At 45.9% G+C, this 249,712-nt stretch overlaps 1 protein-coding gene across 1 annotated transcript; it reads left to right on the top strand.

The window, feature by feature from the left end:
- The first annotated feature begins 21,756 nt into the window (after positions 1-21,756).
- Positions 21,757-151,808, top strand: SNAPC5 (small nuclear RNA activating complex polypeptide 5). The gene is made up of 3 exons (XM_078683035.1): positions 21,757-21,958; positions 106,406-106,483; positions 146,936-151,808. Exons 1-3 carry the CDS (start codon positions 21,869-21,871, stop codon positions 147,050-147,052), a joined length of 285 nt encoding a protein of 94 aa, XP_078539161.1. The 5' UTR covers positions 21,757-21,868; the 3' UTR covers positions 147,053-151,808.
- The last annotated feature ends 97,904 nt before the right edge of the window (positions 151,809-249,712 follow it).

The following is a 249,712-nucleotide window of genomic DNA, read 5'->3' as shown; positions in this document are numbered from 1 at the left end:
TCTGTGATGAAAAGTTATGGAATCTGTGGGAATCATTCCTTCTATCCAGCATTTCCCCAAGTCTCCCAATAAAAATGATACCTTAATTGTGTGGGTAGGTCTAATTCCTGCGACAGAAAACAAACCAAAAAGCAACAGGGATACATCACATTTTCCACTCAAAATGGATCCTTTTTTGCAAAGTGAGTAGCTGTGGATGTTGAACCCTAGCTCAATCACCAACAGATCAAACCAAGGTTAGCGGAATTCCCCTCGCATGGGGACCGCGGTTTGAACCGTTCCTGTTGCAGGAACTAGTCACATCCACGCAGGTGGAACAGTGTTTTTATCTGTACAAGTAGGGTAACTGGATTGTAGGAATGTTATGGATGGCTGTGGATTACGGAAATTTCCATCACATAAATGTAAGGAAAATGTGTAATTTTAGGCATAGTTTGAGGTTTGCAGGGCATTGTGGATAAGAAAACCTCATGGAATCTACGCAAAGCACACTACCCTGGAACCCCCGGGTAGTCTAGTTTTAAAAAATGGCTGTGATTCTTAGGTTTCCGAAGGTGGCGGCTGAGCACGGCCCCAAATCCAGCAGCTACCCCTATTGCTGATATCTCCACATATTGCTTTAGGGCCTTTTGTGTCAAGGTCTATTGGCCTACCCACACAAGGGAGGTACCATTGTTATTGGAAGACTTAGGAAAATGATGGGTTCTAGAAAATTTGTGATTTCCCGCAGATTCCAGAGGTTTTCCTCAGAGCCATGTGAGGAAAGTGTGTGTTTTTACTCAAAGTTTGCGGGTTTCAAAACTTTGGGTTAAGAGAATGTTGTGGGATCCATGCAAAGCCGACCACCCGGGACTACCCCGGGTGTCTCAGAACAGTCTGGTTCTGGTAGGTTTTTCCAAGTGGCAACCTACCCAAGCCCAACAGGTGCAGCCATTCACCATTGCAAGTGGAATGATGATGGGAGTTAGCCAGACTTTCCTGACCCATATGTAAAAACAACACCTCTCATTTGCCATTGGGATGGGATTTCTTAGTCTGCAGGGGAGCAGAAAGACTGTTGAGGCTTCAAGGGCGAGGGTGCAGTAGATGTTAGGATGGGCAGGACCCACCCTAATATATATATATATATATTTTTAATATTCCTACCATACAGTGGACTTTCTGGCACTCTGGCAAATTGGGCTAAACCTCCTGTCTGCCCCAGGGGACAGAAATACACTATTGCCCCTTCTGGGGAGGGAGTTATGCTCAATGCCAGGGTAGGCCGCACTCTACTTTTGTTTTGGCTCTTTTTGAAATGTCTGGTGTATAGTGTGCTTTCTGTCCCCTGGGGGGCAGGTTGAAGTCAGAAATTCTATTGGGCTGCGAGGTAGGGGTGAGCAGGCCCCCCCACCACAAATAAATAATAATACATAAATATAGTCCCTGGTGTCTAGTGGGCTTCCTTCCACACCAAGGGGGGGGCAGACCGACTGTCCAGCTTCTTGTTGTGGCGGGGGCATGGCCACCCCCATGGTGTGTAGCCTCTACCATTATAATCTTTTTTTTCTAAGCCATCACTGGTGTCTAGTGGGTTTTCTGCCAGCTAGGGGCAGATTGGGGAAATCACCCATATCTGCCCTCCAGGGGGGGGCAGAAAGACTGTCAATGTCGTTTTTGGGGGTCGATTGTGGGCAAATAGACTCTATAGTGCCTAGTGGGCTTTCTGCCCCCTCCCTCCCCAGGGAACATATCGGAGGTAATTAGCCCCATCTGCCCCTCAGAGGGCAGAAAGACTGTTCTCAAAGAAGATGCGGGAGCACAAGCCCTTGCCCAAGAAGCCACTCCCCCAAAATCTCTGGTTCCCCCAAAATCCCTGGTGTCTAATAGGCGGATCCCTGCCTGGGATCCACTGGTAGATATATAATTGGAATGGGGAGATTCTCCCATTTCCACTGATACCTCCCCCACCCCATTCAATGCTTAGGGATGTTCCTGAGCACTGTTGCAGTAAAAGTAAAATAAGCCCATCAGCAGGGCGAGCTCGGGAAGCTCTCCTGATCAGCCCGAGGGTAAAAAATAATAAAGCAATTCATCTGGCACTCACACCAAAGGGGCCTTTATTTACCTCCCAAGTGTTGGCCATTGGCCAACAGACACACTTAGGAGGTAGTCCATCGACACCTGCACTAAAGATGCAAATAGTCATTGTCAATAGAGTATTTTAAATAAAGCATTTAAATGTAAGCAGAAACATGTGTCTTTTATCACTATCTAGAGACCACATAATGAAATATTAGGACAAACACAAGGGGTTCTTGGACTCCAGAGCCCAAGAGCAAAAGCTTCAACTCGGGGAATACTTGAACATTAAGTGACTTGCCTGGGAATCATAATTTCCATACTCCCCGAAACTTAGGACAAATTTGCATAAAACATTTCTGGGGAGCTGACACATCTCCTGAAGCCACCCCACAACACTTTGGGAGAATGTTAGTGGTGCACCTGCCCATTCTGGAGCACCACTGAGGCAATAACAACCTATGCAAATGCCCCCTTGTAGGGCATTATGGGGTGCTGCCTTGCTGAGCTGTGAATATGTGATTAGTGGGTTGCCGCTGCTTACTTTCTTTCCGTTGTGGCCTTGTGCCACATGGTACTCTTTTTGTTTGTTTATTCTGAGTGCCTCTGTCCTACCTGGGGCACAAACAATCAGGGTCATTCGTTAGTGGCTGTGGGGGGTAGCGCCAAGGCCCTGTGACCCAATGCACTGAAACTGCTAACTGTTTTATAATAATAATAATAATAGCTTTATTCGATATAAATTATCATCAACTGTTTTCCTGATCCTGCCGCAGGGGGAGCAAGCTCCTTTTTTTGTGCTTAGTTCCCTGTGCAGGCAGGGAGGTGTGAAGGTGGTGCACTTGCCCCCACTGACATGGGCACAAAGGGAGGGGGGAAACATGCTTCTGCAGTTTCTCTGTCCCAGTGTATGGGGTAGTAGGACATCTTTACAATGGGCTTAGGGAAAGGGGTCACTGGTGACAATGAATTATGTTGTGCATAAATCCATTTAGATGGGCTGTTTTACCAGAACAAAACATTTGGAAAACAATTGACAATGATATTCCTTTCTCGTTGGTCTAATGGTTATGGATTAACTAGTGGGTCTGAAAATACTAACAGCATGAGTTTCGGACTGTTGGGATCTAATATCATTCCTAGTTCTCCTTGGTCCCACCAACCAAGTGCTGATGGCCCCTTTACAGCAAATAGCATGCACTCTACACTTCTGTCCCTAAATTAAAATTTCCATGGGACACATGTTCCTCTGCTTACACCTACCCAACCATCAAGACAAGGCTGACAGCTAGCTTTGATCGTGCCGTCCGCCCAGGCTCAAGAGAGGAGGTCTGGTGCATTTCTCGAAAGTCCAGGGACTTGCCATTAAGACCTGTAATCCTCCACGCCTTGAGCTGGAGAGTGCCATCCACTGTCAAGTGGTGGAGATTCCCGAAGCGATCCTTGAGGAGATCCGGAAATGGAGGTAGACGGACTGGAAAATCCCAAGAAAGTTCCATCAGAACTGGAAATCAAACTTGCAACTTCTAAATATGGGTCACCACCACCAGATCCGCAAGCTGCCTGCGTGTTTGTGCAGCGAGTATCATGATCATGGCAAAGGAAGAGAAGGCATAACCTTTCTCTGCCGACTAATCCTGAAGGAAAACATCGGTCGCTGCTCCACTTTGGTCTTGTCTCCAACTGAAGTATCGGGGAATCTGATGGTCCAGTTGTGACGCAAAAAGGAGATCTTGCGGTCAGAAAGGGTTGGAAGCAACTGCCAAAGACTTGCATCTCTTAAGTGTCGTAATTGCTATCTGCTACCTGGTTGGCAGAACCCGGATGATGTTCCGCCATCACAGAATTGGGGTTGTTGAAGTAGTATACCCAAAAGCTTTTGGCCAGATCTGAGAGGGCTCTGGACCCTGGGACGCACCCCCCCAGATGATAAATGTAACTGATTGCCACCACGGTGTCCATTTTTAGAAGGACACAACATGGTGCATTTTCTTAGGTCCAGCACTTCACCACAAAAGAACTAGCCATCAGTTTGAGGCTATTGATGGGCATGGACTGTTCTGCAGCCGGCCATCCGCTACCGGTGGTGAATTTTTCACAGCACGCTGCCCAACCAGTGCCACTGGTATCGGACTCAACCATCAGATCCAGCTGTGAGACAGAAACTGCGCACCCGTTTCAGGCCTACATATGTGTTAGCCACCACTGCAGATCGTCCTTGGCGTCGTACAAGAGGGGAACGTGTTGGGAGTATGTGAGACTGTCGCATAAGTGGGACACCTTCAATCGCTGTAGAGCCCAGAAGTGTAGGGGATCAGGAAAATTGCCTGAATAGAGGACGACATGAGGCCTACTATATTTGGTCCCGCAGCGTAGGTTGATGATCTGGACAGGGTTCTGCGTACTTTGTGTCGTATCTTGTCCATCTTCCTGGATGGAAACCTCAGGGTCGTCTTCAAGTAAACCCAGAAATGTGAGAGTCTGGGGTGGGGACAAGGTGGATTTCTTACGAATAATAATAAACCCCAGGGACTGGAGAAGAGAAATGTTTTTTAGCAGGTGTGTCAATAGCGTCTGTGGGCATTGGTCCTTGAGAAGCATATCGTCCAGGTCCACTATAATGGATATTCTGTTGGCCTGTAGATGTTCCACCACGGGTCTGAGGACCATGGCGAAACACCAAGGAGCAGAGGATAGGCCGAAAGGGAGGGAGTTGAATTCGGAGATCTGACCCTGCCGCTCGAATTGTATTAATCAATTACATGGCGGGAAGACTGGAATCATCAGGTACCCATCCTTGAGATCCAAATTACCAGCTAGTCGTTAGGTCTTAGGATGTCTCAAAGGAGGTGAATGCCCTGCATCTTGAAATGACAAATTTCAAGATGCAGGGCATTTGTTGTATTACCGGAGGTTTATCACCGGGCGGTGGCCCCCATCCCATTTTTCAACCAGGAATAAGTTGCTGAGGAAGCCTGAGGGATGAGGCGTGGACGGAGAGATGGCTCCCTTGGAGAGGAGGTCCTGGATATCTAGTTGGATATGGGTGGATTCCATCTCCAAGAAAATAAGGGGTTGATGAGGGTAGGGTTGGAAAGGGGATCCACAGAACTCTATGTGGAAACCCTGAACTATCTGCAGGACCCAGGCATCGGATGTTAGAGTTTTCCAAGTGTACACAAAATGAGACAAACGGCCATACATATACCTGTGAGAAGTGAGAGAAATGCTCACAGTGTGTTTTGGTGGAAGGGCCTCCTCCTCTGGAACCACCTCTGGCTCCTCTGGGGCAAGGGTACCCCCTGGTGGGGTACAAACCCCATATTTCTGAGCTGTCCTCCCATTGACCCTAACATAGGCTTTAGACTGTAGACGGCCAGCCCCTGAGAAAACCTGTGAGGTGAAGATGCGCTTGATCAAGGACTGGGCCTTGCCCAGGGAGTTGAATGTAGAGACAAACCTGCCGAGCTCTTTGATGAAAGGATCTCCGAAGAGCCCGCCCTGCACGACCTGCCCTGCTTCCGAGGTCGCTTGATCTCGCAGCTTTGGAACTATATTGATTAGGAGTGATCTGCACCTCTCAGTAGAGATGGCACAGTTGATTTTGCCCGTCCTTCACCATATCAAAGATTTTTGTCAGGGGACCCATCTTGTCCAGGAGCTTATACTGGTATGATCAGCAGGGGCAGTTGTTTCCTTTTTTTGGGTCCCTGAAGTTCTTGGCCAGTAACGTGGCCAATCTGGGGTCTATCTCCGGTGTTGAAGCCAATTTGCCATCCAATGACGGGTGGCGGTACTCCGCTATACGGCCGTTAAGTACCTCTTTATCTAGGGGGTTGCGCATCCTACCCGCCACATTTGTAGCTACCTTATCAGCGTGGGTCCAATCAAAGGAACGAGGGTGCATCCGTTCCTCAGGGTCTACTATGTCGGACTGTGTGCCACGGGCCAAATCAGTAGCAGGGACAATCCCGATGAGGAGGTAGCAGATGGCCGCCATGACCTATCGCGGTCTCTGTCCCCGTTGGACCCTGTAAGGAATCCATCGGAGACAGGGCGTGAGAGAGGGGTGCTGCCTTCAACTGCGTCTGGCATGGGAGGTGGAGACACAAGGTTCATTAAGGCCTTTTAAAGCCTGGTGAAAGCATCCATGTCATCCCCTGTGGTGACGGTCTAGTCGACGTGACTAGCGCCGGAACCGGAAGTCCGGGAGGAGGAACCGGAAGGCGGCCATTTTGGTGTGGCGCTGGACGGCTCCGAAAGAGAGTCACGTATTCCCGGCGCTCCGGGCAATAAAGAGTATAAGAACAACTACTTGTAGTTCGAGCTTTATTGGGTGCAAGTACCTTCCTACAATGGCGACGAGGCGGGACCAGGACTGAATGCATGCAGACTGGAAAAAAAAAAAACGAACAATAACGAAGAAAAAAAAGAAACAGCAGAAGGGTACACCCACACGGAAGGGGGTGCTGGACCGATAGAGCACACCAGCAAGGCGACGTTGGCGCCAGTCCCGGAGCGCGGCAGAGGACGAAGGACGCAGCGGCTGCCCCCCGCAACGACGGTATCCACGACGCTCCGTATCATAGGAGTGGAGTGGCCCCACGCAGTCAGGTTACCTGGAACTGCGCCCACCCAAGAGGGGAGACCGTCGACGCATAGGCAGGAAGCGGCAAATACAAGGACAACACGAAGGGTCCATTACAATAGGCAGTGGCAGAGGTGAGCACAGCCCCACACGCACACACACCCCTGAGCCAAGGCACCCTGGCGGAGCAGCAGGAGCGGGGTGAGGGGCCAAGCCGAGCGGAGAGGGGCAGACCACGAGCGAACACAGCCACTGAAAGGGCCGCAGGAGGCGTGAGCAGCAGGGAGGAGAGCGAGGACGGCATAGACGCCCGACAGGGTCCAGGCAGCCCACCCAACAACGCGGTCCCCGCCCAGGCAGGCCCGAGGGGCGCTGGCAAGATGGCGAACCCGTCAGCTTCTCACCCACATGGTGCCCTTCCTTCCCAAATGAGGAGAACCCACAATGCCTTGGGAAGATTGGAAGCGGTACTTCAAAAACTATTTAGAGGCATTAGAAGAAGAAAGTGAAGTAGCTTACACAGACCAGAGGAGAAGGAAAATACTGTTACACAATCTGGGTCCAGAGGGGCTGAGGGTGTAGGACACCATCGTCAAGGAACCAAGAGACACGGAGGTGTTCAGACACGCCAGAAGACCTAGATGCGCATTACAGGCCAGTGGTATGTGTGGCCATTGACAGACACAACTTTTTCCAGAGGAAGCAAGAGAGCGGAGAGACGGTCGACGAGTATGTGGCAGCATTGCGGAAGTTGGCACTGACGTGCAAGTTTGGCGTCCTCCACGACGATCTAGTAAGGGATCAAATTATAATGCACACGACAAGTACGCACGTTCAGGAAAAACTCTGGGTCAACGGAGACGCCCCTCTGAAGGAGGTGTGGGCCTTGATAAAGAAGGCATAGATGTCCAAACGGTGCACACAAGCAGCCAGGAGGGACACTGGAGGAGCACAAACAGTATGCAGAGTCATGCTACCCAACAAAGGAGACAATCCCAGGCAACGGGATATCCCCAGGTCCCAAGAAACCAAAAGAAGCCAACAGCCCGGCGGAGCAACCCTGAAGACAGGAAGAGGGGGGAGGCCAAGTTGCTACAGATGTGGGAGCGCATCGCACTTGGGCAACGACAAAGCATGTCCAGCGTTTCGGGCTAAGTGCGCTTTCTGCGGAGTGTTTGGGCATTGTGAGAAGGTGTGCCGTCGGAAACCCAAAGGAACCACCGTCAAATACATAGACCAAGGAAGATGGGAAGAGGAAGAAACACGGGCAGAGGAAGAAGACTTTGAGGAACTCCTCTACATCGATGCCCAAGTCCTGGAAGTCGGAGGCAAGGAATCAGACAAACCAAGGCTCAACATGCACATTGGAGGAGTACCGATCGAAATGATAGCGGACTCAGGAGCCCCCATAACGATTATTCAAAGACAGATATGGGAAGAGAATTTTAGGTCGAAAGTAAAGGAGGAGCTACGTCCTATGGATGTGAGACCTGTCACTTACACCAGACAGAGGATACCCATGCTAGGATATTGCCCGTTGCTTTTCGAATTCAAGGGACGCCAAGCCAACTGCAAACTCTATGTGGCGGAAAAGGGACCCTCGGTACTCAGCTGGAAAGATCAGGGCGCGTTGGGAATCATGCTGAATCCAGGAGGTATTGAGAAGGTGTTGCTTATGGAAATGAAGGAAGAACAAGAGGAGGAGGCCTGGCGTAGAGAATACCCAGAGGTGTTCAGCGGACAGATAGGAGAATTGGCCAAGTTCAAACACGTGATACGACTAAAGGAAGGAGCGCAACCCGTCATTCACAAGGTCCGAAACATCCCTTTTTGCTGCAGAGAAGCGGTACAGGAGGAACTCGACCGATTAGAGAAAAGTGGAGTGATCCAGGCCATAGAGAGTGCAGAATGGTTGTCGCCCTTAGTGGTCGCTCAAAAGCCTAACGGGAAAGTGAGGCTGTGTGTGGACCTCAGAGAACTTAATAAAAACATCCTCATAGACAAATTCCCACTCCCACGCATAAATGAGATGCTAGCCAAAACGAAGGGAGTTAAGTGGTTCTCGACGGTGGACCTGTCATCAGCCTACCATCAGGTAAAACTCCATCCTTCCTGCAGCCACCTTACATCCTTCATAACACCGTTTGGGTGTTACAAATTCGTCAGGATGCCCTTCGGTTTGGCCTCGGCGGCTGCTGTATTTCAAAAAGCTGATGCACAGACTCTTTCGCAAGGTGGAAGGAGTCCAGTTTTTTCAAGACGACATCCTCGTGATGGGGAAGTCCAAACAGGAACACAATGAGAAACTGCACGTGGTGCTACGCACGTTGCAAGAAAGCGGGCTCACCGCAGAGTGGTCAGAATGCAAATTTGGCGTGTCATCAGTTACCTACCTGGGCCATGAAGTTAGCGAGAACGGAATAGAACCGAAGAGGACAAACATGGAGACAATACAGAACCCCCCCCCTCCCTCAAGGAAGAAAGAAGATGTACGGTCATTCTTGGGCATGGCCGAATTCTATAGTAAGTTCATCCCCAGTTTCGCCACCAAGACGCACAGTCTACGCCAATTACTGAAAGAGAGGAATGGATTCAAGTGGAGTAAGGACGAGCAGGAGGAGTTCAAGGCCTTGAAACAGGAGAAGAGTAGAGCCATTCCACTCAAAGGATTTGACACAGCGGCGGAATCCATACTCACCACTGATGCAAGCGACAGAGGCCTTAGGGCTGTGTTAATGCAAAGGGCTGACAATGGTGAACTATCGACGGTCAGTTTCGCGTCCAGAGCCCTAGCACCAACTGAAGAAAGATTCAGTGTCATCGAAAAGGAGATGCTAGCGGGGGTGTGGGCGATGGAACGCTTAAGACAATACCTGTGGGGAGCCAAGATTTTCGCCCGTACAGACCATAAACCTCTGATGAAAGTCCTAACATCCAATGGCCACGCGCATGCCTCACCAAGAATAGCTAAGATGACGCTAAGGCTTTTAGACTTCGTGTACGAGGTGGAGTACATACCGGGCCCTCAGAACAAAGTGGCTGACTTCCTGAGTAGAGCGGCAGCCATGGAAGGGGTGCACGAGCAGGAGGCACCGGGATGGGAAGGCTACATGGTAGCGACAGTACAGGACATGGAGAAGGTGATCAGCGCGCAGGAGTGGGCAGAGGCCTACAAACTGGATGAGTATTTGGAAGTGATCAAAGGATACGTCATGCATGGATGGCCGGAAAAGAGGCACCTAAAAGAGGCATTGAGGAGATACTGGGAAGTAAGAGACGAACTGTCGATGGGGGAAGACCCCCTGTTTCTGCTCAGGGGTGACAAAATCATTCCTCCTCAGGGACTCATGGAACACCTGATGGCATTGTTACATGAAGGACACCAGGGGATCAAGACCCTGGCTAGACAGGCGTACTGGTGGCCGGCTATCGACGCCCAAGTGGAGAGGTATGTGAGACAGTGTGACTCATGCTCCAAAGCGGACAAATCCCAGACTATGCTGAGGCCACAGTTGGGGAAATTCCCTGTGCCAGGAGGACCGTGGGAGATGGTGTCCATCGACATCATAGGACCCATCCTGAACATTGAAGGAATACAGAAATACGCCATAGTTTTGATTGACAGGTACTCCAAGTGGCCGGAAGTAGAAGTAAGGGACACGGTGGTCACTGAGGCGGTGATATCGTTCTTGAACACCATATTCATAAAGGAAGGCATCCCCAAGGTCATAACGTGCGACAATGGGCCACAGTTTGTCTCCACCAAATGGGAGGCCTTCACATCCAGGAACGGGATAGAGGTCAAGCACACTCCCATATACCACCCTGCAGGAAATGGACAAGTGGAACGTTTTAATCGAGTGATTATGGGGACAATCCAAGCAGCTATAAACGATGGGCAAGACTGGGAAAGGGAGTTACCCAAGATGCTCTGGGCCTACCGCATCACGCCAGGCAGCACAGGGTACAGCCCCTTCAAAGTACTGAGAGGCAGAGAACCGTTCACCAAGGATAACATCGCGTGGATACAGATGGTGATACAGAGTAAATGGTCGCCAGCAGTGGTAAGAAGGAATCTGGAGAAGGCACAAGAGACATACACAGAACACTTCAACAAGAGGCGCAATGTTCAAGGAGTGTCACTAGAGAAGGGTGACTGGGTGAGAGTGAAGGTAGCGACCATGAGAAGGAAAGGAGAGAGCAAGTTCACATCGCCTCTGCAAGTTTTAGAACCATACGTCAGATCAGCTTTACTCAGCGATGGCAAAGTGTGGTCGTAGGATAGAATGGCGAAATGCAGCAAAATCTTGCGATGGAGAGAGGAAGCAGACGAAAGTGTAGAAGGGAATGAAGAGACAGTGGAAGAGGAACGTCGAGTAGAGAGACAAGAGCATGTTGAGGATGGGGCGCGACAGGTGGAGGAGAAAGAGAACGAACATGACGGGAGCAACTGTGAGAGAGGTGTAGGAGGTGCCACAAGCAAGAAAGGAAGTGAAGATGAGAGACTTGAAGGGAAAGGAAAAGGAACTGAGACACGGGGAGCGAACGCCAGACTTGGTGAACGTGAAGGTGAACAGGTCGAAGGAACGGTGAGAACGAGAGCAGGAAGAATCGTGAGAACTCCCAAGAGGTTCCAGGATTTCGATATGGACAATAAGTAAGAGTGTTTAACCATGTTATATTTGTCAGTTGCATAAAGGGGGGAGATATGTGGTGACGGTCTAGTCGATGTGACTAGCGCCATAACCGGAAATCCGGGAGGAGGAACCGAAAGGCGGCCATTTTGGTGTGCCGCTGGACGGCTCCGAAAGAGAGTCACGTATTCCCGGCGCTCCGGGCAATCAAGAGTATAAGAACAACTACTTGTAGTTCGAGCTTTATTGGGTGCAAGTACCTTCCTACATCCCCCTAGATCTGCAGGAGTTTGCGCTGGTTCTTAGGGTGTCTGCCGTCAGGCTGCCCTGGAGGTAAGGGGGCTAAAGGCACTGGTAAGTCTTTCCTCGGGGGCGGGGTTGTAGGGGCCTCTGGGCCATCTCTAGAAGTTTCTTCTCCAAGGACGTCACCACTTCCGAAACCGCTTTGTGGATAGAGGCATCTATTTGCTCACAGGACTCATTAGTTACTGGGAAGAAGGAGGTCTCCTACTCCTCCGTTTAAGAGTCCTAAAACTCTTTCATTATATGTAAGTGTGGGCATACACCTATAGAGGGCAATTTTACTCCTAGGGGTACCCAGAGAATCACTTTAGCGAAGTGCTACGAGTAGGTTTAGTAGAGGATGGTGGCTATGAGCCTCACAGGACACCACACGCACGCTGTTATTGACTGGCCTAAATTGGTGCCGCCTTGGTTGGTGCACAATTAGGAGGAAATCAGGTGGGGGCGTGGCTTGCCGCTTGAAGATGGTGGTCGCAGCTTGAGCGAGCTCCGGCCAGCCCGCTAATTATCCTGTGGTTATCCTGCCTCTGCCCTGCTTTCAGGCGCCCGTTGCCGGTGTACGGGGTCTGGGGCTGCCGGTCGGCGATCCGGTGACCTGAGCGGAGCTCCCGGAGCCGGGGACGCGACGCGGACCGGCGTCCCGCTTGGAGGCCTACATCAGTGAGGCGGAGCCGGGGACCTAGAGTTTCGCGCCCCCGGGCCTGGACACCTACCGGGCGGCCTGGGGCCACGGAAGACAACCGCCGACCGGGAACCGCTGGAGGCGCCTGCTGACGTGCGCTCACCTGTACCCCTGCCTGGGTCTTGGAGGGCCGTCGCTGGCCCGGAGGCGGGGTCCCCGACTCAGCGAGGAGAGGCGCGCTGACTGAGGAGTCCCTGTCGCAGCGCCGGCCATTTTGGGCGGCCTGGGCGCCCGGCGGGATCCCCGGCCTCGCGTGCGCGAGCGGCCGACCTGCGGTGCGGGCTGCTCAGCCTCCGCCACCCACGCGAGCCGGCTTGACGGCAATACCGCAGGGACCTTGTCAGACGGACGCGGGCCATACCGCGGTGGCACAGGGGCAGCGGCAGTTGGTGGGACCCCTCCGAGGACAGATCGGGCCGGCGCTGGTGTTGGCGGGGACTTTGAGATCCGCGGCCTACCCCCAGGAGGGGGCATATGCTGGTTGGTGACGTTCCCCCCATTCCTCCTGCCTGCCTTACTCGGTGGATACCCCGAGGATCCGGCACTGGGGGGGCCACTGAGGTATCTCGGAACAGGAACACTCTGCTGGGCGCTGTAGGCTTGGGGGCTGATACGCTGGGGAATCCTCTGCACTGCGTGCCTTGACTCCCGGGACTGGTGCTGGCTGGCTACAAATTGGGACTGGGCCCCCCTTTGCTCTGAGGCACGGTTTGCCCGCTTGGAGGGGATACACACGCTATGATCGCCTGAACCCCTGGCTGGAGAGTGCTGGGACCGGAACCCCCCTGGGCTGCGGTGAGGAGCTACCGGGGACCCATCTGCACACTTAGTGTCCTCCGGGAGGAGGGGAGTAGTGGGGCCCTACGAGCCATGGGGCGCCGCCAGAAGCCCCCGACGGATGTGGAGGAGGGGGCAGCGAGCAGCCAGAGCTCTGCCGTGAGTGAGGGTCCGACGCCGGGCCTACCTCAAGGCCAACTGGAGCAGATTCTACAGGCCATCGCAGACACCAGGGAGGCCCTGCGTCTAGATATCAGCCAAGTATCCACGAGCCTGGGACTTTTGAGAGCGGACCACGGCAAGCTAGCGGACCGGGTCAAGCAGACTGAAGGCCGTCTGGACGCGCTGGAACCGACGACCAAGGCGAACGAGGTTGCCATAGGGGAGCTGCAGCACAGGGTACACCTACTGGAGCAAAGAGCGGAAGACGCGGAAGGGGGCAATCGCCGCAACAACATCCGCGTGGTTGGCCTGCCGGAGAAAATTGAAGGGACAGACATGGTAGGCTACCTGGAGCCCTGGCTGCGCAGCGTGGTGGCGCCAGAGGGCCTGACCCAGTTTTACACGTTGGAGCGCGCCCATCGGGTGCCAGCTCGGCCCCCAGCGGAGGGCAGGCCACCACGTCCAGTGGTGGCGCGCTTGCTGCACTTCAGGGACCGTGATCTTATCCTGCAGAAGGCGAGGGCACTGGGGCCCTACCGGGTGGACAATGCTCAGGTCTCTATATACCCGGATTATTCCCTAGAGGTGCAGAGGCAACGCTCCACATTTCTGGCGGTCAAGAGAGCATTACGGGAGGAGGGCATCCGCTACTCGCTTCTGTTTCCTGCGCGTCTGAGGATTATGATGGATGGTAAATCCTCTTTCTACGACTCTCCAGATGACGTGTGGGACTGGCTGGAGCTCTATAAAGCTGGGACGGATGATCCCCCTGCACATGACGAACAGCGGAGGAAGCCGCAGCAATCCAGGCGATCCCGGAGACCCAGGAAGCGACCGCCGAAAGCTGGAACACCCTCTGTCTCGCAAACCGAGTTAGAACGCACGGAGGCCCTTCGGGCGGTTTCAAACATCTCCAGGGCGGTGGCGGTGCTCTCTGCAGCGGAGACGGGCTCCCGGATGGGCTCGGAGGAAGCAGTGTCGGAGGAGTCGAGTGTTGGTGATAAGGGTCCACCTTCGGTCACGCCTGGGACAGCTGATGGTTTATTGGATGAGTGACCTTCGGGACCTGTCCTGCTGGTATCGTATTTGCCGTGGGACACTTGTTTGGGACTGGGGCGGAGGCTCGTGGCTGGGAGTGTTGGGTTGTTGCGGGGTGGAGGGGGGATTCCCTCCCGCTGCTGGTGATCTAGACCACTGCGGTAGCGGAGATGTGGGGCATCGAGGGCACGATAGAGAGGGCTGGCCAGGGGACACGGTTCGCTCACGAACTACTGGAGGTAGCGACAAGCCGCCCCTCTTTCTCACACCTACTGTGGGACTCTGGTAGTTGCCGGAGACGGTTAAACTGAGGTTATTGACATTTGGATGGGACTCTGCTGTTTGGGGCCTGTTCTGGGGATGGGTGGGTCGTGGGGTTGTTGGGCGGTGTTCTGGGGTTGGATTGGGGGTGATGTCAGTGTGTCCAGCCTCTTGGCTATCGACGAAGCTACTTTTACTGTTGTGAATGGGGGCCATACCTGACCTCAAATGTGTGACTTGGAATGTACGGGGACTGAACTCCATGCTGAAGCGCCACAAGGTACATGCTTATCTTGTTCGTAGGGGGATACAAATAGCCTTTCTACAAGAGACGCATGTTGACCACCGTGAAGGGCAGGCTTTACAGCGCAGGTGGCTGGGTCAGCTGTTTCACACGAGCTACTCGGCCTTTGCGAGAGGAGTCTTGATCTGGGTGCGGGCGGGGGTCCCCTTTCAGCCACTGCAGACGGTGCTTGACCCTGAGGGGAGGTTCGTAGCTGTACAGGGCCGTTTGGACGGGAGGGATGTAACGCTCTGTTGTATATACGCCCCCAATGTAGACCAACCTGCCTTTTTTGCGCGCCTTTCGGGGAAACTGGCGTCAGTATTAGCCAATGCAGTCATACTAGGGGGGGACTTTAATTCGGTCCTTGATGTGGGGATGGATAGGTCTCATCCTCCACTGGCGCAGGCAGCGGCGCACAGGCTGGCACAGAGTAGGCGAGCATGGCAGAGTGGCTGGGGCCTGGTTGATGCGTGGCGAACCCAACACCCAACGGAGAAAGACTTCTCGTTCTATTCCCCCCCGCACGAGCTTCATGTTCGCCTTGACAGCATTCTCTGCACGCCGGATGTTCAGTGCCTGGTCCGTCACAGTGAGTACCTGGCCAAAACAATTTCTGACCATAACCCTTGTCTGGTAACGATCCGCTGGACGCGGCAACGCCAAGCTGTGCCGACATGGCGATTGAACCCGCTGGCGCTTGAGGACACGGTATTTCGAACGGAAGTAGGCATCGGGTGGAGGGCTACTTTGGCGATAACGCGGGCACGGCTTCTAGTAGAGCGCTGGAGTGGGACGCCTTTAAGGCGGTGGTTCGGGGGCTATGCATATCGGCCACGGCGGGAGTCCGGAAAACTCTCCTACGGGACCTCACGAAGAGCGAGGATCGCTTGCGCGAGGAGGAGAAGCGCTTCCACGCAACCCCGGAGGCTCGCGGGGCGGTTTCATCGGCACGGGAGGACGTGGCGGTGGTGATGGAGAAGCTGCGTTGCTTTGATTATAAAGAGTTCCTAATTCGAGCTCATGCTGAGCGCGACAAAGTGGGTTCACTTCTAGCCTGGCTGGCTTCTCCAGGAACTCGTGGCACCCCGATTGTGGCTATCTCTACGCCGGAAGGGACTGAGGTTTACTCTCAGTCGGAGATCAATGGCCAGTTTTTCACATACTACGCGCACCTTTATAGGAGTGCGAAGCCAGGTATGCTAGAGGACTTGGATGAGTTCCTCCGGGTGGCGCAGCTCCCCCGACTAGACCCTGAGCACGTGGCCCCACTGGGCGGAGACATCTCTGAAGGTGAGATTCGGGTGGCCATTAAACAGATGGCTCGCCGGAAGACTCCCGGTACAGATGGGTTACCGATCGAGTTTTATGCAGCTTACGCTGACGTGTTGGTGCCGCGCTTGCTTGTGGTGTACCGAGAGGCGTGGGACACGGGGACTCTCCCCTCGTCGACCCGGGAAGCTTTGGTGATTCCCTTACTGAAGCGGGACGGCGACGCCACCTCACGCTCGGCCTACAGACCCTTATCAATGCTCACAACGGACTATAAGATATTGAGCAGGATTCTTGCGACGCGATTGCTGCCCCACATGCGAGCATTGGTGCACCGGGACCAGGCAGGGTTTATCCCCCAGCGCAATACCGCTACCTGTGTGCGACGACTGCTTCGGGTCATGGAGGGCTATGTTGACGGTCGGCCGGGAGCCGCTGTTCTGTCAACTGATATTGAGAAAGCATTTGACAGCGTCGAATGGCCGTACTTGCTTCGCGTACTGGAGACTTTCGGCCTGGGTGAGCGATATGTGAAATGGACCTCCTTACTCTATGCTGCGGCCATGGCCCGAGTCAAGACCGGGGCCACTATTTCGGCCCCTTACAGGGTAGAACGTGGAACCAGACAGGGCTGCTCCTTATCCCCCCTCCTGTTTGCGTTAGCTATAGAGCCATTGGCAGCTCACGCCCGTCTGGGCCAGGCATATGAGGGCTTACAACTAAGAGGCGACACTCACTATATATCCCTTTACGCCGACGATTGCCTACTGTTTCTGGCTGATGCGGACGCCGCCCTACGCGGGGCTAGACGCCTGCTGTCGGATTTCGGCCACCTTTCGGGACTATGGGTCAATTGGAAGAAGTCATGCCTCTTCCCGCTAGTGCCGGGAGCGGACGACTCCCAACCAGAGGACGAACTGCGGTGGGAATATCACTGCCTCCCGTATCTAGGTACGCGCATATACCGGTCCCAATCTGACCTCTTGGAGGGTAACATCGAGAGAGCGATCCGGAACCTGCGAGGCTGTATGGGGTTCTGGCGGACGCTCCCGCTGGCGGTCGCGGGGCGAGTGGCGTTACTCAAAATGGTGGCGCTGCCCCGCCTCTTATATTTGTTTCGCACTCTGCCAATCTGGATCCCGGCTTCTGTGTTCGCCAGATTGCGATCCTTGATCACCGAGTTCATTTGGGGTGCGGGCAGGAGGCGAGTAGCGCTGACCACACTGATGCGCCCTAGATCGGACGGGGGACTAGCCGCCCCTGACTTCGAATGGTACTATTTAGCGGCCCAGCTGCAATGGCTTACCCAGGAAGTGGCTCTTGAATTCAGAGGCCCGGAAGGGACTGCAGGCGGATTCCTTCCGAGACATGTCATGTCCTTCATTATTCTGGCCCAGAAACTGGACCTTTCCCTACTCTCCAGCGAGGAACGGACGATCCGCAATTGCTGGCTGCGGTGTCATAGACGAGCCGGCGTCGCTCGCCCGTATGCCCCGGAGATCCCACTGGGGATGTGCACTGCCTTCCCGCATGGAGGGGATTGGTCAGCTTTGGCGACCTGGGAGGACCTAGGCCTGCAAATGATTGGTGATCTGTACAAGGAGGGATCGCTGCTGTCATTCCAGGAGCTGTGTGACGTTTACGACCTCCCGAGGGGGGATTACCTGTTGCACGCCTCGCTCGTGGCTAGCATCCAACGCCACTGGAGGAGGGGCCTCTCTGAACCGCCGATGTCTGAGAGTTGTCAGTATGTGGTTATGGCGGCTGGTACTTACAAGGCCGTCACCTGTCTATACCGGAGGCTGTCGTCAGCGACGTTGCAGCCCCTGGACGGCCTGAGAGCCAAATGGGAAACGGATATTGGACGACCGATTCCCGACACGACTTGGCCGCAGCTTTTGCGGCGTGCATGGAAAGGCACGAGGAATGCCAGGTTCCAGATGATCCAATTTTTCTCTCTTCACCGGGCTTACTTGACACCGGTCAAGATTTCGCAGTACTTTGAGGGCGCGTCCTCACTCTGCCCCAGATGTGGAGTGGAGGAGGCGGATTTTGCCCATATGTTCTGGGCTTGTGTGAAGCTGACCGATTACTGGGAGGCGGTGATGGCCTGCCTGAATGCTGTCACGGATCGGAATATTGGAGCAGATATGGGCGTTTGCTTGCTATTGTGGTTCCCTCATACTCCCCGCACTCGCGTCACCAGCAAATTCATTGACTTGGGCCTGATATTGGCCAAACGGGAAATCGCCATGCACTGGAAATCCAGCCAGGGCCCCAACTACTTGCGCTGGCGATCTACACTGGAGAGGTGGGCTAAGGCAGAGGGCGCACTGCAGTTGCAACAGGCCAGGCGGCTAGATAATGACAAGGCACTAGACACAGCCAGAGCATGGGAGGCCCTTGTGGCCGAGCTGCGACTCCCTGAGGGCGACCGGGAGGAGGATAGTGAGGCGCCGACGCCATAGGGGGCTTTAGGGGTGAGGTTCCCTGTTCCGGATACAACACACACCTGCCATAAATGACGACAAAGTTTGTGAGGGTTAAGGCCCCCCACTGGGAAGCATCACTTACCTCCCCCTTCAAATGTCCGGAAGGAGGGCGGGATTGTTGAGCATTAGCTGATGAAAAGAGGACACTGGCACACTGACAAGGGGGGTGGGATCCAGGGAGGGATTGGTTGTGGGTTTGTTTTTATAAATGGTGTGTTTTCAGAAAAGACTCCTATTCTTATACACTTCAATGTGCATGCAAGCAATGGCCGTTGTCTTGAATGTCTTTATCTGAAATGCCAATAAAAATTGTTTTTGCAAAAAAAAATAGGAGGAAATCAGGTTACCGCTCAAGCGCAAAAACATTAAAACCCCTACTCGCACTGACTGAGAGGGGAAGTGTTGATGCGGAGTCCGATGCGATCGGACTGACTAAGAGGTGAAGCGCAAATGCACGCTCTGACCCGCTGATGTAGGGAGAAGCATGGCACAGGAGGTGCACGCTCTCTAGCGGCTGTAAAAGACCACTGCGCACTGGCCCCAAGGCCCATTCAAAGTTGAGGAAATTGACTGAGGAACCCGCGAAAGGAGTGTCGGAGCGTTCCTGCGGTCAACTACCAAATAAACTTTACATTGTAAAAATACAGTTCAGTACAATGAAAAGCAATAATGAGAGAAAATAAAGGACCGAGGTCCCAATACTTATCTTGACGGCTGCTAAAGCAGCGAAGAAAGAGGGGAAAGACAGTTAACAGGAGCATATGAAGGGGACTTGTGTCCCTGATTGGTGTATGAACCTCTTCCTTTTCCTGATGGGTCATGTGAAACAAAGTTGAATAAGGCTGCTACCTATCTTGAATATTAGCATTGTTACAGTGCATTATAATTTGGGCTCTAATCAGTGTAAATTCCCAAATCTACACGTTAGAGACAATTTCGTCAATGCGGAGACAGAATCTTCAATCTTCTCATTGGCACCCTGCTTCCTATAATAAAAATTATAACGGACAGTAGCAACTGTTGAAGAAAAATATTAATCTAGTTCTTCTAAAGCATGAGTAAAAACATCTTCTTCATCACCCGATCTGTTTTTATTTTTGCTAAACAGTTGTAGATGTTGAGTCAACCTGGATCTAAACGAAGGACGATTTTTTCCCCCACTTATGGAGCAAAACTGTTATCATTAAAGGTCGCCAAATATTTCACAAAATATTCTTTCAATTCGTCCCATTTCATTGGAGGGTCACCTTCTGTCATCATGAAAGGTTGGGGCAACAGAAAGTGTAACTGATTAATTGTGGTTAAGAATAACAGAATATCAATATTTATCATTGCTCTTTCAGATTTAAGACTGTTTCAACTCTATTTTGATACCGGAGATGTTCATTTTCTAAAATGGTCTCTTAATACTGGCCAACTTACACAGCACCACTGTGAATCAAACGATTTCGGCTCCTTTCTTGCGGTCACCCGGTGAGGAGCCAAAGTCATACCATGGCAGGGAAAACAAGCTGAAATCCACTGTAAAAAGAAATTTTCCAGCTTGTTTTCTGGGGCTGTTTGCAGACAATGTCCATTAAAAGGAGTGAAAACACTGCAGGACATTGGCCACAGCTTCGATGACCCTGTGCCTCGGGTAAGACGGGGTGAGGGGCAGAGTGCCTCTTCGATAACTCTGGGCACCAAGGCCCACCCTCTCCTCACCCAGTGAAGTAATTTTGTACATTTATTTATTTATGCGTTTTTATAAAGAATGAACTTTACCCGAAGGTGTAAGACCGCTTTACAATAGAACCAGTTACATTACATAAGGACTTCAGAGTACATGAAATACATAAAAGATACGAAATAGATAAACTCTAAACTCCCATAAGAATGGCAGTAAGTATACATACGTCTGTTACAGATATCAGTGGTTAGAGTTACATATATACAAATTGTGAATTCACCCAAGATTATATTTTAAGAAAAGTTGAGGCAATTATGGTTGGACAAGTATATATTACATATTTACAGAGCAAGAACTTCTTGCCATTGCTGAGGTTTTTGCGGTGCTCATTTATTCAGGCCTTCAGGGTGTTGTTGCACTCATGGGCGGTGATAGGGCCTGGAGGGATCCCCGAGCTGGTGGTGGTAGGTGTAGATGGACGAGTGGTGGGGGCGAAGGCGGCATGCTGGGCCTGTTCTTGAACTCGTGCTGGGTGCCAACTGCCAACTATTGGAAGGGGGTAGCTGGGTGCTGTAGTAGGGCATGAAGGCTCCATAGCCGCTGTAAACGGGAGCTTGTAAATGGAGGAAAGGTAGTCATTGTTTCGGTGCTGTGGGAGAGGGACTGGATTAGAGGGAGCAGGCCAGTCTGCTGTGCGCCCCGAAGTGACCCCCTGAACGGAGTAAGTTGAGTTGGCAAGTATGATCTCTTAAAAGTAGCAACAGCAAGTAGTCAAGGCCAGGTGGTGGAAAGGGATTAGAACCAGAGGCGCAACTAGAGCCAAATTTCGGGGGGGGGGGGGGGGAGCGGGCCTAAGAAATTTTTTCGGTGGGGGCTGAACCTTTCATCAGCAGACAGAGTGGAGCTGCAGGGCCTCCAACAAGGGGCGAAACAACAGCAAGTCCTAATTAACATACAAATGGGCTTTTAAAGACCTGTGAAACGTTCGGGCGTGGCTGTGTGCCCGGGATCTGTCTCATCCCGGGCTGCCACACACGACGGGGGGAGGGGGGGGGCTGAAGCCAGGTGAGTCCAATGGGTGTTTCGCGCCTGATTAGAACCCATATATTATGAGGATAGTAATTACACTGTAAGTGCAGTCTCCCGCCGGGTAATATGTCTTAAAACTGCCTAATTTCGATGGCGGGTTGAATTTCCCCCCACGTTCCAAAAAATGCTACGCAGCTCACAATTATCCCCGGTCCCCAAAAAGTAATTTGGTCCCACCGCGCGCGCAAAGTGTCCTGCGATGTGATAATGGGAAGTTCGCCTCCCTGACCAGTCTCTTGTTGCAGATCACTGAAACACAACAGAAACGTTCTGCTAATTGTTCCTCGGCCGTGAAATCTACCGTAGACACTCGTTGCAGGGTTGTAAGTAACCAGCGTAGAAGTTCACCGAACTTCCTTTCACTCGCGGTGGATGTGAGTCAACGACTTGTTCGCGGCACTCGCGAATTAAGTCTTTTTTCTCTGTCTCTGACTCGGTGACGCTTTAGTCACGTGTCAACCCCAAACGAACGATGGTGTTTACTGGGACTCGGCCGGGGTTTTTGACCGGCCGAGAGGTAGGCTACTGACACCCGAGGGTGAGCGGAAGGGAAGAGGATGCTGAGCCGCCTCCAGGAGCTAAAGCGAGAGGAGGAAACGCTCCTCAAGATCAAAGCAGCATTGCACGATCAACTAAATCGCTTAAAGGTGTGTATTTCTTCGACATCCTCCAAGTATGGCACTGAAATAGTATAAACCCTAAACAAGGACCTTTGTAAATTATATGGGCGTGTGGTGAGTAAAAGCAAACTCCCGCAATTGTACCCTTTATTTACCCTGAGAAGTCGCACTACTGTGATGGAGGCACGGATGCAGTTCTCTAAAAAAAAAATCTCTATGCACTTTGTTATTGTCTGGTGACAGTCGGTTCCATATCCTCTGCTTCCAGCCTTGTGCTTTAGGGTCTTCACGATACACCCTCCAGGAGTGAGACGCACTGACTTAGAGGTGAGATAGGTTTGCCATCTTTCTCAGGGAAAAAAAAGTATCTCTATGTTTTGCGCCTTTTGGAAAGACCACGTGCTGATAGAGGAAAAAAAATAAAAATTAAATTTAGTGAATTGCTCAGCATTCTTTTGTACAATGACGAGCACCCCTCTTACTTGCTTTAATCGTTTAGCAATTATTTAGGCAGCTCCCTAGTGATGCATTCATATGTGTTTTTTTTTAGTTTTTAGGTCGAGCATTAGAGACCTTTTGTATATACTTTAGTATATACTTATTATATACTTATATATGTATGTATTTTGTGGGCTCTGGAGATCAGCCCTAGGACTTGTCTGCTCCCGCTTAGGGACTTTTTTTCTGTTCAACTGCCTCTATTTAACTGTCTTGATAGAAAACGACCAGCAGAGATCCTTAAAATACCAGAATTGCTTTCTGCTGAGGGACTTCCTTTTTTTTTTCTTTTTTTTTTTTTCTGGCAACTGTCTATATTTAACTTTCTTGATAGAAAACGACCAGCAGGGGTCAGTAAAATACCAGATTCACTTTAGCATTCTCTAGATTCCAGTCCATAGAAATTGCCTTCCACGAGCGCCTGTAGACAATAATATTTTTTTCAAATCTTGTATTTTCAGTGATATGACCACCGAAAGCCCTGATTTTATATTAACAACAGAGCTTTGGACTATACCATTTCCAGCTGAAAGGCAATATTTCTCTCCATGTGTTCCCATCCTGGCGTGTGAAGCAGTTTGGTGCTTACTTTCCCTCCATGTTAAAGAACAGTGGATGTTTCAGCACCCAGGTTAATGTGCTGCATAGCTAAATACATATGAGGTCCTGAAGGCGAGACTGATTGCTTTGCAAATGCTTGTTTCTTTTAGGTTTACATTTCAAGAGGCAAAACGATTAGATTTCACTGCTTTTCCATTTTTTTTTTACTGGCATGTTCATAAAGTCATAGCCCAGGCCAGTAAACAACAGAATGGCCAGGTAGCAACTTCAAGGTCAGGACGAGTGCTTGCTCAAACCAGGCTGAATCTCACACCTGATGAGGAGGGCTATTAACAGAATTCAAAACGTGACTTTGCTTAGACCTCTACTTTGTGCTGAGCTGCTTCTTGACTGCTGAAGAGGATGCAGGAAGTTATTTGATCACAAATCTCAACCCACCTGCTGCTCCTGAAGTCTAGACCCGTACATGATTAGTTTATTCAGTACAAGTTTTTAATTTGCATTCTGGAGTATGCAATGCTAATGGATCAATAGGACTAATATAAAAATCAACCCAAATAACCTCCTCAAGAATCTAGTCAACAAAAGGAGGGAGGAGATTGACACCTGTCTCTCAATTGAGGAGAATCCTGAAAAAGTCTGTAAAGCTTTTATCACAATCCAGGGCACCCTCAAAGAACTTTTAACAAGACAGTACAAAACAACTACTTTCGTTCAAAATGGGTGGTTTGACTCAAAGTGTACAAAGGCGTTGAATTCCTTAAAGAACTTGCTGCGTCTTGATCCTAAACCATCTCTAGAAGTACGCCAGGCAAGAAAACAATATCACCTAGCCATTAAACAAAGAAAAATGGAATTGAGACAGGAAGCATGGCATAAATTGGTGGAAACATCAAAGTTAGGCGATATGTCAGCTTTTTGGAGATTCATTAATTCCCCTTTGCCATGGGTAACAATGCCAGAAAGGAATCTGGACATGGCAATAGATGGAGACATGTGGGCAGCCCATTTTCAAAACCTTTACACTAAACCTGCATTTTTAAATAACTTTAACCCTGATCCACTTCCTATAATTTTAACTCAGGACATCCCGTCCCAAATCTCTTTCTCTCTAGAGGAGGTGGAATCAGCTATTAAGGAAAGTCCCCCAGGGAAGGCTCCAGGACCAGATGCAATTCCTGTGGATGTGTATAGGGCAGAGTTGGAGTTTTGGGCCCCCCTGTTGACTACCGTACTTAACTCTATAAATACCACAAAGCTCCTGCCAACATGGAGAGAGGCCATAGTAATACCTATCTTTAAGAAAGGAGATAGGAACCTGCCATCGTGCTATAGGCCCATATCCCTCCTTGACACCCTAATGAAAATTGCTGGTCGCATAATCCTCAAAAGACTAACAACCTGGATAGAGGATCAAGACGTACTATCGAAACTACAATACGGCTTCCGGTCAGGCAGAGGTACAATTGAACAGGTCCTTAATTTACATCTAATTAAGACAAAATATATTGACATTAAAAGGAATAGTCTGTATATAACATATATAGATCTTACCTCTGCATTTGACTGTGTCATGCACGACCAATTATGGGACACTTTAACCCAGCTTGGGATGGATCCATCAATCCTTCTTTTCATTAGGGCTCTCTACCAGGAGGCAGGAGCTAGAGTGAGATACGGACTGAGGGGAGAGTGCTCGCCACGTTTTAATATCAATAGAGGGGTTAGACAGGGGTGCATTTTGGCCCCTCTGCTTTTTTCCCTCTATATAAACGCAATTGGCGAGCATCTTAAAACCTTTGAGTGTGACTTCCCCAAAATAGGGGGCCAACCAATTCCAATTCTGCTCTATGCAGATGATGCTGCAATTTTATCACAGACCAGAATGGGCCTACAAAAGGCTGTAACAGCCTTCACGACTTTTATGAAAGACAAGGGCTTAAGAGTGAACATAGCAAAATCGTACACTATGCTATGTAATAAAAGACAAAAAGCCCAATGCCCCATTTATATTGAGGACCAAAAATTGGGGACAGTAGAAGCCTTTACATATCTGGGAATCTGTCTACATAGAAAGCTAGCGTGGAAGGCTGCTATAGAGAAGAGAAAACTGGCCTTTGTAAGAGCGACTGGAGCCCTCCGGGACTTTGCTGCCAAGATAGGGGGCAGACCTGTTAAACAGCTACTGATCATATACAGAGCGAAATGTATATCCACTGCTGTCTACGGGGCTGGCCTGTGGGGCGTGGATAAAAACATTTCATCAATACAAACGTTGGAAAACCAATTTCTAAGGTATCTCCTTGCAGCCTCAAAGGGAACCTCTGTATATAAAATGCACATTGAGCTAGATCTTCCGTATATAACAGACATTATCAAAACGGAACCCCTCCTTCTTTGGCACAAAACTTGGACTACTCATGAAACAGCCTTCAATAGAGAGGTGTTACAAGACATTCTTAAATTGGAAGGGGCTAAACACTTTAAACAAAGTAACTGGCTAAATTATGTGAGAAACTTCTTTTTTGAAATCGGACGCCAAGAGTGGTTCTTAAATCCATCCTTACTAGAAAACATCTCGCGAAAACATCTGAGAAAGATTCTAATGGACCACTTGGAAACAGTCAGATGGAATAAACAAAAAATTTCTGACATGATCCTGGCGTACCAACGTGTGACACCCATTAAGGGGCTTCAATTATACCTATCATTAGACATTCCATGTTACTCAAGGATGTTACTCACGAGATTTAGAATGGGCACCTTTTTTCGTCATGTAACATTCCCAAAACCTAATGATTGGTCACGGATCATTTGTCTTTGCCCCTGTGATCTTAGTTCACAACAGTCAAATATTCATACCATCCTGTTTTGCAAGTACTATGGACCTTTGAGAAAAGCCCTTTTATTACCTTTATTAAAGAGATGGAATATTCGCACATGTAAAACTGCTTTTGACCGTCTAAAGGAACTGGAGGATAAAGAGGTGATAGCCAAAATGGAACAGTTTTTAAAATCAGTGATAAAATTTAGGAAAACTTTGGATTGAGACTGGTGACACTGACCAACGCCTTTCTGTATTTTAAATTGTCCTGTCCAACGTACATGTTTCTTAATTCTCCCAGAAGCTTTTTTACTGGAATTTTAAAGGAATGATTTTTAACTAATTCTTAAATATATATGTATTCTCGTTTTTTAATTATGTATATGAGGTATGCTTATATGATATTTTTTTTGAATATCGAATAAAGCTTATTTTGAACCTTTGAACCTTTGAACCACTGCTTTTCCATTTTTTTTTTACTGGCATGTTCATAAAGTCATAGCCCAGGCCAGTAAACAACAGAATGGCCAGGTAGCAACTTCAAGGTCAGGACGAGTGCTTGCTCAAACCAGGCTGAATCTCACACCTGATGAGGAGGGCTATTAACAGAATTCAAAACGTGACTTTGCTTAGACCTCTACTTTGTGCTGAGCTGCTTCTTGACTGCTGAAGAGGATGCAGGAAGTTATTTGATCACAAATCTCAACCCACCTGCTGCTCCTGAAGTCTAGACCCGTACATGATTAGTTTATTCAGTACAAGTTTTTAATTTGCATTCTGGAGTATGCAATGCTAATGGATCAATAGGACTAATATAAAAAAAAACACATGGACGAGCAACTAAGGCACGGCCTTGTAAACATTAGCACTCTCTGCCCAACCATGTAGCCAGGGCCGGACTGGCTGTTGCGGGCACCGGGCAATCCCTCAGTGCGCCGCAAGTATGGGGGCCGGTTTTGTTACAGGGCCATTTATGCAGCATAGCTGCAAAATCGGCCCTTTACCAAAGTCGTCCAAAAACCGACCCCGGAAAAAGCTTGGTCGCACACCCAACCTCCCCTGAGGGGCCGGCCGAGCACTTTGCCGGGGCCGGTTTTGGTTTCCAGCACTGCATGTAGCAGACATGCATCTCATTTTCCATTTTTTATCTGGTCACATGTGGTTATCAATTCAGTGCCATTATCATTCTGTTTTAACGCGCTTTTGATATTTCTTCACCTATCAAATATATTTGGTTTTTGAAAATCATTTTAACGACGTATAGTAATAGCTTATAGCCCTTTCTACCCCTGTGAAAGCATAACCGTGTTTTATGGCAAGTAGCTAGCTACTCCAGAGCCAAGGTTAGTTCTTCATATTTTATTGGGGTTATGGTTGTGTTTTCAAAATTCATGCTTCTATGTATTTACCCCCTTTTGTGGTGCAATTAACAGTTAGATTTGATTGCTAGTGGGAGATTCAGGGGTATGCTACTTTGTGTGAATGGGCAATGTTGAGAAGGATTAGAGTATTGATGGACTGCAAGCAATCAATTATCAGTTTCTAAAGATAGGAGGTATTATGGGAAATGGATTAAGATGTGAGCAGTTCACAGAAATAAAAATGGAATGAAAATTTAGAGGGCATGCAGTTTTATCAAGTTGAAAGAAGAACAGAGCAACTTTGGATCGGACTCTCATCCTGCAGGTATTGGTTGTAATCCATTTCATAAGCAATGTCTAGCCTACGGTACCTTGGTTTGTCTCTACAGTCAGATTCCTCTTAAAAGTGATTGTTATGGTCTGGTTCCTGGTTGGCAGCGCCTAGAAATAGTTTAGGTGGCAGAATTGCACTTTACCCGTTTCTGAAATGTAACTGCATAAGTATATTTCATTTTCAGGTATTGTATTCTGTTTGCAAAACAACTGTTCAGATTAGATTTTTCACCTAGGCACCAGAATTTGAAATATAACTGCATAAGTATATTTCCTTCTCAGGTATTGTATTGCTGTTTGCAAAAAACTATTCAGTTTTCCCCACTAGATACATCGTTCTATGTATCGTAACAACGACAGCAACACCAGCACCCTACTCGCCAACCTCGGACTCAAGCAACTGGTGAACACCCCCACCCACGAAGCCGACCACACACTCGACCCCATCTTCTCCGCAAGCGGCTGCATCACCTTCAGCCACGCCACCAGACTATACTGGACCGACCACAGCTGCATCCACTTCACCTTCAAGAAGACGACATCCCACCACCGCCCGCAACAAATCCCCCGCAGATGCTGGAGAAAAGTAACCACCGACCAGCTAACCACAACACTGAGCCAGAACCCACCAACAGACACTACTGACACCAATGCCGCAGCCCTCGACCTCACTCAGTGGATCACCAACTGCGCTGACGCCCTTGCACCACTGAAGAACCCCTCAGGCAAGCCCAGCAACAGGAGAGCCACATGGTTCACCCACTACCTTAAAGACTCGAAGAAATCCTGCCGAACCCTCGAGAGAGCCTGGCGCCATCTACAGACGACAGAAAACCTGACAGCCCTCAAGAACGCCACTCGCAAACACCACCAGCTGATCCGTTCCACCAAAAGGACATCGTTCAAAGAGCGGTTGGATAACAACACACAACAGCAAGGAACTCTTCAGCATCATAAAAGAGCTCTCCAACCCCAGCGCCAGCAACAGCGACATCACCCCATCGCAAGACCTCTGCAACTCCCTCGCCGCGTTCTTCCACCTCAAGATCGCCGACATACACGACCAGCCACCGAAACCAGCACACTCCATCATCACCCTCAACGCCTGGACTCCCATCAGCACTGAAGGCACCACCCACGTGATGAACACCATCCACTCCGGCTCACCCTCCGACCCATGCCCTCACCACATCTTCAACAAAGCTGACCCCATCATCGCACCCCAACTTCGGTACGTCATAAAAAACTCCTTCACCTCCGCCACCTTCCCAGAGAGCTGGAAGCACGCAGAAATCGACACCCTACTGAAGAAACCCACAGCAGACCCCAAAGACCTCAAGAACTTCCGCCCCATCTCTCTTCTCCCCTTCCCTGCTAAAGTCATCGAGAAGACCGTCAATAATCAGCTGACTGCATTCCTCGAGGCAAACGGCTCCCTCAACCCATCCCAGTCTGGATTTCGAACCAACCCCATCCCTCATCGCAGCCACCGACGTCATCAGGACTCTGCTCGACAACGGGGAAACTGCCGCCCTCATCCTCCTAGACCTCTCAGCTGTCTTCGATACCGTCTGCCATCGCACCCTAATAACCTGCCTCCATAACACCGGGAACCAAGGAAAAGCCCTGGACTGGATCACCTCGTTTCTCTCCGACAGAACCCACCGAGTCCGCCCCCCCCCCCTCCCCCCCTTCCGCTCCGCGGCCACTGATATCAACTGCGGTGTACCCCAAGGCTCCCTGCTCAGCCCTACCCTCTTCAATATCTACATGACCCTCCTCGCCGCCATTGCACGCAATCACAACCTCAACATCATCACCTACGCCGACGACACCCAGCTGATACTCTCCCTCACCAAAGACCATGCCACAGCCAGAATCAGCCTCCAGGAAGGAATGAGAGACGTCGCAGAATGTATGAAGCTCAGCCGTCTGAAACTGAACTCAGACAAGACGGAGGTCCTCATCCTCAGACCATCCCCATCCGCCTGGGACGACTCCTGGTGGCCCACAGCGCTGGGAACCGCACCGACACCCACAAACCACGCACGCAGCCTGGGATTCATCCTGGACTCCTCCTTCACGATGACCAAGCAGGTCAACGCCATCTCCTCCTCATGCTTCAACACCCTGCGGATGCTCCGAAAGATCTTCCGGTGGTCCCCACCGGAACCAGAAAGGCGGTCACCCAGGCCCTCTTCACCAGCCGACTTGACTACAGGAACGCCCTCTACGCTGGAACCACGGCCAAACTGCAGAAAAGACTCCAGCGCACACAGAACGCATCCGCCCGACTCATCCTCGACATCCCTCGCCACAGCCACATCTCTGCCCACCTGAGAGACCTGCACTGGCTCCCCGTCAACAAGAGGATCATGCTCAGGCTCCTCACCTACGCACACAAAGCTCTCCACTACATGGGCCCCGAATACCTCAACAACCGCCTCACGTTCTACACGCCAACCCTGAAGCTTTGCTCCGCTACCCTCGCCCTCGCCACCGTCCCACGGATTCGCAGAACCACCACCGAAGGAAGATCATTCTCCTACCTGGCTGCCAAGACGTGGAACTCCCTCCCCGCCAACCTACGACTGACCCAGGACCATCTCACCTTCAGGAAACACCTCAAGACCTGGCTATTCGAGCAGTAGCAGCATCCCCCCCCCACCCTTAGGGGTGAGTAGTGCGCTCTATAAATATATTGATTGATTGATTGTTGGCTATCCATCCTCTTCTGGATTCCGCTTTGCATTTTGGCACTTATATTTTGCAAGGCTACAAGTATGAGAAGGCTAAGCAAGATAGGCTTCTACTTCGAGAAATAGAATAGAGGAACTACTTTGAGGAATAGTACCTGTGGAACATCTGTATTGAGAATGAGTGACTGGCAGAGGGGTGGGGAATTATGTACCTTTTGTAGTTTAGTTATCGTGATATTTGCCATTGAGTTGAATAGACCAGCATTGGCAATGCCAGTAGGGCTTGCTGACCTTTACATTCATCGAAGACGAATTGGTATTGCCAATGCTTGTTTATGTGTTCTTTTAATGCCTGTCAAGATAGATGTTGTATCTTCTATATTTCCACAACAGTTTTTCTAGCGACTAATAGGTGGCACTGAAATGCAGCAAACTGAAGTTGTTTCAATGTGGCTCGGTTTTCTTAGATGCAGAGGCGTTGGGAGCAGGATAAATAATTATCTTCTGACGGCAAAACCAAAAATCTCCTGTTTGTGGATCAAACACAGGAAGCGGGAAACTCAAAATAATAAGAGCACTGATTAACACGAAGGCCACCCAGTCTCGAGTAACAATTGGATTTGTGGTGTATTGTATACAGTGCTGTGTGCGACAGACAGCTGGAACTGTGTGCAGCAAAACAACAAAAATGAGTGGGGGTTAGCCTTGGGGTAGTTTGAAGAAATAAAGGAAGCTTGACTTCATACAAATTTTGACTTACATCAGTAAATGAAAATACTGTTTTCTCAATCTATATGTTATATAATATGTGCGCGAATCCTGACATTTCTGGATGTTTCTAGTGCTAAAAAGTGGAACCTCAGGCTTGACAAATTCAGTTAGTGTTACTGTAGGGTTACTAATCCTATGGAAATACTTTTGATCCTGAACTGGAAACCAGGCATTTGAAATCGACATTTATCTAATATCTGGTGTGCATTATTAATAGAGTCTGCCTTCTTTGCATGCTGGTACTTGCAGTTTGTTTCTTATTTATAAGTTGAACAGGTGCTACAGTACAAGCATCATGATATGAAAACAGAAGTGCTGGACTACTCTCATCTGTCATAGGACACATTGAGATTATACTCCCAAAATGCATCCATACGAATCTGCAGTGATGGTGTTTTACTTAAAAAATGTAAACCAGGTTTTTGTTTCTGTAAGAATGCCCAGGGCTAAATATGTCTTTTCGTGGGTTGGAAGTTCTTTTATTCTGCTTCTATAGCAGGTGGTAACCCGCACAGTAGTGTGATTTACTGGGGCTGTCCCAGGGATTTATGTACTATTTCACTCTAACTGAATATTTAAATGAATCCCGGTGTACACTCGATTCATAAAGGAAAGCAACGACTGTGTGACCTTTGCATTATTTAAGTAAAGATTCAAAGTACCTTAACCACATTAACCGAGAGGTGGAGGGTAGACCACGGAAGGTCTCCCCTCCCCGAGAATCAGTGAAAACACAAAATTGAATACAGTACCATCAGAAAAGGCAAGAGATATACACAATGTGGGGTTTCATAATTGTACAACAACCATCAGGAATCCTCAATTTTTGGATGTCAGAGGACTTCTGCTGTGCTTATGAGGAAAGTCATCCTTTATGGACGATGAAGCCTCCCAAACATAATAGTGTCATGCTTCATCATCCGCATTCTCTCCCCACTCTGGTAGGTCAGTGCCACTGGGGTGGATTTAGCCTCCACGAAGACATAAAAGAGGGAGGTAGTTCTTTGATTAAAAACTACTGGACAAGTCCGGATCCAAACTATCTAAAAATATCTCCTAGTTCCTTGGTATTTCACTTTTATTGGTGGGGAGTCTGGGTATATCTTAAACCAAGAATGACGATTGTGGATCAAACCCGTCTCCTATCTTCCAACATGTTTATGTCAATGAATGATACCCTAGCAGGTCTGTGGCATTCTTCAGGACTTATGGATCCATTCACTAGCGTTAATGGCTTCAATGGCCTCCTAGACATTTGTTGCTATACAGTATAAGCTACCTTTAGCCTAGGATATCCTACCTGACACTTTGATATGTTAGCCCTAGACTTTAGCAGGTATTGGCTTCATGCTCAAGGAACGGGTGATGTCCTTTGGAGTCACACATTTGTCAGTAGGTACACCACACAGGGTTACCTACTTGTAACCTCTCCCGACAGATTCAAAGTACACCACCACTGTGACTCGTGTTATGTCCTTCACAGTTTGCTTTCATGTGTTAAAGAGACTGCTCAGGCGTATAAAAAGTTCTTTTTGAGAAGGGCAGGTCAATGTCACGTCTTGAAAGTGACATCAGGAGATGGCAGGTGGGGTGATCACTCAGATATTTCAGTAGTTTAAAAAAAAATTTTTATTTTATTTTTTTAAAACCCTTATTAATTTATAATCATTATTCTTCCTTCAGCTTCTCGATGTGGTTTTAATAGAGCCTCTGTAGACCTAAGTGGGGCCAGGGTTCCTGATTTCCAGACCAGTCATGGAAAGTAAACACCTCTGAGGGCAGTGTTAATGCGCAAATTGACAAAGATGCAGTTGGTAGGTTAGGGTTGTCTTGAAAATCAAAGTTAGCATTTGGCATATGCTGCTTCTGGTTCTGTTTACAAAATTGAAAATAATTATATTTTTGATAGACCATTGTTCAAATCCATATATGCAGTATGTTCATGGGTGAGGACCAGTGGGAGTGAGACTTGCCTGCTTTGTATTGAGTGGTTCAGTTCTCTATCGTTTATTGCTGTGAACACACCTTGCAAATAAATAGTTGCTGTTGGATAAATAATGTTTTACATGACTGGATGATCTCCAGTGGTGTTATAATGTTGCAGACGTGTTCCCTTACTTGGCGTCTTCCTAGATGAAAATGTATTATTACAGGAAATATTCCTGGGAAGCCATGTTGACGTAGCATGATTATATGGTGCTCTAAAGTTTTCAAATGTTGTAGTTCACTCAAAATTCTGCCTGGGATTGAAGCTATGGCATTGGTCACGTTGGTTTGGCCCATTAGACTCTAACGTAAGACCCAGGTTGATGAGGAAAAATATTGTCCAATTCTGGTTTGGAAAGGGCACAGTTATGCTATGGGGTTGATCGTTGTGATGATGATGGGCCAGTCAGGGAAAGATGCAATATCATCTTTTCAGACAAAAAGCCTTCTTAAAGTTGATGTCCTCGAATAAGTTCTGGCCAGCTGAGCAGGAAAGACTTTGTAGCCTGACTTGGTTCACGTGGAGTTTATATCTTCGAGATGAACTCCACATGCATGCAGTCTGCTAGGCCTTGCTTGTGTCCTCCTGCTCAAGCAGTACAAATATTACTCCGCTGAGCTAGCAGCAGTGCTTCTTCCTGAAGGATGATAATGATTTAGATGAAATATGAATCGGTGCTAACCTGCTCTAGGAAAAACCTTTTTTCCATAATTGTTCCAAAAAGAATGACTTGCATCAGGTTACAGGATCCAACCTGTTCCAAACTGGCTCTTCTTTGCGTTTGAGGGTTCCCCTTTATTCCTGCCACCCTTCTTAGTATTTCTTTAAATGTTACATTTAACAATTTGTGACCAATGTGTCAATTTGCTTGATGCTTTTCACAATACATGAAAGCTTGAACCCTCTGTATAGAAAACTATCTTTAATTTTCTTATTACAATCTGGTTGTGACTGGTCACTTGGAGTAAGACAGTGATTTTGATAGTCAGCTGCAATAGGTTATTAAAGTTGATTTGTGACATATTAATGTCTGCTGCCAGAGCCAACAGACCGCGCAAGAAGAAGGCCATGGGTAGGGAGGAAAAATGTCCTAATAATTAATGAATTAAAGTTTCAGTTCCATTAAGGGCACAGAATTATGCATTTATCTAATTTGTCTCAGCAGCCTTCTAAACTATTTAAACAACCACTTCAGAAGACTACATATCTTGATGACAATATAACCTACATCAAGTAAATAGTATCTCCTCTTACTGTGCGCAAACAGAATCTATCTTAGATGCCCGTTTCCTAATTACTGAAAGCCCTGCTTCTGCTCCATTCCTTATAAAAAAAAAAAAAATGTTTAATATTGTAATTGTCGACATACCTCCAAACAACATGTAAACTAAATATATTAGCACATAGCAACCATTCTAACCTCATGAAATATAATGACTCCAGATTAGAGGAATTTCATTAACAAAGAACAGATACTTACATTAAGAAATAACCAACCCAACTCAGTTGTCGGTATTTCTTTTCTTGAAGGGTGTGTATGCTGATTATCAGAAACAGTATGGGCTAATCCTCTCCTCTCTCTTTAATAGAATTGAAGCTTTTCTTCACACTAGGTTTGCCTTTTATTAATCTATGTCAGGGCTGGAAGTGAGGTTAGGCATGTTTAAACTTACCTACCACCAATCACGCAAGCCCCATCACCGACTTGAAATGAAACGTTAAAATAATTGAGGACCAATAAGCCCCAGTTAGAATATCCTCCAGTCGTCGGCTTAAAGAAAAGCCATTAGATGCCTCAGCACCTCTGGTAGAGTGAGCACCAAAAGCAGAGACCTCTATGCCTTCCTAACTTATAACCCATTTTACCTGTAAGGCAATAGTGGGAGAGGAGACCAGACCAAAATGTTTTTGGGTGGAAATAAGCAGTTGACGTGGTCTCAGATCCTCCACCCTCTTCTCGTAGGCCTTGAGGCACCTTACCACACAACGTTTAGGGCAATCCGGGAAGCTTCTTAGAGCCACTCCTCTAGTATTGGATTTTAATCTCCATTAAGTGAAGAACATGACCAATTCAGAATGCTTCCTAGTTGTGATCACTAATGTTTGAATGTCTGAGACTCTCTTATAGGAGATGAGTCCAGCAACATGGCTAACATGCCTGAAAGTCTTCTCCTAGAGAGGAACTGATTTTCCGCCCAGTACAAAATTACTTTAAGGACTGAATTTGCATCCCAAAGATTGGAATATTTTGGCTCTGGAAGAAGGGAAATGTGCCCCCCCCCCCCACCCCTCACACCCTTCAATAACCTGCATACCAAAGAATGATAGCTAATGGGGAGGCCATCAATTGACAAATAGCCCACCGAAATTACTGATCTTTAGGCATTGACCATTCTGCAAGTGAAACCATTGCATGTCAGCTTGGAAATGAAATTCAATATGTTAATAGTTCTGGACCCACAGGCTCAAAATCCTGACCCAAGCACCAACGGGGCCATGTTCTCCAAAATGATTTGTATCGCTTAACTGTAGACTCTGAGCAAGTTGTCCTGATGTAGTCCAAAGCTTGAATAAAAAATTCTGGCTTGCTAGCATTACCTGAAATCCTCCATGCATTAAGCAAATATATCTCATTGCAGTACCATCTGGTGAGTTGCATTTCCAGAGATCTGGAAACACGCCGAGATCAACGCCCTACTCAAAAAACCTAAGGCAGACCCAAGAGACCTCACGAAACTTCCGGCCCATCTCTCTGCTCCTCTTCCCGGCCAAGGTCATCGAGAAAAACGTCAACAGACAGCTAACCCGATACCTCGAAGAAAACAGAATCCTGGACCCTTCCGAGTCAGAGTTCCGCAGCAACCACAGCACCGAGACTGCCCTCATCGCCGCCACCGACGACATCAGGACCCTGCTGGACAACGGCGAGACCGCAGCACTCATCCTCCTAGACCTCTCTGCTGCCTTCGACACCGTCTGCCACCGCATACTACGCGCACGCCTCCACGCCGCAGGGATCCGAGACAAGGCTCTAGATTGGACCACTCCTTCCTCTCCGGAAGAACCCAGAGCGTCCGCTTCCCCCATTCCGTTCCAAAGCCTCCGAGATCATCTGCGGCGTACCCCAGGGATCCTCCCTCAGCCCGACGCTGTTCAACATTTACATGGCCCCTCTCGCACATGTAGCCTGACAGCACAACCTCAACATAATCTCCTACGCCGACGACCCTCAGCTGATCTTCTTCCTCACCAAGGACTCCATCACAGCCAAAGCCAACCTCGACGAAGAAATGAAGGCTGTCGCCGACTGGATGAAGACCAGCCGTCTGAAGCTGAACTCGGACAAGACAGAGGTCCTCATCCTCAGCTCCAACCCTTCAGCCTGGGACGACTCCCAGTGGCCGACGGCACTGGGGGCAGCCCGACACCCACCGACCTTGCACGCAACCTGGGAATCATCCTCGACTCAACGCTCTCAATGACCAAGCAAGTCGACACCGTCTCCTCCTCCTGCTTCAACACCCTCTGCATGCTCCGCAAGGTCGACAGATGGATCCAGACAGATGCAAGAAACAGTCACCCAGGTCCTCGTCAGCAGCAGACTCGACTACGGAAACGCCGTCTACGTGGAAGCCCCGACCAAGCTCCTCAAACGACTACAACGCATCCAAAACGCCTCGGCACGACTGATCCTCGACGTACCACGCCACGGCCACATCTCCCCCACCTGAGCAACCTGCACTGGCTCCCCGTCAACAAGAGGATATCCTTCAAACTCCTCACCCACGTGCACTCCACAAGACTGGCCCAGCCTACCTCAACAGACGGCTCTCCTTCTACATCCCCAACCACCAGCTCCGCTCCGCCGACCTCACTCTCCACCGTCCCGCGCATCAGAAGAACAACCACCGGTGGGAGATCCTTCTCCCACCTCGCCTCCAAGACATGAAATACACTCCCACGGAGCCTACGACAGACCCAAGACCTGCTGACCTTCAAGAGGATACTCAAGACCTGGCTGTTCGATCAGTAGCGCCCACCCACCCAGCGCCTTGAGACCCTCGCGGATATGTAGTGCGCTTTACAAATGATTGATTGATTGAATTGTCCCTGAGAATGTTTGAACATTTGGGGGTGAGGGGGATTGAACAATCTCAAGAAAGCTCCAGAAGAACTGGAACCAAGCTTGCTCTTTCCAAAACACCATCAGTAGAACCACCTCTGCTTCCATCTCCTTACCTGACATGATGATGGAGGATGGAGAATGGAGACAAGACATAGGTTAGATCTTGCCTCCAATGTTGGTGAAAATATACCCGATGCCTCCAACTGTAGAACAGTGGCAACTGGCAATCTAGTATGTAGTCAAAAAACTTTAGCTTGCAAGAAAATCAATTTCTTGAACCCCTGAAACATATCCTTGCCCAGTCTTCATGAACTGGAATCCCTCCGGCAACAGTACTCTGCTTTCCTGACAGATCTTTGTCTGACGCAGAAATCCGATTGTCAATGCAGAAGTGTAAAAAATATTTGGGTATCTATGCCAGAGCAGTGGACCTTGTTTCATCCAATCTGTTGATGTCGCACTGCCTTTACATTGTTTATCTTCGATACATGACCTCCCCACCCGAGTGGACTTGCGTCTGACTCTAATTACTAGATCCTGTGAGGATCCGAAAATAGCTCATCATTTCAGTCCTCCATGTGTTCCAACCTCCATCGAGTTTCATCCTGGCCTCCAATGGCAGTTGTATCTTCTCCGAATGGGTTAGGCCTTTATAGTCACAATGAAGCCTAAACTTTCCAACAAATGAATAGTCTTCTGAAGATTACCCATCATTTGTTTCATGAGAGGGCAGTCTTCTACGTATATGATCCTCCAAATCTCAAGGTTTTTACACTGACTTCAGTATCTTGGTGGAGCACAAAGTAGCTGGGGAGAGACCAAAGAGAATAGCTACCAATTCACACACCTGCTTCCTCCACACGAACTACACGAACATTCTTTGCAGTTTAAAAATAGGTACCCACGGATGGGCATTGCACAAATCAATCCTTGCCATCCAGTCGAAGAATGTTTCTGAGGAGCTGAATTCCCCTTCATTTTTGTTGTTGAAGTGGTAGTAAATCAGCCACTCATCAAACTTGTGAAGATTGGAGTCTTCGCAGTACCCTCCCCCTTGCCCCCCTCCTTTTTCTCCACCAGGAACAGCTGGCTCATGAATCCTTTCAGGTGCAGCTTTGTTGACACTCAAGCTCCTATAAGAACAAGCATTGGAATTGCAATAGGTCTCGCAATAGAAAAGTTTGAGTTTTTGGTGTGGTAAATTTAAATATTATTTAAATTTTTTTTATGTTGTGCAAATTATAAAAGTTTTTGTTATTATAAATGCCAATAGTTATAAAATTATCAAATGTGACATCTATAGCATTAGTAAAGGTACATGTTTAGTTTTCCCCTGTCTTACATGTATTGATCTGACAAATCACAATGTTTCAAAAATTAATAGCATTGTTATTTACAATGCCAATAGTTTTATCTTTCGCAAATGTGACACCTATTGTAACACAATATGCGTTGTAGCACTTAGTGGTATTTGGAGTGTATGTTGCATTGAGCGTAGTGTAATTATGTGGCGTGTAATTATGTGGCACTGAGTGGGATTTGGAGTGTATGTTGCATTGAGTGCAGTGTAATTATGTGGATTGTAATTATGTGGCACTGAGTGGGATTTGTAGTGTATGTTGCATTGCGTGCTGTGTAATTATGTGGGGTGTAATTATGTGGCACTGAGTGGTATTTGGAGTGTATGTTGCATTGAGTAGAGTGTAATTATGTTGCCTGTAATTATGTGGCACTGAGTGGTATTATGAGGAGTGTATGTTGTATTCAGTAGAGTTTAATTATGTGGCTTGTAATTATGTGGCACTGAGTGGTATTTTGTGGAGCGTGTTGCATTCAGTCAAGTGTAATTATGTGGTGTGTAATTACGTGGCACTGAGTGGTATTTGGAGTGTATGTTGCATTGAGTGCAGTGTAATTATGTGGCGTGTAATTATGTGGCACTGAGTGGTATTTGGAGCGTATGTTGCATTGAGTGCAGTGTAATAATGTGACGTGTAACTATGTGGCACTGAGTGGTATTTGGAGTGTATGTTGCATTGAGTAGAGTGTAATTATGTGGCACAGAGTGGTATTATTAGGAGTGTATGTTGTATTCAGTAGAGTTTAATTGTGTGGCGTGTAATTATGTGGCCCTGAGTGGTATTGTTTGGAGTGTATGTTGCATTGTAATTATGTAGCATATAAGTATGTGGCACTGAGTGGTATTGTGTGGAGTGTGGGTTGCATTCAGTAGAGTGTAATTATGTGGCACTCAGTGGTATTTGGAGTGTATGTTGCGTTGAGCGCAGTGTAATTATGTACAATATAATTATGTGGCACTGAGTGGTATTGGAGTGTATGTTGTGTTCAGTAGAGTGTAATTGTGTGGTGTGGGTTCATTGACATTAAGTAAGGCAATGGCTGAAGAAGGCAGAAACACTGCCCCTCTCGATATATATTGTGGGGTGATTAGAATGTGAGTGACACTTCAAACAAGAGAGAGAGGGGGAGAGGGAGAGAGAGGGGAGTGCAAGAGAGAGAGGGAAGGGAGAGATAGGGGCGTGCAAGAGAGAGAGGGAAGGGGGAGAGAGAGTAGAGTTCAAGAGAGAGAGGGAAGGGGAGAGAGAGGGGGTGCAAGAGAGAAAGGGAAGGGGGAGAGAGGGGGTGCAAGAGAGAGAAAGGGGGAGAGAGGGGGGTGCAAGAGAGGGGAGTGCAAGGGGGAGAGGGAAAGAGGGGGTGCAAGAGAGGGAGAGAGGGGAGTGCAAGAGGGAGAGAGAGAGAGAGAGGGGAGTGCAGGAGAGAGGGGAGAGAGAGGGGAGTACAAGAGAGGGCGGAGAGGGGAGTGCAAGAAAGAGGGGAGTGAGAGAGAGGGAAGGGGGAGAGAGAGGGAAGGGGGAGAGAGGGAAGGGGGAGAGAGTGGGAAGGGGGGAGAGAGGGAAGGAGGAGAGAGAGGGGGTGCAAGCGAGAGAGGAAAGGGGAGAGCGAGGGGGTGCAAGAGAGAGAGGGAAGGGAGAGAGAGAGAGAGGGGAGTGCAAGAGAGAGAGAGGGAAGGGGAATGCAACAGAGGGGGAAGGAGAGAGAGAGGGGAGTGCAAGAGTGAGGGAAGGGGGAGAGAGAGGGGAGTGCAAGAGAGGGGGAGAGAGAGGAGTGCAAGAGGGAGAGGGTAGTGGGAGAGAAAGAAGATGAGGAGAGCGCTGGAAGAGGGAGAGAGAGGGAGTGTGAAGAGGGGAGAGAGAGAAGAGGAGGGAGAGGGTGGGAAGAGAGCAGAGCGGGAGGAAAGGAGAGAGAGAGAGGGGTGGTAGAAAGAGTGGGAGATAGAGGGAAGAGAGGGAAGTGGGAGGGAGAACAGGGAGGGTGGAACAGAGAGAAGGAGGGAAGAAGAAGACCCACACATGAGAAAGTGAAATATGAGCAAAGAGAAACAAGTACGGGAAATGCAAGCGGGGGGGGTGCGGATCCCTTTAAAGTAGCTCATGGCCTCGCGGCCGTGAAAGTGAAAGCAAAGCAATTAGAGGGGAGGTGGGAGGGAGGCTGATGGCTTTGATGTGTGAGCGCACGCTGATAAGCTTGTGGGAGGGAGGCTGGGCTGCCTTTGATTTGGTAATGTGAGGCAGGCAGGCAGGCGGTTGGTGGCATTGTAGGGCACTGAATGAGAAGCAGGAGGAACAAGCAATAGCGACTCTGTAGACATAACATCATTTTACTTAATATACCTACATTTCTGTTCCACTAAAGAAAAAGTGTATACTTTGCAGATTACGTTAAATTTTGTGGCTATATTTATTTTATATATTCGCCCAGTCTACGGTATGAAATCAGGTGACGTGTGTGCTTCTTGTCCATTACAGCACTCTAATTTCATGTGTTCCCTAAATACCATGTGGGGCAAAAAAATAAGCGATCTAAAATAAAAGACAAGAAGGAGATGCATTCTGTTTCTACTTCGTTCGGATAAGCGCGTCAGCAAAACCTATCGCGTTGTTTCATATAATTACATTATGTGATATTGACACGCCAGGGCACAGATAAGGAAAGTGAGATGGTCGGAGAGACAGGGTTAGAAAGACAGAAGGAAGTAACGGAGAGAGGCATCGAGAGACAGAGTTTGAGGAGTGAGAGACAGAAATAGAAAGACAGAAGGAAGTAATAGAGAGGCATCGAGACTCGAGAGACAGGGTTGGAGGAGCGAGAGACAGGGATAGAAAGACAGAAGGAAGTAACAGAGAGGCACAGAGAGACAGAGTTTGAGGAGCGAGAGACAGAAATAGAAAGACAGAAGGAAGTAACAGAGAACAAGACGGAGGGCATTGCTGTGGGGAGGGGTGAGGAGAAATGCGACACGGGCGGAGCAGGGAGAGCGGCGAGTGTGAAGCAGCAGGGGCCTTTGAAGTGAAGCTAAGCTTCACTTCAAAGGAGTGGGAGGAGTGCTGCTGGGGAACAGATGGCGATTTGATGACGTGCACGTGCATTTTAGGTCAATGTGCTTGCGCATTGACCTAAAAGCGCACGGGCACAGCATCAAATCGCCAGTCTAGGTAAACCTTGTTTAAGCCCCTATAGTCTCGCTCAAGGCGAGACCTAAAAAGGGCATTAACGTCTAGGTCTTTAAGATAGTTGTCTTCCTCTGACTATGTTAGGGGCCTTGGATGCCTTGATTGCCTTGGAGTCCTTAGAACTCTATCTTAAAATGCTGGATCGTCTGAAGAATCCAAGCCAGGCCTCAAAATCTACTTGCCCACTTGAAATGGCGAGTCAGTTTTTATCAGGTCGAGTTATTTTTAGCATCTACTGGTCCATTTTGGTGAGTGAACATAATCTGGAAAGGAACAGGTGTTCTGTTTAGTCAGAAAGTGAATGCGCAATCAAGACTCCTTTAAATTTTTAATCTTGACACATTTGCTATCTGCTCAAGGAAAGAGGTCAAATGCCAGTTTGTCTTTTTCCTAATTGCTGCTTGGAAAGTGGAGTTTATTTTTCTTTCTCTTACTGTAGCTAGATGATTTTGTCGAGTGAGTTGTGTGACAATCATCATCGAGTCGGCCAGTGACCTATCTGCCCCCTTGGTCAAATTCCCCTGCACCAGACACAGGAATTCTCACAGGTGGTTCTCTGACGATCTCAAAGCCCAGAAACTAAAAACTCGTCAGCTGGAACGTATCTGGAGACACGATTACTCTGACCCAGCCAAACAATCTTACCTAACCGCCCGTAAAGAATTTAAATCAGCTATTCGTTCAGCTAAAATGGAGCACTTCGCCAACAGGATCTCTCTGGCACCCAATAAATCTAAGGAGGTGTTCAGAGTGTGGTAAATAAATAAATAATACCTCTATTTTTGAATAAATAAATGAATAACAGATAGCTCAATAAATAAGAGTCAAGATTCGAGGTAGTAGGAGTTTTGCAGGTTTAATACAGCATAAGGACAGGAACAGGACAACCTGCACAGGAATAGGATGGCAGCGCTGCCGGGGGCAGGATCGGAATCGGCGTAATCGGCGTAACATTTAATAACAGTGCACGATCATATATACTAAAACAGTTGCATTACAATACATACGATAGGCGGAGCAGTGGGTGTGGTCAATAGCAGTCGCGAAAGATAAGGGTGAAAGTAGGTGTAACAGGGCGTATACATAGACATGTGATGCAAACGTAACAGAATATGTCATAAATGGGGCGGAAACATGGAGGGGGCTACCTAAGGAGCCGGGACCTCTGACCTGATGGTGCGCGCAAACTGGCAATGACGTGTTACTAGGAGAAGCTGGGGGCTACGAACTCTGTGCTAGGAGCAGAGACTGAAGTCTGGAGAGTCAGGGCGACATGTACCTAAACAGTATCTAGTATCTGATGTTTAGAGAACATGTTGATAGAATCCAAAAGTTATCGGGGTAAAGGCGAACAGACTCTAAGACTAGAGCATGCATTATTCTACATGTAGTGCGTGATGAAGAATATTAAATGACCATTAAATGCAGTATTTCTCTTACATGGAGACGTAAAGGCTAGACAATGACGGAAACTATTGATGCAGTTCAGTAGCTTAGGAATGCAGAGAAGGAGGGCTGAACTGATAACTGGAATCATAAGATACTCTTGGCAGACTCAGAGGCAGAGCTAGGCTGAGCCGGGCACTGCGAGGCAGGAAGTAAGTGAAGGGTCGAGGATACAGGTGGGGGCTGTATCGCTCCTCAGCGAGGCTTCAGGAGACAGGAGCTGAATCTGGTGTCCGGGCCCTTTTGAGGCCTAGAAACGGGGACTTTACAATGGAATAACGTGCACACTGAGAAACGTGGCAACGTAGCTTTACATAGGCCTGATATTCGTAGTATTCACGAGAACTGGAAACTGACATACTAGAGGTGGACACAACTGTAATTGCGTCTTTAATCAAACATGGGGAATACATATGCATATTAATCATGCACAGATAACATATGATGGAGGACGCGTAGGGACACAGAACATGGCAAAATTTACTTTTCCACATTCCCTCCTTGTCACTACGTTTCCTTCAGGAAACATCAATATTCATGATACCATCTATCATTTCATACAGTATCATTTGCTCGTCTCGAATTTTCTTGGAACGGGTTTTAGAACGGGGCTGGGGACTAGGAATACAAGAGGTAGCACAAATGCCGCAAATCGCAGGGCCACATTGTATACAGAGGCAGCAGCTGAATATGATCGCTACTGTAATACCTAGAAAGGACAAGACTTTCCATCCCCAAGCGGAAATTATAGTCCAGAACCAACCGGACCATGTCCAGGTGCCTGGATCTTGGTGTAACAGATGGGCAATTTTATGGAGTCTGGTTATAGCTGAATAAACAGACGGCGCGTTATTTGGAATGAAAATGCAGCAACTAGATCCGATGACTCTACATGCCCCGCCCCTATCGGCCAGTATGACGTCAAGGACGAGACGATTTTGGAGCACGACAATTCTCATAAAGGATTGTTCTTCGGTTAAATTACTTAGAGCAGAAGTAGTCTCAATTACTACTGCTTCGAGTGTTCTGGTTAATCTACGTATCAGTTTACTATTCACGACTGTACCTAAATAAGGGAAGACACCTTTATTGATATCTATATATTGTTCTAGAGCAGTTTCAGTATAATCGACAATCGGGAGGTTTCTCTTGTGTCTAGTATGTACTAGGTGGGAATTCCTATGGTAGTCGGGTGGGGCTAGAAAAAAAAAGGGTGGTCAGGGGGCTGGAATCCACCTTGTTCCACCGGGACACTTTTACCTGGATTGAACTGACAACATATCATACAGGTACGGACTCTCTGCTTGGCTGCAGCTCGTAGATGCTTGTTGAACCAAATATTCTGGATACTGTCTAACATAGCTTTCTCTCCTAGATGTGCTGGACTATGTGCGGTATTGATAATGACTTGAACCATAGAGTCGGGGAGAAACCATGTGGCTTTACCCTTCGTTACCCATCCCTGATCTGTCTGGACCCCTCCTTGTTCGGACCATTTCTTGATTTCATCGGGAGTAGCGTGTAACTGGATATCTATGACATCTTGAGTAGGGTCCTTAACTGTCATACAGGTAGTCAGATCTGGAGTGTATGTCAGTGTCTTATTAACTGGAATGTCTGGAGTCTGAGCTGTAAGCTTGGCTGTGCGATCTGCTAGATCATTACCTTGGGAAATAGTGTCAGTAACTTTCGTATGTGCTTTGCACTTCATGATAGCAATGGATGTCGGTAAATGTATGGCATCTAACAGAGCCTGAATGAGGAGACCATGCTGAATCTTGGTTCCGTGAGAAGTCATGAAACCTCTCTCCTGCCAGAGCACTCCAAAGTCGTGTACGACTCCAAATGCATAACGTGAATCTGTGTAAACATTAACTTTCAGGTTCTTGGCGTGAATGCAGGCTTGTGTCAGAGCAACTAGCTCTGCTGCTTGAGCAGACAGGGTGTCAATACGGTGTGTTTCAATAACTTCAGTGTCAGTAGTCACTGCATACGCGGCTACTAGTTCTCCTGTACTTGTTCTCATGCATGAACCATCCACATAAAGTGTCAGGTCGGGATCTGGTAATGGAATATCTGTCAGATCTTGTCTTGGCTTTGTCATGATGTTAACTACTTCCACACAGTCGTGTGTGGCAGGATTTGGATTAACTGACGGTAACAGTGTAGCAGGATTTAGGACGTTGCAGCGTCTGATTTCTATGTGTGGCTGAAACAGTGTCAATTCATAACCTGTTAAACGTGCAATTGTCAAGTGCTGAGTTTGTGTTCGGTTTAAAAGAACTTCCACGGAGTGTGGGACTTGTACTGTCAGGGAGTGTCCTAAGACTATGGAATCACTTTGTCTGATAGCTAGGGCTGTGGCTGCAACTGACTTGAGGCACGCAGGCAGAGCCTGGGCTACAGGATCTAATGTGCTCGAAAAATAAGCACAGGGCTTGTATTGTCCTGCTTGGTCTTGTGTGAGGACAGATAATGCTGTACCTTCGCGTTCAGTGACAAAAAGTGTAAAAGGCTTACTGTAGTTCGGTGTAGCTAGAACCGGAGCTTGACATAGGGCTTTCTTTAACTCATTGAAACTCAGTGTATGTTCAGATGTCCAAGGGAGGACAGTCGATACGGCTGCCTCCTGTGTCGTTAACTGTATCAGTGGCTTGGCTAGAAATGCATACTGAGGAATCCATTGTCTGCAGTAAGAAGTGAGGCCAATAAAAGCACGTACCTCCTTCTGGGTCTTGGGCTGAGGAAGACTCGCTATTAACTGGATACGGCCAGGTGTCAACTGCCTACCCCTCTTGGACAGTAAGTGTCCTAAGTAGACCACTTGCTGGACACAGAATTGAAGCTTAGAAGGGGACACTTTGTGCCCCATCTCGGCAAGGAAATACAATACTGTCAGTGACGCTCGCTCGCAGTCACGTTCAGAACGGGCTGTGATCAGTAGATCATCGACATACTGGAGCAGGGCAGTGTCAGTTGGCATGTGAATATTGTCTAGTTGTCTCTTAAGTGCTTGACTGTAAATACTAGGACTTTCTGTGAAACCTTGAGGAGCTCGTGTGAACATATAGCTCCTTCCATTGAAACAAAATCCGAAAAGAAACTGGCTGTCTGGATGAATGGGAACACTAAAAAATGCGTTCTTGAGGTCTATGACTGTAAAAAATGAAGCTTCGGAATCAATGGCTGTCAATAGGGAAGAGATATCTGGGACAACTGGGTACTGGGGAATAATACATTTATTAAGCTCTCGGAGATCAATCACTAATCGATATACTGGAGGTGCATTTGGATCAGTACGTTTCATAACAGGAATGATCGGAGAATTGCATACATTGGAGTCAGTTTCTACAACTACTCCTTGAGCCATGAGCTCGTCAATAATTTTGGATAAGGCTGCTACAGCCTCAGGTGGCAATCTGTACTGTCTGATTCGTGGCAGGACTACACCTGGCTTGAGAGTCACACGATGGGGTGTGATTTGCATATAACCAACATCAGTTGGACCTTGCGCCCATAGATGCTGCGGGACATTGGACAATCTTGGATCAAAATCTCGTAATACATAGTGACCCTTGAAGTCACGTAGGAACAATCGTATTCCCTCTGGGGAACAGCATATAACTGCACCTAATTCTTTCAGTGTTTTAATGCCTAATAGATTTTCTGGACATGACTTAGTAAGTAACAGGTCAGTAGTGCGGGACAATGGACCTACTTCTAGAGTAACTGGCTTTGAAATTTCATTTACAATAGGTTTTCCTGAAAATCCAAGGGAAACATTTCTAGAGCCTGAGAGCGGAGCCCCTGGAACTTCGGCGTGACTTATAGTGGTCCTACTTGCCCCTGTATCAATCAGAAACTTTCTGTCTTTCCCTAGTACTTGACTATGAACATAGGGACCTTCTTGATCTACAGGTATCTCGATGAGAGGCAAGCCTACCTCCCTCTCTAGGCTGTTTCATGAATACGGTTGATACTCTGGATACTCGGACTGTGCATACTGATACATCTGCTGTGTAACATGCTGTGTTGCAGCAATAGGCTGCGGTACAGTAACTGTCTGTGGTGCATTCTGTGGCTGAGAAGTCTGTGAAACTTGTTCTTGTCTAGGCAGACGTGGTCTTTCTTTAGTCTTACCAGTAGCTATGTTGTGTTTCAGAACTACACACTCGTTTATAAAATGACCTGGCTGTTTACAATAATTGCATGTCCCTTTAACGGGAGCTGCAGGATGACTGGCTTGATTCGGACCCCTCTTCTGACTATCTTGAGGAACAGATTGTGCAACTAGTACTTTCATTTTCGTGTCTTTCATACGTTTCCTTTCATGTTCTTGCTCTTCTCTGATTCTATTCTGGTGATATTGAAGCATCTGTAACATCTGGGACGGGGTATTAGCTTGCCAGGTACTTTCGACCTTCAAAACTCGATTCTTAACTTGTGGACTTGAATTCTCGACTAATTTAGTAACAAAAAGATGAGGGTATGACTCACTACTTGTCTTGAGGCCACTGTTTATGATAAAACATTTTTCAAATCTAGAATAAAAATCACTAGTGTCTTCGTCTTGTTTCTGTTTACAGGCTGAGATTGCATCCCAGTCTTCCTTTTTAGTTGCTAATAGTCTGGGCAAAACTTGTATTAATAATTCTGGTAATTCTTTACATTTATCTCCAAGACCGGTACCTGGTACTCGTGCCTTGTCTTCAGCTTCTAGGACTGCCCAATCGATCTTTTTCTCTCCCACCTCCCATTCTTTTTCCTTGAGTTTCTCATATACCCCTGCGGGCAACAGGACTGTTAACATTTTAATAATATCTGGATACGTGTATTCTCCCATACGGAGCATGTCTTTTAATTCTCGGTGGAACCCTGCTGGATCTTTGTCATGACAGGGAATTAACTTTTTCATCTCTAAGAGTTCCATCTTTGTGATCGGGGTGTAAACAAACACTCGTTGCATTTCACCACCGTCTGGGACTGGATCATAGCCACATTCGTTAAGGGCTTTTCTTATTTCTGCAACAGACTGATATCTGGGCGTACGCTGTGACGCTTGTGCATGTAATTCGGCTAACGTTAAGCGCTTGTGTGGCGGCGGGGTTTGAGGAGGACCTCCCCCTGCGGCCCCTAAACTAGAGTCGTCTACTGATGCTCTTCGTCCTGGCAGAGTGGGAAATGGAAATGCAGACTGGACTTGTATGGCGGGCTGGACCGGGGGTACCGTAACAGGTACTCCGGTGTCTGGAGGAGCGGGAAGTGCCTGATTTACAGGGACTGGCGGAGTAGTAACAGGATTTGCATATTCTGGGACTGTGTCGTCCAAATAGGACGAGATGAAAATATCAGCTGCGGTCGGTTTGTGACGTAGCTTGGTCGGAACTAATGGTGGCGGAAAGTTACTGGATGCCTCCGGGGTCGCTTTTGGCAAGCCCTCGGCAAGAAGAGGATACATACCCTTAATAAGAGCATGCCTCTGTCTGTCTGACTGTTCGGTTTTAACTCGTTCACCAATCTCGATTAATTCCCTTTCTTGGGCTCGTTCCAAGGATTCTCTACTTAATTCTGACTTTCTGATTTCTTTTTCGGTTCTTTTATGAGATTCTTTGCGCCATAACTCGATGGCATCTTTCTGTGACTGTCTGGCTTTCTTTTTCCATAATGCTTCTTCTACTCTCATGATGCACTCGGCATCCCATGTGCCTGACACAGGCCATCTATACTTTTCCTCTAACTGTTTGGTATACTCGACCCATAAATCTAGATACAATATGGCGCTTATGCCATGCTTCTGATACATAAAATGACCTGGACTGTCCCTAGGCGGGACAGGAACTGCTGCTTCTAGCAGACCTTTTCTAGTTCTCAACTGACGCAGTTTTGAAAAGAGCGGCATGACTGAACTATAATCTGGACACAATACAATACATAATAAACACGATAACTACTTCACACTCGTACCACGACATCAAAGTACGTGAAGAACATTTAAAATAACAGTTCGAACAGAATACCACCTGGAATACGGAAAACGGAATACATGAATTTTCTCGAGAACAGAACTGACTAGAACAGAAACTAGATGCACTGCTAAAACAGTACGAAACTTACCGGTCTCATAAAGAGACACGTCAGGACCCGCATCCACCGAAGTGGACACTTCGTTTTGTGGGTCTGTGTACCACCAACCCACGGACCAGAGTCAATTAGATCGACCCTGTCTAGATACTACCCCAGTAATGGTACTCACCGGGCAGCAAGAACGGAAGGCCTCAGACTGGACGGGAATGCTTGGACGCCGGACGGACGAACTTCGGACTTCTGTTACGGGTGGGCCTCCGGATACCTCGGACCTTGGACTCTCAGCTTGGGCTCTGGTCGGGACTCGCCGCGTTCCTCCACCGTCTCGTCTGGATGCTGGACCGCCTCCTCCGTCTCCTCCGTGGGCCTGAGGGATACTTGAAGCAGAAATATCTGCCGATGCGCAGAAGAGTTCCGTCACGACTGCAGAGGGTCAGGGGGTCGGCGTGGCTTCACCGACGCGTGGGGAAAGGGCAAGTCCCTGTTCGGGCGCCATTATGTGGTAAATAAATAAATAATACCTCTATTTTTGAATAAATAAATGAATAACAGATAGCTCAATAAATAAGAGTCAAGATTCGAGGTAGTAGGAGTTTTGCAGGTTTAATACAGCATAAGGACAGGAACAGGACAACCTGCACAGGAATAGGATGGCAGCGCTGCCGGGGGCAGGATCGGAATCGGCGTAATCGGCGTAACATTTAATAACAGTGCACGATCATATATACTAAAACAGTTGCATTACAATACATACGATAGGCGGAGCAGTGGGTGTGGTCAATAGCAGTCGCGAAAGATAAGGGTGAAAGTAGGTGTAACAGGGCGTATACATAGACATGTGATGCAAACGTAACAGAATATGTCATAAATGGGGCGGAAACATGGAGGGGGCTACCTAAGGAGCCGGGACCTCTGACCTGATGGTGCGCGCAAACTGGCAATGACGTGTTACTAGGAGAAGCTGGGGGCTACGAACTCTGTGCTAGGAGCAGAGACTGAAGTCTGGAGAGTCAGGGCGACATGTACCTAAACAGTATCTAGTATCTGATGTTTAGAGAACATGTTGATAGAATCCAAAAGTTATCGGGGTAAAGGCGAACAGACTCTAAGACTAGAGCATGCATTATTCTACATGTAGTGCGTGATGAAGAATATTAAATGACCATTAAATGCAGTATTTCTCTTACATGGAGACGTAAAGGCTAGACAATGACGGAAACTATTGATGCAGTTCAGTAGCTTAGGAATGCAGAGAAGGAGGGCTGAACTGATAACTGGAATCATAAGATACTCTTGGCAGACTCAGAGGCAGAGCTAGGCTGAGCCGGGCACTGCGAGGCAGGAAGTAAGTGAAGGGTCGAGGATACAGGTGGGGGCTGTATCGCTCCTCAGCGAGGCTTCAGGAGACAGGAGCTGAATCTGGTGTCCGGGCCCTTTTGAGGCCTAGAAACGGGGACTTTACAATGGAATAACGTGCACACTGAGAAACGTGGCAACGTAGCTTTACATAGGCCTGATATTCGTAGTATTCACGAGAACTGGAAACTGACATACTAGAGGTGGACACAACTGTAATTGCGTCTTTAATCAAACATGGGGAATACATATGCATATTAATCATGCACAGATAACATATGATGGAGGACGCGTAGGGACACAGAACATGGCAAAATTTACTTTTCCACAAGAGTCCTGAACGAACTAACCACAGACGACAGGACCCTCCCAGCCCAGACCCCCACTCAGGAGGCCTGCGACACCTTGAACTCTTTTTTTCTTAGAAAAAATTTCCATCATCAAAAAATCTATCCCTCCACTTCCCCCACTGTCACTACCGGATAGCTCCTTTAACAATCCCCTGTCTCTCACTTCCTTTCCTATCCTAGATTCCTCTTCTTATACGGAACTAGCCACTCGTGTGAAATCCGGTTCCCCGAACGACTGCTGCCCACCATCTGTCTTGCGGAGCATATGTCTTAATCTACCTGACAGGATTTTACATCTACTCAATAGCTCCCTCAGCAGCGGCATCTGCCCTTTTTCCTTCAAGGAAGCCATCCTGGTACCCCTCCTAAAAAAACCTGGGGCCGATATGGCGGAGCCATCGAACTACCGCCCCATCTCCCTCCTCCCTTATTTTTCTAAACTCTTGGAGGCTCACGTCACTCGCTGCCTGTCCAGTTTTATAGAATTTTCCGGCTATCTCGTACCAACCCAGGCCGGCTTCAGACCTGCCCACTCCACAGAAGCCGTCATTCTGGCAGTTCTCGACACACTTAGAAGTAACGCGGACGCAGGAAACCCCCAAGCCCTCGTCTTACTGGATTTGTCGGCCGCGTTCGACACGGTGGATCATAACATCCTTCTCCACCGTGTCGAGCAGGCGGGCATCCAGGGCGTCGCTCTTGAGTGGGTCAGGTCCTTCCTCACGGGGAGAACACAGGCGGTCCGCCTCGGCCCCTACACTGCCAAAAAAACTCTCACATCCTGTGGTGTCCCTCAAGGCTCTTCCCTCTCCCCGCTCCTCTTCAATCTTTATCTCCGGCCACTCATCCAATCACTTCTGAAATGGGACATCGTCACTTATAACTACGCTGACGATCTCCAAATCATCTTCTCCCTCAACTCACCACATGCTGTTAAAACCTTCCACGGAGCCATGACCCATATCCAACTCTGGATGAACCAGAACCAACTGAAGTTGAACCCCGGCAAAACCGAGCTTCTACTTCTTGGACTCAGCTCCACCTACTGGGGTCCACAGTTCTGGCCTCCAGAGTTCAGCTCCCCCCCGTCCCAGCAAAAACAGTAAAAAGTCTGGGCGTCATCATAGACACCGAGCTCTCTCTCAAGGGTCAAGTCGGAGCGGTGGTCTCCTCCTGTATGCACCAACTCCGGAGGATCCGTAAAATCCGCCATTTTCTCCCCCCAGCGGCACTTACCCAAACTGTCATCTCGTTGGTAATCTCCCGTCTGGATTTTTCCAACGCCATCTACCACGGCCTGCCTCAATACCTGACTCAACGCCTTCAAATCGTCCAGAACCAGGCTGCCCGCCTGATCCACGGAACACCTAGATGGCAATCAGCTAGACCTCTGCTTAGGAACTTGCACTGGTTCCCGGTCGATCGGAGGCTGCCTTCAAGGTAGCTTGCCTCACCTTTAAGGCACTCCATTGCCCCTCCCCTGCTTTCCTAAAATCTCTTATCCGTCCTCACTGTCCCACCCGCAATCTTCGATCCGCTTACCGCGACTTGTTGATAACCCCCAAGAGCAAATCTAAGAGGTTCGGCGGACGCCGGTTCTCTCACTTAGCCCCTGTGCTTTGGAACCTCCTCCCTCTTCCGATCAAATCCTGCTCCTCCCTCCTGAACTTCAGAAAAATGCTAAAAACTCATCTCTTCCCTACCCTCATTAAAACTCTGCCACCTTTGCCCACCCCTCACTCTGTTCTGTCCATTAGCGCCAGGAAGCTTCGGTGTCAGTGCGCTTTACAAGCTACATTTAACATAACATAACAAACAAAAGACTGCAAGATGTAATTTTGTTTTCTAACACACAACATTTAAATAGCTTTTAAATGACTAGCATAAATATTTCAAAATAGATCGGTAATTACAAACACATTTTTGTAATTGAGAAGTGTGATGCAAAAAAAGATTTAAAATGGAGTAAAACCAATCCAAATATTTTGTGGTGATGTGCAAATGACAAATATTGACACATCTCGATTTCTAAACATTATTTGTACACTATATAGTTTTATCAGTAAAACCGCAGTCAGTGGAACATTTTGTGGCCATTTCAATGTGAAATCTGCTGCTTGCAAATGAGTATGTTACCACTTGATGCTTTAGTTATGTATTTATTTAAAGTGATAAGTTTTAAACATGATTTCAGAAACCTGCCTGCCCTGATGATAATGCTGTTAATAAACTAAAAGACAAGTTGGGGGTCATGTGTATCCTATATGTGGCTAGATTTGTATTATATATGGAGCAAAAGTTTAGTCTGTTAAATCAAACAAAACTTTTTTTGTACAGCAGACATGTTGAACTGGCATATTTGAAGGTGCTCTCATATGCGATAACGAAGAAAATAGCGGCTAAGTGAATTAAAATATTTGCCTATGATCACATCATTTGGAACACGTTTATGTGGGAAGCACATTAAAATTAGGTTGAGTAGATTATTTAAGTCACTAGTCCTGTAGGTCAAGTAAAAGTTTTATAATTTTTCAAGGCCTGCAAGCTTTTCTAGTTATGTTGCTATTTGTGAACGGCCTCTCTCCCTTCCACTCTTGACTGGGGAAAAACGGTAATCTCTCCCGGAGGCACCTTCCGGAGCACTGGTGGCACCTCTGAAAGTTCCATGTCTACCCCTCGACCGCTGGCAGTCACCCAGGAGTGGAAGATGCAGAAAGCATGCCTTTGGTCTTGCCACTGGGTAACCCTCTTGGGAATCTGAACTCTGTGAAAGGTTGGCAATAGAAGTCGGTCAGCTATGCACCCTCACTTCTGCCAGCCCCTCCAAAAACCTTCTGGTTCAAGGCTTTTTTGATGGATTGCTGAGTCTTGTCCAGAGAGAATTTGAGGATGAAATTCCCCAGTTCCTTGATGAAGGGGTCCCCAAAGAGAACACAGTCTGCTGCTGGGCCTGTCTCTGAGGGTGCTAGCTCACACAGTTTAGGATCAATTTTTATATGGCGCAAACTGTGCTGCTCATTAGATTTAGCATAATTTGTTTTTCCTAAGAAACGTATAGCCCTTTGTGCCCAACTAGACAGAGTATCTGGAGGAATTAGATTGTGTATCACTATGACCTCTTTGGCCATATCCAAAATTTTGGTCAATGGGTCGCTTGCCTTGGCAAACCCTCCAGGATTGGTTTATTTATTTATTCCCCCTCCCCCCCATTGCCCCTCCCCCCCACTTTATAAAAAATATTATTTATCTTTGACAAACTTGGCCAGAAAGGTGGGTATCTTTCCATTTCAGGGGTGATGGCAACTTTGCCTTCTGAAGGTTAACTTTAGCATTTTTACCAGAAGGCATGTTCGGACCTCTTAAGATTGTTTCACAACCGATTACTCCGAATAGACTCCAGTGGAAAAGGTAGAGTCCTTCATCTGTATCTCGGGTGTTATGCAATTCTTTCTTTCCAAATCACTGATTTGCCTTAAAAAAATACAAATTAATGTGACATTGTATAATGTAACTGCTGCACATGTAGGACGCTCCAATATCTGCTGGTCAAGTTTGCCCTATATATAACTACAATCAAATATATACTTCTCTGAATGAGTATCCAGTGGATACAGTAAGCGGTTGTAAGGAGGACCCAAACGGCTGCTAGTGTCCTCATGGTGCGACCACAGTGTCTCCCAGCTATCTGGATCTGCACTACACTGAGCCATGGATGTCTGCCCTTCTAGAGCTCTGAGCCCACCTTCTTGTCCTTTGACCGACTAGGTAGCCGGACATTCGGTCACAAGCTGGCTTGAAAGGCATGGATCCATGACACGCTTTTCACCTGATAGATGTATAAGCCGTGAAGATCTGACCGAGGCCATTCTTCCCCTCAAGGTGAACGTTGCCGCAGTGAGAAACGCCACAAATAGCTGTTAAGGAAGAAAAGAACGTTAACGAACCAGAAGCGTTGAAAACACGCCTAGTCCCTTGATAAACAGCACTTGCGCCTGCAGAGTTGTTCAATTATAAACAACATCAAGAACATTTCTCTTATCTGACTGCTGAGCATTGAAGAGTTAGCTTTTTAACTCTTATGATAATTTCCCCTAAAATGAATAGGGAAAGGCCGAAAGATGTTCCCCCATTGGTAGTATGAACCTTGATTTGTTGACAAGAATCATTGAAAGGGAGAATACATCAAATATATGTTTCTAACTTGTGAAGCCAATGTGAATCCACAATAAGGACCAGGAATTGCCAAATATAGTAAAAGGGCTTTATATGGATTACCAATCAATCCAGTATATATGTAGATCAATAAGTACAACACAATAGGTAAGCTGAAATCTCTCAGTTGATTGAGGCATGATGGAATGAGATTCAGAATTGTGATAGCCATAATTCAACAGAAACAAATGACGGTAAACAGGTGTTCCACAAATAAACTTCCCTTCTCTCTTCTAAATGTGAGTCAGATATAGGATCATTTATCAAGGGTCTCTAAATCGGGAGCCTTGAAAGTATCCGCATGATCATACTTTTGCGGAAGTCTTGGAAAAAGGAAGTACATGTTTAGTGTAAAGCTGCACACTTGCAAGACTAAGGCAAGCAGAGAGGTTTTTACATCTCGAAGTCTATAGGGAATCTTCGTGACTTCCAACGGTGAGAACACCAATTTAAAAGTAACGGGAGACTCAAACATTCTTACCTCATTTCACACACCAGGAACAAATAAAATTATTACTTGAGCTCATTTGCAACATCGCTTCAGTTTCCTAACGCATCGATCTGAGACTGCAATTCTCAACCTTGAACATCCCTAAGTCCTGGTACAGACTGTCTTGTTACCTATTAATTCTTCACACTCACTGCCAAGTTCTTCCCTCATGCCCCTCTATTGGCAATCCTAATACAGCTAACTCTAGCTAAGGAGAGTCGTGATAATATCCCTGCAAATAAAAGAACATGCTGGCGAAACAAAATGCATTTCAGTTGTGGCCTTCAGTCTGGCTTATTTAACTAAGCATTTAATGCGTACTTCAAATACATAGTTATAGATGCAGACATGTACCTTGAAAAATAAATGCAAAACTTGAGTAAAAGAGTACAGGTTTACATATGCAACTATAACTTTAACTACAAGTGTAAAAATATGAAAACCGAATGCATGCTTACATGTTTAAACTGAACATTAGTGCACGTGTATAAATCTGTACAGTAAATACATTTTATTAATTCCTTTGAATGTCTTGCACATTTTAATAAAGCTAAGGCACACTGTGACATGTATGTAATTGCATTTCAAACACATATGAATCTTCTCAAATGAGACCAGTCAACACTCTGTTTTTAACATATTTCATCTAGAGGTTTCTAGGTATTCATTTCGTCATAAAATCTGCATTAACTCTCCTTTAGTTCCACATCCTTTCTCTTCCTTCTTATTACCCTCCTTTCTTGTTCCTTCCTTTCTTTTTGCCTTCATACATTTGTACCCCCTAAAGATTACAAACTGACAGATTGCACAAAGGGCAATTATCCCAGGGAGTCTCAAAATAGAACTCACTATTCTACTTCTAAGGTTTCCAAACCATTTGCCTGCTGCAGCAAATCAATTTCCAATTGCTTCCCAAGCACCGGTAGCTTCCAACTCTTTTAAATCTCCCTTTAGATCTATAATGCTCTTAATGTATCTCTTCACCCCCCCCACTCTTGTCGCGCGTATAGGTACAGCAGTGCTGATCCTTTAGCATCTTGCAAACTCCGCCCTCCTTTGTGAGAAGGATGTCTAACGCAAGGCGATTCTGTATCACCATTGACCATACATATAGCTATCATTTCAGTGTCCACGGCTAACAATGAATTTGAAGTACTGGTAGCTAACTTATCAACCATAGTGAGTAATTTCTAATCTTAATATCATGCAAAACTCCTTCTACAGAAGTAATCAGTGTACCAAATATGTCTCCCAACTATTTCAGAACCACTACTGCTTCTTTTGGTTCTAACTTTTTATCCCCATTCAGGATCATTTAAATGTTCTACATGATAAACCTTCAGGAAGGCTGTTGCCAAATAACATATGCCATACCAACCTCGGTGCAACGTAAAATATGCATGATCCCCACAAGCATAATGAACTCCAGGAATAACAGCATCCTGACCTCATGAAAAATGGCAAATTTCCTCCATATTCAAAAATGTGATCACAATCACGTTTTACCTTGAATTTAGTGTGTTACTTATTTACCTCTAAGTAGACATGATTTCCCCTTTTGTTTCCAATCTAAAGTTATTGCACGCATAACTCCCAATTCCTGATGTTTTAATTCTTCTTTAGCCCACCTATTTCTATACTGTTGATCCTTCTCTGTTTTCTTTCTAGCATCCATCTTCTACGGAATCTAAACATTTCTTTTCAGTATTAGTTAAGGAACAAGCCAAATTGTGCCTATGAGCCCAAATTGTGCCTATGAGCATAAACCGTATCTAACGTTACTATGGGTTTGAAGAAACAATCAGCTGTGTCCATCTCTTCAGCATTGGGGTGACGATTCAAATGCTTAAACATAGGAACTTTAGAAAGCACTAATTCATAATTTGAAATAGAATCCTGGAAATGACCCTTACCATATAAAAGTCTCCTATGTAAGAGGAATGTGATGATAGGTAATCACTTCTGCAACTGATGCTGGTAACTGCGTACAGACGTAGCCGACCTTAGCATCTATAATGTAAATGTAACTTAAAATAATCCGTTAAGGAGAAGTCTCCTCTTGACGAATCTTCATGTAATGTATGCAAACTACGGTCAGTAGGAATCTGGGCTCTAGGGGTAGTCTTGGACCTAATCTCGACTGAATTGGGAAGTGTAGGTGAATATAATCCTAGAAGAAAATCAATTAGTCCCACAATTACACCTTCTAATATGAGCCTACGTTCTTGCTATTCGCTCCCATGTTTTCACTAAAATCAGACCGTTGAGTAGAAAATTAGCAGCAAACTGGTGTCTTCGATACGTTTCTACTTATGCAACTGGCAAAAAAAAGTCTAAAATTGTATGATGAAGTAATTTACAAAGTCTTTGTGAATCTTCCCTAACCCTACTCTGTCTCCTTCTACTAGACGCCTGTACTCTCCTTCTGCAGCATCGGGCTCAGGGAATCTTCTTAATTCTTTTTAACAAAGTACATTTTATTGTCTCCACTAAAAGCCCAGATCAAAGTTCAGTTTAGAAATCATGTCCGTGACAATTCCCATCAGTCCATTCAGTGGCAAAGCAAATTCAATACGCAGTTTAGCCACAAGTTTTAGTTCATGGAGGTTCAACTGGAATCTCACTATTATCCTCCAAATCCTAAAATCCCTTCTTGCTTTCATTTGCGGCAAAATATGTCCATTCAGGGAATGAGTACCTCTGACAGGGTACTGTAGCTCTTTTTGATTGCCTGAGTGCAGATTGCTCGTCTTTGTTGTCTCTCAGACCAGAATCCTAATTATCCTCTGGGATAATGCAGCATACACCTTCTGCAGGCAGACTTAGTCTCTCTGCTGCCTTCTCAGCAAGCTACCTCCAGTTTCCACTCAGCTTACCACAGCATCAGCCCTTCGTAAGGGTCTGAATCTGGCTCAATTGAAGTCCAAGGCCGAGACTCTTCTGTCTCAACCTCCGATGTCGACTCATCAAGACCTCCCTCAGGCTGAAGATGTGCTGTGTCCGGTACTTGTTGGGTTTCTGTAACTTGTGCAAACCTTTCCTGTTGCCTTTCAATTGCGATCTGCACTTCTGAGAGGGGTACTGTCACATCACCAAGGGAACACTCCACTCTGCAAGTGTGTATCCAGTTGGGGAAACCTCTACACTTAACAGCAGTGTTCGTTATGGGAATTACCTGGAATGGTCCTGGCCATCGAGGATCCAGACACGTTTTCCGAATGTATTTCTTCACCAAGACCCAGTCACCGGGACTGAGGTCATGGAACTCCCCCGATGCGTGGGGTGGTAGCAGCTCCAACCTTGCGAAACATAGAATGCACCACATCAGCCAGCCCTATGCAGTAATCAAGAATCGTTCATTTGTTATGTTCTTAAGTGCATTTGCAGGCACTGCTGGTAGTGTCAGTGCTCGATCCATGATGGTTTAATGTGGGGACAGTCCTGTCCTCCGATCAGAAATGCTGCAGAGACTCCTTAAGAGGCAAAGCATCAGGCCACTTCAGAGACGTTGAGACACTTTGGCCAACCTGGATTTCAACGTACAGTTCGCCTACCCTACTATGCCTAAAGCCTCAGGCCGATAACTCCAATGTAACCTCTGCTCCATTTGTAATGATGCGCACAACACTTTCAGGAGCTCATTATTGAAGCGAGTGCCTCAATCTGACTCCACCGAAGTCAGGGAACCAAACTTTCAAATAAGTTTGCCCCAAAAATAACAGCTTAGTTACTGTGAGGCTATAATTTCTTGTTGTTGGGTATGCTTCAGTCCAATGTGAGTAGATACACACAATCACCAGGCCTTCTCAGCCCGTTGCAGACAGGCATAGCCATGAAGTCCAACTGCATCCTGTTGAATGGCCATCCTGATCTTCCTGTATGAACTAATGTCACTGTGATTCTTTTCCCTACATTAATCTGCTGGCACACAACACATCTATAACCCAATCTTTCATCCGTCAACTTGAATGTGGGGTTAAACCAGTTCTGTCGAAACAGTCTGACCATGGCATCCTTCCCAAAATGTGCGGGACTGTGAACACTTCTAGCCATAAGGGACAGCAAGCTGTCTGGCAATACAGGTCTTCCTGTCTTGTCTACTGAAACCCGAATGCCATCTTCTCTTTTAACACAACCTGCTCTGACCCACCTCTTCTACCGCTGGCACTTCCTCCAGCAACCTTTTCACTTCCTTCCAAGTGTCAGCTGTTGTCAACAAAAGGTTGTTATTGGTCTGATCTTCATATTCCTTTATATAGTCACCATTAAATGTTCGACCCCCATGATTACTATACAATATTGTGCTCATCGTGCAACCTCATTAGTTTTTCGTTGCCAATTGTTATAGTTATCTCCACTTCTGTGGGCCAAACACTTAACTGCAATCTTTGTAGGCAATTGCAATGCCTCCAACAATTTCATGATATGCACTCTGCTCTTAATAGGGGATCCGGATAATGTCATGAATCCCCTCTGTGACCATAACTGACGGAAGTCATGAACAACACTGACGCATACTAGCAGTAAAAATTGTTACTTTCAGCTGTTCAGAAACACAGCAAGATCCATGGTGCATAGTTCAGTAACAGCAAGATAGCTATGCTATACTTTCCCATCATCATTTTCAGGTATAGGTAGCAATGTAGCAGGATTAAAAAAAGCACACCTTTCGAGGGAGATATTCTCTAAGGCAAGTATAATCTGTTATATTTAGTCAGTCGACTGTTGGTGAGGCGTTTAGTGCGTCAAAAGAATCACCTCAGAGTGGAGAACGAACACAGTAAGGGGACGTCACATGACAACACTTTCACATCGTTCTATGCTGACACCAACTGCTGCTACAGCTTTAAGGCATCTGGGTAGTCCTGTGGCTACAAGATGAAGAGTAGCAGAAAAATATGCCACAGGTCTTCGTGCATTTCCATGCATCTGTGTAAGCACTGAGAAAGCACAGCCCTCCCTCACTGCAGAAAAGAGCAAACGCTTTGTTATAATAAGGCATTCCCATGCTGGGGCATGACAGAGACTTTCGGTCGGCTCTAGGAAGGCAACCAGGCGATCGTTATTCCATGGTACCGGATCCAGCACATCCTTGTGTCAGCCTCTATAAACTGGGTATCCACTGTCAACAGTAGACCACTATTCTCAAAAAGATCCTGATTTTCTCTCTGGGTGGTTGGCGGATTCATTTCACGAATTGTCAAAATTCTGTCATTTGACGCCTTACCGCTCCCATCGCAATGTGATGTCAGAAATACAGAACTTCTCTTTGACAGTACTCAAACTTACTCGCGACACTGCAATGGTGTCTTGTTTACATGCATTCGGGTTATCTGATGCTACTACTACAGCTTCCATATACAGCACTAAGACTTAGTTACAGGGTACCATAAGGGACGTACGGTTCTTTTTACTTCTCTGATTAAAGGTCAAGGGAATTTCCTTCTACCCTTGTGGAACTCTGCACCATGCCAAATCACGATTCTGGAACCGGAAGGCATAGAGGAACCGGCTTTTCTCCTGCAAATGTATAGATAAAAATGGATTAGCCCAGATCGATGCCAGTAAACCACGCAGCCTCACATGGAACCTGAAACAAAATCACAGCTGGATTCAGCGACTCTGGGCAATAGGGAACAACAGTTTTTTTTTTTTTGCTCTTGTCCTGCACGATGCAGTACTTACCGCTAGGCTTTTTCAAGCCGATGATGCGTGAGTTCTATGGATTCCCGGTTATCTCTTTCAAAATGCCTTGTTGTATCATTGACTCAATCACCAGGTTAATCCCAGCAATTGTTTCAGGGGTCAAATTTTACTGAGGAGTTCTTCGGTATTCAGCATTAGGTTGAACATTTATACAGACAGGCGCAACTCCTTTTATGAGACCTATATCTTTTCCAGAGAAGTCCCAGACTTCTGGCTTCACCATATCTCTAAGATCCGATGGCAAATCCTCATTCCTCATTAAAGGGTACAGTCCAATGTTTGGCCCTGACTCACCTATTTGTAATAATAAATTGTAATTCTGAAGCTTATAAAGCGCATGGTTACACTTACCAGTGTGTCCCCGCGCTGAATAAACCACTGAGGAACCCGTCCTGGCCTGTTCCTGTGAGGCGCCCAACTCCTGGGCACCCCCCTGGTGAAGCCAGGCATCCTTAGCGATTAGGGCGGGTGTGGAGACTAAGCAAGCTATTGCCCAGAGTTGCAGCGTGGGACCCCATGATTAGAGTAGGCACCGTGCCGAGAATTATCGGGTCCGCGGACATTTGAGCTCAAGACCCTGCCGCGACGGGAATTTAACCCTGGTCCCAGGCCAGACCTCTGCATCAGGGTCTGCCGCTCTAATCAGTGAGCCACACTCCTCCACAACATCTTCGTCATGCGTCTGAAACTCCACTCCTTTCGGCGTGCAATAAATTATGCAATTTAGCTTCCACAGCAAATCTAATCCTAAAAGATTCACATAATTACAACCACATGCCAAGAACTGATGGCTCTTTTCAAAGACTCTATTTTAACAGGCACTTCTTGTTTTACTGGGTTTGTCATTTGCAACTCCTACAAGTTGGATTCTTGTGTCAGAGAGGGGTAGGTTTGGAACTTCCGCCGTTCTAACAGAGGAACTGGCAGCATTAGTGTTCAATCAATCAGGGGCCTTTTAAAGTGCGCTACTCACCCATGAGGGTCTTAAGGCGCTGGGGGGTGGTGGGCGGCTCCCGGCCAGCCAAAAAGCTAGGTCTTGAGGCTCATCCTGAAGGTGTGCAGAGTCGGGCAGCATCTTATGTTGACTGGGAGCTCATTCCAGGCCTTGGCTGCGACGTAGGAGAAGGCTCTTCCACCTGCCCTGGTTTTGCGGCTACATGGTGTTTCTGCTTAGGCGAGGTCAGAGGAGCGAAGGTTTCTTTTGGGTATGTGGAAAGAGGCTCTTTGGCTGAGTTATTTGGCTCTGATGTTGTGGAGGGATTTGTAGGCGTGGGTGTGTAGCTTGAAGGTTACTCTCTTCTTGACTGGGAGCCAGTGGAGGTCTAGCAGGTGGGTCATGGGCTCATGTCATGGGGTGCCAAGGATGAGTCTGGCAGCAGTGTTCTGAATGGTCTGGAGTTTGTGTAGTAGGGATTTGGGTGTTGATCAGAAATTACACGGAGTGGCCATTCACCTCCCACAAATGGACCACTCTGGTCTACCTCTAGGAAAGCGCCTTGCATTCAAAGCACTGCCCCCCCTCTCCCCAGGTACCATCATTGTGAAAAATTAGAATTGTAACTCTCAAGTGGGCCAAAAATAGGAAATTGCTGGAATGGATTCTGGTTGTGAAAGGAATTCTGATAAAAATTTGGGACCTGATTGGAATTAAATGTAGTACAATTTACATGTTGCTGTGAAATTGGAGATTGAGGAACTTGCATCACTGGAACTTGTTGGACATTAGGACCTTGTGTCCTTTGTCTCGACACATTTTGTGGCTGTATGGAGTTGTTAACATGTGTCTGTACAAACCCTTAATTTCGAACCGGAGTCTCATTCAATACTCTGTTGGGATTGAGACGATTTCCCTGCCTCTAGTGCCTTAACGTGTATCAATAATTACATGGTTTTGATATTTTTAGTGTAGCAGTATCAATTCAAGTACTCTAGTCAATAGGGACACTGCGTCCTCCACCTTGTTGTGGGTATCCATTTCTCCCTTGCATCGCAGGAACTCCTGCTAATAAACACCTTCCATAGCATCAACATTCCCTACATACGGTTGACTGTGACTTCATATCTGTGCTGCTTTCATTTGTGCCGTCAACTTCTCCTTCAACCGCTACTGTTTAATCTCCAATTCATCACTGCAATATTTTGCTTTTCCTTGGATTTTAGATTTTCCATTCCACTGTGCTGTTTAAACACTTGCAACAATCTCTCGGAAAAAGAGGCTCTTCTATCAATCTTAGCTCACTTAATATCCTTCCCCGGTATTTTCCCTTCCCTGTTGATACTTTTTAATCACCAACGGCGACGTGGCATGAGATATCTGGTTTCTCTGTCGCTCTTTCTCTGGCCACTTTACATTCTATCTACAAGTCACCCATCCCCACAATGTCAAAGAGGATGTTCAAATCCACTCACTATACTTGTGAAATCTTTACGAAGCTATCAACCTCTGTGTACCCCTCCACTAGCTTATTTCTCAATTAGTGGAAATTATTTGTGAATGACGCAAGTTCACTCCTACTTCAAGGCACTTCTCTAAATGTCAAAATTTGAAGCACCTTCTTCATCTATCAAAGATGGAGGTGGATCTCCCTTCACTTTTTTCTGATCTTTCTTCTTGGCCCCTCTGCCTCCCCTTGTATCTAATTCACTCCATTCCTGGATGCAATTGATTAGTTCTCTAATTTGCTTTTTCGTTCCAGACATCCTCTTACTGATTATTTTCATCAAAACATATGCAGTAACCTTTCTGTAAAGGTTTGGTCCTACTCGAATCTACATCATATTCTCTGGTTAACCCAGACAGCTTGTCATGAGCTTGTTCATTTTCTTGATAGCTATTTATTTGGGAAAGGTCAAGTTTTCCTAACATCTTCTCATCCAGTTCTAATTTTAATTTGACCACATTCGCTGTATTCTCCCTACCGGGAAATTGGGGTTCCCTGCTCAATCCAGAACCCTCACCTTTCTTGGGGACCCATTGAAACACCTAATGAAATCATCTAATTTCTTTGAATTTACACACTTTTTAGACTCAAAGTATTGGCTAATATCCCTTTCTGAGGACTGTTGATTGAAATACACTGATGTGAATTCCAAATAGTGGGAATTTTGTCACTGACCTCTCAGTTGGTTCTTCTACAGGGATACGTCCTGACTGATTCATTGCTGATGATATAGGAGCGACGTATGTTGAAATCACCAAATTCAGGACCACATGAGTTGTTCCTGTGGCAACAGGGACAATAGTTGACATATGTACTCCAGTAGGAACCGGCAACGTTTCTGATTGACTCGGGTTTGCATAAGGCAACTGTGGAACCAACTGTAAGCGGAACAGTTAATGCATCTTATGCATTATAAACAGTAGAATTAACAGAGGCATGGTTCCCTGAATTCTCTCATATGAGGTTCTGACTCGCATTCACTGTTGCGGTGGCTGCCTCTAAGCTTCCACAGGTAACACCACTACTCATTCTTTCAGGTAGGGTCACATTATAAGGAGATGGATGGGTCTACAATAACACGTCCAGATTGTCATCACTAGAATCACAATCTTTGCCTGAGCCCTCTGCACTCTGTACTTTATCCTCATTTGTCTTTTTCTCTTTCTGAGGTTCCTCACAGGGTTTAACATAGTTCCCTCAATTATGTCAGCTCTCAATTTTTGTTGTTCCATCCCACCTAGCTTAAGCACAACTATGTACTGCCTTCTTGACTCTACCCTGGTACTTCTCTTTCTCTTTAAAATAAGCTGCACGCTCCCAAGCATTAGGTGCTTCTTATTGTGCGGCTTTTGGAGGTAGCTTCATCTCGTACAATACCCTTCTCACATTTTCAATATTTCTCAAATTAAATGTGCCATAGCTTGGAAATCTCAAAGCCCCTTCTTTTTCATTGATCTAATACCCTTGGCACAGCCAAATGCACATGTGGAGCACCACATTTATGGCCATATATTGTCCTGCCATGCCTCCTGGTGCCACCTCTTCTCTTTCTCGAACAGAGACTCTCACATCTCCCCATTTCAAATCGCAAATAGCCCTGCAACATTTCATTATTCAGCAGTAATATCAACAATTACAAATAGAATTTTTGTGTCAAACCAGGAAAAAATGTCTTTACCCACAACTCTTGTTCGGCATTAACAAGCAATAACCGCGCAGCCATCTGTGACATAATAAATCAATAACACGTGCCACTAATGCCAACCTCCAATCTCAGCGCAGCACTTGACGTACTTCACACTCCTCGCAGCGGTTTACCCTCATTTACAATTTTTCACAAGTGCACCCTTTCTTAACATTAAGCAAACAGAACAAAATGCTAAGCGATTTCAACAAATAACATTTGTCTGCTCCACTAAAGAAATCAAAGTATTCAATCACACAACAAATGGCCCGGAGCGACACTTTCCGACCTACTTCGAGACAGACACTTGAGTGAAACCTCGACCAGAGGGGTATTCACCGGAATCAGTGCAGGTTCTCCTTGGCACAACAGGATCCACCACACCAATCGCACCTTAATCTCACACAAAGAAATATGTCCCTATCTCAATTTTGCAGCCGTTGGTACAACACGACTAGCACCACAAAACTTAGCAGGCAAATTGCAACACGCTATATCTATCCTGGGATCTTAGGCTACGTCCAGTCTGATAACTTGAGCTGCTCGGAATTCAGCACATTCACATCAATACCACAACTAAAACATCACCATGCAATCGCAACAAAATACTGCCAGTCTGACATACACAAATACAAATTGTGTCCCTATTCTATTCACTCCTCCGCTCTTACAACTCTTTTCCGAATTGCTGGAACGCCGTTGATCTTACAAATCAAGACATGGGATTTAGGGGCTTGGAGTGGGTTTGGGCAAGTCTAGAATTTCTACAGGGGATACTCTTAACTCCCTTTGCTTCGGTAACAATCATCTGACAAAGGTACGATCTGAAAGAGCGCTGGTCCTTACAACGAAATCTTAGTCAAGTGCTTGAAGGTATTTCCCCATTGGTCTTGTGTACTTTTGTTCCTTAACAAGAAGAATTTAAAGGGAGAAGACATTAACAATACGTTTCTAACTTGTGAAGCCAATGTGACTCCAAAATAAGGACCAGGAATAGCTAAATATAGTTAAAAGGTTGTATTCGGATCACCAATCATTCCAGTGTATATGCAGATCACTAATAAGTCAAAGAAGTACAACAATACAATAGGTAAGCTGAAATACCTTTATATATACTGGATGCAATGCTTCATGTCAACGAACGAAGGTCCATACGAATCTTTGACTACTTGACTAAGATTACGTTGTAGGGCCCGACGCTGTTTCAACAATCATCAGTAGGTGGGAGAAATTTTTAATATCGCATGCATGTTTTATATATTTATATATTGTTTTTGTCCAGCTATAACCATTCACTGTATGAAAGAGTGGATCTCTGCATGTTACCACACCTGATCTGCAGCCGTTCTTGGAAGTCAGTTGCATAAAACGGCTTTAAATAGTTTTTACTACAGAGATCCAGTGCATTTTAATGTGTTTTAATTTTTCAGTTCAGATTGTGTGTTTATTTAACATATTTGCACCCGTTCTCTTATATATGTTGAAAAAAGACAATAAGGATTTACCGTTTTTGGTGGAAGGGTAAAAATGTGACCGTGAATTCTAAAGAATGAATCACCCTCTGTCATACGGTCTAAAGCTATTGCAAGCCATCTCCGATTTTCTTGAAGTTCTGACAGCGCCCATTGCTCCTGTTTGCCTGTACGATCACAAAATGTCTTGTTAACATTCAGTATCCTTATAATGGCGTGTAATAGTCCAATGTAAGATTCTAGATGTTTTTTTTTTTTTTTTTAAATAGAATACATTTTATATATATCTATATCAAAAGAAAGATGATGGACGAAATGCTGAACAGTGTCAAACATTCACTCCCAGTCCACTCTGGGACTAAATCCATTATTATTTTTTGCTTGCTACGCCATTCCATTTTCTTTTTTGTGTTCAGATCCTTTTTTTTATTGAAAATAAAAATAAAAATAATACAATACAATACAAATGATACAAATAATGCAAATAATGCAAGTAATACACAAAGATACACAAAATACACAAAAATGTACAGACTGTAATTATAAAATAAGATCAGTCATTGATTGACAATAAAATACTGAACTGTATAAAGGTGTACCGACGGTATAACAGAGAATGGGAGAGCATGTAATGCATATAAGGCAAAAGATATAATGCTGAACATACAGTAATGCTTAACAAGTGCGTGTCATAGTTCTATATGGGCACTAGGGAAGGGGGGAGGAAATATTGTTTAACCATCCATACCTAACATATTGGGACCATGTAATAATGAGAGGGGGAGGGGGAGGAAGGAAGGGGGGTGGGTCAGGCAGCAAAAGTCTATTATTGGACAGTGCGTATATAAGAAGAAGAAGAAGACTGCAAATTCACAGAGCAAGTACAGATATCGGTACGCTTTCACAAGTTTAATGCGAGATAGAGTGTCTAAGGCGGCTCATAACAGAGTTCCAGTGAGTCCAGTAAACTCCACAATTTAATATGGTTTTTTTTCCAAGGGGATGAATGGAGGATGTCATTGTCCGCTCCCCTGAGGGACGTCAGCCACTCCTGCCATATTTTGAAAGAGACTTCGGAAGCACTCTTCCACTTACTGAGTACGACCTTGCAAGCCAGTGTTATCATGAGATCTAACAGGTGTCTGTCGTGGTCTCTTATTATGTTCGGATCAATTGCCCCCAGTAGAACATACGCGAATTCCCTGGGTGGTTTATAATGGAAGGTACGCTGAATGTAGTCATGGAATTCATCCCAGAATTTTCCCAGCAGCGGGCAGTGAAAAAGCATGAGTGCGAAGTCGCCCACGTCTGACTTGCAGTTCCAACAAAGTGGACTTTCTATGAGTTTGAGTATGAAGAGTTTTTCTGGTGTCCAAAATGACCTGTTTATCAACATGAATTTAGTCTGTGACATTATCGGGGATATCTTATTACAAAAGGGTGTAAGGTGTATTTTATCCCAGTCAAAAGCCACATTAGAGGAGTTAGGTTCCTTTTCCCAGTCACGTTCACACTTTCTATGTGTTTTTTGAGGCATAGGAGACAGAATCTTATAAATGTTCGACACCATATGGCCCATGGACATGAGTTGTGTCAGTTTATGGCAGAGTGAAGGATTCTGTGGCTGAATGGCTCTGGCAGATACAAGTGCTTTGAGCCGTAGGAATTTGTAGAAGTCAAGTGGTTGGAGATTGAACTTAGTTTGTAAGGTGGCAAAGGTTAGAGGTGAGGATCCTTTGTAAATATCCTGTAATAGATTTATTCCCAACCCAGACCATTGTTCCCAAAAGAGGAGTTGGCCGTCATCTTTTAAAGCCGGGTTGAACCAGAACGATGTTAAGTTAGATTTGGAGGACTTAACTTTTGCCTTACAATGTTTCTCTAGATTAAGGAGGGCCCTTTTAGTATTAAGAAACATGTATTTAGAATGGGAGAAGGCTGTGGCGCCCATAGTCATTATAGCGGAAAGCGGGAGGTTGTTAAGGATTGATTTTTCGACCTGTAACCATATCGGAGTGTAGTCCTGAGACGTCTGAAACCAATTTGATCCCTGTTTACATATATAGGCCGTCTGGTAGCATCTAAAGTTTGGTAAACCTACGCCTCCTCTGTCTTCCGGCAGTTGGAGTTTACGCAGGGAGATTCTTGGTTTCTTTTTTTGCCATAGGAATACGTTAAAAATCTTGTGTATTTTGGAGAGGAAGTCCTCCAACAATAACATTGGTAAGATACTTATTAAATAATTTATGAGTGGCGTAATCATCATCTTTAGAGTTTCCACTCTGCCCCACCAAGATAAGAATTTCGGGGACCACCCGTCTAGCAGAGAGGATATATTTTTATATAAGGCAAGTTCGTTAATTTTGAGAGTACTGATGAGGTCTTTTTCTAATTCAATGCCAAGATATTTAAAACTCTTCGTTTGCCAGCATAGTCCGGAATTGCCTAGGATGTCTTTCCCGCCTATATTGTTAAGCAGTTTTACCTCCGTTTTGTCTTTATTAAGTTTATATCTAGACACTTCAGCAAACTCCGCAATAGAGGACATCAGGGCCGGAATCGCTTTTCCCGCATCTTCTGAGACCACCAAAACGTCGTCTGCATAAGCCGAGATTTTAACTACGACTCCTCCAAAATCTATTCCTTTGATTCCATTCCATTTTCGACCTAGCCATATGCCAATCAGTCTTGACCACGCTCCTCATTGGAACAGTCCATCCCGAACTGCCAGGCCCTCCCAGGACCGGAAAACAAGCATCCTGGTACTGGTTTCGGGACATCACCCTCCTCAGCCAGGCTACCTTGAATCCAGTGGCGTAGCAAGCACGAGGCCAACACCTGGGCTCGGACATCCCACTCTGGGCAACAATTGCAAAACAAAGATGATGGACGGAATGCTGAACAGTCAAACATTCACCCCCAGTCCAGTATAGGACTAAATCCATCGTTTTTAGTGACTTCCAACTCATCAGGATTTATTCCCATTTACACTCCGTTACATTTGCTTTTTAGTACATTCAATTCATTATTTCCTCATGTTTATAATAGTGGGATGAATGCACATTTCTTGAATGTATTTTAAAATTTCCGCCCTGCATCATTCTTGGCCTACTTTGATACCAAATGTTGACTCTTCTACCATAAAATATAAGGCCTTACTCATAACATTATCAAAGTAATGCTAACAAATTCCATATGTTATTTCCGCCTGGTAGATATTTGCCCACCGTGGTTCATTTACCTGTTCTCTTTGAAAAACGTATACACATTTTACTTGCATTACATATTATCAATAATACAACATGGATAATTATATACATCACGTGTTAAAACTTGTTTTCAGTGTGCATACTTTAATCATTTGAGATGTTAAAGTAAATATTGTCTTGATACAGATTTTTCAAAATCTTGATTTCAAAATAGTTTATTCACTTTTTTCCTTCGTATGGTAATTTTTCTTTTCGGCCTTCATTGAGACAATCCATAGCCTTAGGATTTCTTCATTTGTGACTGGAAACAAGGACCTAATCCGATGTCAATACAATCTGTGTTTTATTTTGTTACATAAATGCTCTGTAAACAATCAATTTTATTTTATTAACTTATTTAATTTGGCATTTTGTTGTTCCATTCTGAACACACAGAATTTCCCTGTTTTTTTTAGAAACCTTTCATCTTACTTTATCATGCAGTGTTCAAGCTGAGGTAAATAGAAGTTCTTACACTTAATACATATATTTCTTTTAATCTTTCTTTCCTTTAATCCTCTACAATCTTGCACAGGTTCACTAGACTGCTTTACTTTGGCAATCAAAGTTTATCTCCATAGTTCCCTCCAACTACTGGCTGATCCATATGGACTCCTTTTTACAGTGTCACTTTAACCTCCGCCACTTAGTTCAAAACTGAGGTGCATGATATTAAAATATAAAATAATTTGTCAAGCCACCCTTCTTTGGCTTTGTGTTTCATTAGTAATTATTTCGGAGCCTTTGGGCTTCCTGCCTATATCAATATTTCCATTCTTCTTTACAGCATTAACTGTTCTTCCTCGGGGACCTTGAAATAATTATGGAGGTTAAACAATGTTTACTTTAATGCTTATATTCTTCCTCGCCAGGAAAAAAATAGATGTTGCCATCTGGACACATCGACCACTGCTATGGTCTCAGTGCACCATATGGCTGTTCAGACTTCCCTACCTGATTCTGTGCACCTTCATCTGCCTTCATTAGCAATCCACTACACTGCCATTCTCTAAGTTTGTGTCCTGTGCCCGGTGAGCGTGTGCCCTTTTCTGATTCCCACCCTCATTCCCCTAGAGCTGCTTTCTGCTCCAGGAGTGCTTCTTTTGTCGTGCAGTGATGTGTCCCTATCTGCTTCAGGTAGATCTGAAGCTTGGTCACAGTCATTCATGCTACACTGTCATTTAACACATTTTCTGTAAGCATCACTGAACCTCTGTCATGAAAGCCCACCTTTAATTGTTTTTTCTAGATATGTCCCTTCCCTGTGGGGGAATTTGCACCTCTGTCTCTGCACAGGGATGCCGGTGAAGCTGAGGCTTCACTCTCTTCTGCCTCCATGGCTTCCTCTGTGTTTCTACTGGTTCTACAGCACAATCCAACTCATATCTGACTAGTTAATTGGCATTTTGTCCATGTGAGTCAGGACTGTACCTTTCCTTTGCCATCTTAGCACTTTTCATCTGTCTGTTGCTCCATACACCACCGTAGGGCACTCCATATTCTGCACTACTGCTCAACCCAACAGATATGAATGACTTCTCCTAAAAATAAGCACTTTTTTGGCTGGCTGGACCAGTGTGGAGGAACTTCATCTTATAGCATCATATATGCTTTCCAACTTGACTTATTTCTTCCCAGTATTAATCATTGTGCAGGGTTACTAAAGGGTTTCTAGGATAACCCCCAGAACAACATTGGCAAGGACAGGAGCTCAAGTAATTTTGCAGGGGGAATGTTCTTAGCACATTGTGGATGGGTATTCTTCTACTACCCAAATGGAGACTCCGGGCTGTGCCTTAGGGAATTTAGTATTTTTTCCGCATGCTTCTGGATGATGAATTATGGTACCCTGAAGAGGAATCGCCATTTTATGTCGCATTTTGTGTAGCATTCGTAATTTCCCGATTATTACACCATTCACCCTGCGCTTTCTCCCAACCACACCATACCACTCCCTGCCACTCCTAAGACATTACCCTTACAGGAGGAAGCCATACTCTGTGAGGCTGTGAGGGACTGAACTGGTTTTACAGATCGGACTAGCAAGCTGTTTTCACCGCAGAGCTGTAGGTACAACAATTATGTCACTCTAAACATTTAATTGGCTGTCATGAACTGTCCATTTTTCTTCTCATAGTAAGTAATGAGGTGGTTGCAACTATTCTCGACTAGGACCTGAGATTTATTTTGGTGCAGCCCTGACAAACGTACCCTTGTGAACTCCTACATTGTGGGGTTCGTTGGGTGAAAAGAATCGCAGGGTAGTCCAAGGAATATGTGGAATTTTTCAAATATAGCGGTGTGTTAAAATAAGTATTGTATCCATTTGCCAGAAAAAATATGGTGCATATATTGATGAAAAATATGCTGTCGCTCTGCCTTGAAACCACTTCTCGAGCTAGCATATGTTTATGCTACTGATGGAAAATTTTCTACACCTGGGAAATAGATAGCCAATGTTAGATTTATCCATGCAGTATGTGAGAAAATAAAGGTGGGCAGCATTGGGTAAGGGTAACCCGTTGTCATTTCAAAATGTGTACCTTTAGGAAGATTATAACAGTGTGTTCCTTTGCAGAGCCAAATAGTGACTATATATTTTTGTAGGGACAGTACTAAAGAACCAGTTATTAGGACTTTCGTTTTGATCCAAGGGACAATTAGCTTGCTTCCACTGAAAACTGATTTTACTTGCGAGATTCCATACCACTTGTGTTAAATCGCTCCATCAGCGAATAACTACTAATGCATTATTTAATGGCGTGTCTAGGCACCAAGAAGTTACAAATCCACCCTCAGAAGTATATCATCCCGGTGCTGTGCAATAAGGTCTTCAAATAGATATCTTTCCAGAGCAGATGATGCAGCACATGGACACTGTCCACCTATCTCTCCCATCCCCACAGCGCGAACAGCAGCATTGTGCTCTAAGTAAATGTTTGCTTCTGTGCTCCTCTTGAGCAGAACAAGATTTGCCCCCATTGAATATAAGGGCTATTTTTTATTTAAATTTTTTGGGTCTAGCCTAAAGGCTGCTTTAGCTGTTGTCAAACTATTGTGTACCATATGATACGTAGAATGGGCTTTCGGTCAGCCTTTGCTCGTGATTGTATGGATTTCTTGTCTGTCTCGCTTCCCTGCTGCTAATTAAATAGCTTTCCTCCCTATTTTTGTGTGTCCTGCCCAAGAAGTATTTTGATTTTTCTGTGTTTTGATTTGATGGCATGCAGCTTTCCAATGTCGACTTCAGACTTTGCAATGCAAATATAGAACTATTCTTTTTTTTATTTTCCTTTCTCTTTCTTCCTGCTCCTCCTTCACCCTTTATTAAAACTCCTCATCCAACACCCCCTACCATTGGCCGCTTCCTGTGGGTCTCTAATGCTTTGAATGCTGCCAGCCATTCCAAGATTTCACCCTGCACATTAATCCACATCAGCCATCTTTGGATGCATTTCTAAATTCATAACAAAATTCTGTTCAAGTACTGCATAGTAATGGAAAGGCAGCTAGTAAAAAGTAAACTCGCACCAAAGCTAAAAGATCAGGAATCATTAAAAAAAAATATTAATGATCTTCGGGGCCCTTTATAGGAGTGTAAGCAAGAGAGGGTATTGGGGCCTGCCTGAATGGATGTGTCTGGTCGACTTTCAGAGGAAATCTGGTACCCTGGAAGTGACACATCTCATTATTGTTTTACAGAGTCATTGCTCCCAGCCGAGTATGCTACTGGCAGCCCTCTTCAATGCATTCACATGCTTCTGGGGCTGCAGCCACACATTACTCTTGTGAAAATATCAGAGGAATGTGCAACCGCAGGCCCATTGCACTCCTAAATAGTGATGCAATGCTATTAACCAAAATTCTTACCGATAGACTGGGGAATCTGATGCTGAGGTTGATAGCTCTAGATCAGGTGGGCTTCATCAAACAAAAGCAGGGAAGTGAAAGCCTTTGGTGACTGGCCCACCTAATTAAGAAGGTTGGCAGAAAGAAGCTGCTGACTATACTGACTGCTACTATCTGAGTGAATGGGCAGTGATCGCTCAATAGTTTTTTCTTTGTCTTCCATCCAGAGGGACGCTCAACAAAGCGGTCTTATCTACCCCTTCTTTTTGTCCTGACAGTGGGGCTTTACTACCTGAGCAATCTAGCCTGGTTTGGTAAGACACATCTCTCACAGACTGCCTATGTTGCAAACCCTATTAAACAGTACAGGATTTGTGAGACTTATTGGCTGTGGGGGATTGGTTGAGCATGTTCCCCATTCATTCCCATCCACAATAACCCAGATTTCATCCCAGCCCTGCAGGAGATAATTTTCGGTGACGCAAAAACGGAGAAAGAAAACCCGTGGTAGACTTACTGCACCAGGGGTATATCAAATCATATACATGGTGTAGACTACACCAGTGGTGTAACGGTGGCCCCCGCGGTGCGGGCGGGCCCAGAGTTCAAGGGGGCCGCCTCTGGCACTGTGCATAAGCAGCAGGCTTAAATGGATCTGGAGCATGGGGGGGCCTTCTATAACTTGTAGAGGTGTCCCCTCAAGTTTCATGACGCCACTGGACTACACCGTATGGGAGATGGACTGGATTCACTGCTGCAAACTTGGCGCTGGGCCCTGTACGTCCCCGCCGATCTAATGGTACAGCTGCCCCCAAGCTGCCCACTTTGTGACGCATACTATGTCTTATTCATGATGGAGTGGCCTAATTTTTAACATACACTGAACACTGCAGAAAAACAGCAAACTTCAGATGTATTCCAACTAACAGAGGTAGGAGATAGGTCATGTAGAAGTCATGGCAGACACGCTGGTCTGCCATTTTCAAAGCATACAGTAGCATTCCAAACAGCAAATCTGTTTATAAAATGTTTTTCCTTTGGCACCTACCCTCAATAGACTTGTATCACATCTTGCCATTCACACTAGACACCTACTGGCACTGTTAAGCAGAAATGGAAATCCTACTTCAAATTTCTTAGTCCTGTTCCGTTGCTCAAATATTCTGGGAGGATATTCTCTGCCACGTTAGATTTCCGTCATCAGTTAATGGAGACCAGCTTGCATGGCTGTTTCTTGCTTCTCCAGATAATGGGGGCAGAAAAACAATTAATTACACGGTTTAAAAAAAAAAAAGGAATCCCCCTAACTTAGCCATTTAGTGGCAGAAACCTAGCAGAGGAAATGCTTACCCACGTTGCATTTTTTGTTTCTATATCAGAGCATCACTGTCGCAAGCGTGCAACTTGGCACACCAGATGTTTTCACAATGATATTTAGATAAGTCTACTTGTGCTGATCATAATCGTGTGTTGATTTGCTTTTGAAAATTGTGGACTAACGTTTACTGATCCCACCTTTGTCTGAATATGGTTACTTTTCTAGGTAACTTTTATTTTCTTTATGTAATTGCAGTATTCATGAATGAAACCATTGTTTTATGTTAAAGCATGCAATTTAAACCAGACTGAGTGAAAATTTAAGGCATGACGGTCTCTTCTAATAAAGTATTTTAGTAACCTAGAATACGTGTGCGTCTCGTCTCCAGATTTAAGAGCCCAGCAATTGTTTATCTTGTAAACCTAAGATAGAGCAGCAGAGTCCACCAGCCATGAGCTTTGACCACACATCATGACACGCAAACGCTAATAGCTGTACAGACCCGTAGGCTGAGGGAAGCCTGATAGTGACAGAGTGGTATGGGAATTCCATTCGCCTCACTCCCTCTTGAATAGCTCTAGTGCAGGGGTCTCCAAACCTTTCAATAACAAAAACTACTTTTGTTCAACAAAAATAACTCCGAGAAACTGTAAAGTGGAGGTAAAGAAGATGCTGAAGCAATATTTTGTCACTCTTCATAGTTTATTCCGTGTAAAACAGGAGCCTAGTGTGTCCTTGTCCGGTGTCTCGAAGCCTGCAACTGCCTGGCAGGAGCAATCTGAACACACCAGACAAGAGCCTCAGTTGCGGGCCATATGTGAAAAGTAAATACCAGCATATTACATGCTCCCAGTTCACAAATGAAAACAATTCCAGATTACAATAGATGGGAAGGTGTGGAAGTAAACAAAGGACAGACAATGCAAAGTACAATCATTACATCTTTTTTGGGGGGGTTAGGGGGAACAAGCTAATAAAGATACATAGCTCTGTACTTTACTGGTACAGCACTATTTCGTGATCCCCTTGAAACTGTGCCAACTATCTCATGGGAGCTTTAATATTCAGAGTATCTTGTGAAATACCTAAAGTGACTTCTGAAGAACCGAGAAGAATTTCCTGTTCATCCACCCTATCAGTAGAAGTTGAATATAGGAGGTGAGTGCAAGTCATTAACGAGAGTCAACATTCTTGTCCTTAGTTGATAGCATATCGCACAAATCGTCTGGATTATTTTCAAGTATATTTTTGTTTGACAAAATCCTACTTTCCTGGTCAGATGTAAGCTTGACTATTGTTCTACTCTATCACCCCTTTTTATCCAACCCGAGTGAACATTTTGAAATATTCAATACCTGAACAGGTGGCGAAAACACTGAAGCCCCTTTTTTGACCCTGACAGGACTTTTGACCATGACTCAAATCACCAACAACAACGTCTTGATCTCTCCCCTTGTGTTTAGAATCATAATACACTTTTTGAATATTTTGTCATAGTGGAGGGACAATTAACCTCTTGTGTCTGTCACTACATGCACTCGGGAGGTTTCTCCTCTTTAAATCTTTTGCCCAATCTGGACAAACATTCACCCTGGGATCCCTTTTTCTGAAAAGGCAAACAAAAAGGTAAGATGCCTGTGGTGGAATGCGGAGTAATCAATTAAGACCAAATTTTTCTTTGCAAGAAGTCTTCCACAGGTATATAACAGGCTAAGGCTGATGTTATCGCCTCCTTCATGCACCTGTTCATCCACTCAACAAGTCCATTGTATGAAGAATAATAAAGAGCTACCTTAAGATGTTTGACATGATAAGATAAAAGGAACTCATTCATCTGAGCAGACGTAAAATGAATCCCGTTATCCGTATTTAATTATTTGGGACTGTCCGCAGAGTTAAAAAGTTCTGTCCAAAATTGTAATCGCAGATGAGGTGTTAGGAGCAGACATAAATTCAAATTCAATCTACTTGGAGTAATATTTCTTTAACACCATGAGATACTTTTAATTAGGCTAGAGATCAAATGGGCCAGCAAAATCTAAAACCCATTTAGTCCAAGTCTCCTCAGGAATGGGTACATGTAAAGGAGTTTAAGTGGTTTTCCAGTGTTTATTAAATAACAGACATGTTGGCATCTGTTGACCAATCGCAAAACATTATTGTCTAGAGAAGGCCACCAAAAGTGCTGTTTTTGATTTCTACCACCAACTCCTAGATGTCCTTCATGTGCAGACTCAATGAGTTTGTAACCAGGGAAAGTGGTGAATACAGAGATCAGCACGCATGAGGAGTTCTGTAACTATTGACAATTCAGTAGAAACCTGGGCGAGCGATTTGAGGGGAGCTGGATGTGACCACTCCTTGGGCCAACCTTTTCTCACCAGGTTGATTACAATTTGTGGCACTTCGTCTTTTTTGTGGGCATCTAGTAACTCCTTGTAACATACTAGAACATGAGACTAAAACAGGTCATCAACACTAGCCACAACGCATTCTACATTATCCTGCACGTTCTAATTTTTTGTAAACAGACTTTATTCTGTTACACCAAATGCATTATGATCAATGCTCGGAGGAAACAGTATACATAATATCAAATTCTTCAACATCATGTGCTGGTATGATTACAGTCATAAGAATTGCTTTCTTGCTGGTGTCTTTGCCTCCGCCTGTGCTCCTGTAGTCATTCACCTAAACAAATGCAAAAACAACAATTGATGGACAGAATGCAGAACAATGTCATACATTCACCCCAGTACAGAGATCTGGGCCTAAATCCATCGTTATTTTGCACTCCACACCACCCCAGGTCAGACATGGCTATATGCAAATCAGCCTTGACCCTGTGCCTCATGGGAACAGTCCAGCCCGAACTGCCAAGCCATGTCTTTCCTGGACCGGAATCAAGCATCCAAGGACCGGTTTCTGGCTATCAGCCTTCATCAGCCTGGATAGCTTGACTCCAGTGGTGTGGAGAGCATGGGACTCACGTCTGAGCATACCCATCCCACTCGGGTGACAAATTCACCTAAACAGCATTTCTAGGATATTTGCAATCTACATCTCCAGTTAGTGTCAAATCCTTACGTCTCCCTGCTGGATTGTACTCTTAACTATCCCAACAGTCTATGGATTAACGAGTGAACAAACCCCTCCCCCCACCCTCCTCCCCTTTCAAATCCTATCTACCTTCCCTCTCCCCCTCATCAGACATGTCACTCTACCCTGAATCTCTCTGTGTCATGCAGTACTCACTCTTATAGGACATTCGGGACCACAGTACCAGGAAGCAGGCATCCACTTAAGGGGAAACCCTCAGACTGTTCTCGCTACCCAACATCCAAGCCGCCTGCTCAAGAAAGGCGATGTTTCAGTTCCAAGTACGACCCCCTCCTCCCCAGGTCAGTCAGTGTCATCTGTCGGTCTCTTGAGCAAGTCCACCATCGCCACCCATGCCCTAGCCGTGTCCAACAATTTATCGTTATTGGTTCTCTGGGCCATTTGTAGTCTAAAAATCCCTTCGCAGTCAGACCACTCTATAAATTCTCGCAGCCATCGTGAAGCATTAGATGTAGTGACCGCCTTCCAATGGCTGGTAATTTCTCTTTTAGCTAGGACTAACCCCAAAATCTATAAATTTACTGGTAAGTTTATTACGGGCAGTGTGGGGGAACTAGTGTATCAGACAAAATCCCAGGGTCCGCTGGATATCTCCATCTTTTATTTCACCTAGTCTGGTCGTGATCTCCCCCCAAAACCAGTGCAGTAGTGGGTACTCCCAGAACATGTGTACAAATGTAGCGTTTTCTAGTTTGCAACGTGGGCAGGCCGTTTGGGATTCGAAAAATTTGTTAATTTTGTGAGGGGTGAGATACGCTCTATGGGACACATAAAACTGTATTAGTTGAAATCTCGTGTTTCTAGAACATTTCCACGCACGTTCCATCAGCGCCTCCTACTGCTTTTCCCCTATAGAGATCCCCAGGTCCGCTTCCCATTTAATGCGCAGACTCTCCAAAGGAGATCTGACCTCCTGTGTAATTCGCCTATACAGACAGGTAACCGCTTTGATCGTCCCCGCTGAAGAGACCACATTTTGACAAGGGAGAGAGGTTGGCGGTTCCACCATTCCTTTCTTCCAGTGCTTCCGGATGGCTGCCGTCAATGCCGCATGTAAGAGAAATTCATGCCTGGGCAGTTCATATCTTTAAAGGTCTTGGAAGGGTGTAAGGGTGCCATCCTCATAGAGGTCTCCAATAGTGGAGATCCCCACATCTCCCCAGTCTCGTAATCTCTGCCAATCTCCTCCATGCGGCAATACCTCGCAGACCCTCAATGGGATCTCGGGGGCTTACGGGGGGCCCGCCTCGGCTCTCCTATTAGTTTAAACCAAAGGGGTTTCGTCCGTTCTGGGAGCCTGGCAGGACGGCTATATAAAATTATATAGCGCGCTATATAAAATTTTAAATAAATAATACATTTTTTAAAAAAAGTTACCTGGCCTCCAATTTCAGTACTGCTATTTAATACTGGATTAATGTTCATTTTAACGTATTGTTTTTGTTTTTCAAGATGGTTAATTGAAGACATAACAGCTTGTTCGAACGCGACCACTTGTCTAGGCATCAGGTGTGGTGGAGGGGTAAACGTAGATTTTTTGGTTAGGCCAGAGGCTTCTTTGTTTCCTTGGTATTCTTTTCCTGCAAAAAACACCTTCAATCGAATCTTTCGAAAGAGATCCAATGTCTCTATTTTCAAATTCGCAAAGTCAGTCCATATTGAGGGGATACATTTTATCCCCAACTCAAGAACGGATTTTTCGGCTTGAGTTAGTACTCTTGGTGATAAATTAACTATAGACGTGGTATTCAACTCTTGTAATAGTTCTTGCGGGTTCTCATTTCCCATTGTGGTTGAGGTGGCTTGAAGTGTACTCTGTTTCTCGGGTCGCCTTGTTCTAAAAAAGGACCCTGTCATAGTGCCAACTAGAATTTGAATTTTGACAGGCAATTGTTGAAATTTTGGACTGGTGTAATTATTTGATGCAAATACAACAGTGTTTTGTCTTTGGTTTTGACTTTCTAATATGTTTTTGTAAAATGTTTTTCATATAATTTTGAGTCGCACAATATACCGAATGAAATGTGTATTCCTCCTATGCATCAAGAGTGATGAATAGTTGTTTAAAATGAAGTTGAATCAATACAAATATGAAAGTAAAGTACAGTGATTGTTTGCGTTGTATTTCGAATCTGCAGTATTAGCAGTACTGAAATTGGTGGCCAGGTAACCTTTTTTGAGAAAGAAAAAAAATTGCCTCTCCTATTGGCACGATTCCAGCATTGTCGCACCACCCAGAGATCCCTCTGCATCTCTTTTTCCCGTAAAGGGAGCCGGAGAAGAGTCAGAGAAAGCTGGTGGAGTCCTGGGTCCATGCCTCTTTGGTCCTCATCTGTAAGCAGTCTCACTGCCATTCACTCTGTGGACCATTGAAATTGGGCCGCGTGGTAATATTCCTCGAAATCACGGGCTGCAAACCCCGCTTCTTGCCTAGGCTGCATCATGGTGGTGAACGCCACTCTGCGTCTCCCAGAGCCCCATAAAAATCCCATAGCCATGGTGTTTAGTTGGGTAAAATATTTTCGGGGTATCCATAAAGGTAGAGAGCCAAAATAGTAAAGTAGTCTCGGCAGGGTTACCACTTCTAGCAGCGCCACCCTCCCCGCTACTAAAAGTGGCAGGGTCTTCCAGAAGTCAAAGTTGCTCCTGGTAGTTCTCAATGCTCTTCCTATATTACCTTCGAACAAGTCAGCCGGGTCATGATAGATCCGGACTCCTAGGTAAGGCAGACAGCTGCTTTCCCACCTCACGTCTAGCCCATCCGGCGGTTCGTCTCTACCCCATGGCAGGTAAAAGGCACGTCTTATTCCAGTTGACTCTGAGTCCTGCTTCCCGCCCCAGTCTGGTCGGTAGTTCTCGGGCACCCTGCAACTCCTCATCAGCATTGGCGAGGAACATTAAAAGATTGTCTGCGTGTAGGGCAATATAGTGGGCCTGGCCCATCCCATCCAGGCCCCTGTAATATCACCCGATCTTGCATGAACAGCCAGTGGTTCTATTGCCAGAGCGAACAGGAGGGGGGGGACACTGTCTCGTCCCCCTGCCCACGCTGCCGGCCCCCGGAATCACTCCCCCCGTACGAACCCTGGCAGTCGAGAGGTTGTACAGAATTCTCGTCCAAGCCACAAACACCTGGCCCAGTCCAAATGCCCGCAAGACTCTAAACGGATATGGACACTCAAGACTATCGAAGGCTTTTTCAATATCAATTGAAAAGATGTATGCTTCTCCCCCTCCCCCGCTCAACCATGTACCAGTTGACACAGTCTGCGTATATTCATAGCCCTATTTCGGGAAGGAATAAATCCGGCCTGGTCCATATGCACAAGTGTAGTCATATGAGTCTTCAAACGGCTGGCTAAAATGCTACTCAATATCTTGTAATCTAAGTTAAGCATAGCGAGGGGGCGATAGGCAGCGCAATCCCATGACTGTTTATCCGGCTTGAGCGGTATGGTTATTCCTTTTCTAGTTGAGCAAGGTAGCCAGCCATCCTGTTTTGATCTGTTGTAGAGGGCTAACAGGTGGGGAGCCAACAAGTTCACGTATGTGGCATAAAACTATCGGTAGCCCATCTGTGCCAGGGGTTTTGTTCCTGGCCATACGTTTTATGGCTGCCCTGATCTCTCCTAGCTCCACAGCCCGGCCTAAGACCTCTGCATCCTCTGCCTCAACCTGCGGGAGTGCTATATCCAGGAAACCCTCCTCCTCCAATACCCTTGGATCTAAATGACTTTGATACAGAGTAGTCTAATATTCCAGAAACTGTGCATTGATAGCCTGCTGCCTATAGTATGTTTTTCCATCACCGCCCGCAGCTCTAAAATCGGTGTCCCTCAGCGCGCCGGTTTGGCCAGCCAAACCAGCAGTGCCCTAGATTTGTCCCTCTCAGCGTGTGCATGCGCCGCATACGCCCTGTAATCTAAACGTCTTAAGCGTTCCACTTGGGCCGCCAATTCTTCCCTAGCCGCCATAAGATCCTCCTGTCTATCTTCTCGTTAGGGCCTATCTCTTTCTACATCTCTGAGCTGTTCTGCCTCCTGTACATCCTTCAGTAAGGTTCTACGGACTCCCACCGCTGCCCCGATACAGTCGCCTCATAACACTACCTTAAATGCATCCCACTCATTGTGTAAGCTAGTGGTCGTGTTAGTGGTGTTCTGAAAGTACTCCTCTACAGCAGTATTTATTTTATTGAAGTTTTGTATAGCGCTAGCGGGACCCGAGGGTATCAGAGCGCTTCACAGCATGTACAATTATGAACAAGAAATTTTGGGCGGAAGACAAGAGGGAAAAAATAAATATATATATATATATATATATATATATATATATATATATATATATATATATATATATATATATATATATATTCACTGAAAAAACCATAGGTTATAGACCATATATAGTTAGGAATTAGCATTTACAAAACCTTGAAAATTCACTGAAAAAACCATAGGTTATAGACCATATATAGTTAGGAATTAGCATTTAGAAAACCTTATTTTACTCACACAAAACCATTGAAATTCCATATATAGTTAGTTGCACTAACTATATATCGCGCACCCGCAATCCACTGCTGATGATGTCACATATTACATCATTCATGACATGGTCAGTGACATCACTGATGACATCACTGATGACATCATCTAGTGTCTGTGTTTTTGTAAAGTTTAAATACGTTTTACATATTGAAGAATGACTGGATGGATGGAAGACTGAGTGTGTGTGTGGCTGGCTGGGAGGTGTGTGACGCTGTGCATATCAATGTGTACTTGTATCAGTGATTGTATAAGAGAGTAAGTATGTGTTAGTATATGTGTGAAAAGTATGGTGTTCTGTGTTTAACTATAGATGAGGAAATCGAAGTGTGATTGATTCTTCACAGGACTGACTAGGTGTATGAGTGCATATGATAGTGTTCTAATAATAACTGACTGTATGTATGAGTAATTGTATGGGTGAATGAGTGAATGTGTGTGTAGACGTACGAATCAGTGAGTGCGTATGTAGTAACTGGTATTGGTGTGTCATGATGTCATCAGTGATGTCATTTGAGATGTCATCAGTGATGTCATTTCAGATGTCATTAGTGATGTCATCAGTGATGTCACTGAAGTATGGTGTTCTGTGTTTAACTGTATAGATGAAGAAATGGAAGTGTGATTGATTCTTTACAGGACTGACTTGGTGTGTGAGTAACTCCATGGATGAGTGGCAGTGTGTGACTGTCTGCATAGGTGTATGAGTGCATATGATAGTGTTGTAATAATGAGTGACTGTATGTATGAGTGATTGTATGGGTGAATGAGTGAATGTGTGTGTAGACGTAGGAATCAGTGAGTGTGTATGTAGTAACTGGTATTGGTGTGTCATGATGTCATCAGTGATGTCATCAGTGATGTCATCAGTTATGTCATTTGAGATGTCATCAGTGATGTCATCAGTGATGTCACTGACCATGTCATGAATGATGTAATATGTGACATCATCAGCAGTGGATTGCGGGTGCGCGATATATAGTTAGTGCAACTAACTATATATGGAATTTCAATGGTTTTGTGTGAGTAAAATAAGGTTTTCTAAATGCTAATTCCTAACTATATATGGTCTATAACCTATGGTTTTTTCAGTGAATTTTCAAGGTTTTGTAAATGCTAATTCCTAACTATATATGGTCTATAACCTATGGTTTTTTCAGTGAATTTCATTGGTTTTTTAACAGCTAATATCTGTAGCTGTAAAATGTATTCTTCTTTAAATCCAAAAATATATTTTATATGTTTATTAATAATTTTTTTTAAAAATATTTTTTTTTCTTCGTTCCCGCTTCGCGAATCGGGAAGCTTCCCGTTAGCTGACCTTGATGCCGCGAAATAGACCGCGAGCCGGTAAACGTTTCTTTACCGCAACTGCCGCGTTAGAAAACAACATCGTGACGCCTCCCGTCCGCATGACGTTTCGCGTTGTCGCGTGATACGTCATATGACGTGCTACGTTAGCGAACTGGTACGCTTACCGAGTCGCAAAGCACAGGTTTCTGGAAGCAAACCGGGAGGCCCTGCAAAGCGCTTAACGTAAACACAGCAGGTCATGTGACTTGGTAATAACACTTTTCATTGGTTCATTTCACTTTTGGTTTCCTAATGATGTAAGACTAGGTCATATAATCTAAAATGAACACTTTTCATTGGTTGAGAACTATTGTTTTTCCCAAATGATGAAAATCCCTCCTTCTTTCCTCACTCTGACTTTCATCATTGTGAGAGAAAGACCCTTTGTTACCAGTGAGCAATGGCTTCTTTAGTAGCTTCAGCTGGTGCTTCCCCACCACCTCCACCACATCCAAGGAAGAGTGGACCACCTGCTCAAGTTATAATTCAGCAAGAAGAGGAAGAAGAGGAACAGGACGACGAGCACGAAGAGAGGCACTTTTTGCCTGAGGAGCCCAGGACGTCTCACCGGAAAGAAAACTTCATTTGGCAATTTTTTAAAATTCCCAAAGGTCAGAAAAAAGTAAATGCAAGATACGTAACTTGCCTTATATGTCAAGATAGACTGTCCAGAGGGACCGACAAAAAATACAGTTTCGGAAACTACACAATGCATCGCCATATGACTAGGTGGCATCCTAACCACTACAGTGCTGCACAGTTTCGTAACGACCTAGATAATCTCCCTATTATGGCCAGAAGATCTGTTGTACCGGAAGTAACGGGACCAGAGGGCAGGGAGATGGTGCCAAATATTCAAACGAGATTTCATGAAGTAAAACACGTCTGCGTATATTGCAATGGATTCATTTGCTACGGAGAAAGAAGCATCACTCTGATCAACAGAGCTATTGACTATCATATGCAAGTTTGTACGAAACGCCCCAAATAATAAATACTTTTTTTTTGTTTTGTTGCTCCTGTTGAGCCCTTTACAATGAATCGTTTTCATTGCCCCCTGCAAGAAAAACCCCAAAAAATATAAAACTGTTCAGAAAAATTCAAAAAAGTAAAAAAAAATTCAGAAAAATAATAAAAAAAATATAAAACAACAAAAACAATAAAAAAAAAGTTCTTTTCAGAACTACCTCCCCGTTATTAAAAAATTGGTACAATATTTGGAACTGTGCCAACCTCTATTTCTCGTAGTTCGCTTCCCAGTTCGCTCGCCGGTACGCGAACCGGAAGTGAACCAAAAATAAAAAAAAAAAAAAGAACAGTAAGTATAAGGGAAGGAAACAGACACTTATGTTAAAAGAAAGACAGCTATAGGGGAGTAAACTAGAGATACTATTACCCGTAATCCACTGCTGATGATGTCACATATTACATCATTCATGACATGCTCAGTGACATCATCAGCAGAGGATTGCGGGTTTTTTGGCAACGTGCCTTATCCACGGTTTAATAACGCTGCCTTTTGCTTTATATAAGTTTTCAAATTGTATGAAATATATACCAATAGGTCGTTATGAACCTTTAGGTAGTGCTTTTCTTCATGAGGTCTGGTCGCTTCCATACACATACAGATGTTTCAAAGATGATCAAGAAGTTTATCTGAATGGAGAGGAATGCACTGAGACGCCAGATCATTCACTAATGTGTAGGCACATACAGTTACACGGTTCATGCAACAAACACCGACCAAATATGGCTTGCGTGTTGCAAGGCACGCCAGTTCCTGCTATCATCCCCACGTTCAAGTTGTTGGAAAATGGTAGTTATTTGATGCTCAATAATGAAGATTGTTCTGGGTTAATTAAAAGTATTCCTTTTATCGTAACAGTAAGTGAACGGGTTATTTGCTGCAGAAATGTTCTATTTCCTCCCACACATGAACATAGGGAGTTTTCAATCTGGCCACAAATACCAACCTTGGGAGCAGATTTCAACGGCATGGCAAGAATAAGAGCTCTTTTGTCTCAGAGAGAGGTGGCCTTGAGTTCGGCCCGTGAAACTTTCGTGCTTCACATAGCGAACACCCGTACAGAGGTGCAGACCCTTTTCAATACAGATTCGCCTTTCCATTTCAGCAAGATGGTTCGGACTATCTTTAACGCGTCCTCCACAAAGGGCCTGGCGCACTTTTTTAAAGTTGTTACCAGTGGTCTCGTGACTTCATTTGAGAAAATCTTTGGAGTCATCCCTGCTTTCTTTCATTCTATTTTTTTCCACTGTGCTTCGTGGATTCCCATTTTTACTTGCATTACCAGCGGACGCTCTTGTGCTTTTTTACATTTTTAAATATGGATGTCCCTCCTGTGCAAGCTCCCGCCCTGCAGCTGCTGACACTGTTCCGCAATCGCATGCTAGAATATTATGGCACAATGCCGTTGGCGATATTAAGCACGGCATATGGATTATCTTTTCGATTCTCCTACTTCACCTGTGTCCAGCCTGTATTTCACTGCCTGACCTGTGATTTCGATTGGGCCATTGATTTGTGTCTCTGCGGACCGGTTTCTCCTGACGTCGACTTTAATCAGCTGATGACTCCTATCATTACTCACGAGTTGGTTTGTCCTGGCGAAAGGATTATGGCTGTGGCATTGATGCATGGACTAATTGGTCCCTGGAATTTACTGGCGGCAACACAGTCTTTCTTGGAACAGAGCTTTCTTGAAAACCCACCGAGCTGTCCTCTGATGGTGATAGAGGATCCGGTGCTGGGAGAGCACGTATGTTCTTTTCCGCTTTTAAATTGGATGGCTGAACTCTTTTCGGATGAAGACGGTGACTTCCTATTGGAGGCTGTTGCAGCTTATTCTGCATACACAGTTATGTCATAGACCTTTTTCATGTTTGATATGCTGAGTACTAGCATTTCATTGACAATTCATTGACTTATTTGTCAAGTTTTTATTATTTAGCTTGCCTATTGGCTTAAGACTCGATAAAGTACTTGGCTGTTTTATTTTTCTTTAGCATTAAATTTTCCTAGTTTTTAATGTTTTACCTTGCGGACCGTCCACATATAAAGTTGCAATCTGCTCTCATGAGATGGCACTTCTATTATCTTATTCAGTTCGTTTCCGGATCATGGGGAGGTGTCATCTAGGTCCTGGATATCTTTACACCGTGTTAAGTTAGCATGGGCTCATTACCGGTTTAAACGCCATTTTTCCTTTTTTGCAACTTCTGCACACGACACTTAGTTGTTGCTTTAGCTTTCAACCTAGTAGTTCATCGTGGTTTACATGAGAATAATATGTTATTGCTCTACTATCTGCTTTGCTTGTTAAACTATATCTGTACAGCGAGTGCTGAAGTTTCAAGAACAACACGATACAGAATTGTTATGAGGTCTGATCTCCACGACTTCATACTCATAACATAAGTGCAGCTTCTGCCAATTCTGGGCATGAGGCGGGTTTTATATTGCTTTGCCGAACACACATACACAACAGTTGATGCGGTTCACATGAAGAGAGAGCTGGTGTATGCTGATGTGATTCCTTCAAATCTAAGACACTAAAGTATGGGCACGCCCTAAACCAACACAAACAGACCTTCTTAGCAAATAATATAATATGTGTATTAGGGAGGGTGAGATATAAGCAGCCGCGGGCCGTGGAGGGAGTTACGGTGGGGCAGGGAGGCGGGGAGGGGGAGGGGCAGGGTGGAGCCCTCTCCACCCTGCCCCTCCCCCTCCCCGCCTCCCTGCCCCACCGTAACTCCCTCCACGGCCCGTGGCTGCTTATAAGTGTTGCTAACTCTTATTCATTTACAGCATGTTAACATACTGTCACCATTCGCTTTTTATGTACTAGTAACTATGCTGGTAATTTTGCTACTGATAATATGTGTACTTGTATTATCTAAGATACTACGCCTGAGAAGACGGCATTAGTAAATAAACATTTCAAATACACATGTGTTCTTCTTAACTCCATGTTCTGGTTTCTAAGAAATATATAACGACCGACTGTTCATGAGTTCCACGTATCCTGAGGTACTATAAGTTCATATTCTGGATTGTCTAAACATTGAGAGTTTGTTATATCCAATGTGACACTGTACCTAGCTTGCTAAGGGGTTTTTGATTACTAAGGTGAGTTTTGGGGCACCCTAATTCGCCGAGGTTCCAATCCTCTGTCCACAGTTCTGTGTGAGAACAGAAACCCTGCGACAGGGGCACCCCCGACCCTTGCTGGAGCTTCATCACATTTGCGATACAACTCCAGCAATGCGCCACCTTTACAGCACAGATACATCACGCATCTGTGCTGTTTTTGCCCCATGATGCGCCGCATTGTAAATGCAGCACACCATAGGTGACGGAACAGCGGCACAGAATGACTAACACATCCCTGGTGATGCGCCAGTCATTATAAATCTATCCCTATGCTTCTTATCTTGTTAGAGATGAACCGCCATATTTTTATTTATTTGTGGTATTTGTAGAGCGCAGCATTCATCCCAGGGGATATCAAGGCGCTGAATAAGAAAGGGCTGCTGAGGTTTGAGCAGGGGGGTTAGTATTTGGGAAAGAGATGTGTTTTGAGTTTTTGCCGGAATGAAAAAAGGTTCGCAGTGTGTCTCAGATCCATCGGTAGTTCATTCCATCGTTTGGCCGCCAGGTGCGAGAAGGCTCGTCCTCCTGTTCTTGTTTTGTAAATACGCTTAGGTTTTGCTAGGGCTGAGTTAATGGATCTTAAGTTCCTGTTTGGAATATAAAATTCAATTTTCCCTTGCAGGATTGTAGGGCCTGTTTTATGGAGGGCTTTGTGCGCATGGCAAAGTAGTTTGAATGTGGCGCGCTGGCGCATCGGCAGCCAATGGAGTTGTTTTAGACATGCCGATGCAGAGTCTCGTTTGCTTTTGTTACATACCAGCTTGGCAGCCTGGTTTTGCAGAACCTGAAGGCGGGAGAACAACTGCTCGTTCATTCCTTCGAACAGAGCATTGCCATAGTCCAGGCGGCTGACTAGAAGGGCCTGGGTGATCGTACGACGACAATCAAGTGGAATCCATGTGAAGATCTTAGCGAGGAGTTTCAGGATTGCGAATCCCTTACCCCAAAGTGTGCGCACGTGGTCCTTCATGGATAGTGCGTCGTCTATCATAATGCCCAGATTCCTGGCGTATTGTTTCGGGGCGGGGGCTGTTCCCAGTGACGGTGGCCACCAAGAATCGTTCCACGAAAGTTTGGCTCCTCCGAACAATAGAATTTCGGATTTTCCGGCATTAAGCTTGAGGCAGTGGTTACGCATCCAGTCCGCCATTTCGGAGAGGCAGCTGTGGAGTTTGTTTTTAGTTGTTTCTAATTTTTCCGATCTTTCATCCAAGGTCACCATCAGCTGCGTGTCGTCGGCATATGAGCAGATGCCGATGCCCCACTTTCTTCCGATGTCAGCCAGAGATGATACATAGGCATTAAAGAGAGTGGGGCTTAGGGAAGCCCCTTGTGGGACTCCACAGCCAATGGGACGGGGTTCAGAATGGAATTGGCCCATATGCACTGCTTGGGTGCGGTTGCACAGGAAGGATTCAATCCATTGCAGTGCTATGTCTTGTATTCCTTTGCTCCGGAGAATGTTCAATAGACATTTGTGCGACACTGTGTCGAACGCTGCCGACAGGTCCAACAGTATCAGAGCCACCGAGCCCCCTTGGTCAGTGATGCATCTGACACTGTCCGACACTGCCAGCAGCGTAGCCTCGGTGCTATTGTTGGATCTGAATCCAGTTTGGGTGGGGTCCAGAAGCGAGTTGTCCTCGAGATATTTGGATAACTGTAAGTTAACCATTTTCTCCAATGCTTTGGAGAGATAAGGGAGTTGTGAAATTGGCCTATAGTTCTCTGGGTTGAGAATATCGGCCCCAGCTTTCTTCAGGAGGGGGGTTACAGATGCGTGTTTCCAGCAATCTGGAAAGGACGCGGAGGCAAGAGATTGATTAAAAAGTTTGGTGATGATTGGGCATAGAGTCGGTGCAATTTCAGAGAATACAAAATGTGGGCAGGGATCTGCAGGGGAGCCAGATTTTATTGCTCTAAGAACTGTTAGTACTTCCTCTTCGGAGAGTGGTTGGAAGTTTGATAGGCGAGGGGAGTTGCCCAGGTCTAGGCGATCGTTGTCGGATATAGATGGGCGTACGTCAAAGTTATCATAGGGGGAGACGGTATGGGAGGGGGTGAAGGTTGAATAAATTTTATTGATTTTTTCGGAGAAGAAGGAGCTAATCCGTTCGCATGCTTCTGTTGAAGGGGTGAGACTTTGCGAGATGCAGGATGGGTTGCTGAGCTCTTTCACAATTTTAAATAACTCTTTTGTCGAGTTGTGGTTTTCGTTGATTCGTTGCACGAAAAAAGCCTTTTTTGCCTCTCGGATGGCAAGGATGTATTGTTTCCTTTTGGCAGTGTAGTTGGCTCTGGTTGTGGGGTTTTTCGCTTGTCTCCATTGGTGTTCTGTTTTTTGGCATTCCCTTTTAAGGCTCTTGAGGGAGGGGGTGTACCATTTTTCGTTAATGGTTGTTTTTTTCTTAACATCTCGCAAGGGTGCTATTTTGTCCAATGTTTGGCGGATGCTAGTTTCTAGCCGGATGACATTGTTACCAATCGGTTCGTTATCTGGTAGGGAGACATCTGTATCGTGAAAATGATTTTGAAAATTGGAGTCTTTGATTAGTTTCCAGGCTCTATTGGAGGTGAGGGGGGAAGATCTGATTTTCACGGGTTTGCCAGGAAGTTCAAGTGAAAATGAGAGCATGAGATGGTCAGACCATGACAGAGGGAGAGTTTCCTTGAGAGTGGTCGACTTGATGTTCGTAAAAAGGAGATCCAGGGTGTGCCCTGCTATATGCGTGGGGCCATCAACCAGTTGTTTCAGTTGAAGGATTTCCATATCGTATTTGAGCTGAGCGACTCCAGGGGCATTGGGGTTTTCGTAGTGGACATTAAAGTCTCCAATGATCATGTAGTTTTTGTGTTTTAGGCACAAAGGGAGTACTTGATTCAGGAGTTTCGCACTGAGGTTAATTTGTTGTCCAGGTGGGTTATAGACGACTGCGCCCGCTAGCATGACATGATTCTCAACGAGAATTCTAAATGGTAGTAACTCATGTTCAGGCTCCGCTTTAGTTGTATCCATTAGGCAAGTTAAGTGGTCCCTAAAAATTACGGCGACTCCACCTCCTTTTTTCTTGCTTTGTCTGTTTTGTGTTATTATTTTATAATTGGAGGGGAGAGCGTTGGCTAGATCCGGGGCACTGGCATCGGATAGCCACGTTTCGGTGACAAAAACCAGATCTGGCGTTTTAGAGGTTAAGGTGTCCCATATGTCGAGTGCATGCTTGGGTAGTGATCTGGCATTAAAATATAGACATTTTAGTTCATACTGGGGGTTGATAGGGATCGTGTAAGGATCCGTTGGGGATTGGCCCAAACTGGTCCAATGACAAGAATGGCATGAGATGGGGCCGTGGGATAGACCTGGGTCGGTTTGGGTGCAGTTTGTTGTTTCAGTGGGTTTACGCAGGGCTAGTAGATCGATACGATTATAGCGAATGATGACTGCCTCAGGTGTACTGGAGCCTGTAGGGGGTATGGCCCCTGGTCCCGGTCGGGCGCGGACGGGCGCAGACGGGCTTGCCTTAGGCGCATATGTATCATCAAAGTTTTTTGCATTTCCTAAATAGCGAACTTTAAGGAATAAATAGCGATTCTTTACCATTCCTAGTTTGCGATGAGCTATTTGCTAATTACAAATTACCCATTCATTTCCTTCATTTCCATCGGGCGGTTGGACTCACTTTTAGCTCGAACGGCTGAATGGATTTCCACGAAACTTGGCAAAATTGTAGGGACTGGTAGCCCGATGTGCCTTTGCTATGTCTCAAGATATATGCTCCAGTGGTTTTTACGAAAATTAACTTTGAAAAATATATATTGGGCTACATTGGCCTATATATATGTTGGAGCCCAAATGTAGCCCAATGAAGCCCAATGTAGCCCAATGTAGCCCAAAGATGGCCGCCAGAGACAAAAAAAACAAATGTAGCCCAAATATCAGCCAGATGTAGCCCAACTATAGCCCAGTGACAGAATGACCAATCAGCTTCGCAAACCTCCGTTACGCGAAGCGGAGCGCTGTTACAGATATATATCTTTTTTTGAACGTTAATTTCTCAAAATCCACTGGAGCACATATATTGAGACCTAGCAAAGGCACATCGGGCTACCAGTCCCTAATATTTTACCAAGTTTCGTGCAAATCCATTCAGCCGTTCGATTATTATTATTATTATTTTTTTTTGCCCCGCGGGGCCCTTTTAAAACCTCCACATCAAACCTAGGGGGTCAGCGAGGATCTACTATGCCCCCTTATGGTCATTTGCCCCTTCGCTTTGGCCTCCTCTTGTCTCTCGATCCTACCGAGAGACAAGATGGCGGCCGCTACGGACTGTTTGGAATGTTTACAGACGCCGGAGAACCAATCAGCTTCGCTTCACAAAGCTCCGTTGCGCGAAAAGTACGCGTACTGGAGCGCTGCCCGGTCCGCTGTTACAGATATATATCTTTTTTTAAACGTTAATTTCTCAAAATCCACTGTAGCACATATATTGAGACCTACAAAAGGCACATCGGGCTACCAGTCCCTACAATTTTGCCAAGTTTCGTGCAAATCCATTCAGCCGTTCGGGCTAAAAGTGAGGCCAACCGCCCTATGGAAAACTCAATGTTAAAAACACGTTTTGGGACCCCCCCTTTTTTCTCGACCCCCCCCTGGACGAACCCCCCCCCCAATTTTCAGGGGCTGCTCAGAAACAAAATGTGCCATTTTCCTGAAAATTTCAGCCAATTCCGTCCACAAACGCCAAAGTTATTTGACATAGAATTTTCAAAAATCCCATAGAGAAAAAATCCTAACTATATATACCTACTGGCGACCGCCAGTAGGTAATATATATATATATATATATATATATATATACTTCACGATTAAAGCAGCCGCCGCACCTCGCTATGGCCCCTCCTCTTACAACAGCGGTCCGTACTGGGCAGCGAGCCCAAATTATTCAAGGTATCCACACCAAGGTCCTAAACTCCAAGGACGGCATGAAATACGGACGCAATCGGCGTTACAATCAAAACTTGATTTATTTAGCGTTTTCTCAGCAGCAGAAACATTAGTCACTCGACGCGTTTCGGGGCTCCTCCCCTTAATCACGAGTCAGTGAATGCTCATTGGTGTACTAGAATTATAGTCACGTCATCATGGTGTATGTAAACATAAACAAAATACTTCTCGTGCTGCAAGCACGAACAAAAATTCAAATATTCAAAGGGACGGTGTAAATTACAATGTTCAGACCTCAAATGATAATAAATCCTTTTTCTTGCATTTAGAAAGTTTTGAACATTATAAACATTCTAAACAATCGAACTCGAGGATAAACTCGTTTTCTGCACAACTGGCCACAAAAATAGATGACGGACTTAAAACCATTGGGATTTCATATTCTGGATTGTGTACAAGATAATCATTACTTCTTCTATTCTGCCCCAGTGGGCAATTATAGAATAACCCCCTACAATGCATACATTACATTAATTCTTCAATCACTCCCATGTGGGAAATTATATGTTATCACATAACATCAATTATATTGCATTTGATGAGTCATTCTCATATTAGTTCGTGCCCCAGTGGGCCAAAAGTAACCTTCTCATCTACCAATTCCATATTTAATACTTTATAGCCATAGTGGCATTATAGTCTTTAAATGGTCCATTGTCAGTCCGATTATCTAGCCAACCTTGTTTCAATCATCTGTACTGGAGTCTTATCCAGTTTGAGTTGAATTGAATTCAAGTCTTGAAAAACACGGCCCCTGTAAACAATGAAAATGTACAACCTGTGACCATCGATAAGAAACTTTTTTTCTATTTTTCCATAAAAACCATTCACATCTCAACAATCAAGACATGAGAAGTTAAAAACAGTTTAGGGCAAAAACTAGTTATTAGCCAAAGTCAATTCTCACTAGACTTAAAACTGCGGATAGCTCATCTGAAACTGGAACCTTATCATTATTAATTCATCAGCCCAGGTGTACTTCCATCTCTTCATCGCAATTATGCCCTCCTGGGGTCATAGTTTTGTGCTGGATAATCATTCTTGATTCTAGCCTACGTAGGGTTTGCATCCGATTTCCACCCCTCTCATTGAATTTTACTGTACATAAAACACAAAAACTCAATAGGTTTGCATTATGGTTGTGGTGACTGTGAAAATGGCGGGCTATCGGATATGTTTTGTCCATATTAACAATAGCCCGCAAGTGCTCAAGTACCCTTAATTTTGCTTGTTTGATGGTGCTGCCTATGTAGGCTTTATTGCAGGTACAAAATAATGCATATACTGCATAGTTGCTTGTACAAGATGTATGCTCTTTTATTATGAAAGTCTCTGATGTGGGTGTTAATTGGACTTTCTTTCTTTTCCGACTATTTTTGCAAGCTTTGCAATTCCTGCAAGTAAAAAACCCCTGTACACCCGAAATTTTTGGTTGTTTGGCAATCACTGCATTACACAATTGATCTTTGAGGGACCTGCCCTCCTAAAAGAGATTTGGGGTGAGTCATTGACACATTTAGTTGAGTCAGGATCACTGTGAAGTAAGGGCCAGAATTTAATGAGACTCTTTCTGAGCATACCTGCTTGGCTACTATAAGTGGTAATGAAACGTGTCTTATTGTCATCCTCACTTTGTGCATCCTGACTTTTGGGCTGTAGTAACGATTCTCTTGAACGTTTGACCACAGCTTTTTGGGCTTCAAGAATTATTTTCCTCGAATAGCCCCTTTCAGAAAATCTCATAATCATATTTTGTTCCTCGAGTGCAAAGGCTTCTTTAGTACTACAATTGCGCTTTGCTCTTAAAAGTTCGCCTACTGGAATACCCCGAATCAGAGAGTTAGGGTGGCAACTACGCGCATGGAGAATGCTATTCCCTGCAGTCTTTTTTCTAAACAACAATGTTTCCAATTTGTTGTCAACAACCTTTACTTCTAAACCGAGGAATTCCAAATTGTCTCTGGACCAATTACTTGTAAATTTCAAATTGAAATCATTGTTGTTGAGGTCATTCACAAAAGTATTTGCCTTCTCCTCAGTACCTTTCCATACAACCATCACGTCATCTATATAGCGCATCCACTTAATCACGTGTTCTTGGTACATAGGTGACTTGTATGTTACGGTTTCCTCCCAGTACCCCATGTAGAGACCCGCAAAGCAAGGAGCAAAGCCGGTCCCCATGGAAGTACCGAGAGTCTGCCTGAAAATCTTATTGTCAAATAAGAAATAATTCTGTGTGAGGCATAATTCCATCATCTTGATCAACATCTGTGTATGATGTAAGTACGACACAGATCTCTTGGATAAGAAATGCATGCATGCATCAAGTCCTTGTTGGTGAGGAATCGACGTATATAAACTTGTTACATCAAGCGAAACAAGAGAAAACTCTTCCTCCCATTTCAAATTCTCAATCTTTTTCAGAAAATCACCTGAATCTTTTACATAAGATGGCAATTGTTGAACATAGCTCTGTAAGAAAACATCAACATATTGGGAAGCACATTCAAAACAGCTACCGTTTGAAGAAACAATTGGCCTCCCTGGTGGATTTATAGTGCTCTTATGTATTTTCGGCAGGAGGTACAGGGCTGGTAACCTGGGGAATTTACAGAATAAAAATCTATATTCATCTTCTTCCAGCACACCCTTATTTTTCCATTCTGTGAGTTGCGTGTGAAACAACTTGATGGAATTCTCATATTCCATGCGATTACTTCTGCAGTAACTATTTGCATCAGATAACTGCCTTAAACCTTCCGCCACATAGTTCTCTCTAGATTGTATCACTATATTCCCACTTTATCACTATTTTTAATCACTATAGTGTGATCATTTCTTAGGTCATCAAGTGATTTTAACTGTGCTTGTGTAACATTTCTCCAACCTTGATGATATCTACGGTCTGCTATTCTTGCCAATTCTTTAGTCATGCATTTCTCAAATACCTCGATTGTATCATTGCGAATCTGAGGCAAAAATATGGATTTCGACTTAAAATTTGTGTTAGCACTCAACCCCAATGATACATTAGCTGCTAATAGTTCCTGATAAGGATCATGACTTTCTTCCCATTCTTCACTTAATACATTGAGTGAATGTGTTAACTTGGCTTCAGCAATGCTCAAATGATGTGGTTTTTAGGTTTTGCCTGGCGAAAAGATGCGCTCTGCGCATCTTTTTCGCGCAGGCGAAAACCTGATGAGAACTGTAGTGGGGTTTGGGTCGGCCCTCGTCATTTATTGGCTGGCTCCATAAATGGAGCCTAGCCATTGGACGAGGGGCCTGTCCGTCAATGCCGGACCAGATTCGGGGGCGTTCCCGAGATTCTTTGGCTTTTGCCGACGTCACGCTACGTCAGCCGAAAGCCGATTCTCGGGAACGCCCCCGAATCTGGTAAGGCACTAGTGGCACCCCGAGCGCTCGGCCGCCTCCTACTACGGTGCAAACGCTGCCTCCCTGATTGCCGCCGCTGCCCGGGGCCGAGAATAACTTGAGGATCTCGCCGGGGCCGCGGAGAGCAAGAACGAAGGAGGCTGCCCTCCCATTGGCTGAGGCGGTCGAGCCCCCTCAGTGCCGCCGCGCTAGGAGTGGTTATTGAGCCGCCACGTCATCGCTGGAGCCGCGCTGCGATTGGCCGCAGCTTCGCCACCATCGGAGGCTCGCCCTGAGAGCGGCGCATCCATCGGGAAACTTCGCCGCCCGCCTGCCTGAGCTAGAGACGGGCCGCCGCGCTGCCCGCGGCGACCCGGAAGTGACTAGCCGGCCGGCCAATCCTAGCGCGGCCGGCCGGAAGTGCCCGCCCCCCCCCTCCCACCCCCCCAGCCCGGGGGAAGAAGGAAGACGGCAGCCCAGGAGGAGAAGAAGTATGGCGGGGCTCCCGTGGCCTGGAGGGAGCCCCGGGAGAAGCGGAGGACGTTGCCGGTCTCCCATGCTGAAGAGGGAGACCGGAGAAGTGCCCAGGAGATTGCCGCCATCGCAAGGAGCCCCCGCCAGGACGGCGGCCCAGGAGAAGTAGTATGGCGGTCCACGCGGGGCTCCAGTGGCCTGGAGGGAGCCCCAGGAGAAGCGGAGGACGTTGCCGGTCTCCCATGCCGAAGAGGGAGACCGGAGAAGTGCCCAGGAGATTGCCGCCGTCGCAAGGAGCCCCCACCAGAGTGCCCGGTAAGTTAAATGGGCTACCGAGCGCAGCAGCACCACCACCAGAGGCTTGGGGCTCGGAGCCGCACCATGGTGGACCTGGGCGGCTGCCCCAGGAAACACCTCTGCGAGCCCCTGCTGCCCCCCGCCCTGCTCTGCTGGGCCCTGCTGCTGCTCTGCCAGCATTTGTATGGGCACAATACTCACATTCCGAGATAGCACACTTGGTAAGAGCGAAAGTACAGTGTATTCCCGCAGTATTCCTAAATAGGAGGCGCAGAAACCAGAATACGTTAAACCCACCCCTGGGTAATAGGACACCCATAATATCTGTATTTACCAGGTGCGGTATTACCGCACCAAAATACCGAGGCAGATCTAACGAGGCTCTTAGTAGGGCCTACGCCTGATAGGGGAGAGGCAGGTGTAAATCACGGGTGTCATCCTAAACGCTTTACATAGTGCATAACAGAAAGAACCCCTAAATCATTCTGTATCCAGTGAAGAAGGCCAAGTTAGATCCAGGCATACAATGTACAGCGCTGCGAGGCGTCCTATTATAAACTAGGCTCTTTATAAGCATACACGTGAGAGGGCCTGGTGGTCTGTCAGGAATTAGAGCACCTGGTGTATCTAGCACAATCTATTAGTGGGATAAGGCGAAGGAATGCCATATTTCCTCTCAAATGACCTAGGCTCGTTCCTCACAATTAGCAATGCACCGGCTGTGCACGAGGAGCTAAGCAGCAGAATGAATGCAAACAGTTACCATGACAATGTGACATGGCATTCCCTATTGTTGTCATTATTGTTTTCTTTACAATGTTTGTCTTGTTTTCCGCTGACTGGGCTGAGGTCCCTGGCTGTGTTTGCTAAAAGCCACTGTCAGGAATAACAGCTGTGGCATCTGACAGCCGTAGACGGGTGTCTGAGGTCCCGCCTGGGGAGCAGTGTATCTGACACGTCACAACGAGAGAGAGGGCGAGGGAGGGAGAGAGAAAAAAGAGGGACAGCAGGAGAAAGGCAGAGAGAGAGAGAGATAGAGATTGAGTGAGAGACAAGAAAGACAAAGATGGCGAGACATAAAGTGAAAGGGAGGGGTGTGTAAGTGAGAGGACAGAAAAGAAGCAAGAGGAGGGATCAAGATAAGTGGTGCATGTGAGAGAAATAATGAGGGAAAGAAAGAGAGCGGAGAGAAACGAGACAGAAAGGGAAAATAAATATCGAGAGGATGTGGCCTAATGGCCAGACCTGGCGATTTTGGCGCCGGTAAACCAGATTCGTGTCTCGGCTTCGGCTCAACCTCCAGTGATTCTGGGCACATCACTTAATCTCAACTTGCCTACCTAAAATGAATGCGTCCTTGTGTAAGGTAACTGGTGCTCATGTAAAGCTCTCCAATACCTTCTGGTCGAGTTCGCACTATATAAAACTGCAACAAAAAAAGAGAGAAGGGGACAAAGAGGTGAGTAGGTGAGTGAGGGAGTGTAAGAGCAGGGTTAAAGAAAGAATGTCAGAGAGAAAAAAGAAAGGAAGAATGATAGATACAGATCAAGAGGGTCCTGTTAAAGAGAAACACAGAGAGAGGTAGAAAGAGGGAGGAGAGAGAAAGGGAGAAGAAGAATGAGAAGGAGAGAGAGGTATAAGGAACAAAAAGAAAACGCGAATGGGTGGGACAGGTAGAAGGAGGGGGAAGAGAGACAGACTGAGACGGACTGAAAAAGAGAAAGAATGAATGTCAGGTAGCTAGATCGATCAATAGATAGGTTGATAGATAGATAGATAGATAGATAGATAGATAAGAAGATAGATAGATAATGCGGAAAATTCAGAGAGAAAGAGTGAGAGCAAAATAGACAGAGATAGACACAGAGAACAAGACAAGGAAAAGGAGCAAGAAGGAAGTTGGAAATCTCCCAACAAGCATTTGTATTTTGCTGAAGGCTGCTTGGTTCTGTGGTAGGTTTTAATGACATTCTGCACTCCAGCCTGCAGCACTCTTCACCGATGCATCAATGCTCTGCTGGTAAATGTACCAAGATGAGAAGAGCGTGGAGAAATCGGTCGGTCTGCTTAAGGGATTTGATCTATATATGGATGAAACAGAATCAAGTTGACTCATAGTTCAAGATTTAGGTTTCTTGTACAGGGAGTGCTTTATTTACTTCTTTATTTTAGTTAACATACTGTACATTTCTTCATAAATATACACTTGAAAACCTACAATAATATTTAAAATTTAAAATAATCAATCGATAACAGATCTAGTCGTCAACAACCCTCGTAATCACACTATGTATTTTCTCCTGTGTCTGCAAATCCCTCTCTCCTGATTGGTCACATTAACTTTGATCGTTGGGCATCTAAAAAGAATAAATTGCACATATTCTATCTCCTGTCACACAACCTACTCATCTAGTTTGCATACTTGAAAGCCACCCCAGAACCCTCAGTTTCACGAACTGGAATCAATCCCAGTGGGTACCAGGTACAATCATGTTGCTTCGACAGAGTGGGCCATTCAGAGCAGAGATCATGAAATAACTTCTCATGATTATATTTTTACAAGATGGTCAATGTTTGATGATGAGCCATAAAATAGCAACTTGTCTCATTTGCAATTTGCAGCATCCTCCAAGTTATACCCAAATCGCAAGACCCGATCAACCAAGGGTGTCTTAAAACACCTAGTACTCCTTCACTGCTTGTTTGCCACCATGAGCCATAGTCTCTTTCAACTAGTAAACACGTAGGCGGCTATTGAGAATTTAATTGTATAAAGACAGGAGATGCTGCACCACCATTGTTGTACAAGAAGTGAGTCCCTTTTCAGATCGAATCAGGGCACAGCTGGTCTTGCGTTGCTTCTTTTCCAGTTCGGGGAGTACCCGTCCTGGCAGTTCAGGCTGGACTGTTCTTACTGATTTACATATAGCTGAGTCCAAAATGAAATGGCATGATGAGCAAAGAAGGAACGATAGATTGGGATGCAAGCATTCCTCCCATCATCTTTGGTGTGTTTATTTTTGGTTACTGGCATTAGTATTGTGCTCCCAAGGAATTACTTTTATGCATTTGGTCCTGTTTCCTAGTGGTAGATTAGATTAATAGGCGTTGGGTGTGATCAATAGTGGGGGTTGTGTAAGGTCATGAATATGGTTGGTGGGATGAGTAGATAGGATGGAGATGATTATGCACTGTAAGAGTGCAGGATATAGTCCCCAAAAGGGGGTGGTTGAAGGTTTTCAGCCAAGTTTACATTTTTATGCAGGGTGCCTCCGTGTGCCCCTGTTGCCTGCTTGTGCTGTGTGGGTGTGTGTGGAAGGCTCTGTGTGGTTGTGTGGAGGGCTCTGTGTGGCTGTGTGTGTGGGGGGCTCTGTGTGTGTTTGTGTGTGTCATTTGCGAGAGATAAAGCTAGTGGGATTGTAAATGACAATGCCATTTATTTATGTTAAAAAAAACATAAATAAAAATAATGTCAAGAGCAATGCCAATAGCTCTAACTTTAACAAAGGCAAAACCATTGCATTGTAAATGCTTGTTCCACATTGGTAGCGTTGTTTTTACCCACTTTGGTTGCATACCACTTTCTTATCCTTAGCTTTCTGGTAAAGAAGAATAAATCAATTTTACTCTGGGTGAGATTAAAAGTATTAGATGGGCAGAAAGTCAGTCCCAAAGATAACAACTCTACCTCTTTGTTGGTCAGTATACGATCTGACAGATTGATGACAGTTCTTTTCTGCATCATTTCGCTTTCAGCTGGCCCCCTGTACGACTTCCCACAGGGCTTCCTAAGTTTCCTAATGAAGATGTATTTTTGCCTTTTCCTCCTCTGTTGCCTCTTCCACGCCCTTGATAGCTTTGGTTGTTGCCTTGTTTGTCCTGCATTACCATTGAAAACTCCGTTAAAACGCTGTTTTTTACTCCAGAAAAAATAGTACCAGTCGAAACATCACTGCCACTAGTGATAGATTGTAGGCCGTCTTCTGATATATTTTCAGATGTACTTGCTGGTTCATCCGACTGGTTAATGAGCTTCGCTGGCGATTGCATTGCCGCTCTCATTTTATCATACTTTTTCGCAAAAGTTAATATTTGCCCACGTTGGTAATCCACCAGGTCTCTTTGGAATTTTCTTTGTTTTCTGTTCCTGATGTCGGTTTCAATTTTATTCAAATTTGTTTCTATCTTATCCATCTCTATTTTGAATTCATCCTCAGTGCACATTTCTTGTAATTCCTTAGTCAGTCCTTCAATCTCTAGTTTTAGCCTTTCCATATCTTTAGAAGCAAATTTGACCAACATCCGCAACATAGTGAGTGAACATTCATGATTGTTGGCTGCCCACCCATTAATTAGTTCGGGATCAGGATTTTGAAACGTCGGAGTTACAAAAATACGCAGCCCACGAGGGATTCTTCCCACTTCAATGTATTTTTGTAAGGTGGTTGCCTCCCACCATTTGTTCTGTTCCAGTTTGAGAGCCCTCCAAAATTCTGGAAGCAACTAATGGTATGCTCCTTGCCTGAGGTCCATTGACAAAGCACATCACATTGAATAGCTCTAGTGCAGGGATCTCCAAACTTCTCAATAGCTAGAGGTACCTTTGGTCAACAAAAATCACTCCAAGCTACCTAAATTATTAGTGAAGTACACTTCAGACAAGCATACATTATTTGCCACCATATGCAAGATTACAATCTGTGATGCCCTCTGTGCAGGATTGTCAGCAGTATTGTAAAAAAGCATTGGCATAGCCATTAGGTCTCGCCTTTGGGACCTTATAAGTGTTTAGCTATAGCTATTGGCACATGTGGAGGATGGTTGCACTTGAGGCAAAATCGCACGTAAAGCATCAGGCACGGGAAACTGGGTACTTGTGGAGCAATGGTACACGTAAGCTCACGTAAGACAAGCATCATAAATCTTATTGACAGAAACTCCTGTGCAGACAGAAAGGGTGTTATGCAGCTGCAGCAAGGAGTTCCAGAACCAGTGTGTTTTCATAAGATAATTGTAGGACAGAAAAGAGGTGTGTTCCTGAAATACCTTCATGCATTCTGGGAGTTATCGTCTTGATTACGTTACTGCACTTTGAAAAGCCCTTAGAAACATTGGACTTTTTGTCACAAGGGCTCATTTAAACAGGAGCATCAGAAACAGCTGCTCGCGTTCTCTTGTTTCCTTGTATTCGTAGAAAAATGTTACTAAAAAATATGAATTGCACCATTTGTGGCAAATTTTTATCACAAATTGTTCGTAATTACAGGAAATTCATGTAAATGACACCAGCTTAATTTAAATTTCGCCCAGGCCTACCCTAATTACTTGTGATTTTACTGGTATCACTTACACTCCTGCTTGTGTTCAGAGTAGCTGCTTTTGCTTTGTGTACTGGTTTCAATGCTAGGGTCCCTTATGGGTTCAATGCAAGGGCCCCTGAAGTGTTCAATGCAAGGGCCCCTTATGTGTTCAGTGCGAGGGCCCCTTATGTGTTCAGTGCGAGGGCCCCTTATGTGTTCAGTGCGAGGGCCCCTTATGAGTTCAGTGCGAGGGCCCCTTATGAGTTCAGTGCGAGGGCCCCTTATGAGTTCAGTGCGAGGGCCCCTTTTGAGTTCAGTGCGAGGGCCCCTTTTGAGTTCAGTGCGAGGGCCCCTTTTGAGTTCAGTGCGAGGGCCCCTTTTGAGTCCAGTGCGAGGGCCCCTTTTGAGTCCAGTGCGAGGGCCCCTTTTGAGTCCAGTGCGTGGGCCCCTTTTGAGTCCAGTGCGAGGGCCCCTTTTGAGTTCAGTGCGAAGGCCCTTTGTGTGTCAATGCGAGGGCCCCATATGTGTTCATTGCGAGGGCCCCATATGTGTTCATTGCGAGGGCCCCATATGTGTTCAATGCGAGGACCCTTTGTCCTACATGTAACTGTAGCACAGGCAGTTATTACTAGGTAATTGCCCAGAGTAATGCAGCAATAACACATGTCAAAAAGACATAATAACCACTTGCCGCCCGTGATGTAACACAGCGATATAAAGTGGAGGCTCCAAAAAAAGACTAAGGACCATATTATTGGCTCCGAGGTATGTTTGCACCAGTTGCTACCATGTCACGTAGCACAAGAGGGTTAATTGAAGGACACAGATGCACCAGCAGCTCTTACACTGACCCCACATACCAGCCTGACACAAGACTGACTCTGACCCAGTGCACAAGAGGGTTAATCGAAGGACACAGATGCACCAGCAGCTGTTACACTGACCCCCACATACCAGCCTGACACATGACTGACTCTGACCCAGTGCTGCCAGAAAGTCCTCTAACGTCAGCACAGCCCAGCAGGCCTCTGGCTCCCTCTGTAGGTGTCTCTGGAAGTGTCATGGCACTGGCTGCGCCTTTTCATCCCAACGTGACACCAGGAAACACCATAGAAGCGCTGTTGGGTGATGTCAGAGGAAAGAAGCATTCTGCTGGCAGGCTGGGCTCCTGGGGTCCACCCGGAGCAGCTTCAAGCCACGATTCCGTTATGTAACATTGACAAATCGCTCTGATTACAAACCGAGTTAATCACAATTTGATATTGAAAAGCTTCCCACAGATAGGACATAAACAAAGCACATTCAGGACAGCTGGAAACCCACCCGACTGCTGCAGCAGCGCACACAACATGAAGCCTGCAGAAAATGGGGACTCTAACACTTGCCGAGGTGTGAAGCAGAACTGGAAATTAGCACAGTTGGGTTTGGGCCATTTCATAGGCCAGGCAGATACAGCGATGCAGGGTTTGTTTTCTGAGCAGAGAGTCGCTTTCATCTCTTGGAAGAGGGTGGCTCCATGCATGTGCACTCATGGGAGGGCAGACACAGCTCATGAGAAGTTTTAGATAAGCAGTGGAAATAAAAATAAAAAGAGCAGGCCAATGCAAACAACTCTTTTCAAGTGGATGCATTCCTCATGTCTCAGACTCAACGGAGAAAAGACAGAGATTATGCTACTGGGCAATCTCGCACCGACCACTCTGGTCTCCATCTGGCCCGCCTGTCTTGGCCCTCCTCCCTCACCAAAACCCTACATCAAGAGCCTTGGAGTCTGGCTTGATAAAGCATTAGATTTTTCTGTGCAGGCCACCAAAACTGCTTTCATCTGTATTTGACTGTTGAGAATGCTCCGGAAGATCCTCCCTCTGCTTCCTTTCCAGGCGAGGAGAATCATGGTTCAGGCCTTAATACTCTCCCGCCTGGATTATGGAAATGCGTTATATCTGGGAGCCCCGGTAGCAGTGACCAACAGACTCCAAGTCACACAAAATTGTGCTGCTCGACTTTTGTTTGGCATCCCCCGCTGGCAATCAGCAAGGAAGGCCTTAAAAGAACTCCACTGGCTCCCAATAGCTGCCAGAATGCACTTCAAAGCTATGTGCATTGTGCACAAAGCATTTCACCGAACAGGCCCAGCTATCCTGCGCTCTTTGGTTATACCCTACATTCCATCGAGAACCCTTCGCTCCAGCGTCCTGCATCTTGCCACTACAACTAAAGTCAATAAGGCTCGTTGGGGAGGTTGGGCTTTTTCACACATGGCGGCAAAGATGTGGAACTCGCTCCCGCCGAACATGCGGGAGATCAGTGACCGGATGGTTTTCAGGAAAACATTAAAAACTCACCTGTTTGCTAAAATGTGTTAAATCCTGTTATTTGCTCACCACACTATTCAGTTCAAGCGCTGCGAGGCCTTCGGGTATGTACGCGCTATATAAATATAATTTTTCATTTCATTTCATTTCACTTGTGTTTGTGCTAGCATCCACCTTGTGAGCAGCGGCGCGCGGGCCATCTGTTTTCAATTAGCGCGCTAGTGCCGCTGCTCGCTCCCGCAAGGTGGATGCCAGCACAAGCACATGTGTTTTGAAAAGAGCTGACTGATTTCTAAAGGTCATTTCCTAGAGCAGCGCATGCTCTAGGAGATGAAAAGGCTTAGTCAGTTTGGGACTACCTCTACAAGGGGAATACATAACGGCAACGGATGCAATCTCCCCTAACACAAAGAGAAAAATGTTAGTAATAAGTCTTCCCAATGCTTCATGATTTATCATTTAAATATCCGCTTTAAATATATTTTTGAAAATAAGCGTTCTGAAAATATACATTTTCGCTTCAAATACACCCGTTTCAATTTAGGTATATACATTAATGCAGCAAGAAAATGTTTTTAATTTAGTATGATGTGCTGCACACAGAAGAGCTATAAGTAGCTCATGAGCTAATCATTGGAGAACCCTTGTTGAAACCAAGCTCTGTTTTACGAAGTTGAAGAAGAGCTGTCTATGAATTTAAATAATTTCACTGTTATTTGAACGTCTTCACCGCTCAGTGCAAATCACTAGGCTGCCCCTTTTTTTAATAAAAATTGGTTTGTCATTTCTGTTATTTTAGTTAAAAAATAAAATTAAAAAGAAACAGCACAAAGACATACAGTATGAATTAATGTTTCAAACTTGTGGCTTCAAATTGCAAAATAGGTTTTTTATTCAATATACAGAATTTGGGCCCCAGCTGTTTTTTTAGGTGAAGTCCTCATCGATATAATGCAATTTTTTTCGGTGCAGTCATTGTTGATGTAATTGAAATTTAGCATAAATATGTATGCCTCATGAAGCGTACAGTTTGTACTTTATATGCTGTGTAGAGTTGATGTATAACATTTCCCAGAAGATCTCGCCAACTTGAATCATTTGGGGATTTTTCTTCTTTAGTCAAACGGATGCTACATTTTCTGACCCCTTGTCTTGTGCTCTAGGTTGAAGAATTGGCTCTACAGTCCATGATCCGCTCTAGAGAAGAGGTTTTACCGATAGAGGACACTGATAAGGAGCAGGTGAGTCTGATCACAGTCATAAGGGCAGGTTCTTTCCCTCCACCAATCATTGAGAAAACGGGTTTATATTGATCCACAGAATCACTGTGATGCTTACGGGCATGTGTTAAGGGACGAAGGGAGTGTAGCGCAGTGTTTTATTTTGATAACTGTTGTGTCCATCAACACATACTTGTCAGGAGGTAACAGGATCTGATGTCTGAGACTTCCTCAAGGAAGGCCCAGGACAGAGTGCTCCATAGCTTCTGGCCAGTGACTGAAAGACCCTACCCCAAACCATAGTACCACAAGATGTAGAAATGAAGCAAATTTGAAAATGTGTGGAAATAAGTTATTTACTGTTTATTGCTTAGATAATTAGAAGGTGGGGGTGAACCCTTATAATGTTTTGTATGAACCCTGCGATGAGAATGATCACCAGATATTTTCGGAAGAGGACTTCATGTCGTAATACTTTAGGTGCTAGGATTCTTCCTTCTCCATTAAGCACTTGTGACATGTAGATCCTTTTTAGTTGATTTCTGATACATCAGAAAGTCAAAGTCCAGTTTAGATTGGGCCGGACTGGCCATGAATTTCATTCTGCATTTTCCTGAGGGGGTGGAGCCGTTGGAAGCTGGTTTTGATGGCCCACGGCTGCTGAACGTCTGTCACTTACTCCACCTTTCCAGGGTTTCTTGGGTCAGACTGGTGTTGAATGGATATGGTATCTTCTTTGAGTATTCTGGCAAATAGCCGGACGTTGTTGGGTGCCATTTTAATTTGTAAACTTCAAGCAGCCTGTTGCAGAGCCGTCTGGGCTTAGCAGTGGGCTGCACTCCTTCAGTACCCTAATGCTGCCTTCTGGCATAAAAGAAGCCTGGCAGAAGCAGCATCCTACGAAGGTGTTCCCAATGGCTTATTTGAACTAGGCTTCAGAGCCTGCAGGCGTGTAACCCTAGGGATGACACCACTCTGATCCCACAGGTGTCAAAATTAAAATGAAATTTGATGCTCCAGAGGAGTGGTGGTAATGCCAAGTCTGGGTGGAGGCTCATTCATTTGCACTTGCAGCAGGCAGGAGTGGGGAAAACTGTGGAGTGGTGTGTGATGGACATAGAAAGACCCCTACACTCTGGTATTCCGGGATGAAGGGCTGTGTGCTGGGCGGGGAGGTGGGACAGCTTTGGAAATCATGATAGTGGAGTTGGCAGGTCATTGGAGGTTCGCTTTCTAGAGTACAGGTGACATTGGAAGGAACCCCTATAATGATAAGTAAGTGGCTGGATCTGGTTTAATCATCTTAAGAAAACAGTGAACCCAGTGGTCCTTGTTAAGATACACCAATGACCTTCATGGAGTGTAGTCCTCTCCCTAAATCGAGGCTCTCTTGTGAAGAGGGGAATCCCTGCCTCTCCCCAGTAGGGTATCCTACAGAGTCCATGACTTCATTAAGAATTTAGCTCTCTGGACATACACCAGAGAAGAGGAACGTCTTGAAGTAATTTCAAAGTTGGCAGAGGAAGATGGGCATTGGATGTTGCACCCTTCAGATCTGTTGGCATTGAAGAACATCTGGGCACAGGAACCGAAGCATTAGAGATGAGCACCGGCAGACAGAAAACCTAGGATTGCAAGAATTGGAGAAAGACTGATGTCCACAGATTCACTCGTTCGTGAGTATATAATGCCAGCAAGAACCAGAGCTGAAGAAACTGGATTGTCATATGAGAGAGCCAGCTGGAGAACCTGTGCTGCAGCTGTGTTGCTCTTTCGTCAGCAAGAGTGGTAAAGATTGCAGTTGGGGAAGAGTTCTGATGGATTGAAGCAAGACGCCCGAATCCAAATCTGTGGTGAGGAGAAGAAATAAACAAATATGCTTAATTGAGGGTTGCAGTTATAGCAGTATGGTTTTAAAAACAACTCGCTTAACAGGGGCTTTACTCTGCTTCAAAGCCTCAAAATCTCTAAAGACCACAATACTCTACTTGCTCTGCCCCTGTGCTTTTCCTAATTCTATATGTACTGGGTTACCATATGACAGCATGGCCCGGGATGTATTGGGGTGTTACATTATGAATTTCCTTTGAAATTAACAAAATATGTTGGTCCCCAAGAGCTAAATGGTCTGAAAAAGGTGTACATTATTTAGATGCTTTTATTTGAACCAGACTTTAAACCTGGGGTGATATGGCCTTTTTTGTTGCTTGAAACAGTGGCTGCTTGTTTTCTTAAACTTTCTATGGAAGTTTGGGCATTCTCACATTAATTATGGTACAGAGATCCGGTAAGGTTAGCATCAAGTAATTAGTTAGTTCAATGTGGTGACTTGTATTCCTGAGAAGGATCCTTCTGCTCTTCCATGAGTTTTTAGTTGGTCTTTTTACGGCCCCCTAATTTGCAAAGGTGCGCTGTTGGTTGAACCACACCACGAGGTTTGTCATTGTTTTGGTATAGTAAGGAAGAACTCCCAGTTTCACAGGCCTTGAAGACGAAGTTGTGGGCTCGGGAAAGCCTCCAGTTATCAGTATTTCAGTGTTAGAGGATGAAGGAGATCAGTCTTTGCTTCAATGGCTCAGTTAAATGTGGGCCTTGGGTAGTTTGATATTGTTTTATTCTCTTGATTCATGTTATCTAACAGGATGGGGAACTCTGTGTAACTCATTTATATTATAGTTGGAGTTGGTATGGAGCATCTACCTGGGTAATAAAGCACAGCAGCAAGAGCAGGAAACCGTGGTGGCAGTGGTTTATTTGAGTCGATGGACCCTGCCGTCACTCATTTGTGGGAACTGGGACATCATTAAAGAAGTGACTTAATTAAGTGTGGCTGGAAACTAGCTACCTCCATCTTAGATGGTGGCATTGCCCGAAAGAACCCCAAACCAGTTGCTGCCTCCCCTGAAAGACCCCCCTCCAAAGAAAAGAGCTGTACTGCTGCTTTGCTATCCTATGGTCTCTAAGACTGTCTAAACTAGGCCTGTATGGATTTTCAAGTACGCTGGGGTAATCAAAGTAATTCTTTGTTACGCTTTGAAGCATAATTGCCGGCAATAACACAATTACACCTCCTTGCATAGTTAAGAGTAATTGGGGGCGGTGGGAGAAATCATACCAGGAGAGCACATTTAGCCAGTGTCAGAAGTTGCCCGCGCTGCTGTTTTTGTTTTGTTCCATTTAACGTTATTTTATTGGCACAAAATGCATTCTCGCATCCATTTTGGGTGTGGGAATGCGTTTTAGATACGAAATTAGCGGTAAATGCTGGGAGTAAATTGGGGAAAATTCCTACCCTAAGTGAAGATTTAGCAAGCGTTAGTGGCTGTTAGTTCTTGCTATTAATGTTATGTTGCACTTAACGCTATTTCTTAGTGCAAAATGCATCCTCCCGTCCGTTTTGGATGCAAAGGGGCATTTATGCTCTAAGAAAATAGAGCTAAATGCAGAATTACTCTTCTCATAGTTTTTGTGTGATTCTACATGATTACCCAGGATTTTGCTAGTTACACCCACCCATAGTCTAAACCCAGAGAGAGCTGTGTTTGTTCGTCATCAGGCTGTGTTACTCACCTCCTGGCCTAGCTCCTTCAGCCAAAAAGATGGTGCGTGGCCCTGGGCTCCAACATGAAACATTTAAATAAGCACAGTTACCACTTGCAATACCCTCGACCTTGTCTGACCGAACTCCTGGTTGCTGCTGCATGGCAGGATACAGATTTTAGCAGGATCTGGAGGCTCGCTGGTCAACATGCTTGATTGAACTGTTCTGTGTGGTTCAATTATGGGTGCTGTGCAGCCCAGACCACAGGGGGTGTAGACTTAACTTCTCACTCAGGAATAGTTTCTGGCCAGCCGGCACACTTGACTGAGAGCGGTAGGGTGTACAATTATTGAATGGCTAGAACCTATCCCAGCACTGCACGTTCAGGTACCACCGGTTATAGCAAAAACACATCCACTTTCTGAAATCTATACCAAGATGCTTCTCAGTTTGAAATGAAAGGCATATGCAACTACATTCTTAACCTACACCATGTCAAAGATCCTCCCCTTCGAGATGAAACCGAATATGCATGATTTCCAGAAACACTGGCCACTATTAATATTCTATTAGCCCTGTGCCTGCTATAGACGTACCGATCCACCTCCCATTCACCACGGATTATGGCATTCTGGCTACTGCCCCTATACCTGCTCTAGATTGCCATCTTATGACGTTAATTTTAGTAAAGCACTATGAACAATGTTCAGGTCCTCTAGTTTGAGTATTGCATAAATAAAGAATTAACATTAATTCACAGCACAAACACAACCGTATTTTAGAACATAACAAAACATCATACTCTGTAGTACAGAGCGAAAGTTTCTGGATTGTTAATGCATATGAAAAAGGCTCAGGTTTCAATAGTGCAGTGTGACTGAGACCCAAGGGTGTGAGGGGTCAGTTGCACCCCAATTATGGATATCTTTTACTACACCTAGGGTTAGAAGGGGCCTGTATACCTTTTTTTAGGGCTCGGGCCTACGTCACACGAAGTGGGGCGGGGCTTCCGAGCTCTAATGTTATAAAAAAAAAGTTCAGAAAGGGCTGTGGGCTGCCGCATTCCAGAAAGCGCGCGGTTTTTGCGTGTGGTATTCTGCCATGTGAATGGTAATTGGTCCAGGCAAGGCTGTGTTTAAGTAAGGCAGCACGCCATAGGGCTTTGGAATTTTTTCAATGTCCACTTCCTGCATAAAGTGTTCGGACACGCGCAGAAGAATACATAAATCCTCAATTACCAGCTGTCCGAGGTGCCGGTAATTGAAGGCAGATGGTGCTGGGAGCGTGTGCACTGCTGTGTTTTTTTTCCCTTGAGCTCTGTGTGCGCGCCGGCAAACCCGCGCCTGCTCTTTGACTGAGGTAGGCTAAACAAGCATTGGCAAAGCAAATAGGACTCTCCTATACAAAATCTGTTGGTTTTGTCAGGGATATGTTTAGCCATGTTGTACAGCAGCCTGGCTGCTATGCAGCACAGCTGAAAGTAAAAAAAAAAAACAAAGTGCTTTGATAAGCACTCGTGCCCACTCACCCGAACTCAAACTTTTAATGTCAAAAAAGAAGATCACTTTAATTTACTGCCCTCATAACAGACCCCTTGCAGTAGCTCTCGTTGTCCTCTTACCAGATCCCTTGCATCTTCCCAGCTATTGCCAGATTCCTCACTCGCTCCCTGTCTCGTCACCATGACTCACTCTCTCCACCCTTTCATTAAAAAAACACTCCACCTCGCTTTCCTCTCACTGGGAGCCTCACATTTACTCTCACAGTCCGGTTACCAGATTCCTACTGCCGTTGTACCAGATCACTCATTGTACTATCATTCAGTGTCCTATCATTAGAGACTTGCTTCAGGCAGAGTAGGGAGGGCAGAGTAGGGAGGGCAGAGTAGGGAGAGGAGAAGTGAGTAGTGAGTAGAGTAGTGAGTAGTGAGTAGAGTAGTGAGTTGAGTAGTGAGTTGAGTAGTGAGTTGAGTAGTGAGTTCAGTAGTGAGTTCAGTAGTGAGTAGAGTAGTGAGTAGAGTAGTGAGTAGAGTAGAGTAGTGAGTAGAGTAGTGAGTAGAGTAGTGAGTAGAGTAGTGAGCAGAGTAGTGAGCAGAGTAGTGAGTAGAGAGTGCAGAGTAGTGAGTAGAGAGTGCAGAGTAGTGAGTAGAGTAGTGAGTAGTGAGTGCAGAGTAGTGAGTGCAGAGTAGTGAGTGCAGAGTAGTGAGTAGAGTAGTGAGTAGAGTAGTGAGTAGAGTAGTGAGTAGAGTAGTGAGTAGAGTAGTGAGTAGAGTAGTGAGTAGAGTAGTGAGTAGAGTAGTGAGTAGTGAGTAGAGTGCAGAGTAGTGAGTAGAGTGCAGAGTAGTGAGTAGAGTGCAGAGTAGTGAGTGCAGAGTAGTGAGTAGTGAGTGCAGAGTAGTGAGTAGTGAGTGCAGAGTAGAGAGTAGTGAGTAGAGAGTAGTGAGTAGAGCAGTGAGTAGAGTAGTGAGTAGAGTAGTGAGTAGAGTAGTGAGTAGAGTAGTGAGTAGAGTAGTGAGTAGAGAGTGCAGAGTAGTGAGTAGAGTAGTGAGTAGTGAGTGCAGAGTAGTGAGTGCAGAGTAGTGAGTGCAGAGTAGTGAGTAGAGTAGTGAGTAGAGAGTGCAGAGTAGTGAGTAGAGTAGTGAGTAGAGAGTGCAGAGTAGTGAGTAGAGTAGTGAGTAGTGAGTGCAGAGTAGTGAGTAGAGTAGTGAGTAGAGTAGTGAGTAGAGAGTGCAGAGTAGTGAGTGCAGAGTAGTGAGAGTAGAGTAGTGAGTAGAGTAGTGAGTAGAGTAGTGAGTAGAGTAGTGAGTAGAGAGTGCAGAGTAGTGAGTTGAGTAGTGAGTGCAGAGTAGTGAGTAGAGTAGTGAGTAGAGAGTGCAGAGTAGAGAGTGCAGAGTAGAGAGTGCAGAGTAGTGAGTGCAGAGTAGTGAGTGCAGAGTAGTGAGTGCAGAGTAGTGAGTGCAGAGTAGTGAGTGCAGAGTAGTGAGTGCAGAGTAGTGAGTGCAGAGTAGTGAGTGCAGAGTAGTGAGTGCAGAGTAGTGAGTGCAGAGTAGTGAGTGCAGAGTAGTGAGTGCAGAGTAGTGAGTGCAGAGTAGTGAGTAGAGTAGTGAGTAGAGTAGTGAGTAGAGTAGTGAGTAGAGTAGTGAGTAGAGTAGTGAGTAGAGTAGTGAGTAGAGTAGTGAGTAGAGTAGTGAGTAGAGTAGAGTAGTGAGTTGAGTAGAGGAAGTGAGTAGTGAGTAGTGTGCAGAGTAGTGAGTACTGTGCAGAGTAGTGAGTAGTGTGCAGAGTAGTGAGTAGTGTGCAGAGTAGTGAGTAGTGTGCAGAGTAGTGTGCAGAGTAGTGAGTAGAGTAGTGAGTGCAGAGTAGTGAGTAGAGTAGTGAGTAGAGTAGTGAGTAGAGTGCAGAGTAGTGTGCAGAGTAGTGAGTTGAGTAGTGAGTAGAGTAGTGAGTAGAGAGTGCAGAGTAGTGAGTGCAGAGTAGTGAGTGCAGAGTAGTGAGTGCAGAGTAGTGAGTGCAGAGTAGTGAGTGCAGAGTAGTGAGCAGAGTAGAGTAGTGAGCAGTGTGCAGAGTAGTGTGCAGAGTAGTGAGTAGTGTGCAGAGTAGTGTGCAGAGTAGTGAGTAGTGAGTAGAGTAGTGAGTAGAGAGTGCAGAGTAGTGAGTAGAGTAGTGAGTAGTGAGTGCAGAGTAGTGAGTAGAGTAGTGAGTTGAGTAGTGAGTAGTGAGTAGAGTAGTGAGTTGAGTAGTGAGTAGTGAGTAGAGTAGTGAGTAGAGTAGTGAGTAGAGAGTGCAGAGTAGTGAGTAGAGTAGTGAGTAGAGTAGTGTGCAGAGTAGTGAGTAGTGAGTAGAGTAGTGAGTAGTGAGTAGAGTAGTGAGTAGAGTAGTGAGTAGTGTGCAGAGTAGTGAGTAGAGTAGTGAGTAGAGTAGTGAGTAGAGTAGTGAGTAGTGTGCAGAGTAGTGAGTAGAGTAGTGAGTAGTGAGTAGTGTGCAGAGTAGTGTGCAGAGTAGTGTGCAGAGTAGTGAGTAGTGAGTAGTGAGTAGTGAGTAGAGTAGTGAGTAGTGAGTAGAGTAGTGAGTAGTGTGCAGAGTAGTGAGTAGTGAGTAGAGTAGTGAGTAGAGTAGTGAGTAGTGAGTAGTGTGCAGAGTAGTGAGTAGTGTGCAGAGTAGTGAGTAGTGTGCAGAGTAGTGTGCAGAGTAGTGTGCAGAGTAGTGTGCAGAGTAGTGTGCAGAGTAGTGTGCAGAGTAGTGTGCAGAGTAGTGAGTAGAGTAGTGAGTAGTGAGTGCAGAGTAGTGAGTAGAGTAGTGAGTAGAGAGTACAGAGTAGTGAGTAGTGAGTGCAGAGTAGTGTGCAGAGTAGTGAGTAGTGTGCAGAGTAGTGAGTAGTGTGCAGAGTAGTGAGTAGTGTGCAGAGTAGTGAGTAGTGTGCAGAGTAGTGAGTAGTGTGCAGAGTAGTGAGTAGTGTGCAGAGTAGTGAGTAGAGTGCAGAGTAGTGAGTAGTGAGTAGAGTAGTGAGTAGTGAGTAGTGTGCAGAGTAGTGAGTAGTGAGTGCAGAGTAGTGAGTGCAGAGTAGTGAGTAGAGTAGTGAGTAGAGGAGTAGAGTAGTGAGTAGAGTAGTGAGTAGAGTAGTGAGTAGAGAGTGCAGAGTAGTGAGTAGAGAGTGCAGAGTAGTGTGCAGAGTAGTGAGTAGTGAGTGCAGAGTAGTGAGTAGTGAGTGCAGAGTAGTGAGTCGAGTAGTGAGTCGAGTAGTGAGTCGAGTAGTGAGTCGAGTAGTGAGTCGAGTAGTGAGTCGAGTAGTGAGTAGTGTGCAGAGTAGTGTGCAGAGTAGTGTGCAGAGTAGTGTGCAGAGTAGTGTGCAGAGTAGTGAGTAGTGTGCAGAGTAGTGAGTAGTGTGCAGAGTAGTGAGTAGTGTGCAGAGTAGTGAGTAGTGTGCAGAGTAGTGAGTAGTGTGCAGAGTAGTGAGTAGTGTGTAGAGTAGTGAGTAGAGTAGTGAGTAGAGTAGTGAGTAGAGTGCAGAGTAGTGAGTAGAGTAGTGAGTAGAGTGCAGAGTAGTGAGTAGAGTAGTGAGTAGAGTAGTGAGTAGAGTAGTGAGTAGAGTGCAGAGTAGTGAGTAGAGTGCAGAGTAGTGAGTAGAGTAGTGAGTAGTGAGTAGAGTAGTGAGTAGTGAGTAGAGTAGTGAGTAGTGTGCAGAGTAGTGAGTAGTGTGCAGAGTAGTGAGTAGTAAGTGCAGAGTAGTGAGTAGTGAGTGCAGAGTAGTGAGTAGAGTAGTGAGTAGAGTAGTGAGTAGAGTAGTGAGTAGAGAGTGCAGAGTAGTGTGCAGAGTAGTGAGTAGTGTGCAGAGTAGTGAGTAGTGTGCAGAGTAGTGAGTAGTGTGCAGAGTAGTGAGTAGTGTGCAGAGTAGTGAGTAGTGTGCAGAGTAGTGAGTAGTGTGCAGAGTAGTGAGTAGTGAGTGCAGAGTAGTGAGTAGAGTAGAGTAGTGAGTAGAGTAGTGAGTAGAGTAGTGAGTAGAGTAGAGTGCAGAGTAGTGTGCAGAGTAGTGAGTAGTGTGCAGAGTAGTGAGTAGTGTGCAGAGTAGTGAGTAGTGTGCAGAGTAGTGAGTAGTGTGCAGAGTAGTGAGTAGTGTGCAGAGTAGTGAGTAGTGTGCAGAGTAGTGAGTAGTGTGCAGAGTAGTGAGTAGTGTGCAGAGTAGTGAGTAGAGTAGTGAGTAGTGTGCAGAGTAGTGAGTAGTGAGTAGAGTAGTGAGTAGAGTAGTGAGTTGAGTAGTGAGTTGAGTAGTGAGTTGAGTAGTGAGTTGAGTAGTGAGTTGAGTAGTGAGTAGAGAGTGGAGTAGTGAGTAGTGAGTGCAGAGTAGTGAGTGCAGAGTAGTGAGTGCAGAGTAGTGAGTAGAGTAGTGAGTAGAGTAGTGAGTAGAGTAGTGAGTAGAGAGTGCAGAGTAGTGAGTAGAGAGTGCAGAGTAGTGTGCAGAGTAGTGAGTAGTGAGTGCAGAGTAGTGAGTAGTGAGTAGTGAGTGCAGAGTAGTGAGTAGTGAGTGCAGAGTAGTGAGTAGTGAGTGCAGAGTAGTGAGTCGAGTAGTGAGTCGAGTAGTGAGTCGAGTAGTGAGTCGAGTAGTGAGTCGAGTAGTGAGTCGAGTAGTGAGTCGAGTAGTGAGTCGAGTAGTGAGTCGAGTAGTGAGTCGAGTAGTGAGTCGAGTAGTGAGTCGAGTAGTGAGCAGAGTAGTGAGTAGTGTGCAGAGTAGTGTGCAGAGTAGTGAGTAGTGTGCAGAGTAGTGAGTAGTGTGCAGAGTAGTGAGTAGTGTGCAGAGTAGTGAGTAGTGTGCAGAGTAGTGAGTAGTGTGCAGAGTAGTGTGCAGAGTAGTGTGCAGAGTAGTGTGCAGAGTAGTGTGCAGAGTAGTGTGCAGAGTAGTGAGCAGAGTAGTGAGTAGAGTAGTGAGTAGAGTAGTGAGTAGAGTAGTGAGTAGAGAGTGCAGAGTAGTGAGTAGAGTAGTGAGTAGTGAGTGCAGAGTAGTGAGTAGAGTAGTGAGTAGAGTAGTGAGTAGAGTAGTGAGTAGAGTAGTGAGTAGAGAGTGCAGAGTAGTGAGCCGAGTAGTGAGCCGAGTAGTGAGCCGAGTAGTGAGCCGAGTAGTGAGCCGAGTAGTGAGCCGAGTAGTGAGCCGAGTAGTTAGTGAGCAGAGTAGTGAGCAGAGTAGTGAGCAGAGTAGTGAGCAGAGTAGTGAGCAGAGTAGTGAGCAGAGTAGTGAGCAGAGTAGTGAGCAGAGTAGTGAGCAGAGTAGTGAGCAGAGTAGTGAGCAGAGTAGTGAGCAGAGTAGTGAGCAGAGTAGTGAGCAGAGTAGAGTAGTGAGCAGAGTAGTGTAGTGAGTAGAGTAGTGAGTAGTGTGCAGAGTAGTGAGTAGAGTAGTGAGTCGAGTAGTGAGTCGAGTAGTGAGTCGAGTAGTGAGCAGAGTAGTGAGCAGAGTAGTGAGCAGAGTAGAGTAGTGAGTAGAGTAGTGAGTAGAGTAGTGAGTAGTGTGCAGAGTAGTGAGTAGTGTGCAGAGTAGTGAGTAGTGTGCAGAGTAGTGAGTAGTGTGCAGAGTAGTGAGCAGAGTAGTGAGTAGTGTGCAGAGTAGTGAGTAGTGTGCAGAGTAGTGAGTAGTGAGTAGAGTAGTGAGTAGAGTAGTGAGTAGTGTGCAGAGTAGTGTGCAGAGTAGTGTGCAGTGTGCAGAGTAGTGAGTAGTAAGTGCAGAGTAGTGAGTAGTGAGTGCAGAGTAGTGAGTAGAGTAGTGAGTAGAGTAGTGAGTAGAGAGTGCAGAGTAGTGAGTAGAGTAGTGAGTGCAGAGTAGTGAGTAGAGTAGTGAGTAGAGTAGTGAGTAGAGTAGTGAGTAGTGTGCAGAGTAGTGAGTAGTGTGCAGAGTAGTGAGTAGTGTGCAGAGTAGTGAGTAGTGTGCAGAGTAGTGAGTAGTGTGCAGAGTAGTGAGTAGAGTAGTGAGTAGAGAGTGCAGAGTAGTGAGTAGAGTAGTGAGTAGTGAGTAGAGTAGTGAGTAGAGAGTGCAGAGTAGTGAGTAGAGTAGTGAGTAGTGAGTAGAGTAGTGAGTAGAGTAGTGAGTCGAGTAGTGAGCAGAGTAGTGAGCAGAGTAGTGAGCAGAGTAGAGTAGTGAGTAGAGTAGTGAGTAGAGTAGTGAGTAGTGTGCAGAGTAGTGAGTAGTGTGCAGAGTAGTGAGTAGTGTGCAGAGTAGTGAGTAGTGTGCAGAGTAGTGAGTAGTGTGCAGAGTAGTGAGCAGAGTAGTGAGTAGTGTGCAGAGTAGTGAGTAGTGTGCAGAGTAGTGAGTAGTGAGTAGAGTAGTGAGTAGAGTAGTGAGTAGTGTGCAGAGTAGTGTGCAGAGTAGTGTGCAGTGTGCAGAGTAGTGAGTAGTAAGTGCAGAGTAGTGAGTAGTGAGTGCAGAGTAGTGAGTAGAGTAGTGAGTAGAGTAGTGAGTAGAGTAGTGAGTAGAGAGTGCAGAGTAGTGAGTAGAGTAGTGAGTGCAGAGTAGTGAGTAGAGTAGTGAGTAGAGTAGTGAGTAGAGTAGTGAGTAGTGTGCAGAGTAGTGAGTAGTGTGCAGAGTAGTGAGTAGTGTGCAGAGTAGTGAGTAGTGTGCAGAGTAGTGAGTAGTGTGCAGAGTAGTGAGTAGAGAGTGCAGAGTAGTGAGTAGAGTAGTGAGTAGAGTAGTGAGTAGAGTAGTGAGTAGAGTAGTGAGTAGAGTAGTGAGTAGAGTAGTGAGCCGAGTAGTGAGCCGAGTAGTGAGTAGAGTAGTGAGCCGAGTAGTGAGCAGAGTAGTGAGCAGAGTAGAGTAGTGAGCAGAGTAGTGAGTAGTGAGCAGAGTAGTGAGTAGTGAGTAGAGTAGTGAGTAGAGTAGTGAGTCGAGTAGTGAGCAGGGTAGAGTAGTGAGTAGAGTAGTGAGTAGTGTGCAGAGTAGTGTGCAGAGTAGTGAGTAGTGTGCAGAGTAGTGAGTAGTGTGCAGAGTAGTGAGTAGTGTGCAGAGTAGTGAGTAGTGTGTAGAGTAGTGAGTAGTGAGTAGAGTAGTGAGTAGAGTAGTGAGTAGAGTAGTGAGTAGAGTGCAGAGTAGTGAGTAGAGTAGTGAGTAGAGTAGTGAGTAGAGTAGTGAGTAGAGTGCAGAGTAGTGAGTAGAGTGCAGAGTAGTGAGTAGAGTAGTGAGTAGTGAGTAGAGTAGTGAGTAGTGAGTAGAGTAGTGAGTAGTGTGCAGAGTAGTGAGTAGTGTGCAGAGTAGTGAGTAGTAAGTGCAGAGTAGTGAGTAGTGAGTGCAGAGTAGTGAGTAGAGTAGTGAGTAGAGTAGTGAGTAGAGTAGTGAGTAGAGAGTGCAGAGTAGTGAGTAGTGTGCAGAGTAGTGAGTAGTGTGCAGAGTAGTGAGTAGTGTGCAGAGTAGTGAGTAGTGTGCAGAGTAGTGAGTAGTGTGCAGAGTAGTGAGTAGTGAGTGCAGAGTAGTGAGTAGAGTAGAGTAGTGAGTAGAGTAGTGAGTAGAGTAGTGAGTAGAGTAGAGTGCAGAGTAGTGTGCAGAGTAGTGAGTAGTGTGCAGAGTAGTGAGTAGTGTGCAGAGTAGTGAGTAGTGTGCAGAGTAGTGAGTAGTGTGCAGAGTAGTGAGTAGTGTGCAGAGTAGTGAGTAGTGTGCAGAGTAGTGAGTAGTGAGTAGAGTAGTGAGTAGTGTGCAGAGTAGTGAGTAGTGAGTAGAGTAGTGAGTTGAGTAGTGAGTTGAGTAGTGAGTAGAGAGTGGAGTAGTGAGTAGTGAGTGCAGAGTAGTGTGCAGAGTAGTGAGTGCAGAGTAGTGAGTAGTGAGTGCAGAGTAGTGAGTAGAGTAGTGAGTAGAGTAGTGAGTAGAGTAGTGAGTAGAGTAGTGAGTAGAGAGTGCAGAGTAGTGAGTAGAGAGTGCAGAGTAGTGTGCAGAGTAGTGAGTAGTGAGTGCAGAGTAGTGAGTAGTGAGTGCAGAGTAGTGAGTAGTGAGTGCAGAGTAGTGAGTAGTGTGCAGAGTAGTGAGTAGTGAGTAGTGTGCAGAGTAGTGAGTAGTGAGTAGAGTAGTGAGTAGAGTAGTGAGTAGTGAGTAGAGTAGTGAGTAGAGTAGTGAGTAGAGTAGTGAGTAGAGTAGTGAGTAGAGTAGTGAGTCGAGTAGTGAGCAGAGTAGTGAGTCGAGTAGTGAGTAGTGAGTGCAGAGTAGTGAGTAGTGAGTGCAGAGTAGTGAGTAGTGAGTGCAGAGTAGTGAGTAGAGTAGTGAGTAGAGTAGTGAGTAGAGTAGTGAGTAGAGTAGTGAGTAGAGTAGTGAGTAGAGTAGTGAGTCGAGTAGTGAGTCGAGTAGTGAGTCGAGTAGTGAGCAGAGTAGTGAGTAGTGTGCAGAGTAGTGTGCAGAGTAGTGTGCAGAGTAGTGAGTAGTGTGCAGAGTAGTGAGTAGTGTGCAGAGTAGTGTGCAGAGTAGTGTGCAGAGTAGTGTGCAGAGTAGTGTGCAGAGTAGTGTGCAGAGTAGTGTGCAGAGTAGTGAGTAGAGTAGTGAGTAGAGTAGTGAGTAGAGAGTGCAGAGTAGTGAGTAGAGTAGTGAGTAGTGAGTGCAGAGTAGTGAGTAGAGTAGTGAGTAGAGTAGTGAGTAGAGTAGTGAGTCGAGTAGTGAGTAGAGAGTGCAGAGTAGTGAGTAGAGTAGTGAGTAGAGTAGTGAGTAGTGAGTGCAGAGTAGTGAGTAGAGTAGTGAGCCGAGTAGTGAGCAGAGTAGTGAGCAGAGTAGTGAGCAGAGTAGTGAGCAGAGTAGTGAGCAGAGTAGTGAGCAGAGTAGTGAGCAGAGTAGTGAGCAGAGTAGTGAGCAGAGTAGTGAGCAGAGTAGTGAGCAGAGTAGTGAGCAGAGTAGTGAGCAGAGTAGTGAGCAGAGTAGTGAGCAGAGTAGAGTAGTGAGCAGAGTAGAGTAGTGAGTAGTGAGTAGAGTAGTGAGTAGTGTGCAGAGTAGTGAGTAGAGTAGTGAGTAGAGTAGTGAGTAGAGTAGTGAGTAGAGTAGTGAGTCGAGTAGTGAGCAGAGTAGAGTAGTGAGTAGAGTAGTGAGTAGAGTAGTGAGTAGAGTAGTGAGTAGAGTAGTGAGTAGTGTGCAGAGTAGTGAGTAGTGTGCAGAGTAGTGAGTAGTGAGCAGAGTAGTGAGCAGAGTAGTGAGTAGTGTGCAGAGTAGTGAGTAGTGTGCAGAGTAGTGAGTAGTGTGCAGAGTAGTGAGTAGAGTAGTGAGTAGTGAGTGCAGAGTAGTGAGTAGAGTAGTGAGTAGAGTAGTGAGTAGAGTAGTGAGTCGAGTAGTGAGTAGAGAGTGCAGAGTAGTGAGTAGAGTAGTGAGTAGAGTAGTGAGTAGTGAGTGCAGAGTAGTGAGTAGAGTAGTGAGTAGAGTAGTGAGCCGAGTAGTGAGCCGAGTAGTGAGCAGAGTAGTGAGCAGAGTAGTGAGCAGAGTAGTGAGCAGAAGTGAGTAGTGTGCAGAGTAGTGAGTAGTGAGTAGAGTAGTGAGTAGAGTAGTGAGTAGAGTAGAGTAGTGAGTAGAGTAGTGAGTAGAGTAGAGTAGTGAGTAGAGTAGAGTAGTGAGTAGAGTAGTGAGTAGAGTAGTGAGTAGAGTAGTGAGTAGAGTAGTGAGTAGAGTAGTGAGTAGAGTAGTGAGTAGAGTAGTGAGTAGAGTAGTGAGTAGAGTAGTGAGTCGAGTAGTGAGCAGAGTAGTGAGTAGAGTAGTGAGTCGAGTAGTGAGTAGTGAGTGCAGAGTAGAGAGTAGTGAGTAGAGCAGTGAGTAGAGTAGTGAGTAGAGTAGTGAGTAGAGAGTGCAGAGTAGTGAGTAGAGTAGTGAGTAGAGTAGAGTAGTGAGTAGAGTAGTGAGTAGAGTAGTGAGTAGTGAGTGCAGAGTAGTGAGTGCAGAGTAGAGAGTAGTGAGTAGAGTAGTGAGTAGAGCAGTGAGTAGAGTAGTGAGTAGAGTAGTGAGTAGAGAGTGCAGAGTAGTGAGTAGAGTAGTGAGTAGAGTAGAGTAGTGAGTAGAGTAGTGAGTAGAGTAGTGAGTAGTGAGTGCAGAGTAGTGAGTGCAGAGTAGAGAGTAGTGAGTAGAGTAGTGAGTAGAGCAGTGAGTAGAGTAGTGAGTAGAGTAGTGAGTAGAGAGTGCAGAGTAGTGAGCAGAGTAGTGAGCAGAGTAGTGAGTAGAGTAGTGAGTAGAGTAGTGAGTAGAGTAGTGAGTAGAGAGTGCAGAGTAGTGAGCAGAGTAGTGAGTAGTGAGTGCAGAGTAGTGAGTAGAGTAGTGAGTAGAGTAGTGAGTAGAGAGTGCAGAGTAGTGAGTAGAGTAGTGAGTAGTGAGTGCAGAGTAGAGAGTAGTGAGTAGAGTAGTGAGTAGAGTAGTGAGTAGAGTAGTGAGTAGAGCAGTGAGTAGAGTAGTGAGTAGAGAGTGCAGAGTAGTGAGTAGAGTAGTGAGTAGAGTAGAGTAGTGAGTAGAGTAGTGAGTAGAGAGTGCAGAGTAGTGAGTAGAGTAGTGAGTAGTGAGTGCAGAGTAGTGAGTGCAGAGTAGTGAGTGCAGAGTAGTGAGTGCAGAGTAGTGAGTGCAGAGTAGTGAGTGCAGAGTAGTGAGTGCAGAGTAGTGAGTAGAGTAGTGAGTAGAGAGTGCAGAGTAGTGAGTAGAGTAGTGAGTAGAGAGTGCAGAGTAGTGAGTAGAGTAGTGAGTAGAGTAGTGAGTAGTGAGTGCAGAGTAGTGAGTGCAGAGTAGTGAGTGCAGAGTAGTGAGTGCAGAGTAGTGAGTGCAGTAGTGAGTAGAGTAGTGAGTAGAGTAGTGAGTAGAGTAGTGAGTAGAGAGTGCAGAGTAGTGAGTAGAGTAGTGAGTAGAGAGTGCAGAGTAGTGAGTAGAGTAGTGAGTAGAGAGTGCAGAGTAGTGAGTAGTGAGTGCAGAGTAGTGAGTGCAGAGTAGTGAGTGCAGAGTAGTGAGTGCAGAGTAGTGAGTGCAGAGTAGTGAGTAGAGAGTGTAGAGTAGTGAGTAGAGTAGTGAGTAGAGTAGTGAGTAGAGTAGTGAGTAGAGTAGTGAGTAGAGTAGTGAGTAGAGTAGTGAGTAGAGTAGTGAGTAGAGTAGTGAGTAGAGTAGTGAGTCGAGTAGTGAGTAGTGAGTGCAGAGTAGAGAGTAGTGAGTAGAGCAGTGAGTAGAGTAGTGAGTAGAGTAGTGAGTAGAGAGTGCAGAGTAGTGAGTAGAGTAGTGAGTAGAGTAGAGTAGTGAGTGCAGAGTAGTGAGTGCAGAGTAGTGAGTGCAGAGTAGTGAGTGCAGAGTAGTGAGTAGAGAGTGCAGAGTAGTGAGTAGAGTAGTGAGTAGAGTAGTGAGTAGAGTAGTGAGTAGAGTAGTGAGTAGAGTAGTGAGTAGAGAGTGCAGAGTAGTGAGTAGAGTAGAGTAGTGAGTAGAGTAGTGAGTAGAGAGTGCAGAGTAGTGAGTAGAGTAGTGAGTAGTGAGTGCAGAGTAGTGAGTGCAGAGTAGTGAGTGCAGAGTAGTGAGTGCAGAGTAGTGAGTGCAGAGTAGTGAGTAGAGTAGTGAGTAGAGAGTGCAGAGTAGTGAGTAGAGTAGTGAGTAGTGAGTGCAGAGTAGTGAGTAGAGTAGTGAGTAGAGTAGTGAGTAGAGAGTGCAGAGTAGTGAGTGCAGAGTAGTGAGTGCAGAGTAGTGAGTGCAGAGTAGTGAGTGCAGAGTAGTGAGTGCAGTAGTGAGTAGAGTAGTGAGTAGAGTAGTGAGTAGAGTAGTGAGTAGAGAGTGCAGAGTAGTGAGTAGAGTAGTGAGTAGAGAGTGCAGAGTAGTGAGTAGAGTAGTGAGTAGAGAGTGCAGAGTAGTGAGTAGTGAGTGCAGAGTAGTGAGTGCAGAGTAGTGAGTGCAGAGTAGTGAGTGCAGAGTAGTGAGTGCAGAGTAGTGAGTGCAGAGTAGTGAGTGCAGAGTAGTGAGTGCAGAGTAGTGAGTGCAGAGTAGTGAGTGCAGAGTAGTGAGTAGAGTAGTGAGTAGAGTAGTGAGTAGAGTAGTGAGTAGAGTAGTGAGTAGAGTAGTGAGTAGAGTAGTGAGTAGAGTAGTGAGTAGAGTAGTGAGTAGAGTAGTGAGTAGAGTAGTGAGTAGAGTAGTGAGTAGAGTAGTGAGTAGAGTAGAGTAGTGAGTAGAGTAGAGTAGTGAGTAGAGTAGTGAGTAGTGAGTAGTGTGCAGAGTAGTGAGTAGTGTGCAGAGTAGTGAGTAGTGTGCAGAGTAGTGAGTAGTGTGCAGAGTAGTGAGTAGTGAGTAGAGTAGTGAGTGCAGAGTAGTGAGTGCAGAGTAGTGAGTAGAGAGTGCAGAGTAGTGAGTAGAGAGTGCAGAGTAGTGAGTAGAGAGTGCAGAGTAGTGAGTAGAGAGTGCAGAGTAGTGAGTAGAGTAGTGAGTAGAGTAGTGAGTAGAGTAGTGAGTAGAGTAGAGTAGTGAGTAGAGTAGTGAGTAGTGAGTAGAGTAGTGAGTAGTGTGCAGAGTAGTGAGTAGTGTGCAGAGTAGTGAGTAGTGTGCAGAGTAGTGAGTAGTGAGTGCAGAGTAGTGAGTAGAGTAGAGTAGTGAGTAGAGTAGTGAGTAGAGTAGAGTAGTGAGTAGAGTAGAGTAGTGAGTAGAGTAGTGAGTAGAGTAGAGTAGTGAGTAGAGTAGAGTAGTGAGTAGAGTAGAGTAGTGAGTAGAGTAGTGAGTAGAGTAGTGAGTAGAGTAGTGAGTAGTGTGCAGAGTAGTGTGCAGAGTAGTGAGTAGTGAGTGCAGAGTAGTGAGTGCAGAGTAGTGAGTAGAGAGTGCAGAGTAGTGAGTAGAGTAGTGAGTAGAGTAGTGAGTAGAGTAGTGAGTAGAGTGCAGAGTAGTGTGCAGAGTAGTGAGTTGAGTAGTGAGTAGTGAGTAGAGTAGTGAGTAGAGAGTGCAGAGTAGTGAGTGCAGAGTAGTGAGTGCAGAGTAGTGAGTGCAGAGTAGTGAGCAGAGTAGTGAGTGCAGAGTAGTGAGCAGAGTAGTGAGCAGAGTAGAGTAGTGAGTAGTGTGCAGAGTAGTGTGCAGAGTAGTGAGTAGTGTGCAGAGTAGTGTGCAGAGTAGTGAGTAGAGTAGTGAGTAGAGAGTGCAGAGTAGTGAGTAGAGTAGTGAGCAGAGTATTGAGCAGAGTAGTGAGCAGAGTAGTGAGCAGAGTAGAGTAGTGAGTAGAGTAGTGAGTAGAGTAGTGAGCAGAGTAGAGTAGTGAGTAGAGTAGTGAGTAGAGTAGTGAGTAGTGTGCAGAGTAGTGTGCAGAGTAGTGAGTAGTGTGCAGAGTAGTGTGCAGAGTAGTGAGTAGAGTAGTGAGTAGAGCGTGCAGAGTAGTGAGTAGAGTAGTGAGTAGTGAGTGCAGAGTAGTGAGTAGAGTAGTGAGTAGAGTAGTGAGTAGAGTAGTGAGTAGAGTAGTGAGTAGAGTAGTGAGTAGAGTAGTGAGTAGAGTAGTGAGTAGAGAGTGCAGAGTAGTGAGTAGAGTAGTGAGTGCAGAGTAGTGAGTGCAGAGTAGTGAGTGCAGAGTAGTGAGTGCAGAGTAGAGTAGTGAGTAGAGTAGTGAGTAGAGTAGTGAGTAGAGTAGAGTAGTGAGTAGTGTGCAGAGTAGTGTGCAGAGTAGTGAGTAGTGTGCAGAGTAGTGAGTAGTGTGCAGAGTAGTGAGTAGAGTAGTGAGTAGTGAGTGCAGAGTAGTGAGTGCAGAGTAGTGAGTGCAGAGTAGTGAGTAGAGTAGTGAGTAGAGAGTGCAGAGTAGTGAGTAGTGAGTGCAGAGTAGTGAGTGCAGAGTAGTGAGTGCAGAGTAGTGAGTAGAGTAGTGAGTAGAGGAGTAGAGTAGTGAGTAGAGTAGTGAGTAGAGTAGTGAGTAGAGTAGTGAGTAGTGTGCAGAGTAGTGTGCAGAGTAGTGAGTAGTGTGCAGAGTAGTGAGTAGTGTGCAGAGTAGTGTGCAGAGTAGTGAGTAGTGAGTAGAGTAGTAAGTAGAGTAGTGAGTAGAGTAGTGAGTAGAGTAGTGAGTAGTGTGCAGAGTAGTGAGTAGTGAGTAGAGTAGTGAGTAGAGTAGTAAGTAGAGTAGTGAGTAGAGTAGTGAGTAGTGTAGTGAGTAGTGAGTGCAGAGTAGTGAGTAGTGAGTCGAGTAGTGAGTCGAGTAGTGAGTCGTGTGCAGAGTAGTGAGTAGTGTGCAGAGTAGTGAGTAGTGAGTAGTGTGCAGAGTAGTGAGTAGTGTGCAGAGTAGTGAGTAGTGTGCAGAGTAGTGAGTAGTGTGCCGAGTAGTGAGTAGTGTGCAGAGTAGTGAGTAGTGTGCAGAGTAGTGAGTAGAGTAGTGAGTAGTGTGCAGAGTAGTGAGTAGAGTAGTGAGTAGTGTAGTGAGTAGTGAGTGCAGAGTAGTGAGTAGTGAGTCGAGTAGTGAGTCGAGTAGTGAGTCGAGTAGTGAGTCGAGTAGTGAGTCGTGTGCAGAGTAGTGAGTAGTGTGCAGAGTAGTGAGTAGTGAGTAGTGTGCAGAGTAGTGAGTAGTGTGCAGAGTAGTGAGTAGTGTGCAGAGTAGTGAGTAGTGTGCCGAGTAGTGAGTAGTGTGCAGAGTAGTGAGTAGTGTGCAGAGTAGTGAGTAGAGTAGTGAGTAGTGAGTAGAGTAGTGAGTAGAGTAGTGAGTAGAGTAGTGAGTAGTGTGCAGAGTAGTGAGTAGAGTAGTGAGTAGTGAGTAGTGTGCAGAGTAGTGAGTAGTGAGTAGTGAGTAGAGTAGTGAGTAGTGAGTAGAGTAGTGAGTAGTGTGCAGAGTAGTGAGTAGTGAGTAGAGTAGTGAGTAGAGTAGTGAGTAGTGAGTAGAGTAGTGAGTAGTGAGTAGTGTGCAGAGTAGTGTGCAGAGTAGTGAGTAGTGTGCAGAGTAGTGAGTAGTGTGCAGAGTAGTGAGTAGTGTGCAGAGTAGTGAGTAGTGTGCAGAGTAGTGAGTAGTGTGCAGAGTAGTGAGTAGTGTGCAGAGTAGTGAGTAGTGTGCAGAGTAGTGTGCAGAGTAGTGTGCAGAGTAGTGAGTAGAGTAGTGAGTAGAGTAGTGAGTAGAGTAGTGAGCCGAGTAGTGAGCCGAGTAGTGAGCCGAGTAGTGAGCCGAGTAGTGAGCCGAGTAGTGAGCCGAGTAGTGAGCCGAGTAGTGAGCAGAGTAGTGAGCAGAGTAGTGAGTAGAGTAGTGAGTAGAGTAGTGAGTAGTGTGCAGAGTAGTGTGCAGAGTAGTGAGTAGTGTGCAGAGTAGTGAGTAGTGTGCAGAGTAGTGAGTAGTGTGCAGAGTAGTGAGTAGTGTGCAGAGTAGTGAGTAGTGTGCAGAGTAGTGAGTAGTGTGCAGAGTAGTGAGTAGAGTGCAGAGTAGTGAGTAGAGTAGTGAGTAGAGGAGTAGAGTAGTGAGTAGAGTAGTGAGTAGAGTAGTGAGTAGAGTAGTGAGTAGAGTAGTGAGTAGTGTGCAGAGTAGTGTGCAGAGTAGTGAGTAGTGTGCAGAGTAGTGAGTAGTGTGCAGAGTAGTGTGCAGAGTAGTGAGTAGTGAGTAGTGAGTAGAGTAGTGAGTAGAGTAGTGAGTAGAGTAGTGAGTAGAGTAGTGAGTAGTGAGTAGAGTAGTGAGTAGTGTGCAGAGTAGTGAGTAGTGAGTAGAGTAGTGAGTAGAGTAGTAAGTAGAGTAGTGAGTAGAGTAGTGAGTAGTGTAGTGAGTAGTGAGTAGTGAGTGCAGAGTAGTGAGTAGTGAGTCGAGTAGTGAGTCGAGTAGTGAGTCGTGTGCAGAGTAGTGAGTAGTGTGCAGAGTAGTGAGTAGTGAGTAGTGTGCAGAGTAGTGAGTAGTGTGCAGAGTAGTGAGTAGTGTGCAGAGTAGTGAGTAGAGTAGTGAGTAGTGTGCAGAGTAGTGAGTAGAGTAGTGAGTAGAGTAGTGAGTAGTGTGCAGAGTAGTGAGTAGAGTAGTGAGTAGTGAGTAGTGTGCAGAGTAGTGAGTAGAGTAGTGAGTAGTGAGTAGAGTAGTGAGTAGTGAGTAGAGTAGTGAGTAGTGTGCAGAGTAGTGAGTAGTGAGTAGAGTAGTGAGTAGAGTAGTGAGTAGAGTAGTGAGTAGTGAGTAGTGTGCAGAGTAGTGTGCAGAGTAGTGAGTAGTGTGCAGAGTAGTGAGTAGTGTGCAGAGTAGTGAGTAGTGTGCAGAGTAGTGAGTAGTGTGCAGAGTAGTGAGTAGTGTGCAGAGTAGTGAGTAGTGTGCAGAGTAGTGTGCAGAGTAGTGAGTAGAGTAGTGAGTAGTGTGCAGAGTAGTGTGCAGAGTAGTGAGTAGTGTGCAGAGTAGTGAGTAGTGTGCAGAGTAGTGAGTAGTGTGCAGAGTAGTGAGTAGTGAGCAGAGTAGTGAGCAGAGTAGTGAGTAGAGTAGTGAGTAGAGTAGTGAGTAGTGTGCAGAGTAGTGTGCAGAGTAGTGAGTAGTGTGCAGAGTAGTGAGTAGTGTGCAGAGTAGTGAGTAGTGTGCAGAGTAGTGAGTAGAGTGCAGAGTAGTGAGTAGAGTGCAGAGTAGTGAGTAGTGTGCAGAGTAGTGAGTAGTGTGCAGAGTAGTGAGTAGTGTGCAGAGTAGTGAGTAGTGAGTAGAGTAGTGAGTAGTGTGCAGAGTAGTGTGCAGAGTAGTGAGTAGTGTGCAGAGTAGTGAGTAGTGTGCAGAGTAGTGTGCAGAGTAGTGAGTAGTGTGCAGAGTAGTGAGTAGTGTGCAGAGTAGTGTGCAGAGTAGTGAGTAGTGTGCAGAGTAGTGAGTAGTGAGTAGAGTAGTGAGTAGTGAGTAGTGAGTAGAGTAGTGAGTAGTGAGTAGTGAGTAGAGTAGTGAGTAGAGTAGTGAGTAGAGTAGTGAGTAGAGTAGTGAGTAGAGTAGTGAGTAGAGTAGTGAGTAGAGTGCAGAGTAGTGTGTAGTGTGCAGAGTAGTGTGCAGAGTAGTGAGTAGAGTAGTGAGTAGTGAGTGCAGAGTAGTGAGTAGTGTGCAGAGTAGTGAGTAGTGTGCAGAGTAGTGAGTAGTGTGCAGAGTAGTGAGTAGTGTGCAGAGTAGTGAGTAGTGTGCAGACTAGTGAGTAGTGTGCAGACTAGTGAGTAGTGTGCAGAGTAGTGAGTAGTGAGTGCAGAGTAGTGAGTAGAGTAGTGAGTAGAGTAGTGAGTAGAGTAGTGAGTAGTGTGCAGAGTAGTGAGTAGTGTGCAGAGTAGTGAGTAGAGTAGTGAGTAGAGTAGTGAGTAGAGTAGTGAGTAGAGTAGTGAGTAGAGTAGTGAGTAGAGTGCAGAGTAGTGTGCAGAGTAGTGAGTAGTGAGTGCAGAGTAGTGAGTGCAGAGTAGTGAGTAGTGAGTGCAGAGTAGTGAGTAGTGTGCAGAGTAGTGAGTAGTGTGCAGAGTAGTGAGTAGTGTGCAGAGTAGTGAGTAGTGTGCAGAGTAGTGAGTAGTGAGCAGAGTAGTGAGTTGAGTAGTGAGTAGAGAGTGCAGAGTAGTGAGTAGTGTGCAGAGTAGTGAGTAGTGTGCAGAGTAGTGAGTAGTGAGCAGAGTAGTGAGTAGAGTAGTGTGCAGAGTAGTGAGTTGAGTAGTGAGTAGAGTAGTGAGTAGAGAGTGCAGAGTAGTGAGTAGAGTAGTGAGTAGAGTAGTGAGTGCAGAGTAGTGAGTAGAGTAGTGAGTAGAGTAGTGAGTAGAGTGCAGAGTAGTGTGCAGAGTAGTGAGTTGAGTAGTGAGTAGTGAGTAGAGTAGTGAGTAGAGAGTGCAGAGTAGTGAGTAGAGTAGTGAGTAGAGTAGTGAGTGCAGAGTAGTGAGTAGAGTAGTGAGTAGAGTGCAGAGTAGTGTGCAGAGTAGTGAGTTGAGTAGTGAGTAGTGAGTAGAGTAGTGAGTAGAGTAGTGAGTAGAGAGTGCAGAGTAGTGAGTGCAGAGTAGTGAGTGCAGAGTAGTGAGCAGAGTAGTGAGTGCAGAGTAGTGAGCAGAGTAGTGAGCAGAGTAGTGAGCAGAGTAGAGTAGTGAGTAGTGTGCAGAGTAGTGTGCAGAGTAGTGAGTAGTGTGCAGAGTAGTGAGGAGAGTGCAGAGTAGTGAGTAGAGTAGTGAGTAGTGAGTGCAGAGTAGTGAGTAGAGTAGTGAGTTGAGTAGTGAGTAGTGAGTAGAGTAGTGAGTAGAGAGTGCAGAGTAGTGAGTAGAGTAGTGAGTGCAGAGTAGTGAGCAGAGTAGTGAGCAGAGTAGTGAGCAGAGTAGAGTAGTGAGTAGAGTAGTGAGCAGAGTAGTGAGCAGAGTAGAGTAGTGAGTAGAGTAGTGAGTAGTGTGCAGAGTAGTGAGTGCAGAGTAGTGAGTAGAGTAGTGAGTTGAGTAGTGAGTAGTGAGTAGAGTAGTGAGTAGAGAGTGCAGAGTAGTGAGTAGAGTAGTGAGTGCAGAGTAGTGAGCAGAGTAGTGAGCAGAGTAGAGTAGTGAGTAGAGTAGTGAGCAGAGTAGTGAGCAGAGTAGAGTAGTGAGTAGAGTAGTGAGTAGTGTGCAGAGTAGTGTGCAGAGTAGTGAGTAGTGTGCAGAGTAGTGTGCAGAGTAGTGAGTAGAGTAGTGAGTAGAGCGTGCAGAGTAGTGAGTAGAGTAGTGAGTAGTGAGTGCAGAGTAGTGAGTAGAGTAGTGAGTAGAGTAGTGAGTAGAGTAGTGAGTAGAGTAGTGAGTAGAGAGTGCAGAGTAGTGAGTAGAGTAGTGAGTGCAGAGTAGTGAGTGCAGAGTAGTGAGTGCAGAGTAGAGTAGTGAGTAGAGTAGTGAGTAGAGTAGTGAGTAGAGTAGAGTAGTGAGTAGTGTGCAGAGTAGTGTGCAGAGTAGTGAGTAGTGTGCAGAGTAGTGAGTAGTGTGCAGAGTAGTGAGTAGAGTAGTGAGTAGTGAGTGCAGAGTAGTGAGTGCAGAGTAGTGAGTGCAGAGTAGTGAGTGCAGAGTAGTGAGTAGAGTAGTGAGTAGAGAGTGCAGAGTAGTGAGTAGTGAGTGCAGAGTAGTGAGTGCAGAGTAGTGAGTGCAGAGTAGTGAGTAGAGTAGTGAGTAGAGGAGTAGAGTAGTGAGTAGAGTAGTGAGTAGAGTAGTGAGTAGAGTAGTGAGTAGAGTAGTGAGTAGTGTGCAGAGTAGTGTGCAGAGTAGTGAGTAGTGTGCAGAGTAGTGAGTAGTGTGCAGAGTAGTGTGCAGAGTAGTGAGTAGTGAGTAGAGTAGTAAGTAGAGTAGTGAGTAGAGTAGTGAGTAGAGTAGTGAGTAGTGAGTAGAGTAGTGAGTAGTGTGCAGAGTAGTGAGTAGTGAGTAGAGTAGTGAGTAGAGTAGTGAGTAGAGTAGTGAGTAGTGTGCAGAGTAGTGTGCAGAGTAGTGTGCAGAGTAGTGAGTTGAGTAGTGAGTAGAGTAGTGAGTAGAGTAGTGAGTAGTGAGTAGTGAGTGCAGAGTAGTGAGTAGTGAGTCGAGTAGTGAGTCGAGTAGTGAGTCGAGTAGTGAGTCGAGTAGTGAGTCGTGTGCAGAGTAGTGAGTAGTGTGCAGAGTAGTGAGTAGTGAGTAGTGTGCAGAGTAGTGAGTAGTGTGCAGAGTAGTGAGTAGTGTGCCGAGTAGTGAGTAGTGTGCAGAGTAGTGAGTAGTGTGCAGAGTAGTGAGTAGAGTAGTGAGTAGTGTGCAGAGTAGTGAGTAGAGTAGTGAGTAGAGTAGTGAGTAGTGTGCAGAGTAGTGAGTAGAGTAGTGAGTAGTGTGCAGAGTAGTGAGTAGAGTAGTGAGTAGTGAGTAGAGTAGTGAGTAGAGTAGTGAGTAGTGTGCAGAGTAGTGAGTAGTGAGTAGAGTAGTGAGTAGAGTAGTGAGTAGAGTAGTGAGTAGTGTGCAGAGTAGTGTGCAGAGTAGTGAGTAGTGTGCAGAGTAGTGAGTAGTGTGCAGAGTAGTGAGTAGTGTGCAGAGTAGTGAGTAGTGTGCAGAGTAGTGAGTAGTGTGCAGAGTAGTGAGTAGTGTGCAGAGTAGTGAGTAGTGTGCAGAGTAGTGTGCAGAGTAGTGAGTAGAGTAGTGAGTAGAGTAGTGAGTAGAGTAGTGAGTAGAGTAGTGAGTAGAGTAGTGAGCCGAGTAGTGAGCCGAGTAGTGAGCCGAGTAGTGAGCCGAGTAGTGAGCCGAGTAGTGAGCCGAGTAGTGAGTAGTGTGCAGAGTAGTGTGCAGAGTAGTGAGTAGTGTGCAGAGTAGTGAGTAGTGTGCAGAGTAGTGAGTAGTGTGCAGAGTAGTGAGTAGTGTGCAGAGTAGTGAGTAGTGTGCAGAGTAGTGAGTAGAGTGCAGAGTAGTGAGTAGAGTGCAGAGTAGTGAGTAGAGTAGGGTAGTAGTGTGCAGAGTAGTGAGTAGTGTGCAGAGTAGTGAGTAGTGAGTAGAGTAGTGAGTAGTTTGCAGAGTAGTGTGCAGAGTAGTGAGTAGTGTGCAGAGTAGTGTGCAGAGTAGTGAGTAGTGTGCAGAGTAGTGAGTAGTGTGCAGAGTAGTGAGTAGTGTGCAGAGTAGTGAGTAGTGTGCAGAGTAGTGTGCAGAGTAGTGAGTAGAGTAGTGAGTAGTGTGCAGAGTAGTGAGTAGAGTAGTGAGTAGTGTGCAGAGTAGTGAGTAGTGTGCAGAGTAGTGAGTAGTGTGCAGAGTAGTGAGTAGTGTGCAGAGTAGTGAGTAGTGAGTAGAGTAGTGAGTAGTGTGCAGAGTAGTGAGTAGTGTGCAGAGTAGTGAGTAGTGTGCAGAGTAGTGTGCAGAGTAGTGAGTAGTGTGCAGAGTAGTGAGTAGTGTGCAGAGTAGTGTGCAGAGTAGTGAGTAGTGTGCAGAGTAGTGAGTAGTGTGCAGAGTAGTGAGTAGTGTGCAGAGTAGTGAGTAGAGTGCAGAGTAGTGAGTAGAGTGCAGAGTAGTGTGCAGAGTAGTGAGTAGTGTGCAGAGTAGTGTGCAGAGTAGTGAGTAGTGAGTAGAGTAGTGAGTAGTGTGCAGAGTAGTGTGCAGAGTAGTGAGTAGTGTGCAGAGTAGTGAGTAGTGTGCAGAGTAGTGTGCAGAGTAGTGAGTAGTGTGCAGAGTAGTGAGTAGTGTGCAGAGTAGTGTGCAGAGTAGTGAGTAGTGTGCAGAGTAGTGAGTAGTGTGCAGAGTAGTGTGCAGAGTAGTGAGTAGTGTGCAGAGTAGTGAGTAGTGTGCAGAGTAGTGAGTAGTGTGCAGAGTAGTGTGCAGAGTAGTGAGTAGTGTGCAGAGTAGTGAGTAGTGTGCAGAGTAGTGAGTAGTGTGCAGAGTAGTGAGTAGTGTGCAGAGTAGTGAGTAGTGAGTAGAGTAGTGAGTAGTGAGTAGTGTGCAGAGTAGTGTGCAGAGTAGTGAGTAGTGTGCAGAGTAGTGAGTAGTGTGCAGAGTAGTGTGCAGAGTAGTGAGTAGTGTGCAGAGTAGTGTGCAGAGTAGTGAGTAGTGTGCAGAGTAGTGAGTAGTGTGCAGAGTAGTGAGTAGTGTGCAGAGTAGTGAGTAGAGTGCAGAGTAGTGAGTAGAGTGCAGAGTAGTGAGTAGAGTAGTGAGTAGTGTGCAGAGTAGTGAGTAGTGTGCAGAGTAGTGAGTAGTGAGTAGAGTAGTGAGTAGTGTGCAGAGTAGTGTGCAGAGTAGTGAGTAGTGTGCAGAGTAGTGAGTAGTGTGCAGAGTAGTGTGCAGAGTAGTGAGTAGTGTGCAGAGTAGTGTGCAGAGTAGTGAGTAGTGTGCAGAGTAGTGAGTAGTGTGCAGAGTAGTGTGCAGAGTAGTGAGTAGAGTAGTGAGCCGAGTAGTGAGCCGAGTAGTGAGCCGAGTAGTGAGCCGAGTAGTGAGCCGAGTAGTGAGCAGAGTAGTGAGTAGAGTAGTGAGTAGAGTAGTGAGTAGTGTGCAGAGTAGTGAGTAGAGGAGTAGAGTAGTGAGTAGAGTAGTGAGTAGAGAGTGCAGAGTAGTGAGTAGAGAGTGCAGAGTAGTGTGCAGAGTAGTGAGTAGTGAGTGCAGAGTAGTAAGTAGTGAGTGCAGAGTAGTGAGTAGTGAGTGCAGAGTAGTGAGTGCAGAGTAGTGAGTCGAGTAGTGAGTCGAGTAGTGAGTCGAGTAGTGAGTCGAGTAGTGAGTCGAGTAGTGAGTCGAGTAGTGAGTCGAGTAGTGAGTAGTGTGCAGAGTAGTGTGCAGAGTAGTGAGTAGTGTGCAGAGTAGTGAGTAGTGTGCAGAGTAGTGAGTAGTGTGCAGAGTAGTGAGTAGTGTGCAGAGTAGTGAGTAGTGTGCAGAGTAGTGAGTAGAGTAGTGAGTAGAGGGTGCAGAGTAGTGAGTAGAGTAGTGAGTAGTGAGTAGAGTAGTGAGTAGAGTAGTGAGTCGAGTAGTGAGTCGAGTAGTGAGTCGAGTAGTGAGTCGAGTAGTGAGCAGAGTAGTGAGCAGAGTAGTGAGCAGAGTAGTGAGCAGAGTAGTGAGCAGAGTAGTGAGCAGAGTAGTGAGCAGAGTAGTGAGCAGAGTAGTGAGCAGAGTAGTGAGCAGAGTAGAGTAGTGAGCAGAGTAGTGAGTAGAGTAGTGAGTAGAGTAGTGAGTAGTGTGCAGAGTAGTGAGTAGTGAGTGCAGAGTAGTGAGTAGAGTAGTGAGTAGAGTAGTGAGTAGTGTGCAGAGTAGTGAGTAGAGTAGTGAGTAGAGTAGAGTAGTGAGTAGAGTAGTGAGTAGAGTAGTGAGTAGAGTAGTGAGCAGAGTAGTGAGTAGAGTAGAGTAGTGAGTAGAGTAGTGAGTAGAGTAGTGAGTAGAGTAGAGTAGTGAGTAGAGTAGTGAGTAGAGTAGTGAGTAGAGTAGTGAGCAGAGTAGTGAGCAGAGTAGTGAGCAGAGTAGTGAGCAGAGTAGTGAGCAGAGTAGTGAGCAGAGTAGAGTAGTGAGTAGAGTAGTGAGTAGAGTAGTGAGTAGTGTGCAGAGTAGTGAGTAGTGAGTGCAGAGTAGTGAGTAGAGTAGTGAGTAGAGTAGTGAGTAGTGTGCAGAGTAGTGAGTAGAGTAGTGAGTAGAGTAGAGTAGTGAGTAGAGTAGTGAGTAGAGTAGTGAGTAGAGTAGTGAGCAGAGTAGTGAGTAGAGTAGAGTAGTGAGTAGAGTAGTGAGTAGAGTAGTGAGTAGAGTAGTGAGCAGAGTAGTGAGCAGAGTAGTGAGCAGAGTAGTGAGCAGAGTAGTGAGCAGAGTAGTGAGCAGAGTAGAGTAGTGAGTAGAGTAGTGAGTAGAGTAGTGAGTAGTGTGCAGAGTAGTGAGTAGAGTAGTGAGTAGAGTAGTGAGTAGAGTAGAGTAGTGAGTAGAGTAGTGAGTAGAGTAGTGAGTAGAGTAGAGTAGTGAGTAGAGTAGTGAGTAGAGTAGTGAGTAGAGTAGTGAGTAGAGTAGTGAGTAGAGTAGTGAGTCGAGTAGTGAGTCGAGTAGTGAGTCGAGTAGTGAGTAGTGTGTAGAGTAGTGAGTAGAGTAGTGAGTAGAGTAGTGAGTAGAGTAGTGAGTAGAGTAGTGAGTAGAGTAGAGTAGTGAGTAGAGTAGTGAGTAGAGTAGAGTAGAGTAGTGAGTAGAGTAGTGAGTAGAGTAGTGAGTAGAGTAGTGAGTAGAGTAGTGAGTCGAGTAGTGAGTCGAGTAGTGAGTCGAGTAGTGAGTAGTGTGTAGAGTAGTGAGTAGAGTAGTGAGTAGAGTAGTGAGTAGTGTGTAGAGTAGTGAGTCGAGTAGTGAGTCGAGTAGTGAGTCGAGTAGTGAGTAGTGTGTAGAGTAGTGAGTCGAGTAGTGAGTCGAGTAGTGAGTCGAGTAGTGAGCAGAGTAGTGAGCAGAGTAGTGAGTAGTGTGCAGAGTAGTGTGCAGAGTAGTGTGCAGTGTGCAGAGTAGTGAGTAGTGTGCAGAGTAGTGAGTAGTGTGCAGAGTAGTGAGTAGTGTGCAGAGTAGTGAGTAGTGTGCAGAGTAGTGAGTAGAGTGCAGAGTAGTGAGTAGAGTAGTGAGTAGTGTGCAGAGTAGTGAGTAGTGTGCAGAGTAGTGAGTAGTAAGTGCAGAGTAGTGAGTAGTGAGTGCAGAGTAGTGAGTAGAGTAGTGAGTAGAGTAGTGAGTAGAGTAGTGAGTAGTGTGCAGAGTAGTGAGTAGTGTGCAGAGTAGTGAGTAGTGTGCAGAGTAGTGAGTAGTGTGCAGAGTAGTGAGTAGTGTGCAGAGTAGTGAGTAGTGTGCAGAGTAGTGAGCAGAGTAGTGAGTAGTGTGCAGAGTAGTGAGTAGTGAGTAGTGAGTAGTGAGTAGTGAGTAGAGTAGTGAGTAGAGTAGTGAGTAGAGTGCAGAGTAGTGTGCAGAGTAGTGTGCAGTGTGCAGAGTAGTGAGTAGTGTGCAGAGTAGTGAGTAGTGTGCAGAGTAGTGAGTAGTGTGCAGAGTAGTGAGTAGTGTGCAGAGTAGTGAGTAGTGAGCAGAGTAGTGAGTAGAGTAGTGAGTAGAGTAGTGAGTAGAGTGCAGAGTAGTGAGTAGAGTAGTGAGTAGTGTGCAGAGTAGTGAGTAGTGTGCAGAGTAGTGAGTAGTAAGTGCAGAGTAGTGAGTAGTGAGTGCAGAGTAGTGAGTAGAGTAGTGAGTAGAGTAGTGAGTAGAGTAGTGAGTAGTGAGCAGAGTAGTGAGTAGAGTAGTGAGTAGTGAGTAGAGTGCAGAGTAGTGAGTAGAGTAGTGAGTAGTGTGCAGAGTAGTGAGTAGTGTGCAGAGTAGTGAGTAGTGAGTGCAGAGTAGTGAGTAGAGTAGTGAGTAGAGTAGTGAGTAGAGAGTGCAGAGTAGTGTGCAGAGTAGTGAGTAGTGTGCAGAGTAGTGAGTAGTGTGCAGAGTAGTGAGTAGTGTGCAGAGTAGTGAGTAGTGTGCAGAGTAGTGAGTAGTGTGCAGAGTAGTGAGTAGTGTGCAGAGTAGTGAGTAGTGAGTGCAGAGTAGTGAGTAGAGTAGAGTAGTGAGTAGAGTAGTGAGTAGAGTAGAGTGCAGAGTAGTGAGTAGTGTGCAGAGTAGTGAGTAGTGTGCAGAGTAGTGAGTAGTGAGTAGAGTAGTGAGTAGAGTAGTGAGTTGAGTAGTGAGTTGAGTAGTGAGTTGAGTAGTGAGTAGTGAGTAGAGTAGTGAGTAGAGTAGTGAGTAGAGAGTGCAGAGTAGTGAGTAGTGAGTGCAGAGTAGTGTGCAGAGTAGTGAGTAGTGAGTGCAGAGTAGTGAGTAGTGAGTGCAGAGTAGTGAGTGCAGAGTAGTGAGTAGAGTAGTGAGTAGAGTAGTGAGTAGAGTAGTGAGTAGAGTAGTGAGTAGAGAGTGCAGAGTAGTGAGTAGAGAGTGCAGAGTAGTGAGTAGAGAGTGCAGAGTAGTGTGCAGAGTAGTGAGTAGTGAGTGCAGAGTAGTGAGTAGTGAGTGCAGAGTAGTGAGTGCAGAGTAGTGAGTGCAGAGTAGTGAGTAGAGTAGTGAGTAGAGTAGTGAGTCGAGTAGTGAGTCGAGTAGTGAGTCGAGTAGTGAGTCGAGTAGTGAGTCGAGTAGTGAGTCGAGTAGTGAGCAGAGTAGTGTGCAGAGTAGTGTGCAGAGTAGTGTGCAGAGTAGTGTGCAGAGTAGTGTGCAGAGTAGTGTGCAGAGTAGTGAGTAGTGTGCAGAGTAGTGAGTAGTGTGCAGAGTAGTGAGTAGTGTGCAGAGTAGTGTGCAGAGTAGTGTGCAGAGTAGTGTGCAGAGTAGTGTGCAGAGTAGTGTGCAGAGTAGTGTGCAGAGTAGTGTGCAGAGTAGTGTGCAGAGTAGAGAGTGCAGAGTAGAGAGTGCAGAGTAGAGAGTGCAGAGTAGAGAGTGCAGAGTAGAGAGTGCAGAGTAGAGAGTGCAGAGTAGAGAGTGCAGAGTAGAGAGTGCAGAGTAGAGAGTGCAGAGTAGAGAGTAGAGTAGTGAGTAGAGTAGTGAGTAGAGTAGTGAGTAGAGTAGTGAGTCGAGTAGTGAGTCGAGTAGTGAGCCGAGTAGTGAGCAGAGTAGTGAGCAGAGTAGTGAGCAGAGTAGTGAGTAGAGTAGTGAGTAGAGTAGTGAGTAGTGAGTGCAGAGTAGTGAGTAGTGTGCAGAGTAGTGAGTAGTGTGCAGAGTAGTGAGTAGTGAGTGCAGAGTAGTGAGTAGTGAGTAGAGTAGTGAGTAGTGAGTCGAGTAGTGAGTCGAGTAGTGAGTCGAGTAGTGAGTCGAGTAGTGAGTCGAGTAGTGAGTCGAGTAGTGAGTCGAGTAGTGAGTCGAGTAGTGAGTCGAGTAGTGAGTCGAGTAGTGAGCAGAGTAGTGAGCAGAGTAGTGAGCAGAGTAGTGAGCAGAGTAGTGAGCAGAGTAGTGAGTAGTGTGCAGAGTAGTGTGCAGAGTAGTGTGCAGAGTAGTGTGCAGAGTAGTGTGCAGAGTAGTGTGCAGAGTAGTGTGCAGAGTAGTGAGTAGTGTGCAGAGTAGTGAGTAGTGTGCAGAGTAGTGAGTAGTGTGCAGAGTAGTGAGTAGTGTGCAGAGTAGTGAGTAGTGTGCAGAGTAGTGAGTAGTGAGCAGAGTAGTGAGTAGTGAGCAGAGTAGAGTAGTGAGTAGTGTGCAGAGTAGTGTGCAGAGTAGTGTGCAGAGTAGTGTGCAGAGTAGTGTGCAGAGTAGTGTGCAGAGTAGTGTGCAGAGTAGTGTGTAGTGTGCAGAGTAGTGAGTAGTGTGCAGAGTAGTGAGTAGTGTGCAGAGTAGTGAGTAGTGTGCAGAGTAGTGAGTAGTGTGCAGAGTAGTGTAGTGTGCAGAGTAGTGAGTAGTGTGCAGAGTAGTGAGTAGTGAGTAGAGTAGTGAGTAGAGTAGTGAGTAGAGTAGTGAGTAGAGTAGTGAGTAGAGTAGTGAGTAGAGTAGTGAGCAGAGTAGAGTAGTGAGTAGAGTAGTGAGTAGTGTGCAGAGTAGTGTGCAGAGTAGTGAGTAGTGTGCAGAGTAGTGAGTAGTGAGTAGAGTAGTGAGTAGAGTAGTGAGTAGAGTAGTGAGTAGAGTAGTGAGTAGAGTAGTGAGTAGAGTAGTGAGTAGAGTAGTGAGTAGTGTGCAGAGTAGTGAGTAGTGAGCAGAGTAGTGAGCAGAGTAGTGAGTAGTGAGCAGAGTAGTGAGTAGTGAGCAGAGTAGAGAGTGCAGAGTAGTGAGTAGTGAGTAGTGAGTAGAGAGTGCAGAGTAGTGAGTAGAGTAGTGAGTGCAGAGTAGTGAGTAGAGTAGTGAGTAGAGTAGTGAGTAGAGTAGTGAGTAGAGTAGTGAGTAGTGTGCAGAGTAGTGAGTAGAGTAGTGAGTAGTGAGTAGTGTGCAGAGTAGTGAGTGCAGAGTAGTGAGTGCAGAGTAGTGAGTGCAGAGTAGTGAGTGCAGAGTAGTGAGTGCAGAGTAGTGAGTGCAGAGTAGTGAGTGCAGAGTAGTGAGTGCAGAGTAGTGAGTGCAGAGTAGTGAGTGCAGAGTAGTGAGTGCAGAGTAGTGAGTGCAGAGTAGTGAGTGCAGAGTAGTGAGTGCAGAGTAGTGAGTGCAGAGTAGTGAGTGCAGAGTAGTGAGTAGAGTAGAGTAGTGAGTAGAGTAGAGTAGTGAGTAGAGTAGAGTAGTGAGTAGAGTAGAGTAGTGAGTAGAGTAGTGAGTAGAGTAGTGAGTAGAGTAGTGAGTAGAGTAGTGAGTAGAGTAGTGAGTAGAGTAGTGAGTAGTGAGTGCAGAGTAGTGAGTAGAGTAGAGTAGTGAGTAGGACATCACAGGCAGCAGCTGTGCAAGCTTCTTACACTCACAAGGAGACCACAGGCAGCTGAGTTGCAAGCTTCTCCCACTCACAAGAAGGACATCACAAACAGCAGCGGTGCAAGCTTCTCACACTCACAAGAAGGACATCACAAACAGCAGCGGTGCAAGCTTCTCACAGTCACAAGGAGACCACAGGCAGCTGAGGTGCAAGCTTCTCCCACTCACAAGAAGGACATCACAAGCACCAGCGGTGCAAGCTTCTCACAAGAACGACATCACAGGCAGCAGTGGTGCAAGCTTCCCTTACACACTCACAGCAGGTACTGTGCCAAGGCAGCAGCAGCAACAGAGCAAGAGTCCCTTACAAAGAACAGGCACAGCACAGAGATGCACAATGCAATCTTCTCATACTCGCAGGCAGCAGCGGTGCAAGCTTCTCACACTCACACGAAGGACATCACAGGCAGCAGCTGTGCAAGCTTGTTACACTCACAAGGATACCACAGGCAGCTGAGGTGCAAGCTTCTCCCACTCACAAGAAGGACATCACAAGCAGCAGCGGTGCAAGCTTCCCTCACACACTCACAGCAGGTACTGTGCCAAGGCAGCAGCAGCAACAGAGCAAGAGTCCCTTATAAAGAACAGGCACAGCACAGAAATGCACAATGCAATCTTCTCATACTCACAGGCAGCAGCTGTGCAAGCTTCTCACACTCACAAGAACGACATCACAGGCAGCAGCAGTGCAAGCTTCTTACACTCACAAGAAGGACATCACAGGCAGCAGCAGTGCAAGCTTCTTACACTCACAAGGAGACCACAGGCAGCAGAGGTGCAAGCTTCTCACACTCACAAGAAGGACAACACAGGCAGTAACGGTGCAATATTCTCACACTCACAAGGAGATCACTGGCAGTACACACCACATGAACACACTCCATAACACATAGCAACAATACATTGGCATTTACAATGCCATTAGCTCAAACTCAAATAAATCCGAGCCCGATTGCATTTCTAATGCTTGTTCTCTTTGGAGCGCGTAGTACCCTTACTGAACCACTGCCAAGGAACCAACTCAGACTGCCATCCTAAATTTAGTACCATAAATTGGTAATAGAAATATTCAAATATTGGATACTCTTAGAAGTGACAGAAATGCAGTATGAAGCGCAGTGCAAAAACAGTTTTTTTCTTTTTCTTTATTATTATTCCTTCAGGGAGTATGGGTGTCCCTTGCTGCATTTGGTAAGTATATGCTACTGTGTCAGCTGGACTCCATATATGATTCTGGATTTTGGCGAAGCTTGGACTTCGCGCGCAATTGGATTGGTCCTTGGGGCTATTCAAGGATCCCATTGGGCGGTGAGGTAGATGTCTGAGTGCACCACTAGTGAAAGTGGGCTTCCCTAGTGGTGGAAGTGGGCAGTGGTATAACAAAAACAAATAAAATTGGGCACAAGCAATAAAACAAAAAAAGTTTATACAAATTTAAGAACTGCTTGGTGGAAATCACATCTGATGGATTTGCTCAGTAGTGTGTTAGTGCCAATAACCTAATACTTTCATCTGAGCTGCATTACTGAAGTGCGGTAACTATGACCTCAATATATTTTTCAAGTCTTTTGAAAAAAACTTTTATAGTCGACTGTATCAAGTGGGTAGATGTGTATTATGCTCCAAATTTCCCTTGTTCAATGCCTTCCTACAAACTTTTGGTGTTGGCACATAACCTCACCCTCCGGGGTGTTATGTTGGAAGAGGAGGTTGATGATTGTAATTTGTCAGATCCTAAGTAATTTGCTTTTTTATTTTGACCAATGCTGTTCTACTAGCGTTTTTAAAGCCTCGGGACTATGCCCAGTTCCTAAGCACATGTTGACAATCCTACTTATGTCTTTAGTATTTGTGCCAATGTATTCCATTATTTTATCCACTGAGGAAGTGTTGATAGGAAGGCATGGCACTTTAGTTTTTCCAACCACTTAAAGATCTGTTCAAGGCTCTGTGTCATGTAGGCTGCAAAAGATGTTTGAATCATGGAAAGAGGGAGGCACTTGTGGATGCAAGGAGGAGATCACTGGTTTATCTTTGGTATCCGCCTTAATCTTCGGTATTTTACACACCATGAAAGCTGGTACATGTGTGCAGTGTGGAGAAGATCATTCCTTGCTTCTGGATATGTCAATTGTGTGATACGTTGGAACAGTATTTTCATTTGACTTAAGGTCTTCCTGATTTGTGCAATAGTTTCAACCCTCTGATCTGCCTTGTACTACTGCCAGATACTTTAAAACTGGGCTTCTTCTGTGTATTAGTTTTTGTCATCCTCTGTCTTTTGCTGTATGTAGTGTGTTTGAAATAACTACATGTGGCTTTGATAGGCCACCAAGGGCATTTATTTTACTTTCGCAGATCAACCCCCGAGTTTCCAGAAAGCTGCATTTTAAATATGGACCGTATGGATCCGTCACATAGCCGTTTGCATATAGCTATTAGTTGTAGTGAATGTTACTTGTGGCTCATATTCAGTTTCCCACTACTAGTTTGTTAGATGTGTAATGGGTTCTGAACTGCATCCCGCTTCCTAGAAATTGAACCCAAACCATACACCAGCACTCCTGCCAATAATTGATACTCAAGGACATCCTTAGCAATGACTTCCTGATCTTTTATCTTATCTGCCTACCTATTTTACATTGAGGCTGGTCTTTGGAGAGGGGTAGGAGCTTATAAAGCTGCGGGGAATTTCGGACTTTCTCCCCCCTTTACAGTGTATGGTAGGAAGTCCCAGACGCAATAGCACTGTGACTTCCTGCATCCAATTTTCATTGTAATGTAAGAGGTATGCTTCTTGCACAGGATGGGTTTCGAATGTTACAGCATAATTTTGGACTCTGTTGGCGATGGGCGGTGCTCCATGCCCAGGCCACGACATGAGTTACTGTAGGTGTTCTGATTATGTAGCTGTGAGGGTATTGGTTTATTTACCTGCCCCTTACGTTTGGGGAGGATACCTGATGGCTCTGGTAAATTCATGTTGTCTGCCACCATGACTAGATCCTTTCACTTGTGAGAATGAATTGAGGTAAACATGGGGGGCATGGCCCCCAGGGTGTGGAGGTAGGGGCACTAAATATGTAGCCTCCATATGATGGGTTGCTATGACAGACAGCATAGGTATTGACATAGCAGAGAAATATGCAGCACAGAAATAGAAGACATAGCCGTCTTCTATTTCTGTGCTGCATATTTCTCTCTCTTGCTCTCTCTCTTTCTCTTTCTCTCCTCCCCCCTCTCAGGATGTTGTATTCTGTGTATCTGGTTCTAATCTCTCATGGGTTCAAGAAGGGATCCTTTGTGCTAACCCCACAGGTTCAGAACTGCTTAGGCTGATCAACTAGTGGTCTGGAAGATGGCATAATTTTCACTAATACAGAGGCCAATGGCCTGGCTACCAACAACTGAAGAAAAGAGGTGTGCTGGATGTTCTTCGCCAATCTGTGGTCGGGGGACTGACACCCAGTAAATGGTAACTGATAGATTGTGTTGAATCATCAGGGACCCTGTAATGTTTTGGACTATCTGGTATTACCAAAGGGCACAGGCTCTTACAACATTGTGGGATGCTCGATTCTGAGGAATCAGATTTCAAGCAAATTGCGTTTGAAACAGGCTAACGTATGTAAATTACGATGTCACAGTAAATGACATTGCAATAAGTAATGCAATATCCTTATAAGATTCCTCACTTATAATTTGGAACTGGTCTATTTTAGAAAAACAGGTTAATAAAATCATTTATAAATTCAAATGAATGTTCTGTGTAATTCAACTCTCAAATTGCTGCAAGGGATTCTATATTTTTTAAATGTGTGGAATTCGAGAATCCATTTTAAAGTAAGCTTGGATAGTAAACAAATTGTGCATGATGCATTTTTTTAAACTGCCACATTTGTGTTTATGCATGATTGCTTTCTGCTGCTTTTGCTTGGTCTAGTTTCAAAGCAGAAAATCACTGCACCTTTAGAGTTTATTAGGTAAAGGAAGATTTAAACCCAGATCTTTGCGACGAGGGGTGAATGTTTGCATTGTTCAACATTCTGTCCATCATTTGTTCCCTTTGCTTTTGTTGGCCTAAGTGAAAAGGGTATGCCCAGATGTGGGTCCAGTGCTCACTGCGCCACTGATTCAAGCTAGCCTGGCTGATGATGGGTGATGTCCCGAAACTGGTCCCGGGATGCTTGTTTCCTGTCCTGGGAGGACCTAGCTTGGCAGATCGGTCTGGACTGTTCCCATGAGGAACAGAGTCAAGACTGATTTGCATATGGCTGGGTCCAAACTGGTGTGGTGTGGTGAGCAGTGAGCGATGGATTAAACCCAGATTTTTGTGACTGGGAGGTGAATGTTTGCATTGTTCAGCATTTCGTCCATCATTTATTCCTTTATCTTTTTTTTAGCATCAAAGCACAAAATCACTGCACCTTTTAGATTTTTTTAGGTAAAGGAAAGTTTAATGGTGTGAAGTTACTTTAAAGATGAGACATTCAAAGAAAGCACCATACTGGGTCACTGTTACAAATTTAAGGGGTGGTACTAGTAGGAAGGAAGTTTAAAAAAAAAACCCGAGGTGGGGTTACATGTGCAATGTCGGTAAATGCAAGCAGCTATGGTCCTGGGGCAGAACGGAACACCTCTTTGTGAGCCTTTACAGGAAAAAAAAGAGCACTCTCCAAAAAGCAGTATTTGGGACACGGAATGCCTGACTCCGCCTCTGACTTTTGCCCTGACTTTGTGTAATTCCAGTGCTAACTATGCATTAACTATACCTCTTGCAACCCTTCAAGAGTAAGCGTTGACTGCACTCAATCGCAGTTGAGACTCCATTTGAAACGGAGGTGCTTGGTGTTCCATGATCGCAGACTAGAATCTGGTACCATAAAAGAACCTATTGTTGATATGATTGCTCAGTTACCCGTGAGTTCAATGGGCCTTAGAGAACAGATGCACCATGCAGACACAAAATTGATATGCATTACTTTCATTCTATGCATTATTGAAATTCACTCAAACAATTAAGCCTCGGTTATAATTAGGATTACCATAAACAGTACAGAAGTAGTTCCACAGTGTGGCCACGTTTAATCCATATCTTGAACTTCATGGAGAGATTTTGAAAAAATCTGAACTCCTTTAGCATCAATATGCAGATCATACCTAATGTATACCTAAAGATTTCTTCCCATAAGACATCTCTCTTCTTTGCTCCACCCTTGACATGGTTCAAAAACCGATGACCAACTGCCACTTAAAAATTCACTCTTACGAAAGCAGAACTTTTATAATCTCTCCAGAAAAAAATGCAACCTCCCTAACGAAGATACGCTGGAATCCCTCTCTCTGAACTGTAATCCGACCATTGGAGAGCATGCCAAATCGTTGGATTTTACCCTTGATAATCGTCTGAACCTCCAAAGGCAAAGCTCCACTGGCGGCATGTTCTCTTTGCCATGACTGAGGCTGTTTTGGGGCATCCAACCGTGAATTCCATAGCAGGACTTGAAACCTATGGTCCGGACACTCGTTCCTTCCAGGATAGATTATGGTCTTAGAGAGCAGTGCTCCATGCTTCTGCCTGCTTTGAGTGGCCACATGAAATTGGACCACTTCTCTCCCTGCCATGCCTACCCATTGATCTAGGATCCTATTTTTAAGACTGCATGCATTGTTCATAGGGCCCTTCTTAGTTTCTGAGCCAGGTAAGAAGGAATAGAATTCAGAGCCAGGTAAGGAGGAATAGAATTCAAAGTCGCAGGAGCTCAACCAGAATCAATAAACACTGGGTCCCTCCTGCTTGAACCTCTGATGTTTAGGATGAAATCTCACTTGCAGGACCACTGCCAGGTGCTAGCAATACTACCCTAGCGATCGGACTTAAAATGTATCCAACACGGAGTGCTCCTGGGCTCGGCTTTCAGTCCAGTTTTTTTTAACACCTATAGGAAGCCACTGATTTTGTTAATAAAAATGCACAACATCTCTGTAATTAACCATGCTGATGACTTGCAGGTGATCCTTTCTCTCAATTATCCATTCCATTCATTCCAGACCTGTTTAGTGGGCATTGTGAAATGGATGAATGCAAATTCCCTTAACTTAAATGGAGATAAAAATAGAGTTTCTCTCCTGCTCATGAAAAAGGTTACAATGCCTTTACCCCCAAATGTTTGGCACTACCTACAGAGACGGAAATGTGCTCTTCTGAGATTGTTCGTTAACTTGGAGTTGCCTTTGATGAATATCTGTCCCTTGAGAAGCCCGTTAATAAAGTGGTTGTTTTGCACTGCTTCGTGGCCTTAGAAAACTGTTCCCAGTGCTACCTGTACACATTAAGTCCTTAATTGCACAGCGTGTTCTACAAAGTCAACTTGATTATTGTAATGTTCTCCTCCTTGGAGCTCTTGACAACTTGGTCAAGAGACTGCAAAGAGTTCAAACAGCTGCTGATAAACTAACACTAAACAGACATTGAAGATCCTCTGGATCTAGTGCCCTTAGGGAATTTCAGTCACTTCCAGTGGAACATAGGATCTTCTTTTAGTCTATGTGCATTGTGTTTAGGGACTTTCAGAAGAAGGTCCCTGTATTGCTGCAACGTAAACAGAAAAAATATGCCCAGGAAGGTCTCTACATTCTGCTACCGCTAATCTTATTCAGGAACACAGGTTTCAAAAGGTTTGATTATGTGGACGAACCTTTTCAGTCAAAGCTGCTCTATTGTGAAATAAGCTCCCGCCCACTCGAGTGCACACATATCTGCTGAAATTCAGGAAAGCCCTGAAGACCTTGTTGTTCCCAAAACAGTAGTTGCTTGCATTAGTATATGTCCCTGTCTTTCTCTCCTCTAAACAGTTCTTTGCTCAGCGCTAGGATACCAGTCTGGGCACAGTGCGCTTACAAATGCTATAAATAAATAAACTATAAATCATAGCCAAGTAAGCTAGATGAGATGCATTCTCTGGTGATGCAACAAGACTTTGGAACTCCCTTCCACCAACCTGTAGCTCAATGTCTTGTCTGCTCACATTCAAAAGGGAACTCCAAATCCTTCTATTTGAGACACACTTTGGTTAAAGAGGAATCACTGCGTATCTAAAATATTGACTTGACCTGTCCCTTCCGTTAAGAAATGTTTGTTTACTCTGCTCTAGTGGTTTCTTACTACTGATTACCAATGATGTTACCCAACTACTTTCTTCGCTGTAATGTCTTGGTTGGTATCATATGTCTTTATCTTGTTTTTCTGTTGCTAATAGGTTTTATGATGTTAACCAGACCTTACTTCCTGATGTCTTAGAAAGCTGGGTAAGGCCTTTGAGCCACGCCCGCGATATATTAACACCCTGATAAATAAAAAGTAGCTGATCCTTTTGTAGTGTAGCGCATGAGCTACTTAGTAGTCGGGTGAACAACCCCACAGTGTTCTGTTTGTTGGTTTCTTCCATGACGCAATGCAGGCCCTAAAATAAAAGGCTCTACCGCACACGCCTGGCACTTGGAGAACTGAAACCAAATTGATACCCAACTCCATGTGTTTTCATTTATGAGCCCATGCCAGTAACCTGGAACACAACCCCCTAAAAGTAAGTCCTTATTTTCCCCTTTCTAAGTGCAAGCAGGAAGGTCGTATTGCATAGCAGATGTATGGCCTTTAAACAAATGCTTGGCTTTTCCTCCTGAATTGAGATTGAGACCATAATGTGGACATTCAGCTTTGCTTTGGAGCACACAAAAATATACAAACTGTCGTACTCGTATTGCAAAACGAATGAAGAAAGGGTCCATGCTGCAGTGAGTGCTGAGTAATGTGGAGTACTGATACTGATGTTCTGCTATTCTTTATTTTTTTGTTGTTGCAGACAACGGTGCAGGTGGACAACGAGGCTGTGATCAATCAGACAGAATTGCAGTTGAGCACGCTAGGTCTCCGCCAAAGTGAGGAGGAGGAAATGGAAGAGGAAGAGTCAGATTCTTAAATGGACAAATGATCATTATTAGGAACTTATTCATTCTTCCTAAAGAATGAGTGACATGTTAAATTATTTTTCACAGAGTTGCTTTTGGGATGGGGTGAGTCCTAATGAAATGCAGATAACCATGGTATAATTTGGGTACCGTGGGGATCCGACTTCAGAACTGGATCAAGGTCAAGTGTGCACTGCCTACATGCGTGCTGGAAAGAAATCCAGGCAGTATTATACATCATGATCGTGTTTGCTGATCTGCTTTGCACATATGCTTAGATGGTCTGCAGCTGCAGTTTATGGAAAAATACTACATTTTCATAGTCACTGGCAGTAATGCAACTCCGCTGCATATTTCAAACCAAAGTTAGTGGTGCAGTTTTTAATTGCTAATCCAAGAATGCAATAATGTTTCAACTTCACATGACCACATAATCGAGGTCTTTTGGTTAAGGTTACCAGATGGCTCCATGTCTCTGAGACACCACTTTTCCATTCCTGGACTTTGCTATTACAAATAATTGCTTTTCGGGAGTTGTAGTCTTGGTTCATTTTATTGATCCAATTGGACCAAACCACCTAATAACAATGTGTATACTTCCATTTAAGCTGTACCCGAATCTTGCCTCTATTTTAAACATCATCCTGTCTTTTGCTGTTTTACATTACATCCTTATTAGCTTCTCATCCAAAACGACACAGATTGGGGCTTTGAAAATATAATCCATTATCTTACTTTGAGCATCTACCCCTTCATGACTGATGGAGAGTAACCCTTGCCACACTTCCTTAATACTGAGTTGTTCGACCAGATATACAATGCATTACATTGTGCCATCCAAGCAGTCTTTACCATTCTGTGATCCCTTACAGTCAAGGGTAAGTTTCCTGCTTATTGATTTCATCCAATACTTCCTAACAAAACTGTCCATATACTTTCGTAATGGAAAAGCATGAAACATTTTCCGCTTTTCCGTATGTTTATATATTTATTTGCATAATTACATAACGCTTCCTGCCCCCAAGAGAGTGTTAGCATACCCAACAATGAAACTGCAGTGGGTTCCAGCTTAAATTAAAAAATTGGGTTGTAAACAGTAAGTGAGGAAGAGGCATAAAAATCAGCTCTATTGACATGAATGATGACGTTCTGAAGATGGGTGAATTGATTTGAGTATGAGACTGTGTGAGGAATCGTGTAAAGTGATGTGCTATTGCATGTTTCCTGGTAGAGTGTTCCAAGCGGAGGTAGCCGCTCCAAGGAGGGTTGTTTGCAGGCAGAGTAGGGTTTGAACGTTGGTACTTCTAACAGAAATCGGTGTTTAATTCTCACTGTTTGAGCCTCTTCATTGGGTGAGACATTCTGTAAGGTAATGTGGGTTTTTATTGTAGATGGCCTTGTGGGCCGGGCTTTATAGTTTGAATTGCACTTCTGTTGTAATCAGGAGCCTCTGTAAGACCCAGAGAATGGGAGTCATTTGACTGAACCTTTTGGCTTAATGAGATGGCCTAACTGCTGAGTGTAGGACCACTTTAAAAAAAAATTCTATGGGCAATAGAAGCTCCAGCCAGGGTAATGTCCCCAAACTAAAGTCTGGAAAGGACTAGCAAGTGGACTACTGTTCCTAGATGCTCAGTTGAGATGAGGTGCCATACTTTCTTTAAAGTATGAAAGTGGAAGTTGGACATGTTGGGTGCTTTATGTGTGGGATAAACGTGAGAGCAGAGTTGCTTGTGAATCGTAAGAAGGTTAGGGCGAGAATCCTCCTGGGTTAAGCACATGTAGAATGTATGTAAATGACTTGTCTGAATGGAGCGCAATACTTACAATTGCCAACCAATGTTCTGACCAAAGGTTTGCATTCTGGCCAGGCTCCCATTGAACCATTGTTTCTGTTCAATGGGGCACTTGCTGATGCCCTTTTGGGCTCCTTAGCCATGCCCTCTGCAGAGCTACATATCAGTAGGCATGTTGCCCATCTCCATTCCCCTGTGCTTAGTGTTCCTACCTTCCTACCTTTCTAACATTCTAACTCCACAAGCCACTCCAGAGGGTTCAAGCATCCACCAGCAGGGTCAATTTGAATGCTCAATCCCCCGTCCTCCAGCAGCCTCAAAATCTCTTTAGTGTGTATTTGCTGGCACACAGACACTCCGACGTAGGCAAGATGCAAGGACAGAAGCCTTAGCTGATTTTGGATCATCACCCTCTCAAGGCCTTCACGCCTACAGACAAATTCCATACACTCATGCTAGCCCTGGTCCTGTCTGCACTGGACCCCAGAAACTGGATTGTGGCGTTTGACCTGCAGCACAATTCTTTTCACATCACCATCTTGAATTCTCACCGGTGCTACCTGCGATTCACGGTGAGCAGGGAGCATTTTCATTTCGCAGTGTTCCCCTTTGTCTTCACCAGGGCCCTTCGGGTGTTCACGATAGTGAAAGTGGTGGTCTCTGCACATTTATGGAGGTCAGAAGTACCACTCTTCCCCTACCTCAACAACTAGTAGTTCAAGGCGGACATAAGATTGTTGGAGTTCACTATCCACAAGCCGAAGTCGCACCTGACTTCTTCTCACACTTCCCTTCATCACAGCAATTCTGGATGTGGTATGGTTTTGTGCCTTGCTGCCTGTAACGGAGAGTTGAGGACAATAGGGCTATGATTCTGCATCTGTCCTGTATCTCGCTGTGGATGACTCTGAGGCTGCTGGGATTGTTGGCGTCTGGCATTCTGCTGTTGACGCATAGCAGATGGCACAAACGGCCTGAGACCTTAAATCCCAATCGGCACAAAGCTCTTAGCAGTAAGGAATCCCTCCACAAAATCAGTGAACGCCATCTGTTTGGATTAGTGCTGCACCCGATAAATTGACCCTTTACAGGCAAAGTAGTCTGACATTTTGCTGTTTGTTCTGTCCCTATCCCTGCAAGGATTTGCCTTGGGCACTGTTAAGTGTTATTTATCGGTTCTTTCAGCCTTCCTGTGGTTGCCTGATCTGCCTTTGTATTTAAATCACCAGTTGAGGTCTGGTTTATGAGAGGTTTACAATATCTGTTTCTACTGAAGCCCTTTGTGATGTCTTAGTGGGACTTGAACTCACGTACTTGACGTGCATCCCATTTGAACTGTTGCACAGTGGTCCTTTAAGACTTATGACCTTAAAGACCATCTTTTTCATTGCAATAACCTCAGCTAGAGGCGATCAAAGTTTTGTCTCTGTGTAAATATACCTTCCATCATAAGTTGTTTTTTTGGACCCTGGGCTGCTTTTCTTCTGAAAGTGGTTATTCCCTTTCATATCAGCCAGGCCATCACTCTTTTGGTGTTCTTTGCTCCCCCTCATCTCTCTTAGGAGAAAGTTGAGTTTGGATCCTAAAGAACCTTGAGTTTCTATGTCGATCAGACCAAGGAACAACTTGTGGGTAACCAGCTCTTAGGAGGGTTTTGCAGAGCAAAGAATGTAAAGCAGTGCAAAACTGGCACACCCCGAGATAGATTGTTCTTTGCAAAAAGAAATGCGACGCACTGTTGAAAAAACAGCCCCCATAAGGCTTGTGGGTTCATTCCACCAGGGTCAAAGCAGCTATCTGTGCATTAGGCACATGGGTGCCTGTCCTGGACATCTATCAGGCAGACACATGGGCTTCAGTACACAGCACCACAAAGCTCTAATGCCGTAAAAGCCTGGTCCAATGAGAGGGGCATTTTGCCCTCTGTCATGCAGGACTTTTTGGTTTGGGCCAGTTCAGACCCACCACCTTGAGAAGAACTGCATTGGTATCTATTCTCAAGGTGTGGAATCTACTGTTAGAAATATCCTTCAGAAGAACAACTTACTTACCTTTTGGTCACAATATTTCTGATGGATATTCTGTCTAATCACAGATTCCTCACCGCCCTTCCCACCTCCTGTTCTGTCATCTGGACTCTTTTCTATTTTAAAAGGTCCCAGTCTAAAAATCTGCAAATTGGTCATACCAATTTTCCGATGTACTCCGCATCTGAGGGGGTGGACAGTCTAGAAAGCAACTGATGTCAGTGTGCGTGGGTGGCGCTTATATGCACTTCCAGAGCAGAATGGCAGTGAAGAGCAGTAAGAAATCACCTAGCGACGCACAAGAACTGGTCTGAAAGTTTTCCGGATCCGGTCTGATGCCAGGTGATTATTCACAAGGGGAGCAATATGCGATTATATCGAGCATTCACCAGAAAGACTTTTACTGAAGGTAAGTAACTTGTTCTTCTAATGCAGAGTATTGAGACATTAATTAAATGAGTAGTTTGGGTAACACAGTCTGATACTTGAGACTAGAGAAAATGTAATTTGTAGTGTGTGTGTTGTAGAAACATTCATTCCTTCTTATATATCAGGAGCAGCAATGCAAGCTTGTCTTTGGTAACCAGATAGACACATCATTGGATGCAGCAGGTCAAGCTTTCTTTGTATGCAGAATGAATGCTCTCGTGGGCGCATCATTGCACACTTTACACATAATAGTGCACTGTTGTCCACAGTTTTATAATTATTGCACTTGAAGTCATTAAGTCCAAATTCAGCCATGCAGCAATGTGTGATCTTAGAACAAACCACTGCATGCGTTTTTTTTGCAGATATCTAAACTGAATTAAGTGTGAGATAACAGAAATGAGATTGTTTTACAGTGTGAAAAAAGGGGAGACTGTAGGTGAAACAACTTGGTTTCAAACGTTGGTGAATAATCTAGATAATACCCCAAAATAAAGGCATACAGCGTGGTAAGATTCCTTGAATTGGTTATTTTGGCAAGAAATTCATCATAGGGAAGAAAGTTTGCAGGAGACCGACGTAAATGCAAACATACAAGGCTTTATAGTTTGCAGAGTACATGGAAGGCCTAATTAAGGGGTATCTGGAGTAAGAGATACCAGTTCTAAGGTATACACTAGGAACGCAAAGGTCTTTTATGCTATTGATGAAATTGCAATGTTTTATGCTTTGTGCATTTAGGCCACCCAGGTATGTATTGATACCTGACTTGCACATCTCCAGTTTCAGTAGTGTTTTTAGTCCCATGAAAATTATGCATCTTGGAGGAAATTATCTATTTTCTCATTTTGGTAAATTGTGCATGGTGCTGTTATCTAGACAAGCCTTAGTGAAGCTCAATGTAGTGTTGGCATGAAGCACTTATAAATAGCCTTTAGGAGCCCTAGTCAGAAATGAATGTATCACCTTATAGTTCCACATTGTGTATAGTAAATCACCTAACACTTTTTGGCAATGCCAACACTTGTTGACAGCCACGTTTTTAGATTCTTTCTAAAAGAAAGTAGGTTTGTGTCAAGCCTCAGGAACTCCGGCAAGCTGTTCCATAGCTTAGCACCCAGAAAACTGAAAGATCTACCGTCAGTATGAGCAAAGCGAGTTTTGTGCACAATGGCCAGATTGGCGTTAGAAGAAAGCAAGTGTCTGGATGTTGTGAAAGGCTTTATAAAAGATGGTCATAACTTTAAAGTCAATCTGCTCTTTAATACAGAGGTTGTGTAGAGATTTAATGCCGGAGCATGCACCAGAAAGATATTGGATCTGAGAACGCATCGACAATGTTTTGTCTATGATTATTCCCAGGTTTTTTACTTTGTCTTTATCAGCAGACTGGGGCGGCAGATCCTTGTGCCACCAGGCCCTCCAATCGTCTGTTTCTAGTTTTCCGAAGAAAACCACTTCAGTTTTATCCAGTACAGTATATCCTGTAGAGTTTTAGAAGTCCAGTTTGTGCCAAGATGGATGAGTTTTTAGATACTCATGCTGAGCGCCATATCTGGACGCAATGGTCGGAAGGGGGATCTGATTTCAGTTATTATTACACTTTTTTTGTATTGTTTTACGATGTTGAGATTGGCGTAGTTGAGTTATTGAGGCTTTAATTTTTGAAATTGGGAAGTAGGAAGAGTATAATTTCTCTGTACTATGCTTTTCTCTACGTTTCTAGCCTCAGGGCATGGACAATATCTAGTAGGATACATTGGAGTGGAAATTGTGCTGCTAGTATTTGTGATGATGGTGTGAGCAGGTATCACAAATTTATTGACCACAAAGGTGTTCTCCCGGAGTTGGATGGAAGTCATAGTCCTCATTATTTTACTAACATGCTGTTTGGTAGGTATCGTTTGTCAAAGTTTACACTGCCAAGTTCTTTCCTGAGCCTCAGATTGTGGAATGAAATTCTTGATTCTTTTTTTTTTCTCCAATTAAATTTGGAAATTATCTTGTCATTGAATTTGAAGGAAATTTTGATTGTTGTGACCATCTTAATTGTTTCCATTATATACAACCAGAAAGTTATTGGGAGTTCAGAAGTCTAAATTGGATGAATGTTAGATTTCATGATCCCAAGCTATTTAGAATCAATCATTTTTATTGAGCGGTATACTGAAAGTGCATACACAGCTTGGCTGCATACATCAGTGTGCCGGCAGAGCGTAAAATGAGCAAGGAGACACGGCGTTCAGGTCTACATCCCGGAGGGCGACCCCGCAATAAATTAAAGCATGACAAATGGCGTAGCACACATACTAATGTATACCACTTTTAAGTAACCAAGAAAACAATTAAACAACCCGCCCACACCCACCCCACCACCCACTCTTCGCATCAGTTCCAGTATGTCCATCCATACCCTCATGCTAACCGGTTATAACATTAGCACTTTACCCTTTATCCCCATTCTTGGATGATCCCTGTGGTTCCAGTGGAACGAGCTGCAAAACGTGCAAATATTTAGGACAGATCACTTCCTTCATCTCCTTGGTGAGGATCTACAAGAAAGGGGCCCACTGCTTCGCAAATTCGCTTCCCTTCCCTTCAACACTGAGCGATAGTCACTCCATAGCCAAGAGCTGCCAAAGACGATGGATCCAGTCCATTGGTTCAGGCAATGTCGAAGATCCCCAGCACGTTAAAATAACCTTTCAGCGCAGCAAGTAATGCCATCGCGATCTGCCTGCCTCTCAAGGATTTCAGTGGAAAGGACCTAGGGTGGGGGAGACCCAGCAATGTTTATTCAGGGTCTCTGGGTAGTTTAACTTGAAATGCAGCGTCAATGTCGTCAATAACTGCTGCCCAGTAGCGCACTAATTTCGGGCAGTGCCAGAGTAGATGACTTAGAGTACCCGATAAGCCACACCCCTGACAGCAGAGGTCTGTCTTTGATGTATCCCAGCAATTAACGCTCTCCTGTGTGTAATGTAAATGTAAATGTAAATGTAAATGTATAGGCATTTATATAGCGCACTACTTACCCGTAGGGTCCCAAGGCGCTTCGACCGCTGCGAAACCCTTCCTGGCTTCCCTGAGAGATGGTCCCTTAATGGGTATCTCCAGGGTGAGACCAGGCATCCCCAGCGGTCTGGTGGGGCCGTTAGTGAAGATGAGGCAAGCTAATGCCCAGAGTTGCCGAGTGTGATCGCTGATCAGAGTGGGCACCGAGGCGAGAGAATTATCGAGTCCGCTGACCCTGGTCCAGAAACCTGCCGCGCCGGGAATCGAACCCTGGTCCCGGGCCGTCCTTTGCTCTCGGGTCTGCCGCCTCTAACCAGTGAGCCACACTACTTCACTATATGTTACCACCTTATAGGCGGATTCCGTCCCTGTTGTGTTATACGCTTGGTCAAGAATATGCTCCCACTCCTTAAACGATAAGGGCCTCCCCAGCTCTGTCTCCCACCGCACTTGCGCTTTCGTACGGTGCCCCTTCGGGCGTGTTGTAATCATAGCATACAAATCAGATATGAGTTTACGATCATTTTTTTTGCATAGCAGCCATTTTTCAAAGGGAGTCAAAGGCTGGGACATTTTGGCAAAGTTCGCAGTTTGTGTAACCCAGTGAGCGACTTGTTGGTAGTAGAATGCATCTGAGGCCGGTAAATCATAGTCCTTACACAATTGCGTAAAGGGGATTAACCCTTTCGTATCAAAAAGGGAGCCCACCCTCTTGCAACCCTCCTCCCTCCAACGATTGAAAACCAGAGACTCCTGCCCAGGCCGGAAGTCTGGGTTATCTACGATAGGGGACATGGGAGAGGGATATGTGGTCCAGCCCTTTACCACTGCCAGCCGATCCCAAACCTTGAGGGTTGGGGCGGTAACCGGTGACTAGTATAGCCCCCATGCTCTGTTTGCGCGGGAGCCACACCGCCAAATATTCGCTTCAGCCACGGACTGGTCCATGAAGTTCCAATGTTTACCGATGGGGGCCTGTTCCATTCTACCAGGTAGCGTAGGCACGCTGCTTAATAATAGGCTCCCACGAGTGGAAGGCCTACCCACCCTGTGTTTTCGCCAAAGAGATGAGTGCAAGCGAGAGGCGCAGCTTCTTACCCTCCCCTACAAACTTGTTAAGCAGCGCTTGCGGTTTCTTGATTGTGCCCGGCGGAGGGGATAAAGGCAGCATTTGTAAAATGTTAAAGATGCGAGGAAGCACCGTCATTTTAAGCGCGCTATTCTCCCAAACCAAGCCAACCTAAGATGTGTCCAGGCATCCAGCGCCTTGGCCGTGTGACCCAACAACAAGGAGTAATTTAGGGCGGCCATTTTCTTAATGGTCAAGGTAAGCCGTAGGCCCAGGTAGGTGATGCAGGTGGGGGCCCAGTGGAAGGCGAAGTCTTGCTGTAAGTCCAGCACCTCACTTGTAGGAACCGAGATATTGAGGATCTGCGACTTAGCGAAATTGACCTTGAACCCTGTAATGTTTCCAAAGTAGGTAAGTGCTTTGGTCAAAGACTGTAGAGTTAACCGGGGCTGTGAAAGTGAAAGTATTACATCGTCAGCGTACATGCTGATTTTATGCACGTAAGCTCCAAATTTGAGACCTACAATGTCCGTGTTTGATCGAATCCGCTGGGCGAATGGCTCCATATAGAGCACAAACAGAAGTGGGGAGAGGGGACACCCCTGGCGCGTTCCCCTGAGCAATAGGGAAGAGGGTCGACCTGCAGCCATCAGCCCGCACTGAGGCGTTAGGGGAAGCGTATAGGCAGCGGACCCAGCAGATAAAGTTGTCTCTGAATTCATACTTAAGCAGCGTTGCAAACAGATATCCCCAATCCACACTATCAAAGGCCTTCTCCCCGTCTATTGAAAGCAAGAAGGCCTGCGTTCGCGAGCGGTGCACAAGGTTGATGAGGTGCAGCAGTCTCTTAGTATTGTCTCCCCCCGCCTAGTAGGAATAAAACCCGACTGATCCGGGTCTACTATGTCGGCCATAAGGGGGTTAAGGAGCGACGCTAAGATGCCCGCGAATAACTTCGCGTCAATGTTAAGTAGTGAAATGGGCCGGTATGACCCACAATCACTGGAATCCTTTCCTGGCTTCAGGATAACAGAAACCGATGCCTCCGCCATCGAAGACGTCACCTCCCCGGAGTCAAGGAAAGAGTTGAAAAGCCGCATTAAAAAGGGAGCCAGCTCCACACAAAACGTTTTGTAGAAAACGCCCGGGAAGCCGTCCGGCCCTGGTGATTTAGCTAACTTTAACCTTGAGATAGCCGAAATTACCTCCTCAATGCGAATGGGAGTATCCAGGTTATCAGCCGTCTACTTGTGTATGGGAGAAATACTGCAGGAGTCCAAGTACGCGTCAGTCATGCAAAGGGGCATCCCTATCTGCATAAAGGCGTTGATAAAAGTTGCGAAAGGATTCAATAATGTGGTCAACAGTGGTGTGTTCCGTTGGGATGCTGAGTGTCAGAACTATTGTATTCAGCAGTATGTCATTATAGGATGGGAGCAATGTGTGTAATGTACCAATTTAGTGCGTTTTGTGTATAAACCTAATAAACTATGTTTTGAAAAAAAAACAAAAACAGTGGTGTGTTCCGTCCCATCGCGATCCCGAATAGATTGAATGGCAGACATCTGAGTTCTTGCCCGCAGTCTATGAGCCAGCAATTTCCCACATTTATCACCACTGAGATAAAATGTGTGTCTCAACCTCAGAAGAGCGTGCTCCGCCCTATCTAGGTCCAAGTGCTTCAGCATCCGTCTCCGGTTTTCGAAGTCCCGCCACACCCTTGGCGCTCCCGTCCGTTTATGCACCGCCTCTAGTTCTCCCACCTCCTGTTTCGACTCAACACGCTTCTCCGTACGCAGAGCTGCAAAGGATGCTGCAACCGCGATGAACTCCCCCCCACGTTACCAACTTCAAAGCCTCCCACACTGCCGCGAGAGTAGATCTCTGATCGTTCTCCGCGAAGTATTGTACTATAGTATCCCGTATCCGTTTGATCACCTCTTCAGAGTGGAGGAGGGTATCTCGGAGTCTCCAACCCGGGAAGGGCGGGGGGGGGGCTGGGGCTAAACACGGGCACTGCGCCGGCAAGAGCACGAATATGAGGGCATGGTCCGAGAGAGACCCTCTTAGGAACCTATGCGGAACCCCAAAACAAGCCCAAAAAAGTCCCATCCCTAAACCATAAAGAACAAGCATTTACAATGCAATGGTCTCCGCATTATTAAAGGTAGAGCTATTGGCATTGCTCATGACTTTTTATTTTATTTTTTATCATAAATAAATGGCATTGTCATTTACATTGCCAATAGCTTAATCGTTAAATAAATGGCATTGTCATTTACAATGCCAATAGCTTAATCGCTGGCAAATGCATGACCTATTGCATTTACACCCACACAGAGCCACACACAAAGCCACCCACACAGAGCCACACACACACACAGAGAAACACACAGAGACACACACACAGAGACACACACACACATAGCCCCCCCACACAGAGCTCCACACACACAGAGCCTCCCCACACACACACACAGAGCCCCACACACACACACACACAGAGCCCCCCCCCACACACAGCCCACGCACACAGAGCCCACACACACAACACACAGAGCTCCCCCCCCCCCACACACACACACACACACACAGCCCCCCTCTCCCCCCCACACACACACAGAGCCCCACACACACAGAGCCCCACACATTTGACTAAAAAATTCCTTCCACAGACCCCCATCGTCACGGTCACTGGTGCTTAGTGTCCTGAAATGTAGCGTGAGGTAAACAAGTCCTTGCACAACTTCCACAGAGCAGATCAGTTGAGGCAGCTACGGGGTTTGGCAAGCTTCATGCAATAAATGCTGTGTATTTAATCGGTTTGAAGGGGAAAACACTGCCATATAGCCACTAACGACCTGTCGGATCTGCACCTCTCACGCTCCGATTCGTGGCTTTTGAGTATTAAGCTCAGGTACGTATTACTGCAACCATTATAGACCGTCTCTGTCTACAACCAATGGTAAAGTGGTGCTAATTCACCTGACTGGACTCGGAGGCGGATGTTTGCAGACGTCAGCTAGTTATCTGGAACTACAGCCCCCAGGCACAAGAAAATGCGGAGGGTTGGCCTGTTGAGGCTTGATCGCCCATGGTTTAACACATCACACCCAATACGATTGAAGCTGCTTTGTCTCTCATTGTGTCACTTCCTGGCTCCACGTTCAAGCAAACACAACAACCACACAGTACTTTCCCTCGACAAGGGGTGCAGGGGTGGTCCCAATTAAGAGCCCCTCCACACTACCATTCAGGGGACACCATGCAGGCCAAGCATATCTGCAAGGTATGGGAGACGCAAGGGCCCCTCATCACATTCTGCAGGGCCCCATCATTTTGCGTTACGCCACTGGCCTGGACTCCTTGTCATGTAAGACGGTATCTGTCACCTTTTCTACCGCTCGTTGCACTCCTGTCACGGCGGGACGACATTCAGTGGACCCAGATAAGTCAGTCCTAACATCCTTCAACTCCCTCCTTATACGTCATGAGGTAAGTAAAACAGCCTGTGGTGGTCTTTTCCGCTAATGGACGGAGCGCTGGGGTCCCTCCCAACCTGCACCAGGGCATACTCTCTATGGAGCCGGGAGGTTGGCACCCTGTGCCAGGCTGAAGACGAGGGGCTCAGACTGGTGTCCAGAGGTGCCCAGCTGAGGACGGGAGGTGAAGGAATGCGCTGCTGCTGGTGAATCGAGGCACCCAGGCTGGTGAAAGGAGGTGCCTAGGCTGGGAAAAGGGAGTTGCACAACCCCCTTGAGTTGCAGGTCAGCGGTGTCTGTGACCTATTACGTCAGTAGTTGGGCTACCCTTGAAGACTTGCCCGGGCTGCCGGCAGCGACACGCCCAGGGCACTTAGGGGTCTTATCTGCAGGCTCAAGGGCAGCGCCGTGGGCGCACGTCACGGAGTTACCAATTCACCGAATTTCAGCAGGAGACTGCAGGGTTTTTTAGGCCAAAATGCCTTTGTTTTTTTAATGTTATCATCTTAAAAGTTACTCAGTGTTAATTAAATTTAAATGATGCATTTAATTCCCTGAGTTTTTTTCCTAACTCTTCAGCTTACCTGCTCGAAAAGACGGCATGCCAAGTGCACAGAGAATTCCCGTCGGTAAATTACTTATTAAAGGATGCCCTTCCCCCCCCCCCCCCTACCTAGAGCCTCTCGCAGATCCCTTCTCAAACAGGGCTTCCCCTTCCATAGCCATGACTCAGAGTGAAAACAGAAGAAAGCGTGTGAAGATTGGAGTCGTGCTGGTGGCAGAACCGTCCAGGGGACGTGATGTGGTGTTGGAGATTTCTTATTAGCTGCCCATCCCCGGTTGAATTTTTGGCAACTTTTCCCCTTCGATAACTCACCTCATTGGAACTCTAATCGGAAAATTGAAATATCCATGTTTGTGTTGCAAACTCATCATCTTCTGTGTGCCCCATACACCCTCCCCCACTTTCTAAAACTTTGCAGGACACTCACGCACAGCTATCAGTTGGCCACACATTGTGCGTTAGTCGTGATTTAAAGCAAGCCGCAAAAGTACGGACACATTTGTGGTCCAGTTTAAATGATGGAGAAACAAAGTGAAGATACAAGCTCCTCTATTACTTTAAAGCTAGTACTTGCTGAAAGTGGTCCAGAGGTTCTGCACAAGACATCACGCACACATGGGACTGACTGTAAGTAAGGCATACAATTCAGTCAAAACAACTGCGTTGTGGGAGTTGTAGTCTTGTTCCCTGCAAGTGAACGCCACGAACGCCCAGGACAGCATTTCGTTTTAAAAGAGAGTGCATACACAGAAATACTCGATTCAAAAACTTTCTGCCCACCCCTGTGCAAACTCTTGTATATAGCACAAACTTAACCCGGTTGCATGGCAAATGAACATGTTTTTTTTTTAGGCACGAATGATTTGCCCAGAATCAAAGGATGCTTGAGCTGGTTCCCCAGATTCAAGGCCAGCCACTCTAGCCGTTAAGCCAGCAGGCCTTTCGAGTTTTGTCTAGTAATGATTTGTGCCTTCGCTCTATTACGCGCACTATCCCTCTACAGCGCTCTGACGCCTATACCGTGCGGGGTCTGTGCAGGGGTTAATCCTCAACAAACAAATGTTCACAAACAAAAGCCATTTGCCTTTCGAAATGTCACCTTAGGGCTAAGTGGCGATTAATGAAGACTTAAAACGACAGCAAGACGTCTGCAGGAGGGGTGGGGCTCGCACCGCCATAAATTAAGGGTTAGGTGAGTGAAAGAGGGGCTGCGCATTACACAAAGGCGCGCTGCGAGAAGCGGTAAACTCCCAAAATGTGCAGTTTTCTTTGTGAAAGGGGATATCCTATCACAAACGTTTTGAAGCTAGGTTTCATCCCGCAAGCACATATCCAAGGAAAGAGCGAAAGGAGCTGTAAGGGGGCCCGACGGGACAGAGACAGGCCAACCATCTTTCTCCGAGGCAAGGCAGAAATGCCTCGGAGAAAGCATTGTCTTTTTCAGATTCGGGGGCGTGGTTTTCGTTCTCTCCTCTTCCCATTGGCTGGAAGGTAAAATTCCAGCCAATGGGAAGAGAGAAAGAAAACAAATAAGAAGCTTAAAAAAACGCCCCCGAATCCGAAAAAGCCGGGGCTTGAACCGAGTGACGCCCCTCTCCTCCAATGGCTGGCCAGCATTTACTTGGCCAGCCAATGGAGAAGAGGGGCGGGTTTCAAGCCCCCTCTAAGAAACATTAAATCTTGGGGCTCCGCCCACTGCTACGCAGTGCGACGGTCCTCGACCTAAAAACCAAGCAATGGAGGGAGCGGGGTAAACTGGTAAACATGACAAAAGTTTGTCTCACTTATTAAGATCCTGGGGGTCGTGTCAGGAAGGCAACCAGTCCAACAGTTAGTACCTCCTACCTCTCCAACGTCAGAAGAAAGATGGCCTCCTCACACGATTGCGATACCAAAGGGGATGATGAACGGAGCGTTTGAGCAAATCAAACACTCACCCCCAGTCAACTGATCTGGGTTTAATCCATCATCAATCGTTAGCTCACTCCACCACCCCAGTTCAGACATGGCCATATGCAAATCAGTCTGACCCTGTGCCTCATGGGAACAGTCCAGCCCGAACTGCCAAGCCATGTCTTCCCTGGACCGGAAACAAGCATCCTGGGACCGGTTTCGGGTTCATAACCCTCATCAGCCAGGCTATCTTGAATCCAGTGGCAAAGTGAACAAGGGACTCGCGTCTGGACATACCTTGCCAACTTAGGGCGAACAAAGCGATACCAAAGGGGATGATGGACGGAACATTTGAGCAAATCAAACACTCACCCCCAGTCAACTGATCTGGGTTTAATCCATCACCATTCTTTAGCTCACTCCACCACCCCAGTTCAGACATGGCCTCACACGATTGGTCACTTCCCTCCCTCCGACGCACACTGGAGAGCCCAGATGGATGCCATGAATCAGGTAGCTCATAAAGACCCGGGGGGACTCTGTTACTTGCGTCAGCGAGGAGAGGACTGCCTCTCTTTCCAGTTTGCAAGTGGCCGTGTCAGGTTTGGAGCTTGGTGATAGTTTCCCCACTCGTTGCCATCCTGAGGAGCGTCGTTGTCGACGAGGTTTTGGCTTGTCCTCCCCTTCCACGGCAGGGGCCCTCTCGAGACCCAAGATGGTAAATGCCTCATCCAGAGACCTAATGTGAAGGAGTTTACCCTGAAATTTGAAGATGAGACGGAACGGGTGGCCCAAGAATAGGGAATGTTCTTTTCATGAAGATGGTTAGTGATAGGTTTAAATTGCCTGCGTTTAATCAAAGTGGAGGCTGCCATTTCCTTGAAGAGCGCAGGGTGATGCCCACGAAACTGTATGGGGTTCAGATCACGTGCCCTCCGGAGAATACGTTCTTTTAATTGGAGGGGGGGGGCCTTAGCCCCACGCAGGAGACCCACCCGGTGGGCCCGGTCCATTTGGATATCCTGAGCTTCCTCATCCCCAAGAATCTGATGGAACTGGTCGCCGGCATATGCATGAAGATCATCACCTTCCTCCTTCTAAGGGACCGCTCGGATCTGAATATTATTCTGTCTAGAGTGGTTCTCCAGATCTTCAGCGTGCGCCTGTAGATCAAGATTCTGCTCCCGTAGGTGCAGCATCTCCTGGAGGTCCTCTTCCATACCAAGGTCGTGCTCCTCCAGGGTCTCCACCCGTTCACTGATGCTATCTACGTCACGCCTAACCTCTCTCAGGTCAGCAGAGAGCTGGGAACGCAATTCCTGAATGTCTTCCTTGATCGCCGAGAAGAGCTAGACCATAAAGGACTTGGTCGCCGGTGTTTCGTCACCCTCCATGCGTCCTGCCTTTGGATCAGTCTGAGGGGTCGAGGTACCCGCTTGTTTCTGGAGGAGTTTTTTCATTGATTTCTCTCTCCGGCCCCTGGCCGACGTCATGGTGAGCCTACCAGATCAGTACTGACTTCGGCGTACCACACCACTCTGCCTGCAGGGGATGGACAATACTCGCCGGTAGAAACGGGACCCCACAATCGGAGCCCCCCCTGGGGCAGAGAGCAGCGTCTCCTCTCTTCCTCGAACGTGGGCCAAAGCCGAGGCCTATATCTCTCAGCACGCCATCAGCCCCAGGAGCCTCCCCCGCAGCTGCACTGCCCGCCAAGGCACGGGCCGATCGCCGCTCCAACAGAACCGGCCCACTACACCGACCGGGACCCCACTGTCTCACAGCCTACCACGGTGGGGGACCCCAGTTGACCAAGTCTCCTGAGTCGCACCACTAGCTACAGCACACGAGGCCCACTTCGCGCAGATCCCTGGGTGGAGAAGATCCCAGCCTCAGAATGGTGTCCAGGGTACACAATCAGCAGAAAAACTGCCTCACCATGCTGCGAATGCAAAAACAACAGTTGATGGACAGAATACAGAACAATGTCATACATTCACCCCAGTACAGAGATCTGGGCCTAAATCCATAATTTTTTTGCACTCCACACCACCCCAGTTCAGACATAGACGTATGCAAATCAGCCTTGACCCTGTGCCTCATGGGAACAGTCCAGTCCGAACTGGCAAGCCATGTCTTTCCTGGACCGGAATCAAGCATCCTAGGACCGTTTTCTGGCTATCAGCCAGGATAGCTTGACTCCAGTGGTCTGAAGAGCATGGGACTCATGTCTGAGCATACCCATCCTACTCTGGGTGACAAATGCAAAAACAACAGTTGGACAGAATTCAGAACAATGTCATACATTCACCCCAGTACAGAGATCTGGGCCTAAATCCATAATTTTTTTGCACTGCGAAGCACCCACAGTTGGTCGCAGACGCTAGAAGGTGCCGCCCGTTGGTCTGGGGGCTAGCGCCTGCCCATTATAGCAGCACCATACGGCACCAATTACTCTCCGCAGTCCTGTCCTCCTTCAGTGCTGTAAGACCCTCCGCCCAGGTAGACCGCTTTTCTTTGCCTATGGGCCGCCTCCACCACAGCTAGGGCCCCACTCCTCCAACAGGCCAAACCATCGTAGGGCAGGGGGTCGTCTATGCCGCAGCTGTACTCCATCCGTCCGCCAACGCACCACTCCTAGCCAAAGCCACAGAGGGGACATGCAGCAGCCCCCACCGCACAAAGGTAAAGGGAGCAGCTTCAGTCGGTCATCACCGCGGACCGCCGAACCGCGGACCGAAGCAAGCCTATCCGGGCCCCACCTATAACACCGGGCCCACCGCTCCTCACCTCTAGAGGACACCGGAGCTGCCAAGGACACCTGTTGTCGCCGTCGTAGGTCACCGCAGGGTGCAGGCCCCACAGCGTTACTCGCCGAGGCAGGCAGAGGCTCCAGGAGTAAGCAGGGCCGGGCCGCCTCCGCCCGACCTCGGCCGATCACGCCAACCATCAGGACAGACAGCAGCGTGCGCGCTCAAAATTGCGAAGAATCGGGCTCCACAATCGCCCAGCAGAGGACCTCCTCCTTGCACCTGCACTGCTCCGGGACCTCAGGTCGGCAAGTGCCTCAGGTCGGCAAGTGCCTCAGGTCACTGCAGACCTCTCCCGCTCAGTGCTCCGCACCCGTAACTCCCACTCCTCCAACGGGCCAAACGATCATATCGCAGGGGGTCGTCTATGCCGTAGCTGTGCTTGCGGCAGCCCAAGTCACTGAGCGAAGATGCAGCAGCCCCCACCGCACACAGGTAAAGGGAGCAGTTTCAGTCAATCTGAACCGCCGAACCGAAGTAAGCCTCTCCGGGCTCCACCTCGCACACCAGGCCCACCGCTCCTCACCTCTCCAGGGCACCGGAGCTGCCAAGGACTCCAGTTGTCGCCGTCGGAGGTCACCGCAGGGCGCAGGTCTCCACAGCAGTACTCGCCGAGACAGGCAGAGGTCCCGGGAGCAAGCAGGGCCGGACCACCTCCACCCAGCCCCGCCCGCGGCTGTTTGCGCCAACTGCCAGGACAGGCCGCAGCGGGCGCGCTCCAAATGGTGCCGGAATGGGCTCCACAGTCGCCCAGCAGAGGCCCTCCTCCTTGCACCTGCATGGCTCCGGGACCTCAGGAAGGCAAGCCCCTCAGGTCAGAGCCGTACCGCAGGCCTCTCCTGTTCAGTGCTCCGCACCCGCACCTCTTGGGCTGTACACCTGCCTGGGCCTGCTAGGCCGCCGCCATTCTGTGGGATGTAAGCCCTCCGCCCATAGAAGCGGCAACCAAAAGATAGTGAGTTGCTGGTGCCGAGGGTTCAGACAGAGCCAGGCTGCTTTTGTGAGCTCACCGATGGCCACCAACTGGGGCAATAAATCACGGCTATAGGGTGGCGGCGCCGGAGGGACAGGAATTTGCGTCCTATCTCGCCACCATCTTGGCCTCGCCCCTTTACCCCCCTATTTACACATGTGGGTTACCATTTTATCAGAGGGGTGTGGGATACAGGATAGAAAGGCGAAATCATGATTCCTCCCCTCCCCCGCCAGTAGTTGATGTTTTCACGGCACATCTTCCCCACCTCATTACTTTCTTCTAGTTCTTCAGAATTGGATGCTTTATGCATGAATTGTTCCCCGACACGAGGCAGAGAATTTTCGGTTGACCATATTTAAGCAAAAGTAATGATGTTTAGTCCGTTTAACATTACTTTAGTCATGTACTATTTGGGGTTTCTCCATCTCATTAGGTAGCTCAAACTCCCCCAAATCTACATTGCCCCCATCCCATCCCATCCCATCACCCCGGTGGCCAGGACCTGTAGTTTTGTGAGGCAAGGCATTTGCTCAGTTTGTCACATATCTCCAGGGTTATTCTAGTGATGGATAAGGAGTATAGAGGCTCTAACGTGCTTGGGGTGTCAAAAGTCATAGAAGGTGACCCCTTTTCTCACGTTATCTGTGAATCACCATTATTTGTACACCCACTCTGCTACGAGTCAGAGTTGTGTTTCCTAGAAGCATAGGTAAATAGAAGTGCCATTCCACCTTGTGAAGCCAACCTCTAGAGGAGTCTACTAGCAACTGTTTCCCCTGCTGGATCAATCGGTATAATGGTGCTAGGCAAAGTAGGGAAATTCTTGGAAAAGATGAAGGGATCTAGGTAGGACATTTATCTCAATTATAGATGCTCCACCCATCCATAAGAAGTGGGAGTTGCGCCATCTCTGAAAATCAGATGGAGCACCTTTTGAAGCGGAGGTTAAATAAGAGCAGTTATTTGTGGTGTTCAGGACACTGTGTGAATGCCCAGTAGTTGACTGGTTTGGTATCCAATTCAATTAGAAATAGCTTGGTGAGGCAACGGGTGAAGCAGCAATGCCTCTGACTTTGAAAAGTTGGTTTTAAAGGAGACTAATGGCCCATACGTCTTTAATTCTTTAAAGAGGTTGGGGACCAATGGCATTAGGTCTATATGTAACACTGATATTCTCTGCGAACCTCGTCAGTTGAAAGATATTGGTGCCAATTTTGACTCCTGTTGTTCGCTTGTGTCTTGGTTGGCCAGTGGTTTGAATGTAAGCGCTAAGAAGAGTGGTGATAGTGGGTAAACCTTACCAGTTCTTAGTTTAATGGCAGTGTGTGTTGATTCCTTTCCATTTAAACTCGTATGGGAGCTTGATGACTTACCTTAGTTGATAAAGCATGGCTAAACTCTGTCTTGTACCACCTAGATTCTGTAGGTCCAGTTTACTCTATTGAACACCTTCTCTGTGTCCAGTAGGAGCAGCAAGACATTATGCTTCTTCCTCTTGCCATTATGTGTAGCATCTTTTATCTGTTTTCTCCACCTGACAACCTGAGATGAAGCCATGGTGGTCCAGTTTCACTATAAAGGGGGGGGCTTAGCCTTGCAGCCAGGATACTTTATGTTCATGTATGTGAGTCAGATAGGCTGTAGGAGGCATATTAGGATAGGTCCTTACCCTGTTTAGGAATCACTCCTCTGTTTCTGCGTCCAGCATATTACTAGTCTGCAATCCATACTCCCAAATTCGCTTCAAAACTCACAGGTGATGGTGCAAGTGAGACACAGAAAGCAAATTCGAGAAAACATCTTGCCACTGGGATTATCCCAGTTTGGAGGCTGTAGATGGTACTCTGCACGTCTTTCTTTGTAATGGCTTTGTTGAGCTACTCTTTGCTGGTGGGGGATATCCGTGTAACTAGATTTTATCAACAATACTCCTTTGTGTCTTTATCTAATGTCTGCTCTTCAGTGTACAATGGTCGGTAAAAGTCTCTAACAGAAAATCGATCAACATCAATTGCCTTTAAAGTGTTCTCCTTCATTTTTTTAAAAAAAGGAATCTTTTTTATTAAATCAACAACAAGCCACCTTTTTACAGGATACATATCAAATAGTCCAGTAAGTCTGAAACAGATTGATACGTCAGTAATGATCTTCTTATAATAGTTGACAACTTTCCAGTTTGCCCTCCCCTCCCCACCCCCCACCCCATTATCTCCTTCAGCTATATTGTCTCTTGCTCCCGGTCCTGTTGAATGATCGAACTACACAGCATACCTCGACATTCATTCCATTTCCCCCAAATCTTTGTCCATTTTTGGGAGCATCCCCCACTGTAATAGACTGCCCTTTCCACATACATACACCAGTCCAAATCCGTTGTCCAGTCATTCAAAGTCAGGACACTTATTGCTCTCCATTTCCTCACAATATTACCTTTTGCAATCGTGAATCCTAGTGTTACCCACTAGAACTCAGCATTTGTAAGGTCTGAGGCTCCCCAAATATTTAACAGACACCATCTCATAGATTTGTCCTCTATTTTATAAACTTCTCACATGGTTGTTAGTATTGCTGTTCAGTGTTGGAGTGGTGGGCACTCCCACAGCAGGTGGAGGAATAGTGGTGAGGTGAGCATCCCCATTTTCACCTAAGTGCGTTGTAGGCTCTATGTATTATCTAAAGCTGTATTAGTCTGAAGCACAAGCAAATGGCCTCCTCCCTCGGGGAGGAGACAGCCTCCACCAATTCCTTATCTTCCAGAGCACCCAGGTCTTCCTCCTATTGGTTCCTAAGCACTGTCAAGGGGTACGGAAAATTGTTTGAGTTTGCGGTAAACCAGCAAAGTCGCTTTTGTATTTAAGTAATCTCCTTTCCATTTTTGATCTCCTTGACTCTTGCCCTGTGGGCTTAGGCTCTCAGTTGTGATGCCAGTACTCTGCCTTCTGTATTCCTAATGTACTGGTATTCAGCCTTGTTAAGAACAAAGGCCAATACTTGGTTGCGGAGCAGTAGGAGTTTCCTCCACACCTTCAAGAAGGTCCATTTGTGTATGTCCTCTAGTTGCTGGCCTTCCAGGCATGTTCCTGCCTTGGCTGTCATCTAAGGTGGGCTGCTGGCGATCTACAGTGGCCTCTTACCACAGCCTTAAGTAAGTCCAGAAGTGTGGCCATTGTGCCTTCTCCTGTGTCGTTTACTGCCATGAAATCCTCAATCACTGGGTCTGCTCATGTCATGGGGAGAAATTGAGCCTCCAGTTGGATCTTGTGTGGTGTGCTTGCTGCGTCATAAGTGAGGGAGTAGTTTGCCTTTATCAAAGTGTAGTCTGATTCTTCCCCATGGATTGCCCTCCATATATCTACTAGGCCTCGCTCAGCCAATTTCTGAATCATTGAAATGCCCTTTCCTTGTCCCCAGACTTCTGATGTGAATGATCTTTAGTGCCTACCATACTGTTTAAATCTTAATTCACTATTACTCCCCCTCCGATGTGTGTGAAATAGTCAGTGATGCCAGACTTGAGGACTTTTTCCTGATTGGTACTGGGAGCAAATATCACAGTTAAGTTATATGTGCCCCACCTTGTCTGGATCTTCAAGAATCTCCCAATCTTGTCTGCCATAGCCTTTTTAATATTTACCCCTCTAGTTGGTGCTGCAGATTGTAGTGATCACGCTGGACGTGGTTGAGTTTACTTTATTTAATAAGGCTACAAAGCAGAACAAGTAGGCACCAACTCTCACAGCAACGGCTCTCTCTACAACTGAATCCAGTACAATTGCTAGGAGATGTCAATGTTCTAAATGGAATATTCTTTAGGAATACACAGTCTTAATAAAACATAAGCTGATACAACATATCTTCTCTCTTCCTAAACAAAATAGAAATAATAAAAAAATAATTCCGAATAAGCAATAAAACATTAACTCTGCAGTAAAATATAAGACTCTAAATCGAACTGGTTTTACAATATGTGAAACAAATTAACAATTCTAAAATGCGGAAAGAATAATACTGCAGGAAACAATCAGTCTGTATATCTAGCAGGTTTTACAATCTGTCTGAAATTACGTTTGACCAAGGATTGGTCTGAGCAGGAAGGTCCAGAAGTTTCAGAAGCTAGATTTGGGGTGGATGGAACTTTGGTGCAAACCTTGACGATTCTATTAAGGTTTCACCAATGTCCTCCTGAGACTTTACCAGCATTGCCCACAGTCTTGAGAACCTCAGTAGGTTCACTGAATTTAGAAACACCGTTCTTTGTAAACACAGGAGACTTGATTTTAACCATGTCTCCTACTACAAGAGGAACAACTTTGGTTGCTTTCTTAACATCAAACCATTCTTTTTGTTTTATTTGACAATCAGCTACATTCTCCATCACAGTAGACAATAGTTTGGAAATATCAGAATCAAACTATATCCACTTATTCATCCAACCGGGTCTAAAACTACTATTGGCCTTTCTTCCTCTTAGTAAATCAAAAGGACTAACTTTAGTGAATGAGTGAGGTGTGGTCCTGTAAGACCAAATTAAACTATCAAGTGTTTTCTGGACATCATGTTTACCCGTTCTAGCCCACCTAATGCACTCTCCAATCACCCTATTCATTCTTTCCACAAGTCCATTTGATTGTGGATGATATAACGAGGTTTTGCAGTGTTTGACACCGGTTTCTAATAAAAATAATTGTGCCATTGTCAGAGACAAGAGTTTCTGGACACACTTCCCTCAACCATACTTTAGCAAAAGAAATAATGGTTTTAGTGTTAGCCTCTTTGACTAATTTGACCTCAGGCTGTTTAGACGCGTAGTCCATGAGAACTAACACAAAACGCAAACCTCTTTGAAGATTGTCATAAGGACCCATGACATCTATGCCAAGCTTTAACCAAGGTCCCTGCGGGCACTCAATAGGTAAGAGACGAGGAACACATACCTTTAAGCTTTTATCAGATGCACCACAGACCAGACAACTAGAGACAACATCTTCAATTTCGGAATCCATCCTTGGGCACCAATAAGTATCTCTTATACCACGTTTCGTGAGAGTACATCCAAGATGACCTTCATGAGCTTTGCGTATAATCTCTACACGGAAAACATGGGGAGGAACAAACTTATCACCCCTAAGAAGTAACCCATCTTCCAAAGTAAGTTTGTCTTGAATCTTTCAAAAAGGTTGGACAAGAGAATTGATAGCTTTCTCTCTAGGTCCATCCCTCAATAACATGAGAGCATACCTCTTGGAGTACACAGTCCGAATCTATGGCCCTTAACCATTCACTTTCTGAACATAGATTCATACAAGAGACTTCGAAGGCTGCAACCAAACAATCTTCACAGTCTTCATCTGAGATATGATGTGAATTGACATTTTCAAGTTCTGTCGACTTAATTGTAAATCTAGACAGAAAATCTGCATGTTCATTTTCCCCCCAGATATGTATTGGACATCAAACTGATACTGAAGGAGTTTCGAGACCATGCGTAAAATCCTTGGAGTGGAGCATTTACTCATACCTCCACCAAGGATAGATACTAAAGGCTTATGATCAGTCTGCAATAAAAACCTCTTTCCCCAGATGAAAGTGCGAAACTTTTCTATGGCCCACGTGCAAGCTAACAACTCCTTCTCTAGGACAGAATACTGGAGTTCTGCGGATCTTAAAACTCTTGAGGCAAAATCAACTGTGTTTTCAACTCCTCTGTCATTCTGAGTAAACATGGCACCCAAACCTACTTGGCTTGCATCCACTGTGATACAACAAAGATTAGGGTCAAATGCTTTAAAGCAGGAATCATTTCTTAGGGAAGATTTTATTTTATTGAGAGCGGCTTCACACTCATCACACCATACAAACGCATCTTTTAAAAAAAAAAAAAAAGATTACTGATAGGTCTAACCATGGTAGCAAAATTGGGAATAAATCTTGAATAATATTCACACAGACCCAACAGTGATTTAACACCAGCTTTATCTACAGGAGAAGGAGCTTCCATTATAGCGGAGAGTAAAGCAGATTTTGGACTAACTCCATCCTTGGAGATAACGTGACCTAAGTACTCTACGCTAGATTGGAGAAATTCATACTTCTCATCTTTTAGTGACACACCATTTGTTTTAAAGAGAGAGAGAGAACCATGTCAAGAGTAGAGTTATGGGTGTCTAAATCACTTCCAAAAATCAATACATCATCTTGGAATACAAGGACATTCTTCACTCCTTTAAGTATGTTACTCATTATTCTCTGAAAAACAGAGGCTGCAGACGCAAGCCCGAAAGGCATTCGACAATATCTAAATGTACCTAGCGGGGAAACAAAAGAAGTTAAGTGGCGAGACTCTGGGTCTAATTCCACTTGGTGGTATGCACTAGCTAAGTCCAACTTAGTGAAAAAACAAGCACCCTTGGTGGAGGCGAAAAGATCACTTATTTTAGGTAAGGGGTGTGAATCTATCCAAATCTCTTTGTTTAATGATCTTAGATCAAAACAGACGCGGAGATCTCCACCCCTCTTCCTGGCCACAACTAACGGACACAACCACAGAGAGGATTTAGTGGGCTCAATGCTTCCTTTTGAGCACAGCTTTTTTAGTTCATTGTCTAAATCTTCTCTAACACTGAATGAAACTCTGAGTTTGTGTTTTATTGGTGAGGCTCCGCTCTTTACTACAAACTTATGTTTAAAACCTTTAATTTTTCCTAGCTTTGTCTCAAACTTCAGGAAATTTGTCTTTCCATTTTTGGCTTTCTTCATCTTTCCCTATAACTAACACTTGTTCTTTTGCTCCAGGTTTGAGCATCATGCCAAAAAGGCCCTGATCAAACCATCCTAAAATGTTGAGTCCTTTGACTGCAACATATATTTTCCCTTCGATTGTTCTATCTTTAAAGACCAACTCCTCTTCAAAAAATCTAAAGTACAACTTTAGAATCATTGCTTCCTAAATTTTCTTCGCATGTGACTATAGATATAACTTCTGAGTCAGAGTCACTATCTGACTCAACAGAAAACAAACTGCTGTTTTTTAAAAATATTTCTTCTTAAGACAAACTTTCGCAAAGTGACCCATTTTCTTTTTTTACAATAGTTACACATTACCTCCATGGCCGGGCATCTGGCACCTTTTTGGTGGAAAGAGCTTCCACATCTCAAACACATGTTGTTGTTTCCTCTAGAAAACTTAGGCTCACGACCCTTATGAAAAGAAGATGGATTGGAAGAGTTTGGATTAGGTTTAGTACGTCCTTTTGAGACACTACTAATTTTTACAACATTAACCACATCACTAGGCTTCTCATCAATTTCTTTAAGAGAAACTACAGAGATCTCAATACTTTTAGCAATTTTCAACATTTCTTCTAAAGAAGGATCTGCCAAGCTCAGAAGTTTTTGTCTGATGTTTTTGTTCTTGCAATGACAAACAAATTGATCTATGATCAATTGGTCAGTAAAGTTTTCAAACTTGCAGTCAGCAGCAAGCTTGCGTAACGTTGAAATGTAGGTGTCGACATCCTTTCTCTTAAAAAATGTACCTCTTAAGACCATGAGGCTAGGTTGTTTGTCAAACCTATTTTTGAGCTTTAAAACAGTTTGTTGGTATTCATCCAAACCTTGAGATTCTTCTTGTGTCAAAGATAGTTAGTGTTTAAAAATGGACCTAGCTTCGAAACCAAGAGAGTGAAGAAGTAAACATTTTTTCCTCTCTGCACCAAAACGAGATGCACCAATAGCACCTAGATAGATTTCAAATGCGTCATGCCAAATTTTCCATCGGACGAGCGGATCTCCAGGAGAATCCAAAACAGAAGGCGGAGGATTAACAGATTGTGAAGTGGTCATGTTAAAATAAGGAAAGTAAAAAAAAAAAAAAAGAAATTGGATGAATTAGCAACTCAAATGGGTGTGTGTATCATAGTGAACATTTGTAGACCATACACACACAAGTGTCACTGAAATAACACGCTGTCGCAGAGTATGCTACAAACTTCATACTATATAAAAAAAATAATTGAGTGTGTGTCACTGAAGAAAAGTACACAGAGTGTTCAAAAAAATGTTGTGGGTGTTGTTTAAAATTATTTAAATATAACTCTGTAAAAGTGTGCGTGTCACTGAAACAACACGCATTAATGTTGATCAACTTGTAACAGTGTGCGTGTCACTGAATCAACACGCATTAATGTACGCCAAAATGCCAAAGTGTGCGTGTCACTGAAGCAACACACATTTATGTAAGCAGAAATGGAAAAGTGTGCGTGTCACTGAAACAACACACATAAATGTGCACAATAATGCCAAAGTGTGCGTGTCACTGAAACAACATGCTTAATTATATACAATAATCCCAAAGTGTTCATGTCACTGAAATGGCACACATCAATGTAAATAGAAATGGGAAAGTGTGCGTTTCACTGAAGCAACACGCATTGAAGTAAAAATGCAGTTGAGACTGAGAACTTCGTACACGTAGTTCCTAATGCAAAATGGCTCCCACGTCGACGTTGTGACGTATATTTAGAGTGAGGCTGAATCTTTATCGAGCAAGCAAAATGCCGAACACAGCTCGAGCGTTCCAACTTGCGCGCACAAGGTAAGACAGTTGTTATTTCAAAAGATGCAAGCTGTTGTCTCCTTTTCAACAAAAACGAGTTAATTCTTTTGAAATTGAAAATAAAATACCAACATTGGGCGCAGTTTATAATTGTGAAATCCAAGAGGTTGATAGACGATAAATGGTATCTCGTAATTCGTTCAACAACAGTTAAAAACTTGAGATAGAAAATAGAAACTCAAATTGTAGTCTATTGTAGTTGATAGTAGGATAACGCTATGCTCAAAGATTGCCGTTTTTTTTAAAGAAAGGAGCACTGCGATGATGCAGCTTATGGTTAAAGATACGAGAAAACGAAGAGAGTGAGAGTTGACAAATGAGTAGAAGCGGACAAAATTGAAATTGCCTACCGTCTTGTTCAGAGGATTGAATGAAGGATAACAAAATCTGTTTCTCATTCAGTAGACGAAGCTGGTAGATAGATGAATGAAGATAGTGAAAGTTTCTTTATCTTCATGAGCGTCACACGCGAGGGTAATTGTAGCCTTAGATCGTTGCCAGTAATTTTGTAGTGATCACGCTGGACGTGGTTGAGTTTACTTGATTTAATAAGGCTACAAAGCAGAACAAGTAGGCACCAACTCTCACAGCAACTGCTCTCTCTACAACTGAAACCAGTACAGTTGCTAGGAGATGACAATGTTCTTAATGGAATATTCTTAAGGAATACACAGTCTTAATAAAACATAAGCAGATACAACACAGATTATCACATCTCCAGATTTGTTTTCAAGGACGGGCGAAGTACTGTGTAGGAAAGGGTATTTAGAGCAGTCTTTTTTGGTTGTTGTTAGGTAGGTGGGTCTTTTGAATGAGACAAATCCCCTGTTCTTTGCTGAAGGAGGGTGAGGAATGCTAGCCTTTTTGCTTGTTCATTCAGTACTTTTACGTTACAACTCACCATTTTCAACATGTCAGTTTAACCGAAGGTCTGTGTATTAAGTAACATGGGTTATCTGCATACCTGTCTTTTTGTCCATTGTTCCAGGAGTGATGCTAGGTCTCGCTGCAGGTGAAGTGAAATCTTTATTCCTATGCCTCCCACCCCCATCCAAATAACCCCAAACCATGAACCTAAGAATTGGAACTCAAGCCTCTACTTGTCCTGACTCCCTCAGACCACCCCTCCCCCCAAAAAACATTTTGTCCATGGTTGGTTCCTTCCAGGTATCGCCCTCTCTCCCATCAGCAGGCACATCCCTACTGGCTGCCAATAAGCATTCAAGTTTGATCAAATGTAGTAACCACTTTAGGCAGCTATGTTAGGTCGAACCCCACCACCACAACAAACTCTCACTTCTCTTCCATCTATGCCACCTAGCTTATGTACACCTGGAGTTACCTCAGATATTGCTCTCTCATTCTTGGCCAAGGATGGTGTTATCTAACAGCCGCCCAGGTCGACCTTGCATATCAGTCGTCGTTTGTTGCTTGTTTCTCCTCTCTGTAGCTATCTTTGAGTCGCATTAGGCGGGCCCAAGATTGTGTGTACCTTGTTCAGGGACCGAAGTGGGCCCTTTTGGTTCCCCCAATTGAAGATAAATCTGAACAAGTGCCCCATGGATACGGAGTCTCCCATCGGCAGAGTTCTCAATTCCTTTTCAGGATGGGGATGCCCAAGTCGTGGTACCAATTTTAGTCATTCGGAGGTTAACAATCCCATCTTTTGGACAAGGTTCACGTTTTCTTTTCTTTTTTTCATCATGGTAGAGGATTCGGGAGGAGCATCCTTCTGCAACCTAGCTCTGGCCTCTCTGTGAGCGGTCTAGGTGAATCGGTGGGTTTGCTGGGTGATTTGGAGATGTGGTAGAGGGGATTTTAAGTGTGTTTTTTTTGTTTTCTTTTTAGTGTCCAGACCTGCTTCCTTGGGTTGGCCCCACCTTTACATATTGGTCTTCTAAGGCTTAGATTGTGTTGCCAACATGATGTACTTTGGAGCACTCACCAACCATTGCTTTTAGATCTTACTCCCAGTCTCCCATGTCATCCATTCCTTTCTGTAGGTCTTGGAGGCGTGTCTTCAGATCATTCCTGAAGGTGCCCTCCTTTTCCTTGACTCCCTCAAGAATTGCTCCAGGATCTCCCCAGGGAGATGCCCATTTGTTCTATCCAAGCCACTGGCTTCTAAGGGCAGGGTCTTGTCAACTTTGTGATTTCTTCCTTTAAAAAAAATGTTTGTATCCTTCAACGAGGTAACTGGCAGCATATTCCTTATCAATGGCCCCTTCTGACCTCTAACTGCCATGTTTGTTTTGTACAGGGCGGATTCCATATCAGACAGGCATTGTCAGGCAACTGAGACTGGGTGTTTTAGATGCATTTCTTTCAGGCTCTTTATGTTTCAGTCACCAAAATCTAGCTATTGTGCTTGAAGATTGCCTGTGCTGCTCAGTGACTCGGTTATCGTTTAACCCAAGCCCTCCGGCTCCAAGCTGCTGAACTTGTTCCTCCAAAATTGTCGAGGGCAGTTCTTGTAGATGGTCTGTGTTTTGCAAAATGTTTACAGCGCAACCCCCACACCCCAAGGCCGCTGTGTGGTAGTCCAGTGAATTGTGTTGACTGTTCTGAACTCCTGCAGGGCCCCAGGCCTAATCTAGTTTGTGCTTTTCAGAGCTCTGTGACCTTTGCTTACTCTTGAGAGTGTAGCTCACATTGCTGGAGCCACAACAGTTTAGAGCCCTTTCTTCACTGGGCAGAGGTTTCCTCCTTCATTTCACTTTTCTAGTAGAGGGAACTGGGGTAGCTTACACTAGCGCATGTGGGGTCCTGTGATTCAGCACTTAGGCCGAACCCCTAGGTCTTCTTCAGGCAACAGGGTTTGGGAGGGCCATATTGCTGTCTTATTGTCTGTGCTGCTCTGCCACTGATGATGGCATTGGCTGCTGTCCCTCCTCATGGGGTCTTTGGAGCTTCCCTATGTGGTTTCTGGATTTCCCTTTGTTGGGGGTGCCAGTGGGAACTTGGTATAGGCATATGTCCACAGTGAGGAAGTGGAGCATTAGACCACGGATAGCTTGTATTTTTAAGCAACAAGTGTGAAGTTTCAAATGTGGTAGTAGGTAGGGTCACAAGTAAAAGATACAAAAACCTGAGAACTGAATATGGATACGAAACCCCCTGCTTCTCCAATATTTGATCCTTCATGGATTCATATGCCCGAATGTGAAACTGAGTAGGTAAAGAATGATGACCCTCTCTTTAAGACTGAGTGCACCTCCGGCTTTGAACTGGAGACAACACCTACTCTCAGGATGATCATAGTCCAGAATCGGCAGAAAACAGATTGGAATGACTGGCAATCAAGAATGAGTGGGAAAGTGGCACTAGAAAGTGAAGAGGCAAAGGATAGAGACAACAAAGGGACAAGGAACCTGGTAGAACTGAGAAGTCTGTTGCAGGACCGGAAGGATTTACAGGCTAATGGTAAGGCTGAGACAAAAGATAACCGTGGTAAACACAAGTAATACCCAGGGTGCAGGGATGAGCTGGCCTGCAGGACACAGTTGTGAAGCATGGTTTGATGGAGGTGTATTCTTTTCATAGTGTTCAGGTGCATGAGCTTGCTCAATGGTATGTTTCTGAAGGTGTCTGCTCATTCATTTCCTCCCCTTGCTGTAGACCAGCGTGGGGAGAGCAGACACTGCTTTCCTTGCACTTGAGCAGCCAGATGGTATTCTCTAGAAAGAAGATAGTGTTCTTCATCAACCATGAATCTGCCGATATCCTCCATGGCTCCTGGATTAAGATAATTGACTCTGATCCAGGCTGGATTGCTGATGAAGGCCCTGGCTCGACGTGAACTTCTTGGGCCGTGAACTTAGCCGGACACTAAATTAGAACTACAAAAGCAGTATCATAGAACATAATGCTGTAGATGGTGGGCATATTGTTTAACCTAATTAAATTCATTGTACAGTACCTGCTGTAATTTATCAGCTTCCTGAAGTCTGGCAGCAAGGGTGCTGTTCAGAGGTGTAGGGGGAGGGTGTCCCAGGACTTGGCAGCGAGGTGGGGAAGGAGCGTCCTCTGGAGCAGCAGATGCATGTGTCTGTGTAAGGGCGAGGTGAGTGGAGCGGAGGTTGGTTGGTGGGAGTACAAGTGGTGATTCATGTATGCAGGTCCTTAATCGCAGGTATGCAGGTCCTTAGTTGTAGGCGTGGGTCAGCAGTTTGAAGTGGCATCTTTCCTGGATGCGGAGCTAGTTGGGGTCTCTCAGGTGCTGGGTGATGTGGGTCCTTTTGGGCAGGTTGAGGATCAGTCTGTCTGCTGCGTTCTGTATCGTCTGAAATCTTCTCATCAATTGGCTGGTGGTGCCTGCATAAAGTGCGTTGCTGTAGTCCAGATGACTGTTGATAAGGACCTGCACCACTGTTTTTCTGAAGTTGATGAGGAGTCATTTGATGATTGTGTGGAGAGTGTAGAATCAGGCTGAGAAGATAGCGTTGACCTGTCGTTTCTTGGAGAGCTTGCTATCCAGAATAATGCTAAGGTTGCAGGCATACTCTTCGATGTGGGGGTGGGTCCGAGTTTCAACTGGCCACCAGGAATCAATCCAGACTGCGGTGTGGCTGCCAAAGATCAACATTTTGGTTTATCCGTGTTGAGCTTAAGACAGTTGTTCTTCATCCAAGCTGAGACGTTCTTCATGCAGTTTTGAAGTTGAACTTCTTGGTGGTGGGGTCAGCTGAAAGCGAACGGACAAGCTGGGTGTCATTAGCGTAGGAGATGTTGATGTTGTGGGTTCTGATGATGTCTTCTACTGGTGGCATATAGATGTTTAAAAGGGTTGGACTGAGAGACGATGTGGATGCTCTGGGTGTGCCCTGTGAGGAAGGATGCCATCTGAGAGCATCCTCTTTGATTCCGATCTGGTTTAGACATTTGAGGAGTGTGTGGTGGGAGACCGTGTCGAAGGCTGAGGAGAGGTCGAGAAGGATCAGGCCGACCGATTCCCCTCTGTTGAGTACGGTGTGGCTGTCGTAGCAATCAGGGAAGTCTCTGTGCTGTGGTTGACCTAATCCTGATTGGGAGGGGTCCAGCAGGTTGTTTCTCTCTAGGTGTTCAGTAAGTTAGAGATTGATGTTTTTCTCCCAGACTTAGGTGGGTGGGCGGTAATTCTGGAGATTGCTGGGGTCAGTGGAGAGTTTCTTGAGGAGGGGTCTGGCCTCCGAGTGCTTCCACTCATCGGGTAAGGTGGCTGTGGTGATGGAGGCGTTGAGGATGGTGGTGAGCTGGTGACTGATCTCATCACTTCCGAGGTTGAAGAGTTGATGTGGGCAGTGGTTGGAGAGTGTTTATTAAGGCAGTTGCTTGAATGAATGAATGAAATGCAATTTATAAACGCGCAAACTTAGCCCGGAGGCGTCAAGGCGCCTAACCAAAGAAAATCAAAAAGGCAAATCCAGAGCTAGGGGTAGGCTTTGGCAAATAGCCACGTTTTGAGCATCTTCCTGAAGGCTTGCTTAGTGGGGAGGGATTTAATCTCAGTTGGCAGCGCATTCCACAACTTAGGGGCCAAGGTTGAGAAGGCTCTACCACCCCATTTGGCTCTGCGGACACGGGGGCAGGCCAACAGGGACTTGTTAGCTGAACGCAGAGTTCTAGCAGGGGAATAGGGAACCAACAGTTCCCTCAGGCCTCTAGTCCCCTTTGAAGCCAAAGCCCCATAGATCAAGCAGAGGGACTTAAAGGCAATCCTGGACTCTATCGGGAGCCAGTGCAAGCTTTTCCTTGCAGCTGTAGCCGAAGCCCGCTTGGGTAGATCTAGAACAAATTTTGCTGCAGCATTCTGTACCATTTGGAGTCTCCTTATGAGGCCCTTGTTAATACCCAGAAGTAGGGCATTGCAGTAGTCTAGTCTCGATCCTATTAAAGCAACTACTACTTGCTTTCTGGCTTGAGGGGAGAGATAGAATTTTATCTTCCGGAGGATGTTTATTATGCCCCAGCAGGTAGAGATGGTCCTGTTTACTTGATGACTCATCCCCAGAGTAGGGTCGATCATGACTCCTAGATTCCTGGCCAGGGCGGTGGGTGTAGGGCACTGGCCCAGAGATGGTGGCCACCATTCCGCCGACCAGATGTCATTTTTGCCTCCGAACACCAGAATCTCTGTTTTCTCGCCATTGAGCTTCAATGAATTGCAAATCATCCATTGAGCCACTGCCTCCATGCAAAGTCTGAAGTTGGTGGCAGCCGAGATGGAGGGTTGGGCGAGAGACATCAGGATCTGCGTGTCATCAGCGTAGGATACTACCTCCATCCCAAAAGATCTAATCAGCCTGGCAAGTGGGGTCACATAGATGTTAAAGAGGGTCGGGCTTACAGCCGACCCCTGAGGGACCCCACACTGCACAGGGTGGGATGGAGATAGAAACTCCCCCAGCATGACTCTCTGTTCTCTCTGGCCAAGGAACGAGGTCAGCAGATTAAGGGCTGATCCCACGACCCCTGACTCCCTCAGACGAGATGTTAGCACTGAGGGAGACAGGGTATCAAACGCAGCCGTGAGATCTAGCAGGATGAGGAGGGACGTCAGGCCCTTATCCACATTTGTGCGAATGTTGTCAAGCACGATGGTGAGGGCCGACTCAGTACTATGCTCTCTCCGAAATCCATGCTGCGAGTGATCTAGGCGGCCAGAGGTTTCCAAGAAAGTTGAGAGATGCTGGTTTAGATGAGTTTCCAGCATCTTTGCGGGGGCTGGAAGCAGCGAAATGGGGCGAAAATTTTTAAGAACACCCGGATCTAAAGTGCCCTTTTTTAGTAGTGGTTTAACCACCGCTCTTTTCCATTGTTGAGGGAAAATACCGTCCTTCATTGCCTGATTCATGAATTCTAAGTAGGTGGGCAGGAGAGACTCCTTGCATTGTTTGAGAACCTTCAAGGGGCACGGGTCTAGGGGGGAGCCTGACCTGGTATTTAACAGAAGTGTATCAAGTTCCTGAAGGGAGAGGGGTGGGAAGCTGGACAAACATCCCTGCAGCAGCTCATTGGGAGAGGTTATAGAGGGGACAGATGAGCACGGTATGGATGGAAGGGCCCTTCTCTGAGACTCTAAGGCCGTGTAAATATCCACAATTTTATATTCAAAGAATTGTGCTATGTCATTACAGAGCTGCTGTGAACTCACCACGGGGTCTGGAACCTTCAGTGATGTGAGCGTGTCTACTATCTTAAACAGCTCCTTCGGCGAGGAGAGTGAGGTGGTAAGAGAGGCAAAATACTCCTGTTTGATACTAATCACTTCCATCTTATACTTCTTTAGGAGGATTTTATGTCTCTCCCTTTCTCTCAAATCCCCGCACGCCCTCCAGAGGCGCTCTTGTCTTCGTACACCCTGCCTGAGAATTCTTAGTGATTCACAGAACCACGGTGCCTGTGGACTTTTCCTCGCGGAATAACACAGTGAGGCAGGGGCAAGGTCTTCAATGGCTATTTTAATGGCGGTGTCAAACCTCTCGACCGCAGAGCTAACGTCCTCCTCTGAGGAGATCGCCCCGCTTGGCAGTCTGGGAGCAAGCCTCTCGTTGGTAACACTTCTGAGCTTACGCCTCAGTTCCCTTTTACTAGGATCACTTTCCTTGCTGTTCCCAGTAGTGGTAATTAACTCAATGGGGATGGCATAGTGATCCGACCAGGAAAGAGGTATGGGAGGCTCAGTGGTTAACCTAGGATCATTTGAAAAGACCCCGTCCAGCGTATGGCCAGCCTGATGGGTGGGACCTTTAACTAGCTGTTGCATGCCACAGCCAGAGAAAATATCTAGTAGTGTTAGGGTTTCCTTAGAATCCCGATTTTCTAAGTGGAAATTCAGATCCCCCAGGACAGTAAGGTGCTCGCAGCCAAAATGTTGCTCCAACATGTTGAGCATATGAGGGCCGAAATCTGTTCTATTTCCAGGGGGCCTGTAGATAAGAAAGCCCTTGAACGGTGCAGAGTGTGCTCTGTTTATTGAGAACTGTAGGGCCTGGAAGGCGTCTGGGAAATCGGAAAGAGGCGTAATGTGGCAGGAGAGGTCGTCCTTATGAAGGATACCAAGCCCTCCCCCAATACGACCCACTCTATCCTCCCTCACCAGCGTATAGCCTTCGGGTACCGCTTCAACCAGGTCTGGGCCCGAGGAGTCCTTGGCCCACGTCTCCGTGATGAAGACCCAGGCTGGGTTTCTAGCCAAAACAAAGTCCTTGAAAGCAAGATTGTTCTTGACCAAAGATCTTGCATTCAAAAGGAACCCCTTATCACTCAACCTAGGGGTAACTGTTTTGGCGTTAGGACCCACGGGTGTGGTCATCGAGACCGGAGGCGGCCCTGTGGAGTTGAAGCAGGGGCAAAGGTAGCCGGTAGAGAACAGAAAAAGCTCCGGGGGATGGCTATGATGACATAACAGCTTAGAGGGCCTAAGATTGTTTAGGTCCTGCAGAGAGTATGTAAGCCCCACGGACTCAGCGTTGGTACAACCTGTCTCCCAGCCATCCAGCCCGTCCCTAGCGCGGACGGGCGCAGACGGGCTGGACTCTGGCGTGACTCCGGCGGTACTTCGGCACGCACGCCGCGCGCACACGCTGCGTGCTTGCATGTTGAGCCTTTAAAGGGCTCTAGCGAGTCAGCCTGACTGCTAGAGCGCTAACTGGGCTGGCGTCCTAACAGCGTCCCCTACCTACCCCCAAGATGGCGTCGATGTTTGAGGAGAGCGCGAAAACGCGCTGGAGAGGACCCGCTGAAACCGCGGTGAGGGCACAGTCTATAGTGCAAGTAGGTGGGCAGGAATTATAAAAGCACAATTTTAGATAAAACAAAGATTTTAGACAGACAACAAACGAGGTGATTAAAATACTAAAAAAGCGCCTAAATGCAACAAGCGCCACGCGCAGCAAAGGAGAGCCTTAGCAGGCAGATCTCCCTACCACTGACCTTTTTATAATGCTCCTGCTAGCCTCTAGCGAGTCAGCCTGACTGCTAGAGCGCTAACTGGGCTGGCGTCCTAACAGCGTCCCCTACCTACCCCCAAGATGGCGTCGATGTTTGAGGAGAGCGCGAAAACGCGCTGGAGAGGACCCGCTGAAACCGCGGTGAGGGCACAGTCTATAGTGCAAGTAGGTGGGCAGGAATTATAAAAGCACAATTTTAGATAAAACAAAGTTTTTTAGACAGACAACAAACGAGGTGATTAAAATACTAAAAAAGCGCCTAAATGCAACAAGCGCCGCGCACAGCAAAGGAGAGCCTTAGCAGGCAGATCTCCCTACCACTGACCTTTTTATAATGCTCCTGCTAGCCTCTAGCGAGTCAGCCTGACTGCTAGAGCGCTAACTGGGCTGGCGTCCTAACAGCGTCCCCTACCTACCCCCAAGATGGCGTCGATGTTTGAGGAGAGCGCGAAAACGCGCTGGAGAGGACCCGCTGAAACCGCGGTGAGGGCACAGTCTATAGTGCAAGTAGGTGGGCAGGAATTATAAAAGCACAATTTTAGATAAAACAAAGTTTTTTAGACAGACAACAAACGAGGTGATTAAAATACTAAAAAAGCGCCTAAATGCAACAAGCGCCGCGCGCAGCAAAGGAGAGCCTTGCTTCAGTGCACGGAGCTTTTTACATGTGAGCGGGTGGTCAGTGGAGGTCTTTGTGGGAATGGGGAGGCTGAAGAGCTTGGTGGGTTTGGGATTGAAGTTCCTGTAATTGGTGCCTATCTTGTTGTGAAAGTGGCCGCAAAGTTCCTGTGAGGAGGGGATCGAGTTTTCGGTGGCTGATAGGCATGTGAGCTCTCTGCCGATGGTGAAGAGTTCCTTGGTCTGCTTGGCGCTGGCCTCGATGTGGTTTTCCAGGGCCTTCTTTTTGGCATCTTTCAGTTGGTGGTAGTTGTTGAGGGCAGACTTGAAGGTGGCTTGATCAGTGTCTTTTCTTTCTAGTTATTTGCATCTGTGTTTCTCCGCACTGAATTCAGGGGTGTACCAGCTGGCATGTTTGCTGGAATTGTGCGTTTTTGCTTGTTTGGTGGAGGAAACCAGTTCAGTGCCGCTGGTGATCCATGTGTTGAAGTTCTCCACTGCCCGATCCAGGTTGGTGGAGGCGTCCAGCTGGGTGATGCTGAGGGTGTCTGTCCATTGGTGCCATGTGAGTTTGTTCCAGCTGCGGAAGGGGCGCTGTGGCAGTTGGGGGTCGGGCGTGGGGGAGTGCGAGGTGGACCAGTGATTATTAAGTGTACAATAAAATGGTCGGAGCAGGTGAGTTGCGTGGTATGGCTATATATAACTTTTGCTGGACCTGAAGATAAGGTCCAACGTGTGTCTTGCTCTTTGCGTTGGATCTGAGACCAGCTGTGTGAGGCCAGTGTTGTCCATTTTTTCCAGGAGGTCGGTGGAGTTGGTGTCTGTGGGGTCATCGAGGTGGAAGTTGAGATCTCCCAGGAAGACTTAGTTTTCGGAATTGAGGGTGAACAAGGTGATTAATTCTGTGATGGTGCCTCTAAGGCCTGTTCGAGGTCGGGGGTCCTTTGATGGTGGATTTGTGGTTGTGTGGAGTTGGAAGTTCAGGTGTTCCATGATGGCCAGAGTGACCCACATCTCTGTGATGAAAGTCACAACGGGGGCAATAGTGGAGATGGTTTCCCAGATTTCGGTGCCGTTTTTGCAGTGAGATCTGGTGTTGATCAGGAGACATTGTTGTGGTTGCAGGGGTGAGGGGGGTGGGAGTAGAGGAGGGAGTACCAGCTGACGATGGGGTCCTGGTGAAGGTTTCTGCGAGGGCGGTGAGTCCAGGAATGGACTTATGCTGCTGTGGAAGGGCATAGAAAGACCATAAACACATGCTTCTCTCCATTGAGATGAAATAACGTTGGCATTTTTTACATTGAACGTTGCCCAAAGGAACTCATCTTCTGTAGTAGTGCTTGTTTTTAAGTATAACATATGGCTATAAATGGACTTTTTAGTGTGTTTTAGAAACGTGCTCTAATGAAGAAGGATATATCGGCACTGGTGCAAAAGTTTAACAAAGACCCTTCACAAGTTCCTAGAGCACCCTAGTACTGAAGAGTGAATGCAAACCAGACAAAAGTATGTATCCTTGAGATTCCTGCTAAGGGCACTCAAACTGGAGAATGTTTGGAGCCTGGTTTTGAAAGGTGCAACAACTATGACAGGATGTCCTGCAAGGCATCTACATTGGGCTGACCGGACCATTCACAAAAATGCAGAGGGGCAGATTTATTAACACTTTGTGCCCATGATAAAAGTATTTTCTTTCCAGTGCAAAATATTTATGTAGTGGAAAGAAGCCCCAAAATAGTAGCACTAATTGTTCATTGAAGTGCTCTGACTTAGTTTGCTTCAGAGGGGTGTTCCATGGGTGTTTCCCCACTACCACCCTTACTGTTTGACGCACACGCCTGTTTACTGATTTTGATAAACACAGCATTGCACGAGAAAATAACACCTCCCTGAGGCAGTTGCTAGCATTGAGAAATGTTTTTATTTATCCAAACTTTTCTCATGTTGCATGTGTTATGCACTAAACAGCACATATCCAATGTGTAAAAGTTTTAAGTTTAGGTTTATACTGGAATGGTGTCTTCCAGTTCAAAACCTATGTCAGACAGGTCGCAGAAATCACCTTTTCACTGTAACGCAAGGTGTGTGTGTGTGTGTGTGTGTCACTGGGCATTCTGTTTGGATGCCAGCACTGGGAAAGAGAACTGCCACGTCATATATTATGTGATATGGATCTGCAGTGCTCCCTGCATTTGGTGGAAAGCTGTGTAGAAGCCATGATCGCTACACTGTTACCCTTTTTTTTCTTTCGTAAATTGACTGCTGAATCTTTTCCCCTTTGAAGCATGCATCTTTACTGTGAAGCCTGCTATTGCAGCAAGTAATCCCAAACGCAGAGGACATTAAAATGGTTACCCCCATTAACATCAACAACTATACAACTTGCACAGAAGATCCCACCCGAGTACCGTATGACACAGAACGTTTACCACAACAAACAGATATTGGTCATATACAACAGTCTCTTATCAGTCCATATTTATGTATTTCCTCCTCAAGAAGGGTACCAGGGGAACAAATTGGATCCAGGATAATGCTCCTGTATTCCTCCCACAGCTGCCAGACTTTGGGGTGATTTTGGGGGCAACCTCTCGCTTGGTAAACAGCGATTTCCAGCCCCATACAATTGTCTAATCCCTTCTTCCACACCCCAAGGGTTGAGGTACATCCGCTTTCCATGCCTTGGCTGTATCCCTTGTTGCCATAATTAGCCCCAGGAACAAATGTAGCAGTTTATATCTGACCCTCCCTTCAACCTCTATGTCATCCGTGCTATGGAGAAGGAGCAACTTGGGGTCCAACGAGGTTACCCAGGACAGGACCTCTTCCAGATAAGCCATCACACCTCATCAGAACTTCTCCAGCGCTGTGCAACTCCTCAGTGTGTGGATGAAGGTGTTATCAGCTATCCTGCAGTGGAGGCATATTGGGGATTCAGTCACACCCTTGCACCACAGGTGATGTTTTCTGTAATAAGCTCTGTGGAGGTATTTCAATTGAATCAAACGGAGACTGGGTGACATGGCAGCCTCACGTGGCGCCCTCAAGGCCTCTCCGTTTGTTATTGTTTAGATCTTACATCTGCCTCCCAAGCCACTCCAAGTGCAGGCAATTATTTGTGACAGTTGTTTAATATATCTTGCTGGCTTGTGATCGCCCAAATCCCCCAGTAGTAGTTTGCCTTCTAGTGGGTTGGATACCAAAAGGGTTGCAAGGTCTTGTTGTAAATATCGATGGAAGTTGGCTTCAGTGTAGTTGATTCTGCATCTCTAAGAAGGAATTTCCAGATTGTGCCCCACATCACATCTCCAAGGGTGGAGATTCAGATGGTGTCCCACCTCGGAAAGCCTACAAGTTGGTTCACTTGTCTTAGCACATTGCCCAGCCATAATGTCAAATCAAATCAAAATAAGCTTTATTCGATATTCACAAAGGATATCATAAAAGCAATCATTACATTTTGTTAAAAAAAATACCTCTGCAGTCAGATAAGTAAAAACACAGTCATCATAGAGAACCGGGAATAGAAAACCTCTTTCATAAGACTATGTTAAAAGGTTAAAAACAGCCAAAGATTTAAAAGCACAAACGTACATGGGCTATCGTAGAGATTTCCTGAATTTAAGCAGCAATTTCAAAAACTGTTCCATAGTGCATATGACATCCTTGTCCTCCAACTGTTGTAACCGAACAAAGGCATCTCTACAGGACCTCAAACCCCATTTCTTCAGAAGAGGTCTCAATAAAGATTTCCTAGGAACTACATAATATGTACAGAATAATATGGAATGAATGTTCGATTGAGGAGAAAGGTCATCACAAGGACAGGGGCACATATTTCGAGACCAATTATTACAAGAAGGGAATGTTATTAGGCGGAAAAAGGAGCCCAATCTGAATCTGGTGAGAAGCATTCTAGAAAAATAAGAAAAATCAGTAGAAAGATACAGTTGAAGACCCTTATTTAAAGTAATCATTTGGAAGTCCAGGGTTGTTTTATTTAGTTTTTGGATAGCCCACCTCTTGGCTTCCAGATGGTCCATTAAGATCTTTCTCAAGGTTTTCCTAGAAATGTTCTCCAAAGACATAGGGTCGGTATAAAACTCTGGGCGTCCAATTTCGCAAAAAACACTTTTTACGTATGCCAGCCATTTCGTATGTTTTACCCCTTCCAGCTTAAGAATGTCCAAAATTACTTCTCGATTTAGGGCAGCCTCCGTGGTGGACCAGATTTAATGCCACAAGAGAAGTGGCTCAACTTTAATTACATCTGAAATGTAAGGTAGGCCTAACTCTATGTGGGTCATGTAAACAGATGTTGATTTTGGTATTGCTAGTAGATACCTTAAAAAATGGTTTTCCACTATTTGGATGGATGATATGTTTTCGATCCCCCACAGACCAGCCCCATAGATTGCCGTTGAGACACATTTGGCTTTATAAATAATGATAAGCTGCTTTACTGGTGGAGTTCTGGACTTTTTTGTTCCGTCCAGAGGTGTCAGGGACAACACCCGAAGACCCCGGAGTTCAACCTGTCTTGGTACACAAACAAACAGAAACACGGGCTTCTCGATGGTGGCGTCAAAGACCAAAGGTTTATTACTGCAGGGACACAGAAGTCACAGAAACTACACATGGGCAGTATCTAGGAGCCTGTTCGATTTGTACAAAGAGGATTGCTCCTTATATACTAAATATTGGGCTTCAGGCAAATTCTTTACATGTTACCACAGTTCTAAACATTCGTGTTTTATACAGTAAATATTTGGCGTTGCACAGGAATTGTCAACAGTATCTGATGTCAAAACATTACAAATGAGGGGTTTCCCACTAGTTCATCATAATCCCATGTCAATTCTTTATTCAAGACCCGGACCGCCTCATCGTAAATTTCGTTACCTCCCCCTAATAAAGGCCCAGAAGGAAAGGCGCAGAGCCAGGTGTAGAAGATAGAAAGACAGGATAAGAAATGTTTGTGGGTCGTAAATGGGCACGGTTACCAGCTTCGGCCGCCTAATCATGATCAGGCCAACGAACACAAGAACCAGTATAGCAGGACTGGCCTCAGGCTGGGGAGGCAGTTCTTGCCGAGTCATGCTGCTAGCGTTGCCTAAGGTGCACGTGTCACTAGCAAGGTGAATTGCCGGTTAAAGCCTACGTGTCCTTAAATGAAAAGGAGGTCATTGCGTGTCCATTGACTATGTGAGGGCAAGGAATACAAAATGGCTTCCGTGATCTAAGATGGATGCCATGGGTAATTCACAAATGTGTTGGTAACAGGAGTGCTCTTGCTCGTAGCATAGCGAAAACACCAGGATATACTAAATGGATCATTTGCGGTTCACTGATACTAAAATTGTGTATTTACGACAGTGTTATAAACACGAGTAAAAATCGTCACGGAACCTCAGACCCTCCTTTTGCCCTTACATAGGCAATTACTTAGTCTATATCAGAGTCAGAGTCCATTTCTATGCTCATTAGGTCAGCGACATGTCGTTGTATCATCATCCTGCCTCGTGCCTTTTCTCCTAATGCAGGTGGTTTCCTGAAACAGGTTGCAGCGCAGAGACTACACAGAGCGGGACCACACTGGATAATAAGACAGCACGAGAACAGAAATACTAGGATGACACCAATAACCATCAGAACCTTCCATCCCCACGCTGATACCAGAGTCCAAAACCACTCCATGAAGGACCAGTTTCCCTTATCTACGTGTATAGAGTCGGAAATCTTATGTAGCTTAGAGATCGCTTCATAGACTGTTGGAGCATTATTTGGAATAAAGACACAGCAGCTCGATTGGATCATTCTGCATACCCCACCTCGATCTGCAAGTATTACATCTAGAACCATACGGTTCTGCAACGTCATGAGACGATCCGCCTGAAGCTCAGCTGTTAAGTTACTAAGGGCACCAGCAGTTTCTGTAATAGTAGATTCAACTACCCGTGTTAGTTGACGAATGTTTCTACTATTTGCCATAGGCCCCCAAAACGGAAGGAAACCCTTGAAGAAATCTCCAGCTTCTTGACCAGCGGTATCTTCCTTGCTGAAGACACCTCTTGCTACTCTGGTTTTGTGATAATCTGAAGAAGCAGTGTATGTCGGAGGTAACAATCGAGCAATATAACATGAACCTGAAAAGTCAGCAGGCAGCCATGTATATGCTCTGTCCTGACAAATGAAGTAGGTACCCCTAGCAGTCAGAAAGGCAGGGGAGGAGTCAGACGGAAATACGTAAGTCTCAACGCACTCACTCTTCCCTAGCTGAGCTCTCGGATTTCTCCCATTTCCTTGCAAACAGACCTGACCTCGGTGAGGCACGACCCAAACTGAAGTGGAGCTTTTACGCTTGCTTTCTCCCAAACTAAGGCGATACTCTGTAGAGTTCCAACTCAGATACACCAGTAATTCATCTCTAGGATAAGATGGGGTATTATTGACGTCTTTAATCATATCAATAATTCCCTGGACTAGAGCTTTGTTGGCTGAGTTGTATTTAGTGGACCGTGGTGGACGCGGAGGATAGGTCTCAAGGGCATATGAAAAAATGGTCTGAAAAGCCTGAAATGATCCATTATAGCTGAAAGGCAAGACTAGATAGGGAATGCCTTTATCCATAGTGTGAGGTATCAAGCCACACACCCAGCAGTTTGTAGTATTAACTATCAGTTGGTGTTGATGCAAGAGCTGTACAAATGTATTATTAATAAATTCTGAGCGTCGAGCTTGTTCGTGTTCAGGAAATGAGTGAAAAGAATGCATAGAAGAAACCGTAGAAGTAGTAGGATCAAGGGGAGGTACTGTAGCTATTGGCACAAAAATCAAATGTACGCCAAAGACGATTCCACCCACCAGCGTCATCAAAACAATTAAAAATGTAACCGCACATTGCATTAGAAAGCATTTGCTGTGTAGTATTCTGTACAGTCTATTTCTGCGAACATAAATTACATTTTCTCGTTGTAGCTCAGGAAGCTCCATCTTCTACGACCGTTCGCGACCACTGATGATGTGTACGTAGATGAAAATGCCTCTATCAGCCCTGGGAGTTCCCAGAACTAACAGAAAGATCGACCTTGTGTCAGACCCCTGCAGATTCAACTAGGCACACAGCCACGACCCTACGGCTACCCAGACGGCAAGGCAATTTTAAAACAAAAAAACGATTACACAGTATTAGCAAACTTCCTGGCTGGAGGTAATGTATAGCAAATTCAAATCTGAAAATAGGCAGTTTCCTGCTTTATTTGTCCATATTGCGAGAACGTAAGTTGTATCTCAGTCTTGCAGGAGCTGTCTGATCTGGAAACAATGTATTTTCAGCTGACGTGGCAATGTTCACGTTCGCAGATGACAAATGTTCTTTTGGTGCAGATGACAAATGTTCAGGGTTCAAAAGAGCCGTTTCAGGAGGAGAGTCAGAATTTGGTGAATCCGTGATTAGTTCTGCATCGCTGAAAGGTATGAACCTGGGGACTTGTTCCGTTTCAGAGGCACCGATTCCTTTCTTTACCCAGTTGTCGTAAGGAAGTGGCAGAGGCACACGTTTAGCATGAGTCGTATGGATCCAATTCCTTCTTCCGGCCACACGAATAGCAGTTCTCGTTGCTAGCAGGACCTGGAAAGGGCCAATAAATCTGGGCTGAAGGTTTTTCGTTCTTGCAAAATTTCGGATGACCACCTGATCACCCGGTTTCAGCTGATGGCCTGGACTCTCCGATGGCTTTGGCAATGCGTCGAAAACCTGTTGGTGAATAAGACTCAATTTAGCAGTCAAGTCGAAAAGGTAATCAATTAACATTGGGTATTCCAGCTGCTTAAATTCTTTCGGTCTAGGTACCCCCCAAACATTTGCAGGACGACCGAAAACTATTTCGTAGGGACTAAGCCCTACTCTAGAATGTACAGTTGCTCTTGTTGATAGCAAAGCCAAAGGCAATGCGTCTGGCCAGGACAAACCCGTGGATGCTTGTATCTTAGCGAGCTTCAGTTTAAGGGTGCCATTGTAACCCTCGACTAAACCCACGGACTGGGGATGATTCGCACTATGAAATTTTTGCCTAATCCCTAGGCCGGCACACACACTCTGCATAACTTTCCCTACGAACTCACTTCCGTTATCTGACCATACAATCCGTGGCATTCCGTATCGGGGGAAGTATTCTTTGAGAAGAATTTTGGCAGTGGATAAGGCAGTATTGTCCTTTAGTGGGTATGCTTCGATCCATCTGGAAAAAACACAAACTACCACTAGGACGTATTTCAGGTTATTACAACGGTCCATGTGAATGAAGTCTAGCTGGATCACTTCAAAGGGGCAGGAAGGAGGAGCGAAGTGGCCTGCAGGTGTGGGGATTCCCTTGCCAGGATTATGCATCAAGCATACCATACAATTCCTCACCACTCTCTCTGCACACCTACTAATCCCGTCATTCTTCCAGACCGGAGCCAACATCTTACACATCCCTTTTGAACTGATGTGCGCTGTTCCATGTGCCATCGTCACTACTGCAAGCACATACGCATCAGGCAACATCCAACGCTGCTGTTCCGACAAGTCAATCCAACACCCACTCGAGTCCAATTTACCCGTGCTCTCTCTCCATGCACGTTTTTCCTCCTCAGTCGCCTCTTTCTGAATTTCTTTCACGCTTTCCACTGTGTCTACACACATTCCAGACTCAGAAATCCATCTTGTAGACGTTGCAACATACATTCTACTCATCATATTTCTAGCTGTCTGTTTTGCAGTTTCATCAGCAAAAGCATTCCCACGACCAACATCATCCGTGATTGCTTTATGAGCGCTGCATTTCACAATCGCAACTTCAGTCGGTAAGGTTAGGGATTCCAACAAGTCATTAACTAGCTGACCATGTTGAATCTTAGTCCCATGGGACGTAATGAAACCTCTTTCTTTCCACAAACGGCCAAAACTATGGGCCACGCCGAACGCGTACTGACTATCTGTGAACACATTCACTCTCTTTCCCTTAGCTAAAACGCACGCTCTTGTTAGCGCGATCAATTCTGCAGCCTGGGCAGAATTCTGACTCACTCTTGCAGTCTCCACAATCGTACTCAAAGTCGTTACTGCATAAGCAGCAGTCACATCACCATTCTCCAATTTGAAGCAAGACCCATCAACATACAACGTGCCATCTGGATCTGACAACGGAGTATTTTTTAGATCGATTCGTCCTTTTGTTTCTTCCTCAGTTCTGAAACAACAGTCGTGTGGTTCGGAATCACTCGACTCTTGGCTAGTCGGCAACAATGTTGCTGGATTCAATACATTGCATCTTTTGATCTGAATATGACTAGCTAATAGTGTCAGTTCATAGCCTGATAATCTAGCACTGGTAAGGTGTTGCGTCTTGGTTCGGTTCATGAGTGTATCCACAGCATGAGGAACCATGACTACTAGCATGTTGTTCATTACTAAACCAGCAGATTGTCGAATGGAAGCTGCAGCTGCGGCTGTAGCTCTCAAGCAACTAGGCAATGCTCTAGCTACTGGATCTAATGTTGATGAAAAATACGCACAAGGGCGTTGTTTATCACCAAATTTCTGCGTCAAAACACTCAATGCACAACCTTCTCTCTCGTGGACATAGAGCGTGAATGGCTTACTGTAGTCGGGTGTACCCAATACAGGTGCTGAACATAGTGCATTTCGTAACTCAGAGAAACTCTGCTGACATTCAACAGACCATGGTACCGGACTTGGAACACCTTTCTTAGTCAAGGCTACTAATGGTTTTGCTAAAAGAGAAAAATTTGGGATCCATTGCCTACAATAGGAGGTAATACCCAAAAAGGCACGCACTTCTCTCTGCGTGCTAGGAACATTCATCTGTGTAATTGCTTTTATTCTCTCTGGGGTCAACTTCCTTCCCTCCTTTGACAAGAGATGACCTAGGTAGGTCACTTCTTGGCAGCAGTATTGCATTTTTGAAGGTGACACCTTATGATTCAAATCTGACAAGTGATGCAATAAAGCAATCGTAGCTGTTTTGCAAGTTTCCTTGTCATCGGCAGCCACTAGAAGATCATCGACATACTGTACTAAAGCAGAACCACTAGGAAGTACGAAGGAATCTAACTGGCTTTTTAATGCTTGACTGTAAATGGATGGGCTTTCACAATAACCTTGTGGAGCGCGTTTAAATCTAAAACTTCGTCCTCCTAGAGAGAAACCGAAGATATCTCTGCTTTCCTCGGCTATCGGAATGCTGAAAAAGGCATTTTTCAAGTCGACAACCGAAAACCATGCTGCTGTAGCAGGAATCAACGTTAACAATGCAGTAATGTCTGGAACCACAGGAAACTGTGGGATCACAATTTTATTAACCTCTCTAAGATCAATTACGAACCTATATACTGGAGGCTTTGTAGGGTCAGTTCGTTTCAAAATAGGCAGTACAGGACTATTACAGACATTACCTCTAGTCTCTTCTACAACACCTTTCTTGATCAGGTCTTGTACTATCAGTAGGAGCGCACGCTCACCTTCACTAGAGATTCTGTATTGTGGAATTCGTGGAAGTTTGACATTTGCTTTCAAAGTTACTATATAGGGTGGAATTTCCAAGAGACCTACATCATTAGGACCAGTCGCCCAAAGAGTATCAGGGAGTGAACGCAGCTCTGGTGGGAGCGCATCCATCGACAAGTACATCGGGGAGATGATTCTTTTACCCAACGTAAGCTGTACTCCTGCTGGAGAACAATACAATGTCGCGTACAGGCGTTTTAACAAGTCTAAACCAAGCAGATTTTCGTTACAACCTGTCGTCAAAATCAGGGGTGCTTTCAATTGACGGGGTCCAACAGAAATAGACAAAGGACCAGAAACAGGGTTGTGAACAGGGGCGCCCGAAAAACCTACTGAAACGTTTGTTGAGCCAGACAAAGGTGCGCCAGGGAGTTTTGCATGTATGATAGAACTTTTTCCTGCACCAGTATCCAACAGAAACGGTTCGACTATACCTGATGTTGCTACTGCGACATAAGGCCCACTCTGATCTACTGGTACTGATACTACTCCCTCTCTTTGTCCCTGGCTGTCCTAGTATTCACTTTGCTGACCTTCCTCACTAGCTTCATAATAGTCTTCAACATGATACTGTGGAGACCTATTCTGTTGGGCAGATTGTCCATTTCGCTGGTCGAAATAATTAGAGGGGCGATCACTTGTCTGTGGAGGCATAGCACCTCGTCCTCGACCTCTAGAGTTTTGCATAGAACTACCACGACCTCTCTGAGCGGCCGCATCATTATTTTGCGCCCGAACTGGACACTCACTTTTGTAATGACCTTCCTTTTTGCAATAAGCACATTGATTCCATTGATATTGTGGCCTTTGAAAATTATAATCCGTTCTTTGATATGACCCTTGCTGCATATTAGTTTGATTCGTGCGAGGCGGATAAGCTTGTTGTAAAAGTACTTTAGTTTTTAAATCTTTCGTCTTTTTATCTGATTTTTCCTTCTCTTCTTTATCCCTATTTTCGTAGTATTGAGCAGTCGCAAGTATTTGCGCAGTCGTAGAGACAGCCCACGCACTTTCAGAATTCTTTAATTTACTACTAAGTTCTGGCAACAGATTGTGCACAAATTTATCGACAAATAATCTCTGGCCCCCTTCTGTGCTCATATCCTGACCACTATGATCCACGAAAGTCTCCTCGAATCTTGTGAAAAAGTCGGAGACGCTTTCGTCTTTCTTTTGTTTGCACGCGGACAATTTGTCCCAGTTAACGCGTAATGCAGGCATTAAGGTTTTCATTAAATCTATTATTCTACCAGGCAAATTAGCAATTAAAGGTTCAGGTTTGGAACCACCTATTTGTTGACCATCTGCTGCAATTATAGCTGCCCAATCACCACCTAGGGCAACTGGATGATTCTCTTTACGAATTTTGGCCCAAATTGGTTGCGGTACTACGTTACCAAATAGCAGATCTATGTCAGCAAGATTCAATACACAAGCGTCAACTGTTTGAGCCAACTCTTTGTAGTATCCTGCAGGATTTTTACGCGGATCTGGCAAAGCCTGTTTTACTGCTAATACTTCAGCTCGCTTCCATGGAATATGTATCCATACTCTCTGGAATTGGGCCGGAGCGGCTGCAATACCAAGCGGTGCATTAGCTTGCACAGCTTCACGCCAAATTGGTGGAACCTCTCTCATTGGATATTGACGATTTCGTTTCGTACTACGTTTCTCTAACTCTCTCGGTGAAAGAAGGGATGAGTCGGATCTATAACTTAGAACCAGTTCCATCGCTTCTTTTATATTTTGTCCAACTATCATACCTGTAGCAAACTCTTTCTGAACATTAATTAATTCTCCTAAATTTGATTCAGGGTCATCCTCTTCCAATTCCTCACGTAGAAGGAAACACATTTCATCGAACACATATCGTTGTGTCGGTTCGTTCCATTGCATAAATGTATCTAATACATTTTGTACATTATATCTTCCAACTTTCGAAACCCATCTAAGAGCAGTGGAATCTAGTATTCCTCTTTCTTCAGTACTGGGAAGCTGACTACGTCTCTGCACAGAGTCAGAGGTAGGAGTCTTAATCAGAGTTTTATAGAAGGGAGATAGAATATTAGAGACAGAATCAGTGATTCTTCGACGAACAGAAAGCGGAGTCATAATATTAGCAGAGGCAGAAAATAGAGTAGCAGTTGGAACAGATAGATTAGGAACAGTAGGAGTAGCAGGCAAGATAGCTTGTGAACTAGCAGGTGTGAGCGATACAGCCATAGGTAAAGAGGTCGGCAACCCTGGAAGAGGGGTTGTCAAAGGAACATTAATATTGACCACAGGAGGTACAGGAACTTGATTCAGGGGAGTGGGAACAGGGACACCAGGTTGTCCAGCAACCGGTAATTGAACATTCGGTATAGGCGGAGCCGTAGCACCCTGTGCATACGGTGGGGGTGATCGTAACAAGTAAGACAACAGGGGATCCTTTTCAGGGTCCTCTACTATCTTAGCCGTACTCGATGGCAAAGCAGGATAGCATTTGTCTATCGCTAAATTACGCTCTCTATCGGCCACCTCCATCGCTTTCTCAGACTCGTTGAGTTGCAGCTGCCTAGCAGACTGTTCTAAAGTCAACTCTTGCTCTTTTTGTTCTTTCTTCAGCTTTTTAATTTCTCTCTGTTTAGATTCTTTTCGCCAATAACGGAAAGAATCAAACATTGCCGGCCGGGCTTTCTTCTTAAACAACCTTCTTTCTAGATTATCGAGAACTTCAGGTTCGAAACTACCATGTAGTGGCCAACTAAGGACACCGTCTTTTTCTGTGTAGCGGATCCATACCTCATTATAAGAGATAGGGCCCACACCAAATTTGCAATATAGATCATAAAGGGGAGTTCCAATCGGAGGAACCAAACACGAGTCCTCCAACCGGGAATCACTGTTGCAACTAAAACAAGACAACATACAATTTTTCTGACTTACCATTTTATAATCCGGAACACAAGACAAACAAGACACAAACAGAAAAGATGCGCACTCGAACCACGAACTTAGGCCTACCAGAACTGACAAATGTATCGATACCTGAACTGAACAGAATGATTATCGTAACCAGAATAACCAGTGATAATCTTACAGAACTGAACTGAACTGAGAACTAAAAGGATTATCCAAACGGGAGCAATCCTCACAAAATATTTAACTAGCAACCACTGAATACTTAACTGAGGCACTGAAGACGTCACCAAGGAGAAACCCGTCACGTTTCGCCGTACTGAGGACTGTACCTCGGGTCCAAGACAGGGCGACGGTCAAGGCAACGGAGCACTGCAGCCGTCTGAACGGGAACCCTCGTGGAAGAGGACGTCGGGGCCACTTTTGCGATATGCCGGGATCGATGAAGTGGGGCGCCTCCCTCTGAAATCTTCACACGAAGCTCCTCGAATTCTTCAGGCTTTTGGACCGGTACCGAATGACGTCGCCCCGAGTTGGGCGCCAACTGGAGTTCTGGACTTTTTTGTTCCGTCCAGAGGTGTCAGGGACAACACCCGAAGACCCCGGAGTTCAACCTGTCTTGGTACACAAACAAACAGAAACACGGGCTTCTCGATGGTGGCGTCAAAGACCAAAGGTTTATTACTGCAGGGACACAGAAGTCACAGAAACTACACATGGGCAGTATCTAGGAGCCTGTTCGATTTGTACAAAGAGGATTGCTCCTTATATACTAAATATTGGGCTTCAGGCAAATTCTTTACATGTTACCACAGTTCTAAACATTCGTGTTTTATACAGTAAATATTTGGCGTTGCACAGGAATTGTCAACAGTATCTGATGTCAAAACATTACAAATGAGGGGTTTCCCACTAGTTCATCATAATCCCATGTCAATTCTTTATTCAAGACCCGGACCGCCTCATCGTAAATTTCGTTACCTCCCCCTAATAAAGGCCCAGAAGGAAAGGCGCAGAGCCAGGTGTAGAAGATAGAAAGACAGGATAAGAAATGTTTGTGGGTCGTAAATGGGCACGGTTACCAGCTTCGGCCGCCTAATCATGATCAGGCCAACGAACACAAGAACCAGTATAGCAGGACTGGCCTCAGGCTGGGGAGGCAGTTCTTGCCGAGTCATGCTGCTAGCGTTGCTGGCCTAAGGTGCACGTGTCACTAGCAAGGTGAATTGCCGGTTAAAGCCTACGTGTCCTTAAATGAAAAGGAGGTCATTGCGTGTCCATTGACTATGTGAGGGCAAGGAATACAAAATGGCTTCCGTGATCTAAGATGGATGCCATGGGTAATTCACAAATGTGTTGGTAACAGGAGTGCTCTTGCTCGTAGCATAGCGAAAACACCAGGATATACTAAATGGATCATTTGCGGTTCACTGATACTAAAATTGTGTATTTACGACAGTGTTATAAACACGAGTAAAAATCGTCACGGAACCTCACTGGTCTCCCCCCTATTTTGCTGGCAAAATCTCGAAGCGCCCCAATTGCTATAACAAAAGCAAGTTTCCTAGCTTTAACGGCAGACTGCCATATCACCTTTCTGTGGAAGCAGATGCCCAGATACGGAAAATGATCAACTGTGTCTATTCTTTGACCTTCAATGAATATGGGACATGGGGTTTTCTTTAATCCCTTGGTGCATACAATGGAAAAAGTCTTGCCAATATTCACTTTCAGACCCCTTTCATGCATAAAATTTGAAAAAGCGGTGACTGCTCTTTGTAGGCCCAGTCTTGTTTGAGATAAAATAGCCGCATTGTCGGCATACAACAAGATCGGTACGGCATGTCCTCCCACTTTCGGGTAGTCACATTCGATGTTTTTCAAGTGATCACCGATGGCGTTTATATAGAGAGAAAAAAGCAGGGGGGCTAATATGCACCCCTGCCTCACCCCTCTGGTGATATTAAACCTTGGAGAGCACTCCCCCCTCAGTCCAAACCGCACCCTGGCCCCCGCATCTCTGTACACATTGTTGATAAAATCGAGGATGGATGGATGGATGGATTTATCCCCGGCTGCTCAAGAACTTTCCATAACTGATCATGGACCACGCAATCAAAAGCGGAGGTTAGATCTATATATGTTACATAGAGATTGCCCCTTTTTACCTCCACATATTTGGACATAAGGAGATGTAAATTAAGGCTCTGTTCAACTGTGCCCCTTCCAGTTCGAAAACCATATTGTAGTCTTGAAAGAACGTCATCCTCCTCAGACCAGTTATGTAAACGTTTTAAAATTATACGACCCGCGATCTTCATTAAAGAGTCAAGCAAGGAGATAGGCCGATAACAAGATGGTAAATGCCTATCTCCTTTTTTGTATATGGGTATCACAATGGCCTCTGTCCAAGTTGGTATTTGGCCGTGCGCATTTGCTGAGTTCGAAGCAGAGGTTAAGACTGGGGCCCAGAAGTCTAACTCTGCCTTGAAAACATCCGCTGGGATGGCGTCTGGCCCAGGTGCCTTCCCAGAAGGGCTCTCCCTTATTGCAAGCATAACCTCCTCACACGTAAAAACAATGCTAGAAGTGCCCTTTCTCGAAGCCATTGTGGTAGAAATTGAGGAAGGAATGGAGTCCGATGAAGAAGTATTGAGAGAAATAGGTCTACTATATAGTTTTTGAAAGTAGGCAGCCCAAGTATCTCCATCAATAGCAAGATCCAAGTTCCTCTCAGGCATTTTTACCCATGGGAGTGGGGCATTTACGAATTTCCAAAATGCTGAGGAGTCACGGTTCCCACAGGTTGTCAACAAAGTCTGCCAAGCTTCCGCCTTCAGAGATCTTTTCCTGTTTTTTTATGGCTACGCGATATTGAAGTCTAGCCTCACGTATCTCCATGGGAAGCTTTGGGCTCGAATGTAAGGCTTTCTTCAATAATTTTTGTGCTCTGGTGCAGGCTTTATCAAACCATCCTTTAGGGGGAATAGGACCTGGTTTGAACTGATGGGTAAGTAGCTTTTTTAAACTTTCCTGTATTTTCAGGAAAGCTTCAAGGATTACTTGGGGCTGGTCAGTCAAGGACAAACATGTATGTACCTCCTCCCACCTCAACTTTAAAAGATTTTTAAGAAGGCTAGATGGATTGATTTTTTCCCATTTTAGGGTATAGCCATTTAATGCTCCTATTTTAATAGGTTGCTCATATATTATTGGAGGATTTTTGTGGCGATATGTTGGAAGTAATACCACGATAGATAGAGTCAAGGGATAATGGTCACCATATAGGTGATCAAGGGTATCCCAGGAAGATATAAGGGAGGCATGCGTCCTTGATAAAAGAACAAAGTCAATTGTAGAATTTGCTCCTCTTCCATGAAAGGAAGGTTTAAAAGGTCTCGGTGGAGAGCATATGTCGTTTGCAAAAGCTAAATTAAAAGAAGCCATAAAATTGTTTAGTACCTCCCCTATTTTGGTGTGTAGGAACTGATTTGAGATATCGTCATCAAATTCATTTTCCTGTATGGGAGAAAAATCACATAGACCTCTTGGAGTTTTTTGGCAAATAGGGCAGTTAAAATCACCCATAAAGGCAGTCGCACACTCACCCCCACACCATTCTTTTATCGAAACAACCACATTGAACAAGTCATATAGTACTTTCTCCAACCCCTCTGAAGGCATATTATTATAGAAGTTAATTAGTAATAGACTCAGGGAAGGGCCCATTTCAATGAGGATTATTTGGTAGGAATCCCTAAGAAGGTGCTTCCGGATCCTTAATCCTAAACCCACACTAACATATGTAGTCAAGCCCCCCCCTAGGTCTTCCTTGCTTGCTCTCTATCGCTGGCGAGTGGAAGGTCTGGTAGCCCAATAAATGTATCGGGGTCTGCGCCCAGGTTTCCTGGAAACACAGAACTGAGCAGGAAGTTACCACATCCAGCCATCCTGGTTGAATAATTTTTGAGGAGATGCCAGCCACGTTCCAGCTAAGTATCTGTAAGTTGGAAGATAGTTTCCGATTGTCCAGCTGGATAGAGGAATTGATTGTAGTATTTGGCTGTTGAACGAGGGGAAACATGGTTGTTGGGACGGTAATAATAACATCCCTTACAAGCCTCCTTTCTCCTCGCTTACTACACCCCAAAGATCCATTTGTGGATGGTACGTTGGAGGATATGCCAGATGAGGAGAGTCATTCATTTTCGTCCAGGCCACCAAGCGATTCATAGTAATTGTAGCAAGGAAGGTTCCAAGTGGGAGTTTTAGGTGGAAGATATTGACCATAACCAGCGGGGTCGTGTATAGGAGGTGGAGGGAGTATGTTTTCCATCATACCATGCCTAGGGGGATAAATGTTATAAGGTAATCTTCGGTGCCGTTGGATGTTTAAAAGGTCATGATGCGATTTAGGGCAATTCGACTTTCTAGACATTAGTGCTTCAGGATAAAAGTATGATACCTCTTTAGGTGTAATCGGGCCGCTGTTTAGGCCTGAAAACCAGTCCCTTATATGCGCGATGATTCTAGGGTCTTTAAAAGTAATAATTACTACGTCTCCCTTTATTTCTTTGGGACGTATACCGACCCAATTAGTTCTTCGCACCATAATGATGTCGCCATTAATGTGAGGTGGCAATGGCCTGTTGTTTTTTAGCCAACAAATGACTTTATTCTTTAAACTAGTATGGTGTTCATACATTCCTGATGGTAATGGCAAAACCCCCGTTAAAACAATGACATTGTGTGAAGCAGCCGGGGGTAAATCCACATTTCTTTCGCGTGTAGGTCTTTTGGATTTAAAATCGGCCTTATTCTTATCCCAAGCAGGATTTTTAATCCCCGTTTTGGCTGATTCCATCAGCGAATTTATTTGAACAGAGTAGGGCTGTCGATTTGAAGGCAGTTTTTCTGGGGCGACAGGAATTTTGTTAACTAAGTTCAATTTTGCTGAAGAAGATTGTACAGTGGGAGTATTTGATGCAGGTATGGATCTAGTTTTAACCTCTTTAGATGGTTTCTCTGCCTCCTTTGTGTCAAATGAATTAACTTGAGCCTTGCTAGTTGTGATTTTTAAATTTGGACCTTTAATGAGAGTGTCCAGTTGATCGCCTAATCTCTTTACTCTCTCCGCAATTGGGAGTAGTAAAGCTTTCAATAAGTGCTCTATCGCATCGACAAAATCTTTTATGGGAGGTGGGGTATGAGAGGGAAGTGTTTTTTCAGGTACATTTGATGCCCCTTCCACTATTTGAAGTTGTTCTTTCCTAGGTAAATCCTTGGGAGGCATTTTTTTGCGGGTGAAAGTATCTATATTTCCCAATCCTTTTTTCCTACGTTTTTTCGGGGGTGAGCGGATAAGTTGCTGTTTTTGTTTAGGGAAATATTTTACAGTCGATATCGTTGAGCCCTTTTGTTGTGAAAATGGCATTTGGGTTGGTAATAGGTGTTCGACATCCAGGGGCATTTGTGCCTCTGTGGTGCTTGAAATAACAGGCTCAGGGCATTGAGAGTTTTAGGGGTGACAAGGTCAATAGTTTGATTAGTGCTGGAGACGGATAAATCAAGTTGACTGGCAGTGGATATGTAATTTTTAGGGGACGAGCTGACCTGAAAAATTAAGGGAATATTTTCCGTGTTAAACAGATCAGCGTCAGGGTTTTCCCGGGAAGCGTTGTGCAAATGCGAATCGGGGATAATTTTAAGAGAAGAGTCTAATGCAGTGTTTTTAAGTTGCTCAATAGAGAGCCTGCGAGCAGCTCTACGCTCTGCCAGGGCCAAGTCTCTGTCAACTTTGGCTATAGCTCTTGTGAAGTATTTATCCAGGGGGCCCAAAAAAGAAACACCTACCCTGGATGGAAGGTCGTCATCAGCAGGTGTAGACATTTCAGGGACGGTATGACGGTACGTGTGGTTAATCTAATCCCAGGTACAAGATGGAACACGTTAAGGGATCGGCCAAGCCGAGCCTTTTCTGGCCTTGGAGGGCCGTAGAGGGCCCGCCCTTTGCCCGGGCTTCGCCCCGAGCTCCGTCCCGCGTCGCGGAGGAAGTGATGACAGTAAAATACGAGTAGGCAGTGGGCGTGGCCGCCGGGGAAGAGGCACCAGCTGGGCTGACTGTAGAATGCTGGTCCTCGCAGTCCCCCGGTCGGTGCCCTTCACGCTATGCCTCGCCTCGAAGCCTCAACCCAGTGGACTCCAGCTGGGAGCGATGTCGAGTCTTGCCGATTGCAAGACACGCTCACACCAGCGAGTCCGCTGCGGTGGGGAGGCTTGTACTTCACAAGGTGTGCAGGTTATGGGAGGTTCAATCCCTCAGCAGAGCACAGGGAGCAGGAAGAACACTGTGAGCGGCACCCGCGAAGCGGGTGTAGCGAAAAGTAATGAAGCCGGAAGGCAGTGGGCGTTGCCGCCTGGGGAAGAGGCACCAGCTGGGCTGACTGTAGAATGCTGGTCCTCGCAGTCCCCTGGTCGGTGCCCTTCACGCTATGCCTCGCCTCGAAGCCTCAACCCAGTGGACTCCAGCTGGGAGCGATGTCGAGTCTTGCCGTTTGCAAGACACGCTCACACCAGCGAGTCCGCTGCGGTGGGGAGGCTTGTACTTCACAAGGTGTGCAGGTTATGGGAGGTTCAATCCCTCAGCAGAGCACAGGGAGCAGGAAGAACACTGTGAGCGGCACCCGCGAAGCGGGTGTCGCGAAAAGTAATGAAGGCAGTGGGCGTGGCTGCCGGGGGAAGAGGCACCAGCTGGGCTGACTGTAGAATGCTGGTCCTCGCAGTCCCCCGGTCGGTGCCCTTCACGCTATGCCTCGCCTCGAAGCCTCAACCCAGTGGACTCCAGCTGGGAGCGATGTCGAGTCTTGCCGATTGCAAGACACGCTCACACCAGCGAGTCCGCTGCGGTGGGGAGGCTTGTACTTCACAAGGTGTGCAGGTTATGGGAGGTTCAATCCCTCAGCAGAGCACAGGGAGCAGGAAGAACACTGTGAGCCATAATGTCGTTCACTCTGTAAGTTTCCCCTACCAACCCATCCATGGCAAGGAATGCCTAAACAGAATTAAGACCACTTGTGTTGCTGGTGGAAGGGACTTCAAAATGTATTGTGTGACAAGGGTTAGGAGGTAAAAGTATTGGGCTAACTGCTTGGCATTAAAGGAACATCAGTAGGAGTACAGAACTAACGGTTTGAGGTTTAGGTATTAACACAATGTGTTTAAGAGTTTTGGGTATAAAATTAAGATGGTGGTTTTTGGTTTAGGGGTATCAGTTTACGTTGTGGTATGGGGATAAGGATATAGATGTTAAGGGTATAGGATTAGATATTGGAATTATTGGTTTTGGATATAGGAGGAAGTGTTTATGGTAAATGGATTGGGTTCATGGTGTAAGGGTTTGGGTAAAGTGTTAAGAATATATGGTTTGTGGTATAGTGTTAATGGTGTAGAGGAGAGCAGGTATATGTTTAGTTGTTTGGTAAAGAGTTTGGTGTGTAGGATTAAGTCTTGAGGTATAAGGTTTAACTGTATGGGGTAAAAAGTTAAGGATATATGGTTTGGGGGAAGGGTTTGATGCTTTGTGACTAGAGGATGAAGATATAGTATCTAGGGTTAATGGTACAGAGTAATGGGTAGTGGATAAGGATATAACGTTAAGGGTTACATGTGTGGAGTTTATGAGTTAAGCCAATGGGATAAGAGGAGGAGCGTATAGGTGGAGGCATGATATCGGAAATATGTGAAGACCTCAAATGGAGTATTTTGTGGGAGTGCAAGCAGGTGTTGCATTGAGGGAAATTGCTCCTACGGGAAAAGATCACCAATCATGTGCAACTGTAATTGAGTCAGGTGGCGTGGTCCGTCGTCTGCCGTCATCGGAAGGTGTGGATGCCCGCGTTTGAGGATGTTTGGTGAGTACAGGCAATTCAGACTGGCATTTTGGTGCAGTCTGTCCTATGCCCAGATCTTGCCGGAAGCAATGTCGATTGGCAAACAAGGGTAGCCAACTGGTAAATAGAGGGCAGAGTGCCATGTTGTCCGTCTCAATGGCTTAGTGTTGTTAGAATGGATACGGGTATATCTAGTAGTGTGCAAAGTATGCTTGAGTGCAGTAATAATAAAGTTCAATGTCTGGGGCACAAAGGCCACCCTGTTCGAAAAGAAGGTTCGGTGTTTCCCAGGTGATTCTCACGTGTTTGCAGGCTTAGGTCAATGTCACAAGATGCAAAGTCGACAGAAGAAATGTGCTAGAACGGGGGGATGAGAATGTTAATGAAAAGGTAGAGGAATTTGGAAATAATGACCATCTTATTTATTATTTATTTGAAAGGTTTTATAAAGCACGAACATGACCCCAAAGGGTATCTGAGCGCTGTACAAACAGTATATAAGGTGAACAAGTAAAGGTAGTACATTAATACGTGTAGGTAGTCAGGGGAACAGTAACATGAGAAGGAGCAAATCAGGCAAGATTAAGTAACAAAACATTACAAGAGTATCATTGAGCATTAAAAAACAAAAACGTAACTGAAACTTATTAATTTTAGGACTGTTTCCACAGGTAACTGTTCAGGAGCAACCATTTGACTTCTCTTTTGAATGTGGCATTTGAAGGGTTGGATCTGATTTCAGGAGGAAGAGCGTTCCTAATTCTTGGAGCAAGACCATCTTGGCAATAGCTATTCTCCCCGCTGTGGATAGTGGCAAGTGACGCCAAAATGGCACTGTATTCTCGAGCCACTCCATTAGCCTGCTGTAATTACCTTTCCAGATGTCTGTAATGCCCCTGCTGTATCATATACCCAGATAGAGGATCGTCCCTTCCGCCCACTGCAGCAGGTAGTCACCTCAGTAAGGGGGAACAGTATGGCTTAGCTCAGTTTACATGAAGGCCAGCGAGACCACCAAAGCGAATGACTTCGCAGAGCACAGGAGGCATGTTGTGTTGAGGGTCACACAGATGAAGGTGAGTCCCCTTTGTGAATGATGCTGCCGCAGGTGGACTGCCAAGTGCTCAATGGCAAAAAGAATAGATGACGGTCAGCCTCGTCTTTTGCCTCTAGTCACAGGGAAGGGGGCTATGATTTCACCATGAATACCCATCACCACGCGCTTGACTGCGTAAAGAAGTTCAACCCAGTTGATGAAGCTAGGACTGAGTTTCAGGCCCTGCAGCAACTGGAACAAGAAGGGCCATTCCAATGAGTCACATGCCTCAGTGGCATCAAGGAGGACCACCGCCAACTTGAGCTTAGGGTTGATGGAGTGCAAGAGTGCAAATATTGTGCATGAATTAGGAGACGTATTTCTTCCGGGTACGAACCCTGACTTTTCCAGGACTGTCGGGTAGCAGTGGGGTCAGTTGGATTGCAAGCAATTTGGCAAGGATCTTGTTGTCAACATTAATAATTTACCGCGCGCGATAGCAGTCTCATTAGGACGGCTTACCTGGTTCCAGAATGGTCACAGTTACCGCTTCGGGTAGTGTGAAGGGAAGGCTATTGGTGCGCCTTGACCTACTAGAATTAGACTTTCACACCCTCAAGCTCTATTTCTTTGCCTTGGGAGACGTGAGTATTCTTGCCTCAATCAGACAGAAACTCAGGGGCATATTACCAAGCAATAGCGATAATTATCGCTATTGCTTGGTTAGAGACAAAAATTTACCGCTGAGCTGCGGCGATTTTTATCGCAGATAAACCTTGGTATTACCAAGGTTTATCGCAAATGCGATAAAAAACGGCCGCAATGCATGAATATCGCTGAAAAGTCAGCGATATTCATGCATTACCGAGCTAATGCTCTTAGCCATGTTATCCACCTCCCATTGGATAACATGGCTAAGAACTGCTCAGGGCAGGTGTTAGCTTTTGGAGATATTTGCGCTTAGCGCGAATATCTCCAAAAGTTGGTAATAGGAGATAGCGATGTTAGCGACTGTTTCCAGTCGCTAACATCTTGGCACGCCCACTTTGCATGTCATTAGTGATAAATATCACTGACATGTAAAGTGGGGCCCAATATGGTCGCTGTCTCCTACTAGCTGTCGCTAACTGGTGTTAGCGACAGCTAGGTAATAGGGAGATAATTTTATCTCCGCTTTCTTGGCTATTAAAGCCAAAAAAGCGGAGATAAACCCCCTTGATAATATGCCCCTCAGTGACTATGATGAGGAGGCTACTCGAGAGACACACTACCTCAGCAAGGAAGTCGAGCCTGGGCAAGGAAGCTTGGTCTATGGTCTGTTAGTTGCTCTGAGCATGGTGAAGTACCATGTATGTGCTGTATGGTGTAAGTGTGTTCTGCAAGAACATATAAAGGAAAATAAGATAAATTCTCCCCTCAACCCCCCTAACTGGTTGAACCATCCATATCCCGCCCCCACCCGACGTGCAAACTATCAAAGACGATAAAGGATTACATCCCTCACGGGGCCTTGCAAACAACCCAGCAATAAACAGCTATGAGACTGAGGTTAGAAGAGAATGGTGGTATCAGAGGGAATTACAGTTGTTGAGTGAGTGGTGTGTCAAGCTTTAAATCGAGCCTTGTACAGTGCAATAAGTGCGGGACAATCTGAGGAGCTGCACACCTGTCACCCCGAATGCCAGTTGACCGGCAGTGTTGGTCCCCATTGTATCTACAGGAGAGAACATGAATAGTCATGGTCACTGAAACTGTCACATTCGTGTGGCCCCTGGCGCTGCCGGTTGAACTCTGGTGGTTCCAAGTTTGTGTGGGAACTTCAAGACTGCTTTATGTCAGCGAAGAGAGGGGTTTTGCTGTGGAACGGCTTGACAAGGTATATCAAACTTTCTGGAGCAGTCTCTTGGCCAGGAGGAATTCTCGGCATGCCATCTGTCCCTGTAATTAAGAAGCACATCACTCTCAGCTGTGCCGACAGTGCAATGAGCAGTGGGCGCACTCGACTGCAAACATCGGAGACCGGGCCTTGCCGAAGAGAGAATCAAGCCCTGATCTCAACGTAGGTGTCTGTTCTGTCCTTGGCAGTTGACTCCCAGTATTTCCATAATATGTAAGTCGTTGCACCAGAACCTGTTCTCCAGATCCTCATTCTTATTTTTGATCACCTTCGGAATTTTTCCTTCCACCGGAGATGTTCATTTGTGGCCTCTGACACGGTCGCCAGTTGATTTGATGCATCCACCATGCTTGTCTAGTCACTCCTTCATATGATTGAGCCCAGGGATAAGGAGGTCTATCTGTGTCTATTGTTTGGAGGCTGTGTTTCAGGCCAGGAAACACGCCTTTGATGTCCTAGCCGATAGAGAAGGCAGCCCCCGCAGAAGCGTCCGGCTGCGGGCCTCAAGGCTCAGATCTGCAGTGTCTGTGCCCCATCAAGTCTGAAAGAAGAAATTTGGTTGCTTGGAGTCACGTTTACCCATTGCGGACGGGCAGGGGAAGTCCTTCCAGGGATGAAAGGAATAGGTGGCAAGAGTGGTATGGGGATCCTCCGATTCTCCAGCTTGGCCCCACCTTACCCCTGAGGGCACAAGCAGAACCTAGCCTCCACCACCCCAACAAACTAGCCCACCTCCCAGGAACACTAGTTTGCCCAACTCCAAGTACCCTGGGGCTGCAGCGGCCCCACCAGCAGGTTTCCCGGCCACTTCATGTCTAATTCTGGCATAGAAACGCACTCCGGCCCGCAGATGCAAAGCATCCCACGAAGGCCCTTCTCCCAGACCACCATGGAAAAAGGTCTGGAGGTAAATGTGTAATGGAGCGGGTCGGGCTGACCATACCCACTCCCATTAGCATGGTGAGGCAGAGAGCGATCCGAGGCCTCAAGGGCCCGCGAGGTCATCGGCCTCTAAGTCCTTGACCGTTGTGGATGAAGCAGCACTTTCCCTTGGACCCCTGAGCATGACTAAGTCGAATCAATCTCCCTGCGTGGCCATGAGTTGGAGGGATCACTGACATAATATCGAGGGACATAATATCGACTATCAAAAATATCGGTGACAAAATATCGACTTTTTATCTACAAACAGGTAAGTACAAAAATATCGAGTAGAAAATATCGTTTACAAAAATATAGTTTATAAAAATATCGACTTTATTAAAAACAATGTTAAATTAAATTAATATTAAAAATTAATTACTAAAATATACTTTAAAATACTTAAATTACCTTATAATAATTAAATAATTAATGAAAGTTATAAAAAAAAAATTTGCAATCATATTTGTTAAAACATATATATATAGTAACATAATTAAATAATATCCAATATTATTACCGTAGGATAGCGGAAGTGTAACAATTACTATTCCCACTCCAGAGAGTGCAACAGTAGGGAAAGCGTTGGATAGCGTAGGGGTAAAAATTACTATTCCCACTCCAGAGAGTGCAACAGTAGGGAAAGCGTTAGATAGCGTAGGGGTAAAAATTACTATTCCAACTCCAAAGAGTGCACCAGTAGGGAAAGCGTTGGATAGCGTAGGGGTAAAAATTACTATTCCCACTCCAAACAGTGCAACAGTAGGGAAAGCGTTGGATAGCGTAGGGGTAAAAATTACTATTCCCACTCCAAAGAGTGAAAAGTAGGGAAAGCATTGGATAGCGTAGAGGTAAAAATTACTATTCCCACTCCAAAGAGTGCAACAGTAGGGAAAGCGTTGGATAGCGTAGGGGTAAAAATTACTATTCCCACTCCAGTGAGTGCAACAGTAGGGAAAGCGTTGGATAGCGTAGGGGTAAAAAATACTATTCCCACTCCAGTGGGTGCAACAGTAGGGAAAGCGTTGGATAGCGTAGGGGTAAACATTACTATTCCCACTCCAGAGAGTGCAACAGTAGGGAAAGTAAATACTTCTTATATTATTTAAAACAATATAAATTAATATCTATAAAAAATTAATTAAAAGTAATTACCAATTTAATATAATATAATAATTAATTAAAATTACAAATTACAATTAATTTTTAATATGTTACCTATTCAAATTAATTACAAATTAACAATTAATTAATTAACAATTAAAAATTAATTAACAATTAATTCAAATTAAATAAATTGAATCATTTCATTAATTATGAATAAATTACTTCCCACCCTATTCCCCTATAAACCACAACCCGCTACAGAAAATAATTTAGTAAAATTAACATAATTAGCAATTAATCAATTAAATAAAATTAATTGGCAATTAAAATTTAATTAATTACCCATAAAAAATTAATGAACAATTAATTAAAAAAATACCAATAAATATTTTTACATATTTAATTAATTATCAATAAATTACTTCCCACCCAATTCCCCTATAAACCCACAACCCGCTACAGAAAATAAATTAGTAAAATTAACATAATTAGCAATTAATCAGTTAATTAACATTAATTGCCAATTAAAATTTAATTAATTATCAAATATAAATTAATTAACAATTAATTAAAAAATAATACCAATATATAAATTTACATATTTAATTAATTATAATTACATTACTTCCCACCCTATTCCCGTATAAACCCACAACCCGCTACAGAATTAAATTACGCGAAAAATAAAAAAACAAAATTCATTAATTATAACATAAATACACACTTTTCACACATATAATAACATAACAAACACTATAAAAAATTTGATATTATTAAAAATTCGATAATTTTAATAACCTATATTATATACTTCGATATTTGAACTTTCTATATTTTTAACATTCGATATTACCTTACCTTCAAAACGATATTTTTGATGTCTATATTCTGTCCATTCGATATTTTGTCCAGCCTATATTTTGTACTCAATATTATGTCCATTCTATATTTTGTAGTCGATATTATGTCTGTTTACCGAGTTGGAGCAATACCCCACACCAGGGGCGAACAGCCGAGTGCTGTAGATGTAACGGCATGTGACATCATCAGCAGTGGATTGCGGGTGCGCGATATATAGTTAGTGCAACTAACTATATATGGAATTTCAATGGTTTTGTGTGAGTAAAATAAGGTTTTTTAAATGCTAATTCCTAACTATATATTGTCTACAACCTATGGTTTTTTCAGTGAATTTTCAAGGTTTTGTAAATGCTAATTCCTAACTATATATAGTCTATAACCTATGGTTTTTTCAGCGAATTTTCAAGGTTTTGTAAATGCTAATTCCTAACTATATATGGTCTATAACCTATGGTTTTTTCAGTGAATTTCAATGGTTTTTTAATAGCAAATATCATAACCTGTCGAATGTCAAGTACGTGGTAAGTAAAAACATTTTCGTGTTTATGCACACTGATCTGCTTTGAATGCTGCCCCCCCCCTCATTTCTATTAGGAGTACTCTCTCTTTGCAGATAGTGAAGGGTAGTTAACGCAGGCCTTTGCCCCCGTTGTAATCCGTCGTGCCTGCTTCTCTCTCCATTTGATTGATTGTTATCCAAGCATTTACTGTTTTAGAATTGGTTCTCTTTGGTTCATTCTCTATTTACAAACAAGCACAGAGTCGCAATACTCTGTTTAGTCTTTGCAGATAGTGAAAAATCGTGTAAAAAAACAAAAGGAATCGAGCAAAATCAGTAGGCCACTAATGGGATCTCTTTTTGACCTCGCTAAAATAGAAACATTAGGAACAACCCCTCATGAGAAATACGAAACTAGTGAGATGAACTGAGCTCCACACCATGATGGCTGCAAGACAGCTCGGCTCCGCCACCCACCCCGCCCAAAATAACGATAAACTCTATGCAAATATTACAAATATATACAACACACCAGCAAAGTAACAGGGTAAAACATTTTATTAAATAACTATTTACATAACTATTTTATACTTTTTGTTGCCCGATCCGGCTAGCTCAATCGATCGAGCATGAAACTCATGCACTCTGATAGTTCAAAGTTTTGAGGAGTGCTTGTTAGACTGTCTGAAGCTTATTTGCACCTGCTACAGCTTCACTATTCTCAATGTAAGTGGGGGCTGTTTGAGGACGTGACTGCATTTGAAAACAATGTGATGCGGTGCCTCCCTGAACCGCTTGACGGAGGCCCCCGAGGGACGGTGTGATGGCTTTTTTCTCTATGGGATTTTTGAAAATTCTATGTCTAATAACTTTGGCGTTTGTGGACGGAATTGGCTGAAATTTTCAGGAAAATGGAACATTTTGTTTCTGAGCAGCCCCTGAAAATTTTGGGGGGGTTTGTCAAGGGGGGGCCGAGAAAAAAGGGGGGTCCCAAAACGCGTTTTTCCCATGTTAATTTCCATAGGGCGGTTGGCCTCACTTTTAGCCCGAACGGCTGAATGGATTTGCACGAAACTTAGCAAAATTGTAGGGACTGTGTAGTGTTCTGATTAGGTTTGCCTTCTAGTCTTTATAGAATTATCCATGCTCTGTGTTCTATATCCTTTGCCAACTGTATTCTTATTTAGAATGCTGTTTGAACCTTAACTGTATTTGATGATCTACTGGCTGTGTGAGCTGCTGCGCAGCACTTGTTATAATAAATCATCTTAAAGATCTACCTGCCTACGATTGAATCACTACAAAAAACGTGGCGACGATTCCTGAACAAGTGTCTGCCCTATACGCGTGCATCTACGGGGTAAATTGCGGCGAATCTGAAGTTCGGCCATTCATTGAAAGCAGATGACGAAGAGCGCCTAGAAGAACCGAACTGCCACTCGAGAGTACGTCGAACGGCTGAAGGAACCGGTTCACCCGCTCTTTCCCTCAAATGGTCTCGTTGAGCGCATGAACAGGGTGCTCAACAATTGCATTCAGTGGGCCATTGCTCAACACTGTCACGTCCCGAACGCAGTCAGGTCCATTTTGTGGTTCTATCGTACCACTCCCCACTCCTCCACCAAGGTTTCCCCATTTGAACTGCTGCGTGGGAGAAAACCATGTTCAAAGGTTTGTCCTGGGTGGATGTCACGTTGGGTGAAATTGAATTCGATTGATAATGTTGATGAAGTTGCCAGGTCTAATGTCTTGCATGCCCAGTCTAAACAGAAAGATGTTTTTGATTCCAGGAAAAAGGTGGTTTCCCAGTCATTTGTTGTGGGAGATATGATTCGGATCAAGTTACCCACTCACTCTACCAAGGGTAATCCTAAGTTTTCTGAACCAATTGTCATTGATAAAGTCTGTGGCAATTCCGTGAGAGTCAACATGAAAAACTGGTGGAATGTTGCCAGGGTTGTAAAAGTGGGCAAGTCTGTCGCTCATCTTCAGTCTTCTCATGATACTCATATGTTGCCTCTTGATGTTCCTCTCCTTTCTTCTTCTTCTTCTTCTTCTTCTTCTTCTTCTTCTTCTTCTTCTTCTTCTTCTTCTTCTGCTCCTTCTGTGTTGCCTCGTAGGAGTTCTGCTGTTTTATCCTCTCATGATGTTCCCGCATTGCCCTCTACTTCTTCTACTACTGTCTTGCCTCGTAGGAGTTCTCGCACTCGAGTCATTCATGCCAGGTTCCGCTAAATGCTGGTTTCTTCTGTTCTGGATATGTTATTGTTCTTTTCTTCTTCTGCTTTTGTTTTGTAGGAGAGAGGATGATGTAGTGTTCTGATTAGGTTTGCCTTCTAGTCTTTATAGAATTATCCATGCTCTGTGTTCTATATCCTTTGCCAACTGTATTCTTATTTAGAATGCTGTTTGAACCTTAACTGTATTTGATGATCTACTGGCTGTGTGAGCTGCTGCGCAGCACTTGTTATAATAAATCATCTTAAAGATCTACCTGCCTACGATTGAATCACTACAGACTGGTAGCCCGATGTGCCTTTGCTAGGTCTCAATATATGTGCTCCAGTGGATTTTGAGAAATTAACGTTCAAAAAAAGATATATATCTGTGACAGCGTCCCGGGTAGCGCTCCGTTTCGCGTACTTTTCGCGTTACGGAGCTTTGCGAAGCGAAGCTGATTGGCTCTCCGGTGTCTGTAAACATTCCAAACAGTCCGTAGCGGCCGCCATCTTGTCTCTCGGTAGGATCGAGAGACAAGAGGAGGCCAAAGCGAAGGGGCAAAGGACCATAAGGGGGCATAGTAGATCCTCCCTGACCCCCTAGGTTTGATGTGGAGGCTTTAAAAGGGCCCCGCGGGGCAAAAAAAAAAAATAATAATTTTTTTTCGTGGGGTGCGCCCGGTTCGCGAACCGGGAAGCGGTCTGGGGAGCGTACTACAAGGAAACAAGAATGATTGACTTTTAACTTATTGTATGTTTATAGACTTTTTTTGATATTTTTTTTTTTCCTGCTGAGTGGCGTCTCGGCCTATCTCCACGGGATGCAGTCCCTACCATCTCGGCGTTTAAGCCCAGGGGGACCGGTAGTGTGGGAGAGATAACGTCTGTTAACGTTCGATTCGAAGGAAATCAGGAAGTGTTGAAAAACATTGTCTGCGCCATCTTGCCTTTTTTCAAATGCCACACTTTTGTCGTGCACGGCAGCCATTTTAGATGCCTTGACCAGACCCACTCTCTGCACGCTGTCGATCCTTAGCATGGCTCCCCACCCTCGCAAGCATCTCCCCCAGGCACTGGTCACCCCCGCTCTCTGTCTTATGCATGGGCAATAAACCTCCCCCCATCTGCGTTGCTCTTCCTTGAGAATCACACCCTGTGCCCGCCCAACACCTCCCTTTCGCCCTATTCACTACCGCACCCTCTGACACTCCTCTTCCTCTGTGTCCGATTGTCCAGGCCGGTCCCAGGCTATCACCTAGCCCTGCAGATGTAGTTTATGGCCCCAGCTGTAAAGAATCACCCCTCTTCAAAGGAGTTACAGTAGATCAAGGCCCCCACCCGATGATATCCGTCACACCACACGCGTTCCTACTATCTGAAAACCATCCTGTATTGTGATTGGGGAGGGGACGGAGCCTGAAGCGGAAGATTCCAGGGATGCCTCTTTGTACATCAAAGTTTTTACAATTATGTGTCACATTAAAAATATATAGCACTCCAACAAAGTAGTAGGATTATAAAACTTTAATAACTTATAAATATATACAACGCAACAAAAACAGTAAATACATTTAAACATTTTGTTGAAAAAAGAAGCAACAATGGTCAGTAGCTGTGTTTTGTGCGAATAGTCCCAAGGCAGCACAACGTGCTGAGTTCTGGACGGCACCCAGGTGATGTTACCTGGGTGCCGCACTGGTTTTTCGTATCCTACAATGCAGCTCCGAAAAACGGCGTGGGGCGTCCCGGGGGGTGGCCTCGTCAGTAGCGGTCTGTTGTGCGAATAGTCCCAAGGCAGCAGAACGCGCTGAGATGTGGACGGCACCCAGGTGATGTCCAGTAAGTTGCCGCACTGGTTTTGGTATCCTACAATGCTGCTCCGAATAACGGCGTGGGGCGCCCCGGGGGGGGGGGGGGTGAGGCGGCGTGAACGGGCCTCCCCAGGTGGAGGCTCATCTGCTGTAGTGGGGCGCCCCTTTACTGTTTCAGTTGCCATTCCGCCCGCTTTTGGTACACTGTGCCAAAATCCGCCATTCAGCTGAGTTGCGCCCACTCTTGCGGTGCAGCGATAGGCGGCTGCCACAGGACTCTCAAAATGGCGGCAGGCTCTTTCCTTTTTGGGCCTGGTCCACTGAAATGGCCCTGGGACACCTTGGAACTCGGATGCTTGTCTGCTAGGGCTTGGGCTCCATTCTCGAAAGCGTCCCCTCAGCCTTGAAGATTCTACAAAAGTCTTGGGGGCCCCCGACTCCCGCAGGCTTCTGGTGGGGAGCGGCTGCCATGATTGCTCGTGGAATGGCCACGACGGAGCTACGAGATGGTGGTGCTCTCATGCTGACGCCAGCTTCAGTCTGAAACATCCAGAAACACTGTAGACTACCAATTCGATCAGTTCCGGTAGCGCCCCAACGTGACCCGGTAGAGAAGAACTTGCCCTCCCCTCTTTGACTGATGGTTCTTGTTGCCTGTCCCTTCTGTTGTCATTTAACAGAACTATTTAGCCTGCTGAAAGGGGTTGTGTTCCGACCGCTGGTTGGAGGAGACATTTTGACTATATTCTGGACCTGCCTAGTCGCGTAATGCGTCATATGACGCGCCGCGTTAGCGCATCCGGAAGTGCTCCGGTGCGCAGCTTCCCGGAAGCGATCCGGGGCGCGGCGCGCAGCGCGTAACGTAAGCATAACAGGTCATGTGACTTGTTAATAAAACTTTTCATTGGTTCATTTTACTTTTCTTATTCTAATGATGAAAGGCTTGGTCATATGACCTAAAAATTACACTTTTTATTACTTTCGAACTATTTTTTCTTAAACATATATGTTATAATGTTCCAGGCTAATGTACTTTCCCGGAAAATTTACAACTGTCCTGCAAGTAAAATATATTCCTTTTTCGAGGAAAAGGGCGTTTCTTCGTCCCATGACGGAGCCGTTGAGCAAAAGAGGCTCGGCCTGCTGTCTTAGTCGCCGATACGCCTGAATATCAGATTCTTATCGATCACTTTATGTTGCAGGAGTAGAAAACACAACAGCCCTTGACCATTTATCTTTACTGCGTATTATACCTTTTACCCTTCATGTAATTGGACTGCTTTATTTCACTTGCCTTTTACTGATTCGAAAACAGTGACTATTATTAAAAACTTTACCAATGTAAATACTACTACCATGTTTTCTTTTAAAAACCTTTATTGTGAAAATGTCAGTATACAAATACGGGCCTATAACCACGTGGGCCGGCCACGGAGCAAACTGTAATCGTATATGATGAGGAGACATTTACACTGTAGAGGAACGTAACGGGCGGGCCATTAGGTGGCAAGAACTAAATTGTCTAACAGTTGCAGAATCGGTGGACGTACATTTTATAATTAAAATACGACAGGGCCAGTTACAATAAAATTATCTAGATATACATTTGCGGGCAAGTACCATGGGTGACGTTAATTCGAACTTTCAATAGTACAGTAATCAATAACACATCAGAACTTAATATCAATAGGGATGTCGAAATATTCAATCAATTCTCGTCCCCGCCCGCCATGTGCTTCAAAAGTGCATACGTATCTCGTGATATCAAGGTTGTGCAACCAGTACACAACAAGGAGTTACGAGTCCCATTTATTCCGGCGCCATTTTGGGCGAGGACGGGCAGGTCCAGGATATAGTCAAAATGTCTCCACCAACCATCGACTATGATGATGTTCATATGCTGTATTTATTAGAGTAACACTCATCTGTCCACATGAAATTAATTTGCCACAATTACCATAACTATATTTTTTTTCGATTCCTCTGGAGAGTACATCGTGGCAGATGAGGCAGGTAACGTACCGGGCATTTACCTTTTTTGCATGTAGAGGAAAGGAAAAAAAATTCGAGCGTCCGAGTTCTAAGGTGTCCCAGGGCCATTTTAGTGGACCAGGCCCAAATCCAAAGAACAGGCCGCCATTTTGAGAGTCCTGTTGCAGCCGCCTGTCGCTGTAGCAGCAAGAGCGGGCGAAACTCAGCTAGACGGCGCTCCACTGAAGGAACATAGACTTGCTGTGGACCTTTCATCTTTTCAACACACACCAGTGCGGCAACTTGCTAGACACCACCTCGGTGCCATCCGGATCTCGGCGCCCCACTGCAGATGAAGTGCCTCCACATGAAGGGAGAGACTCGTTTGCGCCGCCTCCCCCCCACTTCTCAGAACTCTCAACTATAACACCACCTCGGTGCCATCCGGATCTTGGCGCCTTGTGCTGGTTCCGGCCTATTCACACATCGGTCCGCTACTGACGCCACCTCACAGGCCAACGGGGCACCCCACGCCGACTTTCGGCGCAGCATTGTAGGATGGCCACACCAGTGCGGCAACTTGCTGGACACCACCTCGGTGCCATCCGGATCTTGGCGCGTTATGCTGCCTTCGGCCTATTCGCACATCGGTCCGCTACTGACGCCACCTCACAGGCCAACGGGGCACCCCACGCCGACTTTCGGCGCAGCATTGTAGGATGGCCAGTGCGGCAACTTGCTGGACACCACCTCGGTGCCATCCAGATCTCGGCGCGTTGTGCTGCCTTCGGCCTATTCGCCGCAAGTGCGCACGCAACTCAGCTGCATAACGAGTGAAACACCAAGGGGCGCCCCACTGCAGCCGAGGAACCTCCATCTTGGGGGCGACGCACAGCATCACATTGCTTTCCAATGCAGTCAGATCCTCAAACAGCCCCCACTGACTGACGCGAACTCACAGGCCAACGGGGCGCCCCACGCCGCGGCGCAGCATTGTAGGATGGCCACACCAGTGCGGCAACTTGCTGGACACCACCTCGGTGCCATCCGGATCTTGGCGCGTTGTGCTGCCTTCGGCCTATTCGCACATCGGTCGTCTACTGACGCCGCCTCACGTGCCAACGGATTTTCTACGCTTTTTATAGCCCTATGCCGCATAACAGGTCATGTGACTTGTTTATAAAACTTTTCATTGGTTCATTTTACTTTTGGTTTCCTAATGATGGAAGGCTTGATCACATGACCTAAAAATAACACTTTTCATTGGATTAAAAACATTTTTTTTCCCAAACGATGAAAGCCCCACCTTGTTTCTGGATGTTTCAGACTGAAGCTGGCGTCAGCATGAAAGCACCACCATCTCGTGGCACCGTCGTGGTCATTCCGCGAGCAATCATGGCAGCCGCTCCCCACCGGAAGCCTGCAGGAGTCGGGGGGCCCCCAAGACTTTTGTAGAATCTTCAAGGCTGAGGGGACGCTTTCGAGAATGGGGTCCAAGACCTAGCAGACAAGCGTCCGAGTTCCAAGGTGTCCCAGGGCCATTTCAGTGGACCAGGCCCAAAAAGGAAAGAGCCTGCCGCCATTTTGAGAGTCCTGTGGCAGCCGCCTATCGCTGCACCGCAAGAGTGGGCGCAACTCAGCTGAATGGCGGATTTTGGCACAGTGTACCGAAAGCGGGCGGAATGGCAACTGAAAGGGTAAAGGGGCGCCCCACTACAGCAGACGAGCCTCCACCTGGGGAGGCCCGTTCACGCCGCCTCACCCCCCCCCCCGGGGCGCCCCACGCCGTTATTCGGAGCAGCATTGTAGGATACCAAAACCAGTGCGGCAACTTACTGGACATCACCTGGGTGCCATCCACATCTCAGCGCGTTCTGCTGCCTTGGGCCTATTCGCACAACAGACCGCTACTGACGAGGCCTCCCCCCGCACCTCCCGGGACGCCCCACGCTGTTTTTTGGAGCTGCATTGTAAGATACCCAAAACCAGTGCGGCACCCAGGTAACATCACCTGGGTGCCGTCCAGAACTCAGCACGTTGTGCTGCCTTGGGACTATTCGCACAAAACACAGCTACTGACCATTGTTGCTTCTTTTTCAAAAAAATGTTTAAATGTATTTACTGTTTTTGTTGCGTTGTATATATTTATAAGTTATAAAAGTTTTATAATCCTACTACTTTGTTGGAGTGCTATATATTTTTAATGTGACACATAATTGTAAAAACTTTTATGTACAAAGAGGCATCCCTGGAATCTTCCGCTTCAGGCTCGGTCCCCTCCCCAATCACAATACAGGATGGTTTTCAGATAGTAGGAACGCGTGTGGTGTGACGGATCTCATCGGGTGGGGGCCTTGATCTACTGTAACTCCTTTGAAGAGAGGTGATTCTTTACAGCTGGGGCCATAAACTACATCTGCAGGGCTAGGTGATAGCCTGGGACCGGCCTGGACAATCGGACACAGAGGAAGAGGAGTGTCAGAGGGTGCGGTAGTGAATAGGGCGAAAGGGAGGTGTCGGGCGGGCACAGGGTGTGATTCTCAAGGAAGAGCAGCGCAGATGGGGGGAGGTTTATTGCCCATGCATAAGACAGAGAGCGGGGGTGACCAGTGCCTGGGGGAGATGCTTGCGAGGGTGGGGAGCCATGCTAAGGATCCACAGCGTGCAGAGAGTGGGTCTGGTCAAGGCATCTAAAATGGCTGCCGTGCACGACAAAAGTGTGGCATTTGAAAAAAGGCAAGATGGCGCAGACAATGTTTTTCAACACTTCCTGATTTCCTTCGAATCGAACGTTAACAGACGTTATCTCTCCCACACTACCGGTCCCCCTGGGCTTAAACGCCGAGATGGTAGGGACTGCATCCCGTGGAGATAGGCCGAGACGTCACTCGGCAGAAAAAAAAAAAAAAAAAAAAAAGTCTATAAACATACAATAAGTTAAAAGTCAATCATTCTTGTTTCCTTGTAGTACGCTCCCCAGACCGCTTCCCGGTTCGCGAACCGGGCGCACCCCACGAAAAAAAACGATATATATTTTTTTTTTTTGGTTTGCCCCGCGGGGCCCTTTTAAAGCCTCCACATCAAACCTAGGTGGTCAGGGAGGATCTACTATGCCCCCTTATGGTCATTTGCCCCTTCGCTTTGGCCTCCTCTTGTCTCTCGATCCTACCGAGAGACAAGATGGCGGCCGCTACGGACTGTTTGGAATGTTTACAGACACCGGAGAGCCAATCAGCTTCGCTTCGCAAAGCTCCGTAACGCGAAAAGTACGCGAAACGGAGCGCTACCCGGGACGCTGTCACAGATATATATCTTTTTTTGAACGTTAATTTCTCAAAATCCACTGGAGCACATATATTGAGAACTAGCAAAGGCACATCGGGCTACCAGTCCCTACAATTTTGCCAAGTTTCGTGCAAATCCATTCAGCCGTTCGGGCTAAAAGTGAGGCCAACCGCCCTATGGAAATTAACATGGGAAAAACGCGTTTTGGGACCCCCCTTTTTTCTCGGCCCCCCCTTGACAAACCCCCCCCAAATTTTCAGGGGCTGCTCAGAAAGGAAATGTTCCATTTTTCAGAAAATTTCAGCCAATTCCGTCCACAAACGCCAAAGTTATTAGACATAGAATTTTCAAAAATCCCATAGAGAAAAAAATCCTAACTATATATACCTACTGGCGACCGCCAGTAGGTAATATATATATACGGGAAAAAACTCCACAGCCACTTCCAATCACAAGTACCGGCGAAGCAGGAGACGGACCACAGGATCTGGTGAAGATGGTTTATTTCTGGTTTCAGGTAAAATCAGCAACGACACGTTTCGGGCTCACGAGCCCTTGTTCACATACGCATCACTTCAACCACGTTGTTTTTTTATATGCTTAATAGTGCACACCCACAAACCGTTACAATGTTGGTCATGTGACCAAAACCACTGAAGAAAAACTATCCTAAACCCTCTTTTCGACTTCCAAATATCATAATTTACATGTGTATACAAAGTATAAAATACTTAAATATAAAAACACATAATGGAAGAACATTTCGAGAGAGTCTAAGAAAAAAATGGGAAGTTATTTTTCACGCATACATGCAAGACATTGCAATGTCAATCATATGTATATCTGTATAAATACAAGCTTTGTGCTTATAAAAATTATATATATATATATCTTTTAATTCATATAATATAATTAATATATATAATTAATTCAGGGTTTAACAAATCTAGCCACTTTGCCTGCTGAACGACACCAAAGCTTACAGTCTGTTAACCCTAAAAGACAAACAGAACAACTGAAAAATAGGCAGACCTCCACTACCCAACAAAGCATGGTGTCATGTTTCATAAAGCAGGCACAATTTGCGCAGTGGTAGATTTCTCAGTGCATATACTTGGCCCTTCATAGGTCCTACTGGACCTCAGGCTGCACAAACTAGGATTCATTTCAGAGGACAAATGCTGGAATTGTGACGAATTCACAGGCAACTTACCTCATGTTTTCACTGCAAGTTCTTTGTAACTATCTGGCAAAGAATTAACCTACACATGTGGTTCCCACAACCTTTGAAGTATTTGCAGCCAACCCTGTCCTCAACTTACCTTTGAATGGCTGCCTACTTACCGACCTAATGCTAACACTGACCACAAGCAATCCGCCCATGATTCCTTGTTTTCTTTAGTGTGACTCCCTAAGTGCAACCTCTATGCCAAGACGTGGGTACCATACTGACTGACCCAATCTGCACCCTACTGACAAGACCCAAATAGGCCAATATCTGGTTGCTGTCTGAGGTATTATGGTGGGCAAAAAATAGACTGCATTGCGAGCCAGAGGAAATTACCAGTGGCTGAGAATATTTCAAGCAATCTACCCATCACATTTTTGTTTCCCCCAGTGTGATATTAGCCAACAATCGCATTTTTTAAGATCAGAAATCCTCTAACTGCTGTATCCACACTTTGTGATTCTGTGTTTATTTCAGGAGTAGTTAAAATACAATAGTGCACCAAGTGCTCCAAGATCTACACAAAACTCTAAACCACTGTGAAATAAGTTTGACCTACACATACTCCAAAATAAACACTATGAGATATGCTGTTGATGCTGTCAGCTAATGGTAGAATAAAGCGTTACCGGTAATAACAATCAAATCTCATTACCTTGCACACACATCCTATAGTTAGGGCTCCCGGATTGACGGTATTTATTTTTTTTGACATTTCCGTCTGTATTTATTCATATTTGTTTTGCTACTTTTATCTGTATTTATCCATATTTATGTTAGGTTTTGTGTAAAAATTAAGCTGGAACATGTATATTTCTACATTTACTTAACCAACAAAAATTATGCATGTATGCCTGAACTGCTGACAGGTTTCAGTGATATCAACACACTCAGATGATAAAATATGCACCTTTAAGAAAACATTCTAATTTTAGTATCAGATTTTCCATTAAAATGGCCAAAACATTTCCCACTGACATGGTTTTATTGATTAAATTATATCGTGTACAGTGTTTGGGAATAGAGTTTCTGCAAAGGTTTGTCATTTGCACATCACCAAGTAATGAATGAATACTCTCTTCTATAGCGCATGGCTACCCTGAGGCATCCCAGCGCTGTGTGACCTAGGAACAAGGTACAGACACTCACTGAAACAGGAATGTCTTCAAGAGCTTACTGAAGGCCAGGTGGTTAGATTCGAGCCTGATGTTGTCGGGGAGAAGATTCCAGAACTTGGCCGCTTGGAGGGAGAGCTGACGGCCGCCCATGCGAGCCCGCTTCACCCTTGGTACTACTAACAGATTACGCTGATTAGATCTCAAAGATCTGAGAGATAGGTGTCGACGAAACAGAGGGCCGGAATTCGAGATGGACTTATGAGCCATGCGTATGGTTTTGAACAGGATCCTTTCCTGAACCGGCAGCCAGTGTAGAGACCGGGGTGCGGCCTTCGACGAGCTACGTCTAGGTACCTTCATGAGTAGCCGGGCAGCACAATTCTGCACTGCTTGCAATATTTGGATGGAGCCTGCGGGGGCCCCAAGGTAGATAGCGTTTGCATAATCCAGTCGCGAGAGAATCAACGACTGGACCAGCAGGCGTCTAGCCTCAAAGGGGAGAAGAGTCAATACCTTCCTGAGGACTCGAAGCAGACCGTAGCAGGTCGCAGCAACTTTTTTGACCTGAACTTGAAATCCCAAGGTGGAATCAAGCCAGAACCTCAGGCTCTTAATCTGATTCTTGGGGATGGGAGGGGGGCCCAGACAGGTTGGCCACCAAGGATCAAGATTAATGGGTGCTTTTTATCCCACAAGCATGATATCAGTTTTGAACCCATTTAATTTGAGGAAAGAGACAGTCATCCACTCTAAGACCTTGGTTAGACAGGGTGTAAGATAACCGTGGCGACACGCTTCGCGGATCTGGCCTTGTTGCTGGCGAAACGTGCCATCACTATGAGGTGGAAGTCGGCTAGGCCTCCTGACCCGGAGTTGTGGAGAGCGGAAGTGGTGAGATGGGGTAAGGCGGAGGGAGTTGCACTGCAGAGGGAGGAATACAGGGGATTGAGGAAAAAACCAATTTCTCTGGACTGGTATACCATATTAGGTATGTTTGAAACTGGGGGAGACGGGGATGACGAGGATACAAGTGCCTCTTCGATTGCACGATAAATGTGTCCTTGGTCGGACTGACATGCACTGTCACTAACCGTGGTGCGCTACGGAGAAATGAGGGGGATCCCCCCATTTTATATTTTCTGTATTGGTCTAGTTCCATCTATGTGGACATTTGAATAGAGCCATATGCTGTGGTTCTCTGGTTGCCCCGGTCTACTGATTAATCAATTATATGTTGTTATGTGAGTGTCGGATGGATTTGTTGAGGGTGGGGGGAGGGATAGTTTTGGACAGGAGTTTGCATAAAATGTGACGGTTAATGTCACCAACAAACTGAAAATTAAGACAACTATGCAATTATATGTTCTAAGCGACCTTCTATGTGTATTACTCTGTATCCCTCCGGGATTGGAAGTATTTGTGTCTGCTTTACCTACTATGCTAATAAACAGATTTTCAAAAAAAAGACAGGGTGTAAGATTGTTAATCCCCGGGTCTGAGGTGCCCTCCCTCGCAAGGGAGACCACCAACTGCGTATCATCGGCGTAGGTGACAAGCTGAATTCCCCAGGGAAGAACCACCTCAGCGAGTGGTGTCATGTAGATGTTAAACATGGTGGGGCTGAGAGAGGATCCCTGGGGAACGCCGTGATGCAGTAGCAGTTGTTCCGATGATACCTCATCCTCAAAAAACAAGAAAAATCTCTCAGATAAAAAGGACTGAAGCCATTTTAGGGCCATTCCGGTAACCCCGACCTGACGCAGGTGGTGTAACAGGAGGGGATGGTTTACAGTGTCGAAGGCTGCGCTGGGGTCTAATAGGACCACCGCAGCGCAGCCTCCGGCATCCACAATACTCCTGGTCGCTTCCACTACTGCCACCAAGGCAGTTTCCGTCCCTTGTTTAGCTCTGAATCCCATCTGGGTGGGATGGAGAGATCCCCTAGTCTCTACAAAAGAGGACAACATTTGATTAACATGTTTCTCGGCTATCTTACTAAGCCTAGGCAGCAATGAAATGGGCCTATAATTGGATAGGTCTTCAGGGTCAAGATTAGGTTTTGTTAGGAGTGCTTTGACTTTAGCTAGCTTCCAGGCGGGAGGCACCACCCCTGCCACAAGGGATATAACCTGCATTATAGCAGGACATACCGTCCCCAAAACCTGTTTAAGAGCCGATGGTGGGGCAGCATCCAACGGGGAACCCGATTTAAGATTACCAACAAGTCTTTCCGTGGTGGCAAGATCGAGCAACGGAAATGAATCGAGGGTTCCAAGGGAATCTGGGGCGACGACAGAGGTGACCAAGTCAATGCCCTTGGTAGGATCCGGGACCTGGACACATGGCGGAAAGCCAGAGTAAATATTGGTCACCTTGGAAGCAAAAAATGCGGCAAGGTCGTCGCACCGTTTCTGGGGATCAGGGGCTACAGGGACGAGGGGGGGTAACCAAAGATTGGAACATTTTGAAGATTTCCCTAGGTATGTTGGCTGCGTCCAGAATTCTATCCTGAAAATACCCAGCTTGTGAGATTTTAAGCTGGTTTTTGTAAGTTCTGAGCGCTAGTCTATATTCATTTTTGCTTATGGCTGAGAAATCTTTCCTCCATTTCCTTTCGGCCCGTTTGCAGCGTTGTTTTAGACCCTTTAGTTCCCCAGAGTACCAGGGTTTCTTATTTGTGCCAGTCCGATGGCACATTTCTTTCTTGGGCAGGACGGAATCTAAAGTGGTATCTAACCACTTGTTAAAGATTGCGTTAGCAATAGCAGGGTCATCATGATAGACTGGGGAGACCTATTTAGCGCGTCTACCCATTCCTCCGGGGATAGCTTAGACCACGTCCGGTTAAGTTTCTTAGATAGACTCACTATATGATTTTGATCAGGTGGGGTCCAAACAAAGGAGAGCAGTGCATGATCAGACCAGGGAACAAAAATGGGCTGATCACCGCTAATATTTCCCACATTGGTGAAATGATGGTCAATTAAGTGTCCTGCAAGATGAGTAGGGCCCGACACGATTTGTTTTAATTGGACTACCCCTAAAATGTCCAGAAGAGCTTTCGATGAAGGGGCCTCAGAGTTGTCAAGGTGAATATTGAGGTCACCAAGAATGGCAAAATTAGATTTACTACTTATGGAAAGGGAGATCTTGTCAAGAAGATTGGAGCAGAAACAGTGGAGAGCTCCCGGGGGCCTGTAAACAAGAATGCCCGAAAAGGTGCAAGTGGGGGAGAATGATAGGGAAAACCCTAGGCTTTCACAGTCCGAGAGGGGGCTCTCGGAGGTTTGGCACACATATGTGTCCTTATGGATAATAGCCAGCCCTCCTCCTCAGCCCGTTTGACGGTCCAGCCTGCAGATTAGATAGTTGGGTGGGAGGGCACGAACTATATCAGGATCAGACGTTTCAGTTAGCCACGTCTCGGTCAAGAAAAGTACATCTGTGTCTCGCTCCTCCAAAAGCAGGCGGATTTCCACTGCGTGTTTCGGGAGGGAGCGGCACTTCATCAAGGCCAAAGAATAAGAGTTGGTTTTACAGTTCGGTCGGCCTCTGGGATTACAGTGTGGCCAGAAGATCCACACCTTCTCGAATGGTGTACAGCTGGGGCAGAGGGCGGTAGATCTATCGCTCAAAGACCGCAGCTGATCCCCACTGTAGCGAACTTTCTCCGGAGCGAGTCTTCCCATGTCCCTCATCCCTAGCCACGACCTGGCACGGACGGGCACAGACGGGCTTTCCTTAGGCGCTCCTTTGGCACGATAAGGCGCGTCCGCAACTGCGTCCGCTGTGCGTAGAGCCGACCTTCTCAATGTATGCGCTTTAGCGCGGCGGGTCCAGCACTTCCTCCCAGCAACTAGCGCGGCAACCTAGTCCTCCCCCAAGATGGCCGCTATGGCAAATCGGCCCCTCCGAGCCCCGCAAACAATAGCCCTAATCGGCTAAGGGGACAGAGGTGAAGTCCCTAGTGCGGCGCAGACAAGGTGAGCCTACTCGCTCACGGGTGGGAAGATGAGACAGTGAGTGGAATGAACAATTTGCTTTTGTTAAAAACAGTGCAAGAATAAACAATTTCAAAAATTAATAGCAACAAAACTGCCTCCCGGCTTCCGCCTCAGGAGCAATAGAGAGTCCCTAGGTCTTACCCAACTGCACTCTCCCGCTCAATTTATGCGCTTCAGCGCGGCGGGTCCAGCACTTCCTCCCAGCAACTAGCGCGGCAACCTAGTCCTCCCCCAAGATGGCCGCTATGGCAAATCGGCCCCTCCGAGCCCCGCAAACAATAGCCTTAATCGGCTAAGGGGACAGAGGAGAAGTCCCTAGTGCGGCGCAGACAAGGTGAGCCTACTCGCTCACGGGTGGGAAGATGACACAGAGAGTGGAATGAACAATTTGCTTTTGTTAAAAACAGTGCAAGAATAAACAATTTTAAAAATTAATAGCAACAAAACTGGCTCCCGGCTTCCGCCTCAGGAGCAATAGAGAGTCCCTGGGTAAATTACTCAGATTTGTTTTGCTCCTCTTAAATCTTTGTTTACTTCACTCTTCTGAATTAAAAAAAATATTTATTTTTGAATTCCTGATATATTTTGAAATACTTGTACTATTCATTTACAAGTTGTTTAAATGTTATGTTAAAAAAAAACCTGACAGCTTACTGCTTTTTGTTTCACAATGATTGTCAGACAGCTCACTTGACAAAAACCTCTACCTGTAATAAAAGAGAGAAAAGTAAACAACCTTTCCAGGATAGAGCAACAATTAGTAAAAAGTCAAACTGACATTTTACCTCTGTCCTTGAACAGAAGTGTCAAGATAAAATAAAGATTTAAAGGCGCCTCTATTGCTCAGTCACATTCTGAATGAAAAAGACACCTTTTCCTTCCAGCTGACATTCACTCGCCAGAATGGAAGAGTAGGTGCTAAATATAGCTTTACCTGATAAAATCTGACTTGCCATAGCAAGTAGGCGAGTAGATTTTGGGAGGGCTGAGTTGTCTCATTTTACTTTACAAATCATAGAACCCTTTGCACACAGCACACCAGGACGGTACACAGTCAAAATATCGAGTTTTAAATTTTGACCTAGCAAAATATCGTGTTTGAAATTTTGAAGGTACAGAATATCGATGTCAAGAATATCGTAGGACAGAATATCGACCCTAAGGTAAGTAATATCGAAATTATTTATATCGATGTAAGTAATATCGAAGTTAGTAATATCGATAGCATATATATCGATGTAACTAATTTCGATGTTACTAATATCGATATTTGTATTATTTTTATGTTTTTTATTATGTATGTGTTATATGTTTCTGTTAAATATAAAAATTAATTTATATTATATGTGTATTATTTTTATATATTAATAAATTATTTTTTAAGTAAATTATATGTTTTAGTACCGGAGCGGGTTGTGGGTTTATAGGGGAATAGGGTGGGAAGTAATTTAATTGTAATAAAAAAAAATGTTTATGTATAATTTATTTAGTAATTACTCATTAATTGGCAATTAATTTTCTTAATTGATACATTTATTATTTAATTGGTAATTAATGTTAATTTAAATTAAATGTTATGTTTTAGTACCGGAGCGTGTTGTGGGATTATAGCGGTATTGGGTGGGAAGTAATTTAATTGTAAATATTTAATTATTAATAAATGTTTTGTTATGGATAATTAATGTATTAATTAATTATTAATTGGCAAATAATTATTTGAATACATAAGTAATTAATTTAATTGGCAAATAATATTTGTAATTAGTAATTATATTTTAATCAGTAGAAACATTCATCAATTAATTGGTAAACATTTTTTATTTTTTTTTTATAATTTTGTATATTTTTTCTTGTTTTTTAATTGTGATTTAAAAAATATATATATATTATTTTTATGATAAATAGTTTATTTTTTAATATTTATTATTTGGTGAGTAATATTTAATAATTATTATTTATTGGTGTTTGTTGTTAATTTATTGTCAAATAATTCTTCAAATGTTATTGGTTTTATTAATTAGTAATAGTTTTTATTGATGTTGATGTATTAAAAAAATTAGTTATACATTATTGCAAATATAAACATTAATTATGAGTATGTTAAAATAAAATTCTACGCTATTAAACACTTTCCCTACTGTTGCACCCTTTGGAGTTGGAATAGTAATTTTCCCCCCTACGCTATCCAAAGCTTTCCCTACTGTTGCACCCTCTGGAGTAGGAGTAGTAATTTTTCCACCTATGCTATCCAATGCTTTCCCTACTGTTGCACCCTTTGGAGTTTGAATAGTAAATTTTCCACCTACGCTATCCAACTCTTTCCTTACTGTTGTACCATCTGGAGTTGGAATAATATTTTTAACCCGTACGCTATCCAACGCTTTCCCTACTGTTGCACTCACTTGAGTGGGAATAGTAATTTTTCCCCTACGCTATCCAATGTTTTCCCTACTGTTGCACCCTCTGGAGTTGGAATAGTAATTTTTCCCCCTACGCTATCCAACTCTTTCCCTACTGTTGCACCCTTTGGAGTTAGAATAGTAAATTTCCCCCTACGCTATCCAACGCTTTCCTTACTGTTGCACCCTCTGGAGTTGGAATAGTAATTTTTACCCGTACGCTATTCAACGCTTTCCCTACTGTTGCACTCACTGGAGTGGGAATAGTAATTATTACCCACCCGCTATCCAACGCTTTCCCTACTGTTGCACTCTCTGGAGTGGGAATAGTAATTTTTCCCCCTACGCTATCCAACTCTTTCCCTACTGTTGCACTCTTTGGAGTTGGAATAGTAATTTTTACCCGTATGCTATCCAATGATTTCCCTACTGTTGCACTCACTGGAGTGGGAATAGTAATTTTTACCCACCCGCTATCCAACGCTTTCCCTACTGTTGCACTCTCTGGTATGGGAATAGTAATTTTTCCCCCTACGCTATCCAACGTTTTCCCTACTGTTGCACCCTCTGGAGTTGGAATAGTAATTTTTCCACCTACCCTATCCAACGCTTTCCCTACTGTTGCACCCTTTGGAGTTAGAATAGTAAATCTTTACCCTACGCTATCCAACGCTTTCCTTACTGTTGCACCCTCTGGAGTTGGAATAGTAATTTTTACCTGTACGCTATTCAACGCTTTCCCTAGTGTTGGACTCACTGGAGTGGGATAGTAATTTTTACCCACCCGCTATCCAACGCTTTCCCTACTGTTGCACTCTCTGGAGTGGGAATAGTAATTTTTCCCCCTACACTATCCAACTATTTCCCTACTGTTGCACTCTTTGGAGTTGGAATAGTAATTTTACCCCTACGCTATCCAATGATTTCCCTACTGTTGCACCCTCTGGAGTTGGAATAGTAATTTTTACCCGTATGCTATCCAATGATTTCTCTACTGTTGCACTCACTGGAGTGGGAATAGTAGTTTTTACCCACCCGCTATCCAACGCTTTCCCTACTGTTGCACCCTTTGGAGTTGGAATAGTAATTTTTACCCTTACGCTATCCAACTTTTTCCCTAATGTTGCACTCATTGGAGTGGGAATAGTAATTTTTCTCCCTACGCTATCCAACGCTTTCCCTACTGTTGCACTCTCTGGAGTGGGAATAGTAATTTTTCCCCCTACGCTTTCCAACAATTTCCCTACTGTTGCACCCTCTGGAGTTGGAATAGTAATTTTTACTCTTCCGCTATCCAACGCTTTCCCTAATGTTGCACCCGCTGGAGTTTGAATAATAATTTTTACCCTTACGCTATCCAATATTATTTATATGTATTTATGTATTTAATATGTTACATAATGTTGTATTTAAATAATTTTTATAATATTGAAAGTATATTTAATTGTTTTTATTTATTAAATATAATTATTTATTATTATTTGTTATTATTTTATGAGTGTTGATGTATTTGTAATTTATAGTATTTGTTAATAGTTTGTAATTAATTAAAAAATATTTATATTATTATTAATTAAGTATATATTAAATATTGTATGTTTAATTTTAATTAAATGTTTAATATTAAATATGTATTATTTAATCATTTTAAACATTATAACATATTTTTAAATAATTTTTAATTATATATAAGTATTATTAACTTATTTTAACTTTTTTTTTTACGAAAAAAACCCGATATTTTTAATTACGATATTTTTAACATCGATATTATAGTTTCGATATTTTTGTCCTTACCATGTTGTAGATAGGGTGTCGATATATTTGCCTTCGATATTCCAGCGGCGATATTTTGTCTGTCGATATTCTGACCCTCGATATTCTGTCATAGATTCCACCAGGACACTAGATGACTATCCCCATTGAGACTTGGGAGGAGATTGACTAAGATTTTGCGCTATGTCACAAAAGTGATGCAAATCTATTTACTTTTCAGCCCTAAACTTGTTTAGAAAGCGATTTTCACTTTCTGTTTTTACTGTGTTTGCCTGTGGTTGTTACAATTAAAAATTGCAGTTTTAGCCTGCCTGTAATTGCATATTAGATCACCTGTGTTGTGTTTTAAACTTGTGGCTTTCCCTGCTCATGATTGCCTCCATTTAGCGTGTTGAATTGTGGGATTTGCAGACCAACCTCTGTAGTTTGTCCCTCTCATTCCTTGGTGACAATTCTGTTTTCCCTCCAAATTTTGCTCTGTGCTAAGATCTGTATGTTAAAACAGTGCACTCCCAGCCACCATTTTGTGTTCACAAGCCAGTGAGACCAGCCCCCTGCCTCCCCCTCAGCAACAGGGATTTTCTACATCAGAGGGTGCTTCTGTGAGCTGTTTAAACTGTATTTACTAGGGCTTGGGCACTTCATTTTTTGGCCAGCAGAGGGAGTAAAGGTTTATTCAAATAGTATTGTTAGATTTCAAGTTAGTGAGGCCCTTACCTGCTGAAGTCCAAAGTGTGGATTGAGCCTGTCTGTCTCCTAGGAGATTTTGAACAGGAGAAGCAGCTGCCCAGCCCCCACACCCAGGCCAGCAGACCATTGGCTATTCAGCTACGAGGCAAGTCTGAGCCCTCCTCTCACACCTGCCCAGGCCCCTTAAGGCCTTGCTGGGTGCACTCCAAATCATTCTCCTCCATATTGTGAGTTTCAGCCTACCTGTGCCCCAGATTGCAGTGAGCAGAGTCCAGTAAGTGGTAAGGAGACGGAGTAGTTCTGTAGTAGGGGATCTCTGTGTATAGTCATAATCTAGTGAAAATAGTCCCGCCCATGTGCGTGGACCCCGGAGCAATCAAAAATAATCTCTTATGTCAAAAAATGCAGAAATGCACAGACACTTAAGAGAGAATTTAAAGACAGATAATGCAGCCCAAAAAGGCTACACTGTCCAGTACTTCAACTAGAAATTCCACCACAAAATCCACAAAACAGCAAAGCCTGTACAGATTTCCCTTGCTTTAACAGCAAAATCCCTCAGGAATGATAGAGAGAAGAACCTGGACAGACAAGCCCATAGGCTGCCATTATGTGGCTTAAACAGGATACTGTGCCTTTAAGGAACCTTCCAGAACCTTCTCCCAGTATCCCAGAATGCATAGCAGGTCCAACTTAGTTTCAGTTCTTTTTTCCGGCTCCTGCAAGCAGGACCCTGGAGCATTGAGCTCTCCCTTTTCAAGGGTTTTGTTGGTGTTTTTACACTAAATTCGATTTTTGTACTTTTAAAGTGCTTTGGTGACTTTCTTCTTGGGTTTCTGCACTCTTTTGTTGTCCATAATGCCAGCATTATTTGACAAATGCCCGGAGTGCTCCAGGAAGAAGGCCAAGTCAGACCCCCATGAGGTCTGTATTCTCTGCCTTCCCTCTTCCCACATCCCTGAGGATTGTGTGATCTGCAGAGGCTTTTCTGGCAGGACCCTGAAGGACAGGTGGAAGATCAGACTTCAGGGACTTGAAGAAAGAAGAATGAAGGCTCGAGGTGGGTCTGGAAGGGCTTCTACTGCCCATGCTGAGGCCTCTGGGGGGCTCCCCAGGGGCAGGAAGTCCAGCCCGCGCCCAAGATCTCCGTCTGGGTCAGTTGCGATGACCACGACGTCGAGAGGAAGGTCCACGGCCAGTTCCCGGTCTCCCCAGGGCTCTGGGTTGAGAAAACGTCGCCCGTCGACGTCGAGGGACGTGTACCGGCCGCCGTCGAAGCCGGTGTCGATCTCCTCGTCGTCGCCGTCGGCGTCGAGTGGTCGACATCGGAGGACCCGGCGTCGGCGCTCGCCGTCAAAGCGACAACGCCGTTCGCCGTCAAGGACATCGTCGTCGAGGGGATCCTCGTCGTCGAGGCCGCCGTCGAGACGGGAGAAGGCCGAGGCGGAGACCCTGACGGCGGTGGGCTTGGAGAAGCCCAAGGAAAAGAAACCCTACCGCCAGTTCCAACGGCGGTTCGGGTCGCAGGGTCGTGGAAGGGGACAGTCTGCTGGACAACATCAGCAGCAGCAACAGCAGCAGCAGTACAGAAGACCCTTCCAGAAGCGTCAAAGGGGTAGAGGTGGACAGCAGTCCTCTACCGCGTCCAAGGGCCCGGCCGGGTCTCGACCCTGAGCGGTTACTTCCCCTTCATCCGTTACCCGCTCCGGTGGGGGGAAGCGTTCAATTTTTTCTGGCAGAGTGGAGAAAAATTACTCAGGACAAGTGGGTGCTGAATATTGTTTGCAATGGATACAGTCTTCGGTTCATCAGCCCGCCCCCATCGATCCCTCCGGTCAGCTCGCAGTACCAACTGCGCGAGCTCCAGGCGGAGGCAGACATCCTGCTAAGGAAAAGGGCGATAGAAGACGTACCTCTGTCTCAAAGAGGAAGAGGTCTTTACTCTCGGTTCTTTCTTGTCCGCAAGAAGGACAAAAACGAGTTCAGGCCCATTCTGGACTTGCGACAGGCAAACAAGTGGATTCGCAGAGAAAAGTTTCGCATGCTGTCGTTGCATCAGATCTACCCTCAGCTGCAACGAGGAGATTGGATGTGTGCCATAGATCTACAGGATGCATACTTCCATGTGCCCATTGCATGCAAACACAGGAAGTTTCTGCGCTTTCAAGTCGGCACCAATCACTATCAGTACACGGTGCTTCCCTTCGGCTGAAGTCTGCCCCCAGGACATTCTCGAAATGTATGGCAGTGGTAGCGGCACACCTGCGGAAGAACAAGGTGTTCGTCTACCCTTACCTGGACGATTGGTTGATCAAGGCCTCCTCCTTCTCGGAAGCTCAAGCACACTTCCAGAAGACGTGCGTTCTCTTGAACAAGCTAGGGTTGCACATCAACATGTCCAAGTCTGTCCCGACTCCGGTCCAATGTATCCAGTACTTGGGAGCCTCCATCAATACGCTGTCAGCAAGCGTGTCTCCTTCGGAAGAGCGACGTTTATCACTCCTTCGGAAGGCTCAGGCTCTCATGTCCGCTCCATCCACGACAGTGAGGACGGTGTTTTCTCTGCTGGGATCGATGGCCTCGTGTATCTTCCTGACGCCACATGCGCGGCTGCACATGAGGCTGCTGCAGGAGTGCTTGGAGGATCAGTGGGATCAGAGGAGAGGATCTTGGGACGACAAGATACGACTGTCTCTACATGCTCTTCAGTCTCTGAAGGGGTGGTGCTCGAAGGAGAATCTCCTCAGAGGGGTTCCCTTCCACAAGGACATTCCCACACAGACGGTTGTGACGGATGCGTCTCTCCAAGGCTGGGGAGCGCACTCCGGAGACCTGCAGATTCAAGGGACGTGGTCCCCGACGGAGTCCACGTACCACATCAATTTCCTGGAACTCAGAGCTGTTCACTTGGCACTGAAGGCCTTTCATCCGTCCTTTCAGACCAACTCTCTGCTTGTTCAGACGGACAACACGACAACGATGTATTACCTCAACAAGCAGGGGGGCTCGAGATCGCGCACTCTGTCGCAGGAGGCGCAGGCGATCTGGCACTGGCTTCTGGCTCGAGGACTGTCGATAACGGCCACCCATCTGCCAGGTGTGCAGAATGTTCAGGCAGACGAACTGGGCAGACTCATTCAGGAAAACCACGAATGGGTCATAAACGACGAAGTACTAGGAGAAGTCTTCGCAAGGTGGGGAACTCCAGACGTAGATCTGTTCGCCACCGCCGAAAACAGCAAATGCCGAGGCTTCGCCTCCAGGTACTACCAGCCGGGGACGCTGGGGAACGCAATATGGATCAACGGGTCGAACAGCTTTCTGTACGCTTTTCCACCAATTCCCCTGATTCCGGCGGTTCTCATCAAGCTGTCCCAATCCAGGGCGAGAATGATTCTGATTGCCCCGGAATGGCCCAGACAGTGGTGGTTCACGGACCTGCTTCACCGATCTCTCCTTCCTCACATGAAGCTGCCGTGCAGGCCGGACCTTCTCACGAAGTTCGGGGGGCGGATGGTGCACCCCAACCTCTCGTCTTTGAGTTTGGCGGCATGGCTCCTGAAATAGTGCAATATGGCCATCTGAATCTCCCAGAGGATTGTATGGACATACTGAAGGAGGCTAAGCGACCTTCCACTAGGACTTCTTATGCTTACAAGTGGAAGAGGTTTTGCATCTGGTGCAAGTCTAAGAACTATGACCCTACGACATGCAAGGAAGATGTCATCCTTCCATATCTGCTACATCTGGCGCAGTCGGGCCTTAATGTCCATTCCATTAAGGTTCATCTGGCTGCTTTGACTGCCTACAGGAAAGGCCCTTCACAGACTTCCTTTTTCCAGATCCCTGTGATCACAGATTTTTTGGAAGGCTTGAAGAAAGTGTTCCCTCCTGTCAGGCTTCCTTCGCCTTCATGGGACCTGAATGTGGTGCTGTCGAGATTGATGAAGGAGCCTTTTGAACCCATTCATAAGGCTTCGTTGCAGCACCTGTCCTGGAAGGCGGCGTTCCTCGTGGCCATTACATCGGCCCGCAGGGTGAGTGAGATTCAGGCATTGTGTTGCCAAGAACCTTATACTGTATTTCATAATGCTAAGGTTGTTATGCGTACTCACCCTAAGTTCCTTCCCAAGGTTGTTTCCGATTTTCATATTAACCAGACTATCACTTTGCCTACGTTCTTTCAGCATCCTTCATCTCCAGCGGAAAGGTCTTTACATTCCCTGGATGTGAGGAGGGTGCTGAAGTTTTATCTTGATAAGACTAAAGATATTCGTAGGTCAGACCAATTGTTCATCAATTATGGCTCAGTCAGGACAGGTCTTGCTACCTCTAAACAGTCCATCTCGAGGTGGATTGTGTCCTGCATACAGTTGTGTTACTACAAAGCTAATAAGACCTTAGGGGGCAAACCTAAGGCTCATTCCACCAGGGGCAAAGCTGCTACGACAGCTATGCTTCGTAATGTTCCCATTGCAGAGATCTGCAAGGCGGCCACTTGGAAGTCGGTCCATACCTTTGCTAAGCATTACTGCCTGGACACTGACGCCAGGGCAGACGCTCAGGTTGGGCAGGCTTAGCTGCGGAATCTGTTCGCACAATAGTGGCGTAATTTTGTATTCTCCACCGCCGCTTGGTGTGGGGATGGGCTTGCCATTCTATTCACTAGATTATGACTATACACAGAGATCCCCTACTACAGAAGGAGTAGTTTCTGTCCTGTAACTCCAGTTCTGTAGTAGGGGTATCTCTGTTATAGTCATAAGCGCCCTCCCGCCTCCCCGGTGGAGAGTTATTCATGTACGAAATGCTACAGGTCTGGCGTTTTTTACGCCTTCAAAAAGAACTGAAACTAAGTTGGACCTGCTATGCATTCTGGGATACTGGGAGAAGGTTCTGGAAGGTTCCTTAAATGCACAGTATCCTGTTTAAGCAACATAATGGCAGCCTATGGGCTTGTCTGTCCAGGTTCTTCTCTCTATCATTCCTGAGGGATTTTGCTGTTAAAGCAAGGGAAATCTGTACAGGCTTTGCTGTTTTGTGGATTTTGTGGTGGAATTTCTAGTTGAAGTACTGGACAGTGTAGCCTTTTTGGGCTGCATTATCTGTCTTTAAATTCTCTCTTAAGTGTCTGTGCATTTCTGCATTTTTTGACACTGTAAGAGATTATTTTTGATTGCTCTGGGGTCCACGCACATGGGCGGGACTATTTTCACTAGATTATGACTATAACAGAGATACCCCTACTACAGAACTGGAGTTACAGGACAGAAACTACTCCTACTGTCTCTTCCCAAGACAAAAAGTTGTTTAAATAACGATTTTCACTTTCTGTTTTTACTGTCTTTGCCTGTGGTTGTTACCGTTAAAAATTGCAGTTTTAGTCTGCCTGTAATTGCATATTTGATCACCTGTGTTGTGTTTTAAACTTGTGGCTTTCCCTGCTCATGATTGCCTCCATTAACGTGTTGAATTGTGGGATTTGCAGTCCAACCTCTGTAGTTTGTCCATCTCATTCCTTGGTGATAATTCTGTTTTCCCTTCAAATTTCTCCTTTGCTCTGATGACCACTTTACACTTGTTACTCTTTATACAAACATATGCATAGAGGAGTACATCAGCATCTGTACATTTGGTCACTGACCATAACTCATACATGTTTCTCATTAATAGCCTTTTTGATCAGCCTTACTCATGTTGCCCAAGGTCCTGGTCATGGCCCTTCCACGGGGGCTCGCAGAGTCCCCCCCCCCCTGAAATCAATCCACTTTCCCCAAAATCTGCAACCACTTTTTAGGACACCCTCTAGATTCATATATTGTTCGTTCTATCAACATGCACCAGTCCATGTCTCTCTTCCACGCTACAACTGTTGGTGTCTCCTGTGCTCCCCACATTCTGGCAATATTCCGTTTGGCGATTATTGTTCCCATTGTAACCCATATTCCCTCTTTACTGTTTAAATCAGTAGGCCCCCATGCATTCAGTAGGCACAGCTTAATCTTTGGTTGTCTTTTGGCGCCCATCACTTCATCCATACACTTTATCAGTTCAGACCAGTATATCTGGATGTGGGCACTTCCCAGACAACATGAGCAAATGTGCCCTCTTGTCCGCACCTCCTCACGCACCCCGAGTCAGATCTGTATCCCAGCCTCACTTACGACGGGCCGGTGAGATAAGTTCTGTGTAGTATTTTTAGTTGTACTAGTCCCAACCTGGAGGAGATAGCAATCTCCCTGGGGGAGGCCAGCGCTTCCAACCATTTCTTGCCCTCCATCTCCGCTACATTGTTCTCCCATCGGGAACGGAGCTGGAGGAAGGGATCAGACATGTTGTTGATTAGTTTCCTATACGTCATATAGATGGACTTTTCAGGCATGTACTCATCCAGGATTCTGTCCTCAAGTGGAGAGGATGCAGGAAGCGATTCCCCTTTTGTAATTATTGCCTGCAGTGCATGTTTTTTTAAACATATTTTATTTGTCAATTGCATACACATCGCAGAGCTCTGAACACCAGAGTTATCTGCCGAATCATACCGTAAATTGTTACAGGAGCAACTGACTTTTGCAAATTGTCATCCAAGGAAATAATAAAAATGCATTGCACAATACAACCAACCCCCCAAACTCCCCCTCCCTCTCCCCTCCCCCCGAAGTCGCACAATGTCTGCATAGTCCTTGCCACAGCCGTGGTACATAGCAAAAGAATCTTAGCACAATAATAAACGCCTCCCCGGATCCCCACCCCACCCTGCGCCCTTACATCCCAGTGTGTATCAAGACTCATCCCAGCGAATGAGCCTCCACAGCAGTTGGCGGCTCTAGCCACAACCCCCGATAATCCGCCCATCTCTTCCATATTTTGTAATGTTTGTGTGGGCAGCCTCTGGCCACAAAAATAGGTTGTTCCAGCCCCATACAAAAATCTAAGCCGTTTTTCCATGCGGTCACCGATGGGGCCCGCGGCGCCTTCCACGCCCTGGCGATATCTCGCTTTGACAGTGTCAAGCCAAGTTGCATGAGGTGCCGTTTGTAAATATTACCCCCTATACCCTCCATGACGTGAAGCAGAGCTAGCTGTGGCTTTTGCGGGAGCCCCCATCCCAGGCCCTTTGACAGGTAGGAAAATACCCCCCTCCAAAACCGATCCAGGGAAAGGCAATGCCAGGTAGTATGTATAAATGTACCCTCCTCCCGACCACATCTAAGACATTCCGGGGAGGCGATCAAGTCCGCTCGGTACAGTCGAGCCCAGGTAAAATAGACCCTGTGCAGATATTTAAACTGGATGAGGATGAGGCGCATTGCTATAGCCGCTTCCCTAGGAGCCGCCAAGGCCTCCCTCCAGTCCTCCTCTTCCAACGCGCCCACATCTGTCTCCCACCCCCCTCGCAGCTTCTGAAGAGTGGTGGAACAGTGTCCTATCACCGTACAACCACTCATTGAGGACAAATAGGTGTGAGGCCTGATAGTATGAAAAGATATCAGAGGACGCGAGTCCTCTGCAATAAGGGGACAGGAAACATGTTCGCAGGGCCACGCGCCCTTTACCCCCCTCCCACAGAAACTGCCACAGCACAGAATTCACCAGCCGGAACATCAGGGCTGGATTGGGTACGCGTGATTCTGTAGCTGGTAAAGCAGCCGAGGAAGCGCCACCATCTTGAAAATTGCTGACCTGCCATACAAAGTCAAGGGCATACGAGTCCAGGTCTGGAGGTCTGCGTGGACTCGCTCCCACACTGGTGCCAGGTTTCGCTCCTATGAGACCGCCGGCACATCCGACAGGAACACCCTCCAGTATTTCAACCCCCCTACAGCCATCTGGATTGTGCTCGCCCGAGTACACATTTTTGGTCGATCTCCCAGAACCCACAGCGTAGATTTGCGGGGATTCATATATAGTCCCAGCGTCTCTCCAAAGATCTGCATGATCTGTAGGAGTCGCGGCCTCGTTTTGTCTAAGGCTGTGAGGAAAAATAGGACGTCGTCTGCGTATAATGCGATTCTGTTGGATAGATCCGAGGACCACTTGAAACCCCGGACCTGTGCATCAATTCGCACACATGCCGCCAATGGCTCCATAGCTTGAGCAAATAAATACGGAGACAGGGGACATCCCTATCGTGTGCCCCTCTGGATCGGGAAGACAAAAGAAGACACACCCGACACCCGTACTGTCACCGTTAAGTCTGTTTAGAGGAGCATGAGATAGGAGAGAAAACGAGGGCACAAGTTATGTCTGCGTTATAATGCAAATAAATAAACCCAACTCAAGGAGTCGAATGCTCTGTCTATGTCAGCTAACAGGAGCGCCGCCTGCTCCCAGGTCTGCTGAACAGCCGCCACCGCTACATGCGCCTGCCATATATTATGCCTAGTTGCCCTCTGGGGCATGAACCCCACCTGATCGGGGTGTATAAGCGTTGATATATGAGGCAGAAGGCGATTAGCCAATGCCTTGGCCAAGATCTTAGCCTCCACATGGAGGAGGGAGATGGGGCGGTACGAGGCCTGTTGTTCCGGTGGCCGGCCGGGCTTAAGAAACAACACCACCTCCGCATGCCTCCAATGCGGGGGAGCATGCCCTTCTCCCAGGCCTCCTCCACCACTGCCTGGTAGTAAGGGGCCAACTGCTTATTATAGCGTCTAAACAATTCACTCAGGAACCCATTAGGCCCAGGAGTCTTCCTAGAATTGAGCTCTCCCAGGGCCGTGCCCAGCTCTTTGTCAGTTAAGGGAAGCTCAAGCAGGTCACGCACATCATCCGACACCGCTGTAGGCGGCAGGTTGGCTAAGAATTTATCAATGGTAGTCGCTGGCAAGCATTCTCGGGGCGCATAAAGATCTGCGTAGTAGGTAGCAAAGCTTTCTGCTATAACGATTGGGTCTGTGATCGGTACCCCCTTCACATCCAGAACACCCGGAAGGGCCTGGGCATGAAAGGTGCCCTGGCAATGCCGATGGAACATCTTACCGGACTTCTCCCCCATTGGTATACCCTGCTATGTGTCGCCAGTCAAGCTTAGCGGGCTTCGTCCATCAGGAGGGCGGCACAAGACTGTTGGGCCTGAAATAATGGTCTCATATACTGCCCTCCCCCTTCCTCCGAGTCCGGCGTTCAAGTGCCTCTATGGGGCCTCCGCCCGAGTCAACTCCTCCCTGCGCTTACTATGGGCCGTCGCGCACCAGTATATATCTACGCCTCGTAGAGTAGTTTTCAGGACCTCCCACAAAGTCTCAACATTAGACATATATATAGCTCAAGGGATACCGGGGAGTGATCCGAAAGAGCACAGGGTAGGATCTCAGCCAGCGCCACCCTAGTAACCATCGCCCGGGGAATAAAAAGGTAGTTGAGCCTGGAGAAGGTTTTGTGAATCGCCGAGAGGTACGTATACTCCTGCTTATCATTCATACAATGGGACACTCGATAGTGCCCCAAAACCATGGCACAATAGCTACTGCATATGCAGATATTATTCATCATAGATCGTCTTTTAAACCTTTAAACCTTAAACTCCTGCTTATCTCCATGAGCCCGTCGCCACACATCAATCCAGTCAAGACCAGTCACCAGTGAGTGTAACTTCGTGGGATGTCCCCTCCCCGGGCCACCCTCATCCCCACTCCTGTCCCTGGCCAGTCCATGACATCGTTCCAGTCCCCGCCCCCTACTGAGAGCGGGGTGGGCGGGGTCCGGGATAACCTCCGGTTGACCCACGGTAGCACCTACAGCTATGCCCGGACTGGTGAATTTGTCAATGGGCCCATGTTTAGTGGAGCCGCTACCCTTGTCACTTGTCATAGCGGCCCCTGGGGGTCCCCCCAAATCCGGATGAGACCGAGCTAGGTGCAAGTGCTGCTATACGAGGCTCAATGATTTGCCTCTGAGGGTCCAGTTCCTCCAGGGGCCCCCCACAATCTGTAAAGTGTCCGGGGATGGGGGCCGGGCCCAGGCACACCGCCGGCTTAGTGCCTCTACCAAGCACAGTGAGCACTAATGGATAGAGTTGTGTGGCTAGGTTGGCCGCCGAAGCAGGTGTCCCCGGGGCAGAGGGGTAGAGCACCCAACCACATCCTTCGCGGCCCGGTCGTGCCACAGATCCCCTGCCACCCAGGTATGCCGTCTACCTCCTGCTACAGCCTCGTGGATGATGGGGGCCCCCTACGACCAGCGGTTCCTGCGCCCACTCCAAATTACTCCACCCCTGACCGCAACTCACGTTGTACTCCTTCTCTCCTCACCTCTGCGGCCCAGCCTGGTGGCCGCGTCGTCCTCCATGATCCCGCGCAGACTGCGCCACTGATCTAAGACTGAGCAGCCAACCCTAGAGGCCGCCTCAGCCAGCCCATGATGTCTCCTGGGCAAGTCCACTTATGGGCGGGCAGGGGCCAAGCACCCGTAGGCCACCGCCGTGAGTGCTCGCGAAACAGGGGGGGGGTCCAATACTGACTGCGCAGTCCACCGCCACATGGCCCCCTGCACTTAATCCGCACCGTGGCTCTGAACTGTTGGAGGGGGAAGGAGAAGGACCCCCGGCCGCTGCTGCAGTGTCGGTGCTGCCAATCTCACCTCTGCTGAGTAGCGCCCCCGAATACAGGGAGTCAGGCCACCGCCGCCGCCCCGCAGTGCGGCGATCCTCCCCACTGATGCTGCTCACTCGGGTCACGGAGCGGTCCCCGGTCGTCGCGCCACCAGTCTCCCCACAAAGTCCAGGACTGGAGGCGATTATCTCCTCTGCACCGGCTCCCGCAATCACACGGTCCTCCAATCAGTCGTCCCACTCGCGGGTGGGGCTCGGAGAGGTGCACAGCCCTCAGTGCCCTCCGGAGGCCTTCACATAACACCCCGGCTCCTACTCTGCCGCTAGGCCTCAGTCCACACGCGGCTCGATCCAGCCGCCGAAAGTGTGCGTGTGTGCCACAGAATCCAGTCTGATGTTCGCTGGGGTGAATCAGCGCTGCAGCAGCTCCCTCAGGAGTACTCGGGGGTCAGGGGAACCAGGATAAATGAAGGATAAAGGACGGGTTGGACGGTGCGCACCTAACACACGTCCGTCATTACAGCTCGCTAGGTCACGCCCCCTCCCTGCAGTGCATGTGTAATCTGTAGGTGCCTGAAACGCGCTGTACTTGTCATGTCGTATTCAGTCTGCAGCTGGGTGAAGGAAACTACGTATCCTGCTCTCCATAAATCACTGACCTTGGAGATGCCAATCATTTCTCATCAGTCAAAGCCCTTAGTGTTTCTTAGGTTGCCTAGCATTTCTGCATCCCAGAGTGGGGTAGCCTGCATGACTCTTCCCTCCCAACTCAAGCTCTTGGTAGCTGTGTACTGTGGGGCCTGTCGATTTCAGTTTGGAGGGTTTGGTGTAGAGGACTCTTGCGAAATCCCCCCCCTCCCGGGAGCAGCCATCTATCTACTTGGTATCCTGGGTCCCCATGGGGCCTAAATATACATTGGTTAATGGCAGCTAGTTGTGCGGCCCAATAATATCTTTTGATATCTCGTAGACCTATTCCCCCATCGTACCACCCCCTTGTAAGCTTCTGGATTGATATTCGGGGTGGCTTAACTTCCCACAAGAGTTCTCTTTGAGCACTTTTTATGGCCCTACAATATTCTAATCCCACTGGGCCTGGGGAGGTTTGTAAGACCTATAAGAAGCGGGGTAGGAACATCATTTTAATAAGCGCTGTGCGTCCCAATAGGGACAGTGGGAGTGATTCCATTGATTGACGTTGCTTCTAAGTCTCTCTAACGGAGGTAAAAGGTTGCGCTCATAAAACCTAGCTGAATCCCTGACGACATTGACCCCCAGGTATTTGAATCCTTCAACTGCTCACTAATGATATATCCCCTGGTCAGGGGGTGGGGGATGTGCTGCTAAGAACATAGATGACTGCTTTTGTCCAAATTATTCAGTAGCCTGAATATTTCCCAAAATTGGTGAAAATATGCAGTGCTCTGTTCAGAGAGGTTCTGGGTGATGCCATATATAATAAAATATCAGCATACAAGGATATGCGGTCCTCCCAGTCCTCTGCCCATTTAAGACCCCTCATAATTGGATTCTTCGGTATACACATCACCAAAGGCTTCAACATTAAGGTGAAGAGTAGCAGGGAGAGGGGGCATCCTTGTCGGGTACCCCTCTCAAGGGTGAGCACTGGGGACCTCCAACTATTTACCACTATTTTGGCCAGCGGGTCTCTGCATAGGAGCTGAATCCAGCTCAGAAATCAGGGGCCAAATCCGAATTAATTAAGAACTGAGAACATATAAAGCCATTTGATTGCATCAAACGCAATGGCTGCGTCATGGGACACCACCACTGCGTCTTCTCGTAACGTGTCTCCATGTCCCAACACTCTGTGTAGCCGTCGCAAATTAAGAGAGGTATTTCTTGCTGGCATGAAGCCGGACTGATCTGCAAGTCTATGTAGCAAGCCAGTAGCCAATATTTTTGCTTGAATCATGGCCTCTGCGTTAAGCAGTGAAATTGGCCAATACGAGGAACATTTATTCTTGGGTTTCCCACTTTTGTGGATGATCACTATAGTGGCCAATCTCTGGTCTATCAGCAGAGTCCCTCTCTCCCGACTATCCTGAAACATTTTGTGAGATATAGAGCTAGTTTGCTTGGGGCTAGCTTATACAATTTGATAGGTATGCCATTTCCTGCCTGAAGGTCTCTTTTTGCTTTTTTCTACCTCTATACTTGCTAGTTCACTGTCAAGGTTTGCCCGATCTTCTTCAGAGAGAGCTGGTAGAGGCATATCAGACAATATTTAGTCTGCTTCCACCTCCCCGAAAGTCGTGTGGGACTTCTAAATCTGCTTGTAGTATTTCCCAAATTCATCCGCAATCTTTTGCGGTTCAGTAACGCTTTTACCGGACTCGTCTATCAGCTCTAATACTAATCTACTCGCACGTTCTCTGCGATCTAGCCTGGCCAATAGTTTCCTTGCTTTATCACGGACTGCATAGATTGTACTGAGCGTTGCCCTGTGTTGTGTTTTAGCAGCATCTTTTGCTTGGGCTGTGTATACTTTTGTTTTCATCCTTAACAAGTACTCTTCTGTTTGTACTCCGCATCCCCACCTCTGACTGTAGAATATCTGTTTCTAATCTGCCTAGTTGTGAATTTTTCTCTCTCTGGGATCCCGCGATCAGGGAGACCGTGTAACCCCTGATTACCACTTTAAAGGCCTCCCACAATATCTGCGCGGATTCCACCAAGTCCTCGTTCTCCTGAAAATAAAGCTCAATCCATTTTGTGTTTTTTTCTCTCTAAGCAGTGGGATATTAAGGTACCATGGGTTTATTGAGGCTGTCTTCCCTACCTGTGGTTCTCCCACCTCTATCAGGGCGCAAACTGGGGAGTGAGCCGATATGCCCCTTGCCAAGTGGTGCACCGCTTTAATTTGTCCTAGCAGGTCTGCCGGTATTATGATCTAATCTATTCTAGAAAGGCTGTGATGGGCCACTGAATAAAATTTAGATTGCTCCTCCACAGAGTGGAGCGCCCGCCAGGCGTCAACTAATCCCATCGCTCCCATAAAATCGTGGATCTGCGTATGGGATCGGCGGCAGGTCAGTCAGGGGCATGAGCTCCCCCAAGTCTTTGAAAGCTAGTGTTTGAAGGCCAGGCGGCACATACACAGATACCAGACTTAGTGATCGGCCCTCCCACCTCCCCGAGCTTGCTATAAATCTACCCAAATTGTCTGTCCATGTACGGTTAAGTGCCATCTGGAAGCTCTTCGTCACCATTATACCCACTCTCCTGGATCCAGAGCTGAAGGTGGAGTGATTCCTTGTTTTATCGCTGGCCCCATTCCTATTTTTATTGACATTATGTCCTGGTGAGGGAGTCCCCGCAGGCACCCCACGACCACTGTCCGGTGCAGGTAGTGCTCCTAAACCCTTTAGTGTTTGCGTACCAGTGCAAAGTACACTGCTAGCCAACTCAGACTTTACAACCTACCTGGGTTGGCCCCTCCTTCTGTCATCATGGGGAAACTCAATGCACTTGGTATTTCTTGCAACCCCCCCCCCCCCTTTCGCCCGGGCCCCCGGTTTCCTGGTCGGCCCATGCACAGACTCACACCTCCATCCGGACTTTACTTTTAAATACCCGCTCTATGGTCAAACACCAGGCAGATATTTTCACCTTGCTGCTACAAGAAAGCCCGGATCTCCTTTTGCTTACTGAGTCCTGGCTCACTGAGAACTCTCTTCCTGACATCTTGGCAGCCCTTCCCCCAGATTATTTTATTCTCCATGCTGACCGCATTGCCGATCACCCTGGTGGGGGGGTGGCTGCCATTATCTCGAAACGCTTCCATTTTATCTCTTCATTTTCCCTTGCACTTCCTCAAGTAGAGAATCTGGTCATTAATCTGGGGACGGAAGTGGGGGCCTTTTCCTTCGGCCTTTTATATCGTCCACCCCGTCCCATGCCAGACTTCGCAGAGAAACTCTGCGAACAGCTGTCTGCCCTTTTGCCTTCACTACCTAGCTTCGCCCTATTTGGGGACTAATTACTGGTTTGATGACACTAATGCTGGGGCACATGCCACAGCAATATCTGAGATTCTGACTAGTTTGAATTTGAGTCAGCAAGTCATCTCTCCGACGCACGCAAAAGGCCACATACTAGATCAGGTCTGGACCTCGAATATATCCCTGTCAACCCCTTCTACACTCCCATGCGTTTGGTCAGACCACTTCATAGTCGACCTGACCATCACTCTCAGTGGGCGAATCAAGGCCCCACTAAGGGCAGGGGGCTCTGCACGCAATTGGAAGAACTACGATTCCAAGGGCTTTATAACCACCCTAGCTTCTACCTGTCCGAACACTCTCCCTTATGAGGATATCAATAGGCTCGACACTAACATCTGCAGCTGGTTGAAAGGGGCTAGTGACCTATTTGCCCCAGTAGCCAAATTCCCCTGTACCAGACATCCCAATGCCAACCGGTGGTTCTCTGCCAACCTCAAGCAAATGAAACTTGAGGTACGCCAATGGGAACGTATCTGGAGACGGGATTATTCCTTGTCTTCCAGACAGATGTTTGTCACTGCTCGGAGGGAATATAAATTGGCTATCTTATCAGCCAAATCGGAGCATATTTCTAACAGAATCCTCACTGCTACCAACAAATCTCGTGAGGTGTTCAGGATTATGAATGAACTGACCACGGACGATAGGACTCTTCCAGTTCAAACCCCTTCTAAAGAGACCTGTGATGCTCTTAACCTCTTTTTTTCTGAAAAAATCATTAAAATAAAAAATTCTATCATTTCTACTCCTCGGCCGTCACTATTTTTGGACACCCCCCCGGGCAATTCATCCTCTTTCACTTCAATTCCCATCCTGGATCCCCCCTCCCTGGCGAAGCTAGCCAATCGTGTAAAATCGGGCTCGCCGGAGGATCATTGCCCTCCCGCGGTATTGCGGGAGGTTTGTCTAAAACTGCCGGAGTGTGTACTTCCCTTTCTGAATGCCTCGCTCACCTCTGGCACAGTCCCCGGAACCTTCAAGGAGGCTATTCTCTTGCCTCTCTTGAAAAAGCCAGGGGCTGATGCGGCTGAACTTTCCAACTATCGCCCAATATCTTTGCTGCCCTACCTGTCAAAACTCCTTGAGGCCCATGTCACCGGGTGTCTCTCTACTTTCATCGAGAGCTCGGGCTTCCTTGAGCCCAACCAGGCCGGCTTTAGGCCGGCCCATTCCACGGAAGCAGTCATCCTGGCAGTCATGGATACCTTGAGAGAGAACGCAGATGCCAAGAGACCGCAGGCTCTGGTTCTCTCTGACTTGTCTGCCGCGTTCGACACGGTGGATCACGACATCCTTCTCCACCGTGTCGAACAAGCTGGCATCCGGGGCATGGCTCTTAAGTGGGTGGAGTCATTCCTGACGGGAAGATCACAAGCCGTGCGCCTTGGTCCCTTCACTGCAACTAAATCCTCCATCACTTGCAGTGTTCCCCAGGGTTCTTCACTCTCCCCGTTATTATTTAATCTTTATTTGCGTCCCTTAATTTCTTCCCTTCACAACTGGGACGTCAGCGTCTTCAATTATGCTGACGATCTGCAGCTCGTCTTTCCACTTGATTCTCTTCAGGCGACTAACAATTTTCACGCCGCCATGATCCATATCCATCAATGGATGAATGAGAATCAATTGAAACTCAATCCTGGAAAGACTGAGCTACTCCTTCCTGGTGCCAGTGCCGCGTTTTGGGGCCCGCAGTTTTGGCCTCCTGACTTGGGCTCCCCCCCGACACCCCTCAAGTCCGTCAGGAGTCTGGGGGTGACAATCGACGCCGAACTGTCACTTAAGGCCCAAGTGGGTGCCACGATTTCTTCGTGCATGTTCCAACTCCGAAAAATCCGGAAGATCAGGCACCTACTTCCACACGTGGCCCTGTGTCAGGTCGTCATGTCCCTTGTCATATCGCGCCTGGATTTTTCTAATTCCCTTTATCATGCACTCCCACGTTTTCTTTTACATCGTCTTCAGGTGGTCCAAAACCAGGCAGCCCGCCTCATATTCAAGATCCCCAAGTGGAAATCGGCGAGGCCCCTGCTTCGCAGGCTCCATTGGTTGCCAGTGAAGGAGAGAGTGGCCTTCAAGATGGGCTGCCTGGCATTCAAATCCCTTCACTGTCCTTGTCCTGCTTTCTTAAAATCTCGGATTACCCTGTATCAACCTGCCCGCTCTCTTCGTTCAGCCTCCCATCACTTGGTTGTCATCCCCAAATTTAAACTTCATAAATTTGGTGGCCGTCGTTTTGCTTTTCTTGCCCCCAAGTTTTGGAACTCCCTTCCTCTGACTATTAAATCCAGCAACTCCCTTTTTCAGTTCCGGAAACTCCTTAAGACTTTTCTGTTCACCTTTCCTGAATAAATCCTTTTCTGTCCATTCATATGTCCCTCCAGTCAGCGCCAAGAAACCTTCGGGTGTTAGTGCGCTCTATAAGCCCCATTTAACATAACATAACATAACAAAGTGTAGGAAAATTACTAATGCTCCTCCTTCAATCTCGTGTTAGTGTCATCTGAACTATAAACAAAACTTAACAAGTGTCCCCGTCCCCCCTCCCTGTCCCTTTGTAGTCTGGGCTGTGAACTACCCCAGTCCACCAATACATTGGTGAATTTACCAACAAGCCCTTTCCCCTCCCCCTCCCTACATGGCGGGAATTGAACCTCCTGCCTCGCCTCGGCGGTTATCTGGTGCGTTGTCCAACCCCGCACCAGATAACCGTCTTTTGATTGTGAAAGCTATCACAGTTTTTTCAACATACAGGAACCTGCCCCTTACTACCTGTAAGTTTTCCTTATGATGGCTTACTGGGACGTTCTACTGTGACTTTTGCTGCTAGTTTCCTATTTGTCCTGTGTTGGAGGCTAGGCTAATTGTGTTACAAGGGAGAGACTCTAGAATGTATTGGTCTGGATCAGTAGAGATTGTATTACAGTTATTCTCTGCTGCCATCTTCCAGAAGACTGTCACATGACAAAAACTACATGCCTTGTCCTGATCGATTCTGACCTAGTCATTCTCGTTGGCCAGCTTGGTTCTTTTTCCGCACTGTATGCCACCCTTTGAGCCTGTCCCATGCTTCCTCTGGTTTGCTGAAGAACCATACCTTTCCTTCTGCTTCAACTCGCAGTTTGGAAGGAAAAATGATTGCTTATTTGATCTCCTTTGCCTGCAGTGCCCATTTCACTTCTAGGAAGCTGCATCCATGATGTTGAACTTTAAGTGAAAACAGCAAAATACATTTATTTCCTGAAGTCAACTGGTGGTGCCCTATGAGCCGTTTGCAATATCATATCTCTGTCACTGTAGTTAAATACCCGGGCTACTATGGGTCTAGGTGGTGCTCCGGGTTGTGGTCTTTTTCGGATTGTAGGTGTTTCACAACCAACCAGGTCCTCGACGAACTACAGTTGCCTGTCCCTCTGCTCGTTCTGGCACTCCTAGAATGCAAACATTTTTCCGTGGTGCTCTACCTTCGTAATCATCCAGCTGGCTTTCCATCCTGTCGTTGCGGGCCTGGAGGTTGTTTATTTCTTTTTTAAGGGTTGTAGTGTCTTTGACCAGGGAATTGGTTGTTGTCTCTACCTCTTTAATTCTAGTATTCATGTTCCGTGTGTCTGCCCGAACCAGAGATATCTCTGCTGAGACAGTCGATTCTGTTTTCCAAAGATGTGCATACAGTAGTAATTGCTGT

The sequence above is a fragment of the Lissotriton helveticus genome, chromosome 3_1, assembly GCF_964261635.1.
Source record: "Lissotriton helveticus chromosome 3_1, aLisHel1.1, whole genome shotgun sequence".
In the NCBI taxonomy this organism is placed as follows: domain Eukaryota; kingdom Metazoa; phylum Chordata; class Amphibia; order Caudata; family Salamandridae; genus Lissotriton; species Lissotriton helveticus.
Note: the sequence above shows the minus strand (reverse complement) of the source record. Positions and strands in the feature narration are given on the sequence as shown.

What these genes read in the sequence shown, in the direction of transcription:
- SNAPC5 (XM_078683035.1), top strand. Translation starts at nt 21,869, where the DNA reads ATGCTGAGCCGCCTCCAGGAGCTAAAGCGAGAGGAGGAAACGCTCCTC. An exon ending in ATCAACTAAATCGCTTAAAG is followed by an intron (nt 21,959 to 106,405) that starts GTGTGTATTTCT and finishes CTTGTGCTCTAG; the next exon opens with GTTGAAGAATTGGCTCTACA. An exon ending in AGGACACTGATAAGGAGCAG is followed by an intron (nt 106,484 to 146,935) that starts GTGAGTCTGATC and finishes TTGTTGTTGCAG; the next exon opens with ACAACGGTGCAGGTGGACAA.